The sequence below is a fragment of the Ursus americanus genome, chromosome 28, assembly GCF_024610735.1.
Source record: "Ursus americanus isolate L20-20 chromosome 28, mUrsAme1.1.p, whole genome shotgun sequence".
In the NCBI taxonomy this organism is placed as follows: domain Eukaryota; kingdom Metazoa; phylum Chordata; class Mammalia; order Carnivora; family Ursidae; genus Ursus; species Ursus americanus.
Genome location: NC_142154.1, coordinates 9552579 through 9840936, shown reverse-complemented (window position 1 = coordinate 9840936; position 288358 = coordinate 9552579). Strand labels below are relative to the sequence as shown.

Below are 288358 nucleotides of genomic sequence, written 5' to 3'. Positions count from 1 at the left end.
TTAGAAAAACACTTGTGAAAACATCAGGAAAAACACAAGCCTGAAGACATTTGACTCTATGGGATGATCCTAACTATCGAATACAAAAGTACAAAACTATACAAATAAAAGAAACAAGATGCAGGGGCGCCTGGGTGGCTCAGTTGTTAAGCATCTGCCTTTGGCTCAGGGCGTGATCCCAGGGTCCTGGGATCGATCCCCGCATCGGGCTCCCTGCTCCGCTGGGAACCTGCTTCTTCCTCTCCCACTCCCCCTCTCTCACTGGCTGTCTCTCTCTCTGTCAAATGAATATATAAAAATCTTTAAAAAAAAAAAAAGAGAGAGAGAGACAAGGTGGAAATACACAAATCTGTTAACAGTGATTGTCTTGGCTGCTAAAAATTAGAGTAGAGTTCTCTTCCTTCTCTCCTTTTTCCAAATTCTCTGGAGTAATCATGTGCTTTTACAATAGAAGCAAATATTTTTAAAAGATGAAATTTACTTTGCTTTTCTTTTTCTCTGGAAAGGACACCGTTTTCGCTTTTGAGTTGCCTCAGCTGCTGTTCTGGCCCACAATTAGCCATCACCCAAGCCGGCCCACAAGGTTGACCAGATGAAGAAAATATGAGATTGTGAGGCGATGCTTAGATTTGGAGGAAGCTGAACGACTAAAAAGCAGGTAACACTTGATTGCTTACTCTGCCCTGACAAACTCGAGGTGACCGAACAACTGCCAACATAGCGTCTATCTCCTTTCAATATCGTTTCAAATTTTTACCACTAAGGAAGTGTCATGGAAACCATTCTTTGCAATGTGAAACTCAGGGCACAATAACCAACAAAGGATTTTTGAGCTGCCTCTGGGAGCAGGAGCTCTCTGGAAAATACATATACTTAATGAGTGACATTTGGGGAACATTTTGATGGTTCTTGGGGAAATGGGACAAGTATTGAAATTGAAATGGTTTTAGAACACAATTGTTTGATAATTGTACTTAAAATGCTGGACTGACTCTGAATGTAGCTGTTTGCTGCTTTAAAAATTTGTTTATTTCCATTACTTGCGAGAATAACAGGTATCAATAGCACTAGTGGCAGAATGCATTGAGCTGAGAGTGTGATGCAAGAATCAGAGTGCTTGAACTCCAATCCAAATTCCCTGATGTCCATGACCATGTGCAAGTTATTAAACTCCCCAAGTCACATTTTTCTGATTTTACATCAAGTAGAGTAATTAGGATGTTTGGAATGATTAAATGACATAATTAATGCAAAGCATTTATGTATTGTCTGGCCCATATGAATCTTAATAAATGGTAGGCATCATTGTTATCATCCATAATATGAAATAAGTACCAATAGAACCTCGTCCTAAGCTTTTCAAGCTGTGTCTGGCTATGCGGGTCACAGGATATCTGAGTCTGATCCCACCTAAGACGTACTGCCAGGAAGCCATGTCTATCTGCAGAAAGCCAATAAGTGTTGGAGCAGGCACATGAAACTTAGACTCCTAAGATGCTAACCAGGTTTAAGAACGTCTTGTGCACTCAGTTTTCAATGAAGGGAAGAGCAGCTTGAACATTCTAGGAGTGTTAAGTACAGAACACAAATTTTCCAGCTCTGTGTCCCTTGGAATACAAGCTGCTACTTGTTGTCAGTGTTGGAAGAGAGATTCATTCTGGCCAGGATGAGATTATCTCCCTTTTGGATTTTTCAGAATTTAACATGCCAGATACTAAGGAGCTCAGTTGTCCATGCAAAAGCACTAGAAGTGGCAGCTGGTGGATCTCCGTATCCTTGCCAAGTGACTCATCTGCCCTCCCTCACTAGCTATAATCCTTTTCTAGAATAGAGTCTAAATGAAATTTTTCAGCACGTCAAAGATTTTGGTCTCTATGATGTACAAATACCAATGCTGAGAGCTCAATATAAAAAGTGGTTATGTAACGGGAAAACTCCCAAGTCTCTGGCACGAGCAAGTGTAGAACCATACCTTAGCAACCCTTCCTCAAATAAGATTGCATTTAATTTCCGCAAAACTAGTAATTCTTCCCACTGAAAGTGAGCTCATACTGAAAAATTAGAAAACACATAAGAAAACAAGCCACCAAGAAGATTGTAGTACAATATTAGAAAAATTGGCATCCCGAGAATTCAAATTCATAGAACAATAAGAGATTACTTAAATAGGTATATTTAAAATTATTAAAGAGAGAAATGGAGGAAAAATCACAATGAGGGATGCCTGGGTGGCTCAGTCAGTTTAAACATCTGCCTTTGGCTTAGGTCATGATCCCAGTGTCCTGGGATTGAATCCGGCAGCAGGCTCCTCGGCAAGGAGCCTGCTTCTCCCTGTGCCTGCTGTTCCCCCTGTTTGTGCTCTTTCTCTCTCTCTCTAACAAATAAATAAATTCTTTTTTAAAAAATTACAAAGAACAAGACAATAAAAATGATCAGACAAATTTGAAAATGAAACAAGTGGAGTTTCTAGAAATGAAATAGTTGCGGAGATTAAGCTCAGCAGAGAAACATAATCACATACTAGACACAGCCGAAGAGAGGATTACAGCCCTGGAAGCTAGAATTGGGAAGAAAATAAAGAAACAGGATGTGTGAAAATTTTAGAGAGACATGAAAGATAGAATGAAATTTTTCATTTCCATAGAACGGAAAATATCTTAAAACAGTAACAGAAAGCAAGAGTATATACAAAAGATAAAAGTAACATTGGATGGTCATATCTTAAAATCTTCCACAATTGATGAAAGATATGAATACTCCATTTGATAAAATACAGTGACTCCCAAGCAGGAGGAAGAAAACTAAAAATCATTGTCTAGGCACATAATTGTGAAAATGCAGAGCCCCAAGATAAAGATATAATCTTAAAAATAACCAGAGGAAAAAGACAGTTCTGTACAAAAGAGCTACAATGAGAACAATAGCAACTTCTCAACAGTGATAATAAAGGTCAGAAGCCAATGAAATAATGTTTTTAAAATCCTGAAAGTCAAAGATAATCTTTCATACTTACCTAAAAATTCTATGCTCAAAATTCCACACTCAGTTAAATAATTTTTTAATAATTAAGATGACATGAAGGTCTCTCCAGGCACATTTTGATAAAGTTTACCATCAACAGATCCTCATTGACAGAACTCTAACTTAAGGATATATTCAGGTCAGAAAAAATTAAACTAAGTTAGGAGTGGTATGCAGGAAACAGTAATAAACAACAACAAAAGTCAATATGTAAGTACACCTAAGTAAGTATGGGAAGTTAATAATACTACTAATAATATTGTGATGAATTTGGATGAGGTATTAGTAAAAATAGTGTTTCACTAAACTGTGAGAAAGATCATGAGTCAACAGACATTGGTTCTGGGGCTAGTTTTATCAGCTCCATGAACTTTGAACAAATCATTGCTCCCATTTGTAAAATGATATTCAGATAGGGTGAATATTTTTTCTTGAAATCTAACATTCTTTGATTTTACTATACTGCCTGCTGATCCCCTTTCCCCTCAAGAAAAGAACACAAGAATCTATGTGACCATTTTAACGGAACCAAGGAATTATGCCCCTTTGGCTCAAACGCCGACCTATTGAGCTACACACATATTTGCTGCTTTCCAAAGAACATGTATAGTTTAGGTGAACAGCCCTTGAAATCCCCAAACTGACCCACGAGACTTATATCAACATTAGGACAGAGAAAATGCCCTTTAGATGTTGAACACTTGCAGTATGCTGGTGTTGCACAGTGCACAAACTGCCCTCCCGTCTTTTACCATGTTACATCCATCAGTACCGGGGTGAAACCCTCCTGAGGCATGGCGAGAGCCAGAGACGCTTCAAAATGAAAAAAGAAGTTGGAAACAAAGTCTAGTAATCCTAGTTATTCTGTATGGGCAGGGGAGTGGAGAAGGGAAGAATATGAAATGTATTTCTCCCTAGAAGATTGTGAGAATGATTTCTTTCTGTCCAAATGGAGGGTGCTGTCTGACGTCTGAGAATTACATTATAGATGAGGCCTCTTTCCCAAATGCTCCTTTATTTTGTTTTTTTTTTAATTTTTAATAATATTTTTTATTATATTATGTTAGTCACCATACAGTACATCCCTAGTTTTTGATGTAAAGTTCCATGATTCATTACTTGCGTATAACACCCAGTGCACCATGCAATACGTGCCCTCCTTAATACCCGTCACCAGCCTATCCCAATCCCCCACCTCCCTCCCCTCTGAAGCCCTCAGTTTGTTTCCCAGAGTCCAAATGCTCCTTTAATTTCTGTTAAGTTTCTACAAGTCAGGGAACTGTTTCTCTGTTCTTAGTTTGCTTCAAGAACTCTTTGAATCACTGTTCACATACTGGGTAAGACTCTGCTGTCAGAAATCTTTATATTCTTGTATGGGTATTACTGCAATCCCACCATTTACTGCATGTTTTAAAGGGGCATTTTGTGGTCTATGTCCTCACTACATCCGTAGACCTTCTTTAACCTTCTACTTAACCTTTCCACAGACGCCAAACAACTGACAATTATCTGAATATTTTCATACCTTGATACACATGGTTCTGTCTGGCTGGAATTTACATTTTCTTTTCTTTAGAAGACAGCTTCTCCTCATTCTTAAGGATGCTTCTTCCTTCCAGAAGGTGCGTCCTGACTTCTCTCAATTACATACAATGTTAGGTCCCTCTTCCCATGTGCTTCCCAGACAGAAAACTGGGTCAACTTCAGGCATAAGCATTTAAGAACTGGGTAATTCTCCACCCTTCTCTTTCCTTCGCATATCAACTGGGGTCATATGTTAAGGACTGTATCTATCTATGCTTAAAGATTTCTAAGGCACAAAATCTGCCTGAGTAAATATGAAGTACATTGAAGAGCATGGGCTTTGAATACAGCAAACTGGTTTTAAATTAGAGCTGGTAGATCATAATTATTAACTATTTAACGGTGAGCAATCTAAGGAATCTCTGTCCCTCCAGTTCCTTCATCTCTAAATAAGTCTAACAAAAATGATTTAGTAGGCGTGTGGGGACTAAATAAAAAGACAAAATAATAGAAGTACTGAAAAATCCTCACTATTTTAACACATTGAGAGTCAGAGCCTGTTTCCTTTTACAATACCAAGAATTTTATTTTCTTTCCGAGGCTTTAAAAAATAAAGCCCGTGTATCTGATTTATTTGTACTTTGGAGAGAATAACAGAGAATGAGGACCAAAAAAAGTAAATCCCCTTCTGGCTATTTTGCAATTACAAATCCAGGGCAAATGCATTAAAACAGAGATTCCAATAAACATCGAAGAAAGGGCTTTGATAGCTATTTTATTGTATTATTTATTAAGCATTTAATGGTAGGGCTTCCCATAATTCTCAGTCGGCTCCCTTCTGCTCCGCCCTGCTTTTCCTCCTGCTACTTCCTCTCCTTTCTCTCCTACTCCTTTACCTAAAAGTCACCTGAGGGCAAAATTAACTTGAGATACTCACCGTAATGGTTTGAGAATGTCGCCGCAAAAGCCCCTTCCCTGGACCTTTAAACAAATTGATTTCAGGCTGCCTGGGTGGCTCCCTCGGTTAAGCATAGGACTCTTGGTTTCAGCTCAGGTCATGATCTCAGGGTTGTGAGATTGAGCCCCACGTTGGGCTCCATGCTCAGCACGGAGTCAGCTCGGGATTCTTTCCCCTCCCTCTCTCACCCCCTCTGCCCCCCTTCTCCTGCTCACACCCTCTCTAAAATAAATAAATAAAAATCTTTTTAAAAAATGATTTCATCACAATACATTATTTAGCCCAAGCTTAGGAGAAAATTTTAACTTATGCTGTTAAGGAGAAAAATGTGTTTTGCTACATTCAAAGAAAGTTGAAATAGGTAATGCAAAGACAAAGATAAATTGTTAGCCCTACTGGTGTGAACGCCACAGCTCTATTAGAAATGGAATGAGCACACTCATGTTAGTGCATATTTTTCTAGGGCATGCAGTCAATAATATGAGAGTGGAGGACACATGAATGATGTTATTCATTTAATCAAGGTCCATTGGTCCTTATTTCTTTTAAATTTTTTATTGAGGTATAATTGACAAATAACATATTGATTTCAGGTGTACAACGTAATGATTCAATATTTGTATTCATTGTGAATTTATCACCACAACAAATCTAGTTACTATCTGTTCACACACAATGTTAATTTTTAGGATTTACTTTCTTGACAACTTTCAAGTATGCACTACTATATTAACGACTATAGTCACCACTCTGCACGATACATCTCCATGACTTACTTACCTTAAGACTGGAAATTTGTGCTTCTTGACCCCCTTCACCTATTTCACCCGTCCCCCAATCCCTCTGGCAACCACCGTTCTGTTCTCTGTGTTTACCGGTTTTGTTTTGTATTGTTTCATTGTTCATTCGTTTGCTTTTTAGACTCCACATGTAAGTAAACTCATACTGCATTTGTCTTTCTCTGACTTACTTCCTTAGCATAATTCCTTCAAGTTCCATCCGTGTTGTCCTATGTAGCAAGATTTCGTTTTTTAGGAAAGAGTTTTTTGAAAGATTAAAGATTTTACGAAAGATTAAGATTTCATTATATATACGTATATATATATATATATATACACACACACACACCTATACACACATTTTTATATAGAATATAATTCAATATGGTTCCACACAAATTTTAAGAAAGTTCTATTTCTGCGAAAACTGCCATTGAGGTTTTGGCAGGGATTGCACTGAGTCTGTATAATGCTCTGGGTAATATAGACATCGAACAATAATAAATCTAACAGTCCAGGAGCATGGCATAGCTTCCCAGTTATTTGTGTCTTCTTCAACTTTTTTCAATATCTTACAGCTTTCAGTATAAAGGCCCTTTATTTCCTTGGTTATATTTATTTCTTGATATTTTATTCTTTTTGATGCAATTGTAACTGGAGCTGTTTTTTAAATTTCTCCATTGAAGGTTCCTTGTTAGTGCGTAGAAATGCCACCCATTTTTGCATTTATCTTGTACCCTGCTCTTTACAAATTGATTATATTTTTTCATCTCCTCCCTTTCAGTTTGTGTGTATGTTTACATCTGAAGTGAGTACCTTGCAGGCAGTGTATAGGTGATCTTGTTTTTTAATCCATTTAGCCACTATATGTTTTTTGATTGGAAGTTTAGTCCATTTACATTTAGAGTGATTGTAGATAGGTATGAACTTATTACCATTCTGTTCATTCTTTTCTGGCTGTTTTGTAGTTGCTTTCTCTTCCTTTTTCTCTTGCTCTCTTCCCATATGTTTTGATAACTTTCTTTAGAGATATGTTTAGATTCCTTTCTTGTTATCTTTTGGGAATATACTATAGGTTTTTGCTTTATGGTTACCGTAAGGTTCACATCCATCAATATCATGTATGTATTATAATGATGACATATAATATATAATATCTTATATATCATGATGTTATATATAATATATATGATGTTTTATATATGATGTTTTACATAGAGATGTTGTATACATTTTATACAATGTATATATATAACATATAACCATATATATAACATAACATAGCCATATATATAGATGTTGTATACACTATATATATACAATGTATACATATAATATATATAACCATATACAATATAATAGATGTTATATACTATACACACACACATACATAATGTTATATATGTATTTGAATATCATGGCATTCCTCCCTTAGTCTGCAAAGTTTCTGCTGAAAAAATTTGTTGACAGTCTTACTGGAGTTCCCATGTATGTAAACAGTTGGTATTCTTTTGCTGCTTTTAATATTTTCTCTTTATCTTTAACTTTTGCCGTTTTAAATATAATGTATCTTGGTGTGGAAATCTTTGGGTTCATTTGATGTGCAATTCTCTGGGCCTCCTGTACTTGGATGTCTGTTCCTTTTCCAGGTTAAGGAAATTTTCTGCTATTGTTTCTTCAAATAAGTTTTCCACACACTTTTCTCTCTCTTCTCCTTCTAGGACCCCTGTAATATGAATGTTATTGCTCTTGATGTTGAGTTATTGGTCCTTTAAGCTATTTTAATTTTTTAAAATTGTTTTATATTTTCTTTCTCTGTTTTGGCAACTCCACTGTTCTGTATTCTAGACCCCTGGTTTGCTCTTCTGCTTCGTCTAGTCTGCTGTGTTTTTCAGTTCCGTTGTACTCTTCAGCTCTGTGATATCTGTTTGGTACTTCCTTTTATGTTCTATTTCTTTGCTGAAGTTCTCACTGTGGTTTTCCATTCTTTTTTTTTTTTTAAAGATTTTATTTATTTATTCGACAGAGATAGAGACAGCCAGCGAGAGAGGGAACACAAGCAGAGGGAGTGGGAGAGGAAGAAGCAGGCTCATAGCGGAGGAGCCTGATGTGGGGCTCGATCCCATAACGCCGGGATCACGCCCTGAGCCGAAGGCAGGCGCTTTAACCGCTGTGCCACCCAGGCGCCCCTGGTCTTCCATCCTTATCCTGAGTTTGGTGAGCATCTTTATGACCATTATTTTGAATTCTTAATCAGGTAGCTTACTTATCTCCATTTCATTGAGGCATTGTCCTGAGGTTTTATCTTATTTTTTCATTTGGAATATATTCCTCTGATTCCTCATCTTGTTTGACTCTCTCTGTTTCTATGTACCAGGCAAAAGAGCTACCTTTCCAGTCTTGAGGGATATGCCTTGTGTAAGTGATGAACTTTATTGTTTAACCTTATCCTGGCTCTTGGATAAAGGTCCCAAGACCTTTATGATTGTCTAAGCAGCCTGATTTATTCTTGATAGATCCCTATTGCTGAAGGTTTGCCAAGACCTGTCTCTGTTCCAAGGGGAATGATCTCAGTTAGTACCTAGTTGCAGGCTGATTAGACATCAGACCTTCAGGTGACAGCTTTTAAAGTATGCAAATATGTACAGTCTTGTGGGGCCACAGTCATAAACCCTGCAGGCTTCCAGACTAGGATATCTGGAAGTGTCCCCTGGGTGACTCTTGCAAAACTCAGGGGCTCCAAGGGTGTATAAACTCTTTTCTGTGAGGTATCAGAGAGCTATAACAAGACCAGGGAAGTGTGCAAGGATGGTGTCTCCTTGCCTGTGTTCCCTGAGAACTCCTGCTTAGTCTTTAGGTGTGTGGCAGACCTGAAGCCTGTCCCTATGGCTGAAACTCCATGACAAGTAAATAGGCCTTTTTCACAGGAAGACTGTGGATGTGTTTCAGGCTACTCTCTGCAGTGCCTGAGGGTGATAGTCTGCCAAGAACTGTTTTTCCAGTTGTCACAGTCCCATGGAGCCTGTGAACGCAAGCCCCCATGCCTACCAGAACCAATCAAGGGGCATCTTTGTGTGGTGTGCACGTGCCTGCAGGCTTCAGCAATGCACCTGGAGAGTGCAAGAGGCGGGCACGCCAACCAGCCTTAGCAAGGCACTGGGAGAATGCCTTGGCTATGTGTGTTCATCAGCTGCTAAGAGGCCATGTCTGCATGCACCCATCAGCTCCAGAAAGACAGCAAGAGAATACCGTGATTACTTGTACCCTTCAGCACCAGCAAGGCAGTTGGAGAGTGCTGTGTCTGCACATGCCCTTCTCCACCAGAGCAAGAGTGCACAGATGCCATCAGCCAAAACCTCCGTCTCTGGAGAGAGTTCTAACGGTCCTCTGCCCCCTCAGCAGATGCTTTAAGATTAGCAAATGCGTCTCCTCCACTTATAGTCTAGATGTTTTTCTAACTGGGCTTGAACTGCTTTTGCCCTAGGTTCTATGGCAAGTGAGACCACTCACAAGTCCTTTAAAAAGTGCATTTAAATTACCTACCACTTTTCAGTTCCCTTGGATGTAAATTCTGTTGGTTTTCTATGCCAGACATTTAAGAGTTCGTTGCTCTTCTGTAGGTCCCAAGGGTTGGGGGTACCTGATGTGGGACACAAGCCCCTTGCTCCTTCAGGAGGAAGTCCAGACTTGTGGGGTCCCTCCCTATCACGGGGCACCATACCAGGGGTGGGGTTTTTGGTGAGACCACGTGTCTGCCTCTCTTACTCACCTCAGTGTGGTCGTTTTAGCCTTTGTCGTTGAGGAGCAGTTCAGCTATTTTCAGTTCTTTTTCAGAGGATATCATTCCCCGTGTAGCTATAGATTTGGTGTGCCTGTGGGAGGAGGCGAGTTCAGGATCTTTCTATGCCACCAGCTTCCTATCTCCCTTCCCACACGGATGACTAGATTCGTGAATCATAAATCTTACTGAGAAAATTGGGCCTCCTCCAAAAACTGGGATTAATATTGTTAATATATTCATTGGTCCTACTTCTCTCCTTGTCTTACATTTTCCTAATGTGGCACACAAGCCCTTCACCATCTGGCATCTAAATGCATCTCCAGCCCTGTCTTAAGCTGCATTACTTTAGAACCCTACACTTCACCAATCATCCCTCTCTAGAGCCTTCCCTGATTCCTCCAAACAGAAGGCATTCCTGGATGGGCCTGCTTCTGCACATTCCCAAAGTCCTCTATAATTGAGCTGAATATGGGAATGATAATAACGTGTTTATCTGTCTATCTATTGCTGTGCAATGAGCAACTTGAGAGCAAAGCCTTTTATGTAATTTTTAAATTGTTTTCATTGTGGTATACTTCACATACCTACACATAGTCGAAGTATACAATCTGATAAGCAAAAAACAAGAATAAAAGACTACGTTACGCCCTCAGTGGGTCATCCCACCACAAGCAGCATTGGATTAGACTACATTCCTAAGTCATACCTGGTTCTCTTCAGGTCTTATCTCTGTAACTGGAAGCATCAAGAAACAACTAAGCCAGTGACAAATATAAAGACAGGAGCAGCCACCGTCCAGGGGACGGTCTTCACTACCTAGATCCACCAACAGTTCCCACTAGAATCAGTTTCACTTACCAGAAAACAGAAACTCAGAGCTCACGGCAAACACAATATGCCTAACCTCCCAAAATAAGCAGCAGATGAAATTCTTAACTGGGGCTGACTAGAAACTTAATTTGTGTCTGGAGATAAGGCAAGGAGAGATTAGTGAAGGTTGAAGTTGAGATGGACCTGCCTTCCTAACATAAAACCATGCGCTCGGAAAAGAAGGAGGATACAATACGCATTAATTCCTTATCTTTCCCCTGGCATCTAGTGATAGCTGTTCTTTACAGGTGTCCATCTCAGCTCCATAGCCAGCTCTGTACGTACCAGCTCATCAATTTGGATAGCTACCTGGAGCTATGGGATTTCTGAATAGCAAGACAGTGTATTGACCACTAACAGAATAATGTTTAGGACTGTTTTCGCTGTGGCTTTTTTTGCAGCAATTGCATTGTAAATTGAGTGCTCAGAAGCTCCATTTCTGTCAGGACACCTCTGATTAAACACAGTCAGCCCATGACATACCAGGTCATGGCTAGTACACAAAACAGCTCAGTAGTCCCCAATCAGTCCCTGCTTACACTAGACCTACCGTCCTTCCTCTAAAATCATCAGTTTAATTCCTCTGATTTCGGTACTTTATCAGGCTTTATTTTATTTTTTAGGAAAGACTGAATTCTGGTTCCAGCCCAACTGCTGTTCAGTTGAGCGCCCTTTTGAAAGTCACTTTACCCCCTTCTATGCCAGCATGTCTCAACACGAGCTGCTCATTACAGGACGAGTATCTGGGACCTGCTCTCAGAAATTCCAATGCAGTTGCCCCCCAGTTAGGATAGCATCCCTAGATGATTAAGAACCACAAAACCAATGGTTCTTAATCACCTGGGAGGTGGTTAAAATGCATATTTCCAGCCTCCCCACTCACCCACCCATACCTGCTACCTTTAGAGAGTCTGATTTAGAACACTTGATTAGAGACTAAGGATCTTCAATTTTAATGAAAAGAAAACTCTCCCTGGTGGTCCAGGAAGGAATCTTTGAGAAACACTGATTAAAAATAAGAAGGGGCTACACCGTATAACCTTTGGGTCTATTTCAGGGCTAATGTTCTATCATTTGGAATTGCTGCCCTTCAGAAGCAGTGAATGATCCCAACACTTTGTCCCTGTGGAGCCTTAAGAATGGTTATCTTAAGATAAAGAACCGATCTGCCCCTTCTCAGACTGTCTTTCTCTCCCCAGAACTGGGCAACTTATCTCAATGCGTTCCTCTTGCTCCCACACCCCTCTGCTCTCAAGATTTTGAAACCAGCCCTATACACGATAAGATTTAAGAAGCACAGAACATTCTGGACTAATTTCCAGACCTGATTACTAAATTTCCATCCTGACCACATGAAATCAAGCATTGCCACCTTGGACCTTTATCCTGTACCAGACCCCTATGTTGCAGCCTGTGCCTGAATCATGAAAACTAGGCCATCTTGCTGCCTTCCCATCCCTTTTGCCATGTAAAGTAACATTCCCAGATTCTACGGGTCGGAACATGAACATCTTTGGGGGTCATTATTGTGCCTACTACAAACTTAATGACTAAAATGTAGGACAATCAAGGACAGAGAAAAAGGATGAAAAGTATTAGTTAGGACAGATGGCAGTGACAGAAAGTCAACTGAAATTAACTTAAGCCACAGAGGGGAATTTGAAATTAACTTAAGCCACACATTAGCAAACTTCCAAAAGGGAGGTAATGGGGACAATTCACCTCCAGGATAACTGGATCCAGGACTCCAGTACTAATAATTCTTTGACTCTCATCTTCTGTCTCATTTTTCTGCATGTTATTACCAGTCAGCTGATAAAGGGTTAATATCCAAAATATATGAGAAACTCAACCTTAAAAATGAACGGAAACCTTCATTTGCAACATACAGATACACTTTGAGAGCACTGCGGTAAGTCAAACAAAGCAGACATAGAAAGACAAATGCTGCATGATCCCACTTACATGTGAAATCTAAAATAGCAAATTCCAAGAAGCAGAGAGTAGAATGGTGGTTGCCAAAGCTGTGGGGAGGGGAAATGGGGAAGTTTTAGTTATGCAAGGTAAATAAAATCTGGAGATCTGTGCAGCGTAGTGTAGTATGGCGTTTCTCTGGATTTCCCATTAATGAGAAGAGGGCATTGGAATGGTGATCTTGACAGTTCCTTTGCTCATAAAGCCTATGACACTGGGATTTCCTCACCATCTGGATTGCCTCTATGTTTCAGGTCCATGTTCTTCGATCTCAGGTGATAGTTTGTTGATGTTGTTTGATTCTTTAAAATGAATGCCAACTGAATTGCTTGGCTTTTCTCTTTATATGTCATCAATGAAGATGCCAGGAACTGCTCATAGCTTCTCACCTGCTAGCTGAGCAGGTGCTATGGCCAGAGAGATTAAGCCAAAAAGAATCTTGGAAGTGTAAATTCTCAGTTTTTAATTTCCAGTTAAAATGAAAACAGGCCAGTGTCACTATTTTGTCAATATTCGGCAAGTAGCTCCCAAATTCACTTCTTGGGAACATTCTCTCAGTCAACAGTGATAAGAAAGGGGTCTTTACTTCCATATTACTGAGAGCTGCTGTTTGACCATGCATTTCTAACAGCTGCTGGAGCAATTTCTCATTCACATGAACTTTACAAGGGAAGTAAAATTAAAATACCTCATGTTTAAACCTAACCTTCCAAACTGGCCACTTTTCAGATGCCAGCTATGGCAATATGTTGATGAAAAGTGAAGCCTGCGGAGAAGGAATTATTTTTTTCCAACTTTAGCCCTCTCTTGAGACAAAATAATAGCTAAAACCTTTGGCAGTACTAAATCCTAAAAGTTATGTACCAGGAAGTTCAGTCTAGAAAGAGAGGACACTTTTGACCTAGAGCTCCTAAAGTACTCCCACATGATTTTCTTTTTACTCATACATTGTATATACTGCTTTCAGCAATTTGTGTTTTTCAAGACTACATCAAAGGGACGGAAAGGGAAAGGGATTTAAAAAGCAGGATTGTCACTATAAAAAAGAATATTTCTCACTCTTAACTATAGAGAACAAACTGAGGGCCGCTGGAGGGAAGAAAGATGGTGGAATGCGCTAAGTGGGTGATGGGTATTAAGGAGGGCACTTGCTGGGATGAGCACTGGGTGTTGTATGTAAGTGATGATTCACTAAATTCTACTCCTGAAACCAGTACTGCACTATATGTTAACTAACTTGAATTTAAATTTTAAGAAAAAGAGTATTTCTCTGCTTCTGCCTTTCTTCCATGTTGAGGAAACAAAACCTTCTCCCAAATAATTCAGGGAATCCTGGAGAGTATCTTGCTTGAGCTCAGTCACCATGTATTCATCATTTTCTCCACTCTTTTGCCTATGTAGCCCTGCTTCTCTCTGTCTCTCTCGCTCTCTCTCTCTCTCTCTCTCTCCCCTCTTCCCCCCACCCCCAACCAGCTTTAGACTTTTCCGGCATCCTGGCTAGGCCAATATATCTACTCTCCATCAATATGTGTTTCCACAGTATCACTCCAAGTGGGACAGTTATATTTCAACCCCTACTGGGGCCCCTTTTTGCTAGAAAATGTCTCTGAATGTCACACATGGATCCCCCTAAACTCTCTCTTATTACTTACCCCATATTATTATGGTCTCTTCTCCCAGGACTTGTGGTTTGGCTCATGAGGACTAGGTCAGACAGTTCTTGGAATAATAAGCATTGAGCTGTGCTCAAAATCACTCTTCCTCTCTGACTTAGCCAGTTTTCCTCAGAATTAATGTGTAATTCTTCTTTTGGCATACTTTCTTTTCCAGAAATATCTAGTGTCTACCTGTCTGGTGTTCTAGACATACCCAGGTTGGTCTGAATCAGGGTGAACACAGCAAACATACTCCTGATACATAAATATCTCCCAAAGTTCCTAGGACTTGCTATTTCATGAAGAAAATTAAAATCCCCTAATTATTGGCACACAGTTGTCATATTTTCATCACTAATATATATAGAACACCTTCTGGTGCCAGATCCTGGGCAAGAAATGGGGACATAGTGTTGAACAGGACAATAAACCATGCTTCACTCAATGATCTATAGTCCATTAGGAGAGACATACCAGACTTACAAACTAGTAATTGCAAGAGGGTAATAAATGATACATAAATTTATGTTCTAGGGACATTGATGGCCAAAAGCCTGGAAATCAACTCCTCTTAGGGGTGGAGAATCAGATGAAGAATTGTGAAGAAGCTTCAACTGTAGCCTGAAGAATCACTAGGTCATCAAGAGATGTGGGTGGAGTAAATGGCATGGGCCAAGCAAAGCCCAAGAAAGCTTTTTCAGGAGTAGGTAGGAGTTACAGCTCAAATGTAGGGCATGAAAAATGTGGAGTGGAAGCAGATCAATCTAGGGAGGTGGGAAGAGGGTACATCATGAGGGCTTGCGCACCATACTAAGGAGGTGAACTCATCTTTTCAGCAACGGAAAGCCATTGAAGTATTTCAAAAAAGGGAGAAGCGGATGTGGCAGATGGGTGGAGGCAAACTTGGAGAGAATGTTCCACGGAGGCAAGAGTATGATAAGCAAGTTGGGGTGTAACCAGATCACTAAAGTTGATGTGAAAGTGTGGAAGTGTCCGAAAACAAGAGCTAAGGCTCATGAGCTAATTTCTACAGCCTGCTTCTTAGCACTATACCCCACCAACTTTGGGGTCTGCCCTGGGTCTATCTTTAAAGAGCCTTTCTTTGGTTATTTGGCTACAAGTCCTAAGCTGAGCTTCAGAGAGGAGGCTTTTGCCAAGACCCTTTATAAAATGGCCAATTAGTATGGTCCTCTACCCCTTGCTTACATGGCACCAGTGTGGGAAAGTTGATGTTGAGAAATGCTTGTCTTACACCATTTGTTCTGTACACCTTTGCCTTTGTCATTATATTTTTCCCTCACTGTTGAGCTCAGCCTACACAAAGAAGAAAAAAAATGGTACCAGATGGTGTTGCTATGTACAAGGCCCTTAATGTCCCAAGAAGGGTTCCAGAAACTTCTCTCAGCTTATTTGTAGGTCCCTACATAGAACCCACGTGACAGGTCACTCACATCTCCACCTGCCAACCCCAGCAGGTAGCAATTAAAATGCAACTGTTCTTAGTGTGACAACCAAAACTCGCCCAATTTCTACAAAGATATTGAAGGACCAGAGCTTTAAAAACGATCCAGTACTTAGGGGGTTGCCAAAGCTTATCAGACTTCTGAGATTCCAGTTGGTTTTCCTGTAAGACATAAAATCTCAGAGTTGAATATTCGTAGTTTTAACAGCCCACTAACTAATTTTGATGTGCTGTCAAGTTTGGGAGCTTCTGGTCATCCTGACAATGTCTGAGTTCTATTGCAAATATCCGTTCTGTTTAGCTGATCAACATCTGCCTAAACACTTCCAGCATCAAGACCTCACTTCCTCCCCCACAGTCCACTTCTTATTTAAACAAATTAAACCAGGGGTGCCTGGGTGGCTCAGTCCATTAAGGGTCTGCCTTAGGCTCAGGTCATGATTTCTGGATCCTGGGATCGAGCCCTGCATCTGGCTCCCTGCTCAGTGGGGAGTCTGCTTCTCCCTCTCCCTCTGCCCCCCCACCCCGCTCATGCTCTCATTCTCTCTCTCTCTCTCTCTCTCTCTCTCAAATAAATCAAATATTTATTTAAAAAAAACCCCACAAGTTAAACCATTATAAAGTGCTTTTCTATATAACCAGAGTATGGCAGGGCCCCCTTCCTGTCCCTACGGGGAGAGGTTATCAGGGGAATAGAGGAAATCCACTCTGTAGTCTGCGCTGACCAGCAGGACACCTAATGATGGGTGGTCCTCTCAACACAGGTAACTCCAAGGGAAGCTCAACACTCTCCCTTCCACCTGCCACGCTTCCTGGGGAGCATCACCAGGTGCTATCTGGAACAGTTTCATATGTGAGTAATCTCATACTCGCTTCCTTAAAACAGACACAGAACTCAAATGGAAGTGTAGGGAGCTCTTTTACTAATGATTCAAGCAAGCATCAAGACAATAGAGACAGAGGTGATGACTTGGTCAGAATCACTTTTGACTTTTGGAGGAAGTGGACTTATGGTTGGGGCCCTTGCTGGTTGTACATGTAGGTGTCCTGCAGCTCCTCCTCCCACCCCTTCTCAGTGACCCCCTTGCTGATCTCAGTTCGCGTTTTCTTCCTATAGTCACACCTCATGACTACCCCTATAAGAAAATTCCAGCCTCTTAAGAAAGCAAGCCGAATCTCCAAGGGACTTTCCCCATATGCTTGTGGAGGCTTCTTTCTGCCCAGTCTTCCCAAGCTTTCAGGGAACTGTTGAAGGCTTGGACCCTGAGAATGAGAAAAAGAAGATGGGGACTCCCATTTCATTTCATTTCATTCTGTCCTCCAGTAAGGATTGTAACCTGTGTCTAATGGTATTTCCTAAAAGCAAGCACATCTCTCCTTAGGAACTATTCATTTTCTTCCTAAAACAACATAGTCTCGTAAGTCTCCTATTAGCACAACTTTGACTAAATCCCTTGTAAAATGTGACATTGTGGGCATTATTGAACCCAGTAGCATTTTAGCATCCTTCATGCATCTGTTTACATTACGAGAGCTACACGTTGGCTGAGATCTGGGCAGGCTACTAGGGATAGGCAGCACCATTCCTAAAGATATTTTTTTTGATCCCCAGCTTGTTCTTCTGATGGAAAGCAGTGCTTTCAGTTCACTCATACCCAAGTTAACTTCAAATCTCTCTGCCAGTGTTGTCTGCCTTTTGTTTAGTCAGTAGATCAATAAAGCATCATCCATCATAGAAATACAAATAATCTATCAAAGGCATGTTCCTTTGAGGGAATAGTGTAACAAAGGTCAGCTTCTACACCCTCTTTTGGCACAGCCATCATTCTCAGAGACAGAATACAAAACTGTGCAGACGATTATTTCTGATGCGATAATTTTTCAGACTCTACCAATCACTAAAAAAGTACTAGGCTTTATTTTTCAGATCCATATGTTTTTGAGACTTTTTCCATTACACCAAGAGCTTCTTGAGAGCAGAAATATACTGTTTTCCATAATAGTAATGCCCTGGGTCACAGAGAACCTAATACATATGAGGGGTTCAAGCAATGTTTACCAGAATGGAATGGATGGCAGTAAGCATACATATGGATGGATGGATGGATGGATGGATGGATGGATGGATGGATGGATGTCATGAGTCTAATGGGGCTCCAGCAGTGCAAATATCCCACACATTTATTCTGTAGCTTTGAAACTGTGATTTCCCAGCAAGGATTCAAGGTGAAGAGGAGACCTGATTCTTACCTAGGAAGATGTGATTGCCTTGTTCTGTTGATTTTAGCTATTGCCCAAGCCAAGCAAAAGCAGATCCTGCTTATAAACATGATTACACCAGATGGGAAACTGATTAGACAAGCCAGCTGACAATATCTGTTCATCTTAATTAGGGCATAGCTTGAAGATGACTGCCTGAAATTCAATCTGATCACAACCAGAAGCAATGGAAATTGCCAAATGTACTGTTTCCTCCCTAAGAACATGAGTCTGGGATGACTATAATTTCTTAAAAAAAAAAAAACTATTTCAGAGGAAAATTGATCTCATTTGTTAGGGCATCATTTGAGGGAGGTCCAAATCATAGGAAATAAATATGGAAAATGACAAAATCAATCAAAAGTTGATGGTAAATGAGAAACTAGAGTCTACCCTTTATTTCTACAGGCTTAGAATTTTTTTTAAAGGAGAAATGAAAGCCTGCATAACTGTTATATTTTATTGCCTCCCCCAGAGTGTCAAAATCCATGATTTTCTAGAATAAACAGTAGATTTTGCAAGTTGGTCCTGAACAAACGCAGCTACTTATTAACTGGGTGTGACCTAGGGCAGAGCAATTAATCACGTTGAAACTCAATTTCCTTGTGCAAAAAAAAAATAAAATAAAATCAAAATGAGAAAGCTCAACCTATCCATCCCATGGCACATTAAAGAGGTATGCAAGCCATCAGTCCCATCATCCAGTTCTAAGTCATCAGCATATGGTAATTTCTTTATCCTGGTTGGGGGGGTGCTATTACACAGGTGGACACCGCAGCACTAAGAAGTTAAATAACTTTCCCAAATTCACACGCCTAGCAAGCAGAAGATCTGTGATTGAAAAATAGGAGGTCTCACCCTAGAACTCTCTGCCATACTGTCTCACACAGTTAGTTTCCAAGAAGTGTTTGCTGAATGGATAGATGAGAAGAGAGAGAGGGAGGGAAGAATGAATGGAAGGCCTGGCTGATAGACACCTCTTAAAATCTGTTCAGTACTTCTGTACCTTTTGCAATTCAGGCTTACGGACAAACCTTTTCATTATAATTTAACATTCTTGGTAGATCAACCTGTGAGGGAAATCCTTATGTAATTGGGCCAATGCATATGGTATCCTCCACCTGAGGTAAGAATGCTCATGACAAATTAATAAATTCAGATTAATGTTTATTTGCCAGTCTCTAAACTTGGTTAATGGGAGTCAGTCTATGAGAGAAGAGTCCACATCCTTTGGCTGACAAGGCACCTTTAAGAGCCTACAAGACCAGACTGTGGGCCATGCGGAATCCACCTAGGAAATGACAGCCCGCAGGCCCTCTACAGAGCCTGCCTGCCAGCCTTACACAGGAAAGGCACCCTGGGAGCAAACAGGCTTCCCTCCCAATGTCTTTAGGGCCAGTGGCTTATTTCTACATTTCTCTACCTCTCCTGCAGTGAACACTAGCCCTATAAGACTCTCTCTGAAGAGCTACACAGTTGACCCTTGAACAATGTGAGGGTTAGGGGTGCTGACCCAGCCACCCCCCAAAGTTGAAAATCTGTGTATAACTTTTGATTGCCCAAAAACTTAACTACTGTTGACCACAAGCCTTATCACTAACATCAACAGTCAACTAACACAAATTTTGAATATAATATATATATACTGTATTCTTACAAGAAAGTAAGCTGGAGAAAAGGAAATTTTGTTAAGAAAATCATAAGAAAGGCAAAATACATTTACAGTATTGTACTATATTTATTGGGAAAAAAATCCAAATATAAGCAGACCAGCACAGTTCACACTGTGTTGTTCAAAGGTTACCTGTAGAGTCAAATAATGCATATTAGGATCTCAAAAAGTTTTAAAAATTCTTTTAAAAATGCATTCGGATACAACATGATGTTTTCCAATCTTCTTGGAAATAAAACCATTTTTCCCCACATTAACTGTCATTAACATAGTCTGGAAAATTCGATTCAGCAAGCAAACAAAAAGTTGAGTGTATACTTCATACAAAAGAGTGTCCTAGGTTCTGGGGAAGTTTCAAAGATGAATCTAGGAGAAGGGACTTATAATTTTGAAGGTTTGTAAGTTACTTCGGTCTTATTGAATGTAATCTTCACACACACACACACACACACACACACACATGAATCCATCTCCGAAGGAGACATCACTAGCCTCATTTAATAGTGAGGAAACTGAGTTCAAAGACATCAAGTCTTTTGCCCAGATATTAACTAGGATGGGTGCCTTTGAAGGCATGTTCGTTGCGCTGCAGATGTGCTGCTCTTACCGCTGTACAACCTGGATCTCTTCCTAAGTGACTTACAGTTGTGCAGAAGAGGCATGTATGTGGCTGTGTAATAGATGATAGAAAGCCCAGTGTCCTTAGAGAGGAATAGAAACTGTGTTTGCTATTGGGCATTCAAAGGAATGTGACGCTACTTTCATCTAGGAAGATTCAAGAAAGTTTTCGTTTATGATGTGGCATTTGAGCAGAGACTAGATGGGAAGAAGTCATTCTATATGGTGAAAACAGGGAAACAAACTTGGAAAATCTTGATCTGTCTGTAAAGAGAATCATCAGTAACCTACATAAGAGTCAATATTCTCCTCTCTACAAAGCAATTAGATCAGGAAGTATCTAATACAGGCAGGACATGACGAAGGTAGTAAGGTGGACGAAGTCCCTGACTTCGTGGCAGTTTTGCAGCAAGTAGGGCAACTTCCCTGTAAACAACCAACAAACTTGTGGAAACACAAGTACTCTGGGGAAGCAGAGGAGGTCCAGATCGTTTTCAAGTGGAGCAAATCATTAAGAGCTTCCTGGAAGAGGTGGAATTTAGGCTGGAGATAGATTTGAACAAGAAGTGCGGGAGAAGCAGGGCATGCCAAGCGAAAACATCCGCTTGAGCCGCGAGACAAAGCAAAAGGCATAGAGAAAGATGAAACACTTAGAATGAATGGCCAGAGCAGCCTGGGATTCGGAAGAGATCCCTCCATGGCCAGAGCACAGAGAAGACAAGGCATTCGGGCTCCAGATGCCCCCCACTGCTAACCAGACAATTCTGCCTTTATCTATGTTATATTCGTTTTATTAAAAAGGATTGCTTTGCTTAACAAACAACTCAAAGCTGAAGCAGATAGAAGTTGCGTGTAATGGTAGACAAGATTGGAAAAGAAAAACATGGTCAGTGATTCAACAGATTAACTCCATGCCAAGGATTCTAGGTTAATTTAGTAGGTGATGAGTAGTATCATTTTTTAAAAATAAAATGCAGAAAAATGCCTCACAGGTGGCCATGTCCCGTAGTCTGTGGCTGGAGAGTATTGCGATGGTTCTGAGTTATAGACTCAGGCTCCTTTACTATCTATCTTCCGCTGGTCACAGCCATGGTCCTTGTGTGGCAGCAACATCAGAATGAAACCAGGCCAGAGTATTCCTGACCATCCCTCCATTATCAGACAACAGGTCCTCTCAAAGCAGTCACTTCTCAGCCGTTGTTCCTCCGGCAAAGACATAGAGGACCAATGTTACAAACTAGGATGAAGACCTGGCTAACCTGGGGACCACCCCAGGAGTGCTATTTGATAGAAAATTTACCCTTCTTAATACCCTTCCTTTGTCTTTGATTCCTTGGATTGAAGTGGAGAATTGGTGTCCTTTTTTTTATTCGAATAGCCAACATATAGTACATCATTAGTTTTTGACGTAGTGTTCATTGATTCGTTAGTTGCTTCTAACAGCCAGTGCTCATCGCATCATGTACCCTCCTTAATACCCATCACCCAGTTACCCCATCCCCTCACCCACCTGCCCTTCCACAACCTTCAGTTTGTTTCCCAGAATCAACAGTCTTTCATGGTTTGTCTCCCTCTCTGATTTCTTCCCATTCAGTTTTCCTTCCCTTCCCCTATGATCCTCTGTGCTATTTCTTAGGTTCCACATATGAGTGAAACCATATGATAATTGTCTTGCTCTGATTGACTTATTTCACTTAGCATAATACCCTCGAGTTCCATCCACGTCCTTGTAAATGATACGTATTTATCCTTTCTGATGGCTGAGTAATATTCGAGAACTGGTATCTTTAAGAAGAAAATAAAATACACAGCTTCCGTTGAAATGTTTCTCTTAGAGGAAAGTGTTTGCTGGGAACTAATAAAAACTATCCCAGTTTAGGACAAATATTAGGGTACGAGCCTCCCATTAACAGAAATTTTATCTCATCTATTCTAGTTTCCCCAGTACCTATTTCAGGGGTGTTTGATAAATGGTCATTATTGAAAGGACACCCAGAAATGGAAATATCCAATGCCATTTGGCCCTATTTTAAGAATTTTAAGAATTATTACCAAATCCCTGAGATATTGCAAATAGGAATATAAATTGCCATTTCAGTTTTAAACATGCTTTCTGGGGCATGAGAGAATATCATAGTGAGTAGCTGTAGAAAATCCCAGCAGGGTTCCAGAATGCTACGATTTCAACCCATGGGTGCCAATGCCAATATTCATAAACTCACCAATATGGAAAAATTTCCTCTCTTTTGAAAGATTGGTTTCCAAGTTGAATAAAGAGCAGGAATCAGAGGACAAATGAACCAGCTTTCAGTCCTCAGAAATGTGCATTTTCAAGCAAAGCGAATTAGATTAGCTCAAACATGAATTTTCAAGCAAAGTAAGATGAACTCAGTGTATCACTTTGCCGTTAAACATACACATTCTACAGACAGCACAGGAGAGCCTCATCACGCACCTTCCTAGCTGTATGTGTGTCCTGGGTATTTGCCTGTCATCTCTCCAACCCATCCCCACCCTCCTCTGTTCTGCTCTGCAGGCCTGGCAGTCTGCAGGCTCTGCTACCCAGTCTCCTGCACCTGCTGGTTTCCTGTTCGATTCTAGCAATAGGAGGAACTGGCAAAAGATCAGAAGGCAGGAAGACTAGAGAGGCCTCCATTTCTGACCCCAATAGGGTGGCAGCTGCTGGACACTGGTCGGTGTGTTCATCTGGATTATTCCAGAATCTGGAAGCTCAAGACAACTCCAGACCTAGATGCCAAGGTATCTCTTCGGGTATCCCTAACTGGTTTCTATGGGGTGGGGAGCTCAGCTTCAATTAAGGGACTAAGACAGCTTCTCTTCTAAGTATCACCTCTTCTTTCTTTCTGTTCCTCTGGTGACCCCTAAGTGATTCAGGAGCTGTCTAACTCTTGAGTTTTAATTTCCTCATTTCTGAAATTGGGCCAATCATATCTGCAGGGGAAAAGGGGATGCAATCAGGATTTTTAAGAATCCTATGCACTAAAAAGGTAATAGTGACCCCCATGTGTAATTCAAAAATTTTTTAAATAACAATAAACAGATAAGAGTAAAGAAATGCACAAAGTTCTGATTTCTAGCATAATGAATTTAAGAATATTTTTATTTTTTATTTTTTTAAGCAGGCTCCACACCCAGCATGGAGCCCAACATGGGGTTTTAACTCACGACCCCGAGATCAAGACCTAAGCTAAGATCAGGAGTCAGACACTTAACCGAATGAGCCACCAAGATGCCCCAATAATATTTTTTAATATTAAAAAAATAGTGATGCCCCTGTATTTCCGGTACCCTAATTACATACCTTACCCACCTATTGTGGATTAGCACTTATAATTAATTCCCAGAATATAGGGTCATTCTGCGGGTCAGCAATAAGGTACGTAAAGCATCTAGCATTGTGTCTGGCCTATAACAGGATTCATATTTACGGCAGTGACGATTATTTGCATTGCAGACCATTTTCACAGAGCCTATATTTTCTTAATACTCCCCACACTTTTTAATGTCATTGTTATTATAATACCTAAGATTATATTCCCATTATGCCTCCTCACAGCTAAAGGTGATGATCTTGGGAAGCCCCAAGCAGAAACTGCACAAGTAATAAAAATGAAAATCTCTCTTGATTCATTCGAATTTGTTACAAGCCATAAACCAGAAAGTTGACATCCTTCCTAATAAAATGTATTACACAGCCTACTTAATTCTAAAGGGAAATAAACAAACATTGTTGCCTCTTCTGTATATCAGGTGGCCTGCTAGGTATCTATATCTGGATTGTCTCATTTAGTCTTGTTAAACCAACTGGTTAGAAGATGATTTACTTTATTAATTGGATGAACATAAACAAAGACAATGGATATTGCCTATCTTAATTAACAAGCGAGTATGTATTATATTAGGAAGGGACTCATTCATGTAACCGAGATTTATTGCACGCTTGCGAAGTGCCAGGAATTGTATTAGCAACTAAGGAAACAGAGATTAAAATAAAAAGACACACCGGAACTGACTCCTACTCCCAGCTGCCTGAGTAGTGGCTGCCAAGTGCTCACAGGTGGCCTCTAGGGAGGGCAGCTTCATCCAGAAAAGCCTAAGAGGCTCTGCCTCCCCCCAGGGCAGCCCAGACCAATGACTGATATGAGGGTACAAAAAGCTCAGCCCCTTGCCTTTGGGAGGGACAATTCTGTGGTGCCCGTCACACTCCAGAGCTGTCCACGGGATCAGGATGTGGTTTGACGCTGGTGCAGCCATTTCATCTTTGCTTATTTCTTCGTCCTCCCAGGCCTGCCTCCTTCCCTTTATTATAGATTCTTCCCGAGAGCAATCCTTCGATAACCCCCTTGAACGGAATCCCCATCCCAGACTCTGCTTCTAGGGAAGCTGGTCTCATCCTGTGCTCAGGGAGCTTTTTGCCCAGTAGAGAAACATACCCAGTAGACACACAAACAAAAAATAAATCATAATATAGAGGCATGAACACAAATGTACCGAAGTCTGCAGGTGCACAGGCGTCAAGATGGGGGATTCTGTGCCCGTCCTCCTTCAGGTGGTGTTTGGGTGAAAGCAAGATACAAATCCACCCAGAATTCAAGTACAGAGGGCGTATCCTCTACAGTGGGGTCAGGAGACTTTTCCTTAAAAAGCCAGATAGCAGATATTGTAAGCCTTTCAGGCCAAGAGGAGAAATTGAGTATGTCATATGGGTACTTATATAACCATGTGACATGATTACGGGCAGCTGACTAGATTAGGCCTGCAGGCGTATCTAGATCAGCGCTCTTCCAACGCTGTTGTGCGTGCAAGCAGCACGGGCTCTTGTGAAACACAGATTCTGATTTAGTACATCTGAGTGGTGCCTGAGAATCTGCATTTATAACAAGACTCTAGGGGATGCTGATGTCGCTGGTCCACAGACCATGCTTTGAGTAGCAAGGCTCTAGAGAGACAAGAAGGGTAAGAGGAGAAATTCTAAAAGGAAAAAGAAATGGTTAACTCTACAGCAGTTAGGAGCAGAGGAAGCAATGGATAGGCTCTAGGCCGAGGACAGAGCAAGTCCAGATCATTTAATTAACAGTCAACTCATTGCAAATCACTGCTGTAAGCCCCATGAGGAAAGAATCCAAGCTTTCACAATCATGAGCGTATATTTTCAAAGAATCAGCCAGAAGGTAGTGCAGCAGAGAGAGAAGAACCTTCTGTGGTCATTTGTGGCAGGAAGAGCCCACCAGGGCTACGGCTCGGTAATAGGTGCTTTGGGGTCTGGCAGACCACCACTCAGAGACTCGGGTTCCAGCTCAACCCTTGACTAGCTCATCACTAGCCTCATATGTGTCATCTAATTACTCTGAGCTTCAGATGTCCAACCTGAACATGCAAATATTATCTGCCTCGGAGAGTCGTCATGGGCGTTAAATAAGATCGTGTGTCTGAAGGCACCTGGCACGGACTCACCAAGTAAAGGTTGATTGCCCTTCCTCTTCCCTTGGTAAAGACTTTGGCATGGTCACCTACTTGTTGAAGTGTGCAAGGATGGAGCCAGAGTTGAAGAGAGGATTGCATTTCATCAATAGTTTTGCTTATAAATACGTGAACTCTCTCTCTGGAAAGATCTCCAAAGAGTTGACAACATTGATGGCAGCCGGTCGGGGGGAATGGAATGGGTGAGGGACACAGATGAGAGGTAAACTTGTGTGTATCTTGACTCTGTTGCAGGTAAGTACATTGCTCATTTTAAAACGGAATCACACACACACACACACACACACACACACACACACACACTGGATTGCCGAGTAGATCCATGATACAGATTTGTGAATGAGGTCTATTGGCGACAGCTGTGAGTGAGGGCAGGTTTCACTGTGTGACTGAATTTCTTGTCCAGGAAACCAGAAAACTGGACTGGGGAGCCGACTTCGGGTTTTATTTCTAAACAGTATTATATCCAAGAAGGTGCATGAAGATTGTTCTGGAAGGCTGTGGAAGTGAGTTGCTTCACTCAGCACCCATTCCAACCCTCTTCTTTCTTACTTTTTTTTTTTTTTTGCTTAAGAAATTAATTTTCCAGCCTTCCTTATAGCTAGAGTTCTAGCAACTGAGAAATCAGCAGAAATCTGTTTACGCCACCTCTTGCCTTTTGTCCTTCTGTTGGTCTTCTTGGCCCGATGGCTAGAGCCCCAGCAGTCATTTTGTAACCTTGGGGATGAGAGCCATAGGCAGAGGTCAGTACAGCAGGAAGACAGATGGTGGCTGAGCTCCTACGGTACCAGTAAGCTGCCACCTGAGCTCTCCCTTTGTACTTCCTCTGTAAGAAAAACTAATCCGCTACTTGCTTATGCTATTTTATTTTCTTCCATCTCATTTTGTTTTACTTTTGGTTACGGCTGAAATCAATTTTCAATGACATAAAGAAGAACCAAGTTTAAAGACCTGGTGTTCGGGGGGCGCCTGGGTGGCACAGCGGTTAAGCGTCTGCCTTCGGCTCAGGGCGTGATCCCGGCGTTATGGGATCGAGCCCCACATCGGGCTCCTCCGCTGGGAGCCTGCTTCTTCCTCTCCCACTCCCCCTGCTTGTGTTCCCTCTCTCGCTGGCTGTCTCTATCTCTGTCGAATAAATAAATAAAATCTTTGAAAAAAACATAAATAAATAAAGACCTGGTGTTCGGGAAAGAAGAGGGGTGGGTCCATGAGCAATGCAGTTAATAAATGCAGAATCTATTTCCGGGTCATATCAGACAAGCTGCATCTGAAATATACAATCCCCAGCATATCTTCCCCTGTTCTTTCTGTAATATGGGAGCACAGCCCTCTAAACAAACACAGACATTTTCATCCGCCCTCTTGGTTCTATTTAATTTTAAGATCAGACACCTTCCCCTATTTTTTCTTTCTTTTGTTTTTTTTTTTTTTTAATTATTTCAAGCCAAGGATATATTACCAAGATGTTGGAGATGGTCTCAGAAGAAAGGAAGACTTGAACAATTCAGCTTTGGGAAGACTGAAACAGAAGTTCCAGGATCTCCAGCAGCTGGGGACTGGAGACATGCTTCGTAAGGCATTGCTCAGGATTACGCAGCTCCAATCACTTTCCGTTCCCATGTGTCTCAATGCAGTTTTCAAATTGCTAGGAGAGAGAGTCTAATGGACTCAGCTTGGGTCAGGTATCTCTATTCTTGGAACAAATAGCTATGCCCAGGGGACAGAGTATATCATACAGGCATGGCATTGGGGAAATCATTAGGAGCTGGGCAAACATCCCAGTTTGGGCTCCTACCGTCCACCTTCTTGGCTGCCTGGGGTGTGTGTGTGTGTGTGTGTGTGTGTGTGTGTGTGAGTGTGTGAATACCCATACCCTTTCTCCCACACACCCATAGATGCTTCCATAGACCTGTAAGTAATTATTCCATATATAATAAGTAACACGCTCCCCTGCTCCAGTGGGAAACAGACCAATTTATATCTGCTACTAAGCAATAGACAATGTCATGTGACAACATTTTTCTGCATCCAGGTTCTCCGGGTGATATCCATTTGTACTATAGATCTATAGTAATTCTATCTTGGTATTCTCTAACTACATACCCTATGAAGGGAAAGAAAGTTCAAGAAATCTAACTAAAGGTTAAGAGATGTGATGAGCACTGAGTGTTACATGCAACTGATGAATCATTGACCACTACGTCTAAAACTAATGATGTACTATATGTTGACTAATTGAATTTAAATAAAAAAATAATAAAGGTTAATAAGGATCCTTTATAGACATACTGTAAACAGAAATGCCAGCAGATTTTTGCCCGTGTTGCTGAAACCTATCCTGAGAGTCTAGCTGACATTTCTGACTTCCTTGTAGACTCTTGCCTCCTGCTGACGCTTACCTATAGCCAGAAACTCAGCTAATAAGGATACCTGGCCCCGGGAAAGTTACCCGATATTTTATTCCCGAATGGTCTAGGCCCTTACTGTGTCAGCTTACCTGGCATTGCAGCAACTTCTGGCAACCTTTGCTATCGAGCATGGTAGCTCAAGGTGGTTCTTTTCACTATGAAGGGCTGTCATCTGTACAACTCAGCTCTGCTAGCCTTGATCTCTGCACCATTGCATGTTCTGAATGCCGATAAAAAAGCATCTTTTTGAGGTTAGATATCTTTATCCCCAGTACCAACTGACCATGGCCAGAGGCCGAGGATAAAAAGGACACTCACCTCCAGGAATGGCTGTGACTGGGTCACCACCTCAAGGTTTTCCAGGCAAATAGATCTTGCCTTTATCAGTAGCCGTTTCCAAGGTTGTACATGAAGAATTGAACATCTTTAATACAACGACATTTTTATGTATTTTTTTCTCATATACATTTATAGAATACTCTGATCATGTGTCAGATATTTTAATTTAATCTTTTTCTCCAATTCTAAACCAGGTGTTCCTACTCATTTGATTAGATTGCCTCACAGATAAATCAGGCAGGTAGTAAAACAGCCTCCATAAATGGAGTAATTTTTTGTGTGTGATTCAGCTTGGTGACGTAGCTGAGAGAGCAAGGGCTTGGGAATTACGTTGATGCGGGTTTTATCTAATCTTGGGCAGCTTATTAATTGCTTTCAGTCCCATTGTCTTCATCGATAAAATGATCGTCATAATATCTAATTGATAGGCAAGTTGGGAAAACGTAATTAAATGGCTCATGCGAAGTTCCTGGTACCGTTTCTGGGAAATGATGGACACCCAGCAAGTGATAACCGCGATCGTCCCAGTTTAGTCTTCACACTGACCGAACAAAATTTAGCAGAGCATACAACGTGAAGAAGTGCCCCAGAATTCACAGGCAGGTGTTCCAGTTACTTTTATACGGAACCGAGAAATTTCCATCTTTATCTCATCCGTTGTGCGCAACACGATCCTTTCCAAATTCCGTCCCGGTCTCCCTCCAAGGTGGAGCACATTGAATCATGTAGGACTGTGCCTCTTCTGGTTATTTTTGCAAGATTTTTCTCATGTGAGTACCATCAGTGGAAGTGGGTCCTTATGGAAGTAAGCAGGGACGCGGCAGCCTCTGCTCAGCCTCGGTGGGAGCTCCTGCCCCATCAGAGCTCCAGCTCCAGCTGTGCCCCTGGCTTCCCTCACTCTTGCCATCCCAAGAATGTAAGCATGCGGCCATTTCCTCTCCCCTATTTTGTCTTTCTCCACGAGCTCTCATCGAACCATACATTTTACCCTTAAATTTTCTCAACTCACTTTATGTCTTCCAAATAACCTCGATACAAGGTGATTGTATCAATAACACAGTAGACCTTCTTATCAATACTGCCCACTAAACAGTTGTGTGTCTGCATGCGTGTGCGTGTCTGTTGTGGCCGAGGAGTGTTGTTCATCACAATACGTTCTACACCCAAAATACTATTTCCACAAAATGTTTACAACTATAATCCATCTTTGAAGGAGGAACTTCCACAGCTAAGCCAAGAGCCCACAAATTTTCAACAATATTTTATTCGAGAAAATGGGGCAAAAATATTTTTAAGTCAATAGGAACATAAGATATTTGCTGAATTAGGCTCCCAATTGTATTGTTTTACTGACCAAATGTAAACCACGCAACATTAAGTCCTAACATTATTTCTTTGCTTTATACAAAGTAGAGCAGGATCTTATTTCATACACTGGTGAAAGGCCGACCCTCCCTTTTCGGCATTTCTCTGAATCACAATGTTTCCCCTCCTGTGCCCCAGGCAACCCACCTCCCCAAATCTCCCCCCAAATGTCAAGTGACTTGTTAGTCCTTTAGAAATTAGTTTACATGTTACCTCTTCCAGGAAGCCTCCTTTCTTGGATTGTTTGTTTGTTTGTTTGCCTTATCCCAAAGAAGAGATTAAGCATCCCTGCATTGTGCCTCCAGGGGACACCATGCTTATCCCTTTCCTACCAATGATCGCACTGCTCGGTAATTGTCTGGTTTTTCAGTATCTCACCCACTGGGCTACAAGAAACTTGAAGGCCAGGCAGATAGTTCATTGAAGGGAATTTGAAACAGGAACCAGCCTTGAAGTTGTTACAGTTGCTAAAAGAGCAAACGGAAGAGGTGAGGCAAACCAGAAATTAGCATCTGCACCTAAAGCCACCCCCACCCCAGGGCTGGGAAGAAGAAAGGAAAAGAAGCTGCCTGAGCCCAAGTGCCAGGCTACCTGGAGGGAAGGGTAACGACCGTAGGATTCTCTCAGAACAGACAGAAAGGACAGAGAAATATCCTTGCTTCCTCCTACTACCCTCCAATATTCCACCCATGGGCCCCAGGGGCCAAGTCTAACTCACGGACCTCCCGTGGCTAAGTGTAACTAGAACATACTTGGCAAGAAGTCTGAGAAGGGCAGGGGCTGAATTTGAAAGCAAACCAGCAAATATGACTTGGGGGTGTCACCAGTTCAGCTACTCAGCATTTATTCTCACCCTGGTACCCAGGATAAACTCCCACACAACAGCAGATCCAGCCCTTCATACAAACCAAGGCACTCCCATCTCTTTCTGCAGAGGAAGCTACAATCCCTATCACTGGGGATTCCAAACACAGTCCTTCCCTGCCCCCACTGTGAAGCCCCCAACCCAATGTCCCCTGGGTGAAATCTGAATTCTCTTCCTCACTGGCCGGTTCAGTAGCACAAGGAGCCCCAAAGCATCTGGATGCAATTTTCAGCCCCCCATTCAATGGGATCATTATAGTGTCTGCTGATAGAAGCATCCCTCATTTGGGAATTAAGACCCCTAAACCATAGTTGCTGATACAGGGGGGGAAACAGTGTTGTAAATGGGTAATAGTGGGAAGAAATGCTTTCACTTTCACCCTTCCTTCGCAGACCCATGTATTCTGGCTGACACAGAAAGAACACCGTACCTCCAGTACTGAGCAAAGCATATGCCCTGTCCGGCAGACAGCAGGGTTATGGAGTAAGACACTGAAGCCTATGCTGAGACTGATGTCAACCCCTCTCCCTATAAAATGAATTCCTTGGTCAGCAGCATGATTAAATGGGATACCATGATGGTGAAGATGACATTTGACAGAAACTCCAGGGGAAGGGAAGATAGATCAATCTCCAGGATGGACCCCCTTTATATGGAGAGACTTTGGTGTCATCAACCTGCTTTGATACTGCACAGCACCGACCCTACAGCTCCAGCTTGGGCACTCGCGAGTGGCAGCAGCCAGCTCAGCCTTGGTGAGGGAAGTCCACTTAGTTGAGCCTATGAATGGCCTTTATCACTGTTGCATAGAATTGGCCACTCTGTTCTCCTGATTATTAGGGACTTTCACCTCGGTGGGTGCCCTATGAGGACCTTATTCATGAGGTGAAAATACTCACACTCTGCCCTTTCCATGATGTCCATCCTCTTCTCCAGACTTCCTTGTCACCAGTATTCCAGTCTGATTGATTCCCAGTCCCTGACTGACCAGCCAAACGCTAAGCTGCTACCATGAATTAGTGTAGACACAAATTTATGGCCATATCGCCTTCCTTACGAAATAGATGACCACATATATCGCCAGAACTTCTACCCACTTGGAGGATTCCCTTCATCACTCCTAAAAGGGACTATAAAGCAGTAACAGTCCACTTCCAGCTGTTGTCAGGGTATCATGCAGACCCATCAAGTCACCAGGTCCAAGTTCTACTTCCTCCATCAACCAGTCATAGGAAACTCTCCATTAGGCATAGAAGAGGCTAGAAGGAGGGGTGTCAAAGCCACAGAAGTAAATGTCCTGGGGATTTGAGTCACTTCCTCATACACCTTACTTGTGTCTTGTTGAATTTCTAGAGCCTGATCTCACACTTACTATTTCCACTTGATGAGGTAGTATTGTTGCACACACACAAGCTCATGTCTTGACAGAACAGACAGTATTCAGTTCACAATTGCCAAGCCAAGCCATCTGGTCTACCTGGGACTGTATCTCAGAATAAGAATAATTATCAACAGAAGAGAGTTAATAAGAAATATTCAGGCTTTCTTCTCCTCTCACCACTGCTTTCCTCCCATTGGTTGAAACCTAACCAAGAGCCAGTTGGCAAAGAAACCTGAAAAATGTTGTTTGCAGCAGAGTGGGGGAACATCAGACAGTGGGTCAGTAATCAAAATGGCAAATGACTACATACTGTTGTTTTCCAAATTCCGGGGCAGTGTCTGGCACATCATGGGCCCTCAGTAAAATTTTATGGAGTGAAGAAGGATGTATTCATCCTCATCAGGCTCTAGCATGGGCCCAAATGGCAGCAGCAGATAAATAATGGTGTTTTTGCCTTGGGCAAACTTTGTCCTATTGTTAGCAGTTTCGAAGCAATAAAGGAGTCTAGAGATGACCCCCATTTTCAGTTTTTGAGCTCTATTGCCCACTGAGTGGTCAAGCTGTGATTCCTGTTTGTGAGAGTGCTTCTTATCAGAGCTGGGGGGGGGGCAGCAATAGCCACCAACCAGAACACCCGTGTTCTACACCCCCTAGATTTCATCATTCCTTGCTCTGGACTCTGGCACATTCTAAGGCTATTATTTTAGACTGAAATATTTCAAGAGCCCATTTTCCATTGGAGAGCTGTTACTATTATTTTGTGAAAAGCCTACAAGTTGAGTTTTATAATTTTTCTCTTTTCAAAACAGTATAATGTCATACATTTGATGACAAACTGGCAGTTTAAAAGAGAAGGTAATTAAGATAATAATCTTAATATAGCTCTAATAATATTAATAAAGATTTTAAGAACAAACAAATAAAACTGAACCTCACTAAGTAATTCCATTTTTAAACCAGGTGGGCCAGAATCCTGCCCCAGACATACTGCCTTTATCAAAAATATTTTTAGAGCTAGCTTTAGAACACTATTATAAATCACAAAGGAAAACCAATTTCTTGGCTGTAGCAGAAGGTGTTGGACGCCTTCCTAAATCAATTCCTCCCACTTCCATAAGAAGAGAATTCTCACCCTGGCGCATGCTTCCTTGGGGCTCAGTGTGGTCATGTGACTAATTTCTGGCCAATGGGATGTTAAGGGGAAAGTCACGTGGCAGCTTCCAGGCCCCCTTCTTGGGAGGGAGAGTTGGGACATGTCCTGGACCCTCACCTTCTTGTTCATCCTTTCCTTCTTATTACAGCCTGGAATGAAGGAACTGCCAAAGGCTAAAAAACTGTAGGTCATGTTTAGGAAGAGTCGACTGGTAAGGCTAGAAGAGTCCAAGTCTCTGAGGACTTAGGGGCAAAGCTGTCGTACACATGGACCACTTTTTATCAGACTTCATTTAGACCTGAAAATGAATATATATTTATGAAGTGTCAATTAACTGCCATGCTGCATATGTGTGTTACTTCCAGCCAAACCAGTTATTCCACAGAAGTAGGGTGGAGAGAACAGCATTCTGGAATTGGCAGGTCTTCCCTGAAGCTCTAGAGCTGACCAGAGGAGTGAATTTGGGGGACTGACTTATCAGCGTAGGGGCTGAAGGTGAGCTCACGTCTGATCAACTCAATAGACCCTCTTACGTAGATGGTAAAACCAACACTAGAAGAAACTAGCACCTGAGGGTGGAAGAGAGGCTGGGAGGTGGACAGGAGCATAGCTTTCCTTTAAGAAACAAACACCAATTAGAGAAGGTGCAATACATTTCATCCCTGAATAAAATCAAGACCATGGCCTTTGTGGAAAAATGCATGTTATGTCCTAAACAGTTGAGCAACAGCTTTTAACATCACCAGCCTAGTGACTGAGATAAAACAACTGAGCTGTAAAAATAATTACTTATTTTATGATTCTTTTTTTTTTAAAGATTTTATTTATTTATTTGACAGAGATAGAGACAGCCAGCGAGAGAGGGAACACAGGCAGGGGGAGTGGGAGAGGAAGAAGCAGGCTCATAGCAGAGGAGCCTGATGTGGGGCTCGATCCCATAACACCGGGATCACGCCCTGAGACGAAGGCAGACGCTTAACCGCTGTGCCACCCAGGCGCCCCTATTTTATGATTCTTAAGTCTGGAAAATCAAGCCAAAACCTTGCTAATAAACTGTCTTCTTTGGAGGAAGTCAAGAAATTTGAGAAGTATATTCTACCCTCTCCTCCAAATCCTTTTCTGTTCTGGCTGTTCACTCCTAAGACAGTTGAGTCACTGGGGTGATAAGTACTACATAAATATATTGAGGAAAAGAACTTACAAATGATTTCATTTAAAATCCTGAATTGACTTTGTAATTTTACTGTGTGTGAGTCACACCAGCAACAGGGATCCCCACCCATCTCCTCTCTCCAACAGTGTCACAACTGAAGCTCTCAAACTTCATAGAAGCCCACATTTTCTGTTTTCCACAGAACACTGGCATCCCTGAGGATGTCAACAAATGTCCAGTGACCAATTATACTCGGGAATGGTCCTTAATAGGAGAATATTTTGTGAATATTTTCAGGTGCATTTTTGAATGTCAGAAATCTTGTTACCACATGGCTCCTTACCCATAGCATTCTTCTGTTGGGAGGACGGAGCCAAGAATTACTCAGAACAAACAGGGCTCTTATTGAAATCAGCCTATGTCAGAAGTGAAAAGAGTTTCTAAATTAAAAGACAAATAAGCAAAAGAAAAACGCTCTTTACTAATCAAATCAAATCACAGTACGAATGAGATCTGAACTCATTTGAGTTTTGAGACTGAACTCGTGTAGTTTTACCATAAAAGGAAGTTAAGGAACTCAGCACATAACAAATAAAAGTTCAAGTTGCCTGGAGAGAAAGTAGAGAAGTTCTGGGACAGGAAGATGGAGAATTAAAAAAGAAGGGTAAGCCCATGAGCAAATATATTGATCTGGTCCACTGACTAGGACAAAAATCCCAGAAACAATGAAGTAAGTTGGAAGAGCCTAGTGGGACTTTTCCCTCATTTTCTCAGACATAGACCAGAAGATTATAAGTCTTCATTTAGAAGATTGGCATTCAGTTGGTCACCTGAGCAAGACGACACCTAAAGAACAAGGGTACATTCTCCAAAGAGTAGCATAGAGATGCAGAAGTCTCCATATGTCATGGGGAGTAAAAAGGGAGGTACCAATAGGGGTAGTGACCAGCAGAGTCTTCAGTCAGGACAAAGAGGTCACTGTCTGTAGGGACATCAAAACCAGAGACAAATGACCAGAACTTCAGTAATGGGCACCAGCACACCATGCCCCAAAGGGCCAAATGAGGCCTGTCAATCCTCAGTGGACACCAGCCCAGGCTGAACCAAATCCGACCCATACATCCGTCTACAGCAGAGACCAGTGCAAACTTAGAATACACCACATCGATCCAAAGTCCCTGATCCCCAGTTGTCTTAAAGATATGCAAGGTAGGGAAGGGAAGGAATCTAAAAGACCAACCATTTCCCCCGAAGAGAGTGAGTTATCCAAAATAGTATCTCCAACCTAGAAGAAAAGGAGATACTGTTAATTAGCAATGTCTATGTTTGTATACGCCCTTCACTCGACCCCAGGAATCTCATATATGGAAAGTTTCAAAAAGTGTTACATATGTACACGCTCCATGAAAAAAATTAAGGACACACATTGGCTAATGATAAATGGTCATAATTTATTACCTTAAAATGGAATATTCATGGAAAAGATTTCTGGGACTTGGAAATTCAGGTGGGTTGGGTACTAAGAGGGTTCTGTAAAGCTTACACCTGCCAAGGTTCCAAAATCCAATTCTTCTATGTCTCCTCCTTTTCTGCTACCAGGAAATTGATTTTTTTTTCCTGAGCCTTATCCTTCAACCCACTTTCAGATGGACTCCCTTACAACTTCTGGTGACCTCTTTTAAAAATAAATGGTTCTTTTCTTTTAGCCATACTTGATAAAAATAGAAGAACCATTTGTGAGGTTTGGAATCTGTGCTGAAGATGTTACGATTTCAAACATCTTTTTGTCTTTCTTCTATCAAAACTGGGGGCGCCTGGGTGGCACAGCGGTTAAGCGTCTGCCTTCAGCTCAGGGCGTGATCCTGGTGTTGTGGGATCGAGCCCCACATTGGGCTCCTCCGCTAGAAGCCTGCTTCTTCCTCTCCCACTCCCCCTGCTTGTGTTCCCTCTCTCGCTGGCTGTCTCTATCTCTGTCAAATAAATAAATAAAATCTTTAAAAAAAAAAACTGAGCTCTTGCTCAAATGATTCACTGGAGAATTTTACCAAATATTTAAGGTAGAAATTATACCAGTTCTCTACAATCACTTCCAGAAGATAGAAGCTGAGGGAATACTTCTCAACTCATCTTATGAGGTCATTACCCTAATACCAAAACCAGAAAAAGACGTTACAAGACAAGAAAGCTACAGACCAATATTTCTCATAAACATAGATGCAAAGATTCTCAACAAAATATTAACAAATTGAACAACGTATAAAAAGAATTACACACCATAACAAAATGAGATTCATCCCAAGTATGCAAGGCTGGTTGAACGTTCGAAAATTAATTATGTAATCCAGCACATCAACAAACTAATAAAGAAAAATCACATGATTATATTAATAGACGCAGAAAAACACATGGCAAAATCCAACACCCCGGTATTGGGAAAAGAATAGAAGAATTGGATTTTGGAACCTCTGTGGGAATAAGCTTTGCAGAATCCTCTTCACTGCCCAACCTACCTGAATTTCAAAGGAATAAAGGGAAAATTCCTCAAGTATATAAAGATGGTAAAGAACATCTACAAAAAACATACAGCTAACATCCACACTTAATAGTGACAAACTAGAAGCTTTCATGCTAATATCGGGAACAAGGGAAGGATGTGCCCTCTCACCACTCATTTTCAACATCATAATACAAGTTCTTGCTAATGCAATAAGACCAGGAAAAGAAGTAAAACTATACAGACTGGGAAGGAAGAAATAAAACCGTCATCGTACACAGATTACATGATTGTTTATGTAAAAAATGCAAAAGAATCATCAACACCAACAAAAAACTTCTAGAACTAATAAGCTATTATCATGAGATTTCAGAATACAAAATCAATCATTTTCCTCTGTATCAGCAATGAACAAGTGTAATTTGAAATTAAAAACACAATGCCGTTTACATGAACACACGAAATAAAATGCAATACTTAAGTCTAAATCTAATAAAGTAGACAAAAGATCTACATGAGGAAAACTACAAAACTCTAATGAAAGAAATCAAAACACCAAATAAATAGAGAGGTATTCCATGTTTGTGGACAGGAAGACTCAGTAGCGTCCAAATGTCAGTTATTTCTAACTTGATCTATAGACTCAATGTAATTCAAATTAAAATCCGAGCAAGTTGTTTGTGGATATTGACAAAGTGATTCTAACGTTTATATGGAGAAGTAAAAGACCCAGAATAGCCAAAACAATATTGAAGGAGGAGAACAAAGTCGGAGGACTAACGCTATTCGACTTCAAAACTTACTATAAAGTTATAATAATCAAGCCAGTGTGATGTTGGCAAAATAAGAGACAAATAGATCAATGAACAAAATAGAAAGCCCAGAAATAGACTCCACACAAATATAGTTTGACAAAGGAGCAAAGGCAATACAATGGTGAAAAGACAGCCTTTTTAACAAATGGTGCTGGACTACCTGGACATCTACATGAAAAAAAAAATTATTTATATATATATACACACACATATATACATACATATATATGTATGTATGTATATACATATATACTCATATATACATATATATGTATATACATATATATGTATATACATATATACATATATATACATGGAAAAAATTATATATATATGTATATACAAATATACATACATACATATATATGTATGTATCTATATGTATCTATATGTATCTATATGTATCTATAGATACATACATATATATGTATATACATATATATATATATAGACACAAACCTTACATCCTTCACAAAAATTAGCCCAAATGAATCAGAGACTTAAAAGTATAATTCCAAACTATCAATCTCCTAGAAGATAATATAGGACACAATTTAGATGACTGTGGGTATGGTGATGACATTTTAGATACAACAGCAAAAGCACAAATCATGAAAAAAATAATAAGCCGGACTTCATTAAAAACTTCTGCTCTGTGAAAGATATTGTCAAGAGAATGGACAGACTGGAAGAAAATATTTGCAAAAGGACTGTTACCCAAACTATACAAAGAACTCTTAAAACTCAACGATAAGAAAAAATGAACAAGCCCCCAAATCGGCAAAAGGCCTGAGAAGACATCTCACCAAAGAAGATACACTGATGTCAAATAAACATATGAAAGATGCCCAATGTCAAATGTCCTTAGGGAATCGCACATTAAAATGAGATACCACTATACACCTATTAGAATGACTAAAATCCAAAACATCGACAACACCAGATGCTGAAAAGTAGGGACGTGGAACAACAGGAACTCTCATTCATGGCTAGTGGGAATACAAAATAATACAGTTGCTTTGGCAAACACTTCAGCAGCTTCTTAGAAAACGAAACGTAGGCTTACCATACAATCCAAAAATCATACTCCTTGGTATTTATCCAGAAGAGTTGGAAACTTATGTCTACCAAAACACACACACACACAAACAAAAACAAAATAACAACAACAACAAAAACAAAAAACAAAAGAAACCCACAAAAAAACAAAACCCAACGCTGCACATGAATATAGCAGTTTATTTATAATTACCAAAGCCTGGAAGCAACCAAGATGTCCTTCTGTAGCGGAGTGAGTGAACCGTGGTACACCCAGACAATGGAGTATTATTCAGTGCTAAAAAGAAGTGCGCTCTCCAGCCATGGAGGAAACTCACATGCGTATTACTAAGTGGAAAAGCTAATCTGAAAAGGTTACATAGTATATAATTACACTTACATGACATTCTGGAAAAGGCAAAACCTTCTAGAAACAGTACAAAGATCAGTGGTTGTCAAAGGTTGAAGTAGAGAGGAGAGACGGAACCATGGAGCACAGAGGATTTTTAGGACGTGAAACCACTCTATACGATAGTGTAATGGTGGGTAGGTGTCTTTATACGTTTGTTCAAACTTATAGAATGTACAACAGCAAGAGTGAACCCTAACGAGCACTATGGACTTTGGGTGACTATGATGAGCCAATGTAAGTTCATCAGTTGTAACAAATGTGCCATTCTGGTGGGGGGGTGTGGCCATAGGGAGTCTGTGCATATGTAAGACCGGAAGTATATGGGAAGTCTCTGTAACTTCCTCTCAATTCCTCTCAATGTACCTTCCTCTGAAACTGCTCTAGAAATTCAAATCAATTTCCTGTTAAATTGAGCTGTGGATAAAAAACACAATGTCTATTTTCATGTCTAGGAATTTGTCTTCAAAACCCGTGTCAAATAACCTGTATCTTTGGCAGTGATCTCTTTGAACTGGTAAAGGTTAATATACTACCATGCCCTGGCACAGAGTGTGTGTCACCAAATCCCTTTCCAAATCACTTATTCTGGCTTATAGGTTAACTATACTTAAGAATCAGTATATGTACGGGGGCACCTGCGTGGCTCGGTTGGTTAAGCAGCTGAGTCTTGATGTCAGCTCAGGTCATGACGTCAGGGTCATGAGAGCGAGCCCTGTGTTAGGCTGTACGTGCAACGGGGAGTCTACTTGAAGATTCTCTCCCTCCACCCCTCCCCCAACTCTCTCTCTCAATCTCTCTAAAATAAATAAATAAATCTTTAGAAACAAAGAATCAGAATATGTAGTGATATCTCAACACTCTAAAATGCAATCGAAAAAAATATTAAGGAAATGATTTCTGTACGATGGAATTACGGGATGTGTTCCATATCTTCTTTACAGTGTTCAGTATTTTTCAACTTCCCTATGATGAGTCTGTAAATTATCATGGCCAAAAATAAGTGGATGCCATTTCAAAGATCAATATTGATGGATTGCATATATACACATTCACATACACATCACATTATTACCAATTTCTTACGGGTGGGTACAGCTATAACAAACATGGTCAACGGGTTAGAACAACATATACCAAAATGGCAGCAGTGTTTTAACTGAGGCTAGCTTTGTGTTATAAAACCAGGAGAAAAAAATTTAAGCCGACTTGGCTATGTTTTCCAGATGTTTTATAATGAATCCGTATTTGTATGTGGAAACGTAAACCTGGACTTATTACATAAAAATAAAAATCCAGTAACACTATTTAGAGACACACTTCTTAAATAACATGAGCATGAGGGAATTGTTATGACTGTTGCAGCGAGCATTCTGAAAGATTAGCAGAAGCAGGATAATGTGACATTTAGCTGATCTTTCGAGAGAAGCTGGACACATAACACTTCTTCTTTTTTTTTTTTTAAGAAAACAGTAGCTAGCGATGAAACATAGTGTTTCTAGTGTGATTCAGATGTGAGGTGTCAAATCTTTCTGTGGAAAAAAACCAAGAAGGCACATATTCAAAAACAGAAGTGAGAAATATCTTGATTCATTTATTTAACACTGTTACAGAATCCATCCCCAAAAGTCTATTTTGAAAAAATCCTGACTCATGTAAACTATCCTTTACAGTAAACTGGCCTAGTAAGAGTATCTGATATACATTGAACACTTTCCATGCTCAGAGCCCTTTACATACATCATCTCTAATCCTTACAACAGTGGAAGGGTAGTATTTCTAGCCCTACTGCACAGATAGGAAAATTGAGTCTCAAAGAGGTAAAGTTTCTCCTCTGCCATCGTAAAGCTAATACATAGCAGAGGTGGGATCTGAATTGTTTGACCCACCCTAAAGTCTGTGTTCTTTACAACCTTCTGCCTCAACCCAATGCTTTGGGGGTCTTTGTCATGACAACTCATCACTATGGGCTTTTTCATGAAGTTTTTGACTCAAACATTATCACCCAGCAAGATGACTCAGTTAATTTGCAAAACGTAACTTCACAAAAAAAAATTATCATTTTCAAAAACAAACATCCAACCACAGAGGATAGAGGCTTGACCAGTAATGCTTTACAGAAGGCAGTAAACTAAGCAGTAAGGACACTTCCAGAAATGTCTGGAACCAGGAGATAGGGAACTTGTTAGGAACTATACTCATTTGGAGGCAAAATTTAAAATAATGGTCTTGTTTTATTTTATTTTATGTAAATTCAGTTAGTCAACATTTGGTACATCATTAGTTTCAGATGTAGAGTTCAGTGATTCATCATTTGCAAATAACACCCAGTGCTCATTACATCACGTGCCCTCCTTAATGCCTGTCACCCAGTTACCCCATCTCCCACCCACCTCCCTCCAGCAACCTTGTTTGTTTCCTATGATTAAGAGTCTCTTATGGTTTATCTCCCTCTCTGATTTCTTCAGAGTTTTCCCTCCCTTCCCCTATGATCCTCTTCTCTATTCCTTATATTCCACGTATGAATGAAACCATATAACAATTGTCTTTCTCTGATTGACTTATTTCGCTCAACATAATACCCTCCAGTTCCATCCTCATCTACGTAAATGGTAAGATTTCATCCTTTTTGATGGCTGAGTAATATTCCACTGTATATATATTCCACATCTTCTTTATCCATTCCTCTGTCGATGGACATCTGGGCTCTTTCCATAGTTTGGCTATTGTGGACATTGATGCTATAAACATTGGGGTGTTGGTGCCCCTTCGAATCACAAGGTTTGTGTCCATTGTGTAAATACCTAGTAGTACCATTGCTGGGTAGGGTAGCTCTATTTTTAAGTTCTTGAGCAGCCTCCATACTGTCTTCCAGAGTGGCTGCACCAGCTTGCATTCCCACCAACAGTGTAAGAGAGTTAGTCTTGTTATTTTAAACCCTGCTGCACAGGTAAGAAGGGTAACTTATGCATTTGCTTTTTATTCCCTTTGCCTGCTTGGTCCAAGGATGGATTTCTTTCCAAACTTTAACCATAATTGTAACCTATATACCTAGATTTCATTTTTAAGGGCAAGACTACACATAAGGAAGTTTGTATGGATTATTTAAAAACATACCCTGAAAAAGTGAACCGTAGAGGGCAGGGTTGGACCTGGCTTATCTCTACAGCCCATTTGTGCAAGGCACACTAATCAGTATAAACTAACTGATTGTGTATTCAAGAATTCTAGAACAGGAAGTTAAAAAAGAAGTAAGTTTTGGACCCAGAGCAACTTACAGAGCTTCACCAATGGGTTGAAGAAGAAACTCTTCACTTCTCTCTACATAAAGTTCTTATTCCTAAGTTAGAACAATGGGAAGCTGAGGGGAGGGGAAGAGAAGAAGAGAAGGGGAGGGAAGGAGGGGTGCAGTTGGAGACCCCTTTTGTCTGCCTCCACATGCCCTGATTTGGATAGAGACCAGGGTTTGGTCAACCGTGGCCCAAGGGCCAAATCCAACCTGTAGCCTGTCTTTGTATAGCCATGAGCTAAGAACGCTTTTTACCTTTTCAAAGCATTGGAAAAATTCAAAAGAATGATGATATTTTGTGACATGTAAAAATTAAATGAAATTCAATTTTCAGTGTCCATAAATAACTTTATATTGGAAGTCAGCCACACTCTCTCATTTACGCATTCCTACGGCTGCTTTCATGCTACAATAGCAGAGTTGAATAGTGGCAGCAGAGACCATATGGGCCACCAAGCCTCAAGTATTAACTATCTGGCATTTTACAGAAGAATGGTTGCTGACCCCGGCATAGACAATCAGTTGAGAAAGATCAGTCGAGAAAAGTGAAATATGAGTCTAGGATAAGTGGGGGCTGTGTATATTAAAGGGCAGTCTTCCCGACTATTTAAGCTAAGAAAATGCACTCTTGGAGAGTGGGCTATGTGGTTTGGCAGCACCATAATGACCACCTGTCCAGATGTCCCCTCACCCGTGCCCCTGAACTACCCAACATTTCATAGTCGTCCATAGAGAAGGAGGAAGTATTGTGAAGGCTTGCCCCTCATCCTCCCTTCCTCCAACTTCTTCACGTTCTATTTTCTGAGTGGTTGTCAGAGGAACGCTGAATCCTGCTGTCGTTTTTCAGACCCCAGGAGCAGTTCTCACAGCCTTGGCACCGTGAAGCATTCCAAGTTCCTATCTCATCTCTGCAGCTGCCTTCTCCCCATTCAGTCAGGATGCACGTCCCTCAATAATGCCTTTGTTCTTTCATCTGTCTCCCCTCTCTCTCCCAATCGCCCCCTTTTTCTCTCTCTCTCTCTCTGTCTTCCTCTCTCTCTCATGCACACACACACACACACACACTCCCATTGGATAGAGAGAAAAAAAACCTTTCAGTTTCTTGCCAAGTCTAATAGAAAATCCCTTTCATAAACAGAGCTGCCTTTGTCATTTGTAAAAGTGTGGCTGTCCCTCCTTCTGGAAATTGATAGTATTGTTTTTCTGCATGGACTACACGTGTGTGTGTGTGTGTGTGTGTGTGTGTGTGTGTGTGTGTGTGTGAAGCGGGGAGGGAATGAAGGAGAGGATTCTAGGGGGAGAGCACCATAGAGTAACCAAACACAGAACATAATGTCAACCCTCTAAAATTAAGATATGGGGTTCCCAAGTCAGTCACCTTCAATTGGGACAGCTAGAGTGTGAGGAGAGTGGGTGGTCCTTTCTGACAACTTATTCACTGTCAAAGATAATTCCATGATCAAAAATATCTTTGAGAAGGAAGTGCCTAGAGCCAAAAAAAAGTATAAAGAGAGAATATAGCAACATGTTAACAATGGTTGTCTTTGGGTGAGAGGGAAAGGGGGCACGTTATGGGTAATCTGCTCCTTTTATTTCTACTATTCTGCATCTTCATTTTCTCTTTTTGATGTTAAGCTGAAGAGAAAAGACAATGTAAAGGAGAACTCACTGACACAGAGAAAATCACAACGAAGCCTGATGCAGCCAAAGATGCAGGGGCTACTTTCCATGTCCAGTTATTAGAGGGTGAATCAGAAAGCATCACTTGTAAAAACTTTTTTTTTTAAATAATATTCCTCCTTTTGGCCCAAAGACTATAAACTGAATACAGCTGAGTCTTCCCCATGGTCCCAAGAATGATTCAGGGTCATTTTCTGAACATCATTTCTTTTCCAACAGGAAAGAGGGCTAAATCCATATTGACTCCAAAAAACACAGACCAGTGGGTTTATTACAATATCATGACCCCCTTCATTCTTTCTCTTTCTCCCCCACCATCAAAGCAGAATGCATACATAGAATTTTAATTATTTGAAACATTGAGTGATTAAGATTTTACTCTAACAGAAAAAGAGACTCCCGCTAAGAGGGGCAACTGAATAAATACATACACTTCCACTCCTTCATTATATCACATTAAAGTATCCACGAAAGGATCTTTTAGAAAAAAAAAATCAGGGTAAGAAAGAGAAAAAAGACAATACGTATAGCATTTAGGAAACTGGAAAGCAGAAAGTGTAAGTGGTACCTGGCATAGACTCAGGAATGCAGAACCCGAAGCCAGCAACAGGAAAGCAACCAGGATACCCCAAATGCTCAAGAATTGACAGCATAATTTACCTCTGGATGCGAAGGTTGAAGGACAAAGACAGGGCTGAATTCTATTTAAGGAGCGGGTAGAGCCCAGATGGTCTACCTACTCGTTAAGGTGGCAGCATTCTAGAGGTTTCTTCTCTGGGGGTAAAATTCAGTGTCTCTACGAAGGAGCTCTCCATACGCAGAGTCCTGAAAACACTAGCAATATGTGATCACTTACATAGTGAATATGAGATATCCCATTTCTCTTCCCATTTGGTTATAAAAAGGATAACAGACACTCAGGCAGGAGATAAGAAGATTCTTCTCTGGAGAGAATCTCACCTGCCCAAATGAAAAAAGTCCAAAGGTGTTGATATGAGAGTGGGGAGGCAGGCAGTTCCCAGAAAACCGACACAGCCAGATCACCTTCCAAGGAAGCCCACAAACACTAGCTTCTAACAGCTCTTGGGGCTCCATTTATTAACAGAAACAGGCAGCTAAGGGTCACCAGACATGGGAGGAAAGCTTCTAACATAAACGGCAGACACCAGAGCTAACAGACAAATAAAAGCGACTGTGTAAGGAGATAAAACCTTCAAAAACCCATCATGAGTATCCTCAAAGAGATAAAAGCCAACTGTTATTTTCATGAAACAACTCAGTCCAGAAAACAAGACAGTTCTTTAAAATTAAATTAAATTAAATATGAGAGCAGAACTTTTTAAAATCCTCATTAGAAGAGTAAGAATACAAAGTTGAGTATAATGAGTTTAGCTTTATTTGGGGGGAAAAGAAAACTAAAAGAAAAAGAATTGGAATAAAATTTTTAAAAGCAGGAGGATTACAAGAGGCTCAATACCAAAATAATCAGAATTCCAGAGAGAGAGAGAAAAACAGAGGCAGAGGGAGAGAGAGACAGGGACAGGAAAACATACAGAAATAGAATAGGGAAGAAGAAGAAGAAGGAGAAGGAGAAGGAGGGGGGAGGAGGAGGGGGAGGAGAAAGAAGGAGAGGGAGGGTGAGGAGGGGGACCGGGAGGAGGGGGAAGAGAGGTGGAGGGGGAGAAGGAGATATGTTCCCACGGTTGAAAGACATAACTTCCCATATTGAAGCAGATGAGAATAAACACACAGCAAGGCACACCATCTCGAAAATTTGGAAGACAGAACAAAGGGAATATTCTAATAATTTACAAGAAGGAAAAAAAATGATTTACAAAGGACAAAGAATCAGTGTGGTTTCAGGCTTCTCAATGGCAACACCAGAAACTAGAGAAGAATGGAGTAATATGTTCCAAATCGGAAGGGAAAAATTATTTCCAGTGAAGAATGATAAACCCCCCCCCCAATCACAATGGATCCCTTATTAGGAAGTTATTGGAAGATAGGTGGCACCAAAATAAGTACTAAAAAGAAAAAAAAAAAACTAAGAAAGGTATTGGATCTAAGAAATGGATTTTCAACCCAATAAAAAAAGGCAAAACGATTTTCATGTTGATGGTAAAGGGAGACCCCAGGTTGACAAGAGCACACACAGGCCAGAGACAACCACTCCATGTTGAAGCAAGAAACGAGCTCTAGAAGAGAAGATTCCGAGCAGATAAAATCTGTAGAATGCTTGGGGCATTAAGGTTACGTTACAAGAGCAGAAATAAGCAACAGGCAGAGCTTAAGGATGATTTAACTACATAGAAGACGAAAACAACTCAGAAAGCAATTATTAACTTCAGAGAAAGCAAATATTACACCAGAAGGGAAAATTTATCATAGCATATATATATACATATGGTTCTGCTATGAATAGCATTTATTTAAAGTCATAAAAATGTAAATGCTGAATATTGATCTAACCAAAGTGGTATAACCATTTGGGGAGGATGGGGTGAAGGAGAGGATACGAAATGTGCTGATATAAAGAAAAGTGAAAGGAGAAATTACAGAATGCTTAAATCCCCCAGAATGGAGAAGTAACAGAATAACCATATTATTTAGAGATATGAAAGCTACCAAAAGAAGTAGCTATGACGATTGAAAGGCAGGGCCTCTGAAGAGCACGGAACAGGGGCACTGGAGGCAGGAGAATGCTAGGATTCATCATAAGCCTTACAGAATCACTTGACCCTTTAAACAACATGCATGTGAAAAGTTCTAACTTGAAAGTCAACTTTTAAAGAATCTCCAGACACACGCATATATACAGATAGAGGCTACGTCCAAAACAGAAAAGCAAACCTGTACCTAGAGAAAAAGGAAAGTGGGGGAAGTAGTTTGGCTGGAACCAAAAATGATGAGGGGCATCTTGGAAAAAGAGATCAACACCACAAATAAGAAGGAGACATCAAAGCATAGTTTTCATCCTTCTAACACTGCCCAGGGCTCTCAACTTTGGAAGAGCACACGCAGACCCCGTGTGGACCGCCCTTCCTCCTGCCCCCACCATGAGCCACCAGAATAAGCATCGGTCAATCATTTGCATTGCAAGTTTCACTTCAGCAGGTGTTGGCATGGAATAGTTGATTACGGATATGGAGCAAGAAGCACAGTCATGGCAATGAAAGGGAGAGGAAAAGACCGCCATGAAGAAATCCACAAAGACCAACTGGTTGACTAGTGATTGATGGGTACAGACCTAACACCCGCTACAGATAAAGAGATGTCCCCCACCCTGGCCCTTTCTTCCTCATCACACCGACAGAGGGATGGATTTGGAAGGATGGGATACCCCTCTCACAGGTCCTTATTCTGCAGAGAAGTGTGTCCATAGGAGGTATTTTCCAGAATATCCCAAAAGTTCCCTCAGAACCTCTGAAAATGCCTCCTCACATCAAAAACTCCATTAAGCTGTGTTTCTTTCTCTGCTGAAACAATCCTGTTATGAGAAGACAATCTGAAATGAATTCTCACCAAACCGAAAAGTTGTGACGCTGATGAAGGTCATTCAAACAAGATGTGGTGGCCTTCCTTCCCTGGGGCAGAGTGGTGCAAACCAACAGAGTTGGTTTGTATCCTTTTGTTTGTGTTTTTTCCCCAGAAAAAGAGATTTTTTTTTTCATTGCTCTGGGCTTGCCTGATGATACTTTTTAATTGAGATATAATGCATATATAACCTTGTGGAAGTTGACGGTACACAACCCGTTGATCTGAGTATTTATATATTGCAATATGATTTTGATTGTAGCAGTAATTAACACTTCTACCACATCACATAATTATTTATTTTTTGTGGTGAGAACACGTAAGATCTGGTTTCTTAGCAACAATAATGAAGTATTGTTGGCTACAGTCGTTATGCTGTGCATCAGATCTCCAGAACTTACCCATCTTCGAGGTGCAAGTTTGTACCCTTTGACCAACATCTCCCCAATTCCCCCACCTCCATGCCCAGGTTGGGGCACGCTGGGAGAATTCCTCTCCAATACCCTGAGGCTTATTCCTCTCTTTCCCCCATTCCTACGTTCCATTGCTGTCTGTGAATTCTGATCACATATTCCTTTGAGAGAGGCATTTATATCACTGATTAGCTATAGTCAAGTGGCTCTTCCTGGGGCTACAAGGAGGCAATCCATTGCTTTTCATTAAACGTCAATTCGATTAATTTAACTTTGAGATCAATGCTATAGTTTTCATCTCTGGATTCTGGTGGGGAGGGCCCACGGATTGCTTTAAGAGCTTGACCTCCCTCTAAACCTCTGACTTGCATGACTCTGGACAAGTACTTAACTTCTTTCTCATCTGTGAAGGGAAAACAAAGTTCTGAGGCTGTCACGAGTCTGCAATGAAATAATGACCATTCAATTCCCAGCCTAGAGTCCACACTCAGTGCTGAATAGAAGAATCTACTTCCTTTGCCTCTGAGGCCACACTGCAGGGAGGACCCTAAGACAACCACAGCTCTGGGGAGCAAGATAAACACAGGGCTCCGACCAAAGCATTAAGACCTTTGTTAACTGGCTGCTCGGCGTTCTGGACTCTACCAGCTCTCACAAAGGCAAACAAAGTGCTTCTAGCCAATTCCTCTTTGAAAAGGGCAGCTGCTCAGGTGATGTGCAGAACAAGTGGCTTCGGCTGGCCTGGGGGGTCCTACCAGGGCTATTGTGGAAGGTGTTCTGCTCTCAGCCACTCGCAGCCAAAGGCTAAGATGTGTGGAGCCGTGGAGCACAGGCTCAGAAATGGGAGGAAAATCGCTGCCTTCCTTTTTATCTCCCTGGCAGAGGGGAAGTTATAAAAGCCGATTTCTGAGCAGTGAACCAGAAATGAGTTCATCTCTCCTGTTACTTAGTTGTGTTTCCCCAGGCAAACCTTGGTATCTCTGAGTCTCTTCAGTGAAAAAAAGCGGTGGGATTAGGTCTGTGAGACCCCTTTCCACATTGCATTTTCTGCAAACATCTCTACCTCATAAATGTTCTGCTGCACATGAGACAGCGAAGGGGAACAGATCAGCTGCTGTTACAGGATAATGGAAACTTTCTATCTGCTCCAAGTCTTGCATTTCAGCCAAAGCTTAAGTACCAAACAATAGTTATCAAGAACCTCCTCATCTAAAGTCAGGTCCTAGATCCTCTATACAAAACTGCAAAGGGTGAAGTAGAGAGCCAGTTTTACCAGTGTTGATGGTTTTTTACTCCCAAGCTTTATTTAAAATTTCACTGGGGGCTTAGAGTCAGGACTTCTTTAAAAAGCGGTACGTGCCGGGGGCTCAGTCAGTTAAGCGTCTGCCTTCAGCTCAAGTCATGATTGGGCTCAGGTCATGATCTCAGGGTCCTGGGATCCTGGGATCGAGCCCTGCATCGGGCTCCCTGCTCATCAGGAAGTCTGCTTCTCCCTCTCCCTTTGTCCCTCCGCCTGCTTGTGCTCGCTCGGCTCACTCTCTTTCTCAAATAAATAAAATCTTTTTTTAAAAGGGGTGTATGTGCCGTATGCTCCCCCTCCTCACACCTTTCCCATCGGCCCGGAAATGCTTTCCCCTCATTTTAAGCAGGTAAGCTGCATGAAGACAAGCCTGGGAACAACGACTCAGAGAGACTGACAAGTGATCCTGAAGTTTGCAGAACGTGGGGACTGCCATGCACATCTGAGTCAAGTCCAAAGGCAAGAGGGTTGGACCGGAAGAAGGAGGCAGAAAGAAGAAAGAACTGAATTGGGAATGGCCCATACTTCAAGTTAGGCTGCACAAGGTGTGTGTGTGTGTGTGTGTGTGTGTGTGTGTGTGTATGTGTGGTTTCCAAATGCCCAATATGGACTCCACAATAGAGAACCAGCCATAGATCTTAAAAAAGACGGCCCCCAAAAGCTTTCTACCAGGGGTAAGACAATCTCAGCAGGAAGAGACTGCACATGCCATCAGGGAGAGGTAGGCGGTTAGGGGCGTTGTAAGTGGCCATCTAGAAAAGGTGTTACCTAAGTTAGTGAACTGCAGCCAGAGATTCCCACCAGGGAAATCTCTGCAGAACCCACAACTAGGTCCCCTGAAAGAGGGCTGGCAACTGTATCCTTGCACCCAAAGGGAATGCCAGATGCAATCGACCTATTCAGTTAGACTCCCTGGTTTCTTCTCTCTCTCCTCCTCTTAGTCAACCCTACAAGGGTGGGAAGCCACTACCAGGAAGGCATATGATTGGACAAATGGACACCGAACACACTGCCCTCCTCCCCCTTCCCACTACAGACTTCTTGAGGCTGTCACAAAGACAGGGAGGGATGAAGAGGGTTTTGGCCAATATTTTCTTATGAAAAATTTTCAGCAAAAGTTGAAAAAAATTTACAGCGAACCCACTGCCTATCTTTCCCACATATCTGTCTCTTTATCCATTCATGATTCCATCTCAGCTTTTACGCATTTTAAAGTGCATTGTAGACATCAATACACATCTCCTAAATACCTCAGCACGCATTCACTAGAATTCAGTACAGTTTTTGATAAAAAGGTTACATACAATGAAATCACAAATCTTAAGTGTTGGTTGAGTTCTGACAAATGTGTATGTATAACCCAAAACTCCTCAAATAAAGAACATCACCGTAACCCCCCAGTCTCCCTCATGTCCCTTCTCAGTCCAATACCCACCCACTTTTAGATTTTTTTCAAACATAGATTGGGTTGGCCAAACTTTAGAATTCCATATAAATTAAATCATATAGTAATGACTCTTCATTTCAGCAAAAATGTTTTTGATATGCAACCCTACCGCTGTACATATTGACTTGTACTGCTGAGTAGTACTCCACAGAAGGGTTATGACACTTTGCTCGGATGTTCTCATGGTTACGGACATGAGCACTGTGTCCAGTTTTGGGCTATTACGTTCTTCTACAAGTCTTGTTTTTTTAAATATGCATTTTCGTTGAGTAAATACCTGACACTGAAGTGACTGGATTTATAGGGTAAGTGTATGGTTACTTTTATAAGGAAATTCCAGAAACTTTCTAAAGCGGTTGTACTTCATATTCCCACCAGCAGCATGGGAGAATTTCAGTTGTTCCACATTCTTGCCAACACTATTGTTTAATCTTTCCAAACAACCATTTGGTGGACGTGTAGAGATATCTCATTGTGGTTTAATTTGTATTTGTTCGATGAGTAATGATGTTGAGCACTTTTGCCCATTTATATATCATCCTTGGGAAATGTCGCCTGAAATCTTTTCTTCTTCTGGAGGGTGGGTTTTGTTGTTGCTGCTGTTGTCATTTTATCTTTTTATAGTCAGAATAGAAAAACTCTTTACATGCCCTCAAATCTAGTCCTCTATCGGAAAATGGATTTATAAATATTTCCTCCCAGTCTGTGGCTTGCAAAGTCATTGTCTTAATGTATCTTTTGATTAGCAGAAGCTTTTACTGATTTTTCTGCTAGATCCTGTGTCAGTTGTGATAAGGTGTATTTTTCAAAAAATAGGTTCATTTCATCCACGTTGTTGAATCTGTCACCTTGAAGTTGTTCATAATCGTCTCTCTTTTTTCAGGTTTTATGTATAAATTTAGGAAGTGATGCAACAAAAGAATGATGCATTTTTAGCACTATGAAATCCAATGTCTTGAAATCCTTTCTCCCTGCAGTTCTGTTTATTACAATTTTATAATCCTGAAGAAATTCTCTTTTCTGAAGTTTTTCACTCATTCAGGTATTTTGCACGATGTCTGATGTGCTCAGTAATAAAGGCTGCAATGAAGTAGTAGCTGTGATAATCGCCCTCCTGTAATCTGAAACAATAGGGACTTTCTTTTCTGTACCGGCAGCTATGAAGTTCTCAGATAGTAATTGTCAGTCTGTAGGGAACTGGTCATCTTTTCCTTGCTCGATTAGTATGTCCAGCTGAGCACCTGGCTAGGACTTCACAAGAAGGGTAGCACCCTCAGCCTTCCATTTACTTTGATCTGTTCCCAAATATCCACTAAAGGCTTTTTTTTTTTTTTTGCCACAGACAGAGCACTGGTTTGCAAATTGGAGCAAATGCTGACACAGATTTGGACTTTCCAGGATTTTTCAAAGCACAAATCAGAGCTCTGTGACCTCTGGAGAGTGGCCAAAAATAGACATCCTTTGGGGGTCCACTGGAAAATTGTCATTTATGAGTTGGGGAAGCTCCTCAGTTACGTAAGAGTACGTTCTGTAGGTAGTTTTCCAAGGATCTTCGGAAGCACCCTTAAAAGCTGGCACCAGTCCCAGAGTCCCAGCTCTCGTCTTCTCCTTTAGTATTGCAGCTATGTGGGCTGGCATCGGAGCAATGACGACAAGGCCATGTTCAGAGGCAGCTTGATGATAACCAGACTTTGATACAAAATTTTGTTCCGTGCAAGTCAAACCAGACAGCCATGCAGTGCAGGACATTTTCCAGTTTCTGCCTCTGGTGGTAAGTAGATAACAAATTTCATTTAGCAGTTCAGTTCAACATCGTCATGTTCAAAAACTTTCTGCAATCCTAGAAAATCTTCCAAATCTTGTTGCTAGAAATGTTCCAATGTCATGCTTCTCCTGACCAACTGCTACTTGCTTTTTCGTCCGTACCAAAGAATGGATGATCCTTGGGGATCAGTGGCAGGCAAGGAAATGAGCAGCAGCCAGAGTGGAAACGTTGGGGGGGGGGGTCATCATCTAAACTTGTTCAGAATACTCTCTTGTCCTCCTCGTGTCCATAGGATCTGTAGTGATAACCCCTCTTTCACTTCTGATACAGTTAGTGTTTTCTCCCCTTTTTTGCATGTCAGAGTAGCTAGTGGTTTAGTAAGTTCAATCTTTTCAAAGAGCCAACTTCTGTTTTGTTAATTTTCTTTCTTCTCTGTTCTCACTTGTCCAGCCTCTGCACTATTATTTTTATAATTTCCTTCATTCTACGTCCTTTGAGTTTTCTTTGCCTTTTTGGTTTCCTCTACCTTCTTCGGGCCATTGATTTTAGACCTTCTCCTTTTTCTAATACAAGCATATATAGCTATAAAGATCCCTCTAAGCACTACTATACTCGTATTCTACAAATGTTGATACATCATATTTTTGTTACCATTCATATAATAACATTTTTTATTTTCTCTTGTGATTTTTTTTCTTTGACCCATAGATTATATTTCATCTCCAGATAGTCGAGATCTTCCTAGATATCTTATTGTTGATTTCTATTTTAATTTTATTGTGGTCATACTGTATATGGTTTCAATTTGATTTAAACTATTGAACCTTTTTTTATGACCCAGACTGTGATCTATGCAGGTGAATACCATATGCACTTGAAAAATATGCGTATCCTATGGTTGTTGTTGGGTATCGTCTTCTGTAAGTTCAAGTTGGTTGATAGTGTTGTTCTGATCAACTGTATCTTTACTAAGTTTTGTCTAGTTGATCTATTGATTGTTGGAGAGATGGATATTAAAATCACCAATAAAAATTGTGGATTGTCTATTACTGCCTGTTTTGCTTCATGTAGATTGAGGCTCTGTTAGTAGGTACTTAGCTACTTTTTATCTTTTTTTTCAAGTTTTTTAATTTAAATTCTAGTTAGTTAATATATACGTGAAATTGGTTTCAAGTGTAGAATTTAGCGATTCATCATTTACATATACCACCCAGTGCTCATCCCAAGGTACTTACTTTTTTTTAATGTCTATGTGTTCCTGATGAATTGACCCTTTTATTATCATGAAAGATCCTTCTTTTTATGACTTGTAGCACAATTTATTTGATATAAATATAGCTACTCCAGACTTCCATCACTTTGTTTTCAGAGTATATTTTTACAACATATTAATTTAAACCTATCTATATGTTTATATTTAAAGTGAATCTCTTATAGACAGCATAGAATTGGATCTTGGGGTTTTTTTTTAATCAATTCTGGCGACTGATATATTAATTGGAGTGTATAGTTCATTAACATTTAATGTTATTAAATATTGATTTACTGGTGATTGAATAATGTGATTGCATTTAGGTCTTGGTTTTTTTCTATTTTGTTTGTTTTGATTGCATTTTGGTCTTGGGTGTTTTTTTTTTTTTCTATTTTGTTTGTTTTCTGTTTGTCCTCCCAGATTTTTTTCCTTGTTCCTTTTTTCTCTGCATTCTTTTGGAATATTTAGATATTTTTTACGATTCCATTTTAAATTATCCATTGAATTTTAGATATGTCTGTTCTCATCATTTCCCACTGATTATTCTATGCATTAAAATATGCAAGGGAGGATAAATTTTAAATTGGATGAGATTTTTAAATTTTGCAACTAAATGGGACAGGATTTCTTAAACCCTACAATTGTTCAGAAAAAAATATAAGATGCCAAAGACTTCATCCAATGGATGGGTTAAGAATGAATCCCAGAGCAACTCTGAAGGGTGAAGGGAAGAAATAAACTATTTCTGACTGTTTCTTAACAGATCTAGTGCATTCAAGAAATTTTGTATACTATTATTGCTACTTTTTATAATTGTTACAATCACTACAGCTATTCCCAGATGAGGAAATAAAAGCAGTGGAAGCTGACAGTGAGAAAGCAAGAATGATTGAGAACCGCCTTTACGCCTCACTTTACCTTTTGAGAAACATAGTCAACATGATAGCTTTCCACACAGAGGATCGAAGGGTTTTCCCTAGTTATGCTTCCTGTTACATTCGGGATGGAAAATATATTTTTCTTTCCATGGGAACCTGTTAGAGATATTTGAGAACAATCCCAGCTCTAGAGCAAAGTCTGATACGAGTGGAAATGTATTTCATTTCCCTGTTTTTCACATTTCTCTTTTGCCAACTGAGAAAGAGTTGAAAAAATATTAATTGAACCTCTACTACGGTCCAAGCTCTGCATATGGACTTAATAAACATTATCTCATTCAATCCTCAAAACTACCCTATCAGGTAGTTACTATTACTTCTGCCATTTTACATAAAACATAAACTCACAGAATCTAGGTACTGTGTCCAAAACCGACTAGAAGTCACCAATTCAACAGGAAGTTAAAAAATTGGCATGTAAATAGGACTTCTAGAAATTTCTCCTGAGGCAAGTCTTACACTGATGTCCAAAGACGTTTACAGTAATATTTTCCACAAAGTTGTTTACAATAATGGCAAACTGAAAGCAGCTTAATGCCCGTCATTACAAGAATTAGGTTAGTTATTATATTACTATTCCATATTACAGAATACTGCACAGATGTTGACAGGTAACATTAAGTTACAAAATTACATGAGCCCAAGAGACATGTTCGAGAATATTCATCGTGTTCGTACGTAAAAACAAATATGAAGGAAAAAGCACAGGTTATCTACAAGTGGTTATTTATTGGGTAAAGGGGAGAAGAACGGAAGAGGATTTGTACTTTTAATATGTTCTGGTATTGCATGGTACCAGGTACAACCTGTGTAATTGTTATAAGTATATTTATGGTCGGTATGATTAGTAGCAGGTGAAAAGACTACAGAGCTGCTTTCATAGAATCCTTCCTATTACTGCAGCTCATTTCTAGAGCCAGAACCTCCCCAGACCCTGAAGGAGAACTCTAGAGCCGGAAGACAGCAATACTGATGCTGGTGGCATAAGGCTGGAGAAGATAGATCTGAGCAGCCAAATCTGGCAGCAGCCTTGTGTAGCAACCTCAGGAAAACTTGCACTCGACATAGGACTCAATAAATGAGTTGAATCAAAAAGCAAATCCATATCAGCTGTGACTTACAAGTAAAGGTTATTTGTATCATGAACAATAAGGTATAGATCACGCACAATGAACGAAGCCATTTTACACTCTTAAGATTAGCAAGAACTTTAAAGCCTAACAATACCAAGTGGAGCCCAAACCAAAAGGAGCTGTCCAATGTCACTTACGGGAATACAAATTATTACAACCGCTTCAAACAATCTGTTGATGCTCCGTAAAGTTGGAGACAAACGTGCCCCACACATTAGCAATGCCACATACATTAGAGATTCTTTTCAAGAGACCTACACGGGAATGCAGATGGCAATACCGTAATACTGACAGTGTGCTGTGTCCATATGGCAGAATATTAGTCAGCAGGGAAATTAAATAGACTAGAGCGACACATTTCAATATGGATAAATCTTGGAAAGATAAAAACGAACACAGGGAGCATCAGCTGTATCTTTAATGTTTCATTTTGCCAAAAAAAAGCGGGGGGGAAGAGGAGGGACTGGATAACAGAACGAAAGATAAATTAAGAATCTGAAACATATGTAGAAAAATATCCGTATTTTTGAGACTTTGATGATGGATACATGAGTGTCAGTTACATTAGTCTCTGCCTTTTCTGTATTTTTGAAGAATTTAATAGGAAGAAAAAAGATAAAAGATATCAGAAAAAATATTCTGAGAAAATACACCAAGGTTTTAATGGTGATTTTCTCTAAATGGTACAACCTTAATTTTCCTTTTCATATTTTGTATGTGTTCTATTTGTACATATGAAACATGTTTATTATTTATAACAATAAAAATGGGTTATTTTTAAGTTAACATATATAATTTCTGTGACATATGATGAAACTATATGAAACACAGACACAGCAAAAAGAACCAGAAGTAGGCTAAGATATTAACAGTTGTTAATCCTTGGAGTTGGGGTGATGGTTGATTTTTTGCTCATACTTTTCTCCAAATACTAATTTTTCTATAGTGGGAAAGTATACTATTTTGTGAAAGTTGGCTTACATAAAAGGCTAGAGGTTTTATTATTTTTAAGATTTATTTATTTATTTGAGAGAGAGAGAGCAAGTGGGGAGAGAGAGAGAGAGAGAGAGAATCTCAAGCCGACTCCCTGCTGAGTACAGAGTCCCACATGAGGCTCGATCTCATGACCTGAGATCATGACCTGAGCCAAAATCAAGAGTCAGATACCCAGCCAACTAAGCCACCAGGTGTCCCATGGCTAGAGGTTTTAAATGAAAAGAAATTCAGGGGCACCTGGTTGGCACAGTGGTTGAGCGTCTGCCTTCGGCTCAGGGCGTGATCCCGGCGTTATGGGATTGAGCCCCACATCAGGCTCCTCTGCTATGAGCCTGCTTCTTCCTCTCCCACTCCCCCTGCTTGTGTTCCCTCTCTCACTGGCTGTCTCTATCTCTGTCGAATAAATAAATAAAATCTTTAAAAAAAAAAGAAAAGAAAAGAAAAGAAATTCAAATTATTTTTTCCAACATTGTAAAATGTTCACGGTCTTAACGATAAACTAATTTATAAAAAAAAAATCTGTTCTTAAAGAAGAATTGAATTAGAGCCAGATAATTTTTAAATGAAGTCTGGTATGATAGTGCAATTTATATTGATATTCCGTGAATGCTAGCTCTGCTAATCAAAATATTGAGTTAAATAGCATAAACTATTCCCTAAATAAATTCTATGAGTGGGGGTTATTGGCAAAGGGGAAACAGAAGGTCCTAAGTGGCCCAGTGACCTGAGTTGTCTCCACGGAGAAGGAAGCATGAGTCATTTAATCAATGCTGTGTCTTTATAAATCGTCAGGAACTCTCCTAGGAAGCGTTTAAGAGATAGATTCCTTATTACCACTGATATATGTTCCAATTAAATGTTTCACATTGCCCTCCTGGGACTGCCCAGCCTGAAGGGAAAGAAGATGTGATCTCAGCCTTCCAACTCCCACCATCAACAAGATTCTTGCACGTTAGGAGGGCCCATGACCAGCCTGTTGACTAAAATCTGTAATAGAAAATGATCACACTGCCCAGCCATCTTGAAGCTCTGTTCTAGAATCGGTGCAAAGCTCTGACCACCTTAAGATTGCCATATGCCTGTGCAGAGAGGTGGCTTCAAATAAAAAAGCCATGTTTTCTTTCTGGAGAAGAAAAAACAAAAAAAAAAACAGAATCTAGGAAAATTCTACCACCCCTCCTCTGACACTGCTCTCCAGTCCATTCTGTTACTGACAGCCAAACCCCAGGAAGCCGCTGCCCTCGCTCATCAGGGGTTCTCCACCGTGTGTGTTAGGTGATGAGTTTTCCAAAGCACATGAGTAACCAATTATCTTAGGGAATCTGAACAGCAATGGCTCAAGGTGTGAAAATCCAGGATTATTGCCCTAAAGTGTACAAATGGAAAATATAGAGAATTGAAGCATCTCACCAAGGTCACCCCTTTTAGAGCTGATAAGCCAGTGTGGGCGCAGACAAGAAGAAAGAAAATGTGAATATGGTAGGAAGAAAGCATCAGACGGAGAGAAGCAAATGAAATACTGAATTTTCAAATTTACATCAGGTGTAGCCTTTTGTATTTTGCACTTTTCTTGGGTTAATGAGACCCTACAGACACATTTCCATCCACAGCTTTATTTCCGTTCTTTTAGAGACTTCTGACTAACCGCAGGAAATGCAGCTGACCCCTTCCCTTGTTGTTTAATGGCCTCATCCTCTCTCCCCTTCCTACTCTGCTATCTCGACACCCATATAAGACATATGAGGATTTGGGTGCCCCCCAGATTGTGCATCTTTCTGCTCAGCTAATGACCCCCAGCTGAAAAATGACTGGTTCACATACTTGGAGAAATATGGTAATCGAGCAACTAAATGCTCCTTTTGCTAATGACATGTTTTTTCAATATGTTCAAATGAGAGGCTCATTGGAAATTATTCACTTTCTTCTAAGTTGCAAAGGAAAATGAAAGGCAAATTATGGCTGTATAAGCACGTGTTTGCACGGATCTTATCCCACTGAATTAATCTGCCATCCACAGAGCTATTGATGGCTGGCTCTTTCCCTCAGCCTTTGCACTTACCAGGTGGAAATGATTAAAGATTTAATTTCCTTGAGGGGTCATTTAAGTTGGGGATGTCACCCTTGTAATTTAGAAGTCATATCGTCCACCAGAGAGAATAAGAGAACAATGGCTTCCTTAAGTATTTCAACAATGGGAAGAGAGGTAATGGAGTGTCTGATTTGAAAGGAACTCAGGCCTGCTTATGCACTCTGATTTTTCAGACGAGGAAACTGAGGCCCAGACAGGTTACAGAGGTTGATCAAACTCAGTCTGCTCATGTGTAGCAGCATTGAAACTAAGAGCTAAGTGCTGGCCTCTTCCTACCTCCCCACCATCCCACAGCCAGCAGTGCCAGTGGTAAATAGAAGCAAGTTCAAGATAATGTGGCCTCAGGGAGGGGTTCTTAGGACAAAGCGCTAATGCACGCTGGCAGTTTTCTACGAATTCTTCAATTGCACAATTTCATTGGTTCAAAGACATTGCTTCACTCATACATAAGCCAACACACACAGTCTGACAGAGATAACTCAACATTATCTTACTCTACTTGGGATGGGGAATTCCAGCCAGAACGAAGAAGAGGCGAGAGTCAAGGGGAGTATAGAGGGAGCCACTCTCCTTCACCCTCCAACCCCACCCCCTCCAATCAGCCCAGGTTGATCCATTTTCATTACATTTCTCTTTGATGCAAAATCCTCAAACCTTGGGCAGGCAGCTCTGCTTATCAAATCTGTTCTTAATAATCCATTTTTATCAAACTTTATCTGATGGAACCAAAATATGTTTGATCTTACTATAAAGTACACTTATCAGTCCTCCTGCTAGAACGGCACAGCCCGAAAGTGATTGGTATGAAGAGCAAAGTCTTCAGAGTCAGAAAGAAATGAGTTTAAATCCCAAATCCATCACTTCCTAGCTGCAGTGCCTTGCCCATGTCACTCATGAACTCAACAGTATCTCGCTGGGCGCACTCAGCTCCAGGGGCTCAAACAGATACTGTCCCTGCCTTCCTGGCTTTACAGGAGGCATGGCCAGACACCAACACGCCTGTTACCCAAGTTCATGCAACTGTTAGAAGTGTTGAGAAGGAAGGTCCCTGGAACTGCGAGGGCATCCACCGGGAAGGTTTGCCCGTAGGAAGGGCAGCTGGAGCGGGGATCAGAAGGATAAGTGGGCGGTGAAGTGAGGAAGAGCCAGCATCCTGGGCAAGGCGCAGCGCTGGGATGAGCCATGTCGAGTCTGGGCAATGGAATGTGCACAGCATGGAGCAGAGAGGAGAGGCAGGCAGAGAGGTCCAAGCAATGAAGAGGCACCTGTGGCCATGGTTAGGAGGTTTGCCCTCATTCTGAGGGGCATGGGGGATGTCGGACATGATCAGACCCAAGCACAAACAGACCGGAGGACAGCATGGGCCCTGGGACGCGGTAGAAGTCCAATGCCGTGATTCATACAAGAGCTAGTGATGGCACAGACAGAAAGAGTGAACAGAGTCTAGGGGATATTTAGGAACTAAAATCATTTAAGCCTTCATGATAAATTGGATCTGAGACGTGAGAGTAAGGGGTACATCAAAGTTGACTCAGAGGACTTAGGCGTGTAAAACTGGATAGGGGGCAGTTCCGTACTCTGAAAGACAGAATTCTAGGGGGGCCCGACGGGCGACCTACACCTCTGAACCCCAGTCTCCTCACCTACAAAATGAGGATAGTAATACCTTCTTTTGGTTGTTCTTACCCAATCCAACATGGGGGGGGGAGTCCCCCCCCAAAACCAAGCAATTCTCAGACACCAGAAGGGAATCCAAGGATTCGCCTCAATTCTGACACTATCTACCCAGGGCTAGCATCAGACTCCACAGGGTCAAGGGTGACTGCCCCCGCCCCCACCCCCACCCCCACTTCAGACGCCAGTCGCAAGCCCGAGGCTTACGTGTGCTTCTGACCTTCTGGCTACAGAGTGGAGGCTCCCACGACCTCCTCCTCAGGTTCAGTGAATGCGCTAGAGTGCTTCACGGAACTCGGAGAAACAGCGCTTACTTAGGCTTATAGTTTATGAAAAGATGTGGTCAAGGATATGAATCCAGAGGCACAGGAAGAGGTGCATCGCGTAAGGTATGAGGGAAGCGTGCGAGCGTCCACGCTCTCGCCAGACCCCGCGTGTTCACCAGCCTGGGAGCGCTCCTAATCCGGTCCCTTTGGGTCTTTATGGAGGCTTCATTATATAGTCATGACTGGCTAATAAGTCATTGGCCATTGGCTGATTCAGCCTCCAGCCCCTCCCCCGTTCCCTGCAGCCTAGAGTTAAGACTTGAAGTTCCAGCCCTTGCAATCCCAGGCTTGGTTCTCCTGGCAACCAGCACTCCCTCCCCCCAACAAGCTTTGGTTACCTAAGAGCTTCCCAAAAGTCCTTCATTAACATAACAAAAGACACCTCTAGAGCCCTTATCACGGGAAATCTCAAGGGTTTTAGGAGCTGTAAGCCAGAAACCCTGGAGGAGGACCAGATACACAAGAATATATTCTGATCATTTGAATGACCAAAAATAAATTTCTTATAAATCACAATATTGCATACGTAAATGACGCAGCGATCAGGAGCATTAGGGAAGGTTCCTAGAAAGTGACTGGTGTACAGCACACCCCAAAATAAATGGTAGCTATTGTCATAGGCTATTCTTTTTTATTTTTTTTATTACATTATGTTAGTCACCATACAGTACATCCCTGGTTTCTGATGCAAGGTTCGATGATTCATTAGTTGCGTATAACACCCAGTGCACCATGCAATACGTGCCCTCCTTACTACCCATCACCAGCCTATCCCATTCCCCCACCCCCTCCCCTCTGAAACCCTCAGTTTGTTTCCCAGAGTCCATAGTCTCTCATGCTTCATTCCCCCTTCTGATTACCCCCCTTTCTTTATCCCTTTCTTCCCCTACCCATCTTCCTAGTTCTTATGTTCCATAGATGAGAGAAACCATACGATAATTGTCTTTCTCTGCTTGTCATAGGCTATTCTTAACCTGGTTGCAAATTCAGGACCTCAGACATTGTTTCTTTTCACTCTCCTTTCTAACCATTCCTTCAAACTGTCGGTTTACTGATCAAATCATCTTAAATAGTCTCTATTACGTCATACTAGCAAAACAGGCAAGGTAGCAATTGCTCTTACAAACTTCCTGTAAACGTCAGTGCTACAGTTCAGCTCACAGTGGCTCACTTTGCTGTTCAAGGAAAAACATGGATGGCAAACACAGTTCCCGCTATTAGCCAAATGCTCATAGACACACGTGTTTATTAACCAAGGGCCTAGCGCTGGGTCATTTAAGGGGAACTGAAAGGCACTGCTCTCAAATGGAAGGGAGAAAAAATATAACACGGACACAGCACTTGTATCAGTGGAACCTCACACTGTAGGAGGTAGGAAGGAAGGGCAGGTGTTTCCATTGTTACTTTTACAAATGAGATTAATTGAGAAAAAGTAACTTGCTCAAGCTCACAAAACACGGAAGTCTTAGAAGTGATTTAAATACAAGTCTGGCTTCCCATTCAAAACATCCACTGCGCCCCCTGCCAATGTCAAACCACTCACCAGAGACCATAAAGATCAAGCAGCCACTAGACCTAAGAGCGGTACAAAATCAAAACTCATTTGAAAGTTCAAATGGTATTTTAGCAATTCATTAATTCACTAGTATTGTGGTTGTCATTAACAGACAAGATGAGTTGAATGATGAGTATATGCCAAGCCATATGTTAAACATTTCACATGCATGGTCTCCTTGAACCTTTACAGCAACCTATAATAAGGGTGCTTTTATAAATCAGAATTACGGAAAGTACAGATGAAAAGGGGAGGCTCAGAAAGTTTCATTTCCTAAATCCTGGTCTCTTTCCGCAGCCACTATACTAGACTGGCATACCTCTGCAGAACTTGCTTCATGCATAGGAGAGTCAAATACCAATAAAGCTAATAAAGTGAGTAATTTCACATTATCCTGATTTTTTTTTTTTTTTTTTGGAAATTCACACAATACCTGCCATCATCCTACCACAAAAGCAATGTCATCTAGTTCTCTGATTCGGTAAGCAAATAGGTATGAGCCCTCACCTGGGCCAGGTACCACCATAGAGTCTCCATAATAGCACCTTTCGTGTACTGAGGTTCATAGCTCAAATTTTGATCTTGGCTCTGCTTCTTAGAGGCTAGAAAACCTCGGGCAAGTTACTTAGCAGCTCAGATACTCAATTTAATAGTCTGTGAAATGGGGGTGATACTAGTTCCAACATCATAAGGTAAGCGGAACCATACGCCAAAGCTTTCAGCACGGTGCCTGGGACGTGGTCGGTGCTCCACACATATTTGCCATGATGATTTTATATTTCGATGATCCTCCAGATAGCAGAACAGAGGTTAGTTTCATTCTATAGAAAGGAAACCGGTTCCAAGATGTAAAGCATTTTGCATAATCTCACACAGCTTGTAAACGATAAAACAAAGATAGGAAATCAAGTCTTTTGAATATGACAGAAGAAATTTTTGTCATTAAAGTGCCCCACAGCTTTCTAAGGAGGGTGGGTTCTGGTATCTGGAGGATCTTGAAAGTAAAAGCTGGGTGGAACCAAACGGCATGTCACGAGGGTTGAGTGGTTAAAAGACCCAGAAGATGATTCACAAGAAAGAAAGACCAAGGAATATGGAAGGTAGCATCGGAGAAGGGGGTTGGGGGCGGGCGTGAGGGTAATAAGAGAGAAAGGCTGGAACAAGAGAATATGTCCACAGGGATTTGAGAAATTTGCTCCACGGTACACAATGTACCTCCTTCTTCTTTCTATCTTCAGAATCATCATGAAGATCTAGACTGATGTGGGAAACAAAGAAAAATTATTACATTTCCTTACTACCGACAGCCCATTGACAAGTCCTGGAAACAGGCCGAGTAACATTCCGCTAAGGACTTAACTACCTCAATGTTGACACTTTGCTAAGGGCAAAGGCAATCCTAGCCCGACCCCCCCCCTTCCTGGACCCTGTAAGCCTACTTTAACATATAAAAATTCCTTTAGAAATTTTCTTTATCTCTAAACCCACCAAGATATGTGTTGGCAATCATCCCCCAAGCATATGGCCCGCCGATATACCTCTGAAGGGTCTCATGACTGAGGTCTTATTAGACGGTAATACATGATATTTTCCCAACAATAGCTAGCCCCCTCAAGGTACTGGAAATCTTGCTTCCAAAATTCCTTAGAGACTTACGCTATCCCTAACCCCCTCCCAACTTGAAAGTATATAACGGGCCACTCCTCATGACGCCGGTGCAGCTCTTTCTGCCCATGGGTCCTGTCCCTGTGCTTTAATAAAACCACCATTTTGCACCAAAGACATCTCAAGACTTCTTTCTTGGCTGTCGGCTTCGAACCCTAACATTCTTTCCTACATCATAGACTATAAATGCTTTGCAATGAGTCTAGAGATGTGAAGAGGAGATGACCTCCATCTGAAACTAGGTGAAGAAGAGCAACAGACAGGACATAGGACAACCCCCACCGAGGTGCTCTCGTGGGAAAGCAGTGGGGCTCGTGCTCCATGTTGCATAAGGAGGATAAAATGTGTGGAATTAGACTGTATGTGTCAGATGTGGCCGAAGACAAAAAGAAGAAGATAGGGAGGAAATCACTCAATTCTGAACAATCTGAGAAAACATAAACCAGCAGCTTTGGCTTCTAGGATATCATTCTTAGTCTAGCCAACTTAAAGCAGGGACCCAGATCATTCATTCAGAAAGCTTTCCGTTGTGTCACAAAGCCTGGAAGAGGATCATACATGTAACTGTTCTCTGATGGCCCAGGAAGTGACACACCTGGTTTAGATAGGAGAAGGAGTGAAACTGAAGAATGTTCATGCTTGCTCCCAGTCTCTTGTTTCACCACGCTAAATAAAGGCACACTGCGGGGTCCTTATAGGACGCGGAAAAAAGAAAACAAACAAACAAACAAACATGTAGTCCCCTTAGTTCTGTCCTTCCCTCTTTGCCAAAAATATAGCTGATGAAAAACAGCATCTGCTTTGGTCACACCTTACTGAAGTTCAAATACTTGGGTTGTTGTGTTTTAAAATCATATCTGCTAAGATATCACTCTCTTTTATGTCTCTTAGCCTGGACATGGTAATAATTGCTTGCACCTGCTGGTAGTTGGTAGCTAGAGGATGGGGAAGAAAGACAAGGGTGGGGAGGAGGGCAGGGGCAGTCAGGGAATAGAAACAGACCAAGAAAGCTGATCTCTCTCCCCAGGAGACTGAATACATCTGCCATGTTTTATTTGGAAAAAGGTAGACTTTTGGGTGTTCCATTCATCCTTCCTTCTCTCCTCATGCCTCCCTCAACCCTATTCAAAACATACCAAATAATGGGGGCACCTCAGTGGTGTAGTCGGTTAAGTGTCCAACTCTTGGTTTCAGCTGAGGTCATGATCTTAGGTTCGTGAGATCGAGCCCAGAGTCAGGGGTCCATGCTCAGTGGGGAATCTGCTTGAGATTCTCTCTTCCTCTCCCTCTGCCCCTCCCGATCATGTGCTCGCTCTCTCTCTCTCTCTCAAATAAATAAATAAATCTTTTTTTTTAAATGTACCAAATAATTAAAGACTGGGGGTGGTGGGTGAATGATAATAGAATGTGAAGTCAAATGATCTGGGGGTGAGTCCCAATTTCTGTCATCGATTAGTTCAGCGATTCTAAACAGAACACTGTATCCTTTTTGGCTTTGCTTCTTCTCATGAATGAAACATGAGTATGAGTATCGTCAATGAGATAATGCAAGTACTCTGTACATTTCTATGAATACTTATTAACATTAATGGACAAAAATATATTGGATCAAGGATTTAAACATAAGACCTGAGACTGTAAAACGCCTAGAGGAACACATAGGGGAAAAGCTCCGTGACATTGGGCTTGGCAATGGTTTTTTGGATTTGACACCTAATGTACATGAAATAAATCCCAAATTAGACAAGTGGGACTCCATCAAACCTAACAGCTTCTGCACAGCAAAAGAAGCAATCAACAGAGTGAAAAGGCAAACCGCAGAACGAGGGAAAATATTTTCAAACCACAAGAAGGAATTACTATCCCAAATACATAAGGATGGCCTACAACTCAATAGCATTAAAACAAATAATCTGATTTAAAAATGGGGCAGAGGACTTGAATAGACATTTCCCCTAAACAGGATTAGACCTTCAGTTGCTCGACCTAATGTGCCAGACTCATACGACTCCTCTTCACCCAGCTCGCCCATCACCACCTGAAACGGCATGTACATTTTTATGTCTTCTGAGCCAGGCTACTTCACCCATTGGCCTGACTGCAGCTACATGCCCCCCAGCCTGGGATGGCCCGTGCAGAGGCACATGAATAAAGTCTGAGTCAGGAGTTCAAGGAGTCCCCCTACCTGCCCACAAAATCTCAGCATCCTATGGGGAAAATGGTCCAAATAAACATGCATGCTCTCCTTGCTAGTGCCTCAATGCTACTATGTGTGAGTGTGTTTTAACTCCCAATGTGACCTGGAGAAGACTATTATGAAACAGAAGGCTGCTTTGTGAAGTTTGTACTTACTATGACCGATGTCCATGCATTTTCCAAGACCGCACAGGTAAATACGGTGATGGAATTGCAAGAAGCTACCCCAGGTTGGGCGGACTATGCCCCGTAGGTGAAATGTGTCCCATCAGCTGTTTTTGGAAAGCCCATGAACCAAGAATGGCCTCCACATTTTTACATGGCTGAAAAATTCAAGAGAAGAATAATATTTCATGACATGTGAAAATTCTATGAAATTATGTGAAAATTATATAAAATTCAAGCTCAGCATCCACAAATAAAGTTTTATTGGAACACAGCCATATGCAATCACTTACATATTGTCTGTGGCTGCTTTCCCACTACAATTGCAGAGTCGAGTGTTTGCCACAGAGACCATCTGGCCAGGAAAGCCTAAAATATTTACGATCTAGCCCTTTACGGAAAATGTTTCTTGACCCCTAAACTATGGCACATTACTGCTCAAAGGCTACAAATTCATTTATCCCCGAGTACAGGTCAAGACAAATTCCCTTCCATTCTGGCCCAATCCACTTCACCAGCTATGAGCTTATTGCCTTCATTCTTGCCCTTTTTTAAAACATATTTTTCATAACCTTCATGCCATCACCCTGTTCAAAAGCCTTATATATACTTTAGAATCAGGAAAAAGAATCTTTTCATGTGCCAATGGTTCTCCATTATTTATGGAACCAAGTCCAAAATAGTCGTGATATGCCTATAAGGCCATTTAAAGCTAGCCCCCACCTCTCCCTCACTTCTGAAACAAGCATCCTGCAGCCAACCTCCCCACTCTGCCACAATACTTTTCACTTTTATCTATGTAGCAACTCCGTTACTGCCCTCAAAGTCCAGCCCACTCTCCTTTTTCAGATCCTCAATCAGAAGACTCTTTTGTTCACCAATTTCCTCCCAAAGCACATACTTTTTATAAACTTCTGCAAAGAGATGTATTACATACGACCTTGAAATGACTTCCCTGTACATCTAGACTGACCACACCCACCATGTCCACCAGCAAGTAAACCAAAAACCAATCTCTTCCTCTTTTTGACTCTAGCACTTGGCATACAAAATATAACATGTGTTCATAAAATTTAATAATAATAATAGTTATGATTCCTTTTATGGTCTTTTTCATCTCAGTCATTCAGAACAGGATTCTTTTTTTTTTTTTTTTTTACGATTTTATTTATTTATTCGACAGCCAGCCAGCGAGAGAGGGAACACATGCCGGGGGAGTGGGAGAGGAAGAAGCAGGCTCCCAGCAGGGAGCCCGATGTGGGGCTTGATCCCAGGACCCTGGGATCATGCCCTGAGCCGAAGGCAGACGCTTAACGACTGAGCCACCCAGGCTCCCCCAGAACAGGATTCTTAAAAATAAAATATAATCATAGACATAAGACATCTCTCCACAGATTTATCCTAAGTAGCTCTGCAACCTTAGATAACCGACTTAACTTTTCTGAGACACAAATTTCTCATGTGATAGAAAATAAAGATAGGACCTAACTGACTGACCTTACCTACTTCATGGGAGAGGATGATAATCGATCACAAAAATAACAACCAGCATAAATGCTATATCTTCGTGTTTCTAAACATTACTAGCTTAAAAAGTACTTTCATAAACAAGTTATTTTATGTTGGCATAAGAAACCAGGACCCACACAATATAATGTCAGTAAAAGCTATTTATAAATTGTAAAATACACATGTGAAATAATATGGCTTTTAGTTTCTATTATAGTAACCACCTGGCATAACTCAAGAGCTCACGACCTGGGCTGGCAGATAGAAGAGGCTGTTTGGAGGGCTCATAATGCATGGTGGAGTAGAGGTGATTTTATTTTGCATGGTAATGAAACTGCCTTCTGGCTGCCTCTCTTTCAACTTCCTCATGAGGAAATAAGACAGCACCTTACACATACGTGGACCTTCGATTTACAAGACACCTCCACATCCAGGATCTGTTTTAACCCTCAGACTTGAGATTAGAAATCCCTTCTTCAGAGCTGCAAGTGACTTGCCTTAGACCCTCCAGCAAGTGAGAGAGGATTGCAATTTGAACTGCCAAGGCTCTGCTCTTCCCATCGTTTCAAGAGCCTCCAGCACCCAACACTGGAGATCATCTAGTCTAACATCTATTCTAGATCATCTATTCAGAGATTAAGAAACGGACACTACGAAATTACAAATGATCTAAGGTAATACAATTAAGGAGAAAGTGAGGAATCCAGGCAGGACACTTCCCCCTGGGTCCCTAAATAGTCATATTTTATCTTCTGTGGTAGCCATTCTCAAAGATGGCCGCCAGTGATCCCTATCTACTAGTATTTACATTCCTGTGTCATCTCCTCCCACACGGAAGAGGGCTGGCTTGTCGAGCCAATAGGATGTGGAGGAAATGGCAACGTGTGGTTTCTGATGCGAGGTCATCAAAGACACTGTGATTTGTGTCTTGCTTTAGAGAATCATTGGCTCTGAGGGAAGCCAGCTGCCATGTTGTGAGGACACTCAGGAGCCCTTTGGAGAAGTCCACATGGCAAGGAACAAAAACATCCTGCCAAGACGCAACACCAACTTTCCAGCTGTGTGACTGAATCTTTTTGGAAATGGATCTTCCAGCCCCATTCAAGCCTTTAATGACTGCAGTGCCTGCCAATATCTTGACCATGACCTCGTAAGAGACCCTGAGCCAGAACCACCCCGCCTAATCGATGGCTCCTGAATTCCTGACACACAGAAGTTGTGTGAGATAATAAATGTATATTGCTGTTCCGATCACTTAGTTTTGAAGTAATTTGCTACACAGCAATAAAAAACTAATATACTTTCCATCGTGGACAGTAGTTTCTCTGAGGTATGTGCACATTCCTCTTTCTTCTCCTGGATTCCAGGATTTTCTCCCTAAAATGTAGTCACAAATCCATTTTTCAGTAGTTTCCTGAAGTTGCTCTCAGAGACATTAATCAAGTGAAAGATGTTGCTTCAGTAATCTGATTCTCCATGGCCTTCATCCAGCTAGATGCCCCAGCTTTCCATCTTGTCCCCAAGCAATTTCCTCATGGTAGACTCAGGTCTAGAGCCCGAGATAAGGTTGAATAGGCAGTGTGGGTGTCACATGCTCTTTATCTGATCTGTCCTCTGAGGAACACGTAATAAGATCTCAGTTACATTTGTTGAAAAATTGGATCCTCAAATGATAGGATCATGGTACTTAAATATATTCTTGTTTATTCAGTCCCGATCCCATGTTTCTCTCTTTTTTAAATACTTCTACCATGCTCCTGTCCTTTATGATTTATCATTCTTATTACTGAGAAACCAAAACCATAGAAACTGGTTGTTCACAATAAACATGCTCATCCTTTTAAAAAAATGTATTTATGGGGGGGCGTCAGGGTGGCTCAGTCGTTAAGCGTCTGCCTTCGGCTCAGGGCGTGATCCCAGGGTCCTGGGATCGAGCCCCACATCAGGCTCCTCCGCTGGGAGCCTGCTTCTCTCTCTCCCGCTCCCTCTGCTTTTGTTCCCTCTCTCACTGGCCGTCTCTCTCTGTGTCAAATAAATAAATAAAATCTTTTTTAAAAATGTATTTATGGATCAGAACCCCTTCTTTTTCCAAAGCAAATAAATTGTGAAACCTCTAGTCCTCCAGAGACTGGAGCATTTATTCAACTCTCTTGAGAAAAGGAAATAACACGTGAAAATCCTGTTCATCTCATCTCTGCCCTAGGAAAATCTAAGATACTTGCCAAGAGAAAGGGAACAAGATGCTGGCCTGTGAGAGGACCAGGAACAAACATCACCAAGTCTTTGCAGTGGGGGTGAGAAAGAAGCAGAGCCAGCAACACCTTCCAGAAATATTCAGTATTATAATGAGAAACAAATGAGCTAATTCCAAGTGTTTCACAAACTTTCAAGAGTATACGAATTATGTAGAGATTTTAGTACAATGCAGATTCTGGAGTATGGCCTGAGAGGCTGCATTTCCAGCAAGCCACCAGGAGAGGCTGATGCTGCAGGTCCAAGGACCACGTCCGGACTAATGAGGATATAAAAGAATCATAGCTAATAGCTATGTTGTTGATATGATCTCCATAGCAAGATAAGCAATGCTGGTAAGTGGCAGCGCCAGGATTTAAATCCAAGATGACCTAACCTTGCCCTGCAGCTCCCATGTTGCCTCTGAAAAGGAGCGGGATTTGCTTGGAACAGGGTGAGGCAACACTTCCCTAGAGCCATCATGTCAATGGTTTACCAGCCCAGTGACTTCCCTGTGACAGCGCAGCCCTGATATCTTAAAGCCTCCAGAAAATAATTCCAGCAGAGGAGTACAGATTCATTATGGCCTCATCACATTATCACATGCTGAGGACTTTCCGGGTTGCCCAGAAAACATCTGTCAGCAAAGACAGATTCAATCAAAAATAAAAATTGAGGCTTAATTCAGCCTGGGGAGGAAACCGATTAACCGGGAGATGGGAGGTTAACCCCCTGGGTCACATCTCAGGGATGAGCTGGGGCTGACTGTTCTGTGTTCATTAGAATCAATTAAGCACTGTCTGCCCCCGGGGATCACAGAGGGGAGGTTCTCTTCCAGGTCTGAATGGGCCCAGAGACAGGGGACGGGGCTTAACTCTATTGCTTCTCAGTGGAGGGCTGGGCCTGAACAAGCAGCTATTTGGCTTTGAGGGTGGGACGATGCTGCTGAGACAGGCCTGGCATTATTATTTCACACTTACAGCACTTTTGAGGCAAGAGTGCTTTGCATTTTTATATTAGTTTATCTTAAATATGCCAGTCGTCATGGGGAAAAAAGCAGAGACAAATTCTGAGACAGAGAAGAAGTGGGCAGTCCTTACACTCGAAAGCCCTCGCACCAGACCCTTTAGGAATCGTGGTCACTGAAGCTGGGAGCTGGTGCAGGTCATCAGCAACCAGCCGCCAAGGTCAAGACCTAGTGACGTCCTTGTAATCACGGCTAGTTTAAAATTGGACTAGCAAGAGTTATAACCAATAATAGCTACTATCTTGTCTCTGGCACTGTGTTGAGCACAGTAAATGCACTATCAGAGTCAGTCTTTCCCGTAGTCTTACAGAGGATGGATGTGACCCTATTTCCCCCAAAACTGAAGTGAGGTTACTTGCCTGTTTCCCTAGGCAGAGTCCATACTATAAATGAAGCTACCTTTTCATATCAATTGAATCTTTGGTAAAAACCAGAGACTCAGCACCCGTCAGAATACAGAATTTGAGAGAGCACAGGGGAGAGAAGAGAATGGAAGAGCCTTGCCATTATTGACCCAAATATAATCACTCTCACTCAGGTTATTTCAGTTATAGAAAAGCATTCAGTATTTGCGGGCAGCATGCTGGACGTTCAGACTCGTTCAGACTAGATACTAATGCTTCTCTCCTGCCTCCACTTAGAGCCACACCCCCTTGAGGATGGTGGTGCCGATCTGATGGACTTCTCACTTGGTTGGCATCATGAAGCCAGAGTCTGCGGCTGGGCCACCAATGTGCCCTGGGAACTCGGGGAAGACAATGAACCTTTCTGCTCCCATGTCGTCATGTGTGAAATGGGGCTGATCCCACTTACTCTACAGGACTATTGCGATGAGCAGAGAAAATAATACTAGTGAAAATTCTTGAACATACTGTTCGAGTGTTAGGTATCATCCTTAGAGGCCACTCTCCTCCCTTCCCCAGTGACCTTGCCCTGCCTCAAGTGTGTTTAGCTACTGCTTCCTCGAAGGGAACAGCCAGGGACACATGAATCATCAGAACACACAGCAGGGCCTTTGCTTCCTTCAGCGTCCTTTTTCCTTTGTCTTCTCTTTCTATTGGCAACATGGCCTTTAAAGACTGACAGTGACCCCAGTCGGTTGGCTCAGTCCTTCATGCCCAACCGGAAGTCTCTTTGGGAAACTGAACCGTGTCTCCTTCCAGCACCCACACTGTGAGAGGGAAGTCAACATGAAGATAACCCCAAATCACAGGCAAACCATCCAGTACGGTTACATCTGACGTTAGATCATAGACCTGCCCTCAAAAATCTCAGAAGCAAACACGTGCACACCAGACATACATCCCCAGGGTGACCAAAGACTCCTGTCCTAACTCATGCCCCCTGTGGCGGTAACACCCTGCCCACCAACTGGCAGTAACAGCTGGAAGGACAAGAGCTTTCCACCGAAGTCAAGGTGGGGCCGTTTACCTGTGGTCTTGGGCCAAAGTCTCACTGCCAAAGCAAGAGCAGGGTAAGGAACAGGCGGAAGCCTTCCCAGTCTGAGAGCGTGTCCTCATCTCTGTGACTCCCCCCCAGTGCCAAAGCCATCTTGCCTCCAGGAGTATTGACCTCAGCTTTCCTGCACAAAGGTTGTCAAGGTCATCGGGATTGGGATGGACTTTCCCAGTACATTCCAGCATTTGTCTTGTCCCTACGGAGGAAAACCTAGCAAAATGAAGAAAGAAAGAAAGCATGAAACCTGCTTCTATACATGTTTTCTGTCCTCCCAGTTTGTAATTGCTTTACTTTACTCTTTACTCTTTCCGTTCCTTCTCCCTGACTTTTTTCTTTCCATTCTTTTCCATTCTTCTACTTTGAAGGAACAGTAAATTGTGCTGCTAATTTAAGAAAACGAAGTCTAATATTATGAAAAACACTGGATGCACAGTTTTGAATCCCCAATTTCTTATCCCAGGAATGTCCAGGAAGAGCTTGCCAAACCTCTCTCCTTCCTCTTCTGCCATTTGTTTTGTTTATTTGTTTATTTTTTTGAAAGAAAGAGAGAGAGTGGAGGGAGGGGCAGAGGGAGAGGAAGAGAAAGAATCTCCAGCAGACTCGCCGCTGAGCATGGAGCCTGATGTGGGGCTCAATCTCATGACCCTAGGATCATGATCTGAGCCAAAAGAGCTCAAGAGGCAGGAACTCAACCAACTGAGCCCCCCAGGCACCTGTTTGTTTATTTGTTCATTTGCCATTAATTTAGATTTGAACTATTAACCTATTCATTTCCTCGCCAAGGAATCACAAGGGTTTCAGGGATATATTAACACTATGTATTGTAGGAATTTTCTGTCGCGGAGTGGACAGCCTTCAGCCCTGCGACTTCCCATAGTACAATGTTCCAGGAAACGTGCAACTTGACTCTTCTCTGATTCCATCACAGCTGTGACAAGGCCCAGTTGCCCTGTCTATGTCATTTACGGCCAGGTTGAAAAACAAGGATGAGCTCCAGGGCTTAGATCATGCAGAGATAATAGACGTACCCAAGAGAAAAGGAAGTAAGAGATTAACCAAGGAGATCTAGTAAATAAAGAATCAATTATTTCTTCTGAGCTATTACACACGGCATCTTTCTCCCCGCTCCAAGCTTCTCCCCCATGCTGTCCTCAATCGAGCCAGGTGACTATGAAAGGGGAAAAAAAAAAAAGGTCTCTTTTATTATCCCTAAAATCAGCATTTTCTACCCAGAATTGTGATGTTAGCTAATGACAGGCAAGGTGCTGGGTTGTAAGGGCATTTGAAGCAGACTTTGAAGGACAGGGAAACAGAACGGATTTCCCAATAGCTTTGGTTATGCAGCTAACATAAATTCTAAACACAGTAACATCTATCTTTTTTTGCATTCCGCCAAGTGATTAGCCCCTCACATAGTGTCTTATTTGGATTTTTTTTTTTTTAAGATTTTACTGATTTATTTGTGTGAGAGAGAGAGGGTGCACAAGCAGGGAGAGCAGCAGGCAGCGGGAGAAGCAGGCAAGGAGCCTGATGCAGGGCTTGATCCCAGGATCCTGAGATCATGACCTGAGCTGAAGGCAGACGCTCAACCAACTGAGCCACCCAGGCGTCCCTGGGATTTTTCTATAAACAGAGCCTGAGTAAGGAATCCAGAAGGAGAAGCCTGAATACACACACGAGGGAATGGAAAGAAGAAGGCAGGGAGGAGGGAAGGTCAAGATGTGTGCATTTCCCAAGTCCCTGTGCTGGGCTGGGCTCTGCAGGGAGCCCTGGGAAGTGCACACAGCACCATGCAACTGAGCACTGGGGCAGGTATCCCCTGCCTCCCACCCCATCTTGGATAGGGCCACTGCGAGGGGTGCTGACTGCCTCCACCCCCACTCCCAGCTGCCTGGAACAATGCCCCGAGGCAGAAAGTGGAAAGAGGCTTGGTGCACGGCAGGTGGCATGCAGTGGCCGCCACACAAGCAGATGCATGACTGCCTAACGGCCACAGCTGCCACTAGAGGTGCATTCACCAGGATATAATGGGCAACGACAAAAGGGTCCACTATGCACAGACACGTATCATAACCCCCATTGGCTCCTCTCACCTCATGACTTTTGGGCAATCTCATGGAGAGCAATTTACCAGTGTTTCCAAATAAAAAACATACATGCCACTTGATCAAGAAGTTAAGCGATTTGCCCTATGAATACTCTTGCTTTTGTGTGAAATGTCATACATACAGTATTTATCGAGGCAACATTTGCAATGGCAAACACACTGGGAGGAAAATAACTCAGCATCAATCAATATGGAACCAATCAAATAAGTAATGATATATCCACGGAACAGTGGGATTGTGGCAATGGTTAACAATGCTTAACAAGCTGCATGAAACGGTAACTGACAAATCAGACTGGACACTCGATTGATCAGAAACCAGCTGGCACGCCCGTAAGGATGCACACGGTAGCTGAACATCAGTCACGAATGGCAAACCATGTGACCTCCCTGTATTCACAGTTCTACTGCTACCTTTAAAGTTGATTTTAGATCATTGTTCGGGTAAGAAGCTCAGGCTGCAAGAGTAACCATCTTGCCCTCAATTCACCCTGGCTAAATCCTTCTGCCCTGAGCACAGCACGGCCTTCCTATGAGCACAGAAGGTCCGTGCTTATTTAAAGGGTGAAAGGAAGAATCTACTTAGTACACTAGGCTTAGGATGCATTTATTAGTAGAGTTGGTTTTTTTTTTTTTTTACCTGTTGTTCTTTCCATTTTATTCTAGATTTTTAAGCAGCTGATTGAATTATAAAACCAGAGTCCTGCATGTGAAAAGCCAGACCTCACAGAGTTAAAACTAATTCCCCAGCAGGACCTCTTCATCAAGCAAACTGATAAATCCTACTCAGCAGGGTTATTTCTTCATCCTGATAGCTTTTCTCTCAGCTTTCATATGCAAACAAAATTGTACCAGCCAGAAGAAGGAGTATCCAGAACCTGGAACGCCACTCAGTCTCCCCAGTGGGAAGTAAGAGCCTGGAGAGCCCTGTCCAGCCCCATCTGAAACCAACCTCCCCATCTGGCCTCCTGCATTCTCTGTCTTTGAAGGCAAAGAAAATTCACCAAACCGCACCGTGCCTGTTAAATCTACATAGAGACTCACCTAGAATCCAATGCCTAAAATCATGCCTTATTTTCAAGGTGAAAAAGAAATTCTGGTCCTGGGTTGACCCCTCCTGGGAATAGAGTTAACACTGCAGGGTCCCTCCTCTACCCACACATGTGGTCATTCATGAAGCTTTCAGCTTCAACATGTGTTCAGCGTGGGCAGGAAATCAACAGAGTGGGACACATCCAGAGCGATCAGGATGATTTAGACTGTCAAGGAAGCAAAAGGTAGTCCCTATCTGGTGTCCTGCCTGCCTTTCTGCCTTTTTTCCCAGTGGGAAGAAGTCCCTGAAGATAAGAGGAAAATTTCCTGTGTCAGGGCTAATTCCAGGAAAGGTGCAGTTTCCGCACAGGGTAGGAGAAAGTCTCTGTCCATTAAAAACATCTTTCTTCAGCTGCACGCTTTGTGAAGGACTGTGAACAATCCCATAAAGCAAATGCATATCCCCCCCCTTTTCCCAACCATGGAGTTGGGATCTACAGCAGCTTAAAACAAAGCACACGATGAGAAGCCTCATTCATCACACTGACAAGGACTGCAGTAAAATTTCAAAGAATTGGGCACCATTCAGCAATGTCCACGGAGGCTGACGATGATGAAACACTTGTTGATTTCCTAGTCTTCAGGAAAGATGGTGGAGCCCAAGGAGCCATGAGGAGATTGGGGGCTGCGGAGGGAGGTGAAGGGGCCGGTGGGGAAATGAGTATACAGAGCAGAGAGGAGAGGGGCTTGTGCCGACATCTGGTTGGAGCTCGTCCTATTTCCCTGTCTTGTCTCTGAACCTTGCTCAGGACTGAAACAAGGAACAGAGATGCTGAGCTCACCTCATGAACTTGGAAAAGCCCAAAGTATAGAAATACAGCTTAAGAATTTCCTGGTTAGGGGCACCTGAGTGGCTCAGTCGTTAAGCGTCTGCCCTTGGCTCAGGGTGTGATCCCAGAGTCCTGGGATTGAGCCCTGCATTGGGCTTCCTGTTCTGAACCAAGACCTCCAGGCTAAGGAGAAACTCCATCCCAGGCCCCCTGCCATCCGCCACTGCCCCTGTCCAGCCCACTCAGCTCACCCTGCCTAAGGCAGATTTTCTTTTCAATAAATACACACACAGTACTATACATGTATTCTTCTCTTCCTTATGATTGTCTTAATGTTTTCTTTTCTCTAGCTTATTTTGTAAGAATCCAGTATATAATATGTGTAACATACAAAATATTTCTTAATGGACTGTTCATGTTATCAGTAAGGCTTCCAGTCAACAGTGGGCTACTAGTTAAGAGTTTTAGGGAGTCCTAAATTATTCATGGATTTTTGACTGCAAGGGCATCAGTGCCCCTAATCCATGCATTGTGCAAGGGTCAACTGTAGTAATTAACACCTCGTATAATCTTGCAGGCATTTAACTTTTAAAAGATACACATACTTCCTTCTGCATTTGATATTCACCCATATTGATACAACTCCCCTAGTTTAATCTAACTGCCATCGCTTCCCCTGCTGGTGGGTATTTAACTTGTTTTCGACTTTTCATTATTGTGATAGAAAATACCAATACACATCCTTGTGCTTGCCTCCTTGTGCACACAAGAAACTGTTGTGATATGTTTTTTGTTTTTGTTTTGAGAGAGATAGCATGCACGAGATGGGGGAGGGGCAGAGGGAGAGAGAGAATCTCAAGCAGGCTCCACCCTCAGCGGGAAGCCCTACTTGGGGCTCCATCTCCCCACCCTGAGATCATGACCTGAGTTGAAATCAAGAGTCGGCTGCTTAATGGACGGAGGCACCCAGGCACCCCACTGTGATACATTTTTAATGAAACACTACATCTTGGAGGTACTTTCATGCCTGTCCATGTTGTTTAACTCATCCTATAACATCTTCATAGCATTCTAGCTTAGGAAAGCACTATTTCTAATCCAGGTTTATTGCTGGACATTAATTTTATTTTTATCTTTTTTTTTAAGTAGGCACGAAGCCCAGCATGGAGCCCAATGCAGGGATTAAGCCCACGACCCAAGATCAAGACTTGAGCCAAAATCAAGAGTCAGGTGCTGAGCCCCCAGGCGCCCCCATTGCTGGACATTTACATTGCTCCTTCCTTCACTTGGGCTGTGACCAACATGCTCACTTATCTCTATGGACACATGTGACAGCTGCTCTGGAGGATGCACCCACAGCTGCAATCCCTTGGTCAAATGGTGCGTGTACTTGCGACTTTGCTACGTATTGCCACATCACTCTCCAAAGTAGCTCTACTCAGTTGCACAACCACCAGCGGGACATGAGGATATCCGCCGCTCTACCACCTCACTGTCTCTTAGTGATGTCGATCTCCTATGTTTTTGCTGGTGGATGGACTTGAAATGACATCTCCTCATATTTATTTTCATTTACATGATTAAGATTGAGGATCTTCTCGGGTGTTTATTGACCATCAGGTTTTCCTCTTCCATTAATTGCATGCCCATATATATTCTTGGTTCCTTTTCCTTCTGGATGACCCTTATAAAAGTCAGTTCCAAATTATCCCAATATTCTCCTTACTAGAAGAGGACAGTCCATGGAAAGCTTGATTGAGAAAGATCTAATAAGTGAACCATAAATATAATAAATCAAATTAGGGAAATAATTGAAAAATCCAGTAAGTAAATACAATTAATTCATGTCTGCTTCTCAGAGCTCTGGAAACTCAACAGGGGTGACTGTACTGAATGTGAAAAATATCCCGCTGAGGAATGTGGGTCTCTGGTTGCAGGGGGAACCTGACACTGCTTCATGCCCCTTGGGTTAAGGAAATAGGGAAGGAACTAACATTGTTGAATATTGACTCTTCACTCAGTTTAACAGATAGCACCTCATTTAATCTTTGGGGAAAAAAAACTGTGAAAGAAGTATTATTTCTCTCCCTCGAGGATGAGGAAATGGAGTCTCAGAAAGAATAAATGTTTATCCCGAGGTCATAGACTTTGTATTCAAAGAGCCAGAATTTGGACCCAGCTGTTTCTGCCTCTAACGCACATGCACTTCCCACTGTACCAAAGACTCATAATCTTGATGGATATTGTAGTTTGAAGAGAAGGTTAGTATGTAGAGTGGTAGCCATTCTTTCAAAAATAATTATTTGGGGGGGGGGGGGTAGGGAGCTAAAGACCATGCCTAACCTTTCCTGCATCTAACCTTTAGAGATTTTCAGAGCCACACTCTCTCCCCACCACACCCTCAAGAGGAAACTGTGGCCATTGCATTATTTTTCAAATATTGTACATGCTGTGGGGAACTGGTATGCATTCTCTTCTTCTCCTTCCCTTAGACTACTCATCCTCCTGCTAAGAAAAGAGTGGTTAGTTTTTCAGGAAAGAACATCAGTGGCTTCCTCAGGGGGTTGATGATTTGACAAGGCATGATAAGGGGGAGAGATGAATCAGGCTTTGAGAGAATATAAAACAAGTTTTGGTTTCAAAAAATGCTAGAATTTATTCTGAAAAAAATTAAATCAAGCCCAATGAATATATTACGTGTTCTTTTTAAACCAGTGGTTTATATCTCAACTACAGTTGTTGGGTGGTTACAGAAGGAAGGCAGACTGAGCCCCACGGCATGCAACTGTGGGAAACTTCAGGAACCTCTGACGTGGTTTTCATAGCTTTTAAGATGTCTTGAACCTTGGCAAACTCCCCCATGAGGTTTAGGGCAAGGCATTCTTTTTCACCCCAGTGGGTAGATGATGGCCAAGGCTCTCTGCATTGTACATAGCTACCTCCAATGTGATTTCAGCTGAAGCTCTGCTGGACAGTTCCTACTGCACGCTCCCACCTCCCACAAGCCTTTCTCCACTTTCTGCCTTAACACTCTTGCTGAAGTCAAAGAAGCTGGCTCAGCCTTTGTACAGCGCCAGAAATTCCAGAGAGTTCACATCTCTGGAGGTAACCCTCATCCAACAGAAGACTGGGCCGATGAATAAGTGCGCCATCTCTGGCCTTTCAAAGGGAATTTGTATAGGGTATTGTACATTCCATTCACCAGAGCAGGACTCAGTTCAGTCTTGCACCTTTCTTGGCTTTTCTTCCTTCCCTCTCTCATTCTCCCTCTTCTCTCAATCCTGCCTCCTGGGATCAATTTCCAAATAAACTAGTCCTTTTCTTGGGTTCTGCTCTTGGAGGAAGCTAAAGCAAGACCCCCAAATTCTCATATGTACCCATTATCATTTTATATTTAACCTCCACCTCCAGGAAGCCTTCTCTGACCTCTCCTAAGTATAAAAAGTATAGTTGAACTTCCCTTTTTACCACAATATTATTAATTTACTCTTTTTAAAAAAAGATTTTTATTTGAGAGAGAGTGAGAGAGCATGAGCAGGGTGGAGGGGCAGGGGGAGAGAAGCAGACTTCCTGCTGAGCAGGGAGACTGACCTGGGACTCAATCCCAGGACCACGGGATCACAACCTGAGCCGAAGGCAGATGCTTAACTGACTGAGGCACCCAGGTACCCCTGTGTTAATTCACTCTTTATCCATACTCTTCACTAGCCTGTGAGCTTCCTGAAGATAGGGACTGCATAGCATTGCATGCCTAGCTCCTAGCATAATATCTGGCACATAACAGGTACTCAGTAAATATCTGATGAATAAACAGAGACAATAATGGACAGGTACTGGGCTAGGTACTCATTAGTCATATACCAAGATGAGCAATATTCACAGCATTCCCTTGGTCAAGAGGATTCAATGCACTGGAAGTGACAGATTAAAAAAAAAAAAACAGATAAATTACAAAGCAACATGTTTGGAGCTTCAGTGGAGACGTGAAACATTGCCTAAGTTGTACCTTGAAAGGCCAGGGGAAAGCTCTCAGAAAAACTGTTTGAGCATAGACTTAAAGAAATCTGATGTATCTTAATGAAATGAGTAGATAAAAACAATTAAAATCACTCACGTTTTTTGAGTCCTTATCTCGCACCTGCAACTTGTACAAAGGTCTTCCCAGGCATTATCTCACTTAACCTCCATAGGTAGATACCAAGCAATTCTATTTTCCTATTGAAGGCTGAGGCTCATGAGGTTAAGAATTTGTCTGGATTTGCACAGGCAACAAAGATAAAACCAGCATTCCAGATTATTGAATGCCCAGACTCTTAACCCAGCATTTATTATAATAAAACTTGCTACTGGAAAAAAAGAGTCAAATCACGGGTTATTCCTCATATGCCCTGAATTCTCATGTGAAACAGCCTATAGCAAAGACAAAGAAAGCCTCAGGCAAAGAGGTATGGTGTTGTCTTTGAGGAATGATAAAGACTCCCACACACTCCCACATACCCCCAGCCACACACTCACCCCACACCAAAGCTCACATCTATCCTTCTGTAGTTGGAGAATTTCAGGGTCTGCTTCCCTCTCTAATTAGAATGGGGTATACCAATCTCTTTCCAAAATCTCCCTAAAATATGGTTCTACTTGGTATCAGCTTGCAGTTCTTCAAGCCCTTCTCAGTCAATTTAAATCAGTCCCCTCCCCACAGGGGCATTTATGCACACTACACACACACACACACACACATACACACACGAGTGCACACACACATGCACAGAAAGGTGCACCAAAGAAAGATCTCCAATAACCACTTGGGTTATACTTATGAGGTATGACTTAGGAATACTAATCACGAATTAGGAGCTAATGCAAAATATTTAAAGATGAAACTCTCAAAACAAGACTTCAAATTTCCTCTCAAAATCTGATCAACTCTGCTGTAGAAACAGATTATTTTGGGTGTTTCATTCTCTGTAGATTCAGAATACTATTTTGGCAACTCCTCAGAGGTGAAATTATGCTTAACATGATCTATGGAGAAGTCACTATAAAAGTGAGAGAAAGAAAAAGAGAGAGAAGGTGGGAGGAAGGGAAGGAGCAAGGAACAGAGAGGACAAGAGAGGAGAGGAGGGGAGGGGAGGGGAGAGGTGGGGAGGGGAGAGGAGAGGAGAGGAGAGGAGAGGAGAGGAGAGGAGAGGAGAGAGGAGAGGGAGCTGCTCGTTCTCTCAGGGGACTAAGTGTAGCTACTGAATTAAAAAAAAATGGTAGGGAAACAAAACCCATTTTCAAGGTTTCTTTTCCCTGAAAACAAAGGAGGAAGCTTCTTACATTGCCTCTGTTCTGCCAGACACCAGACCAGAGGGAAAATTCCAGAGGAGAAAAAAAACTTTGTCCTGATTTGAAATGCAGATCGAAGTGTGGATAGATGAAGACATTGAGATCTTCTAATGGCCCAGAGACAGCAGAATTGATTAAGTGAGGAGACCAGGATGAAATGAGTGACTTCACTTTACATTCTTTAAAGGAACTGGCCGGCTCGGCAGACAGCGGGGAGACCCGTCAGGGAGCGGCAGGCAGTTATCACAGTCATTGTATCAAAGGTTTGTGAATCGGATCCTGGAATGAGAATGGGGCTTCGAGCTGGTTTAGCAGAGGATGGTAAGAACCTCTTCCAGTAAGACTCTAATCCCCACAGGATTGAAGAAAGCGACGGCACTGTGTAAAACATGACCACAATTTACGGCACACTTTCTGGCGCAGATCTCCGGCAGCCCCTGAGGGACCTACAAAGCTGTGATTCCATGTTAATTGATGCAAAGGGTGCTGCTTTCCAGATGACCTCACGCCTAATTGAATGAGGCAGACACACTTACCCCATGTGTCCATGTTTACCGCATGCATTATCGTCATGTAGCATTTACCGCCCTTTACCAGTAGCACGGAACCGTTAAGAGGAGTGGCTCTGAAACCCGACAGACCCACACCCTATAAAAAAAAAATAGCTCTGTGAATTTAATCATCTTTAAAATGATGGCAAAGCACAGCACCCACCACGAAAGGTTGTTGTAAGTAAAGGAGACTAATGCGTGAAAAATATGATATCAGGCATACACTAAACGTCTGTAAGGAGGACTATCATTTGCGTTTTCGGAAAGCATTATGGATGGATGCATTAGCTAGACTTCGCTCCTTGGGCATAGTCAACTGATATTTTTCAAGCACCTATTTTGTATGCAATGCTAAATTCTTTCACACAGGAGTTTTAGTCCTCACAGAATTTCTGTGAGGTAGGTATTACTATTCCTACTTAAAAGCGAGGGAAATCAAAGCTGGGGTAGGACAAAATAATTTTCCCTTCATCACTGGGCTGTCAAGTTGTAAAGTGTTTGATGTGTGCTCACGTCTCCGACACATGGACACTTGCACGCCATCGTGCCGTGTTCAGACCTTTGACATTCGTGAATTTTTATAGCCCATGTAAATTCTATCCACTGGTGTTCTGATAAACCAGCTCTCCAAAGAACAAGCCCTGATTTGTCACGTTCGCCAATTTTGGTGGCATAAATACTCTCCCCATGGCTAATTTCAAGCTACCACCAGCCATCTTGGAAAAGTCTTCAGTGCTTAACAACCTGCTCTCACTGACCGTTATAAGGGGATGGACGGGGGGATGGATAGAGAGAGGCTGGTAAAAGGGTACAAATGTAGCAAACTAAGATGAATAAGGCCTGAGGCTATAATGAAGAACTTGGTGACTATAGTTGATAATTCCATATTGTATCATTGAAATTTACTAAAATTTCAGTGTTCTTACTAAAAAAGGGGGGAAGGGGTAAATATGTGAGGTAATGGAAGTGTTAATTACCTCGGTGGGAGGAATCTTTTGACAAGGTATACATATATCAAATCATCACATTGTACACTTTAAATATCTTATGGTTTTGTCAATCATAACTAAATAAAGCTAAAAAACAAATTGGGATAATAATAAAAAATAAAAATTATTATCCATTAAAAATAATAAAAACAGGGGCATCTGGGTGGCTCAGTCAGTTAAGCATCTGATGCTTGATTTCGGCCCAGGTCGTGATCTCAGGGTCATGAGATCAAGCCCCGCGTTGGGTTCCCTGCTCAGCATGGAGTCTGCTTGAGATTCTCTCTCTCTCCCTCTTCCCTCACCTCTGTCAAATAAATAAATAAATCTTCAAATAATAATAATAATAAAAACATCTCCACTTAGCACTAAAATTTGACCAGTAGTTCTCAACCTCAACTGTATAGTACAGTCACCTGGCAAGCTTTCTAAAAATGTTTGTTGCCCAGGCTACACCCCAGACTAGTTACATCAGAACCTCGGAAGACGGGATCTGGTCATCCATATTTCAAAGTGCCCACAACCACAACCTTGGGAGGTAAAGGTTGACCCAATGCCTCTTTCTGCGAATTGCTGGCTGTGTTCTTTCTCGCTCCAGCCCTCTGACCTTGGGGATGCAATGCTTGAGCCACCCTGGCAACGTGGAAGCGTGTTGGGGGCCAGCCCCCCACCCCAGGACAGAGCTAGCCTATCAATCAGGCCCAACCAACAGAAGAGAGGAGTAAGGCAGGTGACACGGGAAGACCAGTGACCCAGAAACAAGACAAGCCCCCGAGAGCAAGGGAGAAGTCCAACTCCAGACACAAGGAAAGAGCCGAAGGAGCTGAAGAGACACAGATGCTAAGTGATGGATGATCAGATGGGAGCTGCCAGGGCTCCGGGTGGAATCACACAGATTGGTGTTCAACCCCCTGCCCTCCGCTCCTCGCGGTGCACTTGTGGGCAGCTTGTTTAAATTCTCTTTGCCTCGATTTTCTCCTCCTCTAAACAAGAGCAATGTTACCTCATGTAAAAGATCCTATCATGTGGTTGAATTCAGTCATATTAGGCTTTAAAAATGGTCTTATCGTCTCTGCAAAGGCTAATTCTGCCTCAAGCAGGAAAGACTGTTTTCATTCTACCGGATCCCATTTTTCGAGCTCAGGTACAGATCACTGAATTGACCACCTTCTTAAATACGTGGCACACTGTTACCACCCATCCATGCATGGTACTCTTTTCAGATTGCTTCCCACCTTCTTTTTTGCCCCAATGCCATTCTCTTTCCCATGCAGACACCTCCACTCTGGTATGTACGGTACAGACTTCTAATCTGCATATATGTTTATTCAACTGCCTTTTATGTCAATGGACAATACAAATATGGCTAACATCGTCTATGTTAGCTCGGGCTGCCGTGGATGGGGTGGCTTCACCAACAGATGTTTCTCACGTTGTTCTAGAGTCTCGGGTCCAAGATCAAGGTGTCGGCAGGGTTGATTTCTTCTCAGGCCTCTGACTTGGGTTTACAGATGGTGGCCTTTTGCTGTGTCCTCACATGGTCTTTCCTCTGCGCGGGCACATACCTGGTCTCTAAATTTCCTCTTCTCATAAGAACCTCAGTCAGATTGTATCAGGGCCCAGCCTAAAAAAAATACTCATTTTAACTTAATTGCCTTTTTTGAGTCTTGGGCTCTAAATATGGTTACATACCAAGGTCCTGGTGATAAGTCTTCAACATCTGAATTTGGGGGGAGCACAATTCAGCCTATAGTCATTATAGTTCTATTGTGGTGGACTGTGACAGTCCTGGCAGCCAGTGAACCACACACACCTCCTTGGGTCCATGCTCTCGTGTGCCCTGTTCGTCTGTGTCTCCAGGTGTGACCCATAACTTGCTCTGGGCAATAGGACATTAGCAAACATGATCAAGCAAAGGCTTAATAACCCCATGTGCTTTGGGGCTTGACCTCTCTTGCTGCTGACAAGTCTCCTACTATGGGAGAAAACCTGAGCTAGCCTACACGTTGCAGCAGACCTGAATGAGACCCTCCCAGACAGAAGGAGCCAACACCAATGCCCAGATGGGCAGGTGAAGCCATCTTAGACAACCTTGTAACAATTGTTCCAATCGCCAGCCAACTGCAGGGGAATGAGTGAGCCCTGGACAGACTGGCAGAAATGCCCTGCACATCTCCACCCAAAATATGGACTCCCAGCCTCGTGAGCTAATGAACAGTTGTTATAAACCAGTAAGTTTGAGGTGGTTGTTAGCAGCAACAGATCTCATTCTGACCTCATTCTATTTCCTACTATTTTTCATTTAACAGTATGTATTGGAGACGTTGCTATTTTTAGATCTGTTCCACTCCTTCTGGCTGCTACATGGCATTCTGTCATATACACATGTTGTATTTTACATGCTCATTCTTCTAAGGATGAACAGTGGTGCTGCCTCCGGTTTGTAAGTTACACATATTCTCATAGATTCTCATCATCCACCCGTGTGAGAGGTTCTCTGGATACACTACTCAGAAACGAGCTTGTTGAGTTATAGGGAAAATGTTTGCTTAATTGCACTAAATATTGTTAGATTGGTCTTCAGAATAGCTGTAGCAATTTGCACTCCTTCCAGAAGTGAAGGAGGGTCAGCCAGGGGACGTTTATGTTTCTTATTAGAGCAGGAATCTTTCCCTGGTGGTGGCTAGCTTTCAGCATGCAGGAGAAAGTTAAGTACAAGTCCCAAGCTAGAACAGCAAGGAGGGCTCCAGAAATCAACACCCAGCTACTGGCACAAGCAGACGTTAACACTCTTTCCCTCTACTTCTCTTCTTCACTAGCCTTATCTGAAATTGACCTACTGTTGGGGTTTTTGTTGTTGTTGCTATTCACCTGATAATATGATCGAATTCAGCTTTCTGTTCTCTGGTATCAGATTAAAACTTTGTGATTTTTAATATTTTTATTTCTCTATTATAAAAGATTTAAAAGGCAACCAGAGTTTATTGGTAATAGACAATTTTGTTAAAACAATCTGTTCAAGTTCTTGATATGGCTGAAATCATGTAAAGATTTTTTTTAAAGCAGCATATTGTTAAAAGATAACTTTCAGGATACAGAGTATATGGAAAACAATTATATTATAATGTTTAGCAGAAAAGTCAGGATACAGAATATGCAATGAATAATCACACGTATAATGACTGGAGCATTTGCTCTGAGGTTATTTGTCAATACAAACTACTTAGATGCTGGTCCTAAGGCTTCGCTAAGCAAGAGGGCAGAAGCTCAGGCCCAAAACCTGTCTGAGGTTGGGATTATTGTAGGAGTTCTTTCCCTCAATAATCATGACCCTTAAGGATAGGTGAAAACCAGATCAAAACCATCTGCCATCCTCCCACACCACCGATATGCATAGCCTAGCATAGGCCAGGAAGCCTCAAGCTTGGAGGGCTCTCTGGAGGAAGACACATTTACCTTTGACCTCAGGGAATCGGAACAAATATTTTTCAAGTGTAATGACCAGGAAGTTGGCAAAGATAACCGGCTGTACAAGGAAGCAAGGCAACACGAAAGAAAACCAACAAAAGGAATAGACCGCAGAATTACACGCTGATTATAAAGTAACCATGACCATGACATCTACAGAAATAGAAAGCAAGCTTGAAAATATTCAGTGGCAGCAGAAAACTATAAGAAGTGATACAGTAGATCTGAAAAAAAGACCAAACAGAACTTCTGGATATTAAATATACAGTAAAAGGAATGAAGAGCTCAGTAGCTGTATCAGACAACAGATTAGACATAACTGAAGGGACACTAGGAAAGAAGATGACATTTTCCAGTGTCTAAGTCTCTGAGACTGTTGTAACGGAATACCACAGACGGGGCAGCTCCTAAGCAACTGAAATTTACTTCTCACAGTTGTAGAGGCTGGGAGTCCAAGGTCATGGTACCAGCAGATCCAGTGTCTGCGGGGGGCCTACTTCCTGGTTCACAGATGGTATCTTTTTGCTGTGTCCTCACTTGCAGAAAGGGTGAGCTAACCTCTAGAGTCTCTTTTATAAGGGCACTGATCCCAATCACGAGGGTTTGCCCTTATAACCTAATCACCTCCCAAAGGCCCCACCGCCAATACCACCACCTTGGGGTTAGGATTTCAACGTATGAATTTGAGGGGAATGCAAGGATTCAGACCATAGCATGCAATACAACAGAGACAGAAGGAGAGACAGAAAGACTGATGATTATAGTCTCAGAAGGGGAGGAGAGAAAATGGAGCAGAGGCAATATTTGAAGAGCTAGTATCTGAGAATTTTTCAGAACGGATGAGTGGAACTAACGTGCAGACTCAGGCTCAGAAAACCCACGCAGGATAAATAAAAAGAAATTACTACCTATACACAGCATAGCCAAACTGTGACAAAAGACAAAGTGACAAAAATGAAGAAAGAAAGAAAGAAAGAAAGAAAGAAAGAAAGAAAGAAAGAAAGAAGAAAAAAAGAAAGAAAGAAAGAAAGAAAGAAAGAAAGAAAGAAAGAAAGAAAGAAAGAAAAAGGAAGGAAGGAAGGAAGGAAGGAAGGAAGGAAGGAAGGGAGGAAGGGAGAGAAAAAAACTGATAAAAGATGAATAAAGTTAGATTAGTCGCAAAGTTTAACAATGGATCGATAACTGACTTCAACAGCAGCAATGAAATCCCCATGTACTGAAAGAAAATTAATACAAGCTTAAAATTCTATCCTCGGAAAAATTATCTTTGGAGAACAAGGGCGAAGTAAACATTTTTCAAACACTCCAACATCAAATTCATGATCAAGCATCTCACTGACAAAGGATATATTTCAAACAAAAGGAAAGGGATCCCAGATGGGAAGCTGATATGTAAGAGGGAATGAAGAGCAAAGACAGTGGTAAATACGTTGTAAGTACACACCACATAGATGTGTATAAATAATGTCACACGTGTACACATATGCATGACCCACAGAAGCACATCCCTGGAGAGTTAAGATACCACAAAATAATAAGATAAGGGGAGGGAAACTGAAGTTGAAGTATTCTAAGGTCTATCAAGGAGGAGGGGAAAAATTTATTGAGTTTTAATTTTTAATAAGTTAGGTATGCACGTTGTGATTTCTATGGTAACTACTAGCACAGTCAGGGGAAAATAATAGAATGAAAATAGAATGCCTAGATTAACAACTTGATACTTACATGCATACAAACAGCAACTGAACACTTAAGCAAATGGATGGATACTGGGAGTCGGGTTTCTCACTGTTGGAGTCTGAGTTTACGGATAAGCAAGGGAAGAAGCTGGAATGATCTACAGCAAGGCACAAAAGTTGGAGACACCAGTAAGAATTCATGTTTAGCTTAATATAAATACGTATGTTCACATAATAGCAATATTTATAGATAAGTGTATATCAGCTAATATATACACACATGTTTCTTTTCTCTGTCAGCTAAGGAAAGTAAAATAAATGATTCTCCAGTAGCAATAAGCACACGTAGAGCCCAGATTTTCACTCCTAATATCATTCTCCATTAAAAGGAGCCAGGGCTGTTTGGAGACACGGTTGATTCTAGGAACAGCAAAGGAAATATGCAAGATGAACCTGGAATACCTTGTATTGCCAAGAAGTAAGGAAGTGTTCAAACACCCACCCACACACACACACACACACATTGATAAGAGTACGTCAAGGAGACACAGGAGATGACTGAAAGGGCTCCCAATGGCCAAAGATGCCATAATTTGAGCAATGAAGTAGTATTGTATTATAGCTCAAAATACAAAATAAATGTCCATGAATCAGTACTGACGTAAATGTGTAATCAAATAAATTAATAAATGGAAAATAAGAGATAAATCTGTACAGAAGAATTCCAAATAATGTCTGTAGCTACTCAACCCTGAAGGAGGGGCAGTATACCTTCCCACTATTTAGGTGTGAACGGCCCATAATATGCTCCTTCCAAAGAAGACAGTGTGGAAAGAAGGGAAAAAGAGTAACTTCACAGTGGTGGAACGATGCATATGACCTTAGCCAGGTGACCAAGGTCAACATCAATAGTCACAAATCACCTGAATGGTACGTACATTTTTTAGATGACATGATGACGGTATCACTAGGTCTCTGCAATCTTCCTCCCTAAAACCCATAACTCCAGTCAAATCATGATAAAAACATCAAAAAAAGTTCTAACGGAGGGATGTCCTACAAAATACCTGACCAGTAGTCCTCAAAACGGTCAAGGTCATCAAAAACAAGGAAAGTCTGGGGGCGCCTGGGTAGCTCAGTCAGTTGAACGTCCAACTCTTGGTTTAGGCTCAGGTTGGAATCTCAGGATCCTGAAAGGGAGCCCTACATCGGTCTCCACGCCCAGTGCAAAGTCTGCTTGAGGTTCTTCCCCAGCCCCTCTGCTCCTCCCCCCCGCTCACTCTCTCTCTAAAATAAATAAATGAATAAAAACCAAAAAAACCAAAAACAAAACAAAACAAAAAAAAACCAGGAAAGTCTAAAAAACTGTCACAGCCAAGAGAAGCCTTAGGAGGGAGGCATGACAATTAAACGTAATGTGGGATCGTAGAAGGGATTCTGGAACAGAAGAAGGGCACTAGATGAAAACTAAGAAAATATGAATAAACTATGGACTTTAGTTAATAATAATGTATCAACAGTGGTTCATTCATTGTAACAAGTGTTACAATTAATATATAGTTTAAGGACACCTGTATAGGCAGTAAAACTATACAGAGAAGCTAAAAATTTACAATGATTATCCAAAAGGAAGGGAGGAGGTTGCAATCACAAGAGCCATGGAGGTATTTTCTGAGGTGCTTATAATACTGTATTTCCTGACCCAAATGATGGGTAATTGGTGTTAAAACAAATGTTTGATTTGGTAATATTCATTAAGTTTTATTACTGTATGTTAAGCTATACGCATTTGTTTGTTTGTTTTAAGATTTTATTTATTTATTTGACAGAGAGAGACAGCCAGCGAGAGAGGGAACACAGGCAGGGGGAGTGGGAGAGGAAGAAGCAGGCTCATAGCAGAGCAGCCTGATGCAGGACTCGATCCCAGAACGCCGGGATCACACCCTGAGCCCAAGGCAGACGCTTAATGACTGAGCCACCCAGATGCCCCTACACACATATGTTTTATATACTTTTATCACCATAACAATGTAAAAAAAAAAAAAAAGAAAGTGGTATAAAATGACTGAAATCACAGAGGAGATTTTCTCTGAATGGTGAGATCATGGGTATTTTTTCTTCTTCCTACATTTTAAAATATTTTCTAATTTTTCTGTAATGCTCCTGAACGCTATTTATTATATGAGAGGAATAAACTCTGCTTGTTAAAGAAGGAGAGAAAATCAGACTGTCAAGGAGTATCTGGCTAGGAATAGTCTTTTTCTTTCCATGTACAGCTTTTTGTTGTGCTGAGAGTCGACTAGAAACATGCCAGTTATGGTCATTTAATTGCGTACCAAATGGAGATGTAAGGTAAAGTACAATGCCTGAAAAATCTAGAAATGCTATATTATAGTTTGCCGTAAGTCATTCTAATGCCTTAGACGATTGTTTTCATAATTCCCAGTTTGGAAATCAGCTAACAAACAATGAAAATACAATGACTTTGGAAAAGACACAATGACCCACAGAAAAGATGGCAAAAAGTTGCTTATCATTTCCCAGCCTCCATTTAGAAGCAATTAAGCATCTGGCCTTGTGCTTTCATTTGTAATGTCAAATACCAGAGGGGAAATTATATGTGAAATAGACAACAGCCTCAGCTTGATTTTGTGCAGGCATTTCAAGGGAGTCGGTTCACAAGATGTTCATCCTTACAGAAGTCCAATATTGAAGAATTTTTTTGATTAAATGTGACCTTCTGCAAGTCACAGAGGCCTCTCTGGGCCTCTGTGTCCTCATCTGTAAAATGAGGGCTCCAAGAAATGACCTCTAAAGACCCTCCCGGCATCACAATCTCTGACCGAAGCTTATCCAACAGGCAGGAGGATAGGTCTTAGGCTGAAATCAATGGTGATGATAATAGCATTGAAGATTCTGTCACATTTTAATCTGTAACAATGTCTTTCGATTTATGTTCATTTTATCCTCAACAACTTCTATTTTTGGTAGGAATAGAAATGTCGTTATATCTGCCTTGAAATGAGAAAGCTGAAATGAAGCGGATATTGACATAACACAATAGAAAGTAATTTAATGCAAATACATTCCAGTGTATTCTGAAAACTAGGACCTGGCACTCAGTAACTGTGGGCTCTAAGCATTCTGGGCCCCAAGGTTTGTTTGTTGTTGTTACTGTTGTTGTTGTGGTTGCTGTTTTTCCCCATCTGTAAAATGAGCAGGTTGAATGAGGCTAGACGACGTCTATGATTCTATTATTTACGACAACAACAAATTCACATTCGAGTAAGTAGAGGTGCTTAGGCCACAAGCAAGGTCCTGATTATGAAAATAACCTTCCTGAATCAATGGGCACCTTATAGATAGCTCGGAAAACATTGATGTGTGTGGAAATCGATGTAGAGTAATGTTACTGGTTCATATGGTTCTTAAATCTCTCCAAATTTGCTTTAAAAACAGTCACTCTGGGGCGCCTGGGTGGCACAGCGGTGAAGCGTCTGCCTTCGGCTCAGGGCGTGATCCCGGCGTTCTGGGATCGAGCCCCACATCAGGCTCCTCCGCTATGAGCCTGCTTCTTCCTCTCCCACTCCCCCTGCTTGTGTTCCCTGTCTCGCTGGCCATCTCTATCTCTGTCGAATAAATAAATAAAATCTTTAAAAAAAAAAAAAACAGTCACTCTACCCCACTCTTTGTTGCATTATTCTCTATTAATTTGAATACGTCTTCTCTCCCCGCTTTGATTATATACCTTGCATGCCAAGCTCCACCACTAATTATCTCTTGACCCTGGGCAAATACTTTGAACTCTCTGTGCCTCAGTTTCTTCATGTGGTGGTTGCGGGCACCAGAATGAGTATGCATGTCCCCACATAGAGGACAGAAGTCAGTGCAGAGGGCCGAGTGAGCCCTGTGTGTGCTTGCTATTACTGCATGCTTCTTAAGGAAAAGGACACTGTGAATAGATAGGTTTTAAATAAATGGTTATCTTATAAAGGAATTGATTTCTTGAAGTAACTAAATTCAATTAATAATAGAGGCATATAGCTCACAGAGTTAAAAAACCCACAACTGCTCACTTCCTAGGAAAATGGATTGACCTGACTTAGCCGAACGAATGAATTCAGTGTTCACTCACAAATACATTGACAAGTTGCTGGTTTTCATGCTTATTTTTCATTTTCCCAACACCTTCGCCCTTCTTCTGACAACCACCTACCGCCATCTGACAGCTCCATCCAGATGGCTACCAGGAGAGCCCCATGAGTCAGGCACCTCTCCTGAGTTAAGGCAAGCAAAGGGCTGGGGTGGGAACCTTGCAAACTAGAACCAAGAAAGAAAGTCAGTCAGTCCTTGAGTGGTTTACTGTAGGATGGGGTGTGCAGGCTGGATTAATATTCTACTTTCCTATAATGGAGACTAAAGAAATGGAGGGACCACTCACACATAAAAAAGGGGGAAGAAAGAAACTGATATGTAGAGAGAATCAGAGGGTGCCTGGGTGGCGCAGTTGGGTAAGCGTTCAACTCTTGATTTTGGCTGAGGTTGTGATGCCAGGGTTGTGAGATCCAGCTCCTTGTTGGGTTCCATGAGCACTGAGCATGGAGCCTGCTTAAGATTCTCTCTCTTCCTCTCCCTCTGCACCTCAGCCCTTCTCTCCCTCGATGAAGGAAGGAAGGGAGGAAGGGAGGAAGGGAGGAAAGGAAGGGAGAGAGAAAATCAGAGATAAAAGAAATAGAAATTGAATTCTGAGAGCATCTGTGTTTCTGATCCCAGGAACTAGTCATATTTGTGTTCTCGGGTTCTGTGAGACATCCCAGTATCCTTAAAATAAATCCCTCTTTTGTCTAATTTAGCTAGAGTGGTTTTCTTCCACTTGTACCTGAATGTTTCTAAATAATAGTGTGTCCACCCAAGGCAACTTCTCTCAAGAGTCAGCATTCGTGTAGGTGTCATTGAGCTATACCCAGAGTTCTCTAGTTACTTAGGCTTTGTTTTTACATAAAAAATATAGGGCCATAAAAGTCTTCATCTGAGATGTAATACCCAAGATGTTCAGTTCTTGAAAAAGAAAAAAAAAAAGGTTTAGTGAAATTGCAGGTCAAAGTCTGAACCGTGCGTAAGGCCCACAGTCAGTAAGAAGAATTAACGAAAGAGACAGGTTAGCCCAGGCCCCACCGGGCTCATTCTCCAGTTCAGCTCTGAGCTTCTGGCTTCAGGAGAAAACGATACCTCAGCCTCCAATGACGGCTGCACATTCAAGGACCCAACCCCATCACAGGAGGGCGCCAGACCCCAATGGACTACCGAGATCTCAGAAGAAGCAGTCTAAGACAAGGGGGGGGGGGGGGGATGAATAAAGAAGTCAAGCTTCTGTTTGGATCTTCTCAAGAAGTCTTAAGCCACATTCCCAGGGTCCCAACCAGGCAATCAGAAGACAAGTCTGCAGGCTTAGTGCTGTTGGACAAGGAAGATCCACGGGCCAGGCCTGGAGCTGCTCCCAAGAGTGGCCATGTGTCATCGCTTCCCAAACCAAGATTATGCTATGTTCTCCACTGTCCAGAAGAGTGTGAGACGCTGCTCTAACAGGTGCTTCCTAGAACTGATAAACCGTAATCTGGGTGTAATGCTTTCCTCCTTATCTCCAAAGTAAAGTTACAAAAAGAAAAAAAAAAAACAGAAGACTTGCCATACAAGTCACAGCTATAGTTAATATTATGACTCTTGCTAATATGGCTTTAGACTCCAGATTTCCCAGGGAAAACCAGGCAGCCTGTCTCCTTCGGCTGCTGTGCTCTATCTCACTGCCCCATCGGACTGAAGACCTGAAACTTAAGCCAGCCTGCAGAGGGAATATTTCAAGAAAACACAGGAGTAGGGGAAGCTTTTGTCTAACCACAGCCTCCTAGGTTGGGATCCTGCTGTCAGTCCTGTGGCCTAAAATAAGCGTTTAGGCAATATTAGCCTTTAGCTGCCATTGTGACAAGCATCCTTTGTTCGTTTATGGGATCACTGCCTTCAAAATTTGACTTCAACTGATTTTTTAAAAGTTTTTATCTACTTAAGTAATCTCTATACCCAACGTGGGGTTCAAATTCAAGACCCTGAGATCAAGAGTCACATGTCCTTCCAAGTGAGCCAGACAGGTGCCCTCCAATTGATTTTTTTAATTGTCCTCTTGTAAGGTATAAAAGTCCAAAATTTTACACCATAACTAAAGAGGAGAAAGAGGAGGCCTGTCTCAGGAAAGCACTAAGTAGAGAGGGTGATCATGAGAGATCTGTAGCAGGACCTTTCACTCAATTTAAAGACCTCCAGAAGATACACTTCCTTACCTCAACTAGTTAGGAAACAAATATGTTATGACCATGTGGCCCTCTTGATATTAATTGTTGAAGTGGCTAGAATGGGGGTGGTTATAAACTCTGCGAGGCATATAAATAGGAAGTTATAGCTACTTTTAAATTCACTCATCTTATAAGAGTTGTCATGTTAAGCTCATCAATCCTGCCTTAAAAGTCATGCTCCTTCAGGGAAGAGACTGGGTAAAGGGTTTATGGAAACTGAACTCATCACTGTAATTCTTCTGGGTTGGTGTCCCTAGTTCCTAAACTCAAGGCTGAACCCCCAGTTCCACCACTGACCACTTATATGACCTTGGACAAGTCACTGGATCTCTCCAAGCTTCACAACCATCATTCGAAAACATGGAAACGAAAGGCAAGAAAGAATGAATGCCTGCCTAAAAGAGCTGCTATGTGTTCCTCTATTCGTTCTTTTAACCAGCAATTATGATTCAATGTGATAACTGCAATAAATAAATTTGAACAAAATCCTGTGGCACAAAGAAGGTGGCACAATTGATACTGTCTGGAAGAACTGGACGGGTGCTCAGGGAAGGCAGGGAGCACTGTGCAAGTGGAGGCTGGAAAGGGAGGTTGGGCCCAGATCTGGTACACTTGGAGTCAAATGGGAAACTGCGTGGGGAAACATCTTCTAAATTGTAAAATGAACATGAACATCTGCTATGATGATGACTTCTTTTCCTCTTCCCTTCCTCTTCCCTTCCCTAGCCTTCTTTAAGTGCTGCTGGAAATGCCAAATTCTCCCATCAGGGTTTCACCAAGAGAAGCTTCAAAGTCTTCAAAACTGTGCTTGAAACTTAGCTCCCCATGCTTGCCCTGGGAACCTCCATCCTCTAGAGATGATAATGCCTACTCGGCAAAAAAATTTAAGGATGGTAAAGATCACTCACTTATATGAAATGCCTGGCGCATTCTAGGTGGTCAATAAATGGTAGCTATTAGCATAGTTTTATTAGCAATAATGTATCCAAAGTGCCAGGATCAATGCCTGGCCCAGAGGAGATGTTAATAAATCCCCTTCATTTTCCTTGGAGGTGAAAAGGGCAGCTTCTGAATTAGCATTGTTTGAAAAGAGATCAGAATTCTACTTCCCCTGATGATTCTCCCCATCTGAAATTCCCACTGTCATTCAATAGGGTATGGGGAAATGTTCCAAAGTGTGTTTTTCGGGCCAATTAGCTCTATGGTCTGAATATGTATTAGAAATGCACACACACACACATACACACACAGAGCCATGCAGCATTTCTCAAACTTGCGTGACCTCAGAACACTTTCCTCTGTCAAGCCACTCAGTTGGAGAAAAGGCAGATAGGGCTTTATCTCCTTGAGGCCCCTATTAACACTCAGGCATCTCATCCAAAAGGAGATAAAACCTGAACATTTTAGAATAATAGTGATAACATGTACAATTTGACATCCTTATATGCTTAGAATGTTGCATGCATTATCCATTTAATGAATGTTCCTTAAGGTTTTAAGATAATAATGGCCACACTTAAAGATTTTATTTATTTATTTGAGAGAGCGAACATGGGGGGGGGGGTGGGGAGGGAAGGGCAGAGGAAGAGAAAGAAGCAGACTCCCTGCTGAGCAGGGACCCTGATGTGGGCGGGGCTCCATCCCAGGACCCTGAGATCACGACCTGAGCTGAAGGCAGATCCTTCACTCACTGAGCCACCCCAGGCACCCCAATATTGGCCACACTTATGTAACACTTTATATAGTTATAAAACCATTTAACCCCTGACACAGGGCTCCACTGCAGTACTTGTAAGTCGAGGCACAAAAACAGAAGAAAGGCTTCACAGGGAAATTGAATGATGCTTATGAGAGATATGGTGAATACTCAGAGCATCGTCTGAATTTCCTGGGCAGACCTGAAACAAGGTGTAATCACTTCTGCAGAGCTGGTTATGATACAGTAGAGATTGGGACCCACAAGGAGCCAGTCTCACATCCGCAAGACCTTGGGCAGTTCACAAGAAAGTATTTATCAGACAACCCTGAACAAAAGAATTCCCTTTGCTGCCGAAACTGAATCCCTAATTAGACAGGGAGCTTCTGGAAGCTTGTGATGGAACTAGTCCTAGTAACAGTGGCTTGCCACATGAGCCCCCCCACCCAGCCCCCCCAAAGACCAGCCACTTGCTGCCCAAACTGTCCCTAATCGGACGAAACTTGCCCAGGGAATGGGCTTCACCTGCTGCTCACCACACTTGAGCTACTCCCTTGTTAAACCAATACTAGGTCCACTTCACTTACTGCTTTTCAATTTAACAAATGAGGCAATATGGCTCCTTTGTTGGGTTTGCAAAGCCACGCAGATTCAGTCCTACATCTGGCTAAAATATCTTAGACCACAGAATCAACTCAGTGGGGCTGTGGCCGGGCAGCATGTGTCATTGTCATTGACAGCACCTGCAGACGGCTTTGTTTGTCCTCCCTCGGGCACAGTCACACTAATACAACATTGAGGACTTTATTACTTCTCCTGCACGCTCGCTTGTCTGCTCAGGGAAGAGAGGATTTATAGGAGCTCAAGAACCCCCATGCCCTGAGACCGTCCCTGCCATCACTCAGCAGGGGCCACTTCCCCGAAACCAACAGGACGCTAGCCCAGGTAACTAAACCGCTCCGTGAAATAGTTGACCTCCTATGGTCCAGCCGAATGGTAAGCTATCACACAGCCTCCAAAAGGGATTATGAGGAAGACAGCGTAAAAAGTGTAAAACGATGTTCTGATGTAAGAAAATGTAAAAGAGCAAAATTCAGAGCATCCCATATACTCCGGATGCAACAATGCAAAACTATCCATGGTACTTTTAGCATAGCGAGTGGTATTTAATAGGCGTCGTAAAAGTCATTATTGTACTAGTGTGTTGGGAAAAGAATTTTTTGATTTATGTGTACACTTTCTTGAATGTTTTCAGTTTGATCAACACTGTATAAGATTTAGAACATAAAACAGCATATATTCCATGATAGCTTTTGTAAAGCAAGGAAGTTAATAGCCATCGATTATGCCCCACATGCCAAGAGGTGCACAGACAATATTGCAATTAATGCTTGAAACAAAATTACAAGGTACGTACTATTATCTTCTTCTTTCAGATAACACAAAGTAACTTGCTAGCAAACGACTACAGTAAACCGAGGGCTGGCTCCAAATCTTTACTCCAACCGCAATAACAGGATCATACATCCATTCCCGTTGCCATGTAACGTTAGTACCCCTTTGACTCGGGCAGAGGCTGCAAAAGTGCTTTTGTCATTGGGCTTGTTTCTTGCATCTCTGCCATCACCAGCCTAGTTTTCTGGTTCTAAGAAGACACATGAAGTGGAGCAGCCCAACTGAGCCACGCCTTGGTCAGTAGCCTTGGTCAGTCTCCCCCCTGAACACCCAGCCTTCACACTGTCCCACAAACACATGAGCTAAATTAGTCCTTATTGAGATTTCATGATTGGTTGTGACTTAGCATTATTGTGGCCATTGTCAATGGAAAGGGTGACTACATCAGAATTTAAACTCAGCCACTCACTCCAAATCCAGAGGCTTTTTTCTGTGCCATACTAGCCCACAGTCTAAACTTCTACGAAAATCACACTTGATATATGGGAAATTGGGCTGAACCAAATAGAATACTGAATAAGTTCATCTTTGTCATCTTTCTCTTTTCCCGCTGTGACCTCCCACACTTAAATATTCATGTGACGATGAATTCTATTAAACCTATTGCAGCACGAGTATTTCCCTGCACTTCTAAAATTGGACTAGACATGGTTGGGAATAAATTTTACAGAGTAATGTCTGCTGTTAGATACACAGAATCCTAGTTGTTAAAGATGAAGTGGGGAAATGGTTGAATAGGGAAATAGCTAAATAAATTGTGGCATATCCAAACAATGGACATTATCCCTCTGTTATATAGATCGAAAAAGCTACATAATGTATATTTGCTTATTTTTGCATGAGTTAGAGAAAAGTATGGAAGGATACACACCAGTCGCTCCGCTTGCCTGAGGGTGGGTAGGGAACTCGGCTGTGAGTGAAAGATTAGCGGCATTTACTTTATCTGTCATCATACTGCTTCCCTTGCTACAACAATCTTACGCAACTTCTTTTTTTTTTTTTTAAAGATTTTATTTATTTATTTGACAGAGATAGAGACAGCCAGCGAGAGAGGGAACACAAGCAGGGGGAGTGGGAGAGGAAGAAGCAGGCTCCCAGCGGAGGAGCCTGATGTGGGGCTCGATCCCAGAACGCTGGGATCACGCCCTGAGCCGAAGGCAGATGCTCAACCGCTGTGCCACCCAGGCGCCCCTTACGCAACTTCTAAGCCATTATATTTTTAAAATATTTTATGTATTTATTTATTTATTTAAGAAAGAGAAAGAGAGAGAGCGTGAGCAGGGGCAGGGAGGTGCAGAGGGAGAGGGAGAGAGAGAATCTCAAGCAGACTCCACACTCAGGGCAGACCCTGATGTGGGGCTCGCTCTCACAGCCCTGAGACCATGACCTGAGCCGAAATCAAAAGTCAGATGCTTAACTGACTGAGTCACCCAGGCTCCCCAAGCCATTCTTTCTTTGCAAGTTTTCTCCTCCTTTCTCTCTCCCCTCCCCTGGTACACCCACTACACATACATTGGTATGATCGACGGTCTTCCGTGTTTCTCGGCGATGTTGCTCATTTTCCATTTTCGTTAGTAAATTTTTATTCCAGTTCAGTATTTTTCGACTCCAGACTTTCCACTTAGCTATATGTTATAATCTCTATTTCTTTGCAAATATTCTCTATGTGATATGATGTTGCCATCATGCTTTCCTTTAGTTCTTTAATCATGGTTTCCTTCAATTCTGTGAACATATGGACAGAGGCTACTTTGAAGTCTTTTCTTTCTAAATCCAACATCTGGTCACTCCCACAAACAGTTTCTAGTCTTCTTTTTTTCCCCTGGTGTGTAGGTCATACTGATCCATATCTTTATAGACCTCGTAACTTTTTTTGGTAACTGGACATTTGAGATTATATATAATTGTAGCCACTCTGGGTACCAGTACCCCTTCAAGGCTTGTTTTGTTATTAACTTATTTTTTGGTGTCCAGCTGGATTTTAGTGAAGTCTATTCCACCCCTGCCTCCCCACCCCACACTCAGCGCCAAGCTGCTGGGGTTGCTCCCCGGGGAGGTGCGGATTTGGGGAATCCCACAGTCATGCCTGGATAATGAAGGTACTGGTTGGGCTCTCTTTGTCTCTTCCCCTGACTTTGCTCAGCTGTTAAACTCTACTCCTTGTCTGTTGTTTTCAACAATACCTGGCATGTAAATTGCTCTATCTGCTAATCCAATCAAATTGTGACCCTTTGGAAGAACAGTTTCTGTGAGTTTGTGTCTGATACTCGTTTGGACCCCAGAAAGTCTCCTCCCAGCTATCATTGTTCCCCAGTTCTCTCCTGAAAACTTATCATGAGTCTCCCCCACCCCGCCCCCCGCCAGTTAATCACCTTTCACCACAACCTTCTCTGTCCTTGAGAGCACCCTTAGGTTTGAACTTCTCCACACTGGACTGAAGAGATTAGGAGCTATCTGTCTTATGGTCTTTTTATCCCCGAAGCAAATCTCTGAGTGACATCTCTGGAGCTGGGGGGTAAGGCGAAGGGCAAGCTTTGCTATGAGTGACACTTGGCTCTGTGTGCTGGGCACCTGGTTGGGGGTTGAGAGTGGGGGTACAGCATGAAGTCTCCTTGGCTTGCCTTTTCTGGTATGGAACCAGCACCTCATAAGCTTTGGCAAAGGCGACCTCAGTACTGACAGCACACAGCGCCCAAGGTAGGACATTGTCCCACAAGTGGGGGCTGGGCAGAGGAAGGGAGTCCCCACCTCCCACACCCACCCACCTGGGTCTTAGCTGTGTGGAGCCGGGACTGCAGTCTCCTCTTTGCTCAGCAGGAGTGGTGAGAAAGGAAGTGGTCTTGATTCAAATGTTACAAACTCTGCCCTTTCTTACCCAATTTTCATTTTTTTTTCTAAAAGATTTTTTTTTCACTTGCTGTTTGCTCATAGGACCATCCCCAGAGGTTCTTAACGGTTGGGTTTTTAAAACATTTTCACCAGTTTCACTGGTGAGTGGATCAGTGGAGGTCCTCACGCTATCATTCCAGACGTCTCTGTTCAGTCAACTGACCTTATACAACATTTGTAATTAATGAAAATGTAAAGTGACAAGCAAAAGATCTGGAAGACTTTTTAACCCAAACCTGATGATTTGGGGGTGTAGAACCCGAGGCCCCAAGGCAGTGATTCATCCTCATCCTCCTTCCTTTTGTTATGTCTCCCCAAAGACCGGGACGTGCTTAGGAGCCCAGGCGGGCCCAGAAGAGCTGGGGCAAGTGAAGGCTAAGGGAGGACAACAAGAATCGTCACGTTGTCCAGCTCGTCCCCCCTCATTCAACAAGGTTGCTCCCCTTGAGGGCATATTTTATTTATGTGGCACCGATACCCCAGCAATGCCAGTTAAATCCAGCATCGCTGTGGAGCCAACTCCCAGATTTCCTTAAATTATTACATTCAGTCACTGCTCCTTCCATGTTATATTACTAAAGATAACTCTGCTTTGTTTGACAAAAATGCATCTGGAGTACAGAATCTTAAAAGAGAATGTGCCCAGATGGTAGTGGTATTTAAGGAAATATAGTTTTCCAATTTGGGAACTTGTAACCCCCTCTGATTTCATTTGTGTGATTTTTCAGACCCTCCTTTTGCCCATACACTGTTCAAGTTGCCAGGGGAGTTTCGTCGTGTAGTCATGGTAACCACGAAGCCTCACTATGAAACCCACCTCCCCCTACACACACACACACACACACAAACGCACGCACGCACACACTTGCCATGCGTTACCCACCAATCACAACTCAAACTCCGAAACTCATTTATATCCTGAAAATGAGTTTAAAATAACAAATACCGAAAGTTGTATGAACCACCACATGTTGTGTTTTTGTCACTATGTCTAATTACTATTCACACCAAAGGTAAAAAATATAAATGGAATTCAGTAGCAGATTGCTTGCTGTTGAGGATTTCCGTTTTAATAGGAGGAGAATGGGGGATTTGTGCATTCCCCGCTCTGCTAGGAGGAGAGCTGAAATTGAAGGTGGCTTTAAAGATGTGCCCCTTCCTGATTGTTTTTACTTTCCTTGCCGTAATAATTATTCTTGGCTAATAATGTTGGTTTTTAAAGCAGGTAATTAGTGCTTCCAACACTGTAATTGAATTCCCTGAAAGCCAAGATGTTCATTCAACAATCCGGGTCCCAATTATTTGACCAAGAACTAAATCTCCAAGACAAGAGGCAAGAATTCCCCTGCAATTGCTTTAGTCAGGCCACAGCTGGTGAGATGTCCGGTGCTCAGGAGACCGAGTTCAGGGGAACACTGATGAATAGATCTGCATTCATGGGCCAGAGACCAAGTCCGTGAGCAGATCTGGAAACTGTGTCTTAAAACTAAGCCCAGGGGAACCTGAGAGTCTTTGGTCTGGAGACGCTCGTATAGGATGTTTAAGTCTGAAAGTCTGTGTTTTATGTGAAATGATCTCTGAAGATCAGGAAGACTGAAAAAAAGGAGTGTCCTGAACCAGGGAGAAACCTGCCCCAAGCATGTTCTGCCCCTCCAAAGCGAAGGATGGAGAAAGTATTTGTCCTGACGCATCTCCTACCCCTGCTCCCCGCCGTGATAGGTGATGTGCAAGAAGCCTTCCCAGGGAGGCGATCCTTATCTCCTTCTCCTTTTCCTAGCCTGTGTTAGCCTGGAGTAGAGCCTGAGACAAAGGCTGATGTCAGAGTTGTTTATTTCGGAGAATAATTCCAGTGAGCAGGACGGAGGGACAGGGGGAGGGAGAGGAGACTAAGGAAACCAACACAAAGAGGTATTTATTTGCAGGGTTGCCCAGGTGGCTCAGTCAGCTGCGTGCCCGACTCTTGATTTCAGCTCAGGTCATGATCTCAGGGTTCTGGGATCAAGCCCCACAATGCGCTCCATGCTTAGTAAGGAATCTGCTTGAGAGTCTCTCTCTCCTCCCTCTGTTCCTCCCCCTCCTCTCTCTCTCAGATAAATAAATAAAATATTTAAAAAGAAAAAAAAAAGATATTTTCATTCTCTAATTTGCCCTCACTCCTGCGAACTTACACGGTATCGCCTGAGAAGTCATGAAATGTGTCTCTGAATCATCCTCCAGGACTAAGAAAGGGGAAAGCATTTATCCTAGGTTTCTGTCCCCTGATGGTCCAGGGCTTCCCCTGCGGGGCAAGGACTCCCCTCTGTTTTAGAGTGGGGCATTCGTGAGTACTGAGCACTTCTTTGGGTGTGCCATGCTGCAGAGTCAGAAATTCCAGAGGCAGGAGGCAGGAGGTCCCCCGCAGGGACCTGAGTTAGGTGCGGTCAGGTCACACCTGCAGGAAACTGCGGGAAAGCCTGTGTGGATTGCTTGCCACAGCATCATTAATTGAAATGAGGCAAAGCCAAGAGGATTCAATGTAGGTATTCAGTCCCCTCATCAGAGATGTCACAGTGAGGGCAGAGGCTAGGCGGACGCCCTTCTGGAACCCTTGGTCATTCCTTGGGCCTGTGGTATTAAAGACCTGGCTGTCCCTCCCTGATCAGATGCAGTTCCCCATTTCCCTCCTTAGAATCTTCTCCAACTACTGTGATGTGCTGAATGTACATTGATGTGAACTTTCTGCATTCTCAGGCATGAATCCCGTCTCCCTCTGACCTGTTGGAATGCACGGTGGGGACCTACGCCTATAATCCATGATTCTGCGCCTTTTCAGTTTTCCCCTGTTGGAGGAATCAGAATTTCCGAACCTGCTCTCCTTCTGTCTTCCTAGAATTTCTCACGATGACCTCTTTTATGCTTCTGTGTGCCCCACCTGCTGTCCCTTCTGACTTGGCCTCCATCCACGTCCTGGCCTCCTCCTCACCTTCTGTGCTCTTCTGTGTCCATCACCTCATTCATTCTTTCTGTCTCTCCTCTTGATCCTCTTTCCTTTAGGCTAGTTTCCCAGGGGGAAAATCCTCTATGCGGTGAAAATTACATGGGAGAACTTCATGCATGTGCAATATTGATTTTTAAGCAAGGTTATGTAAATTGTGGATAGTCCATTATCTTGCTTGCCAAAATTCCTTTAACAAAATCATGAAGTTGAAGTTCTTTAATCTAAGGCAGGCAAAAAAAAAAAAAGAGGAACTACATACGATCAAATCATGAAAGCATATGATTCTGGAACATTCTATTGGTGCCTCAGGCATTGCGGTCAGACTCAATGAGACCCTAATACTAGAATTTTGGAAGAGACATCAATTTCTGCTAAACTTCGCTCAGGCTTCTTACACCTGTTTTCTATGTTGGAAACCTGAACCTCCCTCTGTCATTCTTCACATGGCGCATGGCCTAGGTCTCTAAGTTTCCTGTAAAGTGGGTCATATTTACAGTAATCAACTATGTCTCTTAAAATTTCCTCTGGGCTGTTAATTTAGGATTTCCAATTCCATTAAGAGTCTCACCTGGTTATTTCTGGAAGAGGTGCCACACGTTTGCGTGTAAGAGCTTTCCTCAAGTTCATCTGCCAGCTTCGGTTCCCCGCTTTGATGTACAGTCCTCCACAAAGCCGTCCCCACTAGCGCCATTGCTAGGGTTGCTGCTCACAGCCCCACGACCTCCCCATCCCCCCTCCAAGTCTCCCATGCAAGTCCAAGGAGTAGCCAGTGACCCATCTCTCAGACACTGTCTTCCCCACCCTTCTTTCTCCTAGGCATGGACCACACAACTGTCTCTGCTCTTTTCCAGCCAAAAAGGATTCTGCGACGCAGGAAACCCAGGTTCCCGGAATGCAAGGAAGGTCCATTTCATGATACACACCGGGACTCACACTTAGGCACATTTCCAGATCCTTCACCCATCTGTCTTTTCTGGTCTCCTTTCTCTGGGTGCTCATCTTTAGCTGTGGAACATTCTGCAAATGGCATGGTGTACTGTGAACTTTCTACACACTAGCTGGTACTCTTTCTACCCATTGGCTTCAGAGAATTCATTGTACTGAATAGATGAAACAGGAAACACTTTTTTTTTTTCTTAGAACTACAAATTCAAGGAAAGGAAGGCAAAAGGGGGGAAAGCACCTAACATTTACAGACATTGGATGAGAAAAAGGAGGCTCAGAGAGGTCTCTCACTTGCCCAAGTTTACCCATCTAGTAAATGACAGAACCAGGATTTGAACCCTGGGAATTTCTAGCTACACACATCTCTCTCTCTCTCTCTCTCTCTCTCAATTTCCGGCCTCTCCGATTATCTTCTTTTACAGTTTCCATGTTATAGCTAAATGAAATTTCCTGTCACTATTTTGTAAATATCTCAGTTAACATCTGAACATAAATCTTTTCCATGGAAACTTCATTTTTCTTTTTTTCTTTAAGTTAGCCTTGAGCCCAGATTTCAGATTCCCCTCCACATCACAGTTATAGGTTACCTGGTGCTTTTTCCTCCAGCAAAAGCCACTGTGGGGAGCAAGCAAAGTACAGACTGTCAAGAGTCTCAAAATGAAACATACCTAATATTACATGCATCTTCTTCCTTGTGTCCTACCAAGACTCGCACTCAAAAATTATATTTCTGTGTTTTGCTTTGTAAGCATTCCCTAGGAGACACTGTTCTTACTGTAGAAAGTCAAAACTTGGAGGGGTCTTACACCCATTTCTCCACCTCCTCTATCTTAAAGATGAGGACATTGGGATTAAGCAACCAGCCCAAGACCTCACAGCCTTTCCCTCAATCACGCAAGTTAGGAGTAGAGCCAAGAACCTCTGGGCTTCCAGGCTGAACCTCTCCTAGTGTATCGGACCACCTTTCCACGGATGGGTTGTGCTGGAAAGATTTGTTGCCATGACCTCAGGGCAGTGGCTACATGTATTTAAATATGGTTAATGTCAGAAGTGGAGGGGCTCAATCTCTGAGTAGACACATTATGAATACACAAAGCCCCACTCACTTCTGCCTTCTCATTTATAACACTTCATCTTCACAAGTTCCCAGGCATACCCCGAAATCACCCAGCAACAGTAAATGGGGAAGGACTCGTTAAATAAGCATGGGTTAAATGCCAGCCATCTGCTAGGATGGTGTTAGATGTTTCTACATGGGCCTTTAATAAATTTTTGCTAAACCTAATCTAGACTAGTGCCCCACCAAGATTAGGAAGGTCTTTCGATGTTGGCTGGAGTACATTACGCATGGTGGAAGAATACCCTGGGCTCTCCAGAAAATGTGTTCTGGAATCATCTCTACATTTGGGATGCACCTTAAAGAAAAGAGGGAAATATGCATGGTTTTGCAAAAGCTGTCTCATTCCACTGGACAGAGACAGGGACGAAAGACCAACCAACCCTGGAGTAGAACCGGCCTTCATCTTCAAGGTAGTTACTGCCCTCTAGTGTTATAGGACTCAAGCAAACAGGTCTGAATCCAGCCTCACAGTTTTTCAACTAACAGCAAGTCTCAGCAGCCTTAGGAAGTCCTTGGAAAACACCACCAGAAAGAGATGCCACACTGAGGTTGACCAGTTGCTGCCCCCAAGGCTTCTACTCAGCCGATTCACACTGGTACTTCTATACTTGTTAAAATACTGAAATGCTTCTATACTGGTTGGCAAAGAGCCACTACCCTATGCCTCCTGAATCCCCACCACCACCCCAGAACCAGGACTCTCCCTTGGGCACCCCCCCTTGAGCTCCCCACCATCCAATAACGCTTTGACACTTGGCAAAGCAAGGGACCCCCAAGACCCTGATCCAGCGCTATGGATGCTGTGTTAGGTCAGTGTTTGAGTCCATCCAGTGATTAAATATTTTAAATGTGACACTTAACTGCTTCTCACCGTCCAACTATCGTGATTCTTCATCTGTCCATTCAGCATTGATCGAGGAGTGTTCTATTAAATAATCACCATCCTGTGGCATTCTCTGAACTTGAGATGGCTTCTAATTTGGTTAATACTGTCCCGGTGGCCTGGAAACACCTACAGCCAACGACTAATCTATACCCAGGCTTCTTTGGGAGGAATTCAGGGGAATGATTATACTATACTGTATGCCCGGCGATAAGGGACCAGTCCTTGGCTTCACCTCTTAATAGCTCTTTGACCTTTTGCGAGCTACTCTGCCTTTCTACATTTCAGGTTTCCCGTCTCTAAAGGGAAAAAAACCAACACTTAACATCATTAGGTTATTATGATAATTAAAGGAGGTAATCTTTTTCACATTCCTTGTCATACACTAAGCCCTCAAGAAGGGTTGGCTAATATGTCGCTCACAGAGCTTAAACGTTAAAATTTTCATCACCAATCACCAAATCAACTGTTTCTACTATTTTAATAGACTAAAGAACAAAAACGCCTAGGTCATCGGAGCAATTCCACTTTCCAGGGACAGTCAGACGGAAAACACTTAAAGACAGAGGGAAACTAGAGCGTGAAAAAGAGGAAAACAAAAATGGCTCTGGTCACTGTGCCCTGGCAGTGTGAGCTTAATCATTCAGTGGATGTATTTACTGCACACGGCATTGTTGACAGACGCATCCAAACGGCTCTAGATGGACCTATGGCAGGGGTTTATCCATCTGGTCATCGGCCGAGTCGTTGCAACCCTTGGTAAGGGGTCCCTCTCCCCAACACCTGCAGGCTTCCTTTTCATGGTTCACAGCATGTGGCTCTGTTCTCCTCGCAGCCATGCAACGGAGCACGGCTCAGTATGACACAGGTCTGTGAAATATACCTGACCTTTCGTCATCTCAACTTGAAGGTGCTTTACAGAAGGATGGCAGGCTTCCAAAGAAACACATCCTTCCTCCACTGGCTGTATGGCAGTGTGGTTCATCAACAGTGATGGTATTACAAATGCCTTCTATCCCACAAAGTACTCTTTACAAATCTTAGAGCACTTCATAGGGCCACCAAGAAGGAGAGATTGCCTTTGACTTTTTCCCGGACACCAGGGTTCCAGGAGCAAATTGCCATAGCAGACATCACTGCTTAACCTCTCTGCCCGACAGACTAGAAAAAGTGTTCCACCCAATCAAAGGACTGAGATAGCCACGTTTGTAGCAGTGGCTGAAGAAAAGATTCAAAACCGTTGACCAAACATTCAGGAACACCATGAATAGTCACCCACATCTGAAAACTTTTGACTTCTCCCCCAAAATGGCATGTCTCTCAGCCGCCCTCCCACCAGAAAATAAAAACTCTTAATCCCCCATCATGGCTCTTTGGAGCCTGGAGGCTTAGTTTGGACTTTCCAAATATAGCTTAGTACTTTAAATAGAAAAAAGATTCATCAGCACAAATCGGTATGGAAAGATGGACCAGTAAACTTCCTAATACCTGAGCCTGCTGCTTTACCTGCCTAACCCATCACCTCAAGAACAGAGAAGGGGTAACAAAAGTACAAACACTCCCTTCATCTCTCAGGTTCGGGGACCTCCACGATTCAGATGGACCAAAAAGCTGGGACCAAATCTCATGCAGAAAAATAACTTTATATACTCCATTCCTGAAACTGGAAATGTACAGGTCAGCTATTTCAATGTTTGACCCCATTTGAAATGTAGTGGAATTGACAAATCTGCATTTAGCTACTTGGTCAGTGTTTCACACGTATAAATTTTAAAATATCTTTTAGATTTTTATCCCTTATGTGAAAATAGCCCAAATCAAAACTGACTAATCCATGGCATGTAGATTAAGCAATAAGAGTTTTCAGATCTAGATGCTGTGGGAGGTATTTTTTTTTTATTTTGGTATGTTATGAATACCTCCCATTCCCCAAAATGTAACTTTAAAATGTTGAGCTATCTTTCAAAATAATGTGTTAAATATGCTGGATACACATCAATACCCTTTCTATGCTTCACTCGTGACAGCCTTGGTTCTAACACACATCTCAGCAATGGACAACCTGTATTCCGATTGCAAATCTTTGGGCCACCTGGGTGGCTCAGTTGGTTGAGCACTTGACTCTTAGTCTGCTCGGGTAGTGATCTCAGGGTCTTGAGATCAAGGCCCGCATCTGGCTCTGTGCTCAGCACGGAGTCTGCTTGGGATTCTCTCTCCCTCTCCCTCTGCCCCGCCCACTCATGCTCTCTCTCTTTCTCAAATAAATAAATAAATCTTTTTAAAAAATCTTTGGTTTCTAGTTTTTTTCCACTGTAAAATATATAGACTGTAGGCTTCTGTAAATTGTCCTTATTAAAATCATTAGTACAAGGACAAGCAAATCAGCTATCAGTGATCCACTCCAAACATTGGTTATACTTGGGTTTTCTTGACCCCAACTGACCAACTCCAAATTGAAAAGAAAGCTATATCATAAAACACATTTTACAGTTTAGTTTTATCACTTTCAAATATTTTTGAGGTTGATAGAATTTGCTTTGTAATTCTTGGGAGAAACACGTTAATAAGTAAGAGTCACCTACAATGTGTTCATCTTTAGCTTACCACTTGTTTTCTGAGTATTTTTGAAGCAGTCTTTTGTGCTATAGTCCAAAGTCTGGTTTTCCCGCAAAGATCTTTTTACGGGTCTTTTGTTCATGCCCTATTGAAATCACACAGGCTGATTTTGAGAAATCGGCATAACTGAGATTCTATATCATATGTAAGAAGTGGAAGATGGGACCATGGGTTTGAGTGACAGTCACTGATTAAACAGACTCCCCTTCCCAGCAAAATTATCAAATATGGCGGCCACATTACCTTGGGTAGAGGACAGTCTCTTTCTGAAGGAGTACATCTTTATCATTTCTAAAAATTTAAAAATCATTTAAACCAGCAGGACCAGAGGTGCATGGACAGCTGAGTATGTGTTTCAGGTGAGGTGACAGGAACTCAGCTCATGGCTCAAAATTTCCAGAAGGTGTATTACAGTCCTGCTAAACAGAGCCCCTCTTCATTCCATAATTAGCCATGACATAACTTTTATTTCTCCACTTAACCTTTGTGGATAGCTCTAGTCTCTGTTTCATTTCATCATTAATCTTTTTAGAAACTTCATTGCTATCACCAAAACCATGCATAGAAATTTCCTCCCCATACTAATGCAAATTAAGTAAAATGTGCTATAAGCTTGCCTCAAATGCAAAGGGATTTATTTCCAAACTCCTCCTAGGGCTATACCTGAACGCCACACAGCTACCCACAAAAGCACAAGACTTTGGATGGGGTCAGGGAGGTGGGGACCACTTAAAGGTAGGGACCTGTGACCACGAGACACATGGGGGCCATTCTGTAAATATGTGTTGAATGAGGTCTAAGTAAAGGAATTTGTCCCACTCTGCCTTTCTCTTACCTAAAGGAAATATCTCTTCACCTTTTTCAAGAAACCTTTCCAAACCAAGTTCAGATTGACTGTCACAGGTCAGGTTCACACCTAGGCATGTCCTTATTACCACCCCCCCCCCCCCGTGCAGCCCTAGATCAGAGAAAGCTTTTAGTAGCAAAGAGAACCGATCTAAGGCCTAACGGATTACAATGTGCCAAAAATATATTTGTGTCTGTAAAAGTCATTACCTCATGGAAACAGGCAAAACAGAGCTCATCAACCCCCAGTGAAAGGGTGTCTACCCTCTGCTGAGCCCAGGAAATAATTAGAGACCTACAAATAGACATGGGCTCCTAAGTTCAAGGTCTGAGTGAACCCAAGCAGTTTCCAGGGAAGGGAGTGTTTTTACTGATGCTCTTCAGTTCCAGATGCTCTGCCCCTAGTGGACTGTCTCTGGACTTCGAGAAGATGGTGAGCATTTTTCAGGAGCTGTTAGCTTTTGTGAGTTTCGGGTTGGGCTAGACTTAAACGATCAGGGTACCAGAGCTTCCCAACCGATGAAATTGGTAGGCTGTCAGTGCTTCTCAAAATACGGCCCGAAGGCCTTACACCACCGCAACACCTGGGAGTTGTTAGAAATGCGTCTTCTCTGTTTCCACCCCAGCTGGGGGTGGGGCCCAGCAGTGTGAGTTTGAATGCCCCTCCAGGGGATTCTGATACACCCTAAGGTTCTAGAAGCATGAGCCACCCTCTCCTTTCTCCCCTCCTCCCTTAGCGGCAGGATCCTCAATTTGGAGGAAGGATGGCAATATACATATGGAAGCAACTGGAAGGAGCATCTAAAAGAAGTTTCAAGGGAGGAGGTCTTAGCTGGGAGGTGCTGCCCCTTGCCCCTTAACTCTTCCTTCTGCTTCCTGCCTGAACCGTGGATGTGAGGACCAGCAGGAAAATTGCCATCCCGGTCCCTGAGGTGGCCTCATGGAAAAAGTGCACTAAAAATTAAGGAATTGAGGAGCCTAAAGGCAGGAGTCTGTTCCAGACCACAAATCAGCCATACCAGCTATGGCTTTCTTTCCTCTGGATTTCCTTAATACGAGAGAGAGATGAACCTTTAACTTATTATGGATATACTCTAAACCTGCTGGTTGGGGCTTATCCAACCTAATCCTAACCAAACCCTAAAGACTGCGTCAGTGTTAGCTCAGATGCCCCCTAAAAGAGCCAAAGGTGAAAGTAGAAACCCCTTGCCCGGGACTCCTGGGAGCCTTGCCCACTACCCAGTGTCCTGCTTGAGTTCCGGGCCCCCATCCCTTCTTCCTTGTACAATCCTCTGCAAAGTCAACGAAGTAAAAACTGAGTACGTTCTGGAGAAAATGAGCTCGGGTGTCTTTTCCCTTACCTGGTTTATGAAGATAAGAAATGAGCACACTCCTTAAGGAAAAGAGAAACGGGAAAGAAAACAATGAGATTCAGAAATCCACAGTTGGCTGGTGGGGAAATGAGAATCCTCTTCCAAGCAGAAGGTGCATTTTACCGATGATAAGATCATCGCTCGTTGTTTTTATTGCCAACTTAATAACCATCTTGCCCACTTGCTCTACGTAGAAGGAGGCAGGAGGCAGGACCGGTGACCAGGGTTTTCACCGCTGGATCCCGCGGGGCTCAGCATGGAGCCTGGCACATGGTATGAGCACAGTAAGGATTTATTGTGACCAGATGGATTCATAAATACCAATCTTTTCATATATATGGTGATCCTTCCACTTATTCCAGGTAAGACAATCAAGTGAGTTGTCTATGAATGGCCTCTGGCAATGGAGGATAAATGTTTGTCTCGCGCTCCCATTCCTCAGAGACTCAACGGGAGGCCCGGTAGGAGGGGATTACTGACTGAGAGATTACTCCAGAATTATAGAGACAGCCTCACTGTAGGCTTTGTAACCCACTCCCCATGCTACATGTCTCCTGGGTCACATCGTTGGACCTCTCAATGTCCCCACATGCAAAATAAGATGAAAGACACAATTCTCAACAGGCCAACCCCAACCGATCCAATCAGCTTAGGAATCCAGAAGAAACCTTAGTGTCTGGAAATAACCTCTAGCCTCAGTTCTTGAAGGTTTGTTTATAGTTATTTTTATTATTATTTTTAATGAGCTAATACAAGGTAGCAGGGACCCTGGGAACGTGGTACTTTATCACATGACCTCGGGTGCGTGTGCTATGGACTTCACAAATAGGCACAGAGCTTTCACTAATTATTTCCAATAAAACAGAAGGTCCAAAATCAGCATCAAGAGATGACACAACACGGTTGAGGCTGTTAAAAGTAACGACTCCCAAAACGGCATCATAAAATACGTCGTGAACCGTGAACGCTTTGCTCAACGAAGGAGAACCTCGTCCTTCCGCGCAGCAAGGATGCCACTGGAAGTTTCTCGGGGTAGAACACGAAATGAAAAAGAAGTGCCTGGCCAGGGATGCTGTACATTATCCCCCAATAACCTGCCACAGAGACTATTTTTAAAGAAGCATTTATCTCAGCAGGAATGACAGCGTTGAAGAAGTGGCCAGGTACCAGCACTAGGCAATCCTTCACGGACGGGGAAAGGCTGCAGAGCCTGGCTGCACCCTTTACAAAGGGCTACGTGATGGATGAGAGAGGAACTGCCCTTGGTTGGTTAGGTGGTTGGTTTAAGGAGCCATAAAGGTAATGCAGAAGTTAGAGCTTGAAAACCAAATGGAATTTACCCCCAAATTATGGCAGCCACCTCAACACTCAAAAATTAATCAGACATGAGATTTACAAGATCCATCTTAACTACAAATGCAGACTCTACCTGCTTTGTAAATTTCTTAAGCGGTAGAGGCTCAGTAAATCGTATCATCCCATTGAAGAATAATGTTACAAGGGATGCGGCCATCTCCGTTTACACGATTCTCTCCAACGAACCTAGCCACTGCATTTCACATGGTCAGAGTACAGAAAGTATTTTACAGCTATGTTACATTGGGACTCTCCTTATTGATGTAGCCTTTATGTTAGGGGACTCCTATAAAACACTGAGAGAAATGTTAATACACAATAGTATATTTATATACTGGGGGGTCAGGGTGTCATATTGGAGTTGACATGTCTTCCTTCCCTGCAAAGAAAAAAAGAGGGAATAAAGAGGTAGGAGACAAGAGAAAGCAGAGTCAACATTTTAACCATTAAAACTGATCTCAGATCCAAGGTGGAAAGGTGTTGTAATATTTACTCTTTCCTCCTGTCTACCTGTTACTCCAGAGAACAACAGAAAGAGGGCCTGAAGCGGTCCTGGAGCCTAAGTGTCTCCCCAAAGCTGAGCAAACACGCCATGGGGTCATCATTATCCTGCTTCAGTTTCTGGTGATTTCGGATAGGGACCGTGTGGCACTTGACAGCACTGAGAACACTGCAAATCAACTCGAAGCATGAGTTCTTGCAAACTGCTGTTCACCTGGCCCCGGCCAGTCCACCTCCAGGGACGAGAGCTCACAGCTCACTGCCCTCCCAAGCTGGAGAGTTCCAGTGTAAGAAACCTTCCTTTGCTGTGTTGTCAAGACTTCAGTCTATTGCTGACCCTTGCCAAAGCAGTTTTCCTGTGTTGCCCACCCCACCCCACCCCCACCCCCATGCATGTTCCAAACAGGTCTCAGAAAAGAATTCATTTGGAGCACTGAAGGGAAACATGCTTGACATCCACTGCATGCCCTAATTCCCATGCCACTGACATCTGTTTTCAAAGGTCCTGAACCGAGACACACAGCATCGATTTCTCATGGGACCTGGCCATGATAACAAATACAGATCATGTTTTACAGCTAAAAGAAACAAAAAGAATTTACGCTTTGGAGAACTGTGGCTACACTTTCCCATCTCTCCCTCAATCCCTCATGTTGTCCGCTGTATTTTATTCTTGCCTATAAAGAGAGTGCCAGAGGCCCCTGAACCCTTCTGTTGTTTCTGGGGAAGCAGCAGCGTCTAATGCCGGTACCCACGATGGTGAGCTTGTTTCGCAAGTGATCTGCGTAAGAGAGAAAAGGAACTACTCCACCTACACGAAGAAAAGTGCCTGGATTAAGCGAACTGTACAACGTGAGTTTGTGACGTGCATCCTCCTGACAGCGAGTTAAATGGCTATAAGATATTGTGCTTGCATTTCATTCAACCAGACCCAATTTCCTGGGACCCCAAACACCAACTCCTCCCAAAATATGGCTAAAACGCTGGCAAATATTTGCAGGTACCATTTCTGCAAATGAAACCCAGATAGAGTTTATGTACAAAGTTAGTTTACAGAATACCTATCACATTGAGTTTCTTTGAAGAGATCGAAACAGGAATAAATAGCATATCCTTCAATTCACCACCTCGTCGTCATGGAAAACCTAGGACGCTTGGTTGAGGGGAGAGTAGATTTCTATAGATATTTCTCAAATTTTTGGTTTTCTATATTAGAGTATCTTCAATGCCATTGTGCCAATTTTCCCATGGAACATTGGATCGGTGATACTTTTAAATGCAAAAATATAAGTATCCTGTACGTCCGGCCCAATATTTCTATGATGACTCTAACTTCACCTGGCAAGTCAGTTTGTTAGGTCATTGGGCTCTGAGAAACTTTATGGAGGAGGAGCTTAAATGTTTCTCGCCCTCAAATTCATTTTGAAATGCAAATAAGTCCTTGCACCTCACTCTGGGGAATATACACTCCTTGCTCTGTGTATGCACCCACTGGAAGATGTGATCCTTCTTCCCCTGCGTGGGCTGGGGAGACCCGAAGCCAAGAACACAGCTCTGGGATTCTAAAGGTGATTCAGGACACCCCCAGATCAGTCACCTGAGTTACACACGTATTGACAGCTGAAATGGGTCCTAAGCCAGGAGTCACAAAATTAACTTCTCCTCCTGCGTCCTCTGCACAGTGACAGACAGGAAGCGTGGGTGCACTTAACGTTCCTGGATAAGGTTCTTCCACCATTTTCTTTCCCCAGAGGTTGTTCACATCAGGACCTGTTCTCGGGTCTCTGGCAGCCGAAGAGCAATCAGGCCACCCCCAACGAGAGATGCTGCGGCCAGAAGAATGGGAACCACTTTGGTTATCCCAACAAAAGAAGCAAAGATGGTGTTTCCCAGGATGGCGCCAAATTTGCATAATCCATTAAGGATGCCAAAGGCTGTTGCCCTGTGAAAGAAGAAGAGAGTAATCATTCTAAAAGATGAACCAGACCTCCTTGGATGAGAGTGACTGGGTCCTTTCTTTCCCTTGTTGTGAGGGAAGGTATAGTGAAGGTGTGGGAGGGAACTTTTGTTGCTAAATGTCAAAGTCGAACATTCTCATTTTAATCAAATTTGGAAATACAGACTAACATAAAGGTGCAAAGGTTTATAACCCCAACACTGAAAGGCAATCACCACTATAACACTCCGGAGTATTTCCTTCACACTTGTTTTCTTTCTCTTTTCAAATATTATCTCTTTGAAATTGTCACAGATAAGACATGCATATTGTGAAACACTGAAAAAAACAGAGAGAATGAAGCAGAAAGTGTCACTGTTCCTCCTTAATAACACCCAGACCCTCCTATGGCAGACACTGCTAGATGTCCCTAACTCGCATTTCTCCAAACATAGACTACATTTCCCAGACTCCCTTGCTGTGGACTCTGGCCATGTGACTATGTTTTTAGCCAATGGGATGTAAGTGCAAGTGGCAGCTCCCGAGAAATTTCCTTGAGAGATGTCATGAGTGGTACTTTTTGCTCTCTTCTCTTCCATTTTTCTTCCTTCCATCCTGCTTCCAAAAATGTAGATGGTCTCATCTTGGCGCATGGCTGAGTTCATGAAAGGGTGATCAACAAGATGAAAAGAGCCTGCCAGTGCCTGCTCTTGACTTCTACAGGAGAGAAAAAGGAAATTCCTACCCTTCCTAAGGCTGCAGTTATTTGAGATTTCTGTCATCTGTGGCAAAATCCTAATTATTGTCCTTCGATCACACTTCTGAGGGGCAACTATTATTTTTTTTTAATTTTTTTTCTTTTTTTTAGTAATCTCTACATCCAACGTGGGGCTCAAACTCACTACCCCGTCATCAAAAGTCACACAGTCTACTGACTAAGCCAGCCAGGTGTCTCCTCAGTGACAACTGATCTTAATCATCTGTCCTCTCATGACTCCATCTGTATACAGAGACTATATTCCCAACACCAGCTTTCTTCTACTGACGCAAAATATTTCTTTTTCATACCACAGGTTTATTAAGAATGTGTTCGTATTTTTGTACATGAATTTTTTTTTACATTTTTAATCATGTTATATATAACTAGCCTCCAATTTCAATCTTTTTGTCTTCAGAATTTTCTTGGATATTTTCACATGTGTATTTTTCCAAATGAAACTTCCAAAGTGGTCCCAAGCTTCCAGAGGGAAGGAAAAAAAAAAATCTCATTGAATTCTGAGGGGACTCTTTGAAGTTAGAAGGAAACAAAAGAAGATCTGAAATTTATGTAAGAATAAATCTTCTTAGAATTTCAGAAAGTATATCTTGACATATATGTAAGTCTTCTGTTTTATCTCGCAGGAAAGCTTTATGGTTTTCTTCACATAAGTGTTTCATCTTTCTTATTGTTCCTTATAGTCTTATATTCCTAGATATTTTATGATTTCTGCTATTATGAAATGGAATTCAGTTTTACTTTTAAATGTTTGGATACATTTTTAAATCCCATATGTTATTAAGTTAGTTTTATTACTGACTACCTTATCAAATTATTTTACTGTTTCTAACAGTCTCTTTAGTTAATTGTCTTGGGTTTCTTAGATGTAAAAATCATATACCATTGAAATAATGATAATTTTTCCTCCTCTTATTTTTTGTAAAACTTAGAAGTTCTTTGGTTCAGGAGAGAGGGGCTCCAAATACGGGCTACTGTGCTTTGCCGTAGCTATCCATCTTCTAATTCCTCTGTCACCAATTTGGGGCATACCATTAAGAAGTTTCGCAGAATTTCCTTTACCTTCCACATCACTTCGCACTCCTTTTTGACCATAGGACCACTTACCCGCCATCCTTAAAATTCACAGCTCCCTCTCCATAAGGAGAGATGACTGCTACCTAATGGCTTTGACCCTATGCCTTTCAAACAGGCCTCTTTCCATACGACTTGCACAAAAATAAAAGTAAGCACCGGGCATTCCTACCACATTGTTTGCAAATGCCCTAGACCATCAGGAGTCATCCCCACCTTTATCTGCCCTGCCTCTCCCCCACCCTTTGCTTATCTAGTTCTTCCCCTTTTCCCCCTCTCTCCCAATACTCTCACCTCTCTGGAGTGCATGATACCTATGGCGTCACCCTCATTTCTCTCTCCCGAACATGGCTTGTACTTGTCCTTTGTACTTGGCCCCTCACCCCACATCATCAGACTTTAGCCTGCTCACCGCTATGCCTATGCCAGCCCCCATGCAAGAGAAACTCAACCACCAAAGAGATGCTTGGCCCATGAAACACCAGAAGGCCAAGATGGCTGTGGGGAAGGATGTTGGAATGGGTAGACTTCTGGCCCAAGAAGTCTGAACACGTCCCAGAGGGGAGCCCAGGGAAGAACCGACCTCTGGTTGGTGGGATACAGCTCCACCGTGATCACATCCAGAGCATTCCAGGCGGCAATGCTGGTGCCACAGAACAGGCACTGCCAGCCAATCATCGCAGACTCGCTGTTGCCAAAAAACAGGAAGAAGCAGCAGACCGCCGAGATTAGCATGGAGCCACCTACGGGGGGAGGTCAAGGGCAGGAAAAAAAACCATGAAGCCCATGTCTTAGACAAGACTGCCACCCATAGGCCTTCCCCTCTCCCATCCTCACAGGTGTGCCTGAAGTAACAGATTACCTCAAGTCACAGGTCCATCTCTACCCAGAGAAAGCGCAGCTTGACCCCCCACACACACACAGATGGCACTCCAGCCACGGGATTAGAGCCTTTTGCAGGGGTCATGTCACCAGAGTTAGCCTTCTGGAAGGATTGTGAAATCTTCCCTCTGCGGAGTTGCCCAGCCCGGAATTACTGGGGAGGAGGCTGAGGGCACATTCCTTGAGAATCTGTTATGTCCCAGACATCGTTCGGGGTGCCTGAGACACAGCAGTGTCAAAAAATCCTCGTGGAGCTTACATGCTATTGGGAACAGAACTATAAATGAGCTGCAGAAGAAAACCGGAAGGGCCCTGCTGTTGATTCTCCATGTATCCTATCTCCACTCCAGATATCTGATCTGCCCTTCTCAGCCCTGCCCCGGGCCCTGAGAAGTTAACCCCAGGGACTGCATACCTGCGGCTCCCTCGTCAGCTGGGAACAGATAGGGGTTGGAGTATTTCCTCCGGATTCCTGTCTATCTATAAAGCCCTTTTTTGGTCATGGCCTCATCCCCTCCCAAGCCTAGAGATCCTTCCAGAAGCCTCCACCTCCCTGCTTCCAGCTCTCCCTGGGCTCTGTGAGTGCCGTCTTCTCCCTGCAATCCTAGGGGTGGTAGCTGCTGCCAGTTTTGCTAACATCCGGGTATCTCATCTGCCTTATTTGTTTCATAACCCTGTTCCCCCCCCCCGCCCCCCGCCTCAAAAGCCACATCCCATCCATAAAGTCTCTTCACTAGAACTATCTGGAGTGGATTCTTTTTCCCACCAGCACTCTGGCTGATACGACTCATGATAAGAGGTCTCATTGAAAGAAGGCCATGTCAAATGCTGTCCAAATCCATTCCATCCATCCCAGAAGAGCTTGGGGAGTGTGGAGTGGATGCAGGACAGGGACCAGGAGTATGGCTGGAAATGCAGCGGGAATAGTTAGCAGAAGGAAAGAAAGCGGCTTCCAAACAACCAGCTGGGAAACAGGCCAATGCTCCCCCGCCAGGCATCAGGACCCTGGGGGACCCGTTGCCAAGAAGCCATGTTGGTGGCCTGGCCTCCCCCACAAGGGCTTCCTGAGGGGGTGAAGGGGGCTCTGCCTGGAATCTCCCCCTCAGATCTGGAGCTCCCAACACTGATGCCAAACCCGACTGAGGAGCTGGGACATGGTAACTGTCACCTGAATTCTGCGGATTCTTGGAAGGGGCAGGGCTATGAGCAGGTCACCTGGTAACATCTTCCCAAACAGCTAGGAAGGAGGCAAACATCTACAGGACCACAAGTGCCTTGGGAACCATATCATCTAAACACATGCCTTCTTCAAATTGGCCAGCCATGGCACCTGGCTTACAGTAAATGTTGACAAATGTTGATTGAATACAAAACATTACCATCAAATAAATCAAGCGATATTCAGGGAACTGACCTCTCAACGATGTTAGGTAATCCTACTGTAGATCCCTGTGGCCCACTGTACTTCCACTCTGTTAATTCTCATTTCCCTTGTGATGGAGAGGCCCGAGTTCAAGTCCCAGCTTCCCCTGCATGACCTTGAGCCAGTCTCCTCATCTCTCTGTGCTGCCTCACTTTCCCTATCTGTAAAATGTTGGCAACAAAATAGTACCTACCTCACCGAGTTATTGAGTGTTAAATATGTTAATATTTACAAAATGCTTGGCATGAAGCCTGACCTATAACACGTGTTTTATAAGTGTTTGTTCAATGAAATTTCTAGTTTATGTCTGTCTCTCCCAGTAGATCATCTGCTCCGTGAGCATGAGCAGGCTGTCGGTTTCGGTGACTGCTCCCTTCCCGTTGTCTGCAGGACACATCTGATGCCCCGGGAGATCTGAGAGGGAATTTGTCTAAGGAAATAGCTCTTTCCTTTCATGGAAAGACTATTTCCAAACAGGTCACCCACGTCCCATCGAGATGTGTATTCAGCATCCAGTGTGTGCTGTGCACTGAGAAAAGCACAGCTGGTCCGCCTCACGCCGGACCTTCTACTAAAGGTCGAAGAAAGAACTGTCTGAGCTCTTAACAGCGCAGCTCAGAAACAAAATACAGACATGAATGAAAGAGGGGGATCCAAAGAATGAGAAATAGTAGTTCCAGCTCTCCAGTTTGGGGCACGTGGCAGAAATCAGTTCTGATCTGGGATACATTCCTGACGCCAAGAAGGGGTGCAGCGGCCACGAAGGGGGTGTCCGCTCTCCGGCTGCCCTGCCTCCTCCCCTCGTCCAGCCTTCCTTCTGCCTCCATGGGGGAGCCTATGGCTGTTCCAGGGGGCGGGCCACGCCCCTGCACACGTGCATCCCCCCCACCTCTCGTAGACCCTGCTTTCCCAAGGACGTCCTGGGCTACCCCCAGGGCTCAACCATAGCATTCGCTGTTCAACCTGGGGCTGGAAAGGCCAGGGGCAGAACGACAGAAATGTCACCTGTCTACTCACACACCTTATCTCATTGGTGCAAACGAAGGTATTACTTTCACAATTGTGAAACAGAAGCTCAGAGAAGGAAAGGAAGGTGTGTAGACTGATAAAGCAAATGTCAGCAGAGATGGCCATCTGATTCCCAGTCCCTGTTCTTGCACTGTAAGCTACCTTCTGTGGAAAAGCTCGGGCATGAAGGAGTTAGTCAACCTTGCCCTTCCCCCAGGGGCTTCAGGTCTATCCAGCGCCCCACTCTGACCCTGGAGACAGCTCCATCTGCCATGCCTACATGTGACTCCATCCTCCCCACACGCTGCCTTTTTATGCTCACACTGCTGAATATTCATGCTACTTTTACAATAATAATATTCGATGAGACCCACACTGGCAAAAGATTCCCGTGCCAAGCTCTGATCAATGTGCTCTTCTCTGACAAAATGACTATGTGATTTATTTTATTTCCCTTTGAGCTTTGCTGCTAAGGAGTGGGTATTAATTCTCCTGATCTACTACAACCCTAGAGTAGACCCTTCATGGCGTGTGTATCAGCGTGTTGTTCTCCTCCCCACCCTGGCCTTACAATATATATATTCCTATATATGTTTTCCCTGGCCCTGGGTGTGTATGTTTTGTTTCTCACTTTCCGTGCACAGCCTGTGTTTCTGTAGCAAACTGTTACGGGTCCTGGTGCAGTGAAGCAAGGCATACATGAAAACTTCTAGCATTTTTGAGAACCTACAGGGCACCAAGCACTCTAAGGTCCTCTGGCTACATTATGCTCAAGCCTCACAGAACCCTACCAGCTAGTTATAGGTACAGATATGGAAACTGAAGCCTGGAGAAGTAAAGGAACATGTCCAAAGTCAAATAGCCTTGAGGTGATAGGACTCGGAGGTGAGTCTGTCCACCTCCAAAACCTAAGTGTGATCACTGTGAAATCATAATAAGTAACGCAATCTATTTTAAACCCATCAGACAAACCAATGTTCATTGAAGAGCATCTTATATATTTTCCCACAATCATCTTACAAAGCAGGTAGGATGGGCATGTTTAATATCCCTACCGAAGTGCTAATAGTGCATAAGTGATTGTCACGGAATTGCTCGGCTGGGAAATGAAGACGAGTCCCTGACCTGGACCATAGGCCTCAAACTACATCCATGGAGTCCTGGGGTTTTGGAGACATGCCTGCCTCCCAGGCTCCCCACCAGCAGCTCCCATCTTACCTGTTTGGTTTCCAGTGCAAGATTTCTTTAAGAAAAAGAAAAAACCCTCTCTCTTGATACACTTTGAAAGCCACGATCCTTGCCTCTTGGAGGAGATGCGGCACCCTAACTACTCACCGATCATCTTGAGCCTGCCAACTCTATCCATGAGCAAGGCAGAAATGATGTTCCCGGGCAGGACGGACAGACTGCCGAGGAAGCTGACGAGGTAAATCAGGAAGTCATTATCCTGCTCAAAGTCCATGTGGCAGCCCTCCTTCTGCTCCAGAAAGGTAGTGTTGATAAACCGGCAGTTGATGAACTTATGCTCGTAGAGGTCTGGGGAGAGAAGGACACCTTGGATTCAGGTACAGTGGAGGGGGTCTGGAGAGAGATGGGGCAGAGGCGGGGATGGAGTTGTGTCCCCTCCCCGGGCAGGCTGCCCCAAGCCTCCAGCAATCAGACAATTTCAAAGTCAAGGTGATGTGCGGCCAGGTGTGGAGAGAAAACTCTATGTAATGACTGCTTCAACTTCACATAAGCAAAGGGAAATGAAACGAACACTCCTGGAGAGGCACATCTGAATACGTCATCTCTCGAGTAGGAAACTGTCCTGTTGCCATCAGTGAGATGACACCAGGGTCCACACCAAGGCCGGGCCACTCCTCCGAGACTACCCAGCGTATAGGAAGCAGGAGACAAGAACACTGGGTCCGGATTGAGGTGTCCACTCCAGAGCCCATGCAGAAATCTGAACATTCTTCAAAATAAAAACCATTTGCGGGGTGCCTGGGTGGCTCAGTCAGTTGAGTGTCCAACTCTTGATTTCAGCTCAGGTCATGATCTTGGGGTCCTGGGATTGAGCCCCACGTCAGGCTCTGTGCTCAGGGACTGTCTGCTTGGGATTCTCTCTCCCTCCCCCTGCTCGTGTTCCCTCCCTTTCTCTTTCTCTAAAACAAATAAATAAATAAAATCTTAAAAAAAATAAAAATTAAATTAAATTAAAAATAAAATTACAAACCATTTGCTCAGTAGTTTCCAGGGTGGGGAGCAGGGGAGACGAATACGGAGAGCACAGAGGATTTTTAAGACAGTGAAAATACTCTATATGGCATGATGATGGTGGATATATGCCATTATACGTTGTCCGAGCCCAAAGAATGTCCAACACCAAGAGGAAACCCTCCTGTAAACTCTGGACTTGGGATGATAACAAATACACCACTTTAGTGGGGGGATGTTGATAATGGGGGAGGCAAGGATGCGGGGGCAGGAGTTCTATGGAAATCTCTGTACCTTCTTTCTAATTTCATTGTAAACCTAAAACATGTCCCAAAAAATCAAGTCTTTAAAAAATATAAACCATTTGCTTTGGACCTAGTTCCCAAGGCTTCCAACACCTTCTAACACCAACTCTGAGCAGAAAGAGTGCCTAAGTGAGCTCTCAGAAAATCTGGGTTTTGGGAACTGGCTCTGCGGCTGGCCCTCTTTAACCTTCCCGAAACTCCTCCTACAAAATTGGAAAAGTACGCCTGATTCTCTCCATCACTTCCCAGCACTGACATTTCATGACTACTGGTGTCTGCACCAATCCCCACGTATGCAAACAAAGAGGCAATCTTAAAACTTGGAAGAAGAAACTAAAAGATGCATCAGGTTTTAATGACAAATAGGCAATGTAGCTCTCATTTTTTAAAATTCAGGCTAAAAAAATTTACGAAGGTACATCTCATAATGGATCATTTAGAGACAGAGGGATATTTGGAGGCCAGATATGGAACGTTTTGAGGCTGACCTCATGGAAGAAAAAGATGTTCTCGCATCAACCACGGTGCTGAGGCCCCGGAGAAAACACTAATATCCGCACAATGCATGGAGGTCAGTGGAAAGGTCACAGACTTAAGAACCAAACAACTCAGGAATGAATCCACGCTCCCTCAGCTTGCTAGCTGTGGCCTTGGGCAAGGGTGTAAGCCTGGGTTTCCGGAGCTATACAATGGGAGTCATTGTACCTTTCTCACTAGATACAATGTAGGTGAAGCCCCTGGTAAAGTTCAGGTAGTTTTCTTTTGTCTCAACTCCCCTTGGTATGTTATTAACATATAATGAGAGCAGTAAAATTAACGAGGAGTGATAGAGTGGTGGGATTTTGTGAATATTTTTTAATCATGGAAGTCCAAAATGGTGCGTTTTTTAAAATACGCTTCTCATCTCACTTTATGCACAAGGCTTGAAAAGATACAATTTTCCCTTTTCCTTTACTACTGTGAGAACAGGAGCCTTGAATTTTGCGACATTCAAATTATGTGAGGTCTTCGAGAATGCACTCCCCACATAAAATGCAGCCTTCCTGGAATGCTGGCTTTTCATCCGTGCCATAGTTTTTTCCTACCGAAGACCTACAGCAGAGAGCGTCGGTCTCCTTGAGATCAGAGCACTCACCCAGAACTTTTGTTTCCACTTCACATACGATAAAACATGCAGACAGATTAAATGCATTGGTAAAGACAGTGCAACTAATCCGTGCCTTACCTGGGGCTAGAACCCATTTCTCTACCCTGACGCTCAGTAGCCGTGTCTGTATATACCTTACTACACCTAAAGCTTATGACTGGGCACTCTGCTTCTTAAATAAGACCAGTCCACCCTTGATACTGTGCACCCACACCGCCCCTGTTCTCACCTGTGTTGTAGAAGATGGTTGATTCAATGGTGCAGTTTTTGAAATAGGTATCAGTAGATGTAACATCTTCGAAATAGCACTCGTCAAAGAACGTGTCCTCAAAGAGGACGTGTTTAAAGTACATCTTTGTGAACCTGTGGGAAAGACATTAGTCCCTGAGTGATTCAACCAGGAAGAGAGAAGACTTGAGACCAAAATGGAAAGCACAGAAAGGTAGAAAAAGGAGAACTTCAAACCCAAAGGTGCTGAAACATTATTTTCCAAGGTTAGTTCCCTATGCCTTAGCTGGTGTTTATGACGGATGGAGGGCACCGGGAGTGTGGAAGCTGGTATCTGGTCCAGGTAGATACGGGGGTTACTGTGCAGCAGCCCAGTGATTCCCAAATGCAGTCATGGACCTTCTGCGTCAGACTCATCAAGATATGAACTAGTGTGAAATGAAAATACTGATCATGTGGCCCTTCATGAGGAGCTTTAAAAACACACAGGTCCGGGCTGCTGGGGTGGCTCAGTTGGCAAGCATCTGCCCTTGGCTCGGGTCATGATCTTGGGGTCCTGGGACTGAGCCCCGCGTCAGGCTCCCTGCTCAGCGGGAGTCTGCTTCTCCCTCTCCCTCTGCCCAACTCCCCCCCCCCGCTCACCGCACATTCTCTCTCTCTCAAATAAATAAATAAAATTTTTTTAAAAAATGCAGATCCCTCAGCTCATCCTAGTAGGTTTGGAAGCAATACATTTGGGAGGGGCTGAAAGTCTTCATTTCAAAAATTTTCCCAACAAAGATTTGGAGCAATAGGCACTTTCATTCACATGGTTGGTAGAGTGTAATTGGTGGAGCCTCTTTGGGGAACAATTGTGCAAAATTTTAAGTGCGCCGTTGCACTGACCTAGAAATACCACCTCTAAGAATTGACCCTATCTGTACTTGTGCACGCATTCAAAGAGATACATTCACTGATGCTCGTTGCAACATTTCTCATAATAAGAACTGATTACTAGACAGATGATGGGTAGGTAGGTAGACAGACACCACACAGTGGCATACCACGTGGCCATTACAGTTTTTAGGTAGATCGATGTGTCTTAATACGGAACAATCTTCAAGGTAGATTGTTAACTGAAAAAAATCCAATGCAAGCTGTGACCATTCATGTAAGAAAGTATATATCCCATATGCCTGCAAATGCACAGAATATGCCCCAAGAGTTACACAAGAAACTGGTAGACGTGGTTGGTCCTGGGAAGGTGCAATGGGATAAAATTCCTTTTTCCTTTATACCAAGCATACGTATTACTTTTTTGGTGAAAAATAAAACAAGGCTGGAAACAGCTGTGTGACTGTGAGGTACAGCCATGAGTGGGAGCCACCGTTCTACTTCAACTCCGACACGAACTTAATAGGCAAAAGCAGTATTACATTCAAAACCACATACTGACATGCATCCTTTGCCAGACCTTTACCAAGCATGGTCAAAACTTTTAAGCCAGAAACCTTGGATCTATTTCCATTTATGAACAATTACAACTCATTCATTTGTCTATTCATGTGTTTATATACTCGGTCTTCAGCAAAACGTACGTCATGGTATTAGGTGCTATGCCTACAGAGAGGAAAGACATGGTCCCTGCCCTCAAGTCTAATTGGAAAAAAACAAACAAGCCAGCAGACAGCAATACCATGGGAGTCACCATGATAGAGGTGGCAAAGGTCATTTTTCCCTTCAGGGCCATCACATAACCAAGTCTGCGACCACAGATGACGACCAGCTCTCCTTTCCCTTCATGCTATATTGTACTCTGCTAACAACCCTACTCTAGAGTCACCTGTCATGAGCTTCTGCAAAAAGACCTCCCCTCCCCCAGGAAGAAGGCCTGAGCGAGTGTTTCTCAAAGAGAAGTCCCCAGAACACTTGCATCAGAATAAAACCAAAGGTTGTTATGAAAGATGCAGTTTCCTATATTCCTAGACCTCTTGAACCAGAATCACCAGAGGCAGATGCCAGATTATTTTTAAAATGTGAGAGCCATTGGTCTAGAGAAGCCAAATTATTTTATAGAATTTTTCATAGGGTCAGATTTGCTACAGACGTTTAAACAGGGACCTCCAAAGGCTATCACTGAACTCTTTAGATTTCCATGGAAATTGGTAAGCCTTGTGTTACAGGAAGATGCCTTTGATTTCAAAATTAATGTAATTTGTATTCTGGATATGTTTACTCGGGAAAGCTATTCTTGGAGGCTGTCTCAGGTCTTTGCCTTTCTTAATATATCCTTCTCTTTAATATAGTAATAGGCTGCTGATGTGGCCCTCAGATATATTTTAATGTTCTGCCAAGGGTGGGTGAGGGAGCAGAGCCATAAATCATAATGGGCCTGACGTAAGCAGACCTTAAAATGTATCTCCAAGTGAGTTATAAAAAGCCAAAGTGATAAAGAAAGAGATAAAAGGAGAAAGGACCAAGGCATATTTTATGAGTCTTTCTATAAATCATCTCCTATCTCTAATTTATATACTGAACTGGTCCAAGATTCTTGGACCTTCAGAAAATATATACTTGGACCTAGTTTCCTTAAAGAGAGGAGGAAGGTAGAAGTCTTGCCTGAATGTACCACATAACTTGTTAAATTCCCCAGTGTCATCATCAGGCCTCTCCCCCACCTCTGATACCACTCCCTAAAAAAACCATGAGTGGAGTCCAGCTTTCAGAGCTTAATCACCAAGAGATCTCAGCTCAAAGCCTGCAAGAAGAGTAAGACCAAGTATCTTATGGAACTTGTCCTGTAAGAAAACAGGAGCCATTGGCAATCCAGAATCTATGGCAGAATTATTACTACAAACACTTTATGTCAGTTATCCTCAGGCCCAATGGTTAGTCCCCCAAATGGTAAACTCTGCCAAAAAACTGTATCTGTTTAGTCACTGTGTTTTACTTGATGGCATCCTCAGGAATTCAGTCTAACGAAAGATAAACAAGAAAGCAGATCATTAGAATTTAGTGTGATAATTATCAAGACAGAGGTATGTTCTAAGATCACTTCAAAGGGGGCACTTGTGATCCGGTTGGGAAAAGCACGAGGTGACCTATCCTGAAGGACAAGTAAAAGCTATCCAAGTGAAGACAGGGAGGAAGTGGGAGGAAGTGCAGTCCAGGCAGGGGGAACAGCATGTGCAAAACATGGAGGCATATTACAGACACCCTTTAACTGCCTTTTTTGAAAAGTAGAGAGTTCTCTTTCAGATAAATTAAATCACCTTTTGGGGAGAAAATAAACAAAGGGTACAGTTCTCCAAAGCTTCCATACACCTATCCTACTATCATAAGCCTTCCAGCTACAGTAAAATGAAATAGAACCGTTTGGAAAAGAACTGGAATTCTAGTCTCTTACACATTATCTCGTGTGAGGGCCTAACCTGAAGCAAAGCAGAGCTTAAAGAAGGGGATTGTTCGCTTCAGAAAATATATGCTTGGACTTAGTTTCCTTAAAGAGAGGAGGAAGGTGGAAGTCTTGCCTGAATGTTCCACATAACTTGTTAAATTCTCCAGTGTCATCATCAGACCTCTCCCCTACCTCTGATACCACTCCCCAAAAACCGATGAGTGGAGTCCAACCTTCAGAGCTTAATCACCAAGAGATCTCAGGCAAGTCTCTTCTCCTCTCTAGGTTGGCCTTTACAAATCTTTAAAGTATAGGTATTGAAAAGGTGGTTTTTTCCAGCTCTATATGGTTCTATAAATGGGGAGTGCCTTAACTGTGTGTTGCCTGAAAAGAAATAAAGGAGTGGACCTACGATATGGCTATCTTTCTTCTCCAAATGATGAACATATTACTTCATGGAGAATAAGAAGTATTCATGGAAATACTGGTGCCAATGTCAATCCAATAGCCACTCTATGAACATACATTCTCGTGCCTCGGTGGGTCTGCCGGTAAACCCAACTTCTTTTCTTCCGTTTCTCTTACGCTCAACACTACCCCAGTGCGGAAGTCACAAGATCGCATCCTGTCCCTTTTACAAACATCCTAGAACGTGTACAGCCTTTGGGAGTAAAATCTTAAGCAGGATTATAAAAATAGAATATAGGGGAAAAAAGAAATAATAAAGATAAAAGCAATTATTAATTTGCAAGAGGAAAAGAATAGAACAACTTCATATGTAAATATCGTTGTAAATATTCTCTAGAAGACGTTAATTTAAACATGCTAAAATCTGGAAAGAACACAAAATTCCTTCAACTGGTAAATGGATAAAAATGTATTTGTACATTCACATCATGGATAGTACTCTGCCATAAAATAAACTGTGAAATGTGCAAAAACACGGATAGATCTAAGTACATAATGCTAAATGAAAACAAATAGGATTAAGAGGCTTCATATTATAGGATTCCATTTATATGACAGAAAGAAGGGCATTGGTTGCCAGGGACTGGAGGTGGAGTAAGGATTGACTACACAGTGGCATGAGGAAATCTGGGGAGTAATGGTATTTGGATTGTGGTGGTTACATGATTGTATGCACTTGGCAAACTCACAGAACTATACTATAAAAAGGGTGGATTTTACTGTATATAAATTATAAGTTATACTCCAATAAAAAGGAAGTCCCAACAGATTTCTAAGGCAATAATTGCTACCCCCAAAAAACCCCAAAACAAGTTCAAATACTGACTAGATTGACTCAACACTCCCACATCCTGTAAGTGCTTAGGAAAAGAGATGTACCCATTCCTAACAAGGTCTCTACTCTCCTACATATCTGACTTTCAACCAAAAATTACAAGACACACAAAGAAGCGAGAGTAAAACAATATTATGTCAGACAAAGTAATATTAAAAAACCAGAAGTAGATATGACATCATTGCTGGAACTATTAGGTAATTTAATATAACTATCATTTGCATATTAAAGCCTTAATGGCAAAAGTGGGTAACATGCGTGTGTGATGGAAAATTCCAGCACACATATGCAAACTATTAGAAATAGTCAAATAGAAATACTAGAAATTTCGTAAAGCAAGAAAACAGATTAAGAATACCTTTGATGGACTCACCAGTAGACTCATCATATTTAAGGAAGGAATTACTTAGCTTGTATATAATTCAAGAGAAGTTACCAAAACTACAACATAAAGAGAAAAATAAAGGGAAACCCTAGAAAAGAGGCTCCAAAGACTTTGGGAAACTCTCAAACAATCAAACTTAAGTGTGATTGGAATTTAAGAAAGAAAAGAGAAAGAAAATTTGGCATAAGACATACTTGAAGGGGCACCTGGGTAGCTCAGTTGTTTAAGTGGCCGACTCTTGATTTTGATCTTTGATTTTTGATCTCAGGGTCATGAGGTCAACCCCTGCATCAGGCTCTGTGCTCCACTGGGAATCTGCTTAAGATTCCCTCTCTCCCTTTGCCCCTCCCCCTGTTCACATGTGCTCTCGCTCTCTCTCTCAAATGAATAAATAAATCTTTTTAAAAAAATACATATTTGAAGAGATAATGGCCCAAAATTTTCTAAATTAATGAAAGAGTCGAACCACAGCTCCAAGAAACTCATAGAACCTCAAGCAGAGTAAATACAGAATAAGAAAAGGAGAAGAAGGAAGAGGAAGAAGGCACACCTAAGTCCACTATATTCAAACAACTGAATACCAAATATGAAGGGGAAATGTGGACGGGAACAAGAGGGAAAAGTCACATTACACTGAGAAAACCAAATTAAAGATTTTAGCAGACTTCTTGTCAGAAATTATGAAAGCCAAACACACATGGGTGAAATCTTCACATTTCTGAAAGAAAAAACTGCTAACCCTGAATTCTATACCCACAAAAATATCCTACAAAAAACGAAGAAGAAATACTTCTAAGACAAGCACTGAGAAAATGTACTGCGACCACAATTGCACTATAAGAAACAGTAAAGTTCCTCAAGCTTAAGGAATATAATATCAATTTACATTTGAAACTTGGATCTTCACAGAGAAATGAAGATCTCCAGAAATGGTTAAATTATAGGCATATCTAAAAGACATTTTCTTTCTTTTTTAAATCACTCTAAAAGATAATTGAGTATATGAAGCAAAAATAGTGACAATATATTTTGTTCTTATAGCCTATGTAAAAGTAAAATGCACGACAATAGCATAAAACATGAGAGAAAATGAGAATGTTCTACTGTAAAGCTTTCACACTACCCATGAAATTAATATATTATTTGAAGATAGACTGATTAAAGATGTACATTTTAAGCTCAAGGCAACCATTACAATTTTTTTTAAAGATGAGCAAATAATAAGCCAATAGTGAAGATAAAATGGAACTATGAAAATAATCTAAAATAGAGCAGGAAAAAAAATTTTTAAAAAGAATAGAACAGAAGAAACAGAAAACAGCTAACAAGATAACAGAAAAAGTGGATCCCAATTATATGCTATCTACAAGAAACCTGCTTAACTCTAAAAACATAACAAACGTAAAAAGAAATAAACGGAAATAGTAAACACCAATCAAAAGAATACTGGAGATTCAGTATTTATCTGATAACATCAGATAAAGTAAACTTAGAACAAAGAATATTATCAGGGAATAAGGGGTGCATTGCATAATGATAAAGGCATCAATTCACCAATTAGACAAAACAAATGTAAATGTGTATGCACATAAAAACAGAGCTTTAAAAACAGAAGTCCTATACCATACAGACTGCATTTTCTGTCTATTAACATATATATATACATATATATATATATATATGTATATATGTATATATACATATATATATATATGTATATATAATCAATAATTAACAGCATTTTGCGGGATGCCTGGGCAGTGCAGTTGGTTAAGCATCCGACTCTTGGTTTAGGGTTAGGTTGTGATCTCAGGGTCATGAGATTGAGCCCCACGTTGGGCTCTGCACTCAGCTGAGTGTGGAGCCTGCTTGAGATTCTGACTCTCTCTCCCTCTGATCCTCCTACTCAAACTCTCTCTTTCCCAAATAAGCAAATCTTTTCTAAAAATAGCATTTTGACACTTAAAACGTACTCCCAAATAATTTGTGAGATGAAGAGTAAATGTTACCAGAAAATATAAAATATGTATTAGTAAGCATGGAAAGTTGTTTGAAACAGCCAAAGCAAAATTAGAGTGAAATGTACCGAATTAAATTCATTCACTTTTTTAAAAAATCAAGAAATACAGTAAAGAAACTGAGACATAAAAAAGTAAACCCTAAGAAAGAAAGATTAAAGAAATCAATATTATTACCTAAATATAAAATATGCAGAACTCCAGTAAGACTGATCATAAAATAAGACCAAAAGCACAAATGAGCAGTATTGGCAATAAAAAGGGAGGATTTATTATTGCAAATCTAATTAAAACTTCATAAAATAATGTTATGAAGAACTTTGTGACAATATACTTCAAGCTTAAAGGAAATGACTTTCCAAAAGAAAAATGATCATACTCGAATATATTAATGACACTTAAAAATAAATTGGTAATCAAAATCTGCGGCCTCAATTAACAGCAAGCTGATATGGACACAGAGGCTAACTTTACCAAACCTTCAAGGAATCAACTACCCCCATCTTACACAGTTCGCTTTAGAAATAAAAGGGGGAGGGGCTATAAACTTGATACCAAATCTGAATGAGAACGATATAAGGAAAATATACACCAATTTCACTTAATCCTAAATAACACACCAGCGAATCAAATTTGCCAATGTATCACTTTGAAAAAATTAACAATGAATTAGTAAGATAAATCTCAGAAATCACATGTGGTTGAAAATCGGAAAAACTATTATTTTAATATATCACCTTAGTAGGTCCAAGGAGAAAACCACATAGTTATCGTAATAGACACAGAAAAATATTTGACAGACTCGATACACTTTTATGATAAAAAAAAAAATCTCAGTACACTCAAAAGGGAAAAGAATTTCCTTAACTTTCTAAAGTCTATGATTCAAAAACACACAGCAGATGTTTTACTTAAGAGGGAGACACCAAAAGCACCCCCTGAGGTCAACACTGCTCCTATCCATCACGGAAGTGGAGGTCCTAATCAACGAAACTCACTGCGAACACAATTGTAGGGATAAGAAAGGAGGAGATTAGACTGTCATTAACTTTTGTCAGTGTGTCTGTCACATACAAGAGCCAAGCATATCTACCAAGAAGCTATCAAAATGAATAAAGAGTTGGGCCAATGTGTTAGATCCAAAAAAATCATGTATAAAGGAAAAAGGAGGAGGAGGAAGAAAAGAGGAGAGAAACAAGAGAGAAGAGGGAGGAGGAGGAGGAGAACAAGGAGGAGGAGAAAGAGGAGAGGGTAATGACCCCACTCACAACAGCACCAGGAGGAATAACGCATCAGCAATAAGCTTCACAAAATACATACAAGACCGATTTTTTTAAAGTAGACTCCACACCCAGTGTGCAGCCCAGTGCAGGACTTGAACACACGACCTTGAGATGGAGACCTGAGCTGAAACCAAGAGTCAGACACTTAACCGACTGAGCCACCCAGATGCCCCATATGGGAACTTTATAAAGAACAGTATAAACCATTATGGAAGGACATCAAAGAATGACTAAGTCAACAGAGAGAAATACAATATGCAATGACTGGGAGACCCTATATTCTAAAGATGTCCCCCAAGGAATCCAGACGTTCTAGGTCATTCCAATCAAAATCCCAACCAGCTGTGTTTAATGGGATTTTAGAACTTGATCCTAAAATGCACCTGAAAAAGCAAACAAGGGGCAAAACCAGCCAAGAAAAATGTTAAGAACGAGGTGGAAGAAACTAATCCTCCTGGAAACACAACAAAACAATAAAGTTAATAGCACTGAAGTCAGTGTGGTAAAGGGAGAGACAAATAAAACTATGGAACCAAACACAGAGCCCAGAAACACGGTCATACATACGAGGAACCCCGAAGTGTCACCACATACCAACAGGGAAAAGATGGCCAGTTTTACAGATGTGGAAACAACTGGCTATTCACACGGGGGGAATATCGAAGTATTCCCCTCTCATAGACAGAGACCACATCCAGGTAAATTAAGGCCTTGAGTGTGAAAGGAAACTTTAAAAAAGAGAAACAAACCAAAAATGACTTTACGACTCCAAACATGAAAGATTTCTGAACTAAGAGCCAAAAGGCACACACCTGAAAGGGAAAGTGACAAACTTGGCATTAAAATATAGAGCATGTGGCCAAGAAAGTGCTCCTAACAGGAAGTAAAAAAGCAAGCCACGGACTGTCAGAGCCAAGAGGAGCCCGAGGAGGCATGACTACTAAAAGGTGACGTGGTGGCTGGGTGTGATGCTGGGACAGAGAACAGTGGGTAAAAGGAAATCTGAGTGTGGGCGCCTGGGTGGCTCAGCTCACGATCCCAGGGTGCTGGGATGGAGCCCCACATCAGGCTCTCTGCTCAGCAAGGAGTCTGCTTCTCTCTCTCCCTCTGCCCCTCTGCCTGCTTGTGCGCTCTCTCTCACTCTCAAATAAATAAATAAAATCTTTAAAAAAAAAATAAGGAAATCCAAGTGGAGTATGGATGTTACGGATACGTCCTGATATTGGTTTAGTAATTGTGACCAATGTGTCATAGTGACATAAGGTGTCATAATAGAACAAATAAGCTGTGGGGTATACGGAAGCTCTCTGCACTACCTTTGTAATTTTTCTGTGAAACTAAAACTGTTCTAACATTAAAAGTTTACTTTCAAAAAAACACCGAAAAATTCCAAATACATAATTGACCCTTGGTTTTTACATACACGTTTAAAGAACTCACGGGGGTGCCTGGGTGGCTCAGTCTGTTAAGCGTCTGCCTTCAGCTCGGGTCATGATCCCAGGGTCAGGGGATTGAGCCCCACGTTGGGATCCCTGCTCAGCAGGGTGTCTGCTTCTCCCTCTCTCTCTCTGCTCTGCTTGTGTGCTCTCTCTTTCTCTCTCTCTCTCTCCCTCTCAAATAAATAAATAAAATTTAAAATAAAGAAAGAACTCATGTACTAGAGACTGAATGTTTGTGTCCCCCTCAAAATCCGTATGTTGAAACCTAATCCTTAGTGTGATAGTATTAGGAGGTAGGGCCTTTGGGAGAACTTAGGTCAGGAGGGTCATGAATGGGATTAGTGCCTTTATGAAAGGGGCCCCAGAAAGCTCCCTCCTGCATTTCTCCACGGGAGCACAGAACAAGCAGACGGCCGTCTATGAACTGGGAAGAGGGCCCTCACCAGATCCAGAATCTACCTGTGCTTTGATCTTGGACTTCCAGTCCCCAGAACTAGGAGAAATGAATTTCTGCTGTTTGTAAGCCACCCAGTGAGTGGTGTTACATTACAGCAGCCTAAACAGACGAAGACATTATGCAAATTAATATGAAAATGATTATCCAATAAATAAGATAAAGCCCATGAACAGGTAGAGAAGAAGAAACCTGAAGAGCCAAGAAACACAGGCAAAGATAATCTCGCCAGGACTGGGGAAATACAAGTTAAAGGATAAAGAGACGCCATGTCATACCCCTCAATCTCATAAACCAAAAATGGCCCCAGTTGTAGAGAGATAGGCACACTGATCCTGCCAATGGGAAGTATGGTTAGTACAAGGCTCATGGAGACCACTGTGCACTGAGCCTGAGATGCTCACATCCTTGCATCCAGCAATTCCACCTCTGGCTATCAGGCTAGAAAATTCCTCCCATGAGAACACTTACTGCAGTATTATGTGCAACAGCCAAAAATTGAGAACAACTTAAACGTCCATCAAAAGAAGAACAGAAAAACACATACGGAATACTCACATAAGGACATTTAAATTAATGAAATTGAATTATGCAGCATGTTAACCAATGCAAAGGGTCTTCAAAACCCTAATTTCAGGGGCTCCTATGTGGCTCAGTAGGTTAAGCATCTGCCTTCGGCTCAGGTCATGATCCTGGGGTCCTGGGATCAAGCCCCAGGTCGGGCTCCCTGCTCAGCCGCGAGTCTGCTTCTCCCTCTCCCTCTGCCCCTCCCCCTGGTCAGAGCTCTCTCTCTCTCTCGCTCATTCTCCCTAAAATAATAAATAAAATCTTTTTTAAAAAGAAAAGATTTTTTAAAAACCCTAGTTTTATGCAAAAAAAAAACAAGTCGTAAAATTTATAGTATAATTATGCATTTACATATACCACATAGTATGATATTTATCTAAACTTTAAACCATGCAAAAGAAAACTGCACAATGTTTATCGATACAGGAACACACGGGAAAAGTATAAAAACACCCATCAGTGTAAAACACCGGCTTTATTAACGATGGTGATCATTATGCTTTGGGAGGGAGAGGAGTTGCATCGAGACTCACAGAGTGAGCAATGTTCCATCTATTTTAAAATCTGAAGTAAATATAGCACAGTTTATGATTTTGTAAAGCTAGCTGCTCTGAAACGGGTTGTTTGCACTCTCCGCTATTCCCTCATATGCTTCACAATGGAATAGAAAAGAGAAGAAAGGCGACAAAACAATGGTTATTTGCAGATGATGGGATCATCCATCAATAACAAAGGGGAACCGTTAGGACTAATGAAAGAGCTTAGATACCAAATCGACATCCTCAAACCAATAGGATTTCTATTTGCCATAACCTGTGTAAATGTTTGATGGCGAGAAAGCAAGCCGATTGTCAGTAGCCAGTGAGGTTATAAAATATCCCAGAAGAGTCTCTACAAAGATCTTTGCAGGACCCGTATTAAATTGAGAGACTGGATTAACTCTGAAGCATGAGGTAGGTTATCTATCGACAGTAGGGCTTGCAGACGTGACATTGGAGGCTTACACAGCTCAGAGATGTCTCAGCTAGTCTCTGACCTGTCCAGGCTCGAAACCCAGTCCCTCAAGCTCCCTCCCCAGACCTGGAAGCCAGAAGGTGCATTTACACATTTCCCACCCGTGGCAGCTTCACGGGACTTCAGTGCCCTCAAACAGACCCACTGCAGCTAAAAAAAAATCTTACTTCTGCCTTACTCAAAGGAGCTTTGAACAGTGTGGGGAACGCCTCCGTGTGATGCGTGAAGCCAACCTTCTTCTCTTTTCTGCTAAACCACCTCATTTCAGAGTTCAACCCCTTGACCTTCTCCTGGAAGGTCTCATGAGTGCTTTTCTCCTGGTTTCCTCCCCCCGCGGCTGACTCTCTTGTATCACACTCTTCCCCAATCCTAACCCTCACGGAAATGAGCCCTTCCAAGCAGAAATGTCTCCCCAACCAGAGAGGGCAATTAATTAGTTAGTTTACACATACTCTTGGACGAAAAAAAAAAAAAAAAGCCATCCTGCTTTCAGTTAAGAGATTTCAGAGTACGAGAAGCCTGGCCTGACATTTGGGCTCAGCATTTAGAATAGGAACTTCTTCTCTTGCCTTTCTTGCATTTTCCAGAAACTTACGAGTCCTAGAGCAAAAGCAGGATGAGAACTCAGAGCCACCCGGTCCCATTAGACGCGGCAGGAGGGCTGCAGATGGTGCTGGGGAACAGGCCCAAACTCATCTGTGTACTTTTCATTTCTTCTTGGGGCCAAAGGGATTGTCTTTCCAGCAGGATGAAGTTCAGGCTTCAAGAGGTTCTCTTTTATTGACAAAGCCTGTGGGTGAAGTCTGAAACCCTACTTACACCAAAGTCATTTTCCCCCACGTGCGACAGTCAGTAAGGTAAATAATTTCTATTTAAATTTTAAATTAGCCAGGTGTGGATGAAGCCAAAGGGGGGATACAAGGTGGGGATGGAGAAATGCGTCACCCAAGCTAGAATACAGCAGTTAACTCCCCGAAGAGGCTTGGGGTTTTCAAAGACGAGGTGCTTTCTAGCCCATGATCAGCAGGTGGCAGCATAACTCAAGAAAAGAAACCAGGTTCCTCCATTCCTTAGATAAGTTTCAAGGTTCCTAATCTTCCCAGGAGAAAAACACCCTTTTTATTCAGCTTGCTGGGGGTAAAAATGATGGGTTTCACTTGATAGTGGTTGTACTTTTAGGATCCATTGGTGAAAAAATATAAATGAGGGACTCCTGGGTGGCTCAGTCCATTAAGTGTCTGACTCTTGATTTCGACCTCAGGATTGTGAGATGGAGTCCCCAGTCCGGCTCCGCGCTGGGCATGGAGTCTGCTTAGGAGTCTCTCTCTGGCCCTCCCCCTGCTCTCTCTCTCTCTTCAAAACAAAACAAAACAAAACCGAGAAAGAGCATGTAAATGACAAGTTAAAATTAACTCACTGCAACTTCTGAAGGAATTTATATTTGAATAATTACACAAAAGCAACCACATGCTCTTGAAACATGGAAACGTGGCGGCATATCCGTGCACACAGAATATTCACAACACTCGTGGCGTGCCTGTGCACTCCCAGACCCTGGCAAAAACTGTACGGTCCTGGGCAGGCCAGGGTCCACAGAAACACTTGCTTCCTCCTCACTCCCATCCAGAAGCTTGAGGAAAGCTTCCAGAGGCTGAGACAGGTGAAAAGAACAGAGTGGATCAGAAGTTCCCATTTTTTATATAGCTAAGTCTAAGAACTACAAAACCGGGCTGTTGCAAACCACGAGGACGCTGGCATTGCGATGAACTTGTTAAATATTTTTTTTAAGATTTTATTTATTTGAGAGAGAGAGCACGAGCAGGGGGGAGGGGCAGAGGGAGAGGGAGAAGCAGACTCCCCGCTGAGCAGGGAGCCTGACGCGGGGCTCCATCTCAGGACCCTGGGATCACGACCTGAGCCGAAGGCAGACGCCTAACCGACTGAGCCACCCAGGCGCCCCCCCCCACCATGATGAACTTTTAAATGCAGAAGACACCATGTAATTCAGGGCCTCTGTGGGAATGGAGAGTGTCCCAGTGAAAAAATGTCTAGTTGTTAAGGGTATGGGATTGGAGTCTGAATGCCTGCATTGGGAGAGATATTTCTACTTATGTTAGCTGTGTGATTTGGGCAAGCTACTCAGCCTCTCTGAGCTTCTATTCCCCCAGCTGTACAATGGAAAGCGTATGTCTTGTCTCCTGGAGGCCTCCTTCATTTTTGTGAGGATTAAATGACAGAATCTACATAGGGTGCTTAAGGCAGGTGCTGACACCTAGAAATGCTTTATAATGTTGGCTGCCATGGTTATGATTATGGGCCTATTGATCAATGTCATACTATTATTACTAATATCACAAGAGAGTATCGACGAGCATTGGAAACTTCACGAATAAGATCTCTCTTACTGAATTCGTCTCTGCGGTGAATGGTGTCATGTCATGGGTGATATCTGGCCATCCATAATACCCCTTCGTTTTCAACATTTCCAAAGCGTTCTTATAAAGCAAGAGCAACATTTCTTCATTGGCAATGTCAGCACGAGATCCCTCAACTTATACCAAAGATCCCTGAGAGTGAGAAATCCTGGGGTGGCCACCGCCCACCCCCCCAGCTCGAGGTGCCATCCCGGAAGGGCCACTCTCAACAGATTTTGGTGACTGAAGTGTCTGCACGGAGGCTGTGTGCATGCGCGGGCACACGGATGTGTAGATGGTTGTGACTGGGTTTTGCATAAAAAAACAATCATCTGAAAGTCTGAATTCCTTGTCCACTCATGCTTGGTCCTAACCTTCCTCCCCAAAGGTCTCATATTTGTAGAAATAATATCCCCCCTTTCCTCTCACACTTTCTCATCCTAAATACCAGTGAGCGTTTGCTCGGGTGTGGCCTGTGAGAGCGGTATGGACTAGCACGCAGAAGACATTCTCCTCGCCCCCTTGGACTTCACCCAGACATAGGCTGACAGTCACGGGCCGGGCCACTTCACTCAAACACATAGGTGGGCACAGAGGGTCATGAGAGACCAGGCACTGCAGGGGAGAATTCTTGGTGTTAATTCTTGTACAGAGGCGGTAAATATGGGGTGGTTTATGTCACTGACACTGACCTACCTGGGCCACGGTATTTCGGATGTCACTGTGCAGCTGACTTGATGAGCTTGCTAAGTACAATTCAAGAAGGGAAACAGGAGTAAATGTTCAGTGTAGTGAATAATGTGGCCTGGGGTCAACTTTCATGTGCTGTCCTGACCCATCTGGGGGGTCTGCAGAGGGCAGCCTCAAAAAAGGATTCTTAAATTAGCCCAGTGGGGAGACTGCCCATCTCATTGGTCCCAGGAATAGCAAGAGAAGTAAAAGGAGTTGAGAAAGCAGCCCCACAAAGATGTGGGCAGGACTCTTCCAATACACCACCGATTTTGCCCCCAAGGGGCAACACTCTCGATGACAACAGGCCATGCTGACCAACCCTTGGAGGTCATATTAGGTGAAAGAATAACATAATATAGTGTCATATTAGCCTCTGGATTTGCTTCTAGAGAAGCTTCCAAAACCAAAGAAAAAGCTCGAATCCAGGAGGTAAATTGGTGTAGGGATCTCAACCCTCTGGGCCCTCTTTCTAGGCAAGTACCGGTAGGAGGCCAGTGCCCTGTGCACGTCTCCATTAAAGGTGTGAGGTCTCAGGAAAAATGGTCTGATTGCCTCTCCTCGGTCAAATGTCTCCATCACTGGATGAATCAGCTCCAGCCAGGTGATCAGGGATGACTGGAGGCTGGCACGGTACAGAGCCCCAGGAGGCCTCGCTATGTCTCTGAGGTACCTCAACAGCTTTGCAGCTCTTTCACCTGCCATATTGAATGCTCTTTCCAATGGCCCCTCTCCCAAGAACAGTTCCCACATACTGCCAGCCTGATCTGGGGAAAGCCCAGGATCTCTCACTTACTTGTCATTCACGAGTTTCCCACGTTGGTGAATCTGATTCTCCATCGTGAAGTTGATGGTGGCACCATACACGTGCTCGCCAAAAAACACCTTCATCTTGGACTTGTACGCTTCATCTTGAAAATACCGGATCATATCAGGGAACCAAACTGTCAGTCCATAGTAGCTGTAACAAAATATTCGAGCAGCGACGGGCTTTATCCTTTCGTGATCAGAGTCTGTATCCCTAATCTGATGTAAATCAAGCTCATTTCAAATGTACAAAATGGTTCATTATTAGAAATTAAGACACTTGCTAAGTGCCATGCTATCACTCATCATCATTTGAACAGATCTAAGGGAAAAAGTCATGACCATCTCCATAGATTCTAAAAAGGTATTTGATTTTTAAAAAATGCATTCCTGGTTAAAGAAAAAAATACACAATAGATTGGGAATTGATGGGCACTTCCTTAACACGTAAGAAAATACATACCTCAGCTCAAAGGTAAAGTCTTACTTCATGTGGAAATAGCAGAGGCATTCCCACAAACATCAGGGACAAGACCCGACACCCCTTATCACCACTGCTCTTTAACACTACATTGTAGGGCTTAGCTAACTCACTTAGACAGGGGAGAGAAATACAAAATTGCAGGAATACAAAATTGCAAAGCAAGAGGCAAAACCACCTCCATCTGTAGATGATATAACTTTATACGTGCTGAACTCAAGATCATAAACTCAAAAAACTGGCCACTAAACATTAAAAAAAGGTGCTCAGTCCCACTCATAAGAGGAAAAATGCAAATGAAAGCCACACCATTATCATTCTCAACTACTAGGTTATAGGTGAACAGATGCCCTCCTACACTGTGGGAAAAATTGTACAATATCCTATGGAGGAGAGGTCAATGGCCAAAAAAAGTCACTGATGGATTTACCCCTTTGACTCCGTAATCCCATTTCTAGAAACCTATCCATTGATCAGCTCACCCAAGTACAAAGTTGCCTACAAACATAGTTATTCATTGTGGTATCATTCGTAATAGCAGAAGTCTGAAGACTTCCCAAGAGTCTAGCAATAAGGCCCTGGTTGTACTATGGAAAGCTATGCACATGTATTTCTCTGTTGTTTCAACACTTGAAATGCATTATCTAGTCAACAAAATTGAATCAGCTATAAGTAAATATAAACAAGACATAATTTAGAACTCCCAGTGAATTGAATCCTACTGTCTACCATCTTTGGCTTCCGAAATATTCCCTTCTCACTTAGACAGAATAAGTGCAGGGCAGTAGGGTCTGGCTTCCTCTTTACCTTTACCCATTTGGGTGTCCGTGAATAGATATTGAAAGAAATCAGGTCTCCCCATGTTCCTCCACGAGTCAAAGAGGCCATTAGACCCCATTTCATTCCTTTGGGCACAGGTGATGGTGAACCAAGCAATTTCACAGATGGAAGTTTAAAATCTCGTTGACAGTTCCTCGATTATAATAGTAATTAATTGAGCACTTACTAAGTGCCAGAAACTATTGCAAGCACTTTATACAGCAAATAGCCTCATAACGCCGTAAGTGGCTTAAGTGGCATAAAGAGGGTCATGATATTTGGAGATGCGTGAAATGACCTACCAATTAAGAAAGGAGCCAGCTAATCACCACTCTTATTACACTCAATCTTCCTTATTGTAGGGCATAGTACTGCAGAGTCTCCCTCTTTTATCCCATAGCCACAGTGCAACTGACAGCCACCTATCCAGCACTCATTCTCTGCTCGTTCCTCAAGAACAGAAACTAGATTTTGTTTGGGCATCAACCCTCAGGAAAGCTAACAGTACCTTTAGCTCAGACATAAATCCTGATTAGTCTGAAATCACTGGGAAATCCCATCCTCTTCGCCAGTTAGTTTGGTACTAGGTGTGTGACACACATCTGGTTAATAGGGAGAAAGGCTGCAGGGATTGGCAGGGGGTTCCTGAGAAAGCTTTCCTTGCTGTTACAAAGAGAAGCTCAGAGAGAGGCAGCCTCTTCCTCCTTGGGACATTTTCCCACGTTGACAGGATGCCAAGAAGAGCATAGGCATCTGGCAACCACCAGGAGACGTAGCCTGGGGCTGAAACCCCACGCGGGACCTGCCTCTCTACAGAACTCTTGTTACAAAGGACAAGACGTGGCCTTGCTGTAGAAGCCACGAGAATGGGCTGCCTGTTACTTGCAGCCAAAAGCATCCAGAATCTAGGAGTTAGAACGAATTGTAATCTTTGGTTTATAGATGAGGCGCTGGAGGCATAGGGAGATTAATGAAGTTAAGTGAGATAGGATTTACCTTAAAGCCATCGTGAACCAGACCACAGCCAGAATCAGTGTGTTCGTCCTGTAGGGCCCCATCACACAGTACAGAGCATTATCCCAGACCTGTAACCCACACACAGAAGGGTTATCAAAGCAAGAGACTTGTGACTTGGGAGAGCTCGTTTCTAGCATTTTCTGATAAATTTCCTAGGGCCCCAGGAGAGAATGGGCAGCCGTGATCTCCCAGAGGCAGCAATTCTGTTCAAATAACAAAGCCTTTTCTCTTCTTCCTACCTGGCCTCGGCCTCCTACATAACAGTCCTGGAGCATCTTCCCTGGGAACACATTAATACCTCATCAAAAGCACACTGAGTTGGGATTTCAAGACCCTGGATAACCTTGAATAGTGAGCTCTGCTCCCAGCATGTGGGAACGGGTGATATTCCCAACATTTAACAACCATTCAACCATTCATCGGCTGCCTCAGTGCTCGACAGCTGAGTTGCCTACGGGACTCACTTCTCCAGAGAAATGGCCTTGCCCTTTATGGAGACTTTCTCAGAAACCACCAACACACCTCAAAGGGCCATCTACTTCACTCATTCCTTTCTTCCTACGGATTATGTAAAGAGAAGAAGCTAGAGAGAAGGATGTTTACCAAGAGTAGACATTTCACCTGTGTTCAAAATCTTTGCCTTGGGAAGGAAAAGCAAAGGAAAGAAACTCAGGTTTGGAGAATCTGTGGCTCACGTCACATGAAGTGAGTGAAAAGCAGGCATGAGTTGTGTCCCAAACACTCCCATCCAGGGCACTCCCTCCCCATCACACTGCCTTGGGTTGGTGGGGGCGTTCATGGGATTTATCCTTCATTCACCGAAGTTACAGAGTTCCAGATGTCCTCCCTCTCATCTCCCACATGTTCCCAATCGTACCTGCTTGAACGTGGTCTTGAACCTGACCAGCCAGCGCTGGTACCAAGTTCCTGTTGAACTCTGGATCTCGATGAATTCATCCATCTGCTTGGGAATTTTGATGTGGGAAACCTGCAAAACAAAGATGGTCTAGAGAGTCTTAACCCCACTCTGTGTCAGACTTCTCGATGTTTAATTTAATGTAACTGACTTTATGTCACATATCGAAGGATACGGGAGCCTTGGAGGACCCTCTAGTTCAGTGATTCTTAACCAAAGATGTGCATGGCCTCTTTTAGGGAACCTTTCCCAGGGAGGTATGTCCCCCTGCAGACAAGATGAATCCATCTTTTTCACGCTTCTGAGAAATTTATATTCGTCAGTCATAATATGCTGAATTCCATGTACGTCTAATTTGCCCACAGTTGAGTTGACCTTAAAATTCACAAATCTATCTTATTAGGCATTAACAATTAACATCACAGAAGTCTAGAACCCATGTAAGCAATGGTGTGTGTGTGTTGGGAGAGGGGGTTGCTAGGTAAGATATTTTTTAAAAAAGATTTATGTATTTTAGGGAGAGAGGGAGGGAGAGCGCATGCACGAGCAGGGGGAGGGGCAGAAGGAGAGGGCAGAGAGAGAATCCTCAAGAAGACTCCCCGCTGAGCACGGAACCTGATGCAGGGCTCAATCCCAGGACCTTGAGATCGTGACCTGAGCCGAAATTTAGAGTTGGCCACTTCACCCACTGAGCCACCCAGGTGCCGTACTACTTAAGATATTTTTAAAACACAGCAGGATAGGAGAAATCATGTCTCTGGCTTTCCTCGTGGAAATCAAAGAAATGGGGAATAAGGATAAGGTTATATATCTCAGCACTCCCCCTAAAGGGCCCCAGAAAGTATGGACTTGTCCAATATCAGCAGGTAGCCCCAATGCACAATCCTGACTCACCAAGACAGTGACTGTCAAGTCACCTCGTGTTTAAAGCAACCACTGAATTCGATAACTAACCATCATGTTAAGGAGATGGTTAGCCAAGTTAGCAAGGTCCATGCCTGCAGACTTATTCAGAGGAAAATGGAGGAGCACACTCAAAAAAATTCGGGGTTTCCATCACCCTCTCCTAGGAACTTTTGTCTAGGGAAAAAGGTTTTCATCCTACGAGCATCTCCATCACTCTCTTCAGCCATCTAAGAGTGTGAGGAGACAGGAAGAGATACAGAGATGAGGCTGGTAATCCACAGGGGAAAAAACAGCCCTTGGGTGTGGACAACAGACTCATTAACTCTGAGCACGAGGTCTAGGACGGCATGACTGTGCTCTTCTAAACCCTAAAAACAGTAGTTCTTACACTTTGGGGAGGGCTGGGTGCCCCTTTGAGAGTCTGATAAAAGCATCCATATTCTTCCTGAAATAGGAGGTGTGTGAGCACGCTGAGAGCCTCCTGGGCGTGTCCGACCATCTCCAGGTGTGTGTCCTTTGCAAATCTCCCTGCCTGGGCTCTGACACGGGAATGAACGCACAGGCCCTACAACAGAACTCTTGGCTGGAGCTGGGCTTCATGCTATCTAATACCCCCAGGGAGCCCATGAGCCCTCAATGCAGCCAAAAGAGGCCAGAGGGCAAGGTTGACATCAAGTCAGGAAGCATGGCAAAAATCATACTCGAAAGCATTAATATATCCACTCAAATGCAATGTTTTCCCTTTTGGTGCTCCTAGGGAAAATAGCATTCTATTCCCTGAGGATTTGGGAGTGGGTGTATTGACAACTTCAAGCAAAATTACTCTAATTTACAATTCACTAGGATACTTGTCTTTGATCGGGTCTAAATCAGATTATGGCCTGTGTTTACCCCAGCCTCGCAGAACATTTTACTGGGGACACCTGCCAGGTGGCAGATCAGAAGCCCGTGAGGCAGCCAGCCAATGGGATGGCCAAAACCTAGGGCTTCGTAAGGGAGGGAGATGTTTTCCTCGTCCCTCTCAGCATCCCAGGCTGGGTCTGAAAATTAAACTGACAAAGACAGATGAACAGGAGAAAAGCCCACACAGTCTATCAAATTTTAACGTGGGCAAGAGAGTCTTCCGAAGAGAATGAAGGCCTGAAGAAGTGACCAGAGCAGAAAGCTTTTATACTTTTGAGGCCATGACACAATTTAAGAAAAAATATGTCAACTTGTTTTTAAAGGTTTTATTTATTTATTTGACAGAGAGAGAGGGAGAACACAAGCAGGGGGAGCAGCAGAGGGAGGTGGAGAAGCAGACTCCCCGCTGAGCAGGGAGCCCGATCCATCCCAGGACCCTGGGTTCATGACCTGAGCCGAAGGCAGACGCTTAACTGACTGAGCCACCCAGGCGCCCCTGTGTCATAACATTTTTGAATAACGGTTAACATCTACGCAGCCCCTACTCCGAGGCACGTACGGAATTAGGTACTTTATTCAATCCTTACCATAACCGTATTTACGGGTATTATTATCCTTCTGTTCCCAATAAGGAAACTGAGGCAGAGGGAGTACGCTGCCTAAGGCCACACAGCTAGAAAGTATCAAAACTGGGATTTGGGCCCAGACTGTCAGGCTCCGGGTTGTGGGTTAGTAGACATGTGGCCCTGCCTGAGATTCAGGGCTTCTAAGCAACAGTTCACAAGGACAAGTGTGTTGTCCAGAATCCATGGCAGAGGCCAAAGTTGCAAAAGCAGTGAATCAGAGTAGGAGGGGGTTAACCCAGGAGGGCTTCCTTGTGGAAATGGATCTGAAGTCAGCCTGAAAGGGTGTTATGCAAAACAGGGACCCAGGGTAGGCATTCGTCCTTGGCCACAGAGAGTGCTTGGGGGAGCACGGATCCTGGTAACTAACAGGAAATCTTCGTGGAAATTACCACTCACTGGTTTTTCACTACGGAAACTAGCAAGAAACAAAATTCAGGCTAAGTGTCAGTGCTGGTAAGTGTGGAGGAGAGAAATGGCTACCCTGTTGCCTGTGGCACTGTGGATTGGCCCAACCCTATTGAAATGTAATCTGGCAATATAACTCAGAGCTATAAAAATATGAGAGCTTTTGGAGCCAGTCATTTTATTTGTAGGAGTCGATCCTGGAAAACAAACCGAGAACATGAAGGGGAAGGAACTATGTGTATGAGAAGAGGCTCACTGCGACAATGTTTACAGGAACAAGGTGATAAAACGGGGTAAATAAATTCCTAGCACCTGGGACAGGTGTAGGAAGACTGTGTCAACGTTCCCAACATTAATGTTGGTTGAAAGGATAATTATGAATATGTCACGAGACAACATACAGAAGGCTTATGAGTATTCTTTAAAAATATACAGATGGAGGAGCACCTGGCTGGCTCAGTGGGTTAAAGGTCCAGTTCTTGATTTCGGCTCAGGTCATGATCGCAGGGTCATGGGAATGACCCCACGTGCTGAGCGTGGAGCCTGCTTAAGATTCTCTCTCTCCCTCTGCCCCTCCCACCCTGCTCGCACACACTCTATCTCCAAAAAAAAAAAAAAAAGTAGATGTAAATATATGTACATATGCTTATCCCCATATGAACACAGCCAGTTTTTTCTTTCAGTGTTTTTTTTTTTTTGGACAATCAGCAGTAACAAGGATATCTATCAAGACGAACAAATAATTATGACACAGTACTAGGAATGTCAGGGCTGTTAGTCTCCCTTTGATACGTTTTCTTGGTCACATTAGTATACTATCATAATCATACAATAAAATTACTTTTTTTAGCAAGCCAACCAGTAAAGAGGGGAGGCCCCCTCTTGTAGGCACAGGTGCCGCACACTCACCGTGAACACCTTCTCGGGGGCCCCCTTCGCCCTCATGTTGGTGTCATGGACTTGCTTGAGAATCATCCAGGCTTCGTCATGTTTGCCCATCTGGTGAAAGCAAGGCAAAAGGCATAAGAAATCCATTCCTGACGAGGGGTGGAAACCCCATGCGTTCAGCCCTGAGTGTTAGACATGGATGCCACTGCCACCTAGGGCTGGGGAGGGACCGGGACAGGTCTCTGTCCCCAGCCCACCTTGGAACGATACTACGGTAGTGCCTCCGAGGTGTAAACATGGGCATTCTTACATTACCCACCATTCCCATTACACAGTACAACACGCCTAGTTGTAAGGTGGAGTGACTGCTGGGTGGGAGCCACGTGCCTCCCTGACCAGAGAAAGCAAAGAAGCAACATGTTACAGGTTGAATTGTGTCCCTGCAGCCCCGGGGACCTCAGAATATGACCCTATTTAGAAATAGGGTATCTGTCATTAAGATGAGGTCATACTGGAGTAGGGTGGGCCCCTAATCTAGTTCCACTGGTGTCCTTATGAGAAGCCAGCATGTGAATACAGAGACCCAGGAGGGGAGCGCGTGGGATGACCCGGGCAGGAAGTGTGGTGCAGCCACGAGCCGAGTGGAAAGTGCCAGCAAAGGACTGGAAGCTGGAAGAGGCAAGGGAGGACTCCCCTACAGACTTCAGAGGGAACGCGGCCCTGCGGACACCCTGATTTTGGACTTCCAGCCTCCAGAACGGTGACACGGTTTCTGTTACTTGAAGCCACTCAGCTTGTGACAGAATCCTTTATCACAGCAGCCCTAGAAAACGAATATACCAAAAGGGTAAATTTTGAGAGATCCCTGGTTGAAATAAAACTCCCTGCGGTGTCTGCCCCTGATAATGGGACACAACGGAATTTGACAAGGACGATCACTCTGTAGAAAGATCTAGAAGGAGACACATACATGGACTCAGAATTGGGGGTGTAGGAGCCTTCAAGTCTTCTCGCTCCTCTGCCAGCCCCTCCTGGTCTGACCCCTGCAACCACAAGCAGCCCCCCAAGTTGGAAGGACTCTACTCTCATGACACCAGGAGCCGCTTTCCTGGCGGGGAGGCCAGAGGTCCTGATGGGCTTGGGGGCGATGCGAGTTTTCCCACAGAGCTCACTGTAGCAACTTGAAACAACATCCCACAGCTTTGAAGAGCCTCTGGAGAGAGTGGGAGCTGGAAGCAGCCTCAGGAGGCCCCCCTGCCTCTGACAGTCTGTGAATCCAGGGTGTGCAGCCATCACAGATGACAATAAAGCCAGATGTAATGATGGGCCTGGCGGGCTGACACGGGGTGGTGGGCATCATGCAAGCAGGAGAGGAGGGGGGCTGAAGGGCTATCATCCTCACATAGGGTGGAGGTGGGGGCGTGCTGACTCACCTCCAGCAGGAACCTCGGGCTCTCTGGCATGAACCGCAGAGCCACCATGGACACGGTGCAGGGCAGTGCGCAGATAATGACAAACACTCGCCAGCTGTGGAAGTGGTAATTGGTGCCCATGCTGAAGCCCCAGCCTGGAAGAAGCAGTCAGAGGATTTCTGACATGACCTTAGAGTGACCTTAGAGTGCCCTGGCTCTCAAATGAGGGCACAAGCGCATCACCTGGGGAGCAGGTTAAATTGCAAACCCCTGATGGTCCCCAAAGTTTCTGATGCAGAAGTCTGGAACAGGTATTGGGAACGAGCATCTCAACAACCCCCCAGGGTTGGCCGGGCCCGTGGGAGGGGCCACCAACACAGTAACGATGTGGGAAAGCCAGGATCTGCACTCTGATCTACGTGACTATAAAGATCTAGGCTCTTCCCACTCTGCTACCCATTCTTTAAAAGAGAGACTTTTGAGACCCATGAGATGTTTGAAATGATATTTTGTAGATCCATAGATCTAAAATAAATGTATTTTAGAAATGCTTTCAAGAGGAGCCTGGGTGGCTCAGTCAGTTAAGCATCTGACTCTTAATTTTGGCTCAGGTCGTGATCTCAGGGTCGTGAGACTGAGCCCCACATCCGGCTCCACATTCAGTGGGGGTCTGCTTGACAGTCTCTCTCTCCCTCTCCTTCTGCCCCTCCCCCCGCCCGTGCTCTCTCTAAATAAATAAATAAATAAAAATAAAATCTTTTTAAAATAAATAAATAACCCAAGGTTATAAAATGGCTTGGTCTTCTCATACCACTCCAAGTACCTCTGAGGACAATGTCAACAGCATTTTTTTAAAAAGACAAAACTGTATAAATGAATATATTGATTTCTAAAGTTCAGAGCATAGTCATTATTGGGACATAAAATCTTTATTTCATTTACTATCTGCGAAGAACAATAGGGTGAAGGACAATAAAATAAACTCTGTCCCTGTGTAACCATATGCCAAGTGGCCAACCGCAGGGGTGGTCAGCGAATGTCTTGAATGCTCTACGACTCCCCTTGTATTTCGACTCTTTCTTTTTTTTTTTATGATTTTTATTTATTTATTTGACAGAGAGAGAGAGCCAGCGAGAGAGAGAACAGAAGCAGGGGGAGTGGGAGAGGAAGAAGCAGGCTCCCAGCGGAACAGGGAGCCCAATGTGGGACTCGATCCCAGGACCCTGGGATCACGCCCCGAGCCGAAGGCAGACGCTTAACAACTGAGCCACCCAGGCGCCCCTCGACTCCTTCTATTTGACCTTGATTCTTACCCCATTGTGCTTCAACTCGCTTTACTTGCCCTGCTGTTTCTGCTGATATTTCCTAGTCTGTGCAACTAAAGGACTCGCCAGAGGGAATCCCAGGTGGGGAAACGTGGGACTGAAGCTGCTGGGACACATGTGGCCACACGGTACACACATCATCCAACTTTCTCAACCAGCATCAAATCTCTTTTTGCACAGCATGCTCTCCCTGGGGTGGGTTGGTTTTCATTTTAATTAAAATTAAATGGGTTGCACATTTCCTTTCTCCTGACAGCAACGCTAGAAAGAGGAAGATAAAGGAAGGTAAAACCATAATATTTACACATTTTGCCGCTCGTGTCCAAAAGCTACTCTGGAATAATTAGAAGTCAAGTTGATCAAACTACAGAGCAGTCAAACTCAGGGGGATAATAAAGGAGAGCAGAAGCGGGGACATTTATAAAGTATTCTGCCCCAGACAAATTTTTTTCTTTACAATAATATGTGTAAATTATCCCAAATACGTTATTCCCTCATGCCTCTGTGGTTTTATGGTGATTTTAGTTATCTGCATTTATCGCATTCATTAAGCAGATCTTCGGGACCTTAAATTAAATAAAATTAAACAGTGAACTGCTTCCAAATATAAGGAACAACTATTAATTTGGAGACAGGGGTGGTTCTGCTCACTGATCTTTTAGCTTGCCCTACTTTTCTCTACCAGGATTTCACAAACAGCTGGTGTGCTGACTACAATGGGAATTAATCTCCCATAATATATCCATTTTTTTTCTGGGCTGTGACCATGAGTTCCCAGGAAAACATTCTGAGTTTTATAATTTTCTTTCTCAATGACTCAGTCACCCAAATTCCTGGTGCCAAGACCTCCCATCATTTCATTCCTACAAAAGCAATTAAATGGGTTGCACAAGCCATACAGAAACATCGGTGTCCTCTCTACAGTTACCCTGGCATTTGTCCCTGCTGGTGGAGGGGTGTGAGAGGATTAGTGTCTTGGGCACATTGAGAAATATCATCAAATGTCTGGTTCACTCTGGACAAAACATCTGGTCCTGGTAAAATGAGGCTTAAAGTAAATAATCACTCCTGTTACACTGTGATTCTAGCCTACCATGGTTCTTGGGTGGGTCCTCCCTCCCCGCCCAGCTAATCACCCAAGAGCCTTGGCTCTTAAGAAGGGACATACAAGTCACAGATTTCATACAAGCACGCAAACAGGAAAAACATCCTGTCTGGGGTAAAATATTGAATCACAAGCCCTGATGGCAGCCAGCAGCAGTCAGCCAGCAGCCACGCGGCCCCTCTGCCATGGGCATCCCATTCAGTCTTGGTCAACGCACTCCCAATCTGAATCTTTGTTCACTTGCTTAGCAACCATACCCCCAGACGTGTGTGTGTGCTTGTGCGTATAAAGCAAAGTGAAAAAGTGACGCAGCACGTAGTGACCACCGTTGGTGCGCTCCGCACCCTGCGTTCTCCACTGTATGGCAGACACGTGGTCTCCGTGGGACTGACCCCGCCCCTCCAAGTATCTGGAAACCAATCAGAACCTAGCATCCTCTGGGGTATCGTGATTGGCTGAGGTGGACACATGACCTAAGCTGAGCCAGTGGGAGGCTCCCTGGTCACGTGTGCGAGTAAGCTTTCCTTGGGGAATAAGCAATCTGCAAATAGGGGGCTGATGTTGATGCCGTGGGGAAGGGAGCTAGCTAGAGTAAAAGAATTGTTTTAAACGTGTTCTCAGCACACCCCTTTGCATCCTAGGAATTACTGAACACGAGGGCTGGCACGATTTCTACAGTCTGCTCTTTTTGCGTCCCTCCATCTCCGCTTTATAGGTGAAGGAACCACACCAGACAAGATGGAATGACTTGCTCCCAATCACACAGCACTGCTATTCTGACTCAGTCTTTATTAAGATTTTGTTTGTTCCCCACACCCCAAAAATATTTTTTACTCAATTTAAATGTGGAAATAGTTTCTTAGTACTCACACGTTTGGACCAGTTAACAGTTGTAAATAATACATTAAGAATTGGGGGGGGGGGGGGTAAGCGATTCCTCTGACCCATATAACCAACAGCACAGTACATGGAATGTTCTGTGTGTGTAAAGTGTGCCTTCGGATGAAGGGCAGAGTGTAGAAATGATGTTAGGAGTAATATGATTTTGTATCTGAAATGATGGAGAACTGCTTTTGGTGACAGAATTATCTGGAAAACTCTTCAGCTATTTATTTCATTATTCCTGTTCATATTTCCACTCTGTTACTTATACAAAAACCCAGTGGGGGGCGCCTAGGTGGCTCAGTTGGTTGGGCGACTGCCTTCGGCTGGGGTCATGATCCCAGAGTCCAGGGATCGAGTCCCGCATCGGGCTCCCTGCTCAGCAGGGAGTCTGCTTCTCCCTCTGACCCTCTCCCCTCTCATGCTCTCTCTCACTCTTTCTCTTTCAAATAAATAAATAAAATCTTAAAACAAAAACAAAAACCAGTGGGTTCTCAAAGACCAGATAGGGCAAAGATTACTTGTTCCCAAATCCATTTCCTCTACTTTCTCGGCTCACAGCAAGATTACATTGCCAAGTGTCCTTGACAGTAGGGGTGATCATATTACAGATTTGGGGCCAGTGGAGAGGACACCATCCACCGCCCAGCCTGCTCTTCAAAACCTCCCACGTACAACTGCCTATGCTCCTTCCCCAAGCAGACTTCAAACCACATGTGGAAGACAGTGGAACCAAGTAGAGGAAGGAATCTGAGCCCCAGGATCACCGATGGAGCAAAGCCACCTGCAGATAGGAAACATTCACCATACTTTACAGGGGGGGAAACTTTCATTGTGTTAAACCACTGAGATTTCAGGGTTTATCAGATGACCAGAATAATGCATCCGGCCTCACATTAACTAACAGAGTAGGCATTGTCTCCACCAAAGCTTCTTCTTAAAGAGATGTACATGGAGCTTCCATTACCTTAGAATACACGAACAAGGAGTTCAATGGGTAGAGAAGTGTTGGTTAGCTTCAGGGCACTTGTCTGCTTACCTTAGAGGTCTGCGGATTCTGAATGATGACAAAGGCTACGCCCATAATCGTTGGTTTACCGAAAAAAATTTTGAAGGATGCTGATAGCATTTATTGCCCAGGATGCTCAAAAGATATAATCAAATTCGAAACTGCTGCCTTCTCCCTACTTTACTCTTAACAAAACCACTTGTGAAAGTAAATGTTGCCAGGTCTCTGTCCAGAGAATCCGGTTTTTGCAATTACCCAGGATAATAAAATTGTCCCGGCTGAATCCAAGACCTTGTCTGTAAGGGCTCCTCCATTTCTGCAGCCAAACAAGAGTGACAGCAGGCACTAGAGTGGAAAGTGTACAAGGGTTCTTTCTGCAAGGGGGCAGGGGACAGGCAGAGCATCAAGATTCAAGGTCATGCCAGGGACGTGACCTTGGCCAAGTCATCAACTTCTCTTGGCTTCTGTTACATCATCTATTAAATGGAGTCACCGAAGCCTAACTGCCTAACTTGCTTGGGAGAGGAGGGCTGGGGAGATAAAGATTGCCATTCTTTCAAATAAAAAGAAGAAAAGAAGAAAGGGATGGAGAGGGAGGGAGGCAGGAAGGACAGATGGTATTATTTCCAGAAAGACATGTGTATTGAAATTAGCTAGGTGTCTCCAGTGTTGGAAGTGTTATTGAAAGAACAAAGTCATATAAGAACTAAGGTCAAGGACAGGAAACATTGTTGGAGGCAGGTGCCATAGTAACAACGGCGCCTGGGCTATTTGAAGGCGGTGCACTCACCGTAGTGTGGAATGATGCTCCAGGCCATGGCAGACGCGTAGATGCCCCCTGTCATCCAGAAGATGCCCAGCCAACTGAGGTGTTCTCCTCGCTTCTCCCGAGATAAGAATTCAGAAAAATAGGCAAAAACAATGGGCAGAGCACCCCCAATCCTGCATAAAGAAAATGCCAAATAGAAATAATCAAGTCATACATTAAAAATGGTCATAGGTCATAACAGAAGCCTAGTTACCTTATGCCCCACCCTTGTGAATTTGAAAGACTGGCCAAGCCAGTGTCAGGTTATTTGACCTTATACATGGACTTCACAACCCTTTCTAAGGTTCAACTCTAATATAATATCTTTGAAGTCAAACACAAATCTTGGTCCAAGGTTTTCTGGGGGTACCACTCAGAGCTAGAGTAGCAGGATGGATGAAATACTGGTATACAAGGGTCCAGCAAAGCCTTGCATATACGTACCCTATGCCTGAGAGGAGTCGGCAGAAGAGAAAGGCTCCATAACCCTGCACGAAGGAGGAGAGAGAAGCGAAGGAGGCATTGAGGGCCAGAGACATGCTAAGGACTCTCTTCCTTCCCAGCTTATCAGCCAGGCCCCCCAGGACGAAGGCTCCGGCCATCATTCCTAGGTAGACTATGAGCCCTGCAAGGGTGGGGGAGAAAAAGAAGGGAGGGTAGAAAGAAGAGACAAGACATTAGAACCCATGCAATGTGCTAGAAAATCTGATGCCAGTTTTTATGCATTCTAGAAATTCCATGTCACAGACATAAAAGGTGGGCTCTAACAGATGTTTGTGGCAAATTAGAAGTGCTGTACAAATTCAAATTCTTAAGAATGCTATTCAAAAGAATAGCCTCACAGATTGACACGTATGTGCGCATACTAAAATAGACCAACCATAACTCAGTCTGATGTACCTTTCTTGGAGATGGCTCTTTTAGAGGCATAATCGGCAGAAGGCAGTGCTGTCATTTTATTTTTAAGCAAAAGAAGAGTGTTTGTGTTATAAAAATCCTTACCTGCAGGGGTAGGTTTAAAGAGAGAATTTCCAGGAAAAAGGGCCAAAAGGGTGTAAGGAACATGGGAAGGAAGAAAAAGGTACAAGCGTCACACAGCAATTACCAATAAGCCTGGCTATTTTATTAACCCCCAAAAAAGACCTTCTCCACGCCACAACCGACGTTCAGCTTCCTTAGGGGAATGAGGAAGAGACTAGCAATGAGCCATCCTTTCTTTAACATGTGTAACTTGTACTTGCCTTCTAATAATAAGATCCGTTAATTTATCATATAAATATATTGTTGACATGTTGACGGTGTCAGCATCCTCACAGACGTGGCCCATCTCCAGAAGCACATGGGTAACTCCTTCCTGCTAAATATTGAGCGCTTACTAATTATCAACGATGACGCTGAGTCCATACGTGATTTACTCTACCTGCGAAGGAAACTTCGCAGACCACCCTTCACGAGGAGAAAATAACTGAATACAAATTATGGAAGGATCCTTTCGCCCAGCCTTAACTGTAAGTCAAACGATGCACACAAATTGTCTTTCACAGAAAGGAAGCCTCTGGACCTGCTGGTGCTTTATTTATGCAGATGTGTGCCAGGAGGGGCCGACCCAAAGCAAAGAGCTTCAGTTAGCTGGTGAATCAATGTGAAGGCTGGCCCCCACAAGGAAAGATTTGACTATGCTCTGTTTTATCTTCCCCATGACAGAGTTCCTTCTTTTATCATCTTATGCTATGAGATGAAAAGAAATGATAACTTTGGGTTGTCAACGGTTTTCACAAAGATTTTCTTCACTCACCTGGGTTGTAACTCTTAGCCTTTACGTAGCTCAAAGCCATGAAAGATGCTATTTCCTTTTACATTCCTGTCTATGCTGTTACTTCATGGAATATGTCTCTGAGTCTACAAAGTATCTATTAAATGTCTGTCACTAGATAAGCACTCTTGTAGTTACTGGGAATACAGTGGGGTCCAAACACATGAAAATCCTTGCCTTCACGGAGCTTACATTCCAGTTGGGGAAAAGAGATAATAAACAAATGAGTAAAATATACAGTTAGTGGGTGACTGATAAGAGTTTTAGAAAAAAATAATACGAAGGAGGGAAATAGGGAGACGAGACCCAGGGTGGGAGGAGCCCTCACTGAGATGGGACATTTGGGCAAAGACCTGAAAAAAGTCAGCCATGGGGATGTCTAGGGAAAATTGCTGAGCTCCTGGTTCTGCCATTTCTCTGCATCCTTTGAGGACCCACGGAGAAGTCATGGAGTGAGGATACCCCCCTCTCCCTATTTCACCAGTTTCCCAGTCCACAGCTCAGAAAATGTAGTGAGCAATTTCCCACTAATATTAGGTCACCAACACTTGTGTTTCAGAAAATGAGTCAAGACTTGCAAACACCACTCATAGTCTGTGTCATGCTGTGTTGTAATGATGTGTGGGTCCGTGTGCTCTGTTAGACTATGAGTTTATCTGCTATCCAGCCCTGACCAACCAAGCATCCTCAACATCTGGTTCCCTGCAGACTTAATCATGCTCAGTTCTTAGCTGTTGTGAGTCGTGTCCAGCAGGACTGCCTTACTCACTGATGGGGGCTTAAAACCATTTTCTGCTCCCATGACCCATCCCCACCACGTAAGCCTGAGTAAGAGTCAGGCTGCAGCCTCCCTGTTACTTTTACCTGGTGGTTCCAGCCCACATGACTGGCTTTGTGCCTGGTCCTGAGATCCTCATCCCCATGCTAGTTTCCAATTAGCATCTGATACCCCAACCAATTGGAAAAGACCTAGACTCTGTCCATGCCTAACCAAGTCCTCCCCAGGAAAGAATTGGATTCTACTTCCTCTGACTTAGGTAACCCACGGAACATGATGGCCATGGTCAGCAGCCCCATATCTGAGATGCCCTGCCCTTCTGCCCCCTTTCAGGTAGACCATGGGGATGTCACCACCAGCCCAACACAAAGTAGCGTTTTACACAAGCCTTTGTACTTGGTAATTTAGACTTCTAGACCAGAGCAGAGAGGAAACATCTTTTTCCAAGTTAGGTCTGTTCAGTTTCCAAACTTTGTTGGCCTCAACTAAACTCCTTGTGAAGAATTTCCAGTACCCCATTCGGCCGACAAATACCTTGTGGTACTCTCATGATACATGGTCAATAATGTTTGGAATAAAGAAACAGATGTTGAAAGGAAGAAAGGAAGAGAGGGAGAGAGTCCTGCCCAAATTGCAAAGTAAGTGCTATGGGTGCTTTCAGCCAGGAAGTGGTACAACAACAGATCATGAGAGCATAAGATCTCACATCACAGCACCGAGGTAGCAAACACAGAGTGAGCACTCCCCACTGGCCTGACTCCACGCGAAGCTTTTCACGGGCATCGTTGGTCCCATTGAATGCTCGCAACAACGCCGTAGATACCATTTGTGCCCCTGCTTTATAAAGGAGGGAACTGATTCACAGAGAGGCAAAGTAGTTCTCCAAAGTCATACAACTAGTGGAAGTACCAAGATTTTGATCTGGGAATTCCAACCGCAGAGTGGTGCTTTAACTACTATGCTTTCCTGTTCTTTATAGATAAGCATCAGACAGATCTCTTCGCTCTATATTCGTTTATTCTTTCCTTGTTTGCTCATCCCCAGAACTGCTTGCTAAGTGGGGCATGGTGCCTTCCTTTCAGGGAGATAAACAATACATTATACGATTATCTCCTGGTGAGAAAGAATGTTCCAATAAAGGCATATGCCGGCTATTATACAAACACAGAGGAGCACAGCCTCGACGCACCTCACTCAATGTGGGAAGACTTCCAAAAGAAAGTCATTGAGCTGTGGGTGAAGGACAAAGAGAAGTTATTCAGGTTTCCCTCTTGGCGGTTGGGGGAGTGCATCACAGGCAGTGAGAGGCAGCTCGTGCAAAAGACAGGGAGGCAAAAAGAACACCTGCTATGTTCGGGCGACGGTGCCCAAGCAGTTCAGTGTGAGTAGAGCAGAGAGCACGTGGGGGAACCTGGTGAGGGATTGGGGTGAGGGGGGAGAGCAAAAACCACATCAGAAATGGCTCATGGGTGTGTGTGTGTGTGTGCGTGTGCACGCGCGTGCATGCATGTGTGCGTGCATGAGAGAGAATACGTATGCATTTTCAGATGCACGCGCACGTAGTTATGTATGTGCACGTGGCTGTTTGCATCATGTGTGTGGGCCTATAAACTGGGAGGAAGGGAGACGAGAAATCAGAGGCGTGGTCAGGAGATTTGCTGAGAACCGGTCTGCACACTCCTTACCCTGTTCCCACGCTGGAGAAAAACACTAGCAGCCAATTAAAGCTTATTTTCCTTTTCTCAATAGAGCTATCTCCAGCACTTCTCAAACATTACCGTGCACACACAAATCATGGGAGGATCTCATTAAAATCAGATTTTGATTCAGTAATCATGCTCAGTTCTTAGCTGTTGTGAGTCGTGTCCAGCAGGACTGCCTTACTCACTGATGGGGGCTTAAAACCATTTTCTGCTCCCATGACCCATCCCCACCACGTAAGCCTGAGTAAGAGTCAGGCTGCAGCCTCCCTGTTACTGAGGCCTGAGAGTCTGCATTTTTTTTTTTTTAAATTAAGAGGGAGAGTGTGTGTGCCAGCCAGGGTGGGGGGCGGTGCAGAGGGAGAGGGAGAAAGAGATTCTTAAGCAGGCTCCATGCCAGTGTGGAGCCCGACGCGGGGCTTGATCTCACGACGCTGAGATCATAACCTGAGCCAAAATCAGGAGTCAGACGCTCAACCAACCGAGCCACCCAAGCTCCCCTAAGATTCTGAAATTTTTTTTAAGATTTTATTTATTTATTTGAGAGACAAGGAGCTCAAGCGAGAGAGAGCATGAGCCAGGGAGAGGGGCAGAGGGAGAGGGAGAAGCAGACTCCCCACTGAGCAGGGAGCCTTAGGTGGTACTGGATCCCAAGACCTCGGGATCATGACTTGAGCCAAAGGCTGACGCATAACGACTGAGCCACCCAGGCGCCCCCGCCCCAAGATTCTGCCTTTCTAACAAGACTAGCGTTGCTGATCCCTCGACCTCACTCTGAGCAGTGGGAGGCCAGAGCACACCCACCCTCCCGGAAACACAGCGATGGGAAGTGATGAGAATCCCGGCCTCAGCACCCCAATATCGCCTTCGCTGGTTGTGAGATTGCGGAGGAAATTCTTGCGCGCTCTAAGGGCCTTACCACCACATGTGTAAACTGATTACTAGATAATTTCCAGGCTGCCTTCCTATTCATTTGTCTCTTAAAAATATACATCATGAACGATGAAGTTGTGTAGATTTCCAGGAAGCACCTGTTCAGATTTAAAAAATAAACCCAGACACACATGTTCAATTAAACTATCATAAATGCCACACGAGACGTCTATGGGCCATACGTGGCCAGTGGCCAAAAGCAGCTCCTAGACCACCAACGTGCAATCTCAACCAAGAACATTCTGTCGGTTATTAAACTACCGTCACTCAGCCCCGAAGCCACCCGTTCGCCCCGATTTTGTCCACCAACACCTGCGCATTGCGGGCCAGGCACTGCTAGGCCCTGCCAATAGAGGGCGCTAGAGAGCTAGAGGCTGAAAGGCTGGCGCAAGAAGGAGGGACCTGTGCTCTTTGTTCCTAAGAATTCCACCCCAGCCTGGTTCCCCAGGCAGCAGCAGTGCCGTGCCGTGCCGCAGGGGAGCAGCCGGATCCAATTAGCAGAAGCAGCCACATCCTGCCCTCCCCTCCGCTCCCGCACCAACACCAGCCAGCGAGGGTCCCCTCTCTAGAGATCTGAGTTACAGCTCTGTGAGCTCCCTTCTCTGAGCTTTTGAGGTGTACTAATTCCATTCTCTTCCCTTGATTCCCCCAGTCCCAGGCTGGCAGTTGCCTTCACTATCTCAATATACTTTATAAACACATTTCACTCACCCCGCTCATAATTTTTTATATTACATTCTCTCTGTTCCAATAACTGGTATGAGTTGTGTCTCCCGACTATGCCCTGACCGAGGCAGACACATCAGCAAACCGATGCAGAATAGAGATTCAATATTGAATTTCACTCCTTTGCTTTCCTAGCTGAGGATGCTGAGCCCCAGATCAGGTCAGAGACTCTCCTAGAAGTTCCCTGCTGGCTCAGGCCCTGCTGGCACTGTGCTTCTGGTCTCCTGGCTCTGAGCCTGGTGCTTTTGAGACTCACTATCCAAGGCAGAGGAAGAACTAGAAAGAATAAGAAGAGCTTTTCCAAATGCCGTTGCAGGGGATCAGAATATGCTGCCCCCAAAACGTGCCGCTTTGGTCTAAGGATTATTTTGAGCTGGAGACGGGGGAGAAACAGCAGACTCCAAGAGAGAGCGCTCTGCCCTCCTGCACATTTGCCTAAGAGCAGGCTTAGGCTTTTAATCACCAAGGGCGCTGAGCAGGCCAGAGACCGCACCGAGAGGGATCAACAGAACAATCCTTCCTAAAACAACCTTGTCTTCTGTAAGTTTGCCCCACTTGCCACCCAGGGAAGCCTATAACCCTTTTCCTTTGTCTTGTTCCTTCTCTACAAAGGTATTGTTCTTTGTGAAGTTACTATCTAAGACCCAAGTCCTCACCAGCCCTTTGAATGACTCCCGGAGTCTGTGCATTGCACGTGCTAATAAACTGTTTTTCTCTTGCTAATCTGTCTTTTGTCAGTTTAATTCACAGGCCTGCAGCCTGGGAGGGCTGAGGGAAGTTTTTCCTCCATTGCTCTCGTTGGCAGGCTCTGACAAGGAAGAACGGAGGCAAGAAGGGCCAATCCACAGAGAAGAGAAATATAAAATTAACAATGCCTCTGAAATGGCCGTGCTATTAAACTCCTTTGAAATCTGTCTTTAGCAGAGGAAATTAAGACAATAAATTTGGGAAATTGAAATGCAATGGAGTTATCAAAAATTACTTTAGCACAAAGCAGATAAAGCTGGAAACTATCATCCTTCAGTTCCACCCCACAAGCTCAGCGGCATATTAAGGAAATGCCCCCAAATACATGAGCTTTGTAAGGAAATTAAAAACTAAAACTTCTACTTGCAGGGTAGAGGGGATGGGGGTGAAAGGAGGTGGATGTGGGAGGGTGAGAAAGACTTTTAATCAGTGATAACACCACAGAGGAAATGAAATATGGCTCCGTGGAAGAAGGAGGAGCCCACACCGAGGACGAGGTCAATCTTGAAAGCAAGCTCCTCGTCCTGGCTCTGTGAGTTACACACAACATGACCACAGGTGACCCATTCAGCTTCTCGGTTCATTGCTCCTTCTTTGTGAAAGTCAGATGACAGTGCTTGTCTTGTGGAGTTGTTAGGAGGACAAGGCACAGCGAATCAAAAGTACCTAGCAGGATTTACAAAAGTAAATACACAATTGATAAAAGTTGCTACAGTGGTTATGAGCAGGGCAGCGGAGAACTGGCTGTGACCTAAGAAAGCCACAGGATTAGAAAAATGAAAATAAGCTGGTGGTATTTCAAAATCAAACTAACCGTTTATTAAAAGAACTGGAGGCAAGAGGACAGAGACTAGCAGAAGAACCGTATTTACAGTAGCACGCCCTTTAAATGCACCTGCCTCTCTCCGAACCTGAAGCAGGAGCCAGGTTCCAATAAAAAGCTTTTTTTAACTAAAATGTTTTTCAAGTTTCCTCTAATGAAACTTTGCTGGGAATTGTATTTTCTTTTTGCTAACTCATACTGGCGCTGCAAGGTTGATTTCTTCTCCTTTGAGAGGCATCCCTGATGTTCCAAATTAGGACTCAACAAACGTTTTCTGTTAAAGGACCAGAGAAAACATAGTTCACTTGTCAATAGTTTACTTTGCAGGTGTCCTATGGTCTCTGTGACATCTTCTTCTTCTTCTTTTTTTTTTAAACAATCCTTTAAAAAATGTGCAAACAAAAACAGGCCATAGTTTCCAGAACCTCTGTTCCGAAGGACATTTGTCCTCCCTGCTGGTACTTCAGCAGCACGCTGTTTCTTCCTTCCTATCACGTATGTCTGTTTGCTATTACACACTTATTTCTTCATCATCGGTCCAGTGGCTCAGACCGCAGACTCCTGGAGGAAGGGACTGTGTTGGTTTTGTTCGAGTGAAATTCTCTCTGTGTCTCTAGCATCCAGCTCGGACGCTAGCGCATGCTAAGCACTCCATTAAAATCCATTCGAGAAATAAATAAAATAATTCTTAATCACTACAGAAAAATCTGGAAAAAAAAAAAAAAAGTAGAAAAGCGAAAGCAAAAACTGTCCACCCCAAGCTGTCACCATGGCCTGTTTTCGTCTTTGTATTTCTACTTGGCCACGTACAACGACATACTCTATTTACGTGGTTGAGACCATTCTGTCTTGGAAGTTTCACGACCTATTTTCCGTTTGATAAATAACGCCACAAAGAACATCTTTGTGCATATGTCCTTGTCTGCCTTGCTGGTCATTTGCTCAGAATTGATTCCAAGAATGAAATCATGAGGTCAAAAGAGCAGGGCTCAATGAGTTTGAGGCTCTTGAGACTCCATGCCAAATTTCCTTCCAGAGAGCTCACAAATATCACAAATCTCTCGCGATCCCTAGAGATGCTTTTCGTGAAAACAGAATATACCCTCAGAGCATCCAAGGCAGCAGGATGAAGTACACAATTAACCAAGGACAAAGAAGCCATTTCTAACTTTTTTTTTTTTTGGCTTGAACACGTGGAAATTAAATGCATTAATTATCCTGGGAGGATTCTAAGCTCCCTTTCCTCGCAACCACTCATTTACTGGACTGTGCTTTTCAGGGACCGAAATCACCACCTCCCAAATGAACTGTCTCCATTCCATTTCTTTATTTTTCAACCAAAAATACCTTCTTAAAGGGTAATATTTTCTTGGACTAGGGCCTGGAGGGTTAATGTGATAAAGATTTACCATATACGGGAATCCCCTAGTGAAGACTCACTGCGGTACTAAGTCATGGAAGAACAGGAGACCATCTATCAGCACGCTCCATGAGGTCCGATGCATTAGGTTAAGTCAGCCAAGCACTGTGCGTATATGACATGTGGATGCTTGGAAACTTCTGGGATGAATAAACACCTTCTTTTGGATCCAGGTACTTGGCACAGAAAAGGTTTGGCTTTAACAACTTCTCAAGTGAAAACCAATCTGGCAATCACGATGTTGGACTTTTCTAGTACTTTATGCGTCCAATAAGTTCGAGTGAATGAATCTTTGGAAGTAGGTTAACTTTCCTAATCTATTGAAAGTCGGAAGTCTTCCCAAATCTCACATAACATATTTATTTAGAAACAAACAGGCAGAGGAGAAAGGAAAAGACAAAGGAACTAGTATCTGTTTAGGTCCTAAGTATTTATAGTAGGTGACACAGGTAATAATTTTAATTTGCCATTCCAACAGTGTGAGGGAAGTATTACTATCTTGATTTAACAGATGAAGAAATTGAGATCAAGAGTTTTCCTCTCTGACCACAATTATTAAAATATCTACGTTTTCTGATAGCTGATGGAAGAAATCCAGGCTTAACGTTGAGTGACTCATCAATGACCCAGGTTACGGAGTAACTAACTGCCAAGAGAAGATATACCCGGACTATTCAGGGATACCTGGGTTGGATAAGGCATTTGTCACTCTGGCCAAGGACACATCACACTCAATCACATCTGGCCCTTCAGCTCAGGAGAAGCCACAGCCCTATGGAAGAGTAGAATTACCCCTTCTGGAAGTTCTAGGTTCTGCATGTGATCAACAGGTCCAAAGATGGAAGTCTGCAGACAGACTGGGGAGTCTGAGGGACAGAAGCCCCTTGCTTCAGCAAAAGGATACTTAGATTGTCTTTGCATAAATCTGCTCTGTTTGGGAGACGAGGGAGAGAAACACCCAAGAAGTCACACGAACAAATTCTACCTTTAACGCTTCTGCACGTGTAATGGCTGATGGTTATCGAAACAGCCCAACCCTCTACCATGGTGCAAGAGATACAGCTCGAGAGAATCTTGAAATTGCCTTGTTCATATACTACCACACTAGAGATCTCTTAGAAAAGCAAAGCTTCCCTTCAGGTACCTTCCACAGCAGGTGAGAGGTGGTGAGGCAGGTGACAGAGGGTGTCACCTGGGCTAAAGCCAGGGGAGGTATGACATCTCTGATAGCTGTCATGGTACTGTAGGTATCTCCAATGGGATCGTGACCCAGTGAGACTCAACGATCCCTCAGCCATTCCATTAAAGACCAAGTTGGGGCTGTCACTGCAGTCATTTCTAGAGGGTGGACCAGCCCAGGGGAATCACAATAAAGCCAGTTATGGAGAACAGCTGAGAGCCAGACACTGAGAAAGGAGTGGATGATAAAAGATCAGGAGAGGAAACCCAAGTCTTTGCAAGGAAATTTGCTAAGCCCCATTCTCTACATGTCAGTGAACCCAGAATAGGGACATAAACATAAATAAGTCCTAGCGCTCTGCTTTCAAAAAAACCTCACAATCTAGCAGAAATAAAGAGGTAGGGAATGGGGAAGTGGTGGATCAGGGCAAGGGCCAGAGAAGGGAAGCAGCAAGAACTCTGGCAAGCTGATATGTGGAAAGAGGGTGGTGGGTGAGCTTGGCTGTCTTAGAAGGGGCAGATGGCTAGAGGGGCAGGGCTGAGCGTCACATCAAGGGATCAGAAAGCGATGCAGCTGGTTATTGGCCAAAGTCAACCCACGATCTCCAGAACTTTGTTGCCTTTTTGGTCCAATCACTCTGCACCGAAGTGAGCCGCTTTGTCTTCAAAGGACATTATCTTCTCTGTGAGGATAGAGTTGATTTGCGGCTGGCCTGGAAAAGATCTATCTTCATCTCTGGAGACACCTGGATATCTGGGTCTGACTTTTGGGCAAGATAGGGGCAATGGTATTTGTGACAAGCTCTTTTAAGTCTGAAACTCCCCTGGCAACCCCTGGGACCTGTTTGTTTACTGATGGTTTTCAGTGGTATAACTGGTTGGCCAGCCCAGCTTGATCGCAAGACCAAAGGGACGAGACAGCCCCTGGGGGAACTTCAGCCTTGAGTTCTCATAGAGTGAAGATTTCTTGCACAGATCTTAGTGGTTCAATCTGGAGATGGGTCCGTATGGGAATAAGGAGGACCCTGGAGAGAGTGCCTGAATGTCTCTTGAATTCCCAGTGCTTGCTTATATGACCTTCCCATGCCCCCCTGCGTCCTTTGCCTTTAAATAGAAGCCTTATGTGACTATATTCAGTGCAGATTTGCGAATCCCTTCAAATATCTGAAATGATGTAATCTTTTCACCACCTGGCCCAAGGGTTACAAAATCAGATGCTTCCAGGGGCCAGGCCGGGAAATGAGTGAAGCTGGCCAGGCACACCTAGTAAGGAAAATACGGCCATCTAAAGGGAGCAGCCATACGCAACGTTGGCCAACTGCTATGTTATGGAATATAGATGCTGTTTCTAGAATTTCAAAAAGCATCAGAAATCTGGATTTCTAAATAAAATTCTTTGCTTTTTAGAACACTTTACCAGCAAAGCAATTCTTTTCCTCCACTGTTTGAGAAGCCTATGGGACAGAGAGCAGTCCAGGTTTTAGTAGAATGTTAGGAATGTGAATATTCATATTTTCATTAAGATAAAATGTTTCTCATGGTTGAGATCTCTTCATTTTTCTATTCCTATGACAACTTGTCTTATTAGGTATCAATTACTCCCAGGTGGTGATTTTCTATGCTCTTTCTCATCTCAGTCTTCACACTGTTTTTTGTTGCACTTAGTATGCTCTTTATTGATATCTTTGCATGGGTGGCCCCTTCTCATACTCCAGCCCCAGGCTCTCAGAGGCCTTCTCTGATCACCCATTCACAGCGATTCTCCTTCCAAAGGTGGAATCAGACAAGCCAGTGAGAAGGCCATGACCTACATTCCAAGTGAGCGATGCTGACAGCATGGGCCGGGGTGGTAGGTAGCAGTGAGAGGGGTAAGAAGTGGCTGGATTCTGGATTTGTTTTAAAGGTAGAGCCAAGAGAATGGATGGTATTTAAAGCAGAGACGACCAGAGCCCCCAAAGAAAGGACAATAGAGAAGAGATCCCAGGACCAAGTACTGACATGCTCCAATGTTTAAGGGTCAGAAAGATGAAGAAAAGCCAGCAGCAGAGACTGGGAAGGACCAGCGGGGGCATGTGGGGGGCAGGCACCAGGAAAACTAGAAGGTGTCCTTGAGGCTGAACATCGGGAGGGGCTGGAGAACTACACAGAGTGAACTGGAGACAGAAGAAGGGGCCCTTAGGTATTAAAATATGCTCAGAGAAATTGCCCCCCTATGTCCATACTCAAGCTTAGGGGGTGGATCACAGTTAATTTAAGATGGCCATCTCCATCCAATTCCTCTTGTCAGTGATTTATTCAAGCAATAAGACATATGGGGACATTTGTCAGAGACTTCTGGGCAATAGTTTTGTGCCTGATAAAAGCAGAAAAAGCACTTTCTTGCCACCATCTCTTACCTTCTGCTTGGAAAGCCAGTATGGGAGGATGGACAGCTTAGAGCTACAGTGAGCATCTTGTGACCATGAGGAAAGGGAAGGAGAATGACAGAGACGCCAGGCCTTATGCCCTGACATCGGTGAACCCCTGACCCACCCCTGGAACCACGAATTTGGGAATTCTTGATAAGTAAATAATAAATATCTCTATGATTCAAAGCCATTGTTATCAGCAACTGAATGCGTCCGAGACACATACTGCCTCCCAGAAAAGAAATCATAGATAAAAGATCATCTGATTGATTTATATAGTCTTTCTCAAGAGCAAAAGGCAAGACAACTTGGTAGAGAGGAAAGAGCTCTATGCCGGGAGTCAGGGGCCCCAGGCCCCAGTCTCAGAGTATCTGACCTTGACCAACTCACTTCCTCTTGGGACTCAGTTCCCTCCAGTTAGAAATGAAGGGCATGCTAGGAGTTCTCATTCATCCTTTTCGATTCTAATATTAGTTGATTCTATAATGTTATAATTAATGGCTTATGCCTTATAATTTGTCATCACATCTCTTTTCAAGGATACACTTCCCTTTCTGGGACCCAAGGGAGGTGAGGCAGAGGGGCCAAGGAAAGGATGAAACTTCTCTGGGACATTTCCTTCACGTCCCCAGCAGAGATTGATGCACGCCTCTGAGTCAGCAAAAATTCCAGCAGTGAAACAGAAAACGCTCACTCTGCACATTTGAGCAGCCCCAGCGAGCCCCCATGGAGCGGAAGGTGTTCGCGTTCAGTCCGTTCAGTGGACCCCATGGGGCATGTCAAAGGCGATTACAATCCCAGGATCCTTTATCTGACTCTCCCTCCCCTCTTCCCTGCCCTGATACTATTTGAGACTTTCTCTGGAAACTAAAACAATCCTTTGCAAAGTGAAAACCAGCTCATCTGGGCTTGTGCTGCCCGTGATTTATAAATAAAGAGGGATTTTTACACCCACTGGCCTACAAAGGACCATTTTAGCTGAGCAGTTGTGAGCTCCACATCTGACATGATTCTTTGCAGTGGGGGCCTGGGGGAGTTCTTTTCGCCTCTGTTGCTCAGGTCTCTACAGGGTGATAGATCATTCCTTGGGAGCCTTCCCGTGGCCTGATACAGGAGCACAGCATTGCTCTTCACTCTCTGGACAGCCTACTTGGGCTGACGGCCTATGCCTCAGGGACTGCTGTGCGTCCCCAGTAAAATCAGCACCTGCCTTTCTAGCGTAGCTGGTTGGAACATGGACTACATCCTGCTCTCACCTCCAGAGATGGGCTGTACCCCACTCCGACACTCCCATGGGGGCCCCATGCTTGCATCGTACCAGAGATGGGCTGTACCCCACTCCGACACTCCCATGGGGGCCCCATGCTTGCATCGTACCAGAGATGGGCTGTACCCCACTCCAACACTCCCATGGGGGCCCCATGCTTGCATCGTACCAGAGTGATGCACTTTACATAAAAGGTTATTTAAGGTCAACAGGCACCTAGAAACAACTTCCATGGATGGGACAGCAAGGGAAAGGAGAAGCAATAGACTTTGAAGTCAGACCTAATCACTGGTTTCATATCCTAGATGTATCACTAACTACTTTTGACAAGTTACTTCAACCTCTTGAAGCCTAACTTTTCCATCTGTAAAATGCTGAAAACAATGCTTTCCTTGCAGGTTGCCATAAGGGTGAGAAATGTCATATATAAAATGCCTAGTGCAGAATGCTTACAAGGGAAGAGCTTATCAGATTGTAGCCCTTGGAGGTGGAAGTGTAATTATTATAATTGGCTTTCAAATGAGAAGAAAGGTCACAGAGGTTGTACCAGGCACTGGGAAATAACTGACTTTTTAGCGTTGGTTCTCCTGTGGCTCTCTGTGAATATATCTGTGCAAGAGAAGAGCCACCCAGCCTCATCACTAGAAAGACGAGTGGCAGTGAGTGACAAACGGGACAGGAAAACTGAACTGCGGGCCAGCACGCATCACCTAAGATCTCCGACATCATTTCCCTCGTCATGTAAATGGGAGATTATTGCTCCGGCCACTTCATGGGGTCATTTAAAATTCAGAGTATCCGTGCACACCACTGAAGATCTGTAAAGCACTGTGCAAAAGGACACGTGATTTTCGGATGCAACCCCATGTTTTCATGCTGGTCAAGGCGCGTGCTAACATCGCAACTATCATCGCAAACATAAGAAGGAAGCCTTTGGAGGACAGTTCCTGCAGAGCACAATAAGCAAAAAGCCTCTCTGCAGCTCCCACTACCTCTGAGCGTCTGTAAAATACCTAGTTCTCTACCCTGGCTGCACCACAGTCACCAGGGAGCCGTTAGCAAATGCCTATGCCCACATCTCACCCGTAGAGATTCTGACCTCCTTATGCTAGAGCAGGGCCCGTTTCTTTGTAACAGCTCCTCAGGTGACCTAATGGGCAGCCAGGGCTGAGAATACTCATCAAGAGGTGGTTCGCCTCTGGAGCTGATTCCCTCACCCCCACCACACCCCTCCCCGGGGACACTTAGCAACATCTGTCTATATTTTTGGTTGTCCTAAGTGGGAGCTGGGTGCTTCGGGAAGCTGGTGGGGTAAAGGCCTGGGATCCTGCTAGTAAACTTGAATGTCCAAGACAGAGCCCCAGAGCAGAGAATTATCTAGCCCCCACATGGCAATCACATGTGCTGTTGAGAGGGGCCACCGAGAGGACTGGTTCGAAACAGTCAGTCGCTGGGGCGCCTGGGTGACTCAGTTGGGTAAGCGTCTGGCTTCGGCTCAGGTCATGATCCCAGGGTCCTGGGATGGAGCCCCGCATCATGGTCCCTGCTCAGCAGGGAGTCTGCTTTTACTTCTGACCCTCCCCCCCGCCATGCTCTCTCTCTCACTCTCTCAAAAAATAAATAAATCTTAAAAAAAATAAAAGAAAAGGTCAGTCACTGACTGTACTGCACGAAATGGCTCAGCAATATTTCTGGTCCCTCCTGCTCCCTGCTCACCAGAACCTTGTCACTCCCCCATCAGGAGATGGGGTCTATTTTCCCTCCCTCTTGAAATGCAGAAGGTCTTTATGACGGCCTCAACAAATAGAATGCAGAAGAAGTGACATTGTCTACCTTCTCAGACTTTGTCACAAAAAACCAATATGGGTATCTATCTATCTATCTATCTATCTATCTATTATCTATCAATCTATCACATCTTTATCCATTCATCAATCAATGGACACTTAGGCTGCTTCCATAATTTGGCTATTGTAGATAATGCTGCTATATATACATTGGGGTGTAGGCATCCCCTTGAATCGGTGGTATATACACACTGGAATATTACTCAGCCATAAAAAGAATGAAATCCTGCCATTTGCCACGACATGGATGGATCTAGAGAGTATTATGCTAAGCAAAATGAGTCAGAGAAAGACAAATACCATAAAATTTCACTTATATGTGGAATTTAAGAAACAAAACAAATGAGCAAAGGGGAAAAAAAAGAGGAGAGAGAGAGAGGCAAACCAAGAATCAGACTCTTAACTATAGAGCACACAGCGATGGTGACCAGAATGGAGGTGGGTGGGGGGATGGGGGAAATAGGTTATGAGGACGAAGAAGGGCACTTGTCGTGATGAGCACTGGGTGTTGTATGGAAGTGTTGAGTTGCTATATTATACACCTGAAACTAATATGACACCGTATGTTAACTAATGAGAATTTAAATAAAAACTTAAATATATGGCTTTTGCTTGTCTTTCTCTCTCAGGATAGGCACCTTGGCTACCCTGAGCCAACAAGCATGAAATCCAGCCATCTCGAAGCTGCCATGTTGTCATACAGAGGCCATATAACATAAACAGCCCCCAGCTGTTTGTGTCTTCCCCGCCTTGGCACCAGCCACGCGTGAGTGAGCCTTCAGATGATTCTAGCTCTACCTTCCCGTTGCCCCAGGAAATGCCAAGTAGAGCAGAGGCCAGATGTCTGCCCAGACTGCAGGTTCATTAGCCAAGGAAATGGTGCGAGGATTTTGGTTCTACAAGGAATGTTTGCTAGTTTGTTTGTTGATATGCAGCAATATAGAACCAGAATGAAGCCCATGAGGGTTCTGTGAAAGATCCATGCCAGATTCCCCTTGATTAGACAACTGACATCAAAAGCTTTATATACTTTTACAGGGATTGGGCTACTTATATATATTGAGCCCATGCCCAACCCTGCAACTTCCCCTCCATTTGTAATAAATACACAAGTTCACTTAAGAATTCCCCTCATTCATTCCCACTGTATTTTCCATGGTCTGGGAATTTTATTTTCAAATATGCGGATTAACAGCCTTATGAGCTTTTTTATTTGCTAAAGTTTTCCATGGTGGGGACAAATATAAATCTAAGGAGGTCAATATTAATAAATAACTACAACATTTTTATTTTGATGATTAGTTAAGTCCATAATTACCCAACACCTTTTATTTACAAGGTCTGGAGAAATGTGCACATAACTGTGGAGGGGGAAAAAAAATCCTTCAAGTCTTTGAAGATCTTATTGCCAAAGGAGATGTTCTGTAAGCAGAATAGACAGAACTTGCTGAGCTCTCCTTGCCCCGACCAAGGTTAAAACAAGTGAGAAGCCAAAACATCAGGTTTTGTGGATGGATCAGAGGCACAGGAGGAACACTGACTAAGCGCCTACTGTATGCACATACTGAGCTGCACGGTTAGCCTGAGCTATTCCATTTCATTCTCCCAGCAACCCTGGGAGCTAAATACCATCCTCTGTTGCCTGCTCCCTTCTCTCTCTGTGTCTCTCTCTGTCTGTGTCTCTGTCTCTCTCACCCCCCCCCCAGACAATGCTATGTACTCCATGTAGAACTGAAAACTACACATGCATAAGCTCCAAATATCTTTGAGTCAATCTAGATGAAAATCAGAGTAAAAGCCAGGATCCATAAATTTGCAGCAGCGGTTAATAATTTGAGGCTGTTGACACAAGGGCTTTGAGACAGAGGTAGGTGCTGTCCTTCGATGTAGGAGCGAGTGGAAAGGCACCGAAACCGAAACAGCTCCAGACAAGTGGGAAAGTGCCTCACTCAAAGCTAAACCCATACTTAATCTGTATCCCACATCATGAAAGTGGGGGTTTTCTTTGCAAGAAGTTCTGCTTGTAAGAGTTGTTGGTTTTTGTTGTTGTTGTTGTTGTTTGTTTTCCAACCCCCCTTGGTTAATTGTGAAAAAAACCTCTTCATCTTGAGAACACGATGCTGGTTTTTTGGATGGGTGGTTGGCCGATGGGTTGGTTGGTTGTACAGAAAATTGTTTTTATTCATTGTATGTTGGTTACAACAATACTGGGTTTACTCATCAGCTTTGTCATAGTCAACCCTTTGCTATGAATGCACTGATCTTATAATAAATACAACCGGCCGTGGAAAAGTGTAAAAGAGAGGGGCTATTTTCTTTGCCTAGGTCCTCTGCTTCCTTGCTTGCATAAATTAAACAAGAAAAATGGTAGTTATAGCAGAAATACTTTAAAGCTCTCTATAAAAATCTCAATTTTCAAAACACTCACATGGTGTCTACTACTTCCTCTACATACCAGTCCAGGGACTGCGTATTTCTCCCCTGGACTATTCTAGCAACTGTCTGTCAGCTCTCCTACCTCTAGTCTCCCTGACAATCCATTCTTCATCAGTGTGGGGGTTTGCCAGTTGCTCAGTAGGTCTACCTCAATGACACACTCCAGAACTGGGGGAATAACCACAGGAGGGTTTGGGGACCCACTGGGCCCACTGTGAGAGGGACCTGAGCTAAATCTCCATTGATCACCTAACCTCCATGAGCCCCTACTCTGCCTGGTGAACCACAGAGATGTTTGGGACCCCTGGAATTAGAGCCAGTTCAGAGCCAATGTCCCATCATCCTCAAAAGTTCTGATTATGTCCTTTTCCCCAGTGCACAATTGGAAAGCCTGGGAGAAAGAATGTTTTCAGTAGTGTACCAGGACCCTTCCTCAAGGAGACTCAGCTGCTTCCTCATTCAGGGGTTCTGGGTCTGTAAACTGGCTCAAGTCTAGAAATGGACATGACACTGTTCTTATGATACAAGTTGGAGTTTTATTCACTTTACCTAGAATTTTTCTGCTTATACAGAACAAGTGAGAATTCAGTATGCTTCCTACCTTTTTTCACATCAGGAAACACCACGGTGTCCGTGAATCAGACTGTTCTGATTGCTTCTGACTCTGCCAAGCTCATTATACTCGCTAGTTGGACACAATGTTCCAAAGGATTCTGTACATGGTCATCTTGCCTCTTCGAAGCATTTAATTAGGAGTATCCAAGCATGATAGTTTGCGTATCTCTGTTGCTACATCACACCCTGGGTAATCAGCAGTCTCTTTACCAACGGAATAGACAATCGTGTCCATATCTAATCAGATTGGAGAGTTAATTCCAGATGGTCCAGAACCAATTCAGATTCTCATCCTCTAGAACCACTCCCAGTACCAAAACCACTGGGGCAGAGTGACCCTCTTAAAACACAGGTCCCAACTTGCCATCCCCTTCCTCAAAGGGGTTTAATAGCTCCTCATTAAACAGTTCCCCACTGCCTGTGGAATCAAGCCCATACTCCTAAATATGGCGGTTAGTGTGGACTCTGTTAAGGGAACACTTAGCTTTTATTCGAAAGAATCCCATCATCTAAAAAGTCTAAACAAAAACAACTTATATAAATAAAACATACATATATGTATATATAGATACAGATACAGATACAGATACAGATATATTCCTAGCAGTGGATTTCACCATCCTTAGTATTTTTTTTTATGGTGGTACCTAAGTACTTACTGAGCACATATTTTGTGCAGGACCCTGGGCCCAGAGTGGCCCCTCCTTTCAGGAACTGACACTCTGAATTCAGGGCTAAAGAAAAAGTACTTCATAAATCAAATGTTCTGCCCTGATGTCCACCTCGAATTCACACATAAAACAATTAAAGGATCATTTTCTATGACAGCAGAGTAGTAAGGGCATCTCTGAGCTGCCGCGGAAATTGAGCTCAAAATTTATTCTAATGCATCCAACCCGTGTGACATTGCTCTGTGTCTGCCCTATAGATCACACGGACACCAAGCCCCAGGGGTCCCTGGTTAGGTTCTAAATTACTGTCAGAAGAGTAGGACTCCCTGAGCTGTCCCACTGCAGATGGCAAGAAACACTGAGAGCCAGTAAAATACACGCCAAGCAACTAGACCCTTCCAGGAAATCAAAACCCTGAAGGCAAAACTGGAACTCATGCCTGAAAATGGGACTCTCTTTCTTTCGGTCAGCAGGAAGGTGGGAATCCACCAGCTTAAGGAGTACTTCTGCAATTATGGAGAAACTTTGGTGTCATGGGACCCAAGGTGGACAGAGGAGAATGGCATTGGTTTGCCCTACGTGTCACCGATATTAAACGCAAGGGAACAAGGCACTGAGATGCCCAAAAGTGCATGTTACTTGAAAACACCAAACACAATCCTGAACTAAACCTACCTTTAACATCATTTCTTTGAATGATTTTTTACATATAACTGGAAAATACATCAATGTGACCTGAGAGGGCATTAAAAAGAAATATGAATTCATTTGTCAACCACCTAAGATCGTGGAATCTCAGAGAAAGACTTCAGGGCAGCCCGATCTCAGGCTCCATCCCTTACGCGGCCTTTGTTTTCTTCATATTTGGGCCAGAGTGATAATATCGGATGTGGCATTGCAAGTTCCCCTGTGCTGTTTTATATTTTATAACTCTTGTGTGAACTCCAGATCTGCCTTCAGAATAAAACTCATTGATCTGTGTCAACTACACTTGCATTAAAAAAAAAAAAAAAAGCAGAGCACTGGGTGTTACAAGCAACTAATGAATATTGAACACCACGCCAAAAACGAAGGACATACTCTATGTTGGCTAATTGAACTTAAATTAAAAAAAAAAAAAGCAGAATGTAAAACAGCAAAAAAATAAATTTAATTATGTACATGGTACAGTTAAGTATTGCATATCCGCCCCCTCCCCAATTTTAACTTTTTTTTAATGGACTTTCAATAAATAAAAGCATTTTGCTCTACCCTGCAGTGTGCAGACAGGCCTTGCTAGACCCATCTATCCTTGAAATGTTCTGAAAAGCACTCTGAAAACAAGCAGTTACTGAAAGGACTGGACTTGCATTGATTTTCTTTGATATACTGTTTGTAAGGAAGTCATGGCTTTGAAAACAAAGTAGTTTTATTCCATGAAAAATACTTTTTAGGCCAGAAAAGTAGTATGCAGAGTTTTCCTTCTTGTTTTCTAACAAACTACCAAGAAACCGTTCACATAATAATGTTAATAAGTTAGCACACGTATATAAAAGAATAAAACTCACTAAGTGCTAGGACTTGCCTGCTTCATGTGGCCACCGACCAGAGGGAATCCAGGCACATGATAATATTCAGTCATTTTAAAAATAATAACGAAGGAAGGTTTTCATTAACAAATGAATGCATTCTCCTTGTCTTGAAGGAGACCAACCACCTGACATTAAGCAGGGCAGGGCCTTCAATGCTAACAACATTTCACAGACTTTTTCTTCCCCAAGTGAGACAGTTCTAAATGAGTGACCCACCAAAATGCAACACTGGAAGGAGCTCAACTCTCATCTTTCTAAAAGCTCAGGAGTCAAGAAGAGAAAGAGAAGAGAAGTGTCACAGACTGGGAGAAAATGTTTGCAAAAGACACATCTTGATAAAGGACTGCTACCTGAAATATCAAAGAACTCTTAAAACTCAACAATAAGGAAATAACCTAATTTAAAAATGGCCCAATCACCTTAACAGACACAGAAGAAGATACATATTCGATAAATAAGCATATGAAAAGAGGTTCCACATGGTATGTCCTCAGGGAAAGGCAAGTTAAAACAGTAAGGAGGCACCCCTATAAGAATGGCCAAATCCCAGAACACCATGGATGCCAAGTGCTGGCCAGAATGTGGAGTAACAGGAGGTCTCATTCATTGTTGGTGGGAATGCAAAATGCTACAACCACTTTGGAAGACAGTTTGGCCATTTCTTACAAAATCAAACATATTCTTATCATACGATCCAGCAATCACTCTCTTTGTTATTTATCCAAAGGAGTTGAAAACCTATGTCCACACAAAAATCTGCATGCAGGTGTTTATAGCAGCCTTTATTCTAGTTGCCAAAACTTGGAACCAACCAAGATGTCCTTCGGTAGGTGAACGGATACATAAACAGCGGTCCATCCAGACAATGGGATTGTATTCAGCACTAAAAAGACATGAGCTATCAATCCATGAAAAGACGAAAGAAATGTAAATGCACATTACTAATTGAAAGAAACCAATGTGAAAAGGCTGCATACTGCATGATCCAACTACAGAGCTTTCTGGAAAGAGCACAATGGTACAGAAACAATTAAACAAAAAATCTGGTTTCCAGGGATCGGAGTTGGGGAAGGGCTGAATGGACAGAGTAGAGGATTTTTTTAGGGTAGTGAAACTACCTTGTACGATACTTTAATAATAGATACATGTCATTATACATTCGTCCAAATGCATTGACTGTATAATACCAAGAGTGAGCCCTAAATTCAAAGTCAAGTACAAGTTTTGAGTGACAATGATGTGTCCACATACGTTAAACAATTATAACAAATGTATCACTCTGGTGGGGGGATATTGGTAATGGGGGGAGACTAGGCGTGTGTAAGGGCAGAGCCATGGGGGACGTCTCTGTACCTTCTTCTCAATTTGGCTGTGAACTTAAAACTGCTCTAAAAAAATTAAGTCTTAAACACACATAAGCATGCACACACACACACACACACACACACACACACAGGGATAGGAAATAGAGAAAGAACTGGGTTAACACAGAGGAGAGGGGGCCTTGTCACCAGCCAACGTAGGGCAGCTTGACCTTAAAAGCCTGCAAAAAATAATTTGACCTGAAAAAAATGTGCAATGTCATCACCTGAGTAGATCTAGCCCTGAATTTGGGGGGCATCATTACCAAGCCATCAGTTTAGTAACAACTATATAAACAACAACAACAACAATAATAATAATAACTAAGATATCTTGAGCACCAGTTATGTGCAAGCACTGTTTTAGGCAAGTTAAATGCATAGAACTCATTAAATCCTCACAAAACCCTATAAAGTAAATCCCATTTGTCATCTCCATTTTGCAGACAAGGAAACCAAGGCACAGAGAAGCTAAGCCATTTCCCCCAAATCATCCTACAAAGAATTGGCAGAGCAAGGACTCAAACCCAGGCTGCCTGGCTCCAGGGCACATGCCGCTCCATTATGTCACTGTAACTATAATTTGTCGCAAATGCGGGGAAGGAGAATGTCAAGATACAAAATAGCAAGAACGAACAGTTGTTTAGGACTTACGCAGAGCTGGTTGCTTTACCAGCTTTATCTCATTTAGTCCTCACACACACACACACAAAATGTATTATTACCCTATTCCACATACGGGAAACTCAGAGAATTTATGACTTGCCCAGGGTCACTAACTGATGAATGACATAGCCAGTGGCCAAACCCTAGTGGCCGGACTCCAGCGCCCACGCCATCATTTCTCACACCATGCCACCTCTCTGTTGGAAGTAATCTATGGTCCTCTAAGCAGTCTACGGTGTGCTTGATGACGTGGAAAGAAGGCCTGCCCCACGCCATGACCTCTTTTCCAAAGACCATGTAGGAGAGAAAGGCAGGAGACTTTGAAATCAGACAAACCTGGGTTGAAATCCCAGCTCCAGCACTTTCTGCGTAACCTAGGATATAGCTCTCTGAGCCTGTTTCCTGACATGTGCAAATGGGGTGAAACTCCTCGAACCACCAGAGCGACCATGAAGGTCAGATGAAACAGCATGTGGAAATGCTGGCCCCTGGAGACCTTCCCACCATCTACCAGCCTGGATGCATCTCCTTGACCACACAGAGCGGCCCATAAGGACATAGGAAGTCCAGCTCTGCTCAGGTAGTCTGCCTGCCCTTCTTGGCAAACACCAAAAGCAAAATTGCACAACTATGAGCTCTCCAGAGTAGGACCACATTCCCTAGACTCCCAGCATTTGCCCTGGGAGCCACCAGGAGCTCCAGCCACACCGCAGCTCCGTTAATGAGGTTGCCAAGCACCGGGGTGGCAGAGAGACCAGGAGGGCGTGAAATTGTTCCTGACATTGCCAATTTGGCCTAACAGCGACCCAGGGTTTCAGTTCAGAATACCACAAAGCAAATTAATGCCTTGGAAATGTTTAGATCAACAGGGGACTGTATGGTTTGGTTTGGGGCTTGGAGTTTGTTTTGTTTTTTGCCCTTACCAAAAAAAAAAAAAAAAGGATTCAAATGTAAAAGCACATAGCAGAATTTTTTCAATAAAAATACAATTTTAAAAAGCAACTAAAATTCTAATGGTGTTTTAAAAACTTTGGGTGATAGCTTTGCTCCTTAAGTCATTCCTTCTGTTTCTACATACTCAGTCTCTTTCAGTTCCCAACTGGTCATATGTGACACAGTTTAATCATTTTAAATGGCCCCTTAGTTAAGCATAAATGGATTAAACAAATTTTAAAAGCTTCCAGGAACAACCCTGTATTGCAGGTGTTTTCTTTATTTTATATCCCAATCTTATTTAGAGTGGCTTTAAATCAGGGCTGGCAAACTACAGTCCATAGGCTAAATCCAGCCCTTTGTCTTTTTTCGTAAATGAAGTTTTATTGAAACACAGTTACACCCGTGTGTCTACGTATTGTCTATGCTGATTTGTGCTACCAAGGCACAGTTGAGTAGTGGTAACAACTATCTGGACCTGCAAAGCCTAAAATACTTACTATCTGGGTCTTTATAGAAAATGTTTGGCTTTTTATTTTTAAGGATTTATTTATTTTAGAGAGAGCACGAATGGGAGAGGCAGAGGGAGAGGGAGAGAGAATCTGAAGCAGACTCCACTATGAGCACAGAGCCTAAGGAGGGGTTCGATCTCACGACCCTGGGATCAAGACCCTGAGATCAGGACCTGAGCTGAAACCAAGAGTCAGATGCTTAACTGGCTGCACCACCCAGGGGCCCCTGCCAATGCTTGCATTAAAGCAAGTGCTAGGGAAGAGAGTACTATAAGGTATTTCATAGCACTTATCCCTAGAGTAATTAAGTAACTCTCTATGTCTGTTAATGCCTGTTTGTCCTGCTGTGTGTGAGTCCCTATGACTATCTGGTTCAATATTTTCTCCCCAAGGGCTGAGCACAGAGACTGGCACACAGTAAACACAGAATAAATATTTGTTGAATGAATGAACTAAGTTGCTACATAGGTTTTGAGTTCTTGCAGATTCTTAGGAACATGACTCACAGTAAGTTCTCAATAACTGTATGTTTGCTAAATAATCAATTGCATGGACTTTACATTTAGAGAATGGATTTGCTTCCAAGACATTTCATGACCAAGACAAATCCTTGTCTGTATTATGATGAATCTCTTCTACACCACACCATTGGTGCCCATCCTCTCTCTGACTTCACAAAATCCTCTTTGTCTCAGGCCCTGATATCTGAGGCTTGGCTCTCATGGTGCCAGTCTCATTACTGATTTGCAAGGCTGGTCCTCCATCCTGTGGACTCCATCTGTGCTTCACAGTGTGGTTCCCAGTGGCCTGCAGGGGATCTGGGGGTAAGCTCAGCCCAGCATGCATCCCCAAGGTACATGGGCAGGCAGCCCACTAACAGTTACATACAAGAGAAACTGGGAGCAGATGCCATCGGCTTCTAGAGGACACAGAGAGCGCTGAGAGAAAGAGGCCTTCTGGTCTACCACTCACAAAATGTATTTGTCATGTGGATATGGAAGGTGGTTTAATATGAAGATGAGAGAGGTCTGACTCTCAAAAAGGCAATAAGATTTGGAAAAAGACTAAGAACTTGAGAGTCAGACAGACCTGAGTAGGGATCCAAGCTGTAATACTTACTAGCTGGGTAAACTTAAGCCAATTAATTTTCTCTGAGATACAAAAATGCCTTAAAGGCAAATGCAGGTAAAGTGAGAACATTGCAAGGGCATCGTGGTAGATTTAAGGTGCCCAATAGTGACAGGTACTATACAAATTTCACTGCTCTTTCCCCTTCATAATTTAATATCACAAAGAGAATGATCTTTGGAAATTTTTACTTACCAAGCATTCCTTTTTTGGAACTGGACAGACACATGTCCTTCTCTGCACTGGGCAGGACAAAACTCACCACGAACACCTCCACTCCATCAGCCATCAGAGCCAAACCCAAGACAAAAAAGAGGATCCACTGGAAACGCCCGTGGCCACACTCATCAATGATGGTCTCGTACTGGTGGGCCAACTGCTCCTCATCTTCCATCCTCTCGGCCATCAGGTCGGCCTGGCCCCGAAGGCCATCCGCCCTGGAGGGCGCCATCTTGGCCTGCTTGGCCTTGACGTCATCTGGGTGAGGGATGCCCTGGTACTCGCCCTCATAGATCTCATCCTCCTCGTCATGGCCTTCTGTAACATCACTCTGTGCGTCCTCCTCTGGGTTGGACTCGTTGCCACGGTAATAGCCATCATTGGGGGCATACCCCTCATAGTTGTCCTGATACTTGTAGTCATCCATTCCTTGGTTCCGGTACTGCCGAGTTGCCTCTCGAGCTATATCTCTTGCACCGTGGTAGAGGGTTGGGCTGTTTCGATAACCATCATCCATTATATGTGCAGAGGCGTTAAAGGCAGTATTTGTTCATGTGACTTCTTGAGCGATTCTCCCTCTCGTCTCCCAAACAGCAGATTTACGCAAAGACAATGCAAGTATCCTTTTGCATTCAATGTCTATTGGAAGTCTTTGGAAAGTTCCAAATTCTGGTCTGGTCTCCTTCAGTGACCCAGCAGTGTTTTGTGGGGAGATGTTGATTCGAAATGGGGCCAGCTGTTTTCCTTGACAAGGAGCCCACAGGACTTGGCAGCTTGCTAGCCGGCCTGATTTGTTCTGCTACTGAAGGTTATGCCCTGGGAGTACAGAAAAGGGAGAGGAGAGTGTTACAAAACACAGAAATTCTGAAAATACTCTCAGAATTAATCAAATACGTTTACAAATGCCAGCACTCCAGGCGTTGGGTGGAGGAAATCTATATTCGTATCAAATGAATATATATCTATATTCGTATCAAATGAATAAGGACCAAATCAGTAAGACAAAGGGGAAGGGGAGAAACAACAGTGGTCAGAGAGGCCTTTGGAGGTGCTGATTAACCTATAAAACGGGTCAATTCTTCCAAGAGAAGGGAACAGAAATTGGGCAAAAGGTTCTCAATTCAAGACGATTTTGTGTTAGGGGATTTTCTGTTAGAATTTATCAAGCCTTTGGTAACAGGGCAGGTTTATTACAGCTCAGCTTCTGTTGGAAAAATGCCAGCTTTTCTAACTTTGTTATGAGATGGCTATACGATCTTATATCTAGGATGGTGTGGCAAATATCCAGGAACATTTCTCCAAAGACCCAGCTCACTTTGAGACTCAGCACTGTGGTTCAAGGGCCACTCTGACCTCGTACTTGGCTTAACTAGGCAGGAAGAGCTGCTGAAGGTCCAGAGCTGGAGAGCTTGATCCTGCCACATCAGGACTATGGGACCGTGCTCATATCTCTCTGAGGCTCTGTTTTCTCATCTGTAAAATGGGGATAACAATAGTAGCTAACTCGTAAGGTTGTTCATGAAATGCTTGGGACAGTACTAGACCTGTGTGGGAAATATTATTTTAGCCTTGATATTATTGTCACTCTTTTTTTTTTTTTTTTCTAGTCCCCATTGTAGAAACCAGGACCCGGTATTATCAGAGCCAAGGCCAGTCCCTGGGGCCACCTGCTGATTCTCATGCCCAGCGACTGGCACGCCCTGTCCCAATCCTATCCTTCGAATCGCAGTTCTCACAAGGTTTGGAGCCATCACTTCATGAAGCCTACTGTGTGCCAGAAACTGTGCTAAATGTGTCACGTCCCTTCTCCCTAATTGTCACAACAATCAAAACAAGAGGAAGAACGTATTTGTACTGTGGCTCAGCTGGAGTTAGGTCAAGATCAAACAGTTAGGACTCAACGCCAGACCCACTGATTCCCAAAGCCAGTTCTTTCCATGGCGCCTGTGCTTTCCAAATGCTATTTAGAGGGACTGTCACATTAGGTCACCTGGAGAGCTTTAGAATGCAGATGACCGAGCATGCAGAGGGGCTGGTTCAAGCTAGTGGGGTCTGAGTTTTCACACTGCTCCCCAGGGGGGACACAGAAGCCCAGCTGCTCCCTGAGCAGCACTCAGGGGTGGAGGCAAGGCCCCTCCCAGACACCTGACCCCACTTCAGCTCTCCCTGGCTGTCAGACCCCTTCACTAGGGTGCTATAAAAACTGCCAGAAACCCACTCCCCAGCTCCACCCACCCTCTGTTGGACGTATGTGCCATCAACCATTACAGGCTTCCCTGTCCCATCTGAAATCCACACTGGCCTTTTGCCACGCTCAGCAGAAGCCACCCCACAATGGACTGGACACACTCATCCCCGTGCCCCACGCCTACCTGCCTGGCTTTCCTCACTTCAGCCCTGGACAGACTCCAGCTCTGGAACTCATGTGACTCAAAAACAATATGCATTTCTTCTGGGCGTTGCCGGAGACAAGTGGTTCTCAAACGCACGGTGGGCCAGAACCAGGGGGGCTCGAGGGACTTATTAGAAATGCAAATCCAAGGACCCGTCCTCCAAAGACTCTGAACTTGCAGAGTGGTGGGTGGGACCTGGAAACCTACATTTTCCACAAACATCCCAAGGACTCCAGTGGACGGCCTTCTCAGGAGCAGTGTGGTAAGAGCCAGCAAGAAAGATTTACTAAGGGCTGATTCTCGCTTTATCTTTTCAGATTTTTCACCATCCCCAGTAAATAAATTTGTATTGGACCATGCTGGCCTGAACCATGTCAGATTAATATTCTAAATCTGTTTTTATTATATCCATTTAGAAACCACAGGAGGAATATAAATCACATGTAAACAGCATGGGTTTTGCAGAGTGCTATAAAAAACAGAGAAAGAATGCCAACTGCCTGAGATCTAGTGTGTTATTTCCATCCTGGGGGCTCCGCAAAAAATGTCATGAACCAGAAATGATAGATTTGCAATTCTAAAAGTACATGTGGGAAATGTCACAAGGGGCAGAGGTCCTGGGAGTCGCTTTGTGGAAAGAAGCAGATCTGTGTCGAAGCTGATTCCACGCATCTGACCCAGTGAAATGAGCTTCCGCGAGTGGTAAGTGTAGTCAAGTAGGGAGGAGTCCTCATTGGGGGCTGTGGGGTTGTTTTCTCTTCCATTGAGAAATGCCAAGTTATTTTTCCAGCAACGCATTTTTCCAGAGAATACAACCACTAATCACTTTCAATGCTATGGGTTGAAATGTGGATTCCCCAAGAAGGTATATTAAAGCTCTAACCTCCAGTACGTCAGCATGTGACCTTATTTGGAAATATGGTCTTTCTAGAAGTAATTGAGTTAAGATGAGATCATTGGGTGGGCTCTAATCCAGGATGACTGGTGACCTTATAAAGAGGGGAAATTTGGACTCAGATGCCGATCTGAATAGAGGGAAGATGACATGACACGGGGACAGTGCCATCTACAAACCAAGGAATGCCTGAGGCCACCTGAAGCTAGAAGAGAAGTCTCCCTCAGCGCCCTCCGAAGGGACCAACCCTGATTATGGATTTCTAGCCTTCAGAACCATGAGACGGTGAATTTCTTCATTTAAGCCACCCACTTTGTTGTACCTGGTTAAGGCGGTCCCAGGAAACCAATGCATTCAACAACGTTAACAAGCCTCGTGTTTATCACCTAGCCGCAGTAACAGAATAAGCCTGAGAGCAACTATGAACTGAAAAGCAAGAATCGCTTATCCTCCCAGCCAATCGTGAAGCAAAACCGTTCTCTCCATTTCATGGATGCAGAAAACTGAGGGTTAGGGAGGATTAAAGAAGGTGTCCAAGTTAGCACAGAGAAACAACGTCGGGGATTGGATTTGAAGCGGGTTCACAGAGAACTTTAGGGAGGGGGCACAAGGGGAAGAGACTGGACTCCAAAGAGACAAGTCAAGGTCACACACCGAGTTGCCTACAGAGCCAAGAGTGGCATCAAGGCTCTGACCCCCAGGTTAGGCTTTGTGCGCCCATCCTCCACGAACGTCCCCCATGATCTCTGGCAATGTGATAGATACTGAGCCCCATTCTCGAGACGTCCGCCCCTCATGGAAGAGTCAGATGGAACAGTGCAAAGCGTCATGCAGTAATAAAAATGACAATCTTAATTATTAATAATAGTATCTTTTATTTATTAAAAACATGCCTTATGGCTTTGTGCCAGGTACTAGGTTGAGCGTATCACGTGTGTCCTGGTCTTTTAACCAGGACAATAGCCCTATCAGGCAAGGACTATTATTACGAGCTCATTTCACAGTAAACAAGACTGCTGCTGAGGACGTCACAGTCATAGGCTCTCCCAGGGGGTTCAGAAGAGGGACGGGTCATTATGGGCTGGGACATGCTGGAATACCATCCTAGAGGCTGGGGACTGTCAAGGGCAGAAAGGGCTTAGAGATGGCAGAAGGAGAGGAGGCCACTGCACGCTGGAGACGAAGGATCAGCAAAGTCATGGAGGAGAACATGACTTAGCTTGTTTGGACAGCAATGGAGCACCTGCCAAAGGGGTCAATCCAAGAAGGGAGACTTACAGGCGACACAGTGGAGAAGTGAAGAGCTGTCAGTCTGAACGCCCTGCTCAGGGACTGGGAAACTTCCTTTGCGCAAAGGGAGCCATGACAGTTGTTGAAACAAGCAGAGAAGCGTGTCACACAGAGCAGGGATCTAGAAAGATCTCCCTGGTGGGAATAGGTGACCCAGTTTTTAAGAGAAAACCTGGGAACAATGACACTAGGTAGAAATTTTCATGGCGAGAAGGGTAACAATCCAGAGGTGAGGTGAGGCCAGGACAATGGTGGCGGCTGTGGGACTGGAAGAGAAGGACGGACACAAGGAGACTCCCACAGGAGAACAGGTGGTGCATTTCCTGTCAGTGGCCAAGGAGAAGGTGAGGTGACCTGGACGGTGATGATGCTCGGGGGGCAAACTTTATACTGGAAATCTTTCCAGAATCCTCCAGTTGCTGTATAATTAACACAAACAAAAAATCTTTTTCCAGACTTTTTTCAGATTGCCTTTTTTGGGGGGATGGTGGGACACAGAGCAGAGCAGTCCAAGAGCGCAAGGGCCCAATGACCCGAGCGCAAGCTCTTCACCCCTCCGGGCTTCAATTTTCTTTTTCTTTTTTTTTTTTTTAAGATTTTTTATTTATTTATTCGACAGAGATAGAGACAGCCAGCGAGAGAGGGAACACAAGCAGGGGGAGTGGGAGAGGAAGAAGCAGGCTCATAGCGGAGGAGCGTGACGTGGGGCTCGATCCCGGAACGCCGGGATCACGCCCTGAGCCGAAGGCAGGCGCTTAACCGCTGTGCCACCCAGGCGCCCCCGGGCCTCAATTTTCTAATCTGTAAAGTGGTTGTCATAAAAGCACCCACGAGAGATAATCCGTAAAGAGCGCTTAGCATGGTGCCGGGCACAGATGTGATTGATGTGAATTTGATCTGATTATCATTGTTGTTGCTGTCATTACGATCATTATCTGACTGAGCGTTGACAATTAAAGTGTAGCCAGCAGCTCAGCTTGAGCCCGGCCCAGCTCCGCTTGAGACGCGGGGGTCCATCTGGGCCGCGCTGGGGAACCAAGTACAGAGAAAAACAAACTGACATTTCGTTCCTCATGAAAACCACTCTCAGATGCATGCCAGCCCTAAGCTCGTCAGCCTCTTCTTCCCTCACCTCTCACATCCTCTGAACCTCTGAGTCTGTGCTGTTCGACTCAGCATCACTGCGTGGTAAACACTTGTGTGTAATTAAATATCACGGAGAACAAAGCTAAAAATAATAGCAGAATAAAATGATGCAATGTTTCCCAAAATGTGTGCTCCAGAATGTTAGGCCTTTCATGAGCTCATTTCTGGGGGAAAAAAAGAGAGAGAGAGAGAGAGAGAGAGAGAGGGAGAATTCCAGAAGCAAAGAAGCTTAGGAAACATGGCATACCTTTCTGGAGACTCAAAACTGCACATGGCTAGATGTAAGTCTGTGAAACACCTGGATGGATACCTTTAACACCACAATGAGCTACACCCCAACCCCTCGGAACAGCTCCAATCCACAGTCAGACAATAGCAAGGGTGGGCTGGGATGTGCTGGAACTGGACCCGTCCTCCATCAGTGCTGGAAATAAAGAATGGTTCAGCTCTTTTGGAAAGCAGTTTGGCAGTTTCTTAAAATGTGAAGCAGGCACTTACAAAATAAGCCAGCAATTCCATCCTAAGTATTTACCCGAGAGAAATTAAACAAAAACAAAAACAAAAAACATGCCCACACAAAGACTAACACAGGAATGCTGATAACAATATAATTTATAACGGCCCCAAACTGGGAACGATACAAATGTCCATCACAAAATATGGTGTATCCAGGCACTGGGATAATCACCAGCAATCAAAAGGCACAGATTACTGACACGTACTACAGCATGAATGAACCTGGAAAACATTACGTCAAGTCAAAGACGCCACACACCAAAGGCCGTGTATTATAGGATTCCATTTCTATGAAATGTCCGGAACAGAGACAGAAAGTAGACTAGCGGTTGCCCAGGGCCAGGGGTGGAAGTGGGGATTGACTCTAAGTAAACTTAAGGAAATCTGGGTTGGGGGAATGACAGGAATGTTTTAAAATTGGATTATAGTGATGGTTGCACAGCTTCATAAATTTGCTACAAAGTCATTGAGTTGTACACTCGTGAGTGGATTTAACGTTACATACGTTATACCTCAATAAAGCTGCTGTTCTTTCCCCCACCGAAATAAATCTCTTTCACTTGTTGAAGTCAGCTGGTTTTATGGCTCAAGCCTAAGGTCTATTCATCCCAGGATTTTCTCATGTCTTGAGAGGCCACTTGGTGAGCATCCCAAAGTCTATCTCCATGTGGGGCCAAGAGCTTCCTATTGGAAGAGAGAACTGGGGAGCACAGCCTGGTCACAGCCCAGTGGGTCACAACTGGAGAAAGGGATACCTCAGATTTTTCACCGGATTCAGACAAATCTTGGTGATGTACCAAACCTGGCATGTAGCAACATTAGCTCAAGCAATAATAGAGGATGGTCCCCTTAGCAAAGACACTAGTGTCCTCAACACCCACTCCTGGAAAGCTGGGCACACTCGTTGGCCCCCTCAGCAGCATCTGTACCCTCAGTTGCAATTGGCCTTGAAGGGAGATTCACCCCAGTGAATCAAGGCAGAAGAAAATGTCAGATAACCTGGACCGGAAGCATGAGCTAGACTTGGGTACCCCTGAAACTATTTGATAGAAGCATAGGGGGTATTGAGGCATATAAAGGTATAACTTGAGTAAATGTTACTTGAGAACCTTGCTGTAATTCTATTTTACGTGAACAAGAGATAGGGAAGTCAACAAACTCCGACGGGTACTAATGAGATGTCCAATGTGTCAGTTAGCTTTACAGACACCTCTTCCTTAAGCTCCCATACGAATTGCGTAGGTCATACCAAAAATGAGCACTAAGAGAGGGCAGGGGGACTCAGTATAAAATACAGTACGTGGGGGAAGAGAAAGACCACTGGAGCACTGGAAAGAGGACCTGAATTATAGTCCTATCTCTACCATCAAGTCACTGGGGGACCTTGAATGAGTCACTCACTTTCTGAGATATCTAAAAAGAGGGGCTGTACTAGGTGACTTCTTTAGGTCCTTTCCAGTATCAGACTCAACATTTTTTTCTATATCTGTGACAATGCTTTGAACCATCAAAGTAATATTTAAAACATAATTGTTATTATTTTAATATCTTGGAGTAGTATCTGTTTTAACTTAAGAGCAACATGTATGAAGTGATACGCCATTTTTTTGGCAATCTGATGGCTCTTTATTCTTAAACATTTAGAATTACTCCAAGAGGGGCGCCTGGGTGGCACAGCGGTTGGGTGTCTGCCTTCAGCTCAGGGCATGATCCCGGCGTTCTGGGATCGAGCCCCACATCAGGCTCCTCCGCTATGAGCCTGCTTTTTCCTCTCCCACTCCCCCTGCTTGTGTTCCCTCTCTCGCTGGCTGTCTCTGTCTCTGTCGAATAAATAAATAAAAAATCTTTAAAAAAAAAAAAAGAATTACTCCAAGAGATCCCGTGATTATCCTATTTTATTGTAATTGTTTCTGTGTTTCTCTGCCAAGAAATTATAAGCAATTCTAGGATAGATAATGCCCTGGGTTTTTACTTATTTTTGCATCTCCAGCACCAAACACAGAGACTTTAACCATAGAAGGTCTTTGAAAATGTTTGCTCATTAAAGGTTAATAGTTATTCAGTGTCAGGCTGAAAGCAAGTCTAAAATGGCCCATGAGCCAGAGTGCCCTTGCACTTGCTGTAAATAGACAACTGGTTTGCCTTCGTTTAAAAAAAAAAAAAGTCAGGTCAGCTGACATCCTGAAGATGCCATCTTTCACAAGGACCCATTCACTCCTTTGCTTCCCTAACTTCCCTTCTACTACCACCAAGTTCCCAGCTGAGATGGCTGTGATGCAGGGGTTCTCAGGAAGGCCTGAGTTTTTTGTTATCAACTTCCTGACTGTAACATATGTTTTAACCACCTGTGGTGCTTCTTGAACACTGCTTGATGATTCTGGGGTAGGTTACATGAACCCATGGGCTGAACATACCAAGACTTATCTGGCTGGTAGTGGGAGACAGCGTTCTCTAAGGCTGCCCACAATCACTGGCCCTGTCCCACTTACAAGAGTGTTTGCTCATTAGTATGACATGGAAAGTACACTTCTCTCCCTTCTTAGCTGAATCACCCAGCTATTCCCATTGTGTTAAAACAGAAAGCTAGTTTCCAAGGTGTGAGAAACAATTGATTATTAAACACAGACAAAACCACCCGATCTTTCAGTGGGAGGAAAAAACAAGTATTTCAAAGCAATACTAAAACTTAAAAGTACTAGGGATGTTCAGAATGGTTCTTCATTTTAAAATACAAAGGCAAGAGAATAATGTATGGAGACATATATTGATCAAAGCGTTACTTAGAACATCAAACCTGGAAAACAAGTATGTATTAAAAAACAGGGAATAGGTAAATAAATGTTAGCATACTTATACAGTTAAATATTATGGCATTATAAAAATTATGTTTTTTGAAGGACTTAAGAAAGAGGAGTAAATGATCAAGCTGTAATAGTAGCTGAAAATGCTAAACAAATCATATATTTATATCATTATACCAATAGTTTCCATAATATTATATATTGCAAATATGTATTTATATTATGCAGGTTGATTTATTAAGATGTTGATGTTTACCTAGTACTCCAGTACTCCCTGAAATGCTAATTTTCTCCCTCTTGGCTCTTCTGCGTGCTAAAGGCAGGTCAATGTTTTCCACGGTGTGGTCCTCACATCCCCTGCAGCAAAATCATTTTGTGCCAGTTAAATACAGATTCCTGGGCCCCATTCCAAATCTTTTGAAACAAAACAGGGACAGAAATCTGTTTTATTAGCAAGTTCTCCAGGTAATTTCGTGCTAACTCAAGGCCAAGAACTTCTACCCTATGTTCTTCTTTCCACAGGGAACAGGTAAGATTTGTGTGCCTGTGTGTGTGTGTGTGTGTGTGTGTGAAGGCCAAAGAAGCCTTCAACCAAGTCTTTAGACAATTAGACCCTCCCAGCAGCCAAGCTAGAAGGGAAGAGGAAGAGGAAGAGGAAGAGGAAGAGGAAGAGGAAGAGGAAGAGGAAGAGGAAGAGGGGCTGGTGTTTTGACTTGTAGATAAGGTGCCCAAGCTCTGGGAGAAGGAAACTCTGAGAAGTAGGAAATGAGTTCCTTGAGAGGAGATGGACCCCAGTCCCTCTGGCAGGCAGCACTCTGGATGGGAAGAGCTGGGGAGCAGCTATGGAGACTCTTAATCCTGCAACCCTGAGATCAGCAAGTCTGGTCCCACCCGGCCGTACAATCTGTAAACAGAAACAGGAACTGTTGGGTGGCGTCGCTGTATTCATCCAGACCGGAACTGCCTAGCAGAGGGCACAGACCTTGCTCTCGTAGGCAGCCCTGAGTAGCAGCAAGAACAAGGAAAACCATGGTGGCCACAGCCATGGGCTAAGAGCCAGGCCCCCCACTGTTTGTGGGACCACTTAAGTGGTATGTGGGAGTGGGGAAGGGGAGCCTTAACAAAGACTGATAATGGCCATCTTACCAACACTACTGCGATTTGATTAAGAAAAACACTTTTAATGCTCTTTCTTGTCTTGGGTGATGTTATAAAGCAAATCCTTGCCCACCACATACATTCACACATCCCAGCTCTGCCGCTTGCAAGCTCAGAAAACCAGAGCAAGTGATTAAACATTTAGCCTGCAGTGTCTTCATGTGTGAAATGAAGAAAACACAGATCTTTATTCATGGGTTGCTATCAGAATTAAATGAGTTACTATGTTCAGAAACCTTGGTAAGAGCTCCATAACAATAGCTCCAATTATATAAATGCCCAACACACAGATCTACGTCTCTCCATATGCCCTCCTCTCTGCAGCAGTGCACAGCAGAGCCGAAAGGACAATAAGAGCCTTACCCTCACCCCACTCGAGCAGCAAATCTGCAGCCTTTGAGGTGAGACCCTCTGGATTTTTAGCAGTCCATTCTGCTGCAGCCCGGCCCTGAATTCCCACCCCCACTCCTCCCCCCCAGGCCAGAGTCTTGACCACCTCTCCCGAGCACCCCGTGCCAGCTCCCTCTCTAGAGAGCCTGACCCTGACCCACATCCCTGCAGTCATGGGCTAATATTGTGTTCCCAGATGACTGATGCTCAAGGCCAGCATTTCCCAAAGTGGAAGATGCTATCTTTTGTGGGAACTGACATGATTTAAAAAGGTGTTCAAGCATAGCGTTAAATAACATTGAATCACATAGAGAAAGGGTGATTGCATTTTCCCACTCTTCTTGCGCCCCTTTTGATGCCCGAGGACATCAAAATCTTCTTTGGAGGACCAGCACAGCTCTACCACCTACCTGCTAACTCATGAATTGCCCTTTTGCAACAAAGTGAAAACACGCCTTAGACTCACAGCCTTTAACAGGGAGCAGTATCTAAACACCACTAACACAACAGTGTGTTGTTTTCATTGTGTTTGTTTTTATAGTTACCCTGTGGTTACAGGAGTGATAGAGTCTCCTTCCCAAATAAATGTATTCTGTTAGTATGAACGAATTTGCTTTTTTAATTAAATGGGAGTACAGGTGATGTTTGATCTTTGCCAGTGTACCCTCCTGGTACAAGGAGCATACTTTTCACAAAGGGGATTTATTTCCTGCTTTCAGAGGAACAAAGGAGGATCCGAGGACCCTTCTTGCACCAACGATTTCTTAAGTAAGCTCAATTCAAAATAATCAATTGGCCAAGGTAACATCTTTCGGGGTGGCATATTCTGCTCTCCTTTGATGATGCCAAATTTTCTACTAATGTATACCTCCAGAGCAGCTGATGAGTCAAGAGGGAGTTTAGGGGGACCCTGGGAGGATGGCTGGAGATAAATGCGGAAAACAAGTTAGGGCCAGCCTGGGAAGGTCCTTGAGTGACAACAGAGGGCGTTCAACTAATTAATGCCTTGAAACTGGAGGAGCAAAGCTAGCACAGACACATTTTAGGCTAGGCTAGAGGAAGGGAAAGAAACGGAGGCAGGTTTTGGGGGTTTTGTTTGTTTGTTTTGTTGGGTTGGGTTTTTCCTGCAAAGTAAAACTTCCTTTGGAAAGAAAAAAGCCGTTAAAATGGAACCCCTGTGCTACCCAGATCCCCTGGGAGACTCAGGGAACACAACACGGGGTTATCTAAGGGAGCATTTCTAGGTAGGTCACGTTGCTGGTGGACTTCAATCTCCCAGAGCAAGAAGAGCTATTGGAACCTGCTGGGCCTTTCAGACACATTTTTGTCCTTCCCCAAATAGATGTGACTCAAAAACAATTCTCCTGGTTGAAAGACTGGCTTGAAGAGAAGGAACAAACAGTTTAGACGACTACGCCAATAAAAGAATTGAGTGTATCTTTGAAGACTAGCTTGGCCATCATCAAAGACAGCCAAAGATCCCCTTCTGGTGTGGCCTGCAGATTTTGCCAGCTGACCCTATTTGCTTTTAACTGTTGACACTATGCTGAACCAACAAGGTCTGGAGACATGCCCTATGCTCCGTCCCACTGGTGCTGCCTTAGCTCATCGCTCAACTGGGTTCCCTCAACACTGTCAGCCCAGCTCCACACGGCCTGACTACAATCTCTTAAGTGGCTTCTCAAGACCTCCAAAGCATTGTCCTTAATTTGGCCTTGAAGGACCCTCATGAAACACCTACCCCCACTTCTCCAGCTGCGTTTTCACCCTTTCTGGTAGCCCCTCCCTAGGGGACTAGACTTACTAAATTGTCATCATGACAGTTGTTTCCTATTTCATGAATACTTGGGGGGGAGGGTCTCCTATTACATGAGAGGTGCTCCAAACCCCAAGGAGAATATAACAAGCTCCTGCCCTTGTGGCCCTCATATCCTAGTTGATAGAAATTTTACTAAATCTAAAAACCACAGGCTTTCTCTAAGGATAGGGTCTTCTCTTCACCCATAAGATATTCCCCATTTTGCAGTTTGTTAGAACCTTTGGAAGTATATCTCCCAAAAGTAAAAATACAGAACTGGCATGAAACAAATGTGTTGGTCCAGGAGGGGACACTGGTGAAAGGTCTGGATCTTTAAAAACTTTGTAGATTTAAATCTGGGAGGAACATAAAGACTGGCAGACGGACAAACTGAGCAGGTGGTATCAAGGAGGATCCAAGCCCTTCCCAGCTTGCCCCGAAGGCAAGTCAGAGAGCCACAGCAGGCTGGGGGAGGACTTCCTGCTGTCCTGGTGTCCTGATTCACCGCAGCTCTCCTCTTAACCCTCCTGCGTGGCTTTTTTTTTTTTTTTTTTTGTCTTGAAACTAACCAGCTTTTGCTACATTCTAGCCTTGCAGTTACCCAGGTGTGGAAATTCTCCCTCCTCTAGGACTGCCTACAGTTCCACCCTCTGCGGCTGGGGCCCCTGGACTTAGGCCACACTGCTTGGCTAGGGTCACTGGTCTCTACTGCCTGGCACAGCTCCACCCTGGTACCCATCAGCCTGCAGCTCTCCCAGCCCCAGAAACCTCCCCACACTTCTCACTTTGGGGAAACTGTTAAGTAGAGGCTCATAGCTAGTCTCATGTATTCCCCTGAAATAATTTTTTTTTTTAATTACCTCCGTATGTCCGAATTCCTGTCGGCATCTCATTATCCTGGAATTACTCAGCCTCTGGGTGTGATTGGCCCTGTGGGTCTCCTCCTCTCCCCTCCCCCCACTCCAGTGTATTTAGTCTCTATAATTAGCCCCCCCCTCTCCATCCTCGCCCCTAATTCAGCTTTGGCAAAGTATAAACTTTGTAATTAGAAAGGGCTAAAATGTTGCCAGGATTGCAAACATATTTAGTGCTAGAGCTTAGCGTTTTGTACAGTTCTGGGCTCTGCTCCAAATCCTAGAGTAACAGGGAAAGGACAGGGGAGAGGAAGGAACCCTTTAATGAGCTTGTAGTATATGTCGGGAGCTTTCGCACTCAATCTCATATAATCCTCACAAAGACCTGGGAGGTGGATTTGGGAAACAGGAGCTCGGAGAAGCCAAGAGCATTGCCCAAGGTCACAAACCTGGAAAGAGGAAGCGCTATACCTCATGGCCTCTGCAGAGGTCTACAGGCTTCCCCACATTATCACAGAACATCCCATATTATCTGTCTGGCGTCTCTGGCTAATTGGGGGATGCAATTCTTCAACACGCCCTTTTCCACTGTTTGGCTTTACTGTTGAAAATTACTCCTACAAATTTGGCAAGGACAATTTTCAAATGATGTCAACGTTTTAAAGAACTCTGCTTAAGCCACCAAAAGTAGTATTGCCCTCATCGTTTACTCTTGCTGACTGCCTAGAATGTAAGCACCTTGAGGGCAAGGTCCATCTCATATTCATCTTTGTCTCCTAGGAAGCTGGTGGCAGAACTTTGCATGGATAGGCCCTCAATAAATAGAATACTACAAAAGAGAAAGAGGAGATTGGACACCTGCCCAACAGAAGCCCAGGCCCATGGAGACACAGCATCCTTTAAACTGCCCTTGAGGTGAAAATGAACTTTGAGAGAGCTATGTCCTGGCATCCTGAGCAGGGATCAAAGGGAGGGGTACGGAGAGAATCTGGGTGACAGGACGATCATTTTTTTAAAAGATGTGTCCCCTGTCCTCCTATTCCTAGATTGCCTTATTATATGGAGGGCTGTCATACACAAGGAGGGAAAAAGATGAATTTGGAGAAGACCTGGCAGGGATATTTTCATGGGCTCCTCCACAGCTACTAGAATCATCCTAGAAACAGATGGCACATCACTGCAACATATCACATGAAGGACAGCTCCTCCTCGGGCCTCATCCCGGGTCCACCTCCAGAGCAGCCTGCTGTTGTCATCAGGAGCCTTGAAACCAAACACAGGATGTCTTTCTGTGTTCTGCGAATACGCGAGTGTCATTAGCAAAATGATCTTTGGAAACTTGTGCCCCTGAAACCAGCTCACCCAGAGTTGTTTTCCTTTCAAAGGGGAAAATAACACTTTCTTCTTCATCATAAACCACACAGTAATGATTTCCCCTAGAGATCTAAGGAAAGAGAGGTAATTTGCAAGCTGTTGTGCATATAAATAGAAGGACAGACACACAACTTTTTTTGCAAAATGGGAGTGGTCTCTGCTGGGAGAATTGGAAACCAGCAGCTGGTCAGTTTCTACTACATCAGAAAAGCTACGGCTACTTCCTCTGGGCTCAGAGACCTCAGCTCGGCTGTTGATCTCAAGCTGACCACACAGATTTGATAAACATGCTCCTAAAAGACTGGCCCTTTGTTTGCATGGACTGGACAAATCCTTTCCCTGGTGGGCATCACACAAGTCGCTTTCAGATACAGAGACTAGAAGGACGCCCCATTGAGGCAACTGTTGGCTCTTGACACAGAATGCTTTCCACAAAGGTATTCTTCAGCCCCACCTTTTAAAATTTGCAGCAGATGAATGTTTTGAAGAGAACTGCTCAAAGTGCCCCCTTCTCGCTCTCCCTAGCCTCTCTGGAGACACATATCCCCAGAGCTGGGTCACAATCTTCTTTCCTATTTGGGATGATGCAGAAAAATAACAGATCCTAACATCAGAGCATCAATCTTTCAAACTTCTCGAATGATCCAAGGACCCATTTTCCCTCCTCTGGACACCCCTGATTTTAAACTTGCTCTCTTTACAGTACAATCAAGTCCAGAGGAGAGATAACAGGTACTAAGCAGGTCTAACAATGACAACTTCATGAACACATCAGTTGACAAACCAGAAGACAACCCCATTATCATCCTAAGAAGTCGTGGATCCCCTCCGTCCCACTCCCATTCACTCAAAGTGATCGTGTGACTCTTAGCTTCCCAGTGGGGCTTGTGCACAATGTCCCCAGACGGCCAGCCCTTCTGAAATCTCCGGCAAACTGAAAGCTTTCAATCTGATTATAACCCAAAGAAATTCCTAAAGGGGTTCCTGAATTTCTGAACTGAAATTCAAATAGTTATAACCAGACCTCCGAAGAGCAGCCCCAGTGGATCGGTGCGGCATCCATATGTAGAAATAGCGTACATACGGCTATATTCACAGAGAACCTGCTGGAAGGCTGAACTTTCGAAACAATGTATTAGCCGTAGCTACCTCTGAGAAAGGAGAATCGTGTACATTGTACAAAGACGATAAAGCCTTCTAGAAGAAGAGGTAGAAGAAGAGGATACAAAGGAGGGAGAAGAGGAGAAAATGCAGCCATAAGGAATCACTGAACTTTCTAAAGCACTTTGAGTTGGGAAGTTTTGAGCAAATGCTTATTCACAAACAAAAATGGGGGCTCCTACTTCAGCATTAGATCAACATGGGTTTGAATCCAAGTTCAGATCTGCGAGTTACTAGACCCCCTCAATGTCAATTTGCCCATCTGTTAAAAAAAAACAGGTTTGGGGCACCTGGGTGGCTTGGTTGGTTGAGTGTCTGACTCTTGATTTCGTTCGACTCAGGTCATGACCTCAGGGTCGTGAGATGGAGCCCCATGTCAGGCTCAGTGAGAAGTCTGCTTGAGATTCTCCCTCTCCCTCTGCCTCTCCCATCCCCACCCCTGCTCAAGCTCTCTCTCTCTCTCTCTCAAATAGCTAACTAACTAACTAACTTACTAAGTTACTAACTTACTAAATAAATAAATAAATAAATAAATAAATAAATAAATAAATAAATAAATAAATAAAACAGGCTCATTAGGAGGCTCCTCGCTGGCTCAGTTGGTAGAGCATGCAACTCTTGATCTTTCAGTCATGAGTTCAAGCCCCACATATGGCATACAGTCTACTTAAGAGTCCAAAATTAAAAAAAAAAAAAAATCCAGCTCCTAGGGTGCTGGTGAACGTTAGAAGAAAGTAAATGAATAGATAAATAAGCATCAGTACACGTATGTAAATCCCAATAAATATCATCTACCATCAACTCTCAATCTACAACACAAATGTGGGTTAATTTTCCTTGTAAACAAACACCCTACTCAAAACTAAAAAAAATGTTACACATTTACAAGAAAGGAAGGAATTATCTTCATGCACTTGTCCAGTAGAACTTTCTGTGCTGCCCATTGATGTAGGAAACAGGCACAAGAAAAAAATTAAAGTTCCTTACCACCTACAGTCCATTGACAAGTCCTTGAAACAGGTAGCGTGACCTACCTCTGGGAGCTCAGGTCCCTCAATGTGGACACTTTGCTAAGGGCAAAAGGCAATTTTAGCTTAACATTAACCTGACCACCCCCCTTCCCCCAGGATCCTGTAAGTCTGCTTTAACATATAAAAATTCCTTTGGAAACTTCCTTTGTCTCAAACCCCCAAGATACATGCTAGCAATCATCTTCCAAGCATATGGCCCACCCATATACATTTAAGGGTCTCATGACTGAGGTTTCACTAAACAGTAATAAATGACTTCCTAACAATAGCTAGCCCCCTCAGAGTCCTGGAAACCTTCTTTCCAAAATTCCTTGGAGGCTTGTGCCATCCCTAACCCCCTCTCAACTTGAAAGTGTATAATCAGTCACCCATCACAATCCCAGGGCAGCTCTTTCTGCCCATGGGTCCTGTCCCCATGTGCTTTAATAAAACTACCATTTTGCATCAAACATGTCTCAAGAATTCTTTCTTGGCTGTCGGCTCTGAACCCCAACACTTCTACATCACCCATTACAGCAACCACTAGCCATGACAGGTCATTGAGAACTTAAAAAGTGGTTAGTGGGACTGAGGCACTGAATTAAATAGCCACACAGGGCTAGTGTTGGACAATACAGATCTAGATAGAACCCCTTCCACCAAGGGGGCAAGAAGCTTCAGAAACAGTAAGGAACTTGGCAGAAGTTCTCCACCTTCCAGAACACATCTCACACTAGACTCCACTTCTCTAGCCTAAAACTCTGGTTCTACTGGACCCCAACTCCCCTCAAAGAAAATGCCCAAATGAAGAAATCCAGACTGTTTTCACTAAAAGCATAATCTTGTTCACTTTCAAGTGAAACCAGAACAATATTACTGTATTTGGAATAATTCAAAATGGAATACTTAACAATGTTTTTGAATAAAGACATAAAGAGTATTTCATCATGAAGGCTCAAATCTTTCACTGCCACAGAGTTATTTGCATTTCAACAGGACGCTCTTGATGCTTTCTTAAACGCTTCGATACATCATGGAACTGTAATGGTAGAATTCCAAATGATAAGGGAATTTCCTTTATATGGCACACACGCAAGACTGCTGACCCTAACTACCCAAAAGGCTCACCCTGTTTTGTTCTAAATCACCTGAGCACAGGGGATGAGGTAGAACCCGCTGACATCTCCGCCCTTTCCTAAAAAATGGGGCATCTGGGCAAGGCCCCCACTGAGGAAGTCTACATGGAGAAAGGCTTATAGATCCAATCCAATCCTAAATCTTTGCAGGCAAGCCAAGAGTCCCAAACGGTGGCATTTGCCCTGTGCTTGAGGGGCCCTAGAATAACTGGAGGCTCTTACCGGGGAAGTGATTGCTAGGTTAAGGCCATGCAACAAGAAGGTATGATCTTAAGCATTTACTGACATTTACTGGAGGGGGTCCTGGCATGCTGCACGTAGATCTTCACACACATTCGAGACTGCAACCCTCATTGCCCAGCTGCTGGGAGTGTGGGTGGCCATCAGTCACCCTAGAGAATAGCCTTGCCCAAGGCCATGCCTCCTTCCAGAGAAGCCTGAAGACAATCACTAAGTCATTGGCCCCAGTGCAAGCCAACTCTACTGGGTCTTTCCAACTCCTGCACTCCCAGCAGTAATGAGACTACAACAACCTCCTCCCTCTGGCTACTCCTGCATTTTTCTCTACTCCCTCCAGTGTTGCTCCCAAGAGCACAAATCCCGCATGCTAACCCCCACCCCCTCTGCTTCTCAGGGAATCCACCCAGGACAGGAGCTGTGTGCCAAGCACTGTTCTCAGGATTCATATGTACTTCAAAGCAAGTACTATCATTATGCTTATTTCAGAGATAAGGAAACTGAGCTAAACGGAGGTAAATAATTTTTCCAGTGTTACCTAGGGGGCCTCAGAGGGCTTGTGAAAGATTAAAAGAGATGATGTCTATAAACACACTTATAGTAGTGACTAGCACGGAGTAAGTAGTCACCTCATTCATTAATGTTCTTGGCTCACACTATAAATATTTACTGAGCATCTACTATGCTAAGTGCTATTCTCAGCACTGCAGACACGGCATGGAGCTCAAGACCAAGTCTCTGTCCCCACAGAGCTGACATTCTAGCACGAGCAGCAAGAAGTATACAAATAAACAAGTCAATGTAAATGCAATATAAGTGTCTTGCATAAAAATAAATCAGGTTAAGGGGGACGGAAGCTACAGCAGTAACGACGGAGTTGTTTTATGTAGGAAGGTGAAGGAAGACCTCACTGGTGAGTTGACATTTGAGTAGAAATGGGAAGTAAGGAAAGGAGTGAGCCATGTAGATATTTAAAGAGTATTTCAAGGAAAGGGTGCAAGTGTAAAGTCACGAACAATGAAAGATATTGAACAGAGGTGTGACACGATCTGACAGATTTCAAAAGGATCACTCTGGCTGCTGCTGTGTCGGGAACAGGCCGGGGTGGGGGGAAACAAGGAAGGAAGCAGGGAAGCTAACAGGCAGAGTATCCCGCCATCATCCGGGCCAGCAATAGCAGTGGCTTTAGTCCAGCACAGCCACAATGGAAGTGTTAGGAACTGCCAGATCTGGCTCGATGCTGAAGGTAAAGCTGTCCAGATTTGTAGATGAATCAGATGTGGGTGTGACAGCAAGAGAAGAGTCAAGGAATCAAGGATTTGTGGGTCTGAGCAATTCCGAGGTTAGAGTAACCATGAACAGAGAAGAGAAGAAAAACCCCTGGGAGAACAAGCTTTGGCTGTAGGTGAAGCAGGATCAGGAGATCCAGATGGGTGCAAGGTAGCTGTTATTAGGCTTTCGCATTTAGGGAGAGGCAGTGTGGCACGCTGGTTATGAACACAGATTCCATAGGCAGACTATCCAGAGTTGAATCTCAGCTCTACTACGAGCTGAGATTGGGCAAGATACTACACCTCTCTGGGCTTCATTATTCTCATCTGTGAAACAGGGAGAATATTTGTACTTGTCTCATGTGGTCACGATGAGACTTGAATGAATAAATATATGTAGAAGTGCTTAGAACAGGGGTTCTATGCAATAAGCACAATATTTAAAAATAAAAACTATTCCCTTGATTGATCTTGAAACTTGAGGATTCATATGCAGCATGTAGGGGAGGAAAGAGCTTTCCTCAACTCTCTTAGGTTCCCTGGGTGGGTCTGAAAATTAAACTGAGAGATGAACAGAAGAAAAGCCTACACATTTATTTAATATACATTTTACATGACATGGGATCCTTTGTAAGGAAATGAAGACCCAAAGAAACACTTATAGCTGAGTATATTATGCTAGATTTGATGAAGAGTGGGCAGCCAGGTAGACATACGATAGGTTATAGAACATGAGATAAGTGTAGTAAACTGAGGGAAACTTAGTAAGGCCTATTTGTTGGGATTCTTCTCAGAGTTCCTTTGGCTTCAAAGACAAGGATGTTCCTTTATTCTTTGTATAGGGAGGATACCTTTCACATGTGGGTTTTATGATCTGCTTCAGCGAACAAGGGCAAAGGAAGTCAGGTCAGAATGACCTTCCTGTTTTTGCCATTTTCTCAAACTCCTTCAGCTTAAAATATTCCACATGCCAAGGTGCTATTTGGGGGGTAGCATGCTCTGAACCCAATCCAGTACAAGATGGTGCCCAGGAAGGGAGAGTCACTGTATCTGAAGACTTGCCTCCCAGAGATGAAACTTGAGCTTGACTTCGAAAGATGAATAGGGGGTAGTCAGATGGACACAGAGTGTTGGGTGTGGGGGAGCATTCAAAACAGAGGGGCCAGCATATCTATTTCCCCAAAACTGCAGCCAACATAAAATAGTTATCTTATGACACTCGTATTAATCCTTCCCCTTGATCTCAGAATTGGCAATACGTCTAAAGAGAATAATAATGGCTTTCAATTTATTTATGGAAACTAAATCAACTCTGGGCTAGTCCATCAGACCTTCTCATGCATCTGCCTTTAAAGAGTTGCGCCAGATCTGCCACCACTGACCGTGTGAAAGCCCCCATTGACATACTGGAGTTTCCAACAGCTGCTAATGGTCCCCGCCAGCACCTCTGAAGTTTCTTCCCTTGTCCCCTGGGCAAATGTGTTCAAAATGTCATCAACAGTAGCTGGCATTTGCCTTTCTTCTAATTGTGGTATCCCCTGCTTTTTGAAAGCTCACCTTACACCACTTTTCTTCTAAGAAAGACCTACCTGTTTTCACTAACCAAAAGAAATCCGGAGAAGATTCTTGCTTTTGTGAAAAACATGAAAATAGCATTCTGGGATTGTTTTGCAGCAAGCCATTATAGAGGCAGCATGCACCCCAAGCAGCAAGAGTGCCCCCCCCCACCAACATCCTTCCCCAGAACGACACTCAGCATCTAAGCTCCAAGCGCCAGAGCTTTGAACTGTCTATGAGCAGCTGTGCTGGATCTTGATTTATTTTGTGCATCTGTTAACAAGATGTGTCTTACGGTATCAGAAAAGCCTAAGAGAGGTTATTTTGGGGGTCTGGGGAAGCTCAAAAAATTTTCCGTATAAATTAATGGTAATTGCTTCTTTGCTCTACTTTCAAATAGTGGGGAGAACCTGTATATTTAAACAGGCTTCAAGACCATACAGCTCAACTATTATGCCTAAACTCTCTGTACCTCACCATTCTTATCAGTTCTAGAAATAGCATTTCAAAGGTCAAAAGCTTGATTCTGACAGAGCAATTCCACCTGGATCTCAGTGGAATGAGCCACAAAGACCAGACACAAAAATAAAGCATCTGATTCCCTCAACAGAAACCTTACCTCTCCATAAATTATCAAATATCAGAACATAAGCAATAGGAAAGGCCTGAACCTGTGTAGGATCAAGGCAGTTGCAGGACTTTTGAAAGCACCTCAGATACAGAAATATGGAAAGTCCTAACCAGGGGTAACAGTTCAGAAGAAAGCCAGACTCTGAGCTGTCAGAGCTTGCCTCCCTAGCTGGGCCACACATCTGAAGCCCCTTGGCCCTCAGGCCCGCCCCATCTGGTCCCCAGTCAGTGAGAAGCACCTAATCACCCAGCTGCCACAATATGTTCTGAAGGGCAGTGGAATGTGCCACCCCAAAGTATACTACTTTGACATATTAAATGTTTTGAGCTGAAGACAGCTGAGAAGAAGCAGATACAAGAAAAGATCTCTGCCCTCTCCCATTTGCCTGAAAGCAGGACTCAAATTTGTAAAGATATTGCCTCTTTCCTCTCTACCAGGAAGGACAGAATTTCATTTCTAGACACTTATTGACGTAAGGTGGCATGGGAGGAGTCAACATAACAAATCATACTTACAAGCCCTTCCCTTCCATTAGTTTCCCCCATATTACCTTCCCACAATATGCCACCCTATAAACTCAAAGTCTTTCTCTCTTGTCTTGTCACTTTTCCCAAAATGCATTGTTCTCTTGCTTAAGATGCTATATAAGCCCAAGTTCTAACCACCCCTTTGAGTTCCTCATTGCTGAGCACGCCTGTGTGTATGCACACGGCTCTTGTTCCAGAGCTTCAGTTTGTTTCTCTTGTTCACCTGTCTTTGGTCAGTTTAGTTGACAGGGCCCCAGCCAACGAACCTAAGATAGATGGCAAAAAAGAATAGTTTTCCTCCTCAGTAATTCAAAGCTACTTCCTCATCAGCAAGTGGGCCTGAAATTAATAGCCTTTACCCAGAATAACCCCCCAAGACCTCATCCGCATTGTGCATATCCAGAAACTTCCACTGGGCCTCTGTTTCATTACTTGGCTCACCCGTCACCCTACCTGGGCACTGAAACCTGCATTCCTTGATGGACTCCTCTCAGCCCATACTGCCTGTAGTCCTAATTCAACAAGAACAGGCTTGGAAACAGAGAAAGAACACCACTGCCTGCAACTAAGATTCTCGAAGCATTGGCTCTGCCCCAAAACACCTGAGGGCCTCACATATCCCCAGAGGCACCCTGGTTTATGACAGCAGTATTAAACAAACAGAACCATGACCCACTCACCGTTGGGGGATCTCACTGAGGAAGAGCACACTTTGCTTGTCAACCCCCTCCCCCATCCTCTCATCATCACCGCCAAGATTCTGGTCCCTGAGCATGCTCCCCCTCTTCCAACAAATCTCATGGCCATTCATTCCCAAACCCTCATTCTTCCCCCCAAGGATTGATGGCTGCAGTTAAGAGTCAGATTATTTCCTGAAAAGTCTTCCCCCAAGATTTGTTGAGTTTAACTTTCTGTAGTTTACATGACAAAAAAAGTATTTATATTCAAAATAGAAAGTATATCTTATAATGCACTGTTTCCAACTTTAAATACACATGGAGAGGGTGACAGCCCTAGAGAGAAATCTCCACCTATTTAGAATCCTTGCTCCTATTGCTCCCTCCACTAGGCCACATGTGCACTAGCCTGGGTCAGGCCCCAGCTTTGAAAACTACGATTAAGATCTCCAGCCATTCCCCTGGAGCAAGATCACCACGACCAGGTTCTTGCTTTGTCACTCTAGCTCATGCTTACCCCTTTGATGCCCCACATCTTTTGTAGCCCAGGCCCATTACCAGAGCACAAGCCCTTCTCTCATTAAGGTAGCATATCCTGCTTTTCTTTTAAAGAAAAGATGCTTTCAGGTTTCTGGTACGAACATAATACTCCGTTTGGACAAATGTGCCCACTTCCACTTAACAGACCTCTAAACACTCACACTCATGCATGATGGGCAAAAACCAAAAGCTACCACTGGGAAGAAAAAGCAATTCAAATATTCCCTCAATGCCAAAAGCAACGTTTTTGTTTGAGTAGGCCTTGGTGCTCTGATTAAAGCGTGTCCTTTTAAAATTTTCTTGTATTATGAAATTTCTCTTTCTCTTCAGAAACAGGAAGAGAAAATAATATAATGAACCCACTGCCTGGCTTTCTATAACTTAGCATTTACCTCATTGGCTTTGTTTTCAAAACAAAGGAAGCACTACAGATAAAACCAAGGCCCCCTGTGTAGACCCTTCCCATCTTGTCCCTCTCTCTTCCTGCCAGAGAGTCAGCAAGTTTTGTATCTTCCTACATATTAATGTCTGTGTCCAATATGTATTGGGTGTGTTTTAAGCTTTCTATAAATCGTATAGTATTTGTAAGCATCCTTGCTTTTCAGCCCAACATTATATTTTAGAAATTTATACTTATTTAGCATCTATGCAGTTCTAATTAATTTATTTTAACTGCCATATCATATTCCCCTGTACACTTCTCTTTAATGGTCTGTTCTCCTCTTTATGGCAAGGCTTTTTGCTATTAAAAACTATGACGAGAACATTCTTTTATGTTAACTGATATTGACTCTCTGGGAAGAAGTAGGATTATTTTGATAAGGTCAGACTCACTCCTGTATCTATCAGGAGCAGGGCATATAGGCCTTCCTCACTTGCTACCATCTAAGACCAGAATCTATGGGCCGACAGGCCGAGTAGAAGAGGGGAAAGATCCCATTAGATCACAACGGCCCCGTGCAGTAGGGCTGAGTGTCACAGCTGGGCATGTCACTGGTGCTATGTGAAAAATAGTCATTGTTCTTATTACCTGCCTGACCCTGTGCTTGGCCAGAATCCCAAGGCTCCCCTCCTGTGTCTCCCCTTTAGACTTACCCCATGGAGACACTTTCACTCATTAACAGTCCCAAATGTCATAGCCCTTATTCTAGGGTGATGTCATCTGGACAGACCTCAGTAGACACACCTTGTTCAGCCGGAAAGAAAAAAAGAAAAAGGCTTTGCTTGATATATAAATAGAGGATAGTTCATAACTTTGCCAATTTTCCTTCCTCTCTGTCTCTGGTGTTTCTCCAAGGCATATGTGCCAAATGCATATGGCTCTACAATATCCCTCCCTTGGCTGCAGAATCAAATTCAAATTCCCTAACTTGGCATGGAGGGCCTTACAACGAAGCTCAGCTCCTTGCCTCATCTGTGGCCACATTCCACGGCCTGTCTCCCAGTCCATGCCTCCCTCCACCCTACAGAGTCCCACATATCCAAGGGGTGTCCACTTAGCCTATAAAACCCAATTCAAATGTCTCTTCCTCACCAAGGCTTTGGCCACGACCTACGTAGACAGAACTTGTCACTCCCAGCTTTTCCATGAAACTCTGTGATGCAACAGCACTTACAGCATCTTATTTTCATGTTTAATTCTTTATATAGAATGATACACACCCTCTACACCGATGCCGTCTGCATAATGTTATGCCCATGCCTCACCCAGGACATAGAAGAGCGAATAAATGTTTCACAAGTACATCAAATATGATTTTTCTTTCCATGACTAATTTCAAGCAAGAAGAAGAGAATTTTAGTATCTTGGCCTATGTGTGAACTATTGATTTATTTTTGAAAGAAGACACTTTTAGTAGCAGATCTTTAATAAATTATTATGAGCACAAAGTCTAAAGCACTTAAACAGTTGCCCTTATATGGATGTTTTCCATGCCTGCGGATTTTTTTTAAAGAGAGAGACATATTTTGTTCCAGCTATAATAGAATAGAACCGCAGAACACCAGCCCTCCCCTGGATGGCCCAATCCCGATGCTGACGGAAGATGTACCTAGGTAACAAGAGCCACCTCCATAACCCAGTGAAGGCAGCGAGAGCAGATAACCATCAAGGGTCAGGCACTCTGCTATGCTTTCTCTTTAATCTGCCCAGCACCCTAGAAGGTAGTGAAGTTCATTTGTGTGTTAACTGAAGCGGGCCATGGGGTGCCCTATTAAATAGTATTTCTGGGTGTGTCCGTGAGGGTGTTTCCAGATGAGATTACTCTCACTCACCCCATACTGGAAGCAACCCAACTGCCCAAAGGCATTATCCCACCATTATCAAACAGGAGGCCCAGAGTTATGTGTGGGCTGGCCCAGGAACACAAGTTTACAAGGCAGACCAGAAGGGGGGAAGCCAAGCCTTCTCGTGCCATGCACGTTGTTCTGTTCATCGTCACTCCAGTGACGGAGCCAGAGCTCCCAGCTTCTCTATCCTGCCATTTCTGCTTAACTGGAACACGGTCTTCTCTCTCCAGGACTTCTTTCTGTACTAGCTCCCCTAATGCAAGATACGAATCAAAACTGCCCTCGGGACACCTGGGTGGCTCAGTCAGTCAAGCATCTGTCTTCGGCTCAGTTCGTGATCCCAGGATTCTGGGATCGAGTCCCAGATTGGGGTCCTTGGTCAGCAGGAAGCCTGCTTCTCCCTCTCCCTCTGCCCCGCCCCCTGCTTGTGTGCTCAGGCTCTCTCTCTCTCTCTCTCTGACAAAAAAATAAATAAAATCTTAAAAAGAAGAAGAAGAAGAAGAAGAAGAAGAAGAAGAAGAAGAAGAAGAAGAGGAAGAGGAAGAGGAAGAGGAAGAGGAAGAGGAAGAGGAAGAGGAAGAGGAAGAAGAAGAAGAAGAAGAAGAAGAAGAAGAAGAAGAAGAAGAAGAAGAAGAAGAAGAAGAAGAAACTGCCCTCAACTGATCTCAGCTGACTCAGCCCAAATACGAGCCTGTCCTGCACCAGCCATCCATTCCAGCATCCTGGTGCCCTGGTCATGTTCCTACGAGAAAGAAAGCTCTCTCACTCATCTCTCCCTTGATGATTAGTTAGCTAACACAAACACAGGTTTGCAATTCCCGTATTTCCATTATAAAAGGAGGGGAAAACTTGGTGGGTCCTCCAGGTTATAATCTAGGTCTGATATACTTAAATGTGCTATAATGTGGAGGAAAACAAACAAAATATTCTTTCTGGCCTGCTGTCTCTCAGCCGATAAGCACATTCATCCCACTTAAATCTATTCCAGTGATCTCTTTTGGGGTCATTGTACAAGCATTTCACTCGAGAATTAGTCCTCATGTTAATATAAACGGACAGCAACAAAAGCTGAGTGCTTTCCAAAACTAGGATGGGAAGCAACTTGGGATGATTTCTGCTTTCATTCTGTGCCAGCAAAGTGTCTGCGCTTTTCTCCTATATATGGATGTCTTCAAAGGCCTTAACATTTTAAAAATGCACGGTGTGGGTCCACTCTCCGATCTGCTTCTTCTTGCTTAGTCCTGCCAAGTGGGGCCACCATCTGCTCTGCTCCAAGGGAGCAGAGGAACCACAGGCAGTCTGGGTCTTCCTGAGGTGGTTCCCTGGCTCTGATGTTGCTTTTGTTCTTGTTCTTTTTATTATTCAGTTTGGAAAATGTCAAGGCAGAGCAGAGTTAGCCCTACTTCATTGGAAATGAGAGACTAACCACACATGTCAAGTCAACAGGGTACAGCAAATGTTTGTTGAGGTACTACGCTATGGCAGGGCATCAGGCTGGCCAAAACTCCCTGTATGGGTTCCCCTCCCACAACCCTTGCAGGAGCACCCTTCTAGCTTGCTGCCTTCTCCCCCACTAGCTCACCTCCAAGAGCTGAATAGGGCACGCTGTTGAACCAACAGAGATTCCCAAGAAACAGAAGTCTCACTGAGTTAAACTGACCACCATGTATGAACAGAAAACAAATTAGTGACCAGATTTGCATTGTTTTCATTTTAGAAAGGAAAAAAATGGGCAAAAAATTAATGTGTGGTATGAGAGCAGCCACATGCCTGAAAATGACAGGTGTGAACTGCCCAGGCCAACTTGCTGCAACGGGAAACATCTATCCTGTCCAGCCCCAGGAGCCTGCCCAGCAGGTGCTTGGCAAACAGCTCGGCTTCATTTCAAGCTCGGAATCCCATGCCAATCCTTAAGGCCCACTTCATAAAAAGAAGCTGCTAGAAGTCATTAACTGTCCACAGCTCGAAAAACTTTCTATGGTCTTTATTTTTTAATTAAAGTAGGCTCCATGTAGGCTTGAACTCACAACCCTGAGGTCAAGAGTTAAGCACTCCACCGACTGAGCCAGCCTGGCACCCCCGTGGTCTTTAAAAATGGGAAAAATCACAGCAAATTCCCTGACATGGTGAAACAGAAGAAAACATCACCTGCTTTCCCCTTTTCTTCCCATTCTTTTGAAAAAGGAAGAATTTTATCAAAAATTTTAGAGCCATAGTGGGGGCAGCTCAGTGGCTGCTCTCTCGTCCATGAGCACATCAAGGATATCACATGTCTCGGGGCGCCTGGGTGGCACAGCGGTTAAGCATCTGCCTTCGGCTCAGGGCGTGATCCCGGTGTTATGGGATCGAGCCCCACATCAGGCTCCTCCGCTATGAGCCTGCTTCTTCCTCTCCCACTCCCCCTGCTTGTGTTCCCTCTCTCGCTGGCTGTCTCTATCTCTGTCGAATAAATAAATAAAATCTTTAGAAAATAAAAATAAAAAAATAAAAAATAAAAAAAAAGGATATCACATGTCTCGCATGCTATTTCATTAATTTCTTATCACATCCATTGTAAAATATGTACTGATATTATCTCATTCTGCAGATGAGGAACTTGAAGTTCAGTGAGGCCAAAAGCCACTTCCAGGACTGCCCTCAGATCTTATAATGGAAACACTAAAGTCAAGAGGTCATATTTACAAAGATTAGCAGGCCAAGGTCAAGGTGTAGTCTTGAGGGTTAAAAGGAGCCTAACAGAAGTTTGGTCAAGGAGGGAGTTTTTGTCAGTTGAAAATAAAGGAATAAAACAATAGGAATCAAAAGAAATTCACAGAAACAACCTTAATATCAGACTAGATAAAATTTAAGGTAAAAATTATCATAAGGATAAAGATATGATATGTACTGAGAGAAGAAGGACCAAATCAAGAAATTATAATAGTCATGAATATAATGCTCTAATAATTCCATGTCAAAATATATGAAGCAGGGGCACCTGGGTAGCTCAGTTGTTAAGCGTCTGCCTTCGTCTCAGGGCGTGATCCCAGAGTCCTGGGATCAAGCCCCACATCAGGCTCGTCCACTGGGAGCCTGCTTCTTCCTCTCCCACTCCCCCTGCTTGTGTTCCCTCTCTCGCTGGCTGTCTCTCTCTCTGTCAAATAAATAAATAAAATCTTTAAAAATATATATATGAAGCAACACTGATAAAACGACAGAGAAGCTGGAGATTTTAATACTTTCTTCTCAGAAAAAGATAGGCAAACACAGTCATTTCACAGAACTAACAATGTTTCTATGTAGAGGTGTGTTGATACATATAAAATGTCTGCAAAAATTTACAATGTACCAAGCCACAACGGAAGCTTTGTACATATCAGTCTCTGACCTCAAATCGATAAAATTAGAAATCAACATATTTCTGAAAAATAAGAATATTCTGTGTCTGGGAGAAAGATAAAATAAAAATGAGGGGGGGCATCTGAGTATTCAGTCAGTTAGGCCTCTGTTGATTTCAGCTCAGGTCATGATCTCAGGATAGTAGGATCGAGCCCCACATCGAGCTCCATGCTCAATATGGAGTCTGCTTGTCCCTCTCCCTCTACTCCTCCTCCCACTCTCTCTCTCTCACAAATAAATAAAATCTTAAAAAAAAATAAAAATGGAAAATTGAAGATTCTCAGAACTTAGTGAAGAAGAAAGCACTCTAAATAAGTATTTATGACTATAGATAAGTACATTACCAAAAACCTATAGGAAAAACATACTTAATGAGAAAATTCTATATGCATTCACTTTAAGATCAAGAAAATAATACACACTTTTACCACAACTGTACAACACTATATTAGATCCTCATCAATGGAATTAGGCAAAAGAATGAAGCAAGAGAAAAACAGGAAACATTGGAAGTAACAAGGCATAATGAGCATTACTGATGAATGATGTGACCTCTCATGTAGATTATTCATATAGATGTAATACTCCAAGGTTGATAGATAATAAAAGATCAACATACTAAAATAAATAACACTTCTCTTTATCAGCAGTAACTAACAAGAAAACATAATATAAAATAAGATAATATACACAATAACAATAAAATTTAACAAGTATCATGGAGTTATTCTAAAAATAAGTGTATAAGACCATTATGGAGAAAATCTAAAACTCTGACAAATAACACTTTTATATTATGTATTATATTTTATATGGAGAGATTTACCATATTCATGTTTGAGATTGCAACATTATATACAAAGGGAGGATTTTCTTACAATTAGATTGTATTGGGAAGTTAATTGGGAGAAAATTGACTTCTTTATAAATTCAGAAGCACTGAAATACAAACATATATGTGTATACACGTTAGCACATATATATTATTAGCATGGGTAGATCTTTTGAAATAGCATCAAATGGAAAAGGAAGAAACAGAACAAAACTATGGTGCCATCTATGTATATAAAATACATAAAAATAAAATGATGAGGGGCACCTGGGTGGCTCAGTTGGTTAAGCAACTGACTCTTGGTTCAGCTCAGGTCATGATCTCAGGGTCTATGTCAGGTTCTGTGCTCAGCAGGGAGTCTGCTTCAGATTCTCTCTCTCCCTCTGCCCCTCCCGACTGTGCTCTCTAAATAAGTAGGTGCACTCCTCAGACATGTTGGAGTGGATGCCTCTGAGCAGAGGTAAATGGGATGGAGGTGAGGAAAGAATGACAATAACTAGATCACCAAACATAGGACACCTTTCCGAGGACCCATGATGACAGCGTGCCATGGACTAAATGTGATCCACAAAAGCAATAGAGGAGGGGGGACATTTGGAGAGAAAAAAAAGAAAAAGCTAAGATAAGAAAGAGAATGCAGATAAGCTAAGGATTTGTATTAAAAGCTAGGTCATAAGAACAATAAGAAAAGCAACCTATAATAATAGTTGATGGGTTATAACAATGAAAGCTTCCAAATATTTTTTTTTTCAAAAAAAAGCCTTTAGATAACTTTTACCATTCAAAGCATACATTCCTGTTCAAAGTAAAAGGCATTCTTTTGGCTTCCATATTCTCCGGACTCAAGAGATTAAAGCACGTATTCAACCAACAGACATCTTCCTGGGACCTGTCCTGGCCTCTGAAGAAGGTAGGTGGTGGAGCTCTGCCTATCTCACTTGATCTCTCTATACTTATTCCTTTTTTAAAAATTGAAGTATAATTGACATACAAGGTTATTTTAGTTTCAGGTGTACAACATAGTGTTAGCAATTCTAGACATTACCTATGCTTACCACGGTAAGGCTAGCTACCATCTGTCACCATAGAAAATTATCACAACATTATTGACTATATTCTCTATACTGTACCCTTTACCCCCATGACTTATTTCTTTTTATAACTAAAAGTCTGTTCCTCTTAATCCCCTTCACCTACTTCACCCATCCCCTCACTGTCCTCCTCTCTGGCAACCACAGATTTGCACTCTGTATTTATGGTTCTGTAATTATTCCCTTTAAAATAAGGTGAGCATAGGAAAACATACTGATAAAATAAAATCACTAAATAAAAGCTAATATATAGTCTTAATACAACATGTTAAACTTTCAACCGCCAAATTTCTTAGTAATTCATATTTGGATATCTTATGCATATAAGTTAAATTCATTATTATGATTTTGTAGTTTTGGGCATTGTAGTTTTAAATCAAATCCAAATATAGTGAATCAAAGCTAGTTTAACCTTCAATTATGTGGTTCAGTTTTTCTTCAAAAGCTCTAAGCATCAAAGTACCAGCCTTAAAAGAAATATAGTCAGAGTTTTGTGCAGGAGAAAGCCCACAAATCCCAAGTGCTGCTTCCTAATAAGTGAATATAGAAAATTATTAAATTAGCTATAATTTACACTCAATGAAATTATACAAATCCACTTATATTTGCAGCAGGAGAAATTCTTATTTATTGTTGTAATAAAGAACATGAAATCAAATAATTTCAGGATTATCACTATTCTTCCAGGTATCAAACCAGTATTTGACAGATGTTATCCTACAAGCCACAAAAATTACTTTAAATACTGCAACGTATTTTTAAATTTGGATTTTATGTTAGAAAACAAAGCAGGGCAACTTTTTTCAAAAGCCGTAGTAGTGTTCAGCACATTGGACAGTGACCTTTACCTGCTGTTTTCTGTGGCTGGTGAGCAAGCTGGTTGGAATGCTTTCCTACTCTGCTGTCAAGTAGAAAATTATTGATTAAATGTGAGACTCTGAAATTCATCGCTTACTAAGAAACATTTAAGAGCATTATAGAATTCATTTTACCTATGCAATATATCTATTGAGAAGTGAGAAAAGAAGAATCCACTTGCAGATATGGAGAAATATTTCCTCAAGCAGTCGCACTAGATAAATTATTCATCTCCAACAATATGCCACAAAGTGTAATGCCAGTAGATTTTTTTAATGTAATATTCACGCATCCAGGGATGGATGCCTGTGAAATGTTAATGCCTGTCAGTTTTTCTTAAAAGTATGCTTTGTATGTGACTCAGAACTTCTCCTGCACTCATTATAAGAATAGAGTATGCTCAAACAATCATCTCTTTCTACTGCAAAAACAATGTGTGCCTTAAAAAGGTAAACAAGTCCTACAAATAAATTTCTTTTGTGCATTTGGTGGGTACATCATGCTTCCAAGTTAAGTGCCTAAGAAAGATGAGTCCTATTTTTTAAAGTTCATTGAACACATAAATCTTTTCACATTTCTACAGCTTGTTCAATAACTCTGCTGGTAGATGAGCTTACCTCCTCTTAAAAATTAGAAAACCAAATCTCAGAGAGGTCAGGTGGCTTGCTAAAGTACACACAGCAAGTAATGGAGCTGAGCTCTGAAATTAGCTTTGGCCAACTCTGTGTATAATGATTTTTATATTTTTCATGACACTGCTCCCCTTTAATATGTTATACAAATAGTTTTTGCTCAGGCTTTATCTCACTTCCAGCAAAGCATAAAGAAATTTAAACTGTATCATTAGTTTTATTTACATAAAATAAAACATGTTTATGACAGCGAGCTGTCAAATGGGTCTCCTGAAGATTTGCAGGTACCAGCTTTGGATGTAAAGGAAACCAGTCTCAGCCTTTCGCTCCACATCTCACTGACAAATACCCAGATTGGCCAGGGCATACTTTGTTAGGAGAAAGTAAGCAGGAAATTTTGGGCCAACACCCAAACACTTCTTGTTCAAAGAAGAAAAATACCATAGTGTAACAAACCCTTATTTATAAATTATATATTTATAAATGATTAAGATAGGAGAGAAAAGGAGCAGAGGTCCAGAGAGAGCTTCAGGAGCCTATCTTCAGAGGGGTCTGGACAGAACCCATTGCATTATCAGGGCACGCTGATGACAAAACTCTGGTCAGCCTCCTAAGGGGATGATGGGTGTGTGTTCTGGAGTCAGGCCACAGCAACATGACCTGGGCAAGTTACTTTACTCCCCTGAGTTTTAACTGCATTCAGCTGGGAAAAGGAGGTAATGAGATCTACCCCCCCCCCGGGTACTGAAAGAGTTCAATGACTTACTGAGTGCAGGGTAAGGCTGAACGAATGCCAACTATGATCATCACCCTAATCACCATTATGTCACTTTTCTAGTTCAGCAATTTGACCTTTGTAAACGTACTATTTTCCCCAGGAAGCCTCAAAGGGCACGGACCTTGGGTATGAAGGGCAGAATCATCTCCATTCCATTTCATTCATTCTTGTAGTCATTGCTGGGGAAAAACAAAATACCTTCTAATAGAGCTGTGAGCTCTGGACTCACAAGACCAGGACATTCATCAGTGTGTGGGAGACAGCTGCGTATCTTCCAGGTCAAGCAGTGCTCATTGACTATTTAAATGGAAGGAAGGAAAATGCCATCTGTATCATGTCAAAAGAACAACATGCAAAAAACCAAATAGATGCAAACAGAAAAAACAAAACAAAACAGAAATGCGCTGCAGATCTTTGTGAATTCAAAATCAAAATAAATTTGATTCTTAGAGGTGTTTTCCCTAAATGTCTTTTTTTTTTTAAGATTTTATTTATTCATTCAACAGAGAGAGAGAGACAGCAGCGAGAGAGGGAACACAAGCAGGGGGAGTGGGAGAGGAAGAAGCAGGCTTCCAACGGAGGAGCCTGATGTGGGGCTCGATCCCAGAACACCGGGATCACGCCCTGAGCCGAAGGCAGACGCTTAACAACTGAGCCACCCAGGTGCCCCCCTAAATGCGTTTAAGTTGATGTTCAACTGGATGGAGATAACATCTGGTTCAGAAGTTTCCATAAGAGGAGTGCCTGAGGGAGGCTCAGTCTGTCAAGCGTCCGGCTCTTGATTTTGGCTCAGGTCATGATCTCAGGGTCATGTGATCTAGCCCCGGCCTCCACACTGGGCGTGGAACCTGCTTGAGATTCTCTCTCTCCCTCTCCCTCTGACCCTCCCCAATCCCTCTCTCTAAAAAAAAAAAGAAGAAGAACAAGAAGAAGAAGTAGTTGTTTCCATGGCAAGACGGAATAATTTCTAATATCACACCTCCTTAAAAAATGAAATAAATTTTTATAAATATTTATCTTAATTGAAGTAAATGCTTAATAATTTTATTCTACTAACATTAGAACACCACGTATATGTGCATATTTTATCTACATTTATGCAAAATAGTCTGAGAAATCCTAAGACACTACGGTAACATTTTGACTCAGAGTTTCCAAGCCAACATTGGAGGAGATGAAGGGCAATTGCTTCTGACTGCTTGAATCCTGAATAAAGTGGTGAAGGTCAGATAGAGAAGTTCGATGCCAATGATAAAATGGAACTTATGGCTTTGAAGGAGCAGATAAGTCATGAGTAAGCACTTTCCAGGCTCACAAAGGAAGCAGCAGCTGACTAGCAATGGAAAAAAACAAGCTAAAGAAAAAAGAAACAGGGGAGTAGAAAGTTCTCAGGTGATGAATCAGAAGGCAGTATAGGTTCTAACAGCGGGACCTTAGGGAAGATTCCAAGGGACGTTTTAGAGAGCATTACCAAGGCCAAAATGTTCCCCCAGGAAATAACTGGCCCCTCGGCATCAAATCTCACAACATCGACCATCTGCTCATGACGCCCAAGTAAGATATTAACAGGTAGCATTTACTGAAAAGTTACTTACGTGCCAGACATCTGTCTAAGCACTTTATGAGCATTCTCTAACCTTTCCAGGTCGGAGCCACTATCATCCCCATTTTTCAGAGGAAAAAACTAAAGCTCTGAGAAATTAAATGACTTGCCTAAGGATGTGAACAAATCCACGGCGGTGCCCAGTTATGAGCCAAGAAAGGTCACACGGAGCCCATGCTCTTAACCACATAATTGCACTTTTATATACACAATGGGATAAATTACTTGAAAGTTAAAAAAAATTAATAGAGCTCAACATAATGATATGAAGAAGGGAGAATTCCATGTAGTCCCTGTTCCTTCAGTAGTAAAATCTTATTAGATATCTATTCATATTCTCACTCAGGCATACTCTAGTTAAAACTGACAGTACGGGAGAATCCCAGAACCATGGGGATAACAATTCCATAGCATCAGAGACTTTCTTAAGTGAGCTAGTATTTTCTACCTTTCCTTTTTATGTGTACAAAAAAACCCACTACTTCTTACAGCCCTAAAGCTTCTTTTAAAAATATTATCTTGGTTAATTGTCTTCAAATAATGAGTCCCCCAATTAACTAATTAGATAAACAAGAGGCATAATCAGTTTGGCAGCCAAAATGAGGCTGTCATTTCTCTGAGTCGAGGGGCTGTCACTTGTCATTCTTCCATGTGGGAGTCATGCTTAAAACTGAATTGGGTTGGGGCGCCTGGGTGGCTCAGATGGTTAAGAGTCTGCCTTCAGCTCAGGTCATGATCCCAGGGTCCTGGGATTGAGATCTGCATCGGGCTCCCTGTTCAGCGGGGAGTCTGCTCCCCCCTCTCCCTCTCTTTGCTGCTCTGCCTACTTGTGCTCTCTCTATCAAATAAATAAATAAAATATTTTTTAAAAACTGAATTGGGTTATTTGTAAAATAATGTAAGAAATGGGGCGCCTGGATGGCTCAGTCGGTTAAGCATCTGACTCTTGGTTACAGCTCAGGTCACAATCTCAGGGTTGTGAGATTGAGCCCGGCATCAGGCTCTGAGCCCCAAACCGGGTTCAGTGGGGAGTCTGCTTAAGATTCTCTTCTCTCCCTGTTCTTCCCCACCATGCACTCTTTCTCTCTCAAATAACTAAATAAATCTTAAAAAAAAAGAAAAAGAAAGAAACTTCACGGCATGTCGTCTCTTAGAATGAGAAAGATTTCAGTTCAAGCTGGATTGTATGTCTCTGTGGTTGGTATCTAGAGATAGACTGATGATAGATGATAGACAAACAGAAGATGTATATATGTATATTTACATTACAGGCATTTTTAAAAGAGTTTGAGTCTAAAAGACAAGGAGCGAGAATAGACCTTTGGGATATTGCACTTTCTTCTTTCATTTTGAAATACACATCCCAGATAAGATCGTCTAGAATCACATTATTGCTCGCTTCTAGTGAAAAAAAAAATGCATTCAAATAAAAAACATAGTGACACTTCAAAATAAATTTAAGTAGGAGAAACATGGCTTGTATGAAACAGAAGAGGAATGTTTTTCTTATGATTAATTTAAAGCAAGGATCAGTTCAAGCAGGGAGCGCTCTCCTTTTTAGAAACCTCTCAAAGTGAGTGTGTGACCATCCATCCAATGTCATCGTGATTGAGCACCTGCTTTGCTTCCAGCCCTGCATGCAGTCTAGGGCCTTGCACTCTGGCTGACACATAGATGGTTCTCAATTAATATTTGTTGGATGCATGCATACATATTAATAACCCAATAAAAGCTATCTCGAAAAGCTCAAGATCTAGAGGTTCCTATTTCAAGAGTCTGAAATATTATGAACCTGAATATCATCCCAATGATGATGACAGTGCTGATGATACTCCTCAGGTTACGTTCATGAACTTGAGCCCCTGGGAGGCCAGCCAGCTTTGGGGATTCCAAGCCAGGTGCCCAGCGGGCCATCTCTCAAAGTCTAGGATCAAGAGGGAAAGTGGCCCAAGGAGGAAAATCAGCTAAAACAAACAAACAAACAAATAAAAAAAACCAGCCCTAGTTGCCATGTGACCCCGATTACATACAAATTAGGATTAAACTACCTAGATAAATATAGGGAAAGTTGGCCTTCACTTGAATGACCCAGATCCTGCCATTCGATTTTCTGTTGTAAACTATTGAAATACCAAGTACGGAATGAAAGCAATGGACCAGAAAGTATGTTCGCCATAATGATAAAGACCCTCCAAGAAATGGTTAGATAGGAACTGTACAGACGGCTACGTGGATTCTCCACCTCACTTGGGATACTTGTATCCGGTCTAAGATTTCGGACTTGAACCAGGTCAAAACTCTGAGGCACCTCTCTTGAAAACTCTTCATACGTATGATAGTAGATCCCATCATAGGCTATTTCCTTGCTTGTAAGGTGTCACCGATCCTTCCCCATTGACTAAGTTCTACTGTTGAATCTGTTTTCTTGGCCTGCACTGTCATTTTGCTGTGTGACTGCCCAGACATTTATCAAGATGACAAAGGAAATGAAAACCCCAGTCCCAAAACTGCGTGAATGTCAATGAGCAAACAGATCAAAGAAGTAAATAAGCCAGATCCACATTCACTTGTGATTAATAAGAAAACAGAGGGGGAGGAAACTGACTATTTGCCAAGGACAGGATGGAAAACAAATTGAATTTTCCTCCTGGCCGTTGAAAATGTTGACATTTTCATCTGCTCATCATTTCTACATGTCTTATTTTCACAAGTATCTTAACACCCTAAATAATTGCCTGGGGCCAAAAAAAATAATAACTTCATTTCTAGTCTTGTTTAGAAGAAATCGTATATACCTTCATCTCTTATGAAGCATTTGGAACACTTAACATTCAAACATTGTGATCTCAGAAAGCATGACAGGGACTTGAAGAATATATGCCTCGCTTATCTCTGTGGCATGGTACCTAGCACAGACCTGTCACAAAGTCCCATTAAATAGAACCGAGCATGGAAACAACTTGCCAGAGTGCCCGTCGGCAGTAGCAAAATGGAAATTGGTGGTCTCGGGAGTCAGAAACAAGAGATTTTTTAATCCTGACCCCTATTTCTTAGCCACGTGACCCTGGCCACATGGCTTAAACCTTCTATACCATAGATTTCTTATCTATCAAGTGTGCAGGTAAGTAGTGCCTACGTCATGGGGATAAGGTGAGAAGCAAACCAGATCATGCCCATAACATGTCAGCACTTACTAGGAAATAAGGAAATGTTTGTTCTCTTTCCTTTACTTAAAACACCCAGTAGATCCCCTTGGGACATATCAGCAATATGGAATTTTTACTTTTCTTTTACCAGCGGGAGAGATGGGGGAGGAGATTGTGTTACATTTAATATGACAAATACTTGGTTGGAAAGTTCCTCTTCAACAGACTTGCTTCATTCATGCCAGGACAGCTCACTACATATTCACGGGTCTGAAATGTGTTCCCCTACGGGGCTGATAGAGAATACTTCCCACATCCATGCTCTTAGAGACATTACCCCACCATCATCCTCACCTTCTCTGATGCAGTGAACACAACGAACCTCATGGCCATTTACCTCTTCATCTCTTCTGTGAACTACAGAATGTGCAGGGTTTCCCTCACCTCCAGATCGAGACAGCTGGGGGCAAGCTTACCTTCACTCCTCTCAGTGTCTACAATGCAACCTAGTCCTACACTGGGGATATCAATAGGCTCAGAAGGATCAATGCTGAAAGACTGGCCCAACCAGGAGTGGCCTGAACCACCTTTTAATGAGCTACAGAGAAATGTCATGAAGTTGGGGAGCTATTTTAGATAAAGCTTTTCCTCCACTATCACTACAGTAAGATTCCATTTGCCCTCGAATTAAAATTTCCTCCAAGGGCTGCTCCCTAAAGTATAAACTACCTGAGCTAGCCAGCAGCTTTATGCATGCTGGATCTCATTAATGAAGAATAATATCGGGGTGCCTGGCTGGTTCCGTCAGTACAGCAAGTGCCTCTTGATCTCAGGCTTGTAAATTCAAGCCCCATGTTGGGTATGGAGATTACCTAAAAATAAAATCTAGTTTTTAAAAGAGAATATTATTGACTGGGAAGGTAAAGGAAGGTAGGATGGGATAGTGCAAGGGACTTAAACTATTGGGAGAATGTGATCTTTGGCTTTAAGTCGAAGCCCACTCAACTAAATGATAACACAGACTTCAACATCCAATTTCCAGCCAGGAACAGAGTGAGAAAGTATAGAGGACCTACTATGCACTGTCAGACAGTTTACATGATTATCACATGCAGAGCTATCACATTGGTAATTGCAAAGGTTAATTATCAACCCCAAGGAAGCACAAAAAATGTCAGTAACTTGCCTAAAGCCACAAAAATAGTCAGTGAAGCTGAGATTCAAAGCCGGGCTTCTCTGTCTCTTAAGCCAAACTTTCTTAACCATGGACCCTTCTATGGTTCAGGCTCTAGCGCACTTCATTTGCGATTTGCTCAAATCGGAATTGGAGTTGCTGAAGGCTATATCTCTACATTGATCCACTGGCTCTTCTAGAATCTGTTTAGTGTCAGCTCCATCAGACAAGTGATCAGAAGACCCACGCTGTCAGGATACTAAACTGCTAAAGGATCAGGGGAGACGATAATTGAGAGTATTTTCTCATACAGACAGTAGCTAGCTTGGTTTGAGGACCTTTTTGCAATGGCTCTCAACACACCCTGAAACCAAGATCCCAAGGGTGAGATGGAAATCTTCAGACAGGAAATCTTCTGCCGGCGTCGTGGGGTGCTCGTGGGGGCACTCGTGAAGGTGATGAAGACAGAAATCTTCAGTAGCCTCTTCCCTGTGACTGCTGATGTTTGCAGCTCCTTCGGGGTATAAATCTTTAATTTCCTGATTTGATGTTACCAGGGATTCTATGCACAGGTTTTCTGATTTTTGGAATTCCACTAGTGCCTTCCCAATTTTCATTCTCCTTCTCCAGAAAGACATCTCAATAGTGGTACAAGCCTCTAATTCCTGTAGAAAAACATCTTTACCAGGACTTCTTTAGTTTTCTTGACCAAACCCTGAAAGATACAGAGCCTCAATCCCTCATTAGCAAAACCTAGATTAAAACATACACACCCAATAAGTTTATTGTGAGAACCAAATAAAATAATGCAAAGCAAACCCACATCAAACACTGAGAAGGTGTCTGGAGGAAGAGGCTCTCATATCAGAGGCATGGCCAGATCTGAGAGAGCCACAAAGAATGGTCCTTCTGCCCCACATTTCCCCCAGCTGGCTTGCATGATGACTAAGTCTATTGTTGGAACTACTCTCCTATGTATACCTGCACTTCCTCTGTGGGACTTCCTGCTAAAGAACTTTCAGTCATTTGGAAGAGATTGGGAGCATTTCCCAAGGTTGGAGTTGGACATTTGCTTAGGAAGGTCATGAGGGTGTGGACACAGGCTGGGTCAGTTTAGATGGGTTGGGGGACAAAAAGGTGGGCTGAGAGAGCATTGGGAACAGGGCAGCCCTGGGTGGACCAGTCTACTGGAGGAAACAATATCATAATACCACCATGGGAGAACCTTTGCAGGAAACAACCCAGAAGACAGTGTTCCTGATCTAGCTTCCACTGGAAAGGGAAGGTATTCAATGTTCTGGTAGGATCGGACCTGCTTAAGACTCTCCAGTGGCTTCCAACATAGTTAAAATCAAATTCAGACTTCTTGCCACAGCTGGTACACTCCTGCATGACGAAGCCTCTGCTGGTCCTATGACCCCATCTCCCAGCCTCCCTGTGCTCCAGCCACAGCAGCTCCTTTCTGTTCTGCAAACACACCACACTCATGTCACCATAGGGCTTTTTCCCTTGCTATTCTGTCTTCCTGGAATACCCCTGGAAAGCCCCTGTGGTTTTTGCATGCCGGGCTCCTTCTCAGCACTTAGGCTGAGTATACTCCCTTCGTAGAGGCCTCACCACACCAGCCAGAAAGTTTTTCTTGCCTCTAAAAATAATTACTCCCTAGCACCTTATTCTCTTTGTTCCTTTCCTAGCAACTATTACAATGTGGTATCACCTTGGTATTGACTTGTTCATTGGATTGTCTGAACTCTACCAGGAAAAAATGTTCCTTCAAGATGGGCTCTTACTCACCTCAGTATCTTTGGTGGACAGGTATAATAATATTAATATTCAGATAGCCTTTATTACAAGCCAGATATTGTGGTTAGAATTTGACATGTATTAATCCACTTAATCCTCTGGGGTAGAAAACTGTTACTGTCCTCATTATCTTATAGATATAAAACTGAGGCACAGGGGCGCCTGGGTGGTACAATCGTTAAGCGTCTGCCTTCGGCTCAGGGCGTGATCCCTGCGTTCTGGGATCGAGCCCCACATCAGGCTCCTCCGCTATGAGCCTGCTTCTTCCTCTCCAGCTCCCCCTGCTTGTGTTCCCTGTCTCGCTGGCTGTCTCTATCTCTGTCGAATAAATAAATAAAATCTTTAAAAAAAAAAAAACAACTGAGGTACAGAGAGGTTAAGTACCTTGCCCAAAGTCCACAGCTAGAAAGGACAAAAGCTGGGAACCTCCACAGACTGTCTTCAGAGCCCAAACTCTTAACCACCTTGTTCTCCTGCTTCTATTTGTTGGAGGGAGAACAGGAGGCTACTTAGAAGAAGCCACAAAAGAGAAGCTTTAGGGATCTTATTTACACCTGCCTGCCTGTATCCAGGCCCTCCTATCTGCTCCTGCCTCCCTCCTTTCTCTCTGTTCTAAAGATCCCACATGCCAGAAGAAGAAAAAGAAGACTCAATGGGGACAGAAATGCCTTATGAGGGGAGGTAATACACTTGTTCAGTGGGATCCAGAGAGCCTGGCACATAGAAGATCTTGAAAGGAAGGGAGAAGAGGACAGAAAAGAGTTTTCCTAGAAGAAGAAACAGCACATGCAAATGTTTGGGCTTGTGTGTGGGTATGACAGGCAAGGAAAGGTGCATGGCTACAGTGTTGGGGACAGGGAAGCCGAGTGGCAAGAAAGGAGGCTAGAAAGACACTGTGGCCAGGCAGAAGAGTGCCCTGAATGAGCACCAAAGGAGTTTGGGCTTTTCTCTGCTCCTGGTTACTTTTATTTTATTGAGGTGTAATTTACATATGGCACACTGCACAAATTTTAATGATGTGATGTTAATTTAGTTTGATGAGTTTTGATATTTAATGACCAGCACAATCATGACCATCAATATTTCCATCCTCCCCAAAGTCTCCCTTACCACTGAAGAATTTTTAAGCAAAAGAGTGACACAATCAGATTGCTGTTCCAGAAAGATGATTTTGCAGCTGCTCAGGGAGGGAGTGGATCAAGGAGGCAATAATAATCTTCAGTCGTCTCCGTTTCTGATCCACAGAGCAAGATAGATTCATAAACAGCCAACCACTTCAAAACACTCCCTGGAACACTGTTAATTCGCAGACTTTGTCAAAATGCCAAAAGAAAAGCAAGCACAAAACAGTGGAACTGGTCTCTGTGGGGTAAGCCCAGGGCTTTTCGTGAGAACAAGAGATTGCTGCCTGATCAATAAAGCCGCAGCAATCTATACGAATCACGAGGAAAGATGATGACCATTTTAGCCGCATCTGTGTGTTTTATGAGTATAGGCACAGCCTCTGAGTCCCATTCCAACCAACTGCTCTGGGAAAATGAGCTGCCAACTTGACGCACGACCCCAACCAGCAGACCAGGCAAGTGTGAAGTGTCTGACACCAACTGCAGTCGATTGCATAGGGCTAGGCTGTTGCCAGAGCCGCAGGAGCAGTGGCAGAAAGGCAGCCTAGCCCAGATGAGCAGGACCGTATATACCACCAGCCTGGTGCTCGCACAGCTCCAAAGACCACATACCCAAACTCTGTGCTCAGAATAACAATAGGAAGCAGGAAGCCACTCTTGTGAACTTACTATTTGTTTTACATTAAAACTTAATTATCATAACAATCCTATTAGGTGAGTACAGGTCTTATCTCCATTTTAGAGGGGATTAAATTTATCCAAGGTCACGAAGCAGAGCCCTGATTCAAACCCCAGGCAGCCCAGCTCCGGAGACCTTGAGACCTGGAGACCGCGATCTCCACGCTTTCTTGCCTTTGCTCAGAACAGTTCGGAGTGCTGGTTTCAGAGCCAGACTTAGGGAGACCCAAATTCTTGTTCTGCCACCCACCAGCTGCACGACCTTGCACTTGACCTCTCTCAGCCACAGTTGTCTCATCTGCAAAATGGCAGAGTTGTGAGGATTTAAATGTGTAAAAGCGCCTGGCACAGAGTGAGTCCACGATGAACGGGAGATGGGACGGTATTTATTCGGGAGCTCACAAACCACTTAATTACAAGGTGTGTAGTATTCAAACTTCACTGTCAAATAGCCACCAAAAAACCTGAGTACTAATATACTTTTGTTGGTTTTATTTTTTTAAAGAACATTTTTTAGAAGATTTATGTATTTATTTGTTTTGAGAGAGAGAGAGTGAGTGAGTGCAAGCAGGGGGAGGGGAAGAGGGAAAGAGAATCTTCAAGCAGACTCCCTGCTGAACACAAAGCCTGACTCAGAGCTCTATCTCACAACCCTGAGATCATCATCTGAGCCCAAAACAAGAGTCAGGAGTCAGAGGCTTAATGGACTGAGCCACCCGGGTGCCCCCTTTTGTTGGTTTTAATAAGAGCTTTATTATCCTGTTAGACTGGAAAGCATGTATTCACTTGACAAGTATCAAGTACTTAGTGCCAAGCACTATTCTGGTTTCAGAAAATACAATGGTAAACCTAAGAGGAAAATCTTTGACTTTAAGGGCAAGGACAGTTAGATTTCTTTTTAATGTATTTTTAATCAAGTCAGTATAAGGTTCTTTTTAATTTTAAAAAGCTCTAACATACTGCGTGCCTGGGTGGCTCACTCAGTTAAGTGTCCTACTCTTGATCTCAGCTCAGGTCTTGCTCTCAGGGTCATGAGTTAAAAAAAATTTTTTTTTTCATTATAAATAAATAAATAAATAAAGCTCTAACAAGCCAACATGTTTACCTATAATAAGGCAACACAAGTAATGTAAAAAAAAAAAAAAAAAGCCAAGTGTCCATCTTTTGACTGGAACTGCATGTGACTCTTGATCTTGGGGTCATGAGTTTGAGCCCCACGTTGGGTGTAAAGGTGACTTAAAATTAATAAATAAACTTTGACTGGAACTGCAATCCCATGAGAAATCTACTTAACTAATTAAGGTTTGGGGTTTTTTGTTGTTGCTGATTGTTTTGGTTTTTGGTGGTGAAACTGAAAATATAGACTTAGGAAGAGAAATTAAATCAGTAATTTTTTAAATTAACCTTTGATGATCAGGGGAAAAAAAAATCCCACTGAACTAACACAAGTCATCGGACAGTCTCCAAGACACCTTCACCAATATGACAGTAACTGATTCTCTTCCACTGAATTTAACTATTTCTTCTTCAGTCTTATGTATACTACTAATTTTCCCAGTGAAAACAATGGCATTTTAAGCAGGAGGAAAACTCCAGGCTGGTGTATGACCTGCAGATGAATGTCTGACATTTCCTTTCTCACATTTCAGTCCACATGTGACCTCTCAGAGAACCTCCCCACCCCCGCCCTGACCACCCTAACTAAAGTAGCCCCACATCCCCAGGGTTTATCCATGACCCTATCTTATTTCTTCATGTCACTTACTACGACCTGAAATTATCTCGTCTGTGTATCAGTTACTTGTTTCTTGTCCATCTCACATACTGAAATGTAAGTTCCACGGGGCCGGGGTCCCACCTGCCCTCCCTTACTGTATCCACAGGGGCCACAAGCTTGCTGCCTGCTGCACGTATTCATTGAGTTAACAGATGAAGGGCAAAACAGATCTATTTCTTTGAAAGGGTCTTTCCCCTCCACTGCAGCAAGGAAAAAGGCATGTACAAATTCCTAAATTCTCCTTAAATAGCCTCTAAAGCTCTGTTTGGGTCAAGGGTGGTCTTGCATCCATCCACTCACTGGATATTTACTGGGTCAAGGGTGGTCTTGCATCCATCCATTCACTCAGATATTTACTGAGCAACTAATGTGGGCCAGGTACTGGGCTAAGTTCTGAGTATCTGCAAGAGAATAAAATACAGGTAGTCCAGGCTCCTAAAGAAGCCATTATTACACAAACCCAAACCTGGAACATCAGCAAAATATACACTGATGGGACCACTTCAAAGATGAATAATATATGATACATGCAAAGCCCTTTGCATGGGCCCTGGAACATAGGAAGCACTCAGGAACTGGTGAGAAAGAAGAAGAGAATATTTAGAGTGATGATGATGGTGAGTAGTTTACATGCTGAAAGACAAAGTAACCCCCTACAGACATCAAATGAGCAACAAATATTTACTGGGGTGGTTTAAAAAGTATCAATAATCTAAAAAAAACTAAAAAAAAAAAAAAAGGTATCAATAATCTGCCCCTGGAATAACAAGGAGAATTCAGTAGAAGTTCTTCCTGCAGCTAAGATGAATCATTATGGCCAAGACTGGTGATGCATTTCACTTTCTTATCTAAAGCCACAGCCATGCCGTCATTTATATTATTAATACTCTAGCTGGGACTTCCAGTTCTGGGATGAGTACACTCTGCTCTATCTCTCCCACTGGTTGCAGCTAAAATCTCTGGATAAGCTAGATAAAACAACTCTATGACAATTGCAAAAAGCAAATAATAGCAAGCAGGCTGGGGAGGAAAATCCAAAGTCAAAGAACCACCAATACAGCAGTGAGTTTCCTGGTTTAATGTTTTAACTCAATTCTCCAGCTTGGACCCCAGGGTGGCCCGAATCCCAGAACCACAAAGCAGGCACAGACAGAAAAGGAAAAAAAAATCTCCAGGAGAAACTTTCTTCTTTTGGCCAGAAAACCTGAAAGGGGGGCCCCCAATGAGATAGGATGTGGAGGTATCCCTATATTTTTTCTTCTGTTTACTTCTACTGGCTCTGTCCCAAGCAAGCCCCAGTCATAAATCTTCACTTCTCCAGTAAAGGTAACAGCGTCAGCCCCAGAGTCACCAATGCTGTTCTTTGACAGGAGGGAAGAGCCCCTCTGGGGCAAGGAGTGTGGCAGAAACCCCATTGTTTTCTCCCTCTCTCTTTTGTCCCCGTTTCACCCTAAGGTGGACCTGTTCACACGAAGTGTGGAATTAGGCAGAAAGACCAAAACCCCAGACTTTAAGCCAGAGAATCAAGAGTATGGAAGGTATCACCAGTTGAAATAGGCTGGCAAATCTATCCTCTAAATTCAAGGATGAAATCCCTAGGCTCACTTTCAAGCCTCCTGTGTGTAGAATTTCCCAAAGCAGGAAGGCAAAACCTGAGCACTGAGCTATAGCATGGACCATCTCACAGAGCCCAGACTGGCCCCTGCGTGGGCAGACCCAAGTAGCAATACAAACACTTTGAAAGTAAAATTGGCATTGGAACCAGAGCCTGCAGAATGCAGGGCTTGTAATATGAGCCTTACTGGATTGGTTACCTGCTCTAAAAATAATAATAATAATAATCACAACAACAACAACAACAACAACAACAACAACAACAATCCCACATTCTCCAGGAGATTTTAATAGAAACCAGGGTCTCATAAACACAATATTTACTATGTACAGGATGCAATCTGTAATAGGCTGAGTAATGTCCCCCCAAAAGATGCCCATGTCCTAATCCCCAGAAACTATGAATATGTTAAAAGGGATTTTACAAATGTGAGGAAGTTAAGGATCTTAAAATGGGGGAGATTATCCTGGATTGTCTGGTTGGGTTTGATGTAGTCACAGGGGTCCTTATATTAGAGGAGCAGGAAGATTAGCACCAAACAAACTGGAGATATGATGATAAAACCAGAAGTCAAAATGATATATTTTGAAGATGGTCAAAGGAGCCATAAGGCAAGGAATACAGAGACCTCGACAAGATGGGGGAGGTAAGAAATATCTTCTTTGAAGCCTCCAGAAGGAATGCAGCCCTGCCAAGGCCTTAATTTTAGACTTCTGATCTCCAGGACTAGAAGAGAATACATTTGTGGTTTTTAAAAACCATTAAATGTGTGGTCATTTGTTATATCAGCAACAGGAAACCAATAGACAATTTTAAATTACTCAACACAGGGGAAGAGGAGGGGAAAATAAAATAAAGTTACTCTACAAAACACTTGGAAAATCTTATCCACTCAAGGAAAAGTCAACAGATGCCAACCCGGAGGTGACCCAGATGTTGACATTACCAAAAAAAGACGTTAAAACAGCTACTGTAACCATGTTCTGTGACGTAAAGGCAAATTCTCTTTAAATAAATGGAAAGAGATTTTCAGCAAAGATGTAGAAACTATAAAAAAAAAAAGCAGAAATTTTAGAACTGAAAAATAAAATGACTGAAATTTAAAATTCCCTAGATGAGTTTAACAGAAGAATGATGACTCAATAAAGATCAATGAACTTGAAGACTGATCAACAGAAATTTTCTAATGTGAACAAAAGCAGAACAAAAATTGAAAAAAAATTAACAAGATTTCAGGGACCTGGGGAACAATATACAAAGGTCTAAAATCCATGTCACCGAAGTCTCAAAAAGAGAAGAGAAAGAGACCAATGCAGGAAAAAAATATTTGAACAAGTAATGGCTGAATACTTCCCAAATATGTAAGACATAAATTTGCAGATTCAAGACATTCTGTGAAACTCAATTAAGACAAGCTCCAAGAAAACCATGGCCAGATACATTATAATCAAACTGCTGAAAAACCAAAGCCAGATGGATGGATGAATGAATGGATGGGTGGGTGGTAGGCAGATGGATGGATGGAAAGATGATAGATAGATAGATAGATAGATAGATAGATAGATAGATAGATATACAGACAGTTGGACATACAGATGGATGGATGAATAGATGGAGAAAGAAAGAAAGAAAGAAAGAAAGAAAGAAAGAAAGAAAGAAAGAAAGAAAGAAAGAAAGAAGAAAAAAAGAAAGGAAAGGAAAGGAAAGGGAAGGGGAGGAATGAAGGAAGGAAGGAAGGAAGGAAGGAAGGAAGGAAGGAAGGAAGGAAGGAAGGAAGGAAGGAAGGGGTAAAGGGAGGAAGAGAAAGAGGGAGAAAGGAAGGAATTTTCTTTCACATTACGTATAGGGCATGACAGTGGTTCTCAGCTGAGGTGGCTTTGCCTCCCAAGAGACATTTGGCAACGTCTGGAGATATTTTTGTTTGTGAAGGTCATCTAGCAGGCCGGAAGTAGGACGTTACTGTCATCTAGTAGGGACAATGCTGCTAGGATTGCAACACACAGGACACCCCACCACAAAAACCATTCAGCCCAAAATGCCAATAGTGTTGAAATCCAGAACACTGAAATAAGAGAACAATTCAAATTACTAGAGATTTCTCATCAGAAAGCACAAAGGTCAGAAAACAATGAAACACCACTGTTAAAGGGCCAAAAGAGTTGTCCACCTAAAATTCTATATCCAGCAAAAAAAATCCTTCAGGGATGAAGGCACAATAAAGACACTTTCAGATGAAGAAGAAGAATAAGAAAAAAGAATTTGTTACCAGCAGATTTGATATGAAAGAAACACCGCAGGAAACTGAATAGGTGGAAAGGAAATAATACTAGAAAGAAACCAGAAATCGGTAAATATCCAGGTAAATATAATAGACTATTTTTCTCCTCTTCAGTTCTTTAAATTGTGTATGACTGCTGGAAACAAAGACTATAACATTGTCCGATGGGACTTTCAACGTATGAAGATGTAATATACAGGAAAACTGCAACCCATAGGCTTGTAAGGGAAGGTTCTAAATTTCTCTTCAATTGGTAAAACATTATTTAAGAAGTTAAATACAGGCATACTGCATTCTACTGTGCTTTGCTTTATCACACGTCAGACACTGCCTTTTCTTACAAATTGAAGGTTTGTGGCAACCCTGCCTCGAGTAAGTCTAACAGCAATTTTTCCAACAGCATTTATTCGCTTTGTATCTCTGTGCCATATTTTGGTAATTCTGAAAGTATTTCTTTTTTTTTTTTAAAGATTTTATTTATTTATTTATTTGACAGAGAGAGAGACAGCCAGCGAGAGAGGGAACACAAGCAGGGGGAGTGGGAGAGGAAGAAGCAGGCTCCCAGCAGAGGAGCCTGATGTGGGGCTCGATCCCAGAACGCCAGGATCACGCCCTGAGCCGAAGGCAGACAGTTAACGACTGAACCACCCAGGCGCCCCCTAATTCTCACACTATTTCCAACTTTTTCATTAGTATTATATTTGCTATGGTGATCTGTGATCAGTTCACTACTTGCCAAAAGCTCAAATGGTGATTAGCATTTTTTAGCAACAAAGTATTTTTAAATTAAGGTATGTACATTGGTTTTTTAGACATAATGTTACTGCATACTTAACAGACTACAGTGTAATGTAGACATAACTTTTATATGTGCTGGGAAACTAAAAAGTTTATTTGACTCACTTTACTGTGATATCCACTTTCTTGTGGCCCTCTGGAACTAAAACCACAATGTCTCCCAAGTATTATATACATTGTAGTTCTTTACAATATTTACACTCTAATTCTTTGTATAAAAAAAGAGAGAAAGAGAAATGCTTCAAAGAAATAAAATTTTTAAAGCCAAAAAACAAATTAAAATAAAATATTTAAGGGGCACCTGGGTGGCCCAGTCATTTAAGTGTCTGCCTTCAGCTCAGGTCATGATCCCAGGGTCCTGGGATGGAGCGCCTCTTTGGACTCCCTGCTCAGCAGGGAGTCTGCTTCTCCCTCTGCCTGCTGTTCCCCATGCTTGTGCTTGCTCTTTCTTTCTGACAAATAAATAAACTCTTTATAAATTAATTAATTAATTAATTAATTAAAAATAATTCAAATCCAAAGAGAAAGCAGGAAAGGAGAGACAGAGCAAAGAAAACCAGAGAACAAACAGAAAACGATGATAGTAAAATGATAGCTCTGAATTAAACCATATTAATCATTACATTAATGGTGTAAACCAGTCAATGAAAAAACATCGTAAATTGGGTTTAAGAAAGACCCAACTATATGCTGTTTTCAGTAACCAACAGAATACATAACCATACTGCTTTGTTTGCTGAGTGGTCAGTGCTACGTGACAAAGACACACTTGGGTTACTAGAACTTTTGGGACAATCTTGCAAGTTCATCCTGTCGTCAGATGCTCTTGTGGGGCTCTCCACTGTCAGCTCCAACCTCTACCAATTTCAGTGTCTTATTTTTTTTAAGGTCACTTATTTCCTTATCCAAATCTTACCTAGAACAATTTGTCAAGGCTTCCACGCGTTCTAGTCCCTTTCTTAGAATTTTCTTTATCATAGACTCTTCGTTCAAAGCAGAATCTATACCACTGGGGCTACTTTTAAGCATCCCTCATTCTGCGTTCCTCATTAGCCATTAATAGGAGAAGTGATCTGTCACTATCTTTCCACACACTTCCTCTATAGGGACAAGCTTTGCCTCCTGGGTCCATTCTGGGTGTCGCATCTCTCACAGCCTACTTGTTTGTATGACTCCCTCCTGCTTCATCATTCCTTCATTTGCATAATTTAAGTACATTGCTAATTGTGTGCTCACTAAATGCGTAAGTTCTGTCCACAGCCATGGGACAGAATCCTTTCCCTCAGGAGCCCTCCCCTTTCCCCAGATTTGTCTAATTTTACCTTTGAAGGGAGCCCATGTCTTGGGCCCTGAGCAGAAAAAAGTTAGAGACCGTGTGACCTGCAGATGGACCATTTTCCTCCCTCAGGTGTGTCTAATAAGGTGAGGTCTGGGACCTTATGTATTCAAATGAGTCCTTAGGATGTTCACTCTTTCTTTAAAAAATACTAAAAACCATAAGAAGATAAACATTCATAATTTCATAATTTAAAACATGTAAAAACATAAAGAAAAAGTAAAAGTCTCCTCTGCGCCATCCAGTCCCACTCCCAGAAATAATTGCTGTGAACAGTGTGCCCTCGAATATTCTTGAAGGGCTCTCCACTGTCCAGCTCCATATAAAACTGCACACATGTAAACATATCCATCTATATGTCTAGCCACATATAAACAGAAACATTTTTAATGGCTTAATGCTCACTCCTGATCTAGGAGCGGCCTTTTCATTGTGGTAGACGGCACCCACTATTCTGATCTCCAGTATACACATACCTTCTCCCACTCTTCAGCCAAACATGGATCTGAGCATTTTGCAGATGTAATTAAGGCCCCAAATCAGGTCACCTTAAGATAAGGAGATTATCCAGGTGCACCTGATAGCATCACATGAATGCTTTCAATCCGGGTAGAAAGGTCAGAGACAGAAGAATTCAGAGATGGAAATCTCGAGGACTTGACGTGCTCCTCTGGCATAAAGAAGGGAGGGAACACATGACAAGGACTGCCAGGGGTCTCCAAGAGCTGAGAGCAGTCCCTAGTGGACAAGCAGCGAGGAAACGGGAACCTCAGTCCTACAACCACAGGAACTGAATTCAGCCAACGAGAAGGATCAAGTCAGAAGCTGACTTTTCCCCAGAGCTTCCAGATGAGAATTCATGTCGGCTGTTGCCTCAGTTTCAGCTTTGAGATACTCTGAGCACAGAACCCAGCCATACCAGACTTCTGAGTGTTATTTAAAGCTCCTAAATTTGTGGTGATTTGTTACACAGCAATAAAAATCTAATAACAATATATAGCTTTCCCTGTCAATATACATAAATGTTTCTACTTATTTTCAATGCTGTATAATATATTGTTTTGATATAATATTGATATAGCAAAACATATTCAAACATATCCCTATTTATAGAAACACACCTGTTCCTATTTCTTGTTATTTTCAAATAACCAACCAACAAACATCCTAATGCATTTGTCTTGAAATAGCTATCCTATTTTTTTCTGGAAGACAAATTACAAAAAGAGCAATTATTTTACCAAAGGCATGCACATTTTTTATTTTAATAGCTATTATTCAGTTAATCTCCAAAGTTGCTGAATTGATTTATACTCCCCAAAACAGACCGTGCATTTCCTTACACCATTATAGAGAGTACCAAGTATTATTAAACTTTATAAATTTTGCCAGTCAGTAAATTTTAAGTTTTCATGTCCATGCCTACCTAAGCAAATTTACTCATTTTATTGTCCATTTGTACTGTCCTCTGTGAACATCTTTTGCTAATCTGAGATTAGATTGTTTCCCTCTTCTAATTTTTAGGACGTTTTGTATCATAGAAGCAGTCACTCTTTGTTTTTTTACAAATAAGGGCAACTACTTTCTCCAAATATATTATTTGCATTTTTACATTTTAAATGTCTTTCACCATGATTTTTATTAATTTTCCTTTTATCAAATGTGCACTTTTCTCCATGGCTTTTGTTTTTTATGACTTGCTTAAGAAAGCCTTCCCCACCATAAGGTTATAAACCATATTTTCCAATACACTCCTCCAATATTTTATACTTTTTTGTTCTTACTCATAATATTTTAATAGCTTTACTGAGGACAATTTGCCCCCCCCAAAAAAAATCACCCATTTCAATTCTGCAGCTTGATAACATGCAGTAAATTCATGCGGTCATGCTACTGTCCCCACAATCCAGTGTTAGAACACATCAAACACCGTAAAACGTCCCTCATTCTTGTCTTCAATCCTTGCTCCCCTTCTAGTCACCAGGAAATGACTGATGTCATAGGTTTCGCCTTTTCCAGAAATTGCATATGATGGAATCACACATGTCCTAGTATTTTATGTTTGGCTTCTTTTATTTAGCACGACATTTTTGAGCTGCGGTCAGGTTGTTGTGTGTATCAGGAGTTCAGTCCTTTCTGTGGCTGACCAGTTCGTTTCCCACTGTACCAATAAATCACATTGTGTTCATCCAGTCACCACTTGGTACCATGTGGATTGTTTCCAGTGTAGAGCAACTCTTAGATGATTATTCCGTATGAAATTTATTTTTATTTTAAGGTTTTACCTAGGGATCTATTTTTTCTAAATGGGTAACAATCCTTCCACTGCTATTTAATGAGTAATATTAGCCCCACTGACTTACACTCTTACATTTATCACAGGCTAACTTCCCATTTATCCATCCTTGGATCTATGTCTAGACTCCCTCTTTCATTCCACTGCTAGTCTGTTTTGACCACAGTAGCTTTATGCTATATTTTCATATCTAGTAGCAATTTTTCTTTTTCAAAGATTTCTTAGCCATTTCCACACATTTAGTATTTGATATGAAACTTAGAATACATTTTTCAGTTCCCCGCCTCTCCAGAAGGATAACGTTACGATTCTTATCAATATTGCATTAAATATTTATGTTGGTTCGAGAAGGATTTTTATCTTTAGGACGTCAATCTTCTATCCAAGAACACGGCACATCCTTTCATTATGCCTTTGGTAAAATTTATGTTCTTCTGTAAAAGCTTGCAGTTTTCTTCACATTGCTATTATAATCCTTATTCAATTTATCCTTAAGTATTTGATAGTTACGCCACTCATTTTTTTTTTAAGATTTTATTTATTTATTTGACAGAGAGAGAGCGAGAGCCAGCGAGAGAGGGAACACAGGCAGGGGGAGTGGGAGAGGAAGAAGCAGGCCCCCAGTGGAGGAGCCTGTGGTGGGGCTCGATCCCAGAACGCCGGGATCACGCCCTGAGCCGAAGGCAGACGCTTAACGACTGAGCCACCCAGGCGCCCCTGCGCCACTCATTTTTATTCCATCTTATTTTCTAAATCATTTTCAACAGGAGAAAATGGAAACTTAATTTTTGCATATACATCTTATTTCTAGCTAAATTCCCTTAATAGTTACAATAGTTTTTCATTCGGGCTCATAGCTTTTGTAGATATAAGTGATATCAGAAGCATGTAGCAATGATTTTATCATTCTCCTTCAGAATTTAAATCATGTATCTTTATTGTTGCATTCCATCAATTAGAACCTTACATTTTTCACTGAACAATAGCAGTGTTAACAAGCATCTCCACTTTATACAACAGTTGAATGGGAAGGTGTTATGCTTTGCTATAAGCCTTGTTGTTGATTTTTAATAAATTTCCTTATCCCTTTCATAAAGTTGTCTTCTACTCTTACTTCCCAATATTTTGTCAGAAATGGTTGCTGAGGGGGCGCCTGGGTGGCTCAGTCGTTAAGCGTCTACCTTCGGCTCAGGGCATGATCCCAGGGTCCTGGGATCGAGCCCCACATCAGGCTCCTCTGCTGGCAGCCTGCTTCTTCCTCTCCCACTCCCCCTGCTTGTCTCTCTCTCACTGGCTGTTTCTGTGTCAAATAAGTAAATAAAATCTTTAAAAAAAAAAAGAAAAGAAAAGAAATGGTTGCTGAATATTAGCACCTGCTCTTCCATTATCTGTTGATTTGGCCCTATTTTGTCCCTCTAATTTGTTAATGCAATGATTTGGCTAGGTGATTTCACCATGTTAAATCACTGTGACAGGCTTAAAATCACCCCCTTTTCGGTAGAGCAGAGCTTCATTGTGTAGGCTAATCATCTGAATAGGTGGAAATTTTATTCTCAACCCCACCTCCAACTGCCCAGTGACTCATTTGCATTTCTTTGTGCAGCTAGACCTTCCCAATCTGTAATTGGAGGTGCACTTGAAGGAAATAATCTTGTACAAAAGACAACTTCACTGATTGCATTTTCTGCCTCTTCCACTTTGGTCCAGACAAATGGAAGCTATGCTTCTCTTCTGAGAAAATAGTAATAGGTCTGTAGGATAAAACAGTATAAATCTTTTAAATAAATTCAAAGTTGTTGTCCGCTTTCCTTCTTCTCAAACAGAAGTCAACAACAAATTTTCAGAGAATGTTTTGCAAAGGGTATGTGTTTGTGTGTTTGCTGAGTAAAACTCAAAACTTTCCACTAGACCACAAGCTATGATGGGCAGACATCTTATCTGTTTTACTCCTCATATCTACGTGCTCAAAAAATATATACTGAATCAATAATGTTTTTAAACCTATCTAAAAAGAAGAAGTTAATTCATGTAATTCCAAGAAATTCCTTGTGAATTTTCCATCTTTTCTAACTCTAAGGTTAAAAATAATTTTTTTAAAGAACTGTGTGTTTTTCATTGCTAACTGTTCAACATGCACAAGCACCAAAAAGAAATTTCTCGCATAGACTAAGTCTGTCTGCCAGGATAGAGGCTGAGGGTCTCCCAGTCACAAGGTGATCTGTCCAGATCATGAAGGGAAAAGGTTGAACGTTACATCCAAGAGCTGAGCTCGGTCCTGCTGCCAAGTCCAGACCCAGGGAAGCTGAGCAGCAGGGGTGAGAGGCTGAGGCAGAGGGGAGGCTGGCCAAGCAGCAGTGAGTCAAAGTGATAAAGCAGCTGAGCTCTCCGAAGCAGCCAAGAAGCGAGGTGACTATGGTTTCGCAGAGCTCCTGATGACTGATTTCTGGCGCTCTCGACTAAGAGAGCTCAAGCCCACCTGCTCAGCCTCCTCGTGCCTGGACACCCCGTCCCCCAACAGTCTCTGCAGTTCTCCTCCTGCTCCCACACTCCCCACATTGCAACGGCCACTGAGGCTGTCAGCTGTATCTCTAATAATCAAACGTTTTCATGCCCCTCAATCCTGCTGGCCTCCGCTTGTACGGGGCTTCACTTCATCTCCCTCCTGCGTCGCCACAACGCAGGATGAAATTTGCAGAAGGGCTAACTAGTTAGAAAAGGTGCCCCTCTATGCTGACTCAGACCTTCATGGCTTAAAGAGTGGAGGTGACTTTGCAAAAGAAGGAGGAAGGAGGAAGGAAGGAAGGAAGGACGGAAGGAAGGAAGGAAGATGGGAGGAAAGGAAGGAGGAAGGGAGAGAGGGAGGAAAGGAGGAAGGGAGGGAGGAAGGGAATGAGGAAGGGAGGGAGGGAAGGAGGAAGGGAGGGAGGAAGGAAGGAGGAGGTGAAATACAATTTTTAAAAGAAAACAGGCCACCTCTCTCCAGGCCTTAATTAACCCCCCCCCCCATTTACCCACATGGCCTAGCACCCTGTGGAAGTCACAAACACACCCGCAGGACGCACCCTATCTACAACAGCATACTACCTGGACTCCCCCCTTCTGGGCATATTCCCCTCCAATCCTTCTTTTCTGCTGCCCCACATGTGATCTCTCCAGAGAGGAACTCTGACCTGGCGCTCCGCACTCAGATCATTCAGACACTTCCCATCACCTGCAATGTAAGATTCAATCTCCCAAGCATGACAGGCAAGGCCCTACCTGCTGTTCTCAGACCACCACCACCACCACCACCACCACCACCACCACCACCACCCCCCCCCCCCGGCTCTCTTTCAACATGCTTCGTCTCAGCTGGATAACCCTTCTTTATTCTTTGGGTCTCAACTCAGGTGTCATTTCCCCAGGACACTTTCTCTGAAGCTCCCAGGTTGGGCTGTATCTCCCCTTTCCATGTTCCAAAAGAATCCCCCCTCCTTCTACCTTTTGGGGGAGCCCAGAGAGTTGGTAAGCTCTTGCAATTCCACAAGGCACGATTCAAAGTTAAATGTCAATTGCGAGAGTTAAATAACTCACCCAAGATCAAACAGCAAGAAAGAGGAAGAGCAGGTGCTCACACCCCCATCTTGGACGGCAAGTCCGTGCTTGTAACCACGAGATAATCGTATCTACTCCAAAAGATACATGGTCAAGTTCTTTTCATATTTTTAAGCTATGTTGGACAGGCTACGGGAAATGGCCATGGGACTTCAAGGGACTTGTTAAGGAAAGTGGTCCAAGTTAAGGCTCCCATCACGTGTGTCAGGAAAGGCCAACATATTGTGCTGACCACAGCCACCTGGACCAGCCGTCAACAGAGCCTATGCCGCGCAGGCCAGCACGGCTCAGATGCACAGGAGAGACAAACGAACCAAAGCAGAGCCTCTCTTGGGAAACATCAAGAGGGATACACACACGGAAACCGGAGCAGGATGTTAGGCCCACACTGTGCCCAGAATAAAGGAGTCATTCATCCACATCCGTCTAGACCACGCCGTGGTGCGAGAGCATCATAGAATCCCAGCATCTCTGAATTGGAGAGAGCCGAGAAGCAATGAAGTCCAACCTCCATTTTCATGGGTAAAGAAACAGGAGGCCAACGAGGGTCACTGGCTCACCCCAGGGGACACGGAGGTCAGTTGCAGAATGAGCTTCGACCAAATCCTCGGAACCCAAGGCCAGCAATGCTTCCACCTGCCCTCCCAGAACTGAACACACCTACGAGATCAGAGAGGACACGCCAGGTGCAGATAAGAAAGCACAGAGAGTACTTTTAGGCAGACACAGGGCACACAGCAGATGGGGCCCGGGTGGTGGAGGACACTGAACGCCAGGCGGGTGAGCTTGTAATTCATCCGACAGGCAGAGTGGATAACAGCGCGGACTCTCGATCCAGATCCCCGGTCACACCCTGCCTCTGCCACTTACCAGCTCTGACTTGGCACAAGTTAACGAAGCCCTGCACTACTTAGTTCTCTCCTCTTGAAAATGGGGATGATGATAGCATCGACATCACGGTGTTGTTGTGAGAAATAAATGAGCCGCCATGTGCAAAGCGCGCAGAACACCCCCCAGCATATTGTGAGCATCAAAAAGTGTCTGCTTTATTACTATTTTTGATCAAGAGAGAGTCATGAAGAAAACCATGTTTTCAGATGGTGACTTTGGCCAAAATTATCCTGGAGCCAGGGAGAGATGAGAGAAGTGTGAACATCACCGCTTGTGTGGGATGAGAAGGGAGGGAAGGAAAAAGAGAACAGGGTCTCCCATGGTCCATCTAGAACACCTCTTCTGATTTCATGCCTCTTTCTTGTCACTTCAGGGAAAGGAACTAACACAGAAACCATTTATTCTCCGGGCATCCAGTGATTCCACACCCAGTTCCTTCAAGATGGGGATGGAAATGGGGAAAAGGAGAAAATCCTGCCTGAATCTTGCTCCCCTGCCCCTAACCTCTCCAAGCTCCCCCATCCCTGACCTGCCCTCCTGACTTCAGTGTTTCCTGCGCACAGGGCATTCACCACACCCTTACCTCAGGCTACTGGCCCTGCAGCTGGGGCCCAGCACAGCAACAGAGAGCCTTGGGCAACAAGCGATGGGCTCCTGCACACACCTGTTTACCTGAGGTTTTAGCTTCCAAATAAAGCATCTGTCCCAGGGCTTTATGTAAACACAAAAAAACGGTGATTAGCAGCCCACATAAAGGAGGTGGGAGTTCTGCACCCCTGTGGCTCATACACCGGGGGCTTGCGCATGCCCAAGAACAATGGGCTAAAGGAGGAACACCTGGAGGCTTTCCAGGCAGTGTGAGAAGCAGGTGATTATTTCGCTCCACGGGGGATTTTGGTTTTCACTCTCCATCTATCTGACTTTGCCTTCAACTAGAGATCTCCAAGAAGATATGAGTAGCTGCCCCTGTATGTTTAAGCCAAGCCAATGGCCTTCAAGGCTAGACAGTCCAGAACCATTAGCCCCAGTCCCCCTGTACATCTTCCCATCACCAACCTGCTCCCATTCTGCTGTGATTTCTCCCAGCACCTTCCCTTCAGCTTCAGCTACTGGTTCCCACTCCAATCCAGCCATTTTGCTTAGGGCTGTGGCTTGGTTTTTCTGAGCTTTCCTTTGTCTGATGCTTAGACACTCCTACCCATCTCCAGTGCCAGGGCTCCTTTAGCTTTGGTGTCTTGAGCCGTCTCCCCTGCCATGGCTGCATCCCAGGGAACTAAAGGTCCGGCAGGCCCCCCACTGGCTTCTAAGAAGGGTCATCAGGAAAAGGAAAGCTATGCCTGTGGACCTGGTGGCCAACTGAGCCCACGTCTCTGCCACTGGAACTCACGAGTCTCTCCATGCTTTCTTAGGCGCACACGTTCATTGAGTGATCCCACGCCAGAGAACCCATCTCTAAGAAGTCCCAAGTGGTCACACTGGGCCTCCCATTCCATTCCAGGGAAGGAAGGATAGCCAACTGCACCCTTTCCCTGAAATCTGGCAGAGAGAATGCAAGCTTACTGGGACCTCTCCTTTCCTAAGTCCCTTGGGCATTTGTCCCATGGTCCCCTGAGACATTTTTCCTCGAGCTCCAGCCTGGGGTGACCTGAAGGACCCCGAGGCTTGAACATCAAGCATTTCTTCATTCCTTGTCTTCCACCTGATCTTTCTGCTCCTCTCCAACCAAACTCCCGTGTTTGAAGTTCATGTCTATCTGAGCTCAGCAGAAGAACAGTATGTGGACCTACCAGTTCTTAGAAAGAGAGACGAGAGCATTCAGAGTTGAGGTAACGTGAATCTGGAGTGGCCACATGGGTTTAGGGGACTGCTTAAAATGCACAAGATTCCACTAAGCCCAGATAACAGGGTTTTTTTTAATAATTTTTATTTTGTTATATTAGTCACCATACAGTACATCCCCAGATGACAGTTTTAACTGTCTAGAACAATGACCACCACCCAATATCAAAAAAAAATGAAAACATAAGGAGGGCATGTATTGCATGGAGCACTGGGTGTCATACGCAAACAATGAATCATGGAACATTACATCAAAAACTAAGGATGTACTGTATGGTGACTAACATAACATAATAAAAAATTATTATTAAAAAAATGAAAACAACAACAAAAATAACAAAAACAAACCTGTTATCCAATCCTTCTGGTTTTGTCAAATGGCACAGATTATTTTAAACCTCTTCTTTAGACGAGGTACAATTCAACTGACAAGTCTTTCTTTCTTTTCATAAAGACCACTGTGAGGGGGAAGGACTCCCTTCGCCCCAGACAAGCAGGGGAGGGAGCAGCTTCCTAAGGCTACTGTCACAACCACAAAACTGGGTGGCTTAACACCACAGAAGTGTATCCTCTCACAGTTTCAGAGGCTAGAAGTCCAAATTCAAGGCTGTCTGCAGGGCTGTGCTCCCTCTGAAGCCTCTAAGGGCGTCCTTCTCCTTGCTTCCTCTGGCTTCCCGTGGCTGCTGACATTTCTTGGCGGCCCGTGGCCTGCACCTGCGAGGCCCCAGTCTCTCCCTCTGCCCTCACACGGGCATCCTCCTTCTGTGTGTGTCTCTCTTCAAACCCTCTGCTTATGAGATCACTAGTCACTGGACTCGTGTCTACTCTGAACTAGTATGATCTCATCTGAAACTTGATTACAAAGACCCTAAATCCAAATAAGGTCTCTTTTCCAGGTATTAGGGCTTAGGATGTGAACATACCTTTTCAGGACAAAATTCAACCCACAACAGGAGAGTGACACAGACACTGAGACCATTCACCTGACTCGACAAGCCAAGTGGGGCTGGGCCTCTGTCCCACATCCCACCTGCTCCTTCCAGCACAATGGCCCTCTCTAACATTCAGCTTCTGTCCTCTGGTCCCAGTATGGCCAGGACCCCACATGCTGAGCCTTCCTAGCCAGCCACGTTTCTGGGCCACCCCGCCTGCTGCCTAGCACTGTGCCCAGCACGTAGCAGGCATACAGAAGATGATGAGTGCATGACATCCAGCTGGTCCTGTTCTGGGAACAAGACCAAGGACCCTAGACATAACTGCCTTGGGGGAACTGAGGATGAAGAAGATGTGTCCCCCTTAATCAGGAACGTCTACCCACACAGGGGGGATGTGAGGGCCAGCAAAACTTCAGGCGCCCCTCAGTACCACCTGCCTGGGTTCTGGGAGCCTTCACTCTCACTCCTACCATGATCTTGACAGATGTTCGATGATTGCCCCCTTCCATGGGGCTCTTATCTATTCTGTTTTGACCCTTGTCCCCAGCCCTGCTCTCATGACCTTGGTAAAATAGGAATTGACCCTCAGCGCTCAGCTTGCCCTTCACCTCCCCCCTGTCAGTTTGGATGGACATTTCGTGTGACCCAGATCAGACCACAGAGGACCCACCCCGGCACTGGCCATTTGACAGATATATAACACAAGCTATCCCCAACATTTTAGCTCACGTGTGTGCAAAACTTAATCTATGCTGGACACGGTGCTAATGGTTTTCCATGGATCAGCTCATTAGATCCTCAGAGCAATCCCAAGAGGGAAGAACAATTCCTATCCCCATTGTTCAGATAGGGAAACTGGGCCTTGGAGAGGTTGGACACCGGTCTCCAAGGTCACACACCTAAGAAGTGATAGCACTTGATTCCTCCCTGGGCCTCTAACTATGTAGCCAGTGGTCCCAGGACACAATGCCTGTTCCCTGAGCATGGGACACGCAGTCCTGTTAGCACTACCATGATTTGGGGAGGTCCTTACATCGACGCCTGGCATGAGATTCCCCTTTTAACCCTCTCCCATCTCTCTGGTCATATCACGGAAAAAGTCTTGGATTGGTGCCGAGTGGCACCAGATTTAACACCTTTCTGATATTTGCTGTTATCCTCTCCACCATCCCCCCCTCCTCCACCACCCTCCCTGGTTTTTCTAAAAAGGCAAGGCAAGCCTCCAACTCAGGCAATGTGCCAGGCAACCATCAAGGGGGGGGGGGGATATGATGGTGGTCATCATCTTATTACTTGTTTACGGTGACTTTGAATTTGTGCAAGTGATACCATTTTTCCTTCCATGGTGGCGATGAAAGGCTTCATTTTGTCATGCATTTGTCTAAGCGCATGTGACTCCACTTCTTTAAAATTAACAGTGTGTATGACATATATGACACACCCAATATGGTCCACTCAGAAGGTGGAGCGCAAGAGACTCCAGAGAGGAACGGGGAGCACGTGTGCGTTACCACCTCCTGGGACTGGGGGGTGGGGGTGGGGGTCCTGGCTGCCGTACCAGCCCAGCTGGCAGCTCCCACCTCTCTGCTCTTCAAACACCTATGGTTTATAGTCATTTAGAATATCCACACGTTTTCACAAGTTTTGGAAACCCCCCACCTTCTCCTCCAAAAAGCCCCAGAGTTTTGAGAAAGGGAAGATGAGTTCAGACCAAGGAAGTAAAAATCTGCCTGGCCCTTCATCAGGATGGGATAACATTCACAGATGAAGCCAGCAGCAAAGGAAGAGAAAACAGTATTTCTCCCAAGGACACACTGCCCATTATAACCTTCTTTGAGTTAACCGTGGCTTTCTCACATCCTGAAAATCCTTGATGTCTAAAATCAGAGACGACCAGAAACTCGGCTTTGGAAATTATGCCGGTAAGAATGAAACATTTTACTCTCATCTGGTGAAGGCTCTAAGTCACTGTGACACAGAGACACAGCCCCGATTTCTAGCCCGGGAGCAGAGCTTCGGAGAAGGGGGTTTAGAAGACATCCACGTTTCTTTCTTAACTATGTTGTTTCCAAGGAAACAGGAGCCTGGACCAATTTACAGTCCAGAACTGACATTGACACCCTGATACCCATCTCTGCTTTGTTTTGAACCTTTATTTCCATTTTACCTAAACTTTATGCTTCCTAAAAATCCTATAATCATTCTACCTTTTCCTGTGTTGGGGTACATGCCCCCCCCCACCACATTGCAATAAGCCAATACTTCTTCATCAGGCCACAGATGATGGTCTAAGGCCCATCCTGTATATTCCCACTCCTGTTTGTCTCTGCTTACCTTTTTAGATAACCAAACAAACAAATAAATCATAATTTGCCCCCTAGGGATAACAGAGCAAAATTATAAAACTGCAATTTAACTCTTTTATGGAAACCACCTGATAATTTGACTCAACCTCTCTGGGCAACTCACTCATGTCATGGTGCGTTTTTTTGATGCTTGTGGTTTTGTTTTGTTTCAATCAGAAGTTCTGGCCTTGATCAATGTTGCGAGTAAATGCACAGGCTTGGGCTTGCACAAGCCTGCTTAGCTGTCCGTGCTCCACGTCTGCACGGGCAAAGTTCCATGCCCATCATGAGGCGGCATCTGTGGTCAAAGCCCACAGGCTCCGACACAAATCATGTCGACTGGGGATCATCTGGACGAAAAGAAGACCACGCCCCCTCCCAGCTACGTGTGGGGTTCTTTAGGCAAAATCATGTGGCTCTTTTAGACAAGGGAGGAAAGTCTAGCCTGGGGAGGGATGGGGTGCAGGGTCCTTCCACACAGAGCCATCTGTTCTCCCGTCTCTGCTTCCTGGCAAGCATCTGCCTCCTCTCCGCTCACTCCCAGCTCCTTTGCTGGCCCATCGCTGAGGCTCACACTTGATTTTGCAGCATGGTTGGTCACAGTGTGACTATTTTGGTTTCTCCCAGCCTCAGTACTAAATCCCTGGGACAGAAAATATGATCTGATTGGTTTCCCTCTCTGGCATGGGTCCGCCCTGTGCTCATGAAAGCAGACACAACCATGGTCCTCCCTTGTGTGGGGGGCTGTGCGTCAGGAGGGGTTCCAAAGAAGGAGGGGGCTTCATACATCCATTCTGTATTAACCTTACTAACAGAAGGATGGAAGAGAGCCAAATTTCTTTTGCAACTTACGTTTGTCTAACTCAGATAATGCAACTCTCTGACTACCGATACCACATGAGGAAGTATCAACGGGTCAAGGGTATGGTTAGCTCAGCATGAGCTGCCCTGATTGGCTCAGGAATATGACACCATACGCTATGAACAGCTGCATGCACCTGATGAAAGAGAGAGAGAAAGTGGAGAAAGAAGGGGGTGAGAGGAGAGGGGAGGGGAGGGGGAGGGAGAGGATGAAGGACAGAAGAGAAGAGACAGGAGGTCAGAGGGTCACTGCAACTTATTCCCCCATTAGAAAAACAACTTTCTGCCACTGGCCTGGTTATGAGTTGGCTCAAAAAGAAGTGTAGAAGTGTATAATTATAGTATTATTAATTCATGCTGAGACTTCAAAAGGTCATTTTCCTGGGGGAATAGCTGAGTATCATGGAAAGGGCACTCGTTTTATTGTCAGGTGGCCCTGGACTCCACTGTGCGACTTTTCCAGCTGTGCGACTTGGGCAAATTCCTCCCCCTTCCCTGACCTCAGTGTTCTCTCTCGGGAACAATAGATAGCATCATCTTGCCCGAGGTTGATTTTGAAGGTTACGTGAGGTCATGATTCACCCTCCCTTTGGACCCCAAACCAAACCCAAGATGGAACGACTAAGGCCTTGGCTCCCAGGGGTTCAGGTTGTAACCAACATCCCTTAAGCTTCTGTTTACAGGATCCTCATTCTGTCTTCAGTAGTTTGTTCCCAGAGAACATGTCTTACGAGCACAAGTTTCTTTTCTGAGATAAAGTCCTAAAGGTGAAAACATCTGAGACTTAGAATCAATTTAAAAATCTAAATATTTTTAGGGGCACCTGGGTGGCTCCGTCGGTTAAGCATCTGCCTTCGGCTTGGGTCATGATCCCGGGGTCCAGGGACAGAGCCCCATGTCAGGCTCCCTGCTCACGGGGGGAGTCTGCTTCTCCCTCTCTCTCTGCCCCTCCCCCCTGCTTGTGCTCTCTCTTACTATCTCTCTCTTTCTCAAATAAATAAAATTTTTTAAAAAATAAAAAATACACATCTAAAATTTTTTGGAGATAAAAAAGCACGTGATGAACTCCCATGTGCTTCACCACACCATGTGGCAGACTGTTGGTTGACACGGCTGACACGCAGGGCCCACCCGCATCCCCTCATCTTACTCCTTTAGAGCACCCTCCAGGATTCCAGTGGTCAACACCTGCACCGCTTTGCCGGAAGGCATTCTCTGGCCAAAGCCTGTTTGCCAGCTCAAGGGCAGGCCGGAAGTGTCAGGGACTAAGACTTCCCCAGCAGCCCTCAACCAGTGGCCGGTGGACGTATGATAACTCCCAAGGGTATATTGTACTCTGGCTCCCAGAGTCACTCCGACAGGACTGGGCTCCAACCGCCCTCAGTGGCAGCCAGCTTGACAATGCCCTCGTTCTTGGGATGATGGGTAACTTGATGTATCAGCTTGGCTGGGCCACAGGTTGCCCAGACATTCGGTCAAACATTATTCTGGATGTGTCCGTGAGGGTATTTCTAAATGAACTTAGCATTGGAATTGGTAGACTGAGTAAAGCGGACTGTCCTCCTCAGTGTGATGGGCCTCGTCCAATCTGCTGAAGGCCTGAATAGAACAAAAGTCTGACTTGAAAGAATTCTTCCTCTCTGCTTGACTGTCTTTGAGTTGGGACATCTTCTTCTTCTGCCTTCAGACTCAGACTGGAATGTATGCCATCAGCTCTCCTGGGGCTCTAGCTAGCTGACCACCAATCTTGGGCTTCTCAGTCTCTAGAATCCATGTAAGCCAATTCCTTATAATAAATGTGTGTGTGTGTGTGTGTGTGTGTGTGGTATGTGCATGATATAATCATGATATAATCACGAATATGCTATATTCATATATATATGATGTTTGTGTATAAATATATATATATATATATATATATATATATATATATATATATATATATATATATATCATTAGCTCTGTTTCTCTGGCGAGCTCTTACTAATACATGAGGTTTCTCTTCTTTGCCTCACTTCCCCCACTTCCCTATTCGGGGTTACTCCACCAACCAACCAAACTACCACCATTCAAATCCTCGTATCAGAATCTGCTTCTGAGGGAATTCAGACTAAGACAGAAAAACTCAACAGCATTCCTGACCCCCTCTCCCTGGCTGTCTCCCTCCTATTGAGGCTGGAAACCCAGTGGTTGCTTTCCTAGCTTCCTGTGTAGTTACAGGTGGCTGGGTGACCCAATCCTGTACAAAGAGATGTAACAGTTAATCTTTGGGGGCTTCTGAAATGCTATTTTACTTCTTGTTAAAATGGGAACATATGAAAAGAAAACTTATCTCCTCTGTTCTTCTCCCTGCCTTAAATCCTGAGATGGTACCTGAATTTTTCTCACCATCTTACAGCCACAATGAATGTATAGACCCTGGATTCACCATCTCTCATAAGAGAAAGCCCCAGAATCTAATTATTTCCTCCTGGGCACTGTGTATATAGTATTTTAAGATATTGACTCTCCCTTCCCCCATTTAAGCAAGGAGTGAGTTTTGCACATTGGCACCCAGGAGAGGTTAATGGAAGAGCACAAAATAAATCACCCGAATGTGTTTCTGGCTCATGTGTTCCAAAGACCCAAGGCCTTTAAGAAAGAGGATTGCAGACATGGGATTGAGTGTCTTAAAAAGAGAGAGTTGATCTCACAGGGGCGAAAAAGAGATTCCCTGGAATAGAGGAAGAAGAGCAGACGTAGACACGGCAAAGAGGTCTCTGAGGCAGAGGAGACCTATGTCCCGCTCCCTGTCACACTCTGCTTGCCTACAGCACTGTCACTGGCCACCGGCAAGACCCTAGAGAGGGGCGGTTGCATGGTGCACCTGGGCTGCCTGGGCCGGACCACTGCCATCTCTGTGAAGTTTTGGGGAGCTACAGAAGACTGCTAGACCAGAAGGACTGTGCAGGAAGGACAGATCCATCCTCGGTGCAGGCTTTGTGGACTAGCAAGCCCAATACTCTGAGGTTAAGTGATGGGTCCAAACTCCTTTATGGACAGAGAGACATGTTAAGAGTTTAGGGCTCAAAAGCTTGTCCACACCAGCACTAGCCGCTGCACTGTTGTGAACACTACTAACCACATGAGGCCAATTCACCTTTCATGCTTTCAAAAATGAGTTCCTACCCTTAGTAAGCAGTGGAGACAAAAATCTAATAGGACGTAGAGTGCGTTCCCAAAGAACCAGCAGTGTGATAGGATAAAGAGTCATGACCAGCTCGTAGACTCATGAGTTGAGTTACATGTCTTAGAAGCTTTCCAAATATTGCCTGAACTAATTCTAACAAAAAGTGGTGTTCGGTGCCCACCTACGGTATAAGCAAACAGGACTCCAGTTGGTTAAGCGACTTACCACAGACCATACAGTCACTGCGGCATGGCGCTAAGACCCCGACTCAGGTCTGACTGAATTCAGTGGACAGGTTCCTTCCACCCTGCCCATCATCTTCAAGTGCCCACAGAGAGCCTAGAGGAAACTGAGGACCACCCCTTATACCCTAGACCCTGGTAGACTTTATCAATAGCACGGGTTGCGTCTTGCTGTGCAATCCGAATGTTTCCCAAAGGCACCTGCTACATCTGCTTAAGCTCGAGCGGACTTCCATGCAAACCAGTTCTAGTCATCATCACACCTTAAGGGAAAACAGCAACCTCCTGCATGTACACATTAATTAACACAGCAGAAATAGGCTCCGGGTAATTACAGAGCCTTCCTGGTTTAAAAAAATGAGGAACAGGCCAGCTGCCAAAGACTCAGCATCACAGAATAAAGTGAGGAAAGTGGAGGAAAGCATCACCTCTCACACCGTCTTCACCTGACAGATAACCCTCTGCTGAGAAGGGAAAGGTTAAGCGGCCAACACCTCCAAGCCCTTGGAGCTGGCTGCAGACCCAGAAAGTCTCTCTCGGCTCATCCACGAAATACCTCCCTTTAAGGAAAGGCCCTTTGCCACCAGGAAAGATGTGTGCATCAATTATTCAGAAGGGCTTATATCAAAGAGGAAGAGAAAATTGCATGTCATTTTCCTAGCATTCAATATTTTTTCATTATTTATTACTAACATCCGTCTATTTGGGGAAGAATGAGCCAATGCTTTTTAAAAACCCATGAAAGCTTCAACTCAAGAACTGGAGAGATAGTGAGCAGTGTCTTCTCCAAGACCCAGAAAATATTATTCATTTACCATGGGCTCTCCTGAGACCTTTTCTTTTCCTGCTTCAGGCATGCCAAGGAAAAGTGTATGTAAGCCCGCTACACTGCTCAGACCACCTCAGTCCTGTGTTTACCCTTTAAACGTGATATCAACTAAGAATCTTATCTTGATCTCTCTAGCTCATTCCTGCAGGGGTGTAAATGGGATCCAGCTTCTTCAAAGCAAAGTGTGTGTGGTCCAAGGCCATCATTGGCAAGTACCACCGCAGCAAATAACGTTTTCCATTACAAAGAGAATGTTCAGCCCAGATATCTTAAAGGCAGCTCAGTATCATATCTTCCCCAAGAAAGAAACAGAAATAATGTTTGACCAGTTGTCACTGCCCACATGAACAGAAGACTGTGCTTTAAAGAACCCAAGACAGGGAAGGCCCAGACTCTCCTTCTCTTAATGGAGGACAGGAGTCATAGACTCCGCAGATAACAGGGCACTTTCACAGCAACCTGTCCCAACAGTCCCCAAACCTAGGTGTGTAATCAATCTAATTAGGGGTGTTTGGGGAGTACATGAGATAGATACTGGCGTTCAGTAAGTCTTGGTTCCTTCCTTCCCCTTCCTCTCGTTTTTCTTATGCTCAATGTGTTGTGGGATCTTATTTCCAAGTATCTCTTGGATCCAATCTCTCTTTCCATTACTAATACCACCTCCACCACCCACATGATCACGCCTATATTTGTTCAGCATCTTGTTGCTTAAATATTTAGGTTTGGATGGGGGATAAGAAAGAAATTATCATTTTCAGAGCCAGCTACACAATTCCTTCCAGGGAGTTATTCTCTTTGCTCAGGAAAATATCTTGCAGTGCCTGTTGGGGCAGCAGAAACCCTGGGGGCATGAGTTTGCAAGAGAAAACAGAGCAAAAGAGGTAGTTAAATTATTCTGCATTTGAAATGAACTGGATGAGCTGAACACAGAAGAGAAGGAGGGGGGTTGGCAGAACAGTGGACGGGCAGTGGCAGAGATTGGGGGCCACGAGGAAGACGGTCTTATAACAGGGAGGCTTACTATTTGAGTTTGTTGCCCTGCTATGATATAAACTCACACCCATTTCTCCAAGCTGAAGGAAAACGTGCTATACATGCAAAGAGTTTTTGTGGCAACCAAGGAAAGCTGATGCACAGCAGAGGAAAGAAGGCAAAGTGGACCTTGGCAGGAGAGCCCCCAAGTCCTGCAAGAATTTGGGGGCTTTTCCGCAGTATAAGCCAACCATACCTGGCTCTAGAGTCAGAGCGCTTCTTGCTAACATCTGGGCTGCGTTAAGATTCCTGCAAAAGCCACCTGCTCTCTTATATCTCTGCTCCTTTGGTGCTATTTCACCGGCTGCTCAGGAGCCTGAGGGAGCTTGCACCGGCATTGGGGGACCCTATGTTCTTTACTGCCAATGTCCAGCAGGAAGTGTCAGTCCTTTAAACCCATGCTCTTGCAGGTACAGCATTCACTCTCCGAATGAAACTTTCTATCGTCTCCCTTAGCAGAAAAGTATTACCAAAATGTGAGCTCGGGCCAGGAAAACAAACAAACAAAACACTATGTGGCAACTCTATGGGCTTGAACCCTCAAGGGGAAAACGAAAAACAAACAAACAAACAAAAAACACGATTTATTGAGTATCCAAGATGTGCCAGGCTGTTGGCTAAGTATTTTACTTATATTCTCTCATTCAATCCCCATAAGAGCCCTCCAAGTAAATAGTATTCTTACCATTGTTCAGATAAGCAAAGCTAGGCTCACAGGAATGTGCTAATTCGCCCCAAGTGGTGGGTAGCAGAGCCTGGGTTACCTTGTCTGTGCTGGGGCCTGTCTGTGCTCCTGACCAGGCCACCCTGATGGACTCACCCTTCCCTGGATTGGGACTAGGCTGGAGTAGCAAACTGCAGAGATGTTCCTGAAAATGTCAAGCCTTCCCGGAGAAGAGCATGTCCCTACTCTGTGAAAGACCATAGATGACACCAGCAAAGGACCTGGGAAAACTTCCAGCCCTTGCCAGAAGAGCTCTGACTCCACACCGGCAGTTTCAACTCAAGCTGTACGTCAGAATCCCCTAAGAAACCTTCCAAGAGTGGAGTTTTCTCAGGTCTCAAATTAGCACACCTGCTAATGGAAATTCTTTTGAGATGGGGTGCAAAAGAGACTGTATATTTTAAGAGGTCCCCAAATAATGTGGCCAGTTCCAGAAGTGGGTTTAAGAAACGGTGTGATTCTAGGCCTCTGAGTACAATCCTTACCACCCTGACGCTCTTAGTGCTTCTAGCTTCCATCACAATAACTGCTCTATTTTAAGAGAAGTTGGGGGAAGTGTGGGGAATCGTAGCATTAACATATGTTCATCTGAGGCTCTATGGGTTTCTGTTTGGTGCCTGTGGCCATCAGAAAGCAGGGAGACTTCTCTCTCCATCTGTTTATTACCTCCCAGCAAGACTGTAATTAATGAGGGACCCTTCCTATTATGCTTAATACAGAAGTGATAAACAGCCACCGAGGCATGCCAAAACCTTGTTCAGGACAAGCACAAGCATGCCCTTAGCAGAAGAGGGTGGTTTAAGCAGCAAAAATACCTGGTACATGCCCCAAACCCAGTCTGGTTAGCTCCGGAAGCCCAGTGGGGAAAGAAAAATTGAACATGAGCCACATTCTCCAATTTTGTGGGAATAGATCAAAGAAAAGAGACAGGAACTGTTGCTGCCCAGATCCCAGGTTAAGGGAAACCAGGCCTCAATGAGCTAGTGCTAATTAAAGATAGTTCCAGCCAGAAGCTTTTGAGAACCTAACTCCTTGGAGGAAGGATCCATGAAATGGTGCACAGGAGAGGCATATATCTAATGAAAGCTTCCTTTGAGAAGGTGATATTTTGTCCTTCTCTGGGACAATCACCATGCCTTTGGGATAGAAAATATCTACATAAAATGCTAAAAGGCAGTTTTATTAGTTTTAAATCCTTCTTAATGGATAATTGCCATGCGACTTTTATTACACATTATTTATAGAATTACCTAGTGCCGTTAAAATATTCATTATTGGGAAAATGTTAACTTTTTTCCTATCTGCTATTACTTTTTTTTTTAAGATTTTATTTATTAATTTGACAGAGAGACAGCCAGCGAGAGAGGGAACACAAGCAGGGGGAGTGGGAGAGGAAGAAGCAGGCTTCCAGCGGAGGAGCCTGATGTGGGGCTTGATCCCAGAGCACTGGGATCACGCCCTGAGCCTAAGGCAGACGCTTAACGACTGCGCCACCCAGGCACCCCTCCTATCTGCTATTACTTTTAAGAAAAATATCATTGGCATGGTGATGTTCATGGAATGTTTCCTAATAGCTGATGAACATCAGTTTTAAAATGTTCGCCCACACCAGTGGTTTACAAACTTGGTCCATCGGAATCACGTGGAGGAGTTGTTCCAAATCAGCTGGCTGGACCCCACCAGGGTCTAGGGTAGGGCCCAAGAATTTGCATTTCTAACAAGTTCCCAGGTGATGCTGATGCTACTGGTCCTGGGACCACACACTGAGAACCCCGGATTCAGAGCATGAGCTCAACCTCCAAAGGATCTGGGGTGAGATGCAGGTTCTCACTGCCACCAAACTCCAGGAACAGAAGAGACTTTGTCCTCCTCCCTCCTGTGTGCCAGAGAGCCACGTGCCTCGGTTTCTCCAGGACAATCCGGGTTTATGTCTTTTGCAGTATTTTATACGTGTTAGTTATTTGACACACCCTCTCATCTTCAAAAGTGCCCCGGTTTAGACGACAGTTGCTATATGCACCCTAATCTTTGTTCATATTTGCTTGATCGTAATCTACAGGAATCCCACATGCCAAAACAGAGGATGCCGTCCTACAAAGAGAATTTGCTTTCGCAAATAGATACTATAGATCTGGGATCACTTTAGCTGGGGTTGCAGCTTGCTGGAGAAGTCTCAGTTCCTGTCCCGCAACGCTGCCCCGGCCCTAGACTTACTCTCCTTATTGCAGTGCTGAGAGTGGTGTCTGTCCTCAGGGGACCCTGCCTTCCCCTTGGGGTACCCTTCATACATCCTCTGCCCTTGGCTTCCAGCTCTGATTTCAGCTCAAGGGTAAGCTTCTTGTTGCTGTATGGCTGAGGTTATTTGGCATTGGAGAGACGATCCTTGGAAGTTTCCCTTACTTCTTTTTGTTTTTTACATTTTATTGTGAAAATTTTCAAATACCTTCCAAACTAAAGAGAAGGATATGATGAACTCCTATATACCCACCAACCAACTTCAGCAATTACCAATCACCCCAATCTTGTTTCATCTACACCCCATGCAGTTTTCCCTTTCACACATACCAGATTATTTTAAATTAAGCTCCAGATATCACATGATTTCACCATAAATATATCAGTAGTGTCTCTTTAAAAATAGGACTCCTTTAAAAAAAATAGGACTCCTTTTAAAAGTAATCAGTATAGCATTATAACACCTAAAACAATACAAACTTTGTAATATCATCTCATAATCTTTCTAGAGTATTTGTTCAAATGATTCAGATAAACCCCATGCCTTATAATTGGTTCATATCACTTGTCTTTAGCAATTTATACATTCCCCCCACAATCTCTTATCTAATCTGTTGATGAGACCAGATAGTTTGTCCTATAAAGTTTTCTATAGAGTGTGTTCTGCTGTTTGCATTCCTATGGTGTCATTTGACATGTTCTTCTGTCCCCTGTGTCTCCCATAGTTCATAGGTGAGTCTAGAGCCAGGCTGCCTAATGTAGCAGTGCTTAGCTACAAATAGCTATTTAAATTTAAATTAATTAGTCACACTAGTCTTATTTCAAGTTCTCAGTACTCACGTATGACTAGTAGCTACTATGTTGGACTGTGCAGACAGAATTTTTTTATCATCACTGAAACTTCTGTTGGATAGCTGTTCTTATTCATATCCAGGTTAGCTTTGGGGGGAGAGGGAGGGTGTCAAGGCTACTTCAAAGGCAGTGCTATGGTACTTCTATCAAGGGCACATAAAATCTCGCTGTCTTTCTTCCCATGATGCTAATAGACACCTGTGATCATTGCCTAGACCCCAAGACTCAGGATTCCAAAACCCTAATTATAAAATTATTTCTTCGATTATTAGCTGGAATGCTTATATAAAGAGAAATTTCTCCCACATCTACTCTTTGCTTATCCTGAGATACAGTTTGTAAAGGAAAAGCAAAGTAGACATCTGATTCTTTCCCCTTATCTACCAGTTTTCAAAATAACAAGTTGGGTCCCCAGCATCTTCCAAAGTGCCCAACAAGATGTTTTATTCTGAGTACCACTATGAACCTACAGGTTTTAGCCTATTCAATGTGTTTAGGTCAACTGGTGTTCTTAGCTAAAATTAATAACATTGGGTATATATCTTTTGTATTTCCATTGCTGTACTTTTGTAATTAAATCTTAGAAGTAAGATTTCTGAGTTTCAAGATAAATGCACATGTAATGTGTTTACCATCTCATGCCTGCTATATAGCTACTCACTAGTTATTTGCTGCCTCTTTATCCATAGTAAACCTAATAATAAGTTAGAAACAAGTCAGAGCTTTAAGTAAAGGCTGTGATGCCACTCTCGTCTTCAGTTGCTGGATTCTGATATGAGCATGGCTTAAACACTCATTAGTTGGGGTGACTAATAATCAGAGTCTGGAGGGGTGTCCCAATGGCATATTCAAGTTAAATAAAGCCATTTAAAAATGTATAGAACCGGGGGGGGGGGATAAATGGTGTGTGGAGGTTATCTGCCCCACCCCTCTCTCATCTTATAGCTGGAGAACGGAGGCTTGCCAGTGGCCTGATTTCCCCAAGTCATCCCAACAGCTGGTATATGAGTTGGGATTTCCATTCCCTGCAAATCAGACACAGGCCCTTTTGATTTGCCTGCAGACTGTCTTCTGTGCAGGATCTGATTTTTCATTTAGGACCAGATATTTCTTTTGTAATCTGCTGTAACACTAGTCGGGTGCAGTAGCCCGTGTCCAGGAGGGCAGGAATGAGCAGCCCCCTCCCATTCATCTTGCTTCTCCGGCCAAAGCTGCCGCCCTGTGTTTCATCACCGCCAGCTCTGGATCCCCGGGAGCCAGCCTCCAGATGCCTCTCGGCGCAGCAGGAGAGCCAGCCAACCCCGGCTGTCACCGCCCCCCGCCTTCCCTGGGGAAGGAGGCAGCCATTCCCGCTCCTGGAGACATAGACATGATGACTAAAAAAGCAGCCTGCCTAACTGAGCCTGAGCTCTTGCTCCAGGGTATGGAAGGCTGGGTGGGTTCTGCCTGGCTCTCAGGTCGGGGCTCAGCGAATCAGGCCCAGGATGAAATGAAAGACATAAGGGGCTTGGGGATGCTGTCCCCAAGATCCCTTATTCCACCGCATGGTTCTCTGCCTGGGGCAAAGCACTCAAGGGGACTGGGCCCTCCCACAATCTCTTCCACTGGCTGGGAACAGCACATGTAGATCAAGGTTCTCTCCCCAAAGACATTCCAAAGGGCCCTAGAGAGGAGCCCCCCAGGAAGTGAGCCCTTATGTTTTGGAGTTCTCAGATGCATTCACCCTGCACTGAACCTGCCAGCACCCTGCTCAGGTAGGGCCGCTCTCTCCCTCCGGATCTGGCGTTCATACCTAAGCCAAACACTATCCGCCTATGACTGCCCGAATGCCATCCTGCTCTATTATCTCCCAAGAGCACAGGTCACTCTTTGCCATATCAGGGACCAGTGATTTAACCTGGGATTCCCAGATCCTCATAGTGTGTGGACGGTAGTGATACTTACAAAGTTTTCCAAACAGGATAGTGTCTATCTCTCTTCCTATCTGCACCCCCCCCAAATTGAGTATGCGTGTTGGGGAAGGGGAGTTGAAATGCATAAAATACTGGCCATGGGAGGAAGCTACAGCTATGGGGTTTCTCTCACCCTGCTGCAAGGTAGAGGCTCAGAGCACTTCCTCTCTCTAACAGAGAGAGGGGTGCTAGGAGCAAGCAGACCCCCAGCCTTCATGAATGCTGGCCATGGGAGCTTTAACAAACTAAGCACCATGAACCCATTTTTCATCTCTAAACTGGGACACCACTTCACAGAGATAAGCAGCTAAGAGAGCCCCAGGCACATAGTAGGAGCTCAGCTAAGGCTGGTTTCCTTCTACCATCACCTTCTCCCTGGCCTTCAGGAAGAGGCAGTGGGGCCTAGTGGTTTCAGTTATTCTATCTGACAGACACAGTCTTAAATTCTCTTTCTGTCACTTGTCACTTCAGCTGTGGGTGACTTTTCCTCTCTGAGCTTGAGCTTTCTCATCCATGAAAAAAAAAATTGTCTTGCGGGGTTGCTGGGAGGGTTAGTGATAAAGTGTCCTGAGGCATTTGCTCAACAGAAGCAATTCCTCCTGGTTTTCATGGCTCTTCCCCCTCCCCACCATGTGGGCTCCGACCCAGAAACACCCCACCCCACACACGTCAGGATCTAACGTGGAGTGGGAAGATAGACGTGGACCATGCTCTATGCAAGGAATTCTCAAAGGGGGTGCCCTCAGCCCCAAGGGTGTGAAAATCACTTCTTGGACGGGGCAAAAAATTGGTTCCGTGAGGTGAGGTCGACCTTAGGTATCACAATGGTTGGTGTCTCCTCAAAGGACCACGATACGTAAACAGATACATGGTGTTATCTATGGTATTAAAATTTCATGGCAGGGAGGGAAGCATTGGCAATCACGGGGGGAAATGTCTAAAAAGCATTGTGGGGGCTAATAATGAAAAGAAAAAAAGTTGAGAAACACCACTATATAGAGACCAGAGACATCTGGGGAGAAGATGAAAGCGCTGATGGAAAAAGCAACACCCCGTCTGGGTCAGCAAGAGTGCCCGGTGTGGGGGAGGTGGCGTTCAATCCCACCTGCCAGAAATCTACACATGATCTATGATCTTGGTGTGGATGGTTTTTGTGGCCGCTGCTTTTTTTTTTAATTGAGTCTGTGTTCTTTTTTAATACAGATTTTATTTATTTATTTGAGAGAGAGAGCACATGCGTGCAAGCAAGGAGAGGGGCAAAGGGAGAGGGAGAGAGAGAATCTCAAGCATACTCTGTGCTGAGCACAGAGCCCTCCCTACCCCAGGCTCGATCTCACGACCCTGAGATGATGACCTGAGCCAAAACCGAAAATCAGATGCTTAACCAACTGAGCCACCCAGGTACCCCAAGTCTCTGTGTTTTTTAAACTACAAAGAAAAAAGAGCTAATATATATTGAATACTTATTTGCTAGGAATTGTGTCTGGCGTATTAGCTGTATTACTCCTATGTGATCATGAAAAGAAGGCTTCAGTTTAACAGATGAGAAAACTGCGGTCCCTTGAAGTTAAGCATATGGTTCATTCGAAGTGGCCACCATGCCAAATTACTGTGGACAGTTGCCTGATGGTGCCCACGTGGTGTTCTGGAGCCACTATGAAAGAGCACCCCCTTTTCACGCTGGTAAGTGTCCTGGTTTGGATAATAAGTAATCATCTTAGGTCACAGCTACATTGTTGGACTGTCCATCCCTCCAGGTATTTCCATAAGGAGGGCTGGGATCAGAGCAACCTTGAATAGCCTTGTGCAGCAACACCCTCATCAGAGGGGGCAAAGAAGTTCCTAGAGGAGGGGAGGCTGAGTGGTGGCAAGAAAAGTCGAGAGTTATGAAAGGATTCCCACGTTCCTGTATCACAGCCCATCTCGCTTTTGGAAATATCCTGCACAAAACCCTGATGCATGGATGTGGACCTTTGGGAGCTCAGAGGAAAGCAAAACCACATTTTGTGGTCACCACAAAAGCAAGCTGCCACTGTTCCAGCATCTGGTGGATGGCATACCTGGGAGTCACACCTACACGCACCCAAAGAAGCTCCAGCCAGGGTCTGGTCACCACAGCGCCAGTCCCGCCCAGGGATCCCGCAGCCTGGGACTGGAAACAGGGCGGTATGGGGCTGTAGGCTCCTGGACAGCGGACGCAAGCCCTGCTGCCTGCCCCCGCCCTCCCCCTCCGTTGTCTGCGGACCCTCCCAGGCTCCACTAACTGACATATGCGGGTTCAAGCAGGAAATCGAGGCTGCTGGAGAAATTCTATTTGTGCCTGTGTTTGAATAATTTAACACTCCCTCCAAAATAGACTATCATTAGAATTTGTCAATTCCTGTGCATTCGAGCAGACAGTCTCCAAAAAAGAAAAAAAGAGAGAAAGAAAGAAAGGGAAGGAAAAGTTCCCACACGTATTGCCTGAGAGCAGAGCAATGGGAGGGCGGCGGTTCAATGGGGTTCGTTTCTCTTCTACAGTCAAAGCCCTGTGCTGATGGGGGCATCTGGCCCAACAGCAAAGGCTGCCCTTCCCGTCTAGTTAGCTCTAAAACAAAGTCTGCACTGTGTACCCAGGACGTCAGAGAAAATGCCTGCTTCTTACATGGTCACAGATGTCCATTTCCGCCTTCACCACTCAGTCCGTACGTGACCGTATTCAAGTCCCTTAGCTTTTCTGGCCCTCAGTTTCTCCATCTGCAAAATTCGAATAAAAGCGTAGCCTTCCGCATAGGGCTTGGGGTTTTTTTAAGATTTATTTATTTATTTGAGAGCTGAGAGAGAGAGAGTGTGTGTGTGTGTGTGTGTGTGTGTGTGTGTGTGCACGAGCAGGAGAAGGAGCAGAGAGAGAAAGAATCTCAAGCAGACTCCATGCTGAGCGTGGAGCCCCACGCGGGGCTCGATCCCATGACCCTGAGAGCATGATCTGAGCGGAAACCGAGAGTCAGACGCTCAAGCGACTGAGCCACCCAGGCGCCCCCCTCACAGGGTTTTTATAGTGTTAACTGAGCCAATGGGGGTGATGGGAGAGGTCTCCCAGGAGGTGGCACATAACAGATCCCAGGGGTCGTTAGTGTCCCGGTCCTCATTATGCACTGACTGCACGTGAAATGCTGCTGGTTCCCGGAGGGACCACAGACGGGCACAGTGTCCAGCAGAAACCCATTCTCTCTTGTTCCCATTGCTCGTGCTGCCAAACACGCAGCATAAAAGAAAACCAACAACTGCAAAATAAAAAACAAAATGCACGGGGCGCCTGGGTGGCACAGTCGTTAGGCATCTGCCTTCGGCTCAGGGCGTGATCCCGGCATTCTGGGATCGAGCACCGCATCAGGCTTCTCCACTGGGAGCCTGCTTCTTCCTCTCCCACTCCCCCTGCTTGTGTTCCCTCTCTCGCTGGCTGTCTCTCTCTCTCTCTCTCTGTCAAATAAATAAATAAATAAATCTTTAAAAAAATGCACGTACACATATACATACACGTAATACACCTATATGTACACACGCACGTACTCATCTGCTCGACCTCCAAGACAGATGCTCAAATCACCTGAGCCGATGTCCTGCTTGTCAGCGGCTGGAGAGCCCCTACGAAGTGCCTCATCTTATTCCCTTGGGGGCTGTTCCAAACCTTTCTCAAGAATCCCACCCCACTCCCTAAGCCTAAACCACCACTCTTCCTTCCAGAACGCATCTCCAGGTCGGTGAACACTGTTGCCTTCCCTCACAGTGCCTCCTGCCTCCATCCATCCCATTCTCCCCCTCGCCATGCCTCCTCCTCGGCACCACCGCCCATTTCAAAAGCTCACCTCCCCCCTGGGCTCAGCCCCATGTCCCCCCCGCCCCCCATTTGTTCCTGGACTTGGCTCCAGCCCCCACCTCCTCCCTCTGCACCGCTAAGCTCCGTCTCTTCACACTCTCCCTTTTTCACCCCATAAAGACGCTCAAATATCACACCATCTAAAAACATTCCTCTCAGCTCCTTTTCCCACCACTCCAATCTGCATCCTGTCCTTCCCTTTTGAAACAGGGAAGCCGAAAGGCTCCGTGTCTGCTGTGTTTCTGTTAGGCCCCATTACTGAAAGAGCCAAAGAATCTTGAAGTTCCCAACTCAAGGGGGAAGCAAGAAAATGAGTCATTCTCTGAGTTTTGTCCTAAGCCCCAAACCCCTGATCACACCTGAGGAGAGCCAGACCCCAGACATGTTCTACGACGTTAGCTTTGAATAGCCCTCAGCTGACATGGACATCCACACCCGGACTTTTACTAACTTACGGAATAACACCTCTTGTTCACCTGACCCTTGAGCTTAATTGGACCTTACCCTGGATTCCTGGAGCAAAGCGTACCCTAGGCCCTTTGCTAACGTAAACCCCTACCCCAAGCAACAACGAGAGTCATTCTTCCCTCCTTCCTGAGTCTCCCAGACATTTCATCTGCTGTTCTCTGTCACTCGAGCTATTTAATAAATTCTGTTTGCGCTTTCTCCAGCTCACATTTGATTTCTATCCTGCGTGAAGCAAAGGACCCTCTTGGCTGATCCTGTGGGACCCTCCCCAGGTTCTCGGGCCCAGCCAGCCTGCATCACTTCCACCACCAAACACGTTGAGGAATGCCTGGATTCACTGGTCTGTGTCCTGCCCCCCACACTCCTGTCTTCACTCCTGGTCTTGTCCTCACCCATGCGTTGGCTGCACGTCCTCCAGGCTCACCCGGAGGCCCTGATGACCAAGCAGCACCTCTTCTAGGTCCCCCTCTTCCTGGGCCCCCTCCTTGGTCAGCCCTCTCTTGCATTGGGATTCCATGCCCCTGCTCTCTCCTGGCTCTCCTCCTTCCTCCCTGAATGCTTCTTCTCTCTCTCACTCTGTTCCTCATTCTCCATCTCCAGCTTAAGCGAAAATGTTTTCAAGGGTTCTATGCACCACGCATCTCTCTTCTGACTCTATCCTGTCTCCCCAGAAGGTTGCTGCCATGAATACCACGCCACCACATAACTCGACTTTGGCCTCGCCTGTGAATTTGCAATTAGCTCATGCACTAGCCCATGCAGATGTCCCCCAGCCCCCAAAGGGTCCCGTGTGGAATCGGACACTCCTTCACCCTCCCTCCCAGCCGCCCAGACCTGGGAACCTCAGCCCCCTTCCCACACCCGCCAAGTCCCAGCCATCCAATCTCAAGGTTGTGAGTCATCACCAGCGTCTCCTTTCCCTTCCCTATCACTGTCTGGGTGTAGGCAGGGGCACCCCCAGCCTGCGTGCACAATAACTGCCCACGTGGCCCCAAGATGGCAGCCCCCCATCTTCCCTGAGCTGTCCACTCCCCACCGAGGAGAGTTATCTCCTATTAACATGCGCCCCCCCTGCTGAGCCATGCCAAGTAGCAGTCACCGAGCAACATGCTCTAAGAGTTTGGCACACTGAACCCTCTCAAGCCCCCTCCATGGGTATTAGTCCTGCCTCCATTTTGCAGAAGATGTAGCAGAGGCTGAGCAAAATCATACTCGTGGGCACACAATTCGTAAGCAGCAGGGCTCAGAGTCTAACCAGGGAAAAGACCCAAACCCACAAACCCACAAAGTCCTACTGCCTCCAACCACAGACCAGATCAGACTGAAAAAAAAAAAATCTCCTCCAAAGAGGCCAGGGCTCCCTACTGCCTAGCAAATTCCCGCACAGTCCTTAAGGCCCTCCCGGGCAGCTGTCATCTGCACAAGGCTCATCGGGCTGGATGCCCACGTGTTACCTTCCACCTGGGTTCCAGCCACCTTTGCAGCCACATCTGTGCACGCAGACCACGTTCCAGCTCCGGGCTTTTCCCAAGCATACGACACCTTTGCTGGCTGTGTCTTCTTGCTGGGCTCAGCCACGATGCCACAGTGCCTCCCCTGAGTCAATCCCGGGCAACTGACTTCTCCTTCTTTATCACACCCGGCACTTCGCTCACCCCTTTGCCGCAGCCTTCATTCTCTCCTGCTCGATGTGACAGTCAGTTGCATATTTATTTTGCCAATGAGACTCTAAGGATTTTGAGGGCAGCTCCCCCCAACAGACTCATTTCTATACGTGTTGTGTATGTAACCCAGGACATGTTTAATATTTGTGACGTGGCCCACTCCACAGATCTCCCATATCCACCACCACTATGATGATTTTACCCGTCTAGAGACTTGCGCATGACGACACAGGGATCTCATATTCAACCAGGTGGTGGGGGGTTGGGGGATTCTGGACCCTGAGTCGCTATCTGGTCCACTCGCTTGTTCTGATACATGCAGAAAAATAATTGCTTATAAGCTGCAAAGTTCATTTTCAAGGAAAGAACAGAACAGCTTTTGCGTTCTGACACCTCCTCCCGTTCTCCCATCCCACTTCCTAGAACAGCCTCTGAGGCGGGCTGGCCGTGGGAGGGGTGAACGTGGCTCCCCGGAGGGACTGACAACCTCTGTGAGACACCACGCGGGACATGGGATGTGTCCCCGGAGGGTGGAGCTGCAGTTCCCACACCATCTCAAGTTTGGTTTGACCCTTGGGATGAACCTGAGAAAGAAAAGTGCTCACAGGTGAACTCCTTCCCTTTCCTCCGCACAAATGCCTGGGGGGTGTTTTTCTGTGCAGAGCCCCAAATGTCATTATTCATAACCTCTTCCCAAGTCTCCTTAGGGTCCATAAAACACATGCCACGGTAAGGCTCATAATGAGAAAAGGGAAAGAAAAGCTCAAAGAACTACTCCTGAATCTGCTTAGCTTGGTAGAGCTAACACAAAACTCCTGGTGAACCCCTGGGGCTATTTCTACACCCCCAATGTGCAGCGGTTAAAACTTGAACTCCACCCACAAAGGCATCGTGCCAGAGCCCAGCAGAACACTCAGCTCCTCCCTCCCCTCCACCCACCCCCACCTCCTCACCTACATCTCAGCTCCCTATGCACCCCAACCCCCCTCTGGGCTGTCCCTGGACCCATTCCATGTCTTTTTGTCTCTGGAGTATTTATTTTCTTTCTCATCCAAAAGGCTATTTGTTCCACAGAAAGCTTTTCTTTCCCAAAATCAGGACAGGTGTGGCCAATCCACTTTCTAAGCCCCTACCGAGCCTTTCTGCTAGAGGATGCAAGAAAAGCTGGCTGGACAGTGCTTTGAGTGTGGGTTTGGAGAACAGAATGCCTTCCCAGCAGCCTCAAACCGGGGGCACGGCATAATGAGCTCGTTCGAGAACAGCCCACAAAGGATCTGTTTCCAGGCTGGCCTCTGCCCATTCATTAGTTTATTATATCCCAGAATGCTTAAATCCAGCTCCCACACTCCCCACCACGCTCATCCACACTTTCCTCTTTTCTCTGAAGGTAAAGCTAAGCACCAAGGGGAAGGAAGGGTAGAGAACGTCTCAATAGCATCTGCCATGAGCCCAGCTCAGTGCTGAATGCTTGACATTCATTCAGTCCTCACAACGACCCCCCCGCAAAGTAGCTACAGTCATTATCCCATCGTACAGAAGGAAAAAATGAGGCAAGCTCCCAGAGGTTAAGCAACTGGCCCAGCATCACACACTAGGGATGGATGGAGCTAGGATTTGGGTCCGAGTCTTGCAACTCCAACACCCGTGCTGTGTGGCTTATAGGACAGAGGACCAGGCTGAACTGTTCAACTGTAAACTTCTTTAGAACAAAAGCCATACCTTAGATGTCTCCATATTCCCCACAGCACTCACCACAGGAAAGGCCCTCTGTGGGGGATGGATGGATGGATGGATGGAAGGAAGGAAGGAAGGAAGGAAGGAAGGAAGGAAGGAAGGAAGGAAGGAAGGAATTTATGAATGAATGGATGGATGAATGAATGAATGAACTGATGGATGGATGGATGGATGGATGGATTTAATGAAATAGATTTTCCTGCTTCCTTTTCGAGGTGATTCATAACCTGATTTGTTGATTTGGTTTTATGAGAAAGCCAAATGCAGAGTGGCACCAGCCACTGAGAAAAGTTGGCTTTTGCAGGCAACAGAGCAATCTCTGGCGCACTGCGGGAAGATCTACACCTGCACACCTTATGCCTTTATTTCCACATTCGCACCACCTGGTTGGGAAACTGTATCCCTTCTCATCGTTCTCCACTTAGTTGTCCCCACAGAAATAAATCTCAGTGTCCCTATGGATTGGAAAGGAAGCATGGTGTAATGAAAAGGATAGCGCTCCTCGCCAGAATAGTTCCAATCCCACGAAACTTCGCCGCTTCCATGAACCTCAGTTTCCTCGATGTTCACGTGGGATAGCAACACCCTCCTCCGTGCCTCATCAGGAAGGGAGAACAATTTCAAAGATGACAGTGTGCAGGGGAACTAAGGTGACCAACTAACCATCATCCAAGAGTTTTCCCAAGAGCGTATGCATTACCTCAGTAAGGATAATGGTGGTAGGCAGAGTAATGGCCCCCCCAAAGCTCTCCATGGCCTAATCCCTAGAACCCATGCAGATGTTATTTTTTTTTTAATATTTATTTATTTATTTGACAGAGAGAGACAGCCAGCGAGAGAGGGAACACAAGCAGGGGGAGTGGGAGAGGAAGAAGCAGGCTCCCAGCGGGGGAGCCCAATGTGGGGCTCGATCCCAGAATGCTGGCATCACACCCTTAGCCAAAGGCAGATGCTTAATGACTGAGCCACCCAGGCGCCCCCATGCAGATGTTATTTTATGTGGCAGAAAGGACTTACAAATGGGATTCAGTTAAGGATCTTGAGATGGAAAGACTATCCTGGGTTATCTGAGTGGACCCACTATGGGATCCCAAGGATCCTCGTAACTAACAGAGGAAGGCAGGGATGTCAGAGTCAGAGAGAAATTTGAAAATGCTAAGCTGCTGGTTTTGAACATAGAGAAAGAGGCCACAAGCCTGGGAATGCGCTTGGCCTCAAGAAACAGGGAAAGGCAAGGAAACAGATTCTCCCCTAGAGCCTCTGAAAGAATGCAGCCCTGCCAACCCCTTCATGTTAGTCCAGTGAGACCCATTTCAACCTCCAATCTCCAGAACTATAAGACCATAAATGTGTATCATCTTAAGCCACTGAGTGTGTGGTCCCTTGCTATAGCAGCCATGGAAAACAAACGATCCCAGCCCGAGATCTGGCTCCCACCCTAAATCAGGTTGCATCAACCCTACAACACGGGTCCCTCAGAATTACCCAAGCATTCCAGACAGAGATAGCAACCAGAATGCCACAGTACTTATCTGCAATGAGAGATCTGCCTATAAGACAGGAACCTCAGGGGCACCTGGGTGGCGCAGTCGTTAAGCGTCTGCCTCCGGCTCAGGGCGTGATCCCGCCGTTATGGGATTGAGCCCCACATCAGGCTCCTCTGCTATGAGCCTGCTTCTTCCTCTCCCACTCCCCCTGCTTGTGTTTCCTCTCTCACTGGCTGTCTCTATCTCTGTCAAATAAATAAATTCTTTAAAAAAAAAAAAAAAGACAGGAACCTCAGCTTGCTAGCCTCCCCTCTCCCATTAGGCAGACCAGCACGGGAAGGCTATCTGGAAAGACACGGAAGAACACAGGATCGGAGCAGAGGCAGCTGAGTCACCCTGCTCCAGTCTCCAGCTCAGAGCCTGTTGCCCTCATGCCCACTGTGGCAGCAGCCTTGCCAAGGGAACCCTCCTACCTGAGTCTCTCGGCTGCAGTGCCCTCTATCTTGGGCAGTATTTGCAAGGCACCTGTCAATACCATCTTCTGAGAAGTTCCTTTTTCTCCGCATACTTGGCTGACCAACACCTCTTCAAAGTGTCAGATGTGCTTTCTTTAGTATTGTGACAATTAAATAGGTAATACATTTAAAGCACTTAAAACACAGGAAGCATTCAACAAATATCTGCTATTATCATTATTACTGTATTCAATGCAGCTGTGTCAAGTACAGAGGCGCTGGGGGCCCTTTTCCCACTCTGCTCTTCATGCCCAGGTCCTAAACTTCCAGATTCTCAAGGGGAGACTCACGCCTCGTACGGATGTCACAGTGGTCATTATACAAGGCCAGCTGGGATCCCTGTCAGGCAAGCTGCAGGATCCTTTTCAATAAATGAGGAAAAGGAGGGGAAGCTGTGAGTCCAGTGCCTGGCATAGAGCAGAAAGTCAGGTGTCTACATCCATACTCATTCACTCGCTGTGAGGGGCTCAACTGTCCCCCCCAAATGCATATGCTGAAGTCCCAAGCCCCAGTACCCCAGAATGTGACTCCATGTCAAGATGGGGCCTTAGGGAGCCTGGGTGGCTCAAAGTCGGTTAAGCGTCTGTCTTTGGCTCAGGTCATGATCTCAGGGTCCTGGGATCGAGTCCCACATCGGACTCCCTGCTCAGCAAGGAGTCTGTTCCTCCCTCTCTCTCCCTCTGCAGCTCCCACAACTCCCCCTGCTTGTGCTCTCTCTCTCTCTCAAATAAATAAATAAAATCTTCAAAAAAAAAAAAAAAGATAGGGCCTTAAAGAGGTGTCGAGTTACCATGAGGCCCCAAGGGTGGCCCCCGACCCAGTCTGACTGGTGTTCTCATAAAAAGAAAAGATGAGGCACACACAGAGCCCCCAGCAAGTACCCCCGCAGAGGGACGCCATGTGAAGACGCATCATCGGGATGGCATCTGCAAGCCAAGGAGAGAAGTTTCAGAGGACACCAACCTGCAGGCACCTTGGTGTCGGATCTCCAGCCTCCACAGCCATGTGAGAAAGTAAATGTCTGCTGTCCAAGCCGTCCGGTCTAGGGTCTTTGGTCACGGCAGCCCCGAGCCCACTAACCCGCTCCCCTTTCGAGAACAAATACTTCCACATCTCTGGACAGCAGAAAGTTGGGGGATGACTTAACAGAAGCCCCTGATCTCTCTGCGGGCCTGAAAATCTCTGTTTTGTACAGGAAGGGCGCATGTGCTCCCACCCGCACCCGGCTGCCGGGCTTGGCCCCCACGAGACGGTTCTCAGTCCCCGAGGAAGGAGGTACTGGGAGCTTCACGGGCCCCCCCAGAGTCCTGCTTAGAGAGTTGTGCCTCATAGCCTGCGGAGGGTACACCACTGGCACTGCGGATACGAGAAGCTGTAAAATCACAAATGACAGATTCGTGACGTCCCTGAGGGGATAAATAGGGAGAACAGATGGAAACATGAGGAGGGGAGATTTCATTTAAATCTTAATAACATTTTGATAATTTAATGAATGTGGTGAGAAAAGGATAGCGAACCAGTGCCAGCGAAACAAAACAGTTTGCCCACCCTGGTGTTACCCCAAGATGATCTCCCCAGAATGAGGGGCACGAGGTTCCACGGGTGAATCGTTTCCTAGTGGATATGAAGCATCCTCTCTGAACTGGCAGAGCTAAACACCTCGTGATGGAGAGACACTCGGGGCAACACAATGCACCCCCACTTTCCCTATGTACCTCTGCAAGGCACGTCTCGGGGCCACAGTTCTCCGTGCAGTCCCAGGTGACTTACAGGTAAAGGGGGAACTTAGAGTCATGCAGGGGACACAGACCAAGTGTGCTCAGAGCTCAGGTTTGTCCTCCCTGCTGACGGCTTATCTACACAGCACTCTACCATGCACCAACCACGGGACCTGGGGTGTGTGACTTAGCTTCCTTATAAAGCGGAAAGTAAACTTCCTACCTTGCAGGAATTTGCTGCGCAGAGCAAATGAGGTCTACTTTTCAGAAAACGGTAGGCAAGTAACTGGCATTCAACAAATGCAAATCCCCTCCACCACCATTTCTGTCCCACAAATAGCACAGTGGACAAAGGGGCCCATGCGTGTTGACTGCAGGGATCTTGACTTTTGAGGTTATTCCTAGAGAAGCAAATGCAGACTCAGTGGTGTTATGGCCTACCCACACCGTCTCTTCCTCAAGTTCTTATTTAAATAGATGTCTTAGAAAGTGGAGGACTGAAAACAGATGAAAGGTTGGGGAAGATGAGCCCCAGATGTAAAATATCTCGACTGGGACATCCAGTTTTGTTAAATCACGGGGAGAGGAAACAAGCAGCTAGAAGCAGCAGAAAGGCTGGAGAAGGAGCCAGAACTGGGGAGTGCCAGCTCTGCAGCAAGTGTGCTGGCAGACAACAAGCAGGGGACTGGTGTCCAAATGGCTCACAATGCGTAAGGATGGGGAAGAGTCAACCCAGCAGGAGAAAGCTTAGTGACTAAACGTGATTCAGACAGAAAAACCAACCCCGGGACCCCTGCTTTCCTGACTGAGTCCCCAGGGAGGATGTCTGCAGACCCCATTTGTAAGCATTGCCACCAACATCTTGGTAGAGGGGAGGGAGGGCACAGATGGTAAACACCCACTCTGATCAGGCTCTGTGCACATCTTACCTACGTCCTCGGCATCCCTGGCCTAATGGGACACATGTCGATGAGATAATAGGTTCATAGGGCTTGATGTAGTGGAAGTTTACCAAAGGGGTCTGTTTAGCACATATTGGGAATACAGTCTTTGTAGTAAGACTCCTGGAGTCAACAGGCAAGATTGCAATAAAAATATTTTTGATATGGGGGCACCTGAGTGGCTCAGTCAGTTAAGCCTCTGCCTCTTGGTTTCAGCTCAGGTCATGATCTAAGGGGGCTGAGATGGAGCCCCACGTTGGGCTCCGCATTCAGCGTGGAGTTTGCTTGAGATTCTCTCCCCCTCTCTCTCTTCCCCTCCTGCTCATGCTCTCTCACTCTCTCCCTCTCTCTGTCTCTCTAAAATAAATAAATCTTCAAAAAATATATTACTGATATAAATAGACCCTTTCTTGAGGTGGGTGTGGAAGGCAAGGGAGTAGCAAAGAGGAACTCATTCCCTGATTAGGATGAGGACCCACCTCACTCAAGAGAGGGATGTTCTGATCTCATTTGCTACCATTTCCACACCAACTCCTCCCTCTCCCAGCTAAGGAGTGCCCTGTTTGGTTTGCCTGGATGTAGAGTCCATCTTCAGAAAGAAGAGAAAAAATATAAAAAGGTACAAATTATGAGAAAATATAATAGGCATGAAAGACAAAGAAAACTCTACCCAAGAATTATGGGTGATGTCAGCAGGTAAACTAAAACGGTAGAAGCCAAACTAATAATTGAAGATGTACTTTATCACTGGGGTCATTTTATTTTAAAAAGGTCACATCGGGGTCATTTTATTTTAAAAAGTCAAAGTCCCACCCCGTCCCTATACTTTCAGGCTTTCCTCACTGTCTCGGGACAGTTAGGAAATTGATTTTTTTTTTTAATAAACTCCTCAGCTGATTCTGATGTACAGTCAGATTGAAAACCATAGCACTAGATGAAAACTTGCCCAAGGGGACAAAACAAAAATTAGTATGTTCATAGACTAGTTCTCTGCCACTTCAATTTGCAGAAATCTTAAGGAAAGGATTCTATTGTAGAGGTTAACAGCTCAGGTTTCAGAATCAGAAAGCTCTGAGTGGGTATCATGGCTCTGCCATTTGCTATCTGAATCATCTTGGGTAGGTTGGGAGGCTTAAATGAGATACTGAATTTAAAGAACCCAAAGCCTCACACATATTAAATTCTCAAAAGGATTAGTTTCTATTATTTTATTATCATGGTTTTAAAAGGCAAAGCTTTCTAAGGAGACTGAAAATAAACACAGAGTAAATAAAAAAACTTACCATGTTCTGTCTGGCCAATTCTTAGCAAATTAGTTTGTAATGTAACTACATAAATATAAATGTAATTTGTAACGAAATTAAATTGGATTTCTATCCAAATTCCAACAGGATTTTTTTTTTAACTTGGCCACATGACTCAGCAAGTCATCTGGAAGAATAAATGGGTGAAAATAGCCAAGAAACATTTTAAAAGAATGAAGAGGGACTTGTACTTCTAGGTATTAAAGCATAACATAAAGCTAAAATAATTACATTAGTTTGGGCACAAGAAGCAGGGAGATCAAATGAAACAAAATATAAGGTGATTTTCAGTTCACTGGGGCAAGGAGGAGTATTCATTAAGTACTATGAAAGAACTGATTAACAACAGGTAAGTGGACTAAAATAAAGATAGATCCCTACCTCACACCATAAGTCATAATAAGGTCCAAATGATTAATATTACATCACATACAAGATCAAAATAATAAAAATAGTTAAGATTTACAGATGAATACTTTCCTGATTTTAGGGTAAGAAACGACTTCCTAAGCATGAAATGAAAGAGATCTTAACTGAAAATACTGGTAATATGAGTATATAAAACGAGATTTCTACATGGCCAGAAGACCACATAAATACAAAGTTAAAGACAAATAGACTGGGGAAACATTTACAGTTTACAGACTTACTATGTCACTGATTTAATACCCTCAATATACACAGAGCTCTTACTGATAAATACAGAAAACACCAACACCCAGTCTGAAATGGCATAGGGCATGGAAAGACGGGGCTTAGAAAAGGAAATAAGACTAGTCACTTAGTAAAGGTGCTGATTCACATTAACAACCAAATAAATGAAAAGTAAAATAAGATATTTTTTCAATTAACAAATTGACAATGTTTGCTTTTTCTCTTAAAGATAGTCCTTCAAGCAAGGATGAAATGACTCATACATTGCCCATTGTAGGGTAAATTAGAACAAACCTTGCAGCTAGCTGACTGGAAGCACAAATAAAGAGCTTTACAGTGTCTAAGTCTCACTATTTTCCAAATCTTATTCAATAGCAAGTACCACTTCTCTGATCAGGAAAAAAAAAATTAGTTAAATATAAGGAAATAAGGACTACCTGGATGTCACCACTGAATAGATAGTAATTTCACCAATAGATTTGGGTAATCTCAAATTTCCTTGCAAACACAAGGCTTGAAACAAGTCACACTTCATATATTACATTAGTTTACAACAACCAGAGCCAGAAATGGGATTTGTCACTTGCTCACTTCAGGCAGGTCATCAGGCAGCCCAACCTAAGCATGAGAACAAATGAATAGCAAGCCATGGCTTTGTACTTGCACCACAAATGACAGAGAACCTTCAACACAGCTTACCTTTGCTCATCCATATTAGCCACTAATCTCTACCTGAATGCTAAAAGATGATCAAAGGAGGGCAAGATTTATCTTTAAAAGGATCACTCTTACCATTGGGAAAAGCATGTTCCCCCAGAAATGCCAGCCCTTTGCTCCTTGCAAAGACAGGTTCCCTACCAGGATTTTGTTTATGTATTTTGGACCCTCCCTTATTCTCAAAAGTGGAGCAACTTGGCAGAGCCTCCTGCAGAGAATTCCATCTGCTGTCGGCCAGACAGAAGCTGGAGATTAGGAGTAAAAGCTAGGAACCCCAAGCGGATCAGCCTGCATGCCCACACCCCCAGACCCTGCCTCCGTGCAGAGAGAGCTCATTAGCCAGTGCATAAAATTTGTAAGGCTCCAAACAGAGATGAAGGAGCTATAAAGAGGAGCCAGAAGTGGAGAAAGGAAGTAAACTAATTTTGTTCCTTCAAACTAGAATGGAAGCGAAGCAGAAAAGCAGCAGAAATGGTGATGATGATGATGGTGGTGGTGATAGGGAGATGTCCCTCCCTGGCATTACTCTGGTTTGCACTGTCCCCTCTGGTGCTGGTGGCTCCTGTGTATGCAGTTTTCTTGGGGCAAAGTGTTCAGCCTCACCTAGGTCCCCACCAGCACTTAGAAGCCTCTCAGAGAGGGGCAGCCAGGTCCCACCTTGAAGCCACCCATTGTCCTTTCATCTGTCCACTTCTTCAGATAGATTTTCCACTGGTGCAGGATTCAGCATCATGACTCAGGTACTACTTGGACAGCCCTGGGGCTTCAGCTCCTCCCCCAAGCTTTATGCTCCCTCCCATGGAGACTTCTGCACCTTCCTGAGTCCTTAATGAATGTACTGGAAAAATGCTCTTTCTTCCCTTGGCACTACGCTACCATTCATCTTTCCCTGCTAGAATGGGCTACTCCATGAAGCCTTTTGCTTGCCAAAATTTCCAGACTAGAAGTAGGCATCAACCGACACATCAAGCCCTCAAAGGAAGACTTCTGCACAGCCTGCTCGAGTCTGTTAATAGCCCCGGGGCTTGGAATGTGTCTGGCTCGCAGGTCAGCACACACTCAGCCAGAGAGCAGTGTACCCTATCTTCCCTCCTGGCAAAATCTCATCTCCACAAGGGAGTCTCCCGAATTCTCTTCACTTGACTCTGTTGGGAGTGAAAAGTCTTTCATTTTCTTTTTAAAAAAAAAACTTATTTCTTTATCTTAGAAAGAGAGAGAGAGCATGAGTGGGAGGGGTGGAGGGAAAGGGAGAGGGAGAGAACCCCAAGCAGACTCCACATTGAGCACAGGTCCTCATGCGAGGCTTGATCCCACAACCCTGAGATCAAGACCTAGGCTGAAGCCAAGAGTCGGACGCTTAACCAACTGTGCCACCCAGGGGCCACTAAAAGTCTTTTGCTTTCAAGCAAGAACTTCCTATAGGCCAAGATTCCAAAGATTCTACTTTCCTTTTCCATCTCTATACTTACAGAGACCCTGGGCTTAGGGTTGAGGGCTCCGAGGCCAGTTTTGATACCTCCTGGAAAGTCATGAGGGACCCCAGTTATCTGTGGCTCACTTTATATTTTTTAAAGATTTATCTATATACTTATTTAATCTCTACACCCAATGCAGGGCTCAAACTCACAACCCCGATATCAAGAGTGACATGTGCCATCAGCTGACCCCGCCAGGCACTCCCGTGGCTCAGTTTAAGAAGCAGAGTGCCTAGGGGCGCCTGGGTGGCTCAGTCGTTGGGCGTCTGCCTTCGGCTCAGGGCATGATCCTGGAGTCCCGGGATCGAGCCCCACATCGGGCTCCTCCGCTGGGAGCCTGCTTCTTCCTCTCCTACTCCCCCTGCTTGTGTTCCCTCTCTCGCTGGCTGTCTCTATCTCTGTCAAATGAATAAATAAAATCTTAAAAAGAAAAAAAGCAGAGTGCCTAAACCTTCTTATTTTCAGACTTGCACTCCGAGGGACGATTCGGGGATGATAGAAAAGTCCCATTCAGCATCCTGTTCCAGAACCAACTTGCTCTAGGATATCAAATCATTATTCTCAATTCTTCTCCCCCATGTAATCATAAGCCACATTCTTAGCCATGTAACACGGTAGTATTTTCCACTATGAAAGGAGGAGTATATTTCCCACCTCCTTGATGTTGGGCTTCTGGACATGTGATTTAGTTTGGCCAATGAAGTGTTAGCAAACATGACGAGCACAGAGGCTTTATATGTGCTTATATATATGGTTTGGCATCCCTCGTGTCCTTTTATCATTTGCCACGGGAAGAATATGTCCCTAGTGGATGCAAGTAGCATCCTGATAGCTGGATTGAACCTGACCTGACGCCTGCAGGCAAGCCAGCCCAGCTGACCAGCCAACTCATGAGGGAGATAAATAACGTTTGTTGTGGGAGTCACTGAGCTACCTGGGGCTGTCTGTTACGCAGCATCATCGTGATGCAGTAACAGCTGACTCATACACCTGCTATACACCCAACATTATGCCGACCACTGTATTATCTCATTTAACGTATTTCTCTTAACAACTGTATGAGAGAGATTATTATTAGCATTGCCCTTGTTTTGCAGGGAAGGGAAGGGAGGCCTAGAGCAGTGAAGCACAAGTCATAAGTACAGGAGATGAGCTTCAAATGCAGCAATCTGACTCCAGAGCCTAACCACCATGGGACATAAAACAGAAAGAGAGAAAAGTGTAGCTCTGTGCGCTTCCGAGTCCGTACTCTGCTTGCTGACCTTGGGCTCAAAGCCACAGTGGCTGCTTGTGAGCTCCCTATCAGCTAGCAGCACGGGTCCGACCAGATCCCGGGGGCCAAGGCGGTTTTTCTAGCTGTGTCAGTGCGTGCAAAGAGAATGAGACAGGCTTCCCTTCCAGAATGCATGACCCTTTCCTGAACTTCGAGGAGGGGAAGTCCCACGGGGAATTCTAACCAAGGAACAATCTGGCCTTTGTGAGGCACAGAGCAATCCCACGTTCAGCACGGGACTGTGGAACACACCTCCTTCTCTGCCTATTTTTGTTCTCTCTCTAAGCAAATATCGTCAGGCTTTTGCTTTTGAAAATGATTACACCACTGTCAGCTGCTGGGATTATACAAATAACCTGACAATAGCAAAGCGATATGCTGTCCGGTGCTCAAACACCACCACCCAGCAACAGAGCAGCCCCGGGGTGCCGCTTCTCATTCACCCTGCAAAGAGAAGCGGCACGAACGCAGGCCACCCCCTCTCTCCCAGCCTCAGGTGGATGGGTTTCTTTACTCATCACCTTCCAGGATTCCCTATGCACAGATAGGAGGTAGAGTCACATTGTTTGGCAGAACAGCTCGTCATCGATATGACTCAACAATGCACTTTCTTTAACCGAACTTCGTACCCCTGACGGGCAGCAAGGGTGCCTACGGGTCTTCAAATTATAGACAAGCTCGAAATTCAGAGGGCACGGCTCAGGTCTTCCTTGCCTACCACTAACCCCAGTGCCTGACTCAGTGGGCAGTCAAGAAATGCGCGCTGAATAAATCAATGTAAAAAGGATTTAATGGGGAGAGGGAATCCATCTTTGAATCGTGCATATTTTAATTCTTAAAATGCAAGATTAGGGCAAACAAGGGCATGGTTATGAAAACTGGGACCCCTTTGAAAAAGAAGGAAAGATGGAAATACAGCCAGACTTTCAAAGTCTTTGACACTCCCCAACAAAGCTAATGCTTAGGAATCCTTACGTCAGCAAGAGAAGCCAGCCCAGGGTGTGTGATGGTCAGGGGACTGCCTGTCCAACAACCATGGCTCCTCTTGGGACCATCCTCAGTTTTCCTCTGAGAACCCCTCTTCCCTCACATTCCATATGTGACTTAGAGCAAGGGTGCCCTCGGGTGTGGGCCGGGCAGATGTCCTTCATCCCAGGATGGGAATCTTGAGTCAAGCACACCAAATCAGAAAATGGTTGGGGGACTCAGCCCCACGGAGGTTTCTAAGTAGCCTACCTATGAGCAAGGAAGCAGGCTGGACTTTTCACCGACAGACTGGAGACTTCTCCAGATCGATATGGAATTTACATCAGCACCGGGGCTCTCCCGCTGCTCCACTGTTGGACTCTTTCAGCTAAGCTCCTTTTCCTGAATCCTTCACTGGAGACAAGCACAGAGCCGAGGAGAGATCTCCGAGCTGGAAATGGGGGTTCTAAACACAGATCCACTACAGGAAATAATAAGTTACCTCCCCTGTCAGGGCCTCAGTCTCTCCCTCCATAGCATTAAGGGGCTGGACTTAACCACAAAGGAGCCTTGTGTGCTGGGTCGACAGAAATTGACCCCTGGAAGCCCTGGTTCTTGGCAACATAAAGCTCCCATTGTCAGGGCCGGTGAGGCTTGGAGTTTAAAGCAGTTAATCCCCAGGATGGATGATTCGGACAAAGAGGATTAACCCTCAGACGAGACAGTCATCATCCAAATATAGAGCAATCCCAAGCACCCACACCAGGAATGGGGAGCACCCCGCCTTCTCTTGCAAATTCTTGTTCTCTAACCCTTTTGGTAAGCTGATAGATTAACCCTCCAGCACCCCAAGGTCAAGGTGTTACACCTTCCCCACATTCCTCTCACACCTTTCTCGGTTCTGTAATCCAGGGTCACAGCACTTCCTCTTTGAAATATGCAGGTTTCTTTAAGGTGCTCCGAGCTTGGTAAGTAAGTTTGAGCTGTGTGCCGGGGACAGTGTCAGACACCAGAGCTACGGTGGTAGACAAGATGACGTGGCCCAGCTCTCAGGGAGTTTCCAGTCTAGTGGGGAAGTACTACCGAGTGCTAAGCACCTGTGTATTCCGCTAAGCACCATGGAACAACCATTAAATCCTTGATAAACTCCTCAAGAACCCTAGAAAGTAGATCGTACTGTGATCGCTTCACAGCTGGAAAAACTGCGGGTCTGAAGTTAAACAGCTTGCCCGGAGTTACACAACCTTTAAGTATCAGAGCAAGCCTTCTGGCTTAAAAATGATACAGGACATATGGGGCCCCTGGGTGGCTCAGGGAGTTCAGTGTCTGCCCCCGGCTCAGGTCATGATCTCAGAGTCCCAGGATCCACCCACATCCGCCTCCCTGCTCAGTGGGGAGTCTGCATCTCCCTCTGCCCCTCTCCCTGCTCGTGCTCTCTCTCTTTCTCTCTCAAATAAATACATAAAATCTTGTAAAAATAAATTACAAGGGACATAGAATGTACCACACCAAGAGTGAGTCTTAAGGTACACTATGGACTGCAGGGAATGATGATGTGTGAATGTGGGTTCATCAGTTTATCACTGTGGGGGGGAGGCTGCTAACAGTGGGGGCTCTCCACCTGTAGGGGCAGGCCCGTATGGAAAGCCTCTGCAACTTCCACTCCCTCCTGCTGTGAACCTAAAACCGCACTATACAACTAAAATCTTTTAAAAAACGGATTCTACAAGATAGCCCCATCACTTTGCACAAGTCAGAAATGAGAGAAGGAAAGGGAAAATACTGAACTTTAGACTTTTCAGAGTGTATACGCTCCTGGAATACTCACCAGAGGAAAGACTGATGTTCAACCCCCTACCCTTCTCTGCCCTGAAGGAGCACCTAGAAAACAGGCAACCCAACGGTCAGCCCAGGGGGCAACTTTGTAATGTTCATATTGTCAAGAAACACTCTTCTTGATCTTTTATAACGTGTTCCCATAAGCTTCTGGGCGGGGGGGGGGGGGGGAATGGGAAATTACAATTTCAGGCTCTGTATTGGTGAAGGTAGGCTAACCACTGTAACAAATGAACTCTGTGATGTCAATCTGTGTTCCAATACAGGCAGGGTTTATTTCTTGCACATGAGACAGCAGCAAACAGGATAGAAAAAGGGTCTGGAGGAACAAGGGGAGGTTTCAAGGGCCAGGGATGGGTCACATGGCCACACCCACTTGCAAAGGAGGCTGGGAGATGTAGTTTGCCGGCACCAGAAGCTAAGGAACCAGATTTGTTTGATGAAGAGCTTGCCAGTCTCTGCCACAGGGGTTCCAAAAACTGCATACTTAACATAGTTATCTCTAAATAAAGAAAATAACTCGGGGCGCCTGGGTAGCTCAGTCAGTTAAGCATCTGCCTTCAGCTCAGATCATGATCTCGGGGTCTTGGGACCGAGCCCCATATCCAGCTTCCTGCTCAGGAAAGCCTGCTTCTCCCTCTCCCTCTGCTGCTCCCCCTGCTGTGTGCTCTACCCCCTCCCCATGTCAAATACATAAATAAATTCTTTAAAAAAGAGAGAGAGCAAGAAAAATAATGCAAAATGCTTACATAGATGATGGGATTATAGGTGGGTTTCCCTTTTCTTTTCCCAATTTTCTGGATTATCAGTAATGTGGTTCTAATACACCCAAAATGGTGGCAAGAAGGGGAAAGGCTGTGGGGGGGCAGGAGGGGACTCCTAATTAGTAACTGTTGGAACAGTTATGGGTTGGAATCATGTAATCCAGGCAACTACCTGAGAAATAGTGGCTCAGGCTCTTTCAAATACAAGAAACAGGACTTTCTGCTCCATTTGTTCTAAGGGCTTTTTTTATTTCTTAAATGCTGTCCATACTCTCTTGGGTCTTTCTGCACCTTAAAGCATTTCCAAGACATCAATCACGGTTTCCAAGGCTGCTATTTCTCTAATTGGATGCATGTCTGTGAACGAGGCCATATCGGACTTCTGATCCACCCAATTCATACACAGCCAAGCCTTGTGGCCGCAGCTCAGAACAGTGAGCAGTTATCTCATTACTTACAGGACCATTTCAAGGAGCCAAGACAATCAGCCCCTCTATGTATCTCAGTGGTTCCTGAGCTTTTCCCACCTTGACACACCTGGTAACCTTTAGACCCCCAAGAGATTCCAGTGGGTGTCCACACCACTTCCCAACAAACTTCTCCTCCCCACCCCTCTCTCCCTGTCTTCCACCCCGTGACCCAAACCACTTCACACTCCATGTTCTGGCCACACCTGTCTTTTGCTTTTTATTGTTTCTGAATCAACCAAGCATTTGTACGTCTGTTTTCTACTCTGCAAACTATCTTTGCTATCAGGAATCCCCTTTTCCTCCCCACCACCCACTCGGAAACCTATACCATCCTTCAGCACCCAACGAGGCCATACCCCTTCACCTACTCCAATAGCTTTCCTGGTCCCCAGTCTTCTTTCCTCATCTAGCAAGAGCAACTGCTTAGAGTTTGTGCTCCCACAAACATTCACTCGGTGTGTACCTCTGGATTATCACCTTCTCACCTTGTGCTCTAGTTACTAATTAATGAGCTCCCCGATGGCAGAGCTCAAGCACTAGGACCAGGCCAACAGAGGAAGCTCAGGTCCTATTTGAGTCATGTTCCTGTTTCTCTGATGAGCCAGAGGTGTGGGGCCGAGAGTAGGTGACCATGCGAGCTCTGAAGCAGGGAAAAAGTGATACGGAGATGGTGTGACCTGTGCAATCACCCGGGGGATCTCAGTAAATGCAGGTTCTGACTCAGCAGGTCTGGGGTGGGGCCTGAAATTCTACATTTCCAGTAAGCTGCCAAGTGATGCTGATGCTACTGGTTTAGGGCCCACACTTTGAGTATCAAGGCCCTGGAGTTCGTTCGCATAAGCACCTGATGCACCTGGGCCAAAGCTCAAAGACTCCGCTTCCAGATGAGGAAAGGTTCTAGAGCAAGAACTTCCAGTAAGAGAAAAGTGTAAGAGACAAAGCGTAGAATGTAGCAATGGCTAAATGACGTCTGCCGAAGAGCATGGTTTGGGTGTGGGTCCAAACCCAACCTGAGCATCCAGAACAAATGAAGTCAGATTGTGAAGAGGAGCCCAGGCAGATTTCTCACAACCCATCCTTGGAGAAGATAGGACACTGGTCTTAAAGTAATAGAAGAAGCTCAGTTATGAGCCTCGGGGCACTGAGTTAGGGCCCATCAACCCTCAAGGACACTTGAAGTTTGACACTTTTTGAAGTTAAACATCTCCACCTATAGGTAAGTACTGACCCCGAGAACAAGCCTACAGGGAGGGCAGGTGGACATGTGAGTGTAGGAAACCAGCTCTGGAGGCTGGGAAGCCGGTTGCATCCAGTGCCTGGTTTAAGCCCATGGAGCACTAGCCAGATATTTGCAAATTCCCTTTACAAGGCAGTGGGTTGTAGTATCAAAAATAGAGAAGGCCAAGTCAGGTTGGTGGGCTGCGGCCTTGCACCTAACGAGCCTTCGGGACTGGGGGAGGAGGGACCAGAGCACAGAGCGGAGAACACGCTCCAGAGCATGAGACAGCTCCGCATTTGAATCCACTCTGCCCTTCAGTGGTCGCTAAACTCTGGGTAAGTTATTTAACTTCTCTGAACCTCAGTTTACTCTGCCATAAAATGGAGACAATAAGCCCCCACTTCATAGAGATTGTGAAAATGCACTGAAATCATGGATGCATCATAATAATAATCCTTATTGTCACATGATCACATGGCTAGAAGAAGCTCGTGGAGAAACCACATCGAATGCATGTGTGTTCCTAGCACCTGGTACAAAATCGTTTGCTATAAAAATACACTTCTCTGTTTCTTTCTTTACCTATGAAGTGAGAATAAAACAGATTTATTAGCAAGCCCGAAGCAGCGCCTTGTCTCTCCAAGGTGAGAGCAGAGGGGCAGAGTCCTGAGCATGCTCCAAGGAATCTGGGGTGACGGACTCAGACTGGAGTGGCAGCTGCCATAAACAGACTTCAGCCAGGCCGTGGCATTTATACTATCTGCCCCCAGGGAACGCTTTCCTAGGAGGCAGGCACTGTTCTAAGCCCTTTGTGCAGGTTAACTCATGTCTTCTTCCCCATAACTCTACAGAGTAGGTAATACTGTCATCATTCCCATTTTACTGATTGGGAAACTGAGGCACAGAGCTGTTAAATGACCTGCCCAAGGTCTCACATTCGTAAGAAGCAGAGCCAGGCTGGGGACCTAGGCAGACTGGCTCTGGGGCTTTTTGCCTTCCAGCATCTCCAAGAAGCTCAAGAATCCAGGAGCTGACCAGAAGATCCAGTCAGCCCGAAGGACCCCCCGTTGTCTACAGGAAATGGGCTGAAAGCAACAGGACAGCGACCTGGGAATGATGCAGATGGCACTGAGAAACCGGATAGGACTAACCCGGCCTCCCACAAGCCTGCGTGCCCCCAAAATCCCACACCCTGGGCCATTGTGGAAATAGGAGGCCACCAATCTTGTGAGGGGAGGGGAGGAGGCTGGCACAGCTTCTGCAGATCGGCCAGCATCACCCAAAGGAGGGGAAAAAAAGTCATTCATTGTGGGGAACAAGAGGACTTGGCTCAGCACCACATCTTGCTTCCATATTGCTTATGACAATTCCCCTGGAGTTCATCCTCCATCACTTTAACTTTTAAACTACTGCTTTTACATTACTTTCCAATAGCTTCCCTTTCCTTCAAGATTCATTTTTATGCTTTGATTAAAAAAAAAATTCAAGTGGCTGCATTTAACCCATGGACATTCAAGTGAGCATGGGTGGAATGTTCCTCACTCATCATAGGGGTAGGAACGGAACTGAGTCCCTTGAGCCCTCTGGGGCCAAGGTCAGGAGCCGATGCCTTTGCCATGAGTTCTCCGGCCCTGTCCCTGGGCCCAGCACTCTGCCCGAAGCAGGCCTCCCCACAAGGCCATTTCCTCTCCCTCAGAACTGCCCACGTGCCAGCTGAGCTCCACTCCTCCCTCTGTGCCATCGGCTGCACCCCAGATCAGATCCGAGGCCACGGTCAGACTCTGGGCATGGCAAGAGAGCAGAGGCCGCAGGCAGAGCAAGAGCAGCTCTCACTGGGCCTGAGTTTGGAGGCTGGCAGGGGAAACCCCAGGGGATTTTTCAGAGGCAACCATGGAGGGGTCTAACCAGGCTCCCACCTGCCTTTGCAAACCAGTTGTGCTGTTTCCGAGGACTTCGAAGCATAACCATGAAGGGAGCCCAGGCCCCATTGTTCTGTTCTCTCTGGGTCCCTACCCTCAGATGAACTTCTGTTGCTGCAAGCCTGACTGGGCTCTGACCCTCTTGCCAACAATAACTTACTGCAGGACCTTAGATAAGTCATTTTCTTCTCTAGACTCAGCTCCACCACCCCCACACTTGGCTCAGGAGGAGGACTCCCACTCCTACCCCCGCCATGAGCAATGAACGCATCCCAAGAAGTTGAGATTCCTGTGTTCTGAGGTCCCTTCGGCTCAGAAACACTAAGACCCTGTGGTTCAAGAAAGTCCTTACTGACTCGGATTTTCTCTGGACCTGAAAAGGAAAATGCCCGTGAAATATTCGTTAAAACAAAACCTGCTCACTTGGGAGTAATGAAGGCGCATTTTCCCATGGACAGGGATTCATTTGCATGTTTCTGTCATGGGAAGACTTTGAAAACTCACACCTAACCCTGCTTAGGTGAGTTTTAGGGGCCCAGAGCGCCTGCGTGGCATCTGTGGTTGGCATGGAAGCAGGGCGTGGCACCACGCCCCCAGCTGAAACAGCCAGCTTCCAGACTCTGACATCTGTGATTCGAGAAGGTGCCGGAGGTCTGGCAAAATTACCTTCTCTTGCATCTATGCAGAGCTGGACCAGAAGGAAATGAGGTTGTTCCTTCCACATCTCCAAGGGTACTTTTCTCTGTCATTTCTTTTTGCTGAGCCTCAGGTTTCCCATCTGGAAAGTGGGAGAAAGGATGCGGCCTATAGGATCTAACTCCTTAAAGTAGTGCAGTTCATGAAGAGAAGGGCCATATGCACCCCAATGTTCATAGCAGCATTGTCCACAATAGCTAAATCGTGGAAGGAGCCGAGATGCCCTGCAACAGATGACTGGATTAAGAAGTTGTGGTCCATATATACAATGGAATATTACTCAGCAATCAGAAAGAACGAGTTCTCAACATTTGCTACAACATGGACGGCACTGGAGGAGATAATGCTAAGTGAAATAAGTCAAGCAGAGAAAGACAACTATCATATGATTTCTCTCATCTATGGAACATAAGAACTAGAATGATCAGTAGGGGAAGAAAGGGATAAAGAAATGGGGGGGGGTAATCAGAAGGGAGAATGAAACATGAGAGACTATGGACTATGAGAAACAGACTGAGGGCTACAGAGGGGAGGGGGGTGGGGGAATGGGATAGGCCGGTGATGGGTAGTAAGGAGGGCACATATTGCATGGTGCACTGGGTGTTACACACAACTAATGAATCATCGAGCCTTACATCGAAAACTGGGGATGTACTGTATGGTGATTAACATAATATAATAAAAAATCATTATAAAAAAAATAAAAAAATAAATAAAGTAGTGCAGTTCAACTCAATTTCAGGCACCAGTTAGGGGAGAAATTTCAAATGTCTTTTGTGGGGGGGAAAAGAAGTTAACGTTATTCTCTCCCCTGCCATCCAAGACAGAAGCAAGCTCTGAAAAGGAAACAGAAATTGGGTGAAGCAGGAGTTTCTGTAGAAAACAGGAAGATCGGATAGGCCCACCTTCTGTGTGGAGGGAATCATAATGGGGCTCTTCATTGCTGGAGCAGGGGACGCTGTTGGGTGAACTGTAATCAATAGTCAGGACAGCAAAGGAGCTTTGGTTTCTGCTGCTGATGTATCTGAGAGCTCCAAGGGAAAGTTGAGTGTATGATCTTTGATCTAGAAGAGGCCCGAATGGCAGCAAAGGCACAGAAGTTGGGGGAAGAGACACCATTAGCTGCTGAGCACCTACTAGGTGCTGGAGTCTTAGCTGTGCTCTCATTTCTTGCCCAGGCCAGTGAAGAATCCCCAGGAAGAAGTTCAGCCAATAGAACCACCGCAACAGTATTTACTCATTCATGTATCTCGTAAATATCTAGTACATGCCTACTATGTGCCTGGAACAGAGATTACAGCAGATTTTTCCAGGAGAAGACGCCATGAGGCAGATTTTTGGGAGCAATGCCCAGACGCACCTGAGAGGAAAGTTTCTGCATCTACATAATCCAAGGGACTAAGAAATGTTTGCCATGGAGTTTCACCAAACAATGGGATATGACTGAGCTGAGCTAGTGGGGTTGGCTTACTACAGAGAATACAAGGTTGGCTTCCCTCTGAGGCACTTGGAAATCTCTAGCCCATAAGGCTGATTATTATCCACTTGTCTACTTTTGAATATTATGAACCCCATGAAAATCGTCTTCTCAATAGCCCTAGGAACATTAAATGACAGTTCTCAATTCTCTCTTCACACAGAATCTTTAAGTCCTTTAGGAACTTATAGATATGGTGATCACTTAATCACCATTTGACAAACATATTTCCAAGTCCAGGAGCATGAAAGGAACTGCAGAACACTTGGATGTTATTGCTATCATCATCATCACCACCATCACCATCAATCATCACCACCACCACCACCACCACCACCACCATCATCACCATCATTACCACCATCACCATCACTACCACCACCACCACCATTACCATCACTACCACCATCATCACCATCATCACCACCACCATCACCACCACCATCACCACCATCATCATCATCATTACCACCACAACCACCACCATCACTACCACCATCATCACCATCATCACCACCATCACCATCACTACCACCACCACCACCACCATCACCATCACTACCACCATCATCACCATCATCACCACCATCACCATCACTACCACCACCACCATCATCACCATCATCACCACCATCACCACCAGCACCACCATCATCACTGCCATCACCACCAGCACCACCGTCATCACCACCACCACCATCACCATCATCAACATCACCATTATCATCATCACCTTACACCCGAGGAAGCCAAGGCTCAGAGAAATTAAATAACTTGCTTGAGTTTACACAGATAGAAAGTAATGAGTCTTGAGTTCAAACCAAGTTCTGTCTGATTCCAAATCCCACTGCTCCATCCCATGCCCTATGTGGTCAGGCTTATTACCCATACATAAAAATGGAGGCCAACTTGCTATATTTCTCTTACTTCCTTCTGGGCTTCAATGCTTTTCCCTCCTGCTATTGACACACTCTCTCTCTCTCCTTCCTCATACACACACAAACACACACATAGAGGAAACCACTTTCGACTATAGTCGACCTACTTTTCTCATTCCCTCCCTCTCAATATCATTGCCAACAAAACTCACCCTCACACATATCCAGCCACACCATGGGGAGGAAATGGATAGCACCTAGAATTTGAGACTGAGGTTATTCTAACCCTCCCCCTTTCCAATAAAACTATTGCCTATATCTCTCCTTTTATAAAGAGGAGCATATTATGCAAGATGCTGTAGATGTGGGATTTTTCAAGCGAGCTGGTGACACTCTTTCACTTGGCACAAAATTGATTTAAATAAATCTCTCCCTTTTTCAAGATTCTTCCCTGCTCCTGCTTAATCTTAAATTAAGAGCAGTATAATAATAACCAAAGAACATCACACCCCTGAATTTCAGCCACCTCTCTCTGGAAGATCTTGTCTCCTTTTTTTCGAAAGTATGAGCTATTTTTTGGCTTCCACTTGTTTTTCTTTCTTACTTGTCACCACACATTGCTCTCTGTAAGAAATAAGCAACTGGAGCCTTTGTTAAAGTCTGTTTTTAGTCCATGAGATCCACAATAAGGCTCCCACCAGACCTTGGATAGAAAGGGAATAACTTCGGGGAGTTACACTTCAAGATCTACTGAAGCAACGACGTACAGTCACCGCCAGTGAATAAACAGTTTCATTCATTCATTCATTCATTCATTCATTCAATAAATATTCATTGAGCATGTACTATGCACCAGGCAACATTTTGGGCACTAGTGATACAGCAGTGAATTGGCTTGCTGAAGGACAAATAAATAACATGCTAATGACCCTCGAAACCCTTCCTTCAACTCTAGACTCACATATATAACTATCTACTTAACATCTCCCATTGGACAACCAGTTGAACCCCATGACTGTTCCTTCTCCATCTCAGTAAAGAGCTTCTTCTTCCAGTTGCTCAAATCAAAATATGTGGAGTCATCCTTGACCCCTTTCTTGCTCTCATACCCTAATCTACCAATCAGCAAGTCCTGTCTTCTCCATCATCAAACATATCCAAAATCTGACCACTTCTCACCATCATCACTAGCCACCTTGGTCCAAACCACCATCACCTCTTGCCTGAAGAACTGCAGTAGCCTCCCAGCTACTCTCCCTGTTTTCATTCTTGACCCTCTAAGTCGATTATAAGGTCTAAATCTCAAGTGGCCATCATAACACATAAATCAGATCATGGCAACCAGTGTTCAAAATTCTCCAATAACTTCTCATCTTGCTTAGAGTAAAAGCCAAAGTCCACACAAGGCCCTATAAGACTATGTATTGCCTAACTGCCTGCTCTTTCCCTGATCTCAATTTCTACCATGTTGACCCTCTCCCAGTTCCTTCTCCATGAGTCTCCTTGCTGTTCCCAGAACATGCCAGTACTCTGTTACCTCGGGGCCTTTGCACTTGTTGCTCCCCCTGCCTAAAAGAATCTTTCCCCAGATATCCATCTGGCTCACTCTTTTACTTCCTTCATGTCACCCTGACCACTTTCTATAAAATGCCCACCACCTACTCGACCCTGACTCCCACCCCCACTCAACCAGGCACTCCCCAACCCCCCTTCCCCACTTGATGTTCTGTCATTACACGTTTATTTATTTACTTCCATATTATTTATCTCCCCCAACTAGAATTAATGTTTCACGGGTATGGACATTGTATTTTATTGCTGTATCCCCTGTCTATAACATGCCTGACACAACAGAGAACACTCAACAAACATCTGGTGAATGAATGACTATCTAAAGTTATATATGCCCAGAGTTCAGCCATGGAAACACAGAAGAAAAGAGAAAAGGGGCCAATTGCAGGCATTGCCCATTCAAACAGAGGTCAGGAGAAAAGAAGCCTTAGCCAGGGGACTTGAAATATTAAGGTCCCTAGAGTAGATCGATCGCAAAAATACTCCTAATTCTTCCCTTCCCTATATCCACACTCTGCAATGTGACTCTGTAGCTCCTCTCACCAAGAAGTGGAGTCTATCCCCCACTCCCTCACTCTGCACTGGCCTTGTGACATCCTGTCAACACACAAGGATGAAATGACAGTGTGCCAGCTATAAGTTTAGGCCCCATGAGGTCATGCAGGTTTCAACTCTCTCCCGGACTCCTACCATCACCATGGAACATGCTAGACTCACCTGTTAGGGGATGAGAGACCACATGGAGCAGAGCCGAGTCATCCCAGCTGAGGTCATCCTAAAGTAGCCAGTCCTCGGCCACTCCATCAGCAGACCAAAATCACATGAGTAAACCCAGCTAAGATCAACCAAGCATAACCCAGATCTGCAAACTGCCGGGCCAACCCATAGACATGTGCGAAAACAATAAATGGTTGCTTTTGGGGAGGTTTCTCCTGGAGTCCCATTGCCAATATCAACCCTAACATGGGTGATCAGGCCCTAGGGTAGTCATCTAAGCTGCTCTGCTCTGAGTACATGCTCATTGGGAAACTTCCTCCTTATGACTTAGACCTCACGAAGGGGAGTGTGCAGAAAGACCTACTAGCCATGCCCCACGGTGTCTCAGCCATTACAAATCAGTAGAGTGGCATGCAGGAGAGCAAGATCACAGGGATGTGGCCCAGAGAGACAGATCCGGTTTGCAAGGCAGCAAAACTAAAAGCCAGACCTTGGATGGGAGGAATTCACCGAGGTAAATGTCACCTTCTGAGGCAACTTGAGGGAAATCCTGCCAGCCACCCTGATGGTGACATAGCCACATGACATCGTATTTCACAGAGACTTTGACAAGGTTCTCAGGCACCCAGCCCCATTTCTGTCCATAGAACACACTGCAGTAGCCCTACTGCCCCCACAAATGGTTGTGGTATGGAGCTCTCAGGTCTTTACAGGAACAAAGTCTCGAAAGGGTAGAGCAGCAAACTGTGGTCTTCATCCTAACCATGCAAGATGGAACCCTCAAATCGATTCATCATATGACACCAGGTAAATGCATTCCATGAGACCCCAGAGGTCAGGGTGTTTCCAGTTAACCACAACACCTTTCCATAACCATAGAAACTCTTACCATTTGCAGAGAAAACCAGTAATAACTAGCAAGAACAATGTCTGCAGGACTATTCACGAAAGGTAGTGCTTTCTTTCACGGTGGGGGAAAGGAAACAAACAACGTTCAGGTTCAAAAGGAACACAAATACTTGATCTGGATGAAAGATATCTGCACACTGTTTTGCACTGCCTCCCTAATTCCTGTGCCTCTCATCGCCTTGCAAAGACTTATGCCTCTGCTCGCTGCATTGACTTATGCTCTGAGTGACCACAGGAACCTACGTCTACCGACCAACCTTCTTCCAAACATAGAGTGTAGCATTTCGGCCAATTCCTTAACCAAGAGCTCAGGACATAAATCTTGGTGACACATATAAATCATAAGAGGCAATACCCCAGTGACCTTGCTGCTTCACCCTCGAGTCCTACTGCTGTCCCCCTCCCTCCCTCAACCACAGCCTCCTGGCCTCCTTTCTGATTTTCGTATGAACACGCCTCTCTCCTGCTTCAAGGATTTTGCAGGTGCTGTTACTCTGCCCAGAATGTTCATTCTCAGCATCTGGCTGGCTCACTCCCTCACTTCCCCAAGGGCCCTGATCAAATGTCACTTATCAGCAAAGCCTACCCTGACCAGACTGCATAAAAAAAACAACAATCCTCACTGCACCCTCTGGCAGCACTCTTCCCTCCTCTCACCCTGCTTTATTTCTCTCCATTACAACGTACCATTGGCCGATCCACTGTCGTGTTTTATACACACACACACACACACACACACTCAGCTCCTTGAGGATAGGGGTTTCGCTTAGTTCAATTCTGCATTCCCCACACATAAAGTAGTCGCTGACACACAGTAGGTACTCAATAGATGAAATGCAATTTCTTGAGCACCGACTTCCTACCACACAATTTATGTCCAAAAATCATTCAACAATGAGCAAATATTTTGTAAGCACCTACTATGAAATTCTTGTAACAACCCTGTTGTTATCTCCATGTCACAGATCAGGGAAGCAAAGCTCAAAGAGACGCTCTAACTTGCTCAAGACACTCACCTGGGTTCATTCGCCCATCAAAGCCTGGGCTCCTTGCAGGAGGAGCTTTTCAAACACCTGAATGATGGTTTAGATGAGCAAACGCATGTGATATGCAGCTCCGGCAAACATGCAACATGCAAGAGCGCTATCATATTTCATCCCCCACCACAGTTTTTGTGCAGGAAGAAACATGCATTAGGTTGGATTTTCATCTCCCAGACAGCAGATAGGTAGTAACGGCTTCTGTTTTCCTTCCCACCCACTGAGACATAATCAAGGTCAGAGCTTTCCCTTTGAACTGGGCTGGGAAAAATACAGACAGGTCAGGGACCCAAGGGGAAGAAGACAGAAGTTCATCTGCTCTGAAAATCCCTTAGAATATTCCAGAATCCCTGCCTTTGTGAAGTACTGCTTCAAAACCTTCTTGGTCCTGGAGTTTAGGAAAACCACCAATTTTTTTAAAAAGAGAAAAAAGCCTGATCTGCATTGGGCATACTCGTGTGTGTGTGTGTGTGTGTGTGTGTGTGTGTGTGTGTGTACTGGGGTCTGGTCACGCACTGCAAATGCCAGCCTTGTCGTGACCTGTAGCGCTCTGCCCATCCAGTGGCTGGGATGCTGATGGGGTCGGAGAGCAATGTGGGTCACTCACAGACCAAGGGACCAAGAGAGGGACCCAGTGCCTACTGAAATCCATGTCATACCTCATCGGTGAGGGCTTCATGTAAAAAATAATCTCCTGGCACAATTTATTCCTTGCTCTTCACGACTCCCACCAGCCGTTCCACACACCTGCATGACGGAACTCATCACACTTGATTATTACAGGTGTTTCTACCTGACCAGGTGTGAGCTTCTGGTAAACCTAGACTCTGTTTTCCTGGTCTCTGCATTCTGCAAGGACTAATCCAGCCTCTGACACATACTAGGTGCTGGGTGAGTATTTGCTGACTCAAGAAAGATGCAGAATGAGTCTGAAGGGGATCTGCTGCATTGACTGGAGCAAGCAGGACAAGCCACCTCTTCTGGAAAGGGCAGGAAGCAGAAACGTAGAAGCAGTCCAGTGTAGCAGAGCTGGCCGCAATGCCCGCCTACCCCCCTCCCCACTCACCTCTCGCCCTTCACCTGCCGCTCCTGGAACCTCAAAGCCACCCACATTTACCCCCCAAACAGGTTTTAAGAAAACAAGCAGGGATCCCCCGGCGCTCCACCCCACCCAGCTGCTCTTAGCAGAGCCCAAGACAAGGACGTTAAGTTACCTTGAAACGGAGCTAGTTTGCATCTGCGATTGTTGGTTCAAGGGTCCTGTTTCCCCAGCCTTGCTGAACCCCGGACAGCAGATATCTAACACCCGTCTGCAGAAGAAACGGCTGTGCCTCGCTCCTCCCTGGCCAAACGCGTTTGCTCACCCATCCCTGCAGAACAAATCATGTTCTTTGCCTTGCGCTAAAATCCATCTCTAAACAAATCCTCTCTGTGTCCCTAAGAAACGGCTCCCACGCCCGCGGAGGGCGCCCTCCACATGCAGAAATACACACTCACGAACCCCAGCCAAGAGCCACCAGGTGTAAGCATGTTTTTCATCTGTTCTTTAGGAACAAACCGCCACCAGCAAAACCCATCTCCTAGGAATAGAATGGAAACT

The 288358-nt window shown here is 43.8% G+C and overlaps 1 protein-coding gene and 1 pseudogene across 2 annotated transcripts; both read right to left on the bottom strand.

The window, feature by feature from the left end:
* Window positions 1-52188: 52188 nt before the first annotated feature.
* Window positions 52189-105171, bottom strand: LOC123802384 (S-formylglutathione hydrolase pseudogene; annotated as a pseudogene).
* Window positions 105172-112971: 7800 nt separating this feature from the next.
* Window positions 112972-288143, bottom strand: SV2B (synaptic vesicle glycoprotein 2B). 2 transcript variants are annotated; one of them, XM_087856655.1, is made up of 13 exons: window positions 287973-288143; window positions 180118-180957; window positions 154833-155013; window positions 154371-154522; window positions 149281-149414; window positions 147869-147958; window positions 144081-144191; window positions 143183-143271; window positions 140876-141040; window positions 125099-125232; window positions 122554-122754; window positions 118489-118648; window positions 112972-116062 (listed from the first exon to the last, which is right to left on the bottom strand). In XM_087856655.1, exons 2-13 carry the CDS (start codon window positions 180656-180658, stop codon window positions 115879-115881), a joined length of 2142 nt encoding a protein of 713 aa, XP_087712781.1. In that variant the 5' UTR covers window positions 180659-180957; window positions 287973-288143; the 3' UTR covers window positions 112972-115878. The 2 variants fall into 2 exon arrangements, with proteins under 2 accessions (XP_087712781.1, XP_045669101.1); XM_045813145.2 differs by lacking the exon at window positions 287973-288143 and adding an exon at window positions 182514-182605.
* Between the last annotated feature and the right edge of the window lie 215 nt (window positions 288144-288358).

Coding starts and splice junctions, on each gene's coding strand:
- SV2B (XM_087856655.1), bottom strand. CDS start 180,658: ATGGATGATGGTTATCGAAACAGCCCAACCCTCTACCACGGTGCAAGA. Junction 147,959..149,280: donor GCCCGAGGTTCCTGCTGGAG/GTGAGTCAGCAC, acceptor TGCTTTCACCAG/ATGGGCAAACATGACGAAGC. Junction 143,272..144,080: donor TCAAGACCACGTTCAAGCAG/GTACGATTGGGA, acceptor TGTGGGTTACAG/GTCTGGGATAATGCTCTGTA.